Here is a 288,358-nt window from a genome sequence, read left to right as displayed (position 1 = left end):
GTAAGTGTTGGATTAAAAAAAAAAAACTACACTGACCCTTCTGCAGTTAACAGCAGGTTAGTTCCAAAAGAAGAGCCAGGATCGGCGTGGACAGCCAGCTGCGGAAACTCCAGAGCACAAGGAGCGAAGTCTTCACAGTTTCCCAAGGCAGAGGTTCCCAGCAAAGTGTTTGGGGTATAAAAGGGATTGGGAAAAGATGACATTTTGGTCTTCCTGCCAACAAGCCGGACCCATAGAACCATATTTGATCCGGACGTTCCCAGAGATAAGAAAAATGTATTCCTTTACGCAACAGCAGCGGCCAGAATACTGATTGTAAAGAACTGGAAGGGGGGAAAATACCATCATTAGTAGAATGGCAAAGTAAACTCTGTGAGTTTGTGGAAATGGAAAAAATGACGGCAACTATTAGAGGCCATTCAAATTAGAGAATAATTAAAAGAGTGAGAGGGAGTGAAGGAATATATGAAAAAATATGGTTCTGGAATGGTGCAGGAATAAGCAAGGAAATAATAAAAAACCAGCTGAACAAGAATTAAATTATAACAACACAACAAGACGGAAGAAGTAAAAATAAAATAAAATAAGATCACACATGGGTGAAGGGGAACGGGGGGTATAGGGGAATTTGAAATATTACTTATAATATAAAAGCTTTAATATAAAATTTCTAACTGTGTTGCATTTGTATACAGCAAAGAGAAGTTTAAAGTAATTAGGTATATTTTAATTTAGTTAATTATGTAATAGGTTTAAGTTAGAAAATGAATATGGATGTTGTCAGGGGTTCAGAAGGAGAGACACAGGAGGGGGAGCAAATGGAGAGTGAGGAGGAGGAGTACGAAGGGGGAGCAGGCAGTGACAGCGGCCAGAGTCACTCCACAAGCCTCTCTAGCGAATCGGAGGACTCACAGAAGGGAGCGCCAATGGCCAGAGCGAGGGGGGTTCCAGGGGGGAAGCCCCAGGAGGGAGGGGCCAGCGGGGAGTCCCTGAGCAGCAGTTGGAAATCAGGACCAACTTCCCCACCAGAGCACAGTGGGGAGGGGGAGTCCCAGGAGTCGGGACCAGTGCTCTCACCACCAGCGGGAGGAGAGGAGTCAGGTTTGGCAACGCCCACATCAGGAAGCGGGGAAACGGTCAGAAGGAAGGTTACCGGCTGGGCGCGCGCGCCAAGTTCAAATGTACAGGCGAGCGGCACAGCAGGGAGTCCTGACAGGGAGCCAGGTCCTAAAGCCCGCCGGAAGGAAGGGCGAGACTCAGGGGGGTCAGCGTCAGAAGAGTCCAGGAAGGAGGAAACCCCAGGGGGCAGAAGGACCCAGCGAAGAAAGGAACAGCGCAGGAGGTGGAGCCGGGCCAGGATCTTAAACTGGTGTGGGGTCAGCAGTGAGTCAGAGGGGACTTAGCCGGTCTAGCGTCAAGACGTGGGTCTGCGCGCCCAGAACTTGGAAATGGAGACTAAACTTCAATAAAGACTTTTGTATATAACATCCACTGGGCGTTGGTCCTCTGTGAGCTGGGACTTAGCGGCAGCCCTGACAGATGTTGAATTTGATGTTTGTAATTTTTCTTTTTTCGGTTTTGGAAATAAAATTTAAATTTAAAAAAGAGGGAGAAAGAACCATATTTGGCCAGCTTCCTCGTTTCAGCTCATGCCTATTAAAAAGGATGCAGTTGAATCCCATATGCTTTATTTATTGCATTTATAACCCACCCTTTTTCTCCAAGTTGCTCAGGGTAGCCTACAGGGTTCTCCCTCTTCTCATTTAATCGCCACAAAAAACCTTGTGAGAGAGGTTCAGCTGAGGGGCAGCGACTGGCCCGAGGTCACCCAGTGACCTTCATCGCCCAGTGGGGATTTGAGCCCTGGTCTCCCAGGTTCATCCAACGCTCTAACCACCCCACCCCACTGCCTCTCTGTTAACTTGCCAGCTTGGTTCAGAACAACAGATTGGGCGAGAAAACAAAGGGAAAAGCCAGATAATAGGAGGTTGCTAACTTTGGGTTAAAGTATCAGGTTATATTAGGGACGCGGGTGGTGCTGTGGGTTAAACCACAGAGCCTAGGGCTTGCCGATCAGAAGGTCGGCGGTTTGATTCCCCGTGACAGGGTGAGCTCCCGTTGTTCAGTCCCTGCTCCTGCCAACCTAGCAGTTCGAAAGCACGCCAGTGCAAGTAGATAATTAGGTACAGCTCTGGCGGGAAGGTAAACGGTGTTTCCGTGCGCTGCTCTGGTTCGCCAGAAGCGGCTTAGTCATGCTGACCACATGACCCGGAAGCTGTACGCTGGCTCCCTCGGCCAGTAAAGCGAGATGAGCGCCACAACCCCAGAGTCAGTCACGACTGGACCTAATGGTCAGGGGTCCCTTTACTTTTACTATCAGGTTAAATTATAAATAGTGGCATTTCACTTCCTTTGTAATGAGCCCTTGTTGCTAAGTATTGGTGTAGCGTGGAAGTTCAGATGTGCTATTTTGCTGTAGCATGCCCTAAATGACTTATTGGGGGGGTGTACTGTGCAATTGATCTTTGGCAGAATAATAAAGACTTGGACTGCATTGACAGAGTAGAGCAAATTCACTGTACTTAATGTGTCCAGTATACCTGAAGGGGCGTCTCCACCCCCATCATTCTGCCCGGACGCTGAGGTCCAGCGCCGAGGGCCTTCTGGCGGTTCCCTCATTGCGAGAAGCAAAGCTACAGGGAACCAGGCAGAGGGCCTTCTGGGTAGTGGTGTGGAACACCCTTCCAGCAGATGTCAAAGCGATAAACAACTACCTGACATTCAGAAGACATCTGAAGGCAGCCCTGTTCAGGGAAGTTTTTAACGTGTGATATTTTATTGTATTTTTGGTTTTTATGGAAGCCGCCCAGAGTGGCTGGGGAGGCCCAGCCAGATGGGCGGGGTATAAATAATAAATTATTATTATTATTATTATTATTATTATTATTATTATTATTATTATTATTATTGCTGTTCCTTACCTTTCCTCTCAAGTCTGCAGTTGTAAACTGCAGAGAGCTGTTCTTTAGGAGGAGTATGTAAATTTAACAAGCTAATAAAATATGAGAAGGGCCTGGTAATAATGGTGATTCTGAATAATGCCGCTGGCAGGCACTTTTAATAATGTTTCAGTTACTACTACATAATACAGTTGCTGTGAACGGGCAGGTATTTCAGATGAGCCACCGTGTTTGAGCAATGTGTGTTTTTAAATAAAGAATCTACCATTTTCAATGTTGCATAACGGCACCTTCAAATTTCCAGGGTGTGTGTGGGGTTTTTAATTGTTTGAATTGGGATATATATTTGCCTTTCTGTTGCTCAGCTTTCATTTTAAGAGAACCAACTTTTGCAGGTCAGCTCAGATCCCTCCATGTACATTGAAGTGGAGAATGAAATCACCACAGTGGGAGGTTCAAAACTCAGCAGGTTAAAGTGCAACCGGGAAGGAAAGGAATGGGAAACAGTCCTCACCAGCCGAATTCTCTCAGCAGCAGGAAGCTGGTGAGTGTGCGTGTGTTTGTGTGTGTGTGTGTGTGTGTGCATGTGCAAACACAGCCACAACCAGGCCAGGTTGAAGGCATCAACTTGGTATATAAAGCCCTTAATGTCTTGGCACCAGTTTACTCATGGGATCACCTTACCCCATAAACACCTATTCAGGCTCCGCGATCTGTGCTTTCCTTAAGAATGGATAGGTTTGTTCTTCTTGCAGTCCATGGGACTCTCAAGAGTCTCCTCTAGCACCATAATTCAAAAGCATCACCACCTTCTCAGTGCTCAGCGACCTCCTGTTCCCGTGCCACCCAATCACCCAAGGGCAGCTCTCTGACTAGGATGAAAACAAAATTAAAAATACATTCCGCGTGTTCCACCAGCTGATGGAATGCCTCATATTGATAACAGAAGGGCAGGATAGGAATGTCTTTCAGAAATATATTTTAGGTTTTCGAGTGGAAGCTGTCCCGTTCTCCCAAGCTTTCTCTGGGATGCAATTGCAGAGATGTTTGTAGCTTTCCCCTCTTGTTTACCATGGAGGTTGGGTTGTGCTTTTTTAAAATGTGTTTTTATTTCTCACTTTCTTGTTGTGTTTTCGTTTTGTGCGCAAGCCACTTTGGAGACTCTTCATGCAAAGCTTGACGCGTCGGTCTTATTAAATAACTGGAAGTTCTGAGTTGATTTCTCTCCCCCGTCCCCTGGTTCTTTTCCAGCAAGGTAGTGAGTGTTGCTTGTGAGAAGCGGACCCTGTCTGTGTTTTCGGCTTGCGGCCGCCGCCTTCTCCCTCCCATCGTCTTGCATTCGCCAATCTCCACTTTGCACTGCACGGGCTTCTACATCATGGCTCTCACCACGGCTGCAACCCTCTCCGTCTGGTAAGCACTAAGTTGTCGTCGTTTCAATGGCCCTCAGGAAGGTTACAGTCAACAGGTGCAGAGGGAGGAATCCAGCGAGTGCAATGGCAGTTGTTCAATCAGTTGATTCATTTCAGCTTACCAAATGAAGCAATCTCCTCTCTGCTTCCCTCTTGCACTGTTCTTGGGATTCTCCCACCCGCCACAAGAGCCAATTTGGGGGGCAAGGGAGACGGCGGGGGGACTTCATTGTGCCAGCACAACTCCTTGCCTGAGCTTCCTCTGGCAGAGGCAGAACATAGTCGTTGTAGCTGGTAGCCATGGGTAGCCTTATCCTCTAGTCTTTCAGTACAGCTTCTCAAAAGCGGGACCTGGTTCAATTCAGGCTTTCCCATGTGAGCCGGTGCCAATGAAGCGATAGTCCCCTGAATCTTACCAAGAATTATATTGGTGTGACGCTTAGCATCCTAGGAGACTGGTGCCAAAGTTCCAGCGGCAATTCCTTGGTTTTCAGTTTTAATATTTTACCGTGCCGTATTTCAGTTTCTCCCTTTGCAGAAATGCCTCTTCTGTGTTTTGCTGAACTGAAATGCCATTCCCTTTCTGTACTTTCCAGGAATGCTCAAAAACAGGCAGTAGTGGTGAAAGACGAGTCCCTGCAAACAATTTTAGCAGGTAATGAAATTATTTCCAGTTAGGGGTGCTTTGTAGTGCTATGCATTAAACCAGGCATGGGCAAACTCGCCCCTCCAGATGTTTTGGGACTACAACTCCCATCATCCCTGACCACTGGTCGTGTTAGCTAGGGATGATGGGAGTTGTAGTCCCAAAACATCTGGTGGGGCGAGTTTGCCTATGCCTGCATTAAACGTCCTGTGTGGTCAAAACACATCACCCTAACACTTCACGGCCACTTCTCCCCCTCCTTCTCCTTTTCATCCCCCTCCACATTTATTTTCTTTAGACATGATGGATTCTACCCAAGCAAGTTCTACTTAGGCTTGTAACCCTGCTATGACTTTGCTCCAAGGAAGTCTCATTATCTGATTTGATTTTTATAGGAAGCGAAACAACTTTGTCTCAGATCTTGTTGACACAGCACGGCATCCCCTTAATGAACATGTCTGATGGAAAAGCCTATTGCTTTAACCCTTCTCTGTCTTCTTGGTAAGCACCTAAAGGGGGCGGGGGGACGGGTTTGTCGAGTGCGTTCATTTGTCCGAGGGCGGAAGCTCTAAACATGAAAGCCAACCTTTGCTTATTTGTTTATTTAGAGCATTTGTACCTTGCTCTTCAGCCAGTATAGGCTCACGAAATTTATTGCATATAATCAATTAAAACAAGACAGTTCCTGTCTGCAGGCTTACAGTCTTAAAAGAGAGAGAGAGAGAGAAGACACAAAAGGTGAAATGGGCAGGGAGAGAAGTTGGGGGAATCAAACTCAGGCACCTGTTCTTAAACAGCTGTTCTTACAATGATCTGCTGGCACAGTTTGGGGGCAAGAGGTGCCTGATGGAGCCGGGCTTTTATCAAAGTCCATGGAATGAACCCTACTTCTCATCTCTTCCTCTGAGGCAGTCTGCTGGAGTGGCAGACTACCCAGGTGACAGTTGAGGTGGAAGAGGCCTGATGGAGACGGCCTCGTTTGCGACCCTCTGCTTTACCCAAAACATGTTTGCGAGCCACAATTTCTTGCCTAAGCAAACAGCTTTGAGCACTTTGAGACCCCAGGTAAAAGTAAAGGGACCCCTGACCGTTAGGTCCAGTCGTGGCCGACTCTGGGGTTGCGGCACTCATCTCGCTTTATTGGCCGAGGGAGCCGGCGTACAGCTTCTGGGTCATGTGGCCAGCATGACTAAGCCACTTCTGGCAAACCAGAGCAGCGCACGGAAACGCCGTTTACCTTCCTGCCAGAGCGGTATCTATTTATCTACTTGCACTTCAACATGCTTTTGAACTGCTAGGTTGGCAGGAGCAGGGACCAATGAATGGGAGCTCACCCCGTTGCGGGGATTTGAACCGCCGACCTTCTGATCGGCAAGTCCTAGGCTCTGTGGTTTAACCCGCAGCGCCACCCGCATCAGTTGAGACCCTACTTGTATATAAATATTAAAACTAAGTAAATATCTCCCCTCTAATTTCACTTTAATCCCCTCCCCTCCCCCTCCTTTTTAATCACTTACAAATCTTTTTTTGTCTTTACAGGAACCTTGTTTCTGACAAGCAGGAGACTCTGGCGCAATGTGCGGACTTCAGGAACAGTTTGCCATCGCAGGAGGCTATGCTGTGTTCAGGACCGTTAGCTATAATACAAGGGAGAACGTCTAAGTATGGACTTACTAAGCCTCGTCTTTTTGTTGTTGTTGATGCCTCCCCAGTAGTTTCCCTGGCGTTATCCCTGACAAGTAGCCGAATTTTGCATAGCTGGGGGCTAGTTTATTCCTCAAGGTTTGCACTTCTTTCTCACTTGGTGCAAAACCTAATTATGAGAATCTAGAGCCACAAAAGCATAGAGCCACTGCCCTACTGGATTGGATTAAAGGTCTTTTTAGTTCCGCATTGTGTTCCCATCTGGAGGGCCAGGAACTAAAGACCAAGTGTGTGTAACTGAAGTAATTGAATAAAGGTAAAGGACCCCTGACCATTAGGTCCACTCGTGACCGACTCTGGGGTTGTGGCGCTCATCTCGTTTTATAGGCAGAGGGAGCCGGCGTACAGCTTCCGGGTCATGTGGCCAGCATGACGGAAACGCCGTTTACCTTCCCGCTGGAGCGGTACCTATTTATCTACTTGCACTGGTGTGCTTTCGAACTGCTAGGTGGGCAGGAGCTGGGACTGAACAACGGGAGCTCACTCCATCGTGGGGATTCGAACCACCAAGGTTCTGATCAGCAAGCCCTAGGCTCTGTCGTTTAACCCACTGGCTCACCCCCTGAATAGTCACCCCCTGTTTACCCTGGTGCCCTTTCTTTTTCCTTCCTCTGTTGTCTCCCTCCTGTCTCCCTTTATGCTGCGAGCCGTTTTGGGTAAGGACTCGCCCCCTTGCTCTTTGTGAAGCACCATCTATGGGGATGATCCAGTATTAATGGCCGTAATTCAGAAGCATCTGCTATTGTTGGCTTGCCATTACAAGCACAAATAGCTTCTGGCTCGTGCAATCGTTCGTCCCCCTCCATTTCTGATTTGTGAGCAGAAGCTTCTGATCTCTTGGCGAAGCTGTGTGGAGGTGGAGCAGGGAAGAGAGAGTGTGAGCTCAAGGTTGCTGTTGAGTACAACATAGATATGGACACTTACAGTTGAAGCAGTTGCTTCTTCGCTTCTGAAAACATTCCTGTCACTGCTCTTCATTGCAGCTCCGGGAGGCAAGCGGCAAGATTGTTCTCCATGCCTCATTTGGTGCAGCAGGAAACGACTCTGGCGTATCTGGAGAGTCAGGTAGCTGCAGCGCTGACTTTACAGTCAAGTCACGAATACCGCCACTGGCTCCTTATCTATGCACGGTATCTAGTTAATGAAGGTGAGGCTCCGAGTGTGTATGCATGTGCTTCTTTGAGCAAATTTAACAAAGGAAGGAAGGAAGGAAGGAAGGAAGGAAGGAAGGAAGGAAGGAAAGAAAAGAAAGAAAGAAAGAAAGAAAGAAAGAAAGAAAGAAAGAAAGAAAGAAAGAAAGAAAGAAAGAGAAAGAAGCACTAAATTGCACTTTGTGCATGCGCAGAAGCACCGAATCGCAACCCGTTGTGGGCGATGCGGGTTGTGGACAATGCAGGTTGTGAACATGCATCCCGCACGGATCACGTTTGCAACCCGAGCATCTACTGTACTTCCGGGTTTGCTGCGTGCGTAGCCCAAAGCATTCGCAAAGGGGGCAGTTCATATCCAGAGGTACCACTGTATGTAGTTTCTGTTCTATGTTGAAGATGAACCTCTTTACCCTTGTCTTTGACACCGAACATGCATATTTTAAGGACCCACCTTACACCCATGACTCTCAATTTGTCTTAAACTGTTTTACATACTGTGTTTTTAAATTGTTGCACCCTACCCTGGGACCTTATGGTGCAGAGCAGGCAATAAATCAAATTAATAATAGTAAATAAGCTTGGATTGGACTGAAGCAATTCAGCTGCCTCTGAGTTTTTTTCTGACGTTCACTTGGCTAGCTCAGTCACAAAGTCAGTTCTTCGAAGAATGGAATAATATGCAGTGTCACTATCCATTTCTGGTTCTTCAGTGTGACGCAGACAATAGACGGAACCTTAACTGTCATGAACATGGATGGTCAACAAATTCTTAGCTCTGTCTTCTTGTTTTTGACCTGTTTCTTACTCAAGCAATTTATGGTACTCCTGGGATCTTGTAAGGGCTGCCCTCACTACGTTCTGCTATATGATTTATGCAAAGGATTTGTTGTGATGCCTCTGAACATGATTTCACCTTCTGTCTTTTATCAGGGTTTGAATATCGATTGCGGGAATTATGCAAGGATTTATTGGGTCCAGTCCACAGCTCAGCTGGAAGTCAGTGGGAAGCAACTGTTGTGGTAAGGTGGCTTCCTGTCAGAATAGATTACACAAATTCCTTGCCTCTCTCTCTTCCTTCGCGAAGCGGCAAAGTTACCAAGGAGAAGGTCCAAAGCATACAGTCCTGGCATTCTGACAATCCAGCCACTCATCAAACAAGCAATCATTTATCATACAGCCACAGACCCCCCCAAAAAACAGAGCAGAGAAAGAATAAAATCACACTTGTTTAAAATACAATACAATGCACATGGTGAAACATATACATATGGGTTACAAACTACTACTAAATGAGAGCATCATATTCCGATAGCAGCCAAGAAAAGTTCCAGGTACCATTCTGGGTGTTCCTGATAAGAGATGACAAAGTAGTCTATTACATTCCACTCCATGAACGTCACTTTCAAAGAAAACAGGACCCAGCTTTTCAACTACTTCACCTGCAATGGGACACACACAGCCCTTATCTGGGACACCTTGATGATGCCCTTCCAATATTGCTGAAGGGAGACAGTTATATCTGCCTTTAAAATAGATGGCAATACTTGGGGATAGTCAAATTACCTAGCAGCAGAATAAAAACCCATTATCTCCATTCAGGCCACAAGCGACAAAATTAAACTCAGTAGTTTTACCTAGGCTTTCCTTTGCTCACAAACTGCCATGTTAAGGACCGCAACATCGTGGGAGGCTGAAATTTTCTGCTACACTGAATACTGTCCTTCCTGATGTCAGATCTGTGCCCTTTCTCTTGCCACTGAGAACTGTATTGGTTGAGAACTGCAAATTAATGTTGCTTTTGTAAATATATATATGTGTGTGTGTGTGTGTGTGTGTGTATGTATATATATATATATATATATATATATATATATATATATATATATATATGCAGGTTTTGGTGTCCTCGGGTGTCTTCCCGTGTAAAAGTTGGGGTGTCTAGGCGACGTTTCGACGAGGTCTCACTCGTCATCTTCAGGCTGGTGCTTTCGGCTTCTTGTTACTGGAACAGAGCGAGTGAGACCTCGTCGAAACGTCGCCTAGACACCCCAACTTTTACACGGGAAGACACCCGAGGACACCAAAACCTGCATTCCTGTACCCGTGAAAATCTACGAAAGCAAATATATATATATATATATATACACAAGGAAAAGCATAAGTACAGTGGTACCTCAGGTTACATACGCTTCAGGTTACAGACTCCGCTAACCCAGAAATAGTGCTTCAGGTTAAGAACTTTGCTTCAGGATGAGAACAGAAATTGTGCTCTGGCGGCGCGGCAGCAGCAGGAGGCCCCATTAGCTAAAGTGGTGCTTCAGGTTAAGAACAGTTTCAGGTTAAGTACGGACCTCTGGAACGAATTAAGTACTTAACCCGAGGTACCACTGTATTAATAGTCAGTACTGTCATCCCATTAATTGAGGAGAGGCTTTTAATGTGTTTTAATTCGTTGGAAGCTGTCTAAAGTGGCTGGGGCAACCCAGTGGCATATAAATAATAATTTATTATTACAGTCAAACCCCAGTTGTCAAACAGAATGTGTTCTGGAAGTCTGTTCGGCTTCCAAAATGTTCGACAACCAAGGCACAGCTTCCGGTTGGTTGCAGGAGTTTCCTGCACTCAAGCAGAAGCCGCGTCAGACATTCAGTTTCCAAAAAACATTTGAAAACCAGAGCATTTAACTGTGGGTTTTGGGCATTTGGGAGCCAAAACATTCCAAAACGGAGGCGTTTGGGAGCTGAGGTTCGACTGCATATTATTATTTTCTAGGGTTTTTTCCCTATGAAGAAAGAGAAGGAAACCCAGCTACCCAGGGCATGGTTCACTTGTCTTTGAGGGCTAATAGTCCCTTATTTTCAATCAGTTAATTCACAGCTTTCCAGTCTGTGTGTCGCAACACGTTAGTGTTTCAGCAGGAGTGTGTAGGTGTGTCACACAAACGTTTTCCTGCGCTCCTCCTGGGACTGGAAAGGGGTTAGTTTAATGTCCTGCTTGCTAGAATTACTGTGTTGCGAAACGATGCACGTCTAAAAAGTTTGTCGCCAACGTGAAGAGTTAGGAAAGCTCTGAGTTAATTTGATGGCGAGGCCGGGAAGCGGAAGCCACCTGCCTCTCCAGTGCAGAACCCAATTTGTTTTACGTCGGGAGGCAACAAGAAGTATGTTTCTGGCTGCTCCCAGGGATGAGCAGTTGGGTCCTGTTTCCCCACCCACCTACCTGTGTGATTATCCTTGGGCATGTATGTGAGCCGGTGCCTGCTTGGGAACATTATGCATCCATTTATTCTCTGTGAGTGATATGAAGCACTTTCCAGCACAACTGTGACCCTCTAGTTTTTCATGCAAGACGTCCTCCATGCAGCCACATACTTTGGGACAGTTGACGCAGAAAGAGAAAGCCCCCAATTTGCAAAAACCCACCATAGCTATAGGGACACGGGTGGCGCTGTGGTCTAAACCACTGAGCCTCTTGGGCTTGCCGATTGGAAGGTTGGCGGCTCGAATCCCCGCGACGGGGTGAGCTCCCGTTTCTCAGTCCCAGCTCCTGCCAACCTAGCAGTTCAAAAGCATGCCAGTGCAAGTAGATAAATAGGTATCGCTCCGGTGGGAAGGTAAACAGCGTTTCCGTGCGCTGCTCTGGTTTTACCAGAAGTGGCTTAGTCATGCTGGCCACATGACCCAGAAAAACTGTCTGTGGACAAACGCTGGCTCCCTTGGTCTGTAAAGTGAGATGAGCGCCGCAACCACAGAGTCGTTCGTGACTGGACCTAACTGTTAGGGGTCCTTTACCTTTTATCATAGCTGTACAGGTGATTCCCCACTTACAGGGGGGAGAGCACCCTCCAAACACCCTTGAAATGCCCTCTCTGCCACTGTCTCTCCAATCCAGGTTTAAAAAACCCATACACTGTACCAAAAATGTCCACAACCAGAATTGAAGCCCTGGGGCCTGCAGAAGGCTGGAGGGCACACAGAGTTGTTGCTGCTGCTGCTGCACTACCACACACATTAGATGTTAGGTGGGGAGGTTGATCAGCCTAAACAAAGCCCCACTGAGCGTCCGGTCTCTTCTCTGTGCTTACTGATGTCCTCTTTGGGCTCCTCACAAGCCACAAGGACTCCAGCTCTCCTCTTCCATTTCCTGGTATGAATTAAATTACCGTATTTTTTGCTCTATAAGACTCACTTTTTTCCTCCTAAAAAGTAAGGGGAAATGTGTGTGTGTGTCTTATGGAGCGAATGCAGGCTGCGCAGCTATCCCAGAAGCCAGAACCGCAAGAGGGATCGCTGCTTTCGCTGTGCAGTGATCCCTCTTGCTGTTCTGGCTTCTGGGATTCAGAATATTTTTTTCTTGTTTTCCTCCTCCAAAAACTAGGTGCGTCTTATGGTCTGGTGCGTCTTGTAGAGCGAAAAATACGGTGATTGTTTCCCAGCGTGCATACATGGTTGTGCATAAGTCAGCCACAAGTGGGGAGTCTCCTGTAATCCCGCAATCAAACTCTGGTATTCGTCGTGTGATGAACATTAATGGATTTATTTTCCTTTCCCGTGCAGGGCTTACGCAAGCGAGAGCTCCTCAAGGAACTGCTTCCCGTCATCGGTCAGAACCTTCGTTTGCAACGGCTTTTCACCGAATACCAAGAGCAGCTAGATATCTTGAGGGACAAGTAGCGCCTCTGCAGATGTTTCTCTGGCCTAAGGAAAAAAGAAACAAATTGCAGAAAAGCATTAATAACAGGTGGAAACGGAAGGGGCCATAGTCAGAACGGAATACTCCTGGGAGAGATGTGAAGAAGAACCAGGCCCGAGGTGTTTTAATGAGCAAAATACTGATGATTTTTTGAAAGGAGTTGACAAGAGGAATGTGTGTGGGAAATGGGGATGAACAGAGCATGCTTTTGCACACCCCCCCCTCCCCATGTGGAATTTGAGCATCGCTACCATGGCCTGTGGCCGCCATGGAAAAGTTCTGGAGAATGTCCTTCAGGGGTCCTTTTGATTCTAGATCTCATAGGGACAAATATCAAAGAGACTACCTGGGGAACCAGTTGGGTTTTGGATATCCCGTGAAAAGCACATTACAAGAAGATAAACTGAACATCTTATTAACCCTCATTCTAGGGTTCTTTGCTAAGGATTTATTGAGGCTCTGTCCTATATTTGGGTTATATAAGAAGAAGCCCCATAAAAGAAAAAGAAAAATTCATAAAATACTTAAGGAATTATGCAGCCAACAGACTCTCTTAACTGTGAATAACAATAAAAATTAAAAAAAAAATATTACAGGCTGTTCTATCACATGGACTATTTTTGTACTAGAATTTGCTAACTTGTAATATGAAATTTTATTTGGCCGATAACCAGAATTCCCCGCCCCCTTTACCCCAAATCACCCTGGTTGTAATGAAACGTAACCCATTAATTATGACAGCTATATTGCTGAATAACTGTACCAAAATTAATGTCATCTGGTTTTTAATTTTTAACTATTTGTAAAAGGCATTTGTTGGGGGAGGTGGGATGGGGAGGTAGCTGAAAAGGGAGGGGCTGGGCTTTTGGGGGAGGGGTTTTGTAAGTACAAATAATAAATGAACATTGCATTGATCTAAGAACAAAGTGGAAGTTCTTGTGCTGCTTGTAGTAGCATTAAACTGTACGGGCCACAGCCTGTTTAAAACAAAAACTGAATGCAGCCTTTGTTTTCAGTCGGTAGTCATTTGTACAGTCATACCTGGGGTTACAGACGCTTCAGGTAGTGGGTTTTCGGGTTGCGCACCGCGCCGAACCCGGAAATACTGGAACGGGTTACTTCCGGGTTTTGGCGCTTGTGCATGTGCAGAAGCGCTAACTCGTGCTTTGTGCATGTGCAGAAGCTCCGAATTGCAACCTGCGTGTGCGCAGACACGGTGCTGCGGGTTCTGAACGCTGCGGGTTGCGAACGTGCCTCCCACACAGATCACATTCACAACCAGAGTGTCCACTGTATCTATTTCATCTGTGGGTCATCACTGAAGCATCTTTACAAACCAAGCCTGAAAGGGAGGGAGGAAGTCATATCGCACAAACACACAAGTATTGGGATTGCATAAATAAGTTGGTTCTAAATAATTTTAGAAGAGGCATTCATGGTAGGCAATAGCTGTATTTGTTTAGCTGTAAGCTGTAATAAAACAGCAATAATGATAATAATAAATTAAAATGTTTGAGCCAAAAATACACTCTTAATTTCCCGGTCATCAGTGTAGGTAAACACAAGCAAAGTAATTGCTTTTTTTTTTTTGCTGTTTGATAACGAAAACAAACTCTCTAGGTGTGACTAGGTTCTTGCAACTAAACTCCTAACAAATATTTTTGACAGGGATCTTTATATAAAGAACAATATCCTTTGTGGTGGTTTTACACATTGCACAAAAATACAGTTCCAAGGGTCTTCTTTTTTATAATGGCCATCCAAAAAAGCAGAGAACATGACATTATATCTTTGTTCTATAAAAGCGATTCTGTGAGTAGCTACAGTTATTGGATCCAAATAGTTAGCTTGCCGATGATCTAGCTGAATGCATGGAATGAATAAAGAGCATATCAGCTGGTCTTGCCCATACACAAGAAGGATTGGTTGTGGATTAGACATAGACTGGCTCTCAGTCAGCTGGCTCTCAAGACCTGTGGCAAGTGTATACAGAGCGACTATTTACTTTTGGAAGTTAAGGGGCAAACCATAAACTACAGAAACCAAACACCAGGGTGGGCAGGGTTAACATTCAGTTACCCATATTTAACCACCAAAGTTTGGCATTCATGGTATCTTGTTAGGTGGTCTCCGCTACAAGTGGCACAGCATATTCTGGGCTGCTTCATGAAGAAAGGCAGGATAAAAATTGAATTGAGCCTAGGGCCCCATTCCTTCATAGGAAGAGCTGTCACATAGCATGTCAGACTCTTGGTCCATCTAGCTCAATACTGTCTACCAGTGTTCCTCAAAAGTGGGTCCCTAGCTGTTGTTGAACTACAACTCCCACCATCCCTACTTAGCAGGACCAGAGGTCAGGGATGATGGGACTTGTAGTCCAACAACAGATGGGGAGCCACGTTTGAGAAACACTGGTACACTGACTGGCCGTGACGCTCCGTGGTTTCAGACATGAGTGTTTCCCATCCTATCTGGAGATGGAACCCAAGACCTCTATGCAAAGCAAGATGATCTACCAATTGATACATTGGCCTTCCCAAATGGCCATCAAATAACCCACGTCATGTATAAACTCGAACCCAGTTACATAAAGCAGCTCTCCATTTTTACACCTGTGTTTTAACAAAAAGACATACTGTATTTATGTTGCCTTTGATTTTATAGCTTGTTTTATGTTTATATTGTTTTTTTTAAAAAATAATTGTAAGCTATCCAGGTATCCCTCAAGGGTAACCTAACATGTGGGTGGAGTTAGAGGCAAAAGTGGACACAATGAATACCCCCTCCCTGCTCATTCCAACATGTTTTGCTCTTATTGGCATGGGGGTGCCATATTTGACAGAGTCTTGCAGCCACAGAAAGTTTAGGCTCAATGTGATTCAGTGCCTTCTCATACAGGACACCCTTCTGGGTGCATCTTTGTAGTAGTCCATAATGTATTGGGGGGTGTACATCCCCAGCTCCTTTTTCAATCAATAAATATTTTGACTATTATTGGCATACGTTCGCATACATGACAGAAACTTGTGACGAAGGAAAGCATTAGGCTGGATGTAGTTCAGGATCATCTGCCTTAGAGAGTGATCTAATATTTCTACTAGTATTTAGTAAACAAAGCTGAAATGTTGAAACTGCCACAATTGCCAGATACTCATTTCCACCACCATCCATTAATTGATACTAATGAACTTACAAAATGGGGGGGGGGATTCACCCTTCAATGAATTCCTGCCCTTAGATACCAACCCTCTGTAGCCACTAGAGCATGATCATTCCTGATTGGGCTATTGGCAGTGGCGGGTTAAATTTATTTCTTTAATACATCTGCAAATCTTTTTCTTTTATTGTAATATTTTAAATATGTTTTATTAAGGTGATTTCAGTTAAAATAAATAAAGTGATGCAGAAAAAAGAAGGAAAAGTGTGAGAGAGGAAAACCAACAACAAAGACATGTATAAAAGCGAAAATATGCAAAAAAAAGCAATATATGATACTGTATTCCCATACATTCTTGTATAAATTGGTATAGTGTTATTGTCCTAGTGCTTATATAAATGCTAATAGCCTACTACATTTTGTATAAACTTATCTTGTGGTTCCTCCAAGCCAGTTGGCTTATATGTCTCTCTTGATAATGGCTTTATAAGGATACTGTACTCAAGAGAACGGATTTTGGGAGCCCTTGCAATATATTAATTCCCAACTGTGGCCAGTGGACCACCAGGGGCTTCAAGTGGAGTGCCGCATGTCCGCATTAAGTACAGTTTGGTTTTTAATTGCTTCATTTATTTATTGCAATCTGAACTCTGTGGAGTGCAAACAGCAAATACGATAAAAGTGGCCCAAAAGGGAAAAAATGTAGGTAAACTACTCACTTTTATGCAGGGCTATTACTGCTGAGTATTCATTGTGCAGAACGGTGACAGCTACTCAGTCTCCCAGGAGCCGAAAGAGACACCTATGCCTATTTTATATGGCCAGGAAATGTGATTCCCAATCTTTTTTTGTTTATTTCTTTATTTATCCAGGGCCGGATTTAGGTTTGATGAGGCCCTAAGCTACTGGAAGGTAATGCAGCCCTTTATGCGTCCATCTGTCCTTTGGCAACAACAAATTGTCGTCGTTTTTTGTGTTGAATATGTGCTATATGGTAATTTATGGACGTAATAGGTATCTAAAGTCATTTGCACCTAACGAAATATGTATTTTATCAAAGTAATTGTTAAACTGAAATACAATTAAGAAGAAATATATTAATAGTGAAATACAATTAAGAAATATATTAATAGTGAAAAAATTATTAAGTTTTTTTTCCCTTTAAATTTTTTTGGGGCCCCAAGAGAGTGGGGCCCTAAGCTATAGGTTGTTTAGCTTATAAGTAAATCCGGCACTTTATCTATTTTTTAAAGTTGAGACTGTATGGGATTGGCAGAAATGACTGGCAGAATCCTTGACCAGGGAGAAGAGTCGGCAGAAGAAGATTGGAAGAAATTTAAGGACTATTTACAGAAATACTGCAATATTAATGAATGTTGAATGATGTTGGATTGAAATTAAGTGGTTTCTAGCTGTAATGGTTAAAGGAATATGGAAAAATGGTTTTTTATAAGTAAAAATTTAAGCTTCAATAACTTAAGATGTTGGATAGAAAATAAGGTGTTACTTAGCTGTAATGCTAGGAGATAAGGATTTGCTGGACAAATAATTTGAACTAGAAAACAAGAAGGGGAGGTATGAGGAGGTCAGGGAAATATGTTATTGAAATTAAGTTCTGAACTTTATGTGTTTTTAATACTTTTTCTTTTTACGTTTTTTTCTTTGTTTGTATAAAATTGAAAATCTTAATAAATATCTTATTTTTTTAAAAAAAATTAAAGTTGAGAGAAGAGGGAGCGTGGAGAAGCGCGGAACTCTTAAAGTGCCGGCGCGGTGCTTCCGGTTAGGGGGACCCCTATGAGCAGCGCACTCCTCTCCACCGGAAGTAGCTGCATCTTCCGCTTTCCTCTTCAGGAGACTGTTTCTCTCTCCTCCCTTTGGATTACCGGCTGGGCTCCGTGTGGCGTTGCTTTTTCTTCCTCCCTCCCCGAGGCCACCGTGGAGGTGACCAAGCTCGGCAGCCAAGATGGGGAAAAGGCAGCACCAGAAGGACAAGATGTGAGTGGAAATCTCCGGCTCTTCCTTCCCACACCCGAAGCGAAAGGGCCCCCCTGGTTTGGTTGTGCTCAGGCAGGGGCCGCTGAGCCTCTCCTGTCAGGTTGTTACCACACGGGGGGTGGGGGGTAGGGTGCCTCGGTAGAAAAGGCGGCCTATAAATGCAGGGGCGGGGCACAACAACAACAGTTAAAAAAATCTGTTTAATAATCTCTTCATGCTGTTATGTCACTTTTAGTTTTTTAGGCTTTGTATTCAGTTCATGGGTGTAGCCAAGGGGAGGGGGCGTTCAATCAATGCAGATCAATACAAATCTGAGGTGCTGCCCACCTCCTAAAATGCTCATGATTCAGTTAATACATTGGATATATACAGTGGTACCTCGGGTTACAGACGCTTCAGGTTACAGACGCTTCAGGTTACAGACTCCGCTAACCCAGAAGTAGTAGTTGTTGTTGTTGTTTAGTCGTTTAGTCGTGTCCGACTCTTCGTGACCCCATGGACCAGAGAACGCCAGGCACCTCTGTCCTCTACTGCCTCCCGCAGTTTGGTCAAACTCATGCTGGTAGCCTCGAAAACACTATCCAACCATCTCGTCCTCTGCCGTCCCCTTCTCCTTGTGCCCTCCATCTTTCCCAACATCAGGGTCTTCTCCAGGGAGTCTTCTCTTCTCATGAGGTGGCCAAAGTACTGGAGCCTCAGCTTCACAATCTGTCCTTCCAGTGAGCACTCAGGGTTGATTTCCTTCAGTATGGAGAGGTTTGATCTTCTTGCAGTCCATGGGACTCTCAAGAGTCTCCTCCAGCACCATAATTCAAAAGCATCAATTCTTTGGCGATCAGCCTTCTTTATGGTCCAGCTCTCACTTCCATACATCACTACTGGGAAAACCATAGCTTTAACTATACGAACCTTTGTTGGCAAGGTGATGTCTCTACTTCTCAAGATGCTGTCTAGGCCTGTCATTGCCCTTCTCCCAAGAAGCAGGCGTCTTTTAATTTCGTGGCTGCTGTCACCATCTGCAGTGATCATTGAGCCCAAGAAAGTAAAATCTCTCACTACCTCCATTTCTTCCCCTTCTATTTGCCAGGAGGTGATGGGACCAGTGGCCATGATCTTCGTTTTTTTGATGTTGAGCTTCAGACCATATTTTGCGCTCTCCTCTTTCACCCTCATTAAAAGGTTCTTTAATTCCTCCTCACTTTCTGCCATCAAGGTTGTGTCATCTGCATATCTGAGGTTGTTGATATTTCTTCCGGCAATCTTAATTTCGGCTAGGGATTCATCCAGCCCAGCCTTTCGCATGATGAATTCTGCATATAAGTTAAATAAGCAGGGAGACAAAATACAGCCTTGTCGTACTCCTTTCCCAATTTTGAACCAATCAGTTGTTCCATATCCAGTTCTAACTGTAGCTTCTTGTCCCACATAGAGATTTCTCAGGAGACAGATGAGGTGATCTGGCACTCCCATTTCTTTAAGAACTTGCCATAGTTTGCCGTGGTCGACACAGTCAAAGGCTTTTGCATAGTCAATGAAGCAGAAGTAGATGTCTTTCTGGAACTCTCTAGCTTTCTCCATAATCCAGCGCATGTTTGCAATTTGGTCTCTGGTTCCTCTGCCTCTTCTAAATCCAGCTTGCACTTCTGGGAGTTCTCGGTCCACATACTGCTTGAGCCTTCCTTGTAGAATTTTAAGCATAACCTTGCCAGCGTGTGAAATGAGTGCAATTGTGCGGTAGTTGGAGCATTCTTTGGCACTGCCCTTCTTTGGGATTGGGATGTAGACTGATCTTCTCCAATCTTCTGGCCACTGCTGAGTTTTCCAAACTTGCTGGCATATTGAGTGTAGCACCTTAACAGCATCATCTTTTAAATTTTTAAATAGTTCAGCTGGAATACCGTCACTTCCACTGGCCTTGTTATTTGCAGTGCTTTCTAAGGCCCATTTGACTTCACTCTCCAGGATGTCTGGCTCAAGGTCAGCAACCACACTACCTGGGGTATACGGGACATCCATTTCTTTCTGGTATAATTCCTCTGTGTATTCTTGCCACCTCTTCTTGATGTCTTCTGCTTCTGTTAGGTCCTTTCCACTTTTGTCCTTTATTATGGAAATCTTTGTACGAAATGTTCCTTTCATATCTCCAATTTTCTTGAACAGATCTCTGGTTCTTCCCATTCTATTGCTTTCCTCTATTTCTTTGCATTGCTCGTTTAAGAAGGTCTTCTTGTCTCTCCTTGCTATTCTTTGGAAATCTGCATTCAATTTCCTGTATCTTTCACCATCTCCCTCGCATTTTGCTTGCCTTCTCTCCCCCGCTGTTTGTAAGGCCTCATTGGACAGCCACTTTGCTTTCTTGCATTTCCTTTTCATTGGGATGGTTTTCGTTGCTGCCTCCTGTATAATGTTACGAGCCTCCATCCATAGTTCTTCAGGCACTCTGTCCACCAAATCTAAATCCTTAAACCTGTTCCTCACTTCCACTGTGTATTCATAAGGGATTTGACTTAGATTGTATTTTACCGGCCCAGTGGTTTTTCCTACTTTCTTCAGTTTAAGCTTGAATTTTGCTATAAGAAGCTGATGATCTGAGCCACAGTCAGCTCCAGGTCTTGTTTTTGCTGACTGTATAGAGCTTCTCCATCTTTGGCTGCAGAGAATATAATCAATCTGATTTCGATGCTGCCCATCTGGTGATGTCCATGTGTAGAGTCGTCTCTTGTGTTGTTGGAAAAGCGTGTTTGTGATGACCAGCTTGTTCTCTTGACAGAACTCTATTAGCCTTTGCCCTGCTTCGTTTTGATCTCCAAGGCCAAACTTGCCAGTTGTTCCTTTTATCTCTTGACTCCCTACTTTAGCATTCCAATCCCCTATGATGAGAAGAACATCCTTCTTTGGTGTCACTTCTATAAGGTGTTGTAAGTCTTCATAGAATTGGTCAATTTCAGTTTCTTCAGCACCAGTAGTTGGTGCATAAACTTGGATTACTGTGATGTTAAAAGGTCTGCCTTGGATTCGTATCGAGATCATTCTATCATTTTTGAGATTGCATCCCAGTACAGCCTTCGCCACTCTTTTGTTGACTATGAGGGCCACTCCATTTCTTTTACGGGTTTCTTGCCCACAGTAGTAGATATGATGGTCATCCGAACTGAATTCACCCATTCCCGTCCATTTTAGTTCACTGATGCCCAGGATGTCAATATTTATTCTTGCCATCTCATTTTTGACCACCTCCAACTTACCCAGGTTCATGGTTCTTACATTCCAGGTTCCTATGCAATATTTTTCTTTACAGCATTGGACTTTCCTTTCACTTCCAGGCATATCCACAACTGAGCGTCCTTTCGGCTTTGGCCCAGCCGCTTCATCAGCTCTGGATCTACTTGTACTTGCCCTCCGCTCTTCCCCAGTAGCATGTTGGACGCCTTCCAACCTGAGGGGCTCATCTTCCAGCGTCATAACTTTTATATGCCTGTTGTCTTTGTCCATGGAGTTTTCTTGGCAGGGATACTGGAGTGGCTTGCCGGTTCCTCCTCCAGGTGGATCACGTTTGGTCAAAACTCTCCACTATGACCTGTTCATCTTGGGTGCCCTGCTCGGCATAGTTCATAGCTTCTCTGAGTTCTTCAAGCCCCTTCGCCACGGCAAGGCAGTGATCCATGAAGGCAGTGATCCATGAAGGCAGTGATCCAGAAGTAGTACCTCAGGTTAAAAACTTTGCTTCAGGATGAGAACAGAAATCGTGCGGCGGCGGCAGGAGGCCCCATTAGCTAAAGTGGTGCTTCAGGTTAAGAACAGTTTCAGGTTAAGAATGGACCTCCAGAACGAATTAAGTATTTAACCCGAGGTACCACTGTGCTGTGGTTTAAACCACAGAGCCTAGGACTTGCCAATCAGAAGATCGGCGGTTCGGATCCCCGCGATGGGGTGAGCTCCCGTTGCTCGGTCCCTGCTCCTGCCAACCTAGCAGTTCGAAAGCACGTCAAAGTGCAAGTAGATAAATAGGTACCGCTCCGGCGGGAAGGTAAACAGCATTTCCATGCACTGCTGTGGTTCACCAGAAGCGGCTTAGTCATGCTGGCCACATGACCCGGAAGTTGTACTCCCTCGGCCAATAAAGCGAGATGAGCGCTGCAACCCCAGAGTCGGCCACGACTGGACCTAATGGTCAGGGATCCATTTACCTTTATGACTGTATATAGATACACACACGCATATATACATACATACGGTGTTTCCGTGTGCTCTGGTTTCCATCGCAGTGTTTCGTTGCTCCAGAAGCGGTTTAGTCCTGCTGGCCACATAACCCAGAAAGCTTTCTGTGGACAAACACAGGCTCCCTTGGCCTGAAAGCGAGATGAGCGCCGCAACCTCATAGTCACCTTTGATTGGACTTAACCGTCCAGCGGTCCTTTACCTTTACCTTATATAGATACACACACACATATATAAATATATCTATCTATATCTAAAAAAACACCAGGTTTTGCTGGACTGCTGTTTTTGTTTTGTTTTTTAATGATAACATTTTAAAATCAGTTGTCCAGTTTTACACCTTCTTTCTTCTTCTTTGGCGATCACTTGTAGCCGAGTAAGATTGTCTTCCATGAACACAGTCTTAACAGTGAGTCCATAAGTGACACTGGAGGCCAATTCTGGATCCACACATCCTACCACAGTGGAAACATGTTTTCGGGCGGGAGTTTTCATGGTGAGGGTTTGCCAAGCGTGTCTTCCTCTTTGCACGTTTCTCCCTTTTGTCCTGAGTTCGAGCATCTTCAAGCCCATGACACCTTTGGTAAAGGCTCTTTCTCCAACTGGAGCGCTCGGAACAGCGCAGCACACCAATTGCATCATTCACAAGGCTTAGATCATAGTTCTGTATCTTAGTCCAAAAGGCTGTGAGGTTTAGGTGTGTTTCATAAGTTGCCCTCTCGCCAATGCGTTCCAAGAATAGTGCAGCTGGTTTTCAACTGGTTGCGTTTGTTCTAAATCCAGCTACGTCACTGGGTGTGTATTGGCTGTTTATTGGTTGTTTTAAAAGATATATAAAATTTTACTGGTACAGGTATTGGATTGCTTAGGCAACTCTAAAACTCTGTCCTAAAAAGTGACCTCAGTAAATAAGGCTTGACATTTGTAAAACAGGTTCTTGGGTATTTTTTACTGGTCAGAGAGCTTCATGCACACACACAACAACCCTATAAGGAAAGTTAGTACTATTATCTTGTGAATGGTGATGGGGAACCAAGAAAAGAGAGAGCCATTTGCCTTCAAGTCTCCTGGTGAGTTTATGAGCAAGGTGATACTTGAACCAGGGTCTGGGTCCTGACTGGGGCTTGCTTCTTCTTAAGTGCCTTTAGGATTGTAGCCTAAATCTTTTGGCTATTTACAAGCTTCCTTCTCCTTTGCCCTTATTAGATGGCTTTTCCATTCAGCTGCGTTGCAAAGGGCATTTCAAATTTGGATGTCACACCCATTTTTTTCCTGTATCAGAAGGTTCTATAACTGCAGCAGCAGTTCCAAGCTCTGGAAACAAAACTTGGGGCGATAACTGTTGTCCCCCTAACTGTCTTTCTCTCTCTCTAGGTACATAACTTGTGCAGAATACACACATTTTTATGGAGGAAAGAAAGCAGGTATGTGACTTGGATTTACAGCACTTTTAAGAACATGGGAAGAGCCCGCTGGATCAGGCCAATGGCCCATCTAGTTCAGCATCCTGTTCTCACGGTGGCCGACCAGAAGCCTGTGGGAAACACCCAAGCAGGATTCAAGCATATAAGCTTCAAAATCCCTTGTGGTTTCCAGCAACTAGTATTTAGAGCAGGCATAGGCAAACTCTGGCCCTCCAGATGTTTGGGACTACAATTCCCATCATCCCTGACCACTGGTCCTGTTAGCTAGGGATGATGGGAATTGTAGTCCCAAACATCTGGAGTTTGCCTATGTCTGATTTAGAAGCAACTGTGGAGGCAGAGCATAGGTATTATGGCTAGTAGCCTTTGATAATCTCCCACATGAATTTATCCAATCCTCTTTTAAAGGCATTCAAGTTGGTGGCTACTACTGCCTCCTGTGGGAGCGATTTCAATAGTTTTAACAGTGCGTTGTGTGGAGAAGTATTTTCTTGTCTCTGTCCTGGGTATTCCAACATTCAACTTCATTGGACGCCTGTGAATTCTAGTGCTATGAAACAGGAGGAAAAACTTTTCTGCGTCCAGTTTCTCCACGTTGTGGACTCCATGCAGGAACTATCAATTTGCCTCTTATTCACAGTATTCCGACATACAGTTATTTCCCACTGTTTTCATGGGTGCATCATTGGGATCAGAAATGTGCATAAAGGGGTTTTGACATTATCCAATGACATCCAATGACGTCTGCTGCATGCCCACTTGTGTGAATGATATTTAGGGTAATGTGGTGTTTTGATCAGAAATCCACAGTTCATTAATGCATTGTAAAAGGAATGTTAGAAACTGAGACAGAAGCTCTAGCATTGTAATCAGGAAAACAATCTGTTTATCCCAGGTTGAACATGATGTGTGTGTGAAATGTTTTTATTTTGTTTTAATTGAACAGAAATTCCACAGTCCAACTTCAGACGTCTACCTTTTGATCACTGCAGGTGAGCACTGAAGAAATATTAAATTCTGATTTAATTCCTTTATAATTCTTATGGGGAAATAGGAAGCTCCCTTATGCAGAGTCAGACCATTTGATCCCTGAAGCTCAGAACTGTATACTGTACACTGGCAGCTGCTCCCCAGTTTTTCAGACAGAAATCTCTTCCAGCCTGGGATACCAGGGATTGAACCTGGAACCTTCATCATTTAGAATCACTCATTTAGAACCCATCATTTAGAATCACTCTCCTTTTTGAATCGCTCTCCTTTTTTAGTTGAGGTGACCAGAACTGTACATGGTATTAATATGTTCATTCGTAATAGCCCCCTTTGCATCTTAATCACTTGTGGCTCCCTAGTGAGATCCACCCCGTGCCATCTTTAGCATTCTTTTGGCACTGGGATAGCACATGAGTTGGTAGAGCATGAGACTCTTAATCTAAGGGTCGTGGGTTTGAGTCCTACATTGGGCAAAAGATTCCAGCATTGCAGGGGGTTGGACTAGATGACCATCTTGGTCCCTCCCAGCTCTACAGTTCTATGATTCTAATTGCCTTTTGAGGAAGCTTATAAGCACTTGTCAGAACATGCCCATGTCTGTTACCATAAAGCACCAAAGCTGCAGCAAGCAAAGGCTCTAGCAGCTCAGGCAGCTGCTTGTGGCTGGAAAGCCAAACAGGATGTTTGTGACTGTTGCCATGGGAACAAAGGGGCAGTCCATTCTGTATTGAGCACCGGATGTTAGCTCAGTGTGTGTGTTATATGACCCGTACTGGAAGTACATGGGTGGAGTTTAATTCTTACTGCTGTGGAGTGCAGACATGTTTCTCTGTACTGATATAAGAGACAGAAATAAAAGATGTACCGTATTTTTTGCTCTATAAGACTCACTTTTCCCCTCCTAAAAAGTAAGGGGAAATGTGTGTGCATCTTATGGAGCGAATGCAGGCTGCGCAGCTATCCCAAAAGCCAGAACAGCAAGAGGGATTGCTGCTTTCACTGCGCAGCAATACCTCTTGCTGTTCTGGCTTCTGAGATTCAGAATATTTTTTTTCTTGTTTTCCTCCTCCAAAAACTAGGTGCGTCTTGTGGTCTGGCGCGTCTTATAGAGCGAAAAATACGGTAAATAGATATCTGTCTGCTTCTTTCCCCTCCCTGGGGGACACCAAAGGGGAGAGAGGAAGAACGGTGTGTTCCTCTCACACATCTGAGAAGAATCGCCGAGACCTCGTCTGCTTATCAGCAGAGTGGCGCAGCGGGGAGGTCGACAAGGAATATCTGCCGGTGCCCACGCTGTGGCACATTCCTCTGACCCAGGCAGAATTCCAACAATGTCTTCATCTGAGACTTTTCTCCAGGTTACCCAACTTTATTTTTATTTGTTTATTATATATTATTATTATTGTGTTTATATCCCACCTTTCCTTCAGTGTGGCCCAAATCCTCCCTCTTCCCTTTTCCCTTTCACAGCAACCCTGTGAGGTAGGATAGGTGGAGATACAGAGGTTGGTCCAGGGTCACCAGTGAGCTTTATGTCCCGAGTGAGGATTTGAACCCCATTTTCCCAGGTCCAAGTCTGATGTTCTAACCACTATACTGCACTGGCTTTCCCCGAGTTTTAAGTGAGGATCTACTATGAACAGGGCTATTTTTGGGGTGGTGGAGCTCTAATTGCAGAATATCCGATCCAGAAATATTTCTTTGTGGTCATTGCTTAGGTCAGGAATGGGGCATGTTGTTGAACTCCGTGTTGTTGGGAATTGTCGTTCAACAGAACATGCAAGGTCCACGGGGTCCCCATCCCAGGATTTAGGTAAAACTGCATTGCTGGCTTATCATTGTAGTCTTCTGCTGATATTTAATTCACATTTACTTAATCGCCACATTTCTTTTTTTCTCTCCCCTAGCTTATCTTTGCAGCCATTTGAATATCCTGTATGCACACTGGAAGGCACCATCTTTGACTTGCTGTAAGTTGCTACTTTTTCAGTGGTCTCCCTCTCCTCCCCCCTTCCCCGCATTAGTGTAGCTCTTCTCTCCTTGAAGGAAAATTGAGCAAATCTGCTATCTAGGATGCACAGTTCTTATTGTCACAAGTTGCTAATAGGTGGGGAGAATAATGTAGGTCCTGAAAGATGTACATTGGCTCCCAGTACGTTTCCGAGCACAATTCAAAGTGTTGGTGTTGACCTTTAAAGCCCTAAATGGCCTCGGTCCAGTATACCTGAAGGAGCGTCTCCACCCCCATCGTTCAGCCCAGACACTGAGGTCCAACGCCAAGGGCCTTTTGGCAGTTCCCTCACCGCAAGGTTACAGGGAACCAGACAAAGGGCATTCTCGATAGTGGCACCTATGGAATGCCCTCCCATCAGATGTCAAGGAAATAAACAACTACAGTGGTACCTCGGGTTACATACGCTTCAGGTTACAGACTCTGCTAACCCAGAAATAGTACCTCAGGTTAAGAACTTTGCTTCAGGATGAGAACAGAAATCGTGCTCTGGTGGCGCAGCAGCAGCAGGAGGCCCCATTAGCTAAAGTGGTCTTCAGGTTAAGAACAATGTCAGGTTAAGAACAGACCTCCAGAACGAATTAAGTACTCAACCTGAGGTACCACTGTATCTGACTTTTAGAAGACATCTGAAGGCAGCACTGTTTAGGGAAGTTTTTGATGTTTGATGTTTTAACACTAATAATAATAATAATTCTATCGGGAGCTTCCCAGAGTGGCTGGGGAAACCCAGCCAGATGGTTGGGGTATAAATTATTATTATTATTATTATTATTATTATTATTATTATTATTATATTTATTTATTTATTTATTTTTATTCTTTTTATTATTAAATTTTATTATTTTATTATATATTTAAAGTGAGCTCATATCCAAGGTGCTATTTAAGTTGGTGGCTTCTCAGCTCACTTTCCTAAGCCCCTAGGCTACACCATAACACATGCAACTTTTTGGGAGGAACCAGGCATTTCTGATTTTGTATCTGAACCGCTGCATCTTTTTTGTTCTTGTTTTAGGAATATTGTTCCCTGGATAAAGAAGTATGGGACGAATCCAAGCACAGGAGAGGTAGGTTTTCTTGGATGGGGGTGGGGTGGGGGCTGTGTTCCTCTAGAAGCTGATGGCAGCCCAGCTCCCATGAGCCCCAGCCAACGTAGCAGGCAGCTGGGAAGAAGGGGATTGTAGTCCATCAGCAGGACTGCTGCCGAGCCTCCATCCAGCTTTCACATTTACTCTTGATTTGGTGTACTCTGCTTTTCCTAAAATTAATTTTTTGTTTGCCCATTTAGTGAGGAAAGGAAATAGAAGAAATAAAATTAATGAAGAAATAAAAGAGAGAGAAAAGCAAATTATAATACACAGATAACACTAGTAATAACAGTAGACCACAATCTGCTCACTTTGAGGATACAGTGACCATCAGTATACGAGTAAATTAAAAAATTAATGTAGGCCCTGCAGATGTTCAAATAGGTATCCACATGTAAATTATGCATATATGAAATTCATTTAAACGTTGCCAGGGCTGTGACGTTCTTAGACCAGAGGTTTTCAACCTTTTTGAGTACATGGCTCCCTTAACAAACTACATTCTTTCTGCGGCACCCCTGTGTGGCTCAGGAACGCAGTTATGCCACCCTTTGCCTGTAGAGCTGGCAGCCCCTCACCCTTTTTTCAACACCCTCCCTTGCAGAGTGTTCCCCTCAGTCTCCTCTCTCCGCCCCTCTGCTTGGGAGTCTTCTGGGCAGACACTTCTGCTGCCCCTGGTCTCTGAGCTGCCCCCACCCTGCCCTAAAGAGAGGTGCCTCTCAGAGGCACCATTTGCCCATGGAGGTTATAGCCAGGGCTGCTGCAATAAACAGCTGTGCAAGCCATTGGGAGGCAGAGACAGAGGGCTTCGGAGGGAGGAAGGGAGGGGAAGGAAGGATGAAGGAAGGAAGGAAGGAAGGAAGGAAGGAAGGAAGGAAGGAAGGAAGGAAGGCAGAGGCCTGTGTTGCCCATGGCATCCCTGACCATCATTCAAGGCACCTCAGGGTGCCACAGCACACTGGTTGAAAACCACTGCCGTAGACCATTGTGTAATAGACAATGAGTATTTATCCTTCCAGGCTTGAAGTATAAATCTCACCATAAGGACTCTCAAAATCCACTTTTGTTGTCCACCCATTAGTCCAGGGGTCAGCAAACTTTTTCAGCAGGGGGCTGGTCGACTGTTCCTCAGACCTTGTGGGGGGCCGGACTATTTTTTGGGGGGAGGGGAATGGATGAATTCCTATGCCCCACAAATAACCCAGAGATGCATTTTAAATAAAAAGCACACAGTCTACTCATGTAAAAACATGCTGATTCCGGGACCATCGGCGGGCCAAATTTAGAAGGCGATTGGGCCAGATCCGGCCCCTGGGCCTTAGTTTGCCTACCCATGCATTAATCCCTAGATTCAGCCCATTCTGCATTTTATCTTGATTCTGATTTGAAAATTATGTGCGCATGTGCTATCCTGACTCGTGAGAGCATGCACCATGCTTCTCGGTTGTGGCCGGCATGCCAGTTTGAAATTGGCCACGTGGTCATCCTAGAGTTAAAGAAAAACAAAGCGTCTGCTTTGCATGCAGAAACCCCAGGTTCGTTCTCCGGCATCTCCAGGTAGGGCTGGGAAAGTCTTCTTTCCAAAGCCCCAGTAAGCTTCTGCCAGTCAGCTAAGGTTTTGTATATGGGAAAGACTATTTGAGTGATATGCACCTTAATTCATTCCTTGAGTTTCTCTAGATGGTATCCTTGCTATGTGTGCCCTGTGCAGTGCTGAATTTACATATAAGCTAAACAAGCTATGGCTAAGGGCCCCACTCTCTTGGAGGCCCCAAAAAATTTAAAGGAAAAAAACAACTGGATGTACATTTCCAAAATATAAGATAAAAACAAATAAAATTGATAAAATACATATTTTTTTATATGCAAATGGCTTAGATACCTATTAGGTCCATAAATTACCATATAGCATATATTCAACACAAAAAACAGCGACAATTTGTTGTTGACAAAGGACAGCTGGACATATAAAGGGCCCCATTACCTTCAGTAGCTTAGGGCCTCATCAAACCTAAATCTAGCCCTGCATGTGTGCTCCTTTTCCTCCTTTCCGTTTATTGATGAAGCCGTTTATTGATGAAGCTTCATCAATAAACAAAATTGCCTCCAATTTCTTTGTTAACCTGAGCCTCGTTTTAAATTTAACTTATTTCACATATTTATATTCCTGTGTGGATTGTTGCTTTCCCCCCATGGTTGCTGCCTTCTGCTGCTGCCTCAATTAACCCTTCTGGAAAACGTTTTGTGCTCCTGGGATTAAAACCTACATTCTCTTGCCTAAATTAATGCTAGTAGTGCCAATAGCATCTGAACAGAACGGACTTTTATTTGCTGTGGGTTGCAATTATTCCGTGCTTCACAGTCAAACCCAAGCTCAAACTTTTGCGCCTGTTTTCAGAACAGTCCAGAAATACGTGACATTTATTATGAGGATGCCTTGTTGGAATCTGCAGAGATTTCTTTTAAACACTAGGTGGCAGCTGTGATATGAGTGTGAAAGGTTTGGCCCCCAAAAATCTTTTTGTACCAGGGTTTTCCGTCTCTTGTAGAGATGTGCACATGGCGCTCTTCTCTGTAACTTATACCCGCCTCCCAAGGTGTGCTTTCGGAATTATTTGGGCCTAGAAGCGATCTGTGAGCAGGAGTGTGATCCTGTGCACGCTTAGAATCATTGGGTTGTACCCAATGAAGTTCTACTCAAGACTAGACTCATTGAAATTAATGAACCTAAGTTAGCCGTCCCCATTCACTTCAGCAGGTCTACTCTGGAGTAGCAATGCGACGGCATGATAGACGTGTATGAAATTTTGCACAGGGTGGAGAAAGTGGAAAAGAGAAAAGTCCCCCCCCCCCCTCATAACGCTATACCTTGTGAGCATCTGATGAAGCTAAACATTAAGAGGATTCAGGGTAGACGAAAGAAAGTGCTTCTTCGCACAGTATGGAGTCAGTGGCGTAGCGTGGGGGGTGCAGGGGGGCCGGCCGCACCGGGCACAACATCTGGGGGTTAGGGTTAGGGGGCGCAAATCCACAGGTTAGGGGGTGCAAATCCATGGGTTAGGGGGTGCAAATTACTTGCCTTGCCCCGGGTGCTGACAACCCACGCTACGCCACTGTGTGGAGTTAAACTGTGACACTCGCTCCCATAGAAGGCAGTGATGGCCACTGACTTGAAAGGCTTTAAAAGAGGACCAGACAAATTCATGGAGGAGAAAGGCTGTCAGCTGCTATGAATCACGATGGCTGTGTTTTACCTCTACTGCCAGGGGCAGTAATGCTTCTGAATCCCAGTTGCAAGAAACCACAGGAGGGGACTCCTTGTCAGGCATAAGGTTGCTCACCGCAGACTTTAAGGCTGCCTGTTGTTCTTCTGCAGCTGTGGGACCTAATATGACCTGTGGCCAGAGCTTCCCCATAAAGAAAAACAAGGTTTTTTTATGTATTTGGTTTTGTTTTCTGTGAGACGTAATTCCCACTGGGGTGGTAATAATAATAATAATAATAATAATAATAATAATAATAATAATAATTGTTATTGTTATTAATACCCCGCCCATCTGGCTCGGTTTCCCCAGCCACTCTGGGCAACTTCCAACAGAATATTAAAATACAATACAGTGGTACCTTGGGTTACATACGCTTCAGGTTACAGACTCCACTAACCCAGAAATAGTGCTTCAGGTTAAGAACTTTGCTTCAGGATGAGAACAGAAATTGTGCTCTGGCAGCGCGGCAACAGCAGGAGGCCCCATTAGCTAAAGTGGTGCTTCAGGTTAAGAACAGTTTCAGGTTAAGTACGGACCTCTGGAACAATTTAAGTACTTAACCTGAGGTACCACTGTAGTCTATTAAACGTTAAAAGCTTCCCTAAACAGGGCTGCCTTCAGATGTCTTCTAAAAGTCTGGTAGTTGTTTTTCTTTTGACATCTGGTGGGAGGGCGTTCCACAGGGTGGGTGCCACTACTGAGAAGGCCCTCTGCCTGGTTCCCTGTAACTTGGCTTCTCACAGCGAGGGAACCGCCAGAAGGCCCTTGGAGCTGGACCTCAGTGTCCAGGCAGAACGATGGGGGTGGAGACGCTCCTTCAGGTATACTGGACTGAGGCTGTTTAGGTCTTTAAAGGTCAGCAGCACCACTTTGAATTGTGCTCGGAAATGTACTGGGAGGTGCAAGTTGGCCATGGAGGAATGCTCCTCCATACAAACCCCACCCCCAATGGAGAAAATAGTACATTGGTGACAAGAAGTATTCAAATTGCTGAGTCTCACTCCTGATGTGCCAGCTTTTTCTGCACAGGCTTCTTTTGTTCTTTTGGTATGGAAAATGTTCTGTCAGAGTGAGCCCCCAAGTACAGTCTGAAGTGAGATACCCTAGGTGCAAGCTTTAGCACCTTAGTGCAATCTGAGCTGAAGGGTGCAAGGTGACGCTGCAACAACAATATGCCATGTTTAGTTGAAATTGAGAATTATTTCCAGCTCCGTGGCAGCAGATGAATCAGTTGCCGTGTTCTCACAGTCACAACTCAGCTCAATGAGTTTAGGTAATAATGAGCCTCTTCTCCAAGCACCAGCAGTTGAGGAATCCCTCTAATTAACCACTGTTTCATGATTATGAACTAAACATCAGGAAAGAGCTGTTCAACAGTGGAACTGACTCCCTTGGAAGGTGTTACTTTAGAAGAAGAAGAGTTTGGATTTGATATCCCGCCTTTCACTCCCTTTAAGGAGTCCCAAAGTGGCTAACAATCTCCTTTCCCTTCCTCCCCCACAACAAACACTCTGTGAGGTGAGTGGGGCTGAGAGACTTCAGAGAAGTGTGACTGGCCCAAGGTCACCCAGCAGCTGCATGTGGAGGAGCGGGGAAGTGAACCCGGTTCACCAGATTACAACTCCACCGCTCTTAACCACTACACCACACTGGCTCTCTTTAGCAGGGGGCTTCTTAGTAAACTTTATATGCTCTGCAGACAGCCGGTGATAGGTTCTGAATGCCTGTTGTCTGCCTTGTTTTTCTCCTCCAAGGGAAGCTGCGGGGGCCTTAATAGCTGATGGGTATTCTGGAAGGAGCAGGCAATAATCTGCGCCTTTTCTATGATGTGTTAATCCAGCATCCACCAACCTGGTACCCTCTTGGACTACAACTCCCATCAGCCCCAGCAAGCTGAAGTTGTACTCTGAAACATCTGGACGGGGCCAGGTTGGCAAATGCAGTGTTAATAATAATAATATGCTTATAACTCTTCCTGAAATGTAGCCTGGGATGACTAAACCTTCCCCAAGTGCATTAGAGAGTTATTTTCATGCCTTCCTTCCCACTCACTCCCATACTTGTTTTTCTGTTATGCTTTTCCCATTGTCATCTCCTGCAGATGGGAGTGTGCGGTGCTGCCGCTGTCCATTTAGGGCAGAAACATTATTAATTGACCTTTGCCACATCCTCCCCGGCTTCCACAGAGTTGTTCCAAGGGATAATGTCATATCCCTTACCTGGATTGTTGGGCTTTGATACCGGCACTATGGTTACAGTTCAAGAGAAATTAACACTGTGGTGTGTCTTGTGATTTCTCTATTTTTCTTGCCCAGCTGCAGAACATGCACAGCTCAGTAGATCTGGCTGACTTGGACTTTTGGCTTGGCCCCTTTAGCTACTGTTTTTAGATAACTTGCAGGTGGGCTTGCTTTGGCTTAAGTCGCTGGTGGCAGTTGGGAATGGATCTGTGGATTTCATTAAAGCAGGCATAGCTAACATTGTGTCCAGCGGATGTTATTGGACTCCAACTCCTATCATCCCTGACCATTGGACGCTCTAATCCAGGCATAGGCAAACTCGACCCTCCAGATGTTTTGGGATTACATTTCCCATCACCCCTGACCACTAGGGATGATGGGAGTTGTAGTCCCAAAACACCTGGAGGGCCAAGATTGCCTATGCCTGCTCTAATGGGACTGATGGGAGTTGTGATGCAGCACAGCTTGCCTTTAGGGGCCCTGTAAATCTTCTTCTAAAATTTACACACTTCTGTGAGCCAACTCCACTCCAGCTGGGTTTGGAAGGGGTATTTCCTCGTATGGCTTTAATTTGTTGTTTTTGTTGTTGGTGGCGGCCACATCTATCTGTCCCGAGAGACAAAGAAGTGGGCCTCCATGGGTGAAGTCAAACCACTGTGCTAACAGCACTGAAGTGACCTCTTTGGAGCGCAGGGCTGGGCAGTGTGTCTGGAGGTCCTGGGCTGCCCAGACAACAATGCTCCCTTCTTGGTCTCGCTGATGTGGACCGAAGAAAAGCAGGGCAATACATTTGGCACCAGATTGGCTGCAGGAGTTGACACAAGGAGGCGCACGAGACTCCACTCCAGATTAGAGTAAGGGTTTGTTCCTTAGCCTTTTCTTCTCTCGGAAGATATCCCGCAAGTCAGTGAAGGATTGCTCGACTATTAACTCTTCGTTCTAGTTATTGGGGAATGGCGATCTTTAAAAAAATCTGTTTTGTTTTCCACGCCACCCAGAGAACTGCTGTTGTGATGTGTTGTATCTTGAGGTGAATGCTATTCCACAGAACAGGGGCAGCCACACTAAAAGCCCTGCTCTAAGTTGCTGCAGAGTGGGCTTCTGAGATTTAGAAATTTCCAGCAGATCATAGGGCTCTATTAAGGGATAAGGCCTTCTCTCAAGTAACCTGGTCCTGAACTGTACAGGGCTTTGTATTTTGGTACCAACCCATTGAACTTGGCTTGGTAGCTGATTGACATTTAGAACTTGCCCCTTGAGCTATATTGGCATCTAGTGCTGATGAATACAGACAGGTGCATGTTTTTGGTGATGTATACTTTATTTTTATCCTGCCCCTCTTCCAAGGCGCATGGGCTGGAACACTTCCTCTTCCCCTTTATATCCTCACAACAAACAACTGTGTAAGGTAGTTTTGGCTGTAAAGTAGACGTCAGCCCGAGAACATAATGGCTGACTGGGGATTTGAACTTGGGTCTCCCTGAATCTAGTCTGCCACTCCAACCACAATGGTGCACTGGCTTAAACATGAGAATAGGTGGGTGATACGTTGGTTGGGGAACGGCTATTACAGTGGTACCTCAGGTTACATACGCTTCAGGTTACATACGCTTCAGGTTACAGACTCCGCTAACCCAGAAATAGTATCTCAGGTTGAGAACTTTGCTTCAGAATGAGAACAGAAATCATGCGGCGGTGGCACAGTGGCAGCAGGAGGCCCCATTAGCTAAAGTGGTGCTTCAGGTTAAGAACAGTTTCAGGTTAAGGACGGACCTCCGGAACGAATTAAGTACTTAACCCGAGGTACCACTGTAATTCAGTAGTAAGAGAATCTGTATGCAGAAGGTCCCAGGTTCCATCCCTGTCATGTCCAGGCAGGGCAGGAAGAGAGACCCCTTGCCTCAATCCCTGGAGAGCTCCTGCCAATCAGCGTAGACAATGCTTAAGCAGTTGGACTAATGGTATGACTCTGTATAAGGCTCAGTTGATAAGAGAATGGTGCTGATAATGCCAAGGTTGCAGGTTTGGTCCCTGTTTGGGATAGCTGCATATTCCTGCATTGCAGAGGGTCGGACTAGATGATCCTCGGTCTCTTCCAACTCTACAATTCTATTACTCTAACTTCCCATGTTTCTGTGCCTTGAGGGAAGGGCTGTAGCTCAGTGGTAGAGCATCTCCTTTGCACACAGAAGGTCCCAGATTCAGTGCATGGCAGTGGCATCTCCAGGGCAAGAACTGCCAACTGAAATCCTAGGAGCTGCTGCCAGCGAGTGTAGGCAATACTGAGCTAGGTGGCTCAGTAGTCTGACTTGGTACCAGGCAACTTCCTATGTTGGTTTGTTATTACGCAGTTCTGTGGGTTAAACCACAGAGCCTAGGACTTGCCGATCAGAAGGTCAGCGGTTCAAATCCCTGCGACGGGGTGAGCTCTCGTTGCGCAGTCCCTGCTCCTGCCAACCTAGCAGTTCAAAAGCACATCAAAGTGCAAGTAGATAAATAGGTACTGCTCTGGCGGGAGGGTAAACGGCATTTCCGTGCGCTGCTCTGGTTCGCCAGAAGCGGCTTAGTCATGCTGGCCAAATGACCCGGAAGTTGTATGCTGGCTCCCTCGGCCAATAAAGCGAGATGAGCGCTGCAACCCCAGAGTCAACCACAACTGGACCTAATGGTCAGGGGTCCCTTTACCTTTTACCTGAAAGGCAGGAGATGAGACTTCTGTGCCGGCTGCAACTTCCAAGCTGCCTTCAAGGGGAGCCCCTTACCCCCCTTTAGCGGTTATTCATGGGCTGCCCCCTTATCTGTGTGGGGTGCCCGGTGGAAGGAAGAGACCTCCTTTTCTCTCAGTGCCTGGCGCAGCCTTTTGAATTGGTTGGCTACAAATCCTTTTAATGCAGCATGGCACCCTACGTGCGTGACAAATGGCCGTGTGAGAATTTGTCGGCTGGCTCATCCATCACGCGCTTGTCCGTGGCAGAAGGGCAATCAATTTCAGCCGTTCGGCTTGTTTCATCTTTGGTCTGCCCTGGTGCCCCACTAACCTACACAGTCAAAGAGCTCCTGCTTTTGTGTGATGGCGGCAGTCAGGAGGGGCGGGAGAGGCTGCCCTCCTCAGTCCTGGGAGGGGTGAGACATGTCAGCTGGCAGACGGGAAGAGAGAGAAAGCTCAGTGCGGAGGCTTGCTCCTAATTGCCGGAAAGGAGGCTGCCTTGCCAAAAGTCTCTTGGCTGGTGTGGGTTTTTTTTGGGGGGGGGATAAAAGGCAGCATCCGTACCCCAAGCATCAGCCGTATGACGTGCCGTGATGTTGATTTCTGTTTTATCTAAATAAATGGTGCGGTAAACCCATTCAAAATTAACTTTTAAAAAGAAAAAAACGCATGTCAAACTGGGTCTGTGCACATTAATTTAAATTCTGCGTCATGATAACCCGGATTCTGCAACATGAAGCGGTGCTGGCCAGCTTCATGCATGATTGGCCTGCCTTCCATTTCCTGGAAAAAGATGGAAATGATCAATGGATAGCATTGTTTCACTAATATTCTCACGCACTTCCTGGACCGTCAGGTTTTGTAAACCTTTGCATTTATTTGGCTGGCTTCCACGGGCCGCAATGCCCCTGTAGTTTTACCGGCAGCTGTATTATCCATGCCGCTGACAACAAATTACGCTGCATTTTATTTTTTTTACAGATGGCTCCTAGTCACAGGATCGTGTGGGAGTAGCATGAGTCCATATGGACCGCGCTGTTGCAAGGAAGTTCTTGTCTGAATCATCGCTGTTTACTGCAAGAACCTCTTTGCAATCTTTTCATTACTTTTATGAGCTTGGAACAATCTGTTGATTATATCCTGGCTCCCAGAGCTTTAGAATCGTTTGGGTTCAACATGACCTAGTTGCTTTCTGTTCCTTTTCCCCTGTTGGAGACGGAAAGAAGGAACACTGAGCAAGCTCCTCCTCCTTCATCCTCCACTCTCACTATATTCAAGTTAATCCTTGAATATAGGGCTACCTTTGAAGGTCACCCGGAAACTACAACTAATCCAGAACGCGGCAGCCAGACTGGTAACTGGGAGTGGCTGCCGAGACCATATAACACCGGTCTTGAAAGACCTACATTGGCTCCCAGTACGTTTCCGAGCACAATTCAAAGTGTTGGTGCTGACCTTTAAAGCCCTAAACGGCCTCAGTCCAGTATATCTTCTACCCGGACACTGAGGTCCAGCACTGAGGGCCTTCTGGCGGTTCCCCCACTGCAAGAAGTGAGGATACAGGGAACCAGGCAGAGGGCCCTCTTGGTAGTGGCACCCGCCCTGTGGAATGCCCTCCTACCAGATGCCAAAGAGAACAACAACTACCAGACTTTTAGAAGACATCTGAAGGCAGCCCTCTTTAGGGAAGCTTTTAAGGATTGCTGTTTTTATTATGTTTTCAAATACAGTGGTAACTTGGGTTAAGAACTTTTAATGTTTGATGTATTACAGTATTTTAATATTTTTTTTTGGAAGCCGCCCAGAGTGGCTGGGGAAGCCCAGCCAGATGGGCAGGGTATAAATAATTTTATTATTATTATTATTATTCCCTCAAGATCTCCAGGCAAGACTTCATTCTGGTTTGAATATTGTTTGTACTTTACAGTATTCCATGCCTTTTAATCAAAAAATTCCAATAACAAACAAACACCTTCCCAGCATCCCTTATTCCTTATGGCAAAGCCTAGGGTGTCCTTCAGGACAACTCTTGATTCTAGAGTTCACTGGTGTTCATGCCAGAGACCACCATGAATCTTCTTCGCTTGTCTCTAGGCTGACTTCTCTCACCTAGAGCCCCTTTGACCCAAGGAAGAGTCTCAATATTTTATTCTCCCTACCAAGGTTGCAGCGGTGAGACTCTGACCTCTGTCACATTAGGAACATAGGAACCAGTCTCAGATTACTGGTCCATCCACCTTACTATTGTCTACACTGGCTGGCAGCAGCCCTCCTGGATTTCAAACGGGGTTTCTCTCCCAGCCCTACGTGGAGATGCCAGGGATTGAATCTGGGACCTACTGCATGCAAAGCAGATGCTCTCCTACTGAGCTAGGACCTTTCTCATTGAATGCCACCATCGCAAATTAATGGGACCTAATTTACTGGCAGACACAATAGTGTACAGTATTGGGGGGCGGGGGGAGGAACCCAGAGAAATCCCCCAAGAGACAACCTCTCTAGGCCATGCTGAAAGAAGGATTCTATGAGCTAGCTCATCGCCAGCTGATAGAATACAGCTCTTCAAATGCCAAAGCTTGAATCTGAGTGCTCTGTTAATAGCTACATTTCAAAGGAACTATTCCTATGTTCAATGCAATTATCACCTATCTGTGATAATGCACTGCCTTTAAAATCCCTGGCCAGCTACCTGCTACCTCTGTTATGGAGTGATACTAGTAGACCTTCACCTTGAGAACCCATCCCTAAATAATTATCTAATAATAAATAAATAAAATATTATTTACATCCGGCTCATCTGGCTGGGTTGCCCCAGCCACTCTGGGTGGCTTCCAACACATATAAAAACATAATAAAACATTAAACATGAGAAACTTCCCTATGCAGGGCTGCCTTCAGGTGTCTCCTAAAAGTTGCATAGCTATTTATCTCCTTGACATCTGATAGGAGGGCGTTCCACAGGGAGGGTGCCAGTTCTGAGAAGGCCCTCTGTCTGGTTCCCTGTAGCTTCACTTCTCGCAGTGAAGGAACCACCAGAAGACTCTCGGAGCCTTCTGTGGGACCTCGTACTTTGGAGTGGTAGATCACATTTAAAGCACTTTTATACCACTTTTAACTGTCAAGCTTTCACCCCAAAGAATCCTGGGATCTGTAGTTTATTATGGGTGATGGGAATGATCAATCTGTGAGGGGGTCTTCTAACAGCTCTCAGCACCCTTCAGGTCTTGGGATTGTTTTTGGGGAAAGCCTTTGGGGCAGTGGTAGATTTTAGGTAGGCAGATTTTTTATGCCGAGCCTTTGACACGTGTTTTGCAGTGTTCTAGCAAAGACGTCCAGTATGCCTGTCCGTGTTTCATCAAAGTAAAACGGGTGTCCTTGCAGCACCCTGTTTTCAACCCATACCTGGGAAGTTGCCTTGCATAGAATCAGACCAATGGTCCGTCTAGCTTACTATTTATGTCAGGGATGAGAAACATATGGCCCTTCAGTTGTTGGACTCCAGCTGCTATGAGCCAGGATGGCCAATAGTCAAGATTGATGGGAGCTGTGGTTCAGCAACATCTGGAGGAAGACTGGCTCCCAACACCTGGATTACATTAAGATCCCATCCATCAGTTACTGAATATCATTTGCAAGACCAAGAGAGAAATCACAGTCCGTGGGTTTTCTCCCACTTAGTTCTACTGAACGTAGACGCTTCGAGATGACTTAGTTATATCCATTAGTTTCAATGGAGTAAGATAGGCATTGGATCCAGCGCTTATGTTTTTCTAAGCCCCCCCAATGATATCGGTGGTTATTTTAGTGGTCAAATTAATATGACTAATTGCAGTAATAACTAGCGCACTCTATAACCTTCCAGCGGAAATCCTTTTTGGAGTTGTCACTTTCAATCAGCTTGGCTGGCTCTCATACGAATGCCTTTGCTGCGAGGGTTGCCCTGCTCTGCTTTTCGTGCAAAGTCCTTTTAATTTGGGCCGCAGCAAGCTGGAAATGCAAGTTTCACTCTGGGGGTTCTTTCGTTTATCTTCGGCTAGCGATTAAGACTCTGCTTTGGTTTTATTGGCAATCTGAAACCCTCCCAAAAAGAAACGAAAAAGGAAGGGAAAGTGTTTGATGACGGTGGAGGAGTTAGGATAGTCTCCCCTGAAAGAAATGAAGAAGTAAAATAAGAAACTGTTTTCTAAGAGTGCTCTGATGGTGTTTCCTGCTTGGCAGGGGGTTGGACTCGATGGCCCTTGTGGTCTCTTCCAACTCTATGATTCTATGATTCTAAGATTCTAAGATTGTTATGTGAAGTAGTGATGGGCAACCAAATGTGGCCCTCCAGGACTTTTCCTGGCCCTTGGGACTCTCACAAGCTGCACCCCTCACCAGCCTTGCTCCATGTTCTCCTTGAGTACTTTTGCCTGTCTTGGAATGTGTCCTTGACCTAAGATAATGCTTCTTGCTTGCCTGAATGGAAAAGTATATGCATGTGTGTGTAGCATCCTCTGGATGAATGAATTTTGGAAAGCAGCCTACCGTGCAAAGGTGAGAGTCACATCTTTTGCCTCTGGCCTCACCCATCCATGGAATGCGGCCCCCAGATGATCCCGCAAGCGAGAGAACGTGGCGCTCTGGCCAAAACACATTCTCCATCCGTTACATAAGATGTTAATGGAATTAAAAGAGAAAGAAAGTTAAAATAGTGTTCTTGTACTTTCAAATATTGGAACTGCATGTGTTCCATCTTGTATGGACCGCTTACATTCAGCTTTTACTGATATGCTAGCCTTAAATCATTTAGAGTGCAAAGGGGAAAGTTGGAGATGCATGCTTCCTAATGGTTTGGTGCTTTTGTCTTGGTCTGGTGTGTTTATATCCATTGAAGAAGTGTCCTCATTGTGCAGTCTAAAAATAAAAGACTATGAAATCAAGATGATTTTAACTGGGCACCTAAAGGACATAATAATAATATTATACTAATTGATTATTTATACCCCGCCCATCTGGCTGGGCTTCCCCAGCCACTCTGGGCGGCTTCCCAAAAAAATATTAAAATACTGTACTACATCAAGCATTAAAAGCCTCCCTAAACAGGGCCGCCTTCAGATGTCTTCTAAAAGTCTGGTAGTTGTTGTTCTCTTTGACATCTGGTAGGAGGGCGTTCCACAGAGAGGGCGCCACTACCGAGAAGGCCCTCTGCCAGGTTCCCTGTAACTTGGCTTCTCGCAGTGAGGGAACCTCCAGAAGGCCCTCGGTGCTGGACCTCAGTGTCCGGGTAGAACAATGGGGGTGGAGACGCTCCTTCAGATATACTGGACCGAGGCCGTTTAGGGCTTTAAAGGTCAGCACCAACATCTGGATTTGATGCCAACTGAACTGTTAAAGGAAGGAGGTTCCATAGCAGAGGTGCCACCACTGAAAAGGCTCTTTGTAGTAGCCCTATACCTGTCCTCCAGAAATTGGGAAGTACCTAGAAGGGTCCTCTAGTATTGCACTTAATAACAGAGTTGATATAGGCCCAAGCTAGATGTGAATGTCCTACATTCCATTTAGCATAGGAACATATGGAACTGTCTTCTACCAAGTCAGGCCATTGGTCCAACAAGTTCACTTTTGCCCACGTTGCCTGCGACCAGGCCTCCAAGTTTTCGGGCAGGGAGTCTTTCGCAGCCCTATCTGGAAATGTCAGTGGTTGAACCTGGAGCCTTCTGCTGACAAAGCAGCTGTTCTTCCACTAAGCCATGACCCTCCCCAAACATAGGAATGCTGCTTTTTACCAGCGTTCAAAATTAGCCAGGCGCCGAGCACATTTTGCGACTGGCAGCCAGCCTTTTGTGAATGGATGGAGCCACGCTTGGAGCTTGGCATCTCCACCTGCCTGGCTGCAGTCAGCTGGTCTGCCAGGCACAGTGGCAGCAAAAGATGCACCCCTTTTTTTTACTGCCTCACTGCAAGGTGAATCAGGTGTTTGGTGGGTTAGAACAGTAGCAAAAGACATATTTTGCTGGCGCACTACCATGCAGACACCCTGATTCTCCCAGCAGCATTAAAAATTTTTTTTGCTGCTGGGCTGCCTGGTCTGGTAGCGGGGCAGCAAAAAGAAGAAGGTGCCTAGACATTTTGTTTTGGCACCCACAACTTATGTCCCAGGAGCCACATGGCTCTTAGTATTCCTATCCCAGTTTCTAACACTGCTTTTTACTGAGTCAGCCTGTTGGTTCATCTAGCTCAGCACTGTCTCCACTGACTGGCAATGAATCTTCAGGGGGTTTAGAGAACTTTCTCAGCTCTCTGGCGGCAGCTATGGATTGAACCTGAGACCTCGTGCCTGCAAAGCAAATGCCATGCCACTGACCAACAGCATGCATTTTTAAAGTGATAATACATACATACATTTTGTTGTTGTTGTTTAGTCATTTAGTCGTGTCCGACTCTTCGTGACCCCCTGGACCAGAGCACGCCAGGCACTCCTGTCGTCCACTGCCTCCCGCAATTTGGTCAAACTCATGCTGGTAGCTTCAACAACACTGTCCAACCATCTTGTCCTCTGTCGTCCCCTTCACCTTGTGCCCTCCATCTTTCCCAACATCAGGGTCTTTTCCAGGGAGTCTTCTCTTCTCATGAGGTGGCCAAAGTCTTGGAGCCTCAGCTTCACGATCTGTCCTTCCATGGAGCACTCGGGGCTGATTTTCTTCAGAATTGAGAGGTTTGATCTTCTTGCAGTCCATGGGACTCTCAAGAGTCTCCTCCAGCACCATAATTCAAAAGCATCAATTCTTCGGCGATCAGCCTTCTTTATGGTCCAGCTCTCACTTCCATACATCACTACTGGGGAAACCATAGCTTTAACTATATGGACCTTGCATACATACATACATACATACATACATACATACATACATCATTTTATCCCCCCCCCTTTTTATGAAGATTACACACTCTGAGACCCCACAGCTAATTCTCCCCTAGCCTCCTCACTGGCCCAAGTAGGATTAATTCAGCCAGTCAACCCTGGAGACTGTCTAATGCTTATTGGATGGATTTCCCCCAAATTGATTATTGAACTCTGAATTTTATTGTTATTCATGCTTTTATACTGTATTTTATGCTGCTTCTAGGTTGTATTATAAGTGTTTTAAATTTGTTGTTAGCCGCCCTGAGCCCTGTTTTCTGAACCGGGAAGGGCGGGGTATAAATAAAAATGTATTTATTTATATTTATTTATGCTACCTTTTCATAGCTAAAACCATGCTCAAGGTGGCTTACAGCAGGAAACAAATTACATAGTTAACAAATATAACTGTAATAGTCAAAAACAATAAATAAAACACTCAAAAAAGCACACAGCCAAATCAAACAATTTCCACATAAATCATAGCAAGATTTAAAAATAAGGATACAAAAAATTAATCGGTAACAGCAACAGTCCCCCTTGCATCAACCTTCCCTAAACAGTACTCTAACCCAAGACCACCACACATTCCTCACCATGACCATGCAAGATTTTTTTCTTTTAAAAAGCATTTTCTTTGAAGAAAGTGCAGTCCCTTTTTATTATTATTCTTTATTCTTTATTAAATTTCTATACTAATTCTCTGTCTGAGGACCTCATGGCGGTTTGCAACATAAAAACTCAAAAATACATATCAAAATAAAAAACAATAACAGTAACACACACCCAACATGACTTTGTTTGGGTTTGCTCTTTTAAGAGGGGCACAATTGGGTTTTGTTCATAAAGCAAATATCTCCCATAATGTTAACCTAACAGGTGTTGAGGACCTCATTTTCATTGGTTTCCTGGTGTGATTTGCCTCTCTGAGGTCTCAATGCAGTTTTGCACCCCACCCTACCCCTCAATTCAGTGATAGAGACTCAGATATATAAATTGGGTGTCAAATGGCATCTTAATTCTAGGCTGTGGTTGCCGCAGCGCAATGTCTGTTCGCCAGGGTGACCCTCGGGGTCCTTTCCAAGGCTACAATTCTACGATTCTATGATCTCAACTCCCATCGCTTGATTGTACTTTACTCTTACAACAGTTCACTCGTCTCGGTATGCAAGAAAGAGAAACACAGTAGAAATGGAAATGATATTAACTATGGACTAGAGCAGAGGGTTTTTAAACTGTGGCTACCAACCTGGTAAGGGACGCAGGTGGCGCTGTGGGTTAAAGCCTCAGCGCCTAGGACTTGCCGATCGAAAGGTCGGCGGTTCGAATCCCTGCGGCGGGGTGCGCTCCCGTCGTTCAGTCCCAGCGCCTGCCAACCTAGCAGTTCGAAAGCACCTCCGGGTGCAAGTAGATAAATAGGGACCGCTTACCAGCGGGAAGGTAAACGGCGTTTCCGTGTGCGGCTCTGGCTCGCCAGAGCAGCGATGTCACGCTGGCCACGTGACCCGGAAGTGTCTCCGGACAGCGCTGGCTCCTGGCCTCTTAAGTGAGATGGGCACACAACCCCAGAGTCTGTCAAGACTGGCCCGTACGGGCAGGGGTACCTTTACCTTTACCTTTACCAACCTGGTGCCCAGAAATCTCCACGTGGTTGCAGTTGGGCCCAACGCCAGTAGCAAAATGTACCTGGCGTGTTTCGAATTTCGAACACTTGCCCCCCTTGCTATTTTCATTGGTGGCTGGGGTTGCTGTTGGTGCCAACTGCAACTTTAACCTTGAACCCGAGTAAAAGGTGCATTGCAGCTATGCTGGGTGCAGAAAATAAAAAAAATTCCCTTACAGAGGCCTGATGTGGATTTGGAGAGGGCTGTTTCCGGTTTACTTTAAAGAAACGAATTAATAAATAAATAAGTCATGTAATTGTGTGGATGGTGTCATGTCCAGGATTCCTGCCCGTTCAATTCAGCAGCACATCTTGGGCATATGGGTTTCTCTCTCTATCTGTGTGGTGGCGAGAGCATCTGCGCTGCGCTCTGAGTCACTTAATGCCATGGTTACTTTCTCCGTTTCTCTTTGGGGTCAGTGCCAGGGACAATGATTAACCGCTATGTTTGTTTACCCCCTGCAGAAGCTGGAGGCCAAATCTCTCATCAAACTGAACTTTGCTAAAAACAGCAATGGTGAGTCGGCACTCTTGAGTCTTTTGAAAGCTTCCCCCCTCCCCCTTCTATTTAAAGGAGCTGGAAATGTGAAAAGATGCCGCACAGAATGCAGAGTGACACAGACCATTGCCCAGATGGGTTATGCAATCTGAAGTTGACTCTCCCTCTCTCTCTCTCTCTCTCTCTTTCTCTCTCTCTTTCCCTTGCATAGGCCCCATTTGCTTATGCACTTTAAACAGTCATGACTTCCCGCAAAGAATCCTGGGAGGTGTAGTTTGTCCAATGTGCTGAGAGTTGTTAGGAGACCCTCCTATTCCCCCCACAGAAGAGCTGCAGTTCCCAGAATTCCCTGGGGATAGGGATTGATTGTTAGACCACTCCAAGAACTGCAAAAGAACTTGGATTGATATGTGAATGTATTTCTGCTTTGTGGTGCACACGTACCATTAGGTTGCAGCTGTTGCACTTGAAAAGGCCATGCTTTTTTGGAATGCTGTGTGATGAGCCAGTGCAGTGTAGTGGTTAGAGTAGGACCAGAGAGACCTGAGTTCAGATCTCCACTTACCCATAAAAGCCAGTAACTCTTAGCTTCACAGGGTTATTCTGAGGAAGAAAGGAATGGAGGAGCAACCATTGAATTTGTTAGCCATCAGCCACTTCTGCTGGAACGTGTTCTTATATATTTATATGTATCTATATATCTGTCAGGCTTCGGGGAATCTGATCCCTCCCACGGTGGCAGCCAAGAAGCAGATAAACAAGAAGAGTTCTTACGAAGTACTTTTTTCAGTGGGATGCGGGTGACGCTGTGGGTTAAACCACTGAGACTAGGGCTTGCCGATCAGAAGGTCGGCGGTTCGGATCCCTGCAACGGGGTGAGCTCCCGTTGCTCGGTCCCTGCTCCTGCCAACCTAGCAGTTCAAAAGCATGTTGAAGTGCAAGTAGATAAATAGGTACCACTCCAGCGGGAAGGTAAACGGTGTTTCCGTGCGCTGCTCTCGTTTGCCAGAAGCGGCTTAGTCATGCTGGCCACTTGACCCGGAAGCTGTACGCTGGCTCCCTCAGCCTGTAAAACGAGTTGAGCGCTGCAACCCCAGAGTCGGTCATGACTGGACCTAATGGCCAGGGGTCCCTTTACCTTTACTTTATTCAGTATTCACACAGAGAGACTAAGAAATGCAGTATCTCTTAGATAATGACATTGCTCTGAGTAAAGTCCCACCCCCATTTGTCCCTCCTATACTACCTCATCCCTGTGTTGGCTGATCTGAGCTTTCTGCCTCTGAGCTTTCCGTTCTACTACTCTCAGTGCCTGCCTGGTCCTGCTTTCTAAAGACACTGAATCTGTCAGCTGTCTCTCCCCTGGAGCTGCTTCTTCCTGCTGTTCCTCTCCCAATATTTCCCAGCTTCTCCCCTCTGCAGCCTCTGAACTATGGCCTTCTGCAAACCACTGTTGTAAATTTATCCTCCTGTTCTCAGGAAGGTTCAAGAGGGACAGTCCTCACCATTCCTCCTCAATCCAGCCCCTGACAATATCTGTATCTAGCTACAAACACACATATATAATTCTGTATATTCTTCAGAAAGTTGCTTGTAGCATCTGCTGCACATTGCACAATGCATGTAATAATTGCCGCTCGTTTCTGAACCCTCTTCCTTCTCCAAATCAGGCAAATACCACTGCCCGGTTCTCTTCACTGTGTTTACCAATAATTCTCACATAGTGGCTATCAAGACAACTGGAAACGTCTTTGCTTATGAGGTGAGTTCTCTACTGAACCAGGTTATGAAGTTACCCTGTTAGAAAATTATCGGTGTCTGGATCCTTGGTTTGTTTCTTATAAAATATTGCAAGGCTGTATACAACCTTCTCTCCGCCCCACTCCCCCCCACTCTGCGGAGCCTGCTGAAGCAGGTTGCATCTCACATGCTTTTACACAGAGCCAGCTGTAGGGCAGGTATGAGGAACCTCGGGCCCTCTAGCTGTTGCTGAGCTACAACTCCCATCAGCCCTGAGGCTAGGGATGGTGGGAGTTGTAGTTCAGCAGCATCTGGAGGGCCAAAGGTTCTTCACACCTGCTCTACAGCTGGCTCCACATAAAAGGGGTATTCCCAGCAGCAGACCGTTCTGCTGCCCCAGAAGAATCTCATGGGGGGAGGACCCCAAAAAGGCCCTGGGATATGAGTCTAGGGGCTACAGAGGGGTGGGGAAGTTGGGCAGTCGCAGCTTGCTGAACTACACTGGGAGGCAGACAAAGGGTGGCTTAAAAACAAACAAGCCACTTTTGAATGATAAATGTTAATTGAATATTACCCTTAAATCCTTTCTGCCTTTTTGAATCGTGCTTTGGTTCTGCCGTGCTTGCATATGTACCTGTTCCTTATTCAAAACCACGATAAGCTATAAACGACAAGCGCTTGTACTTCTGCCCTTTTTCCTGTCGGGAGCTTTTGGGTGCTGAGATTTCTGCTCCTTTGACGCGAATTCTTGCTACGCAGTCACCTCCTGACCCCTTTTGTTTAAATGCTCTGTGTTGGTTCTGAAAACGGAACAGTGCACATTCCAGAGCACAATGGAGGCGAAGAATGCCCAGGCTTAAAAAATACCCAGCAGCACCACCTAGCAATATTGCAGCCATGACTCGGAATGGTGTGTTGCTCCTTCGTCATGCTGATCCTTGATGTCAGAGCACCTCTCCTTGATATCGCCCGATCATTAATGCACTTTGCTGTCCAAAGCATTTCTCAATCCTGATTCATGCTGTCAAGAAAACCTCGCCCAAAATCCAAGTCGTTGGTTCTCGGTGGTTCAGATGGTGCCAACACCCAGGGTGTAAAACCATCCCTATTAGGTGGTGCAGTTGTCCACCCAGCTTGAGCCGGGAGATCTCAAGCTATGCTCTGGGTGTCCTCAAGATCCCAAAGAGAAAATCTAAAGTACCACGCTGTCCATCGTGCTGAGTGTTTCTTGGGTGCCTCTTTGCATCATGCAGCTCATTGCATGGAAGTTGGGGCAGAACTGGTGTCACATGCAATGACAGAGGCAGGGAAAACTTTTGTGGCGCTGCTCCCCATCAGTGTGTTGGCCCTTCCCTTCGTGTGGCTAGCATGCGACTTGGAATTGTACAGTGTACAGTGGAACCTCGGTTGTCGAACGCCTCCGTAGTCAAACGTTTCGGCTTTCGAACGCTGAAAACCCAGAAGGACCTGCTCCAGTTTTCGAACGATTTTCGGAACCAAACATGTTACGTAGCTTCCATTTTGAGTTTCCCTATTGTATTGAGGTTTCCGTATTGAGTTTTCAGGTTTTGAAAGTTTCGGAAGTCGAATGGTCTTCCGGAACAGATTACGTTCGGAAACCGAGGTTCCACTGTAATCCGCTTAAGGTTCATGAGTTTTTGAGTCCTACAAAAATATTGTTAAAACCTGGCAGTTGGGTCTGCGCCTACAGCGTTCTTAATGCTTGTGGTTACAGTATTCTTAGTGCATGGATTAACTGAACTCTAAAACATAGCACTTTAGAAGTTAGTGTTTTCATTTCCCCCTTGCACCCAAAAGAACCAGAAGAAACACTTTTCTTCTCCTTCGTTGGAGGCAGTAGTGCTCCTGAATCCCAGTTGATAGAAAACAGAGGATGGGAGAGTTCTTCTGTGCTCAGGTCCTGCTTGTTGGCTTCCCAGGCATCTGCTTGGCCACTGTGAGAACAGGATGCTGGACTTTGTGGGCCACTGGCCTGATCCGGCAGAACTGCTCTTATAGCTAGGCTACAGCTCCTACAATCCCTGTCCATTGAATGGCCTTGCTGGCTGAAGCTGATGGGAGTTAAGAGTCCAACAATATCCACAGGGCCACAGGTTCCCTGCTGTTGCCCTTATAGGATTGTAAAAGGTAAAATATTGCATTGAGCTTTTGTAGGAAAGGATATAAGAAGAAAAGACTGTAAACTCTTCCAATATGCAGTAACGGCAGCCAGAATCTTGATGGCCCAGAAATGGAAACAAGAGGAAATACCGACGATAGAAGAATGGAGACTGAAAATGACAGACTATGCGGAATTGGACAAATTAACTGGGAAAATCAGATACACCAAAGACCAAAAGTTCATCGAAGACTGGGGAAAGTTTGTAGATTATCTGAAAAACATATGTGGCGTGAACACAACGCTAGTGGGATTTCAAGAGGCACTGTAAAAATGGAGAAGTATTGTTAATATGAAATAGTGGGAGAAGGGAAGTATAATGGCAATACGAAAGAAGGCAATGTGTAACCAAAGTTATAAATACGGATGATTGTCAGAGACGCTGAAGGAAGTTCAAAAAAGAAACAATTTGTTGTATTTTGGGTAAAATTGTATAACTGTTTGGAAAATCAATAAATTTATATAAAAAAAGAGCTTTTGGGATCTTTTCTGACTTCATATGTCTTTTTCTCTGTCTCACTTTTTAAGGCAGTTGAGCAGCTGAACATAAAAACAAAAACCTACAAAGATCTCTTAAGTGACGAGCCCTTTACCAGGCAAGATATTATCACGCTACAGGTAAGATACTATTATCAGTTTTAATTAATTAAGGATGTTTAATTAAGGGATGTAGGGGGTATTAGGGGAGGGGGATATCATCATTCTTTGGGGTAGTTTGCCCGCCTTTGGTCGCCACCCTGCACTCAGCTCTCACCTGTGGCTCCAAGAAGTTCTCACCTGCTACACCCAAGAAATGATTTTGACTGGCCAGCTAAACCAGATGAGGGTAGTCGATGGGTCTCAAACCCTCAGTGAGACTTCCCCTGTATGGGAAGGCAGGCTCTGACAGATTGAGCAGACAGCACCAATAGTGGGTCCAGCCGTCCAGAAGGCAGTTTCTTCATGTGCGGTAGAGTGAAATGAGGAGCAGATGGGGCTCCTAAACCTGGGAAAGTACCCCATCTAGGAAAAGGAAAGCTGTGATCCTACACCTCGGCTGTCTTGCTGGATGTCTTCGGGAGAAGAAATGGCTAAAGAGTAAACCCTACGCAAGTCCAGAGTGGGGGCCCTAAGATGTTGGGATGGCGCCTTGTATTCCTCCATCTGGCAACACCTGCAGCCAAGCATATTGCTCTGCTTTCCTTTGGTCCAGATCAGCAAGGCTGAGAGTACGGGGGTCTTGTCCTCTGGACAGCCCAGGACCCCCATACACCCTGCCCAGACTTGCACCCTGCAGAGGTCACTTTGGTGCTGCCAGCACAGCGGTTTGACATCACCCCCGAGGCATAATCCCATTGTCTTTCAAGACAGATGGATGCCAATCTGCTAAGGTTGGCCTAATGGATTTGTTATTATGTATTTTAATTATGTACTGATGTTAATAGTTCTAAACTGCTTGGAAGCAGATTTGGCAAAAAAAGTCGTATATAAATTAATTGATCAACAACAATTAGCTAACTAACTGCCTAGGCAAGCTAGACGCAAAACCTGAGTTTGAGGCACATTTCGTCAAGGCAAAAGCACTCAAAGAGGGTGTGAAGCAAGGCCTGTGAAGAGTGTGGCTGGGGAGGGGTTGTGGCCCGGGGAGGGTTTCAAGGGCCACATAAAGAGTCGTGGGGGGCCACATAAGGGCCCTGGGACTGAGGTCCACCATTCCTGATCTTCTACATCTCTTATCAAAAACTGTGGAAGTAATAAAACGTGATTTGGAAAAGAGCAAGCTGCTGAATAATCTTTTGCATGCAGCTTCTGTGCCTGTCTGTGTTCTGTGCAATGAAAATCCATTTTCTTCAGCTGCCGCCCAGCTCTTAAAGGAGAAAACAAAGGGAAATAATTTACAAGCGTGCAGAAAGGGGAGAGAAAGGAAGCCAGTGGGCTGCCGGTTGGGTGCCGGCCCGCACTGCTTGACTTCGAAAATGTCTTGGTTTTACTGCCAGCCGTAAAACTAAAGATTTATTCACCAGTGAAAGCAAACAATTTCAGGGATGAATGAAAGACATAATTATGTTATTTAATGAGAGGCAGAGCAGTTGGCGCTCTCTGGTGAGTTAGTGGTGATGGAATATTGGATGGTTTCTTATCTAAAGTCACAATGCTGCATTCATCTTGACTTTCCCCATTTGCATTCATATCGACAGACAGTTCTCCCAGCGTTGCTTTGGGACCTGAGGCCACACTCTGTCCTCCTTACTACCCTGTTAAGATATATGCCTCTAGAAAATCATCAAATCATTTTGGAACCCCCCCCCCCCTTGGCTTCAAGTTTCATCGCACTCAAATAGAGCACCCTAGCATGAAGAGTTTCATTTAAAGCTGTTGCTGGAGAAAATGCAACACCCCCCCCCCCCCGCAATGGCATAAATATGATTGGATTATCAGGTTCCTGGCTTGACGTTTCAAGATGGCTTGGCCTTCACATATTTTTGCATTGTGTTTCCTTTTTTTTTAGGATCCAACGAATTTGGACAAATTTAATGTCTCCGGCTTTTTCCATGTGAAGAACAACTTGAAAGTGACCGATCCAGGTAAGAACAGTTGTCAGGAGGCCTGGAGGCCACGAAAGTAGCAAAGCAGAACAGCCAATGGAAAGCAGACTGAGCCATTGTCACATCAAAATGCGATGGGACAGCCCAATGGGGCTACTTGTCACTTGTCCTGAAAGTGCAGTGCTGGCGGCCAGTGAGCTAACAGGCCCAGTTCCAGCTGTTAATACAGTGGTACCTTGGTTCTCAAACTTAATCCGTTCTGGGAGTCTGTTTGACTCTCAAAACTGATCGAATACCAAGGCACAGCTTCTGATTGGCTGCAGGAGCTTCCTGCAGTCAATCAGAAGCTGTGTCGGATGTTTGGCTTCCGCAAAACGGAGCACTCACTTCCGGGTTTGCGGCATTTGGGAGCTGATTTGTTTGGGAGCCAAGCATTTGAGTACCTTGAATGGTACCCTGAGTACCTCAAGTACCTCGAGTGGTACCTCAGGTTAAGTACTTAATTCGTTCCAGAGGTCCGTTCTTAACCTGAAACTGTTCTTAACCTGAAGCACCACTTTAGCTAATGGGGCCTTCTGCTGCCGCCACGCCACCAGAGCACGATTTCTGTTCTCATCCTGAAGCAAAGTTCTTAACCTGAATCACTATTTCTGGGTTAGCGGAGCCTGTAACCTGAAGCGTATGTAACCTGAAGTGTACCGTATTTTTCACTCTATAACACGCACCTGACCATAACACGCACATCGTTTTTAGAGAAGGAAAACAAGGGAAAAAACATTCTGAATGAAACAGTGGATGTATCATTTTTGTGCTTCATGCTGTGGCCACAGACATGTGATCTGATGGTGAATTTAGGGTGACCCAATGCAAAAATCCTGAGAATCCCTGTGGATCCATGCTTTGTAACCACGTTTTTGCACCATTGCAGCCCCAGGCAACAGTGGGTGTGTGATTTTGGGGGGGCAGGCTGTAGCCATGGACATGCTATGTGATCTGATGGTGAATTTGGGGTGACCCAATGCAAAGATCCTGAGGATCCATGTGGATCCATGCTTTGTAACCACATTTTTGCACCATTGCAGCCCCAGGCAACAGCGGGTGCGTGATTTTTTGGGGGGCAGGCTGTAGCCATGTACATGCTATGTAATCTGATGGTGAATTTGGGGTGACCCAATGCAAGATCCTGAGGATCCATGTGGATCCATGCTTTTTAACCACATTTTAAGTGGGGAGGGAAGGAAAAACACAGAAGGGACAAGGAGCAGGAGAGGGGTGTGCAGAGAAGCAGCTGGCTAATAATGCAGGAGAGGGGTATAACGGGAGGGAGGAAAGGAAGGCAAAAGTTTTCCCTCACCTACCCACCCAAGCCAGCCAGCTAGCTAGCTCTCTCTCTCTCTCTCTCTCTCTCTCTCTCTCTCTCTCTCTCTCCCCCCCCCCCTCTCTCCCTCTCTCCCTCTCTCCCTCTCTCCCTCTCTCCCTCTCTCCCTCTCTCCCTCCCGCATGTTTTCAGCAGCACCGCATGTTTTCAGCAGCACCGGAGCACCTCTGCTTGCCTGGAGGGGAGGGGCTTTCCCTGCTCTTTGTTCCGTTTGATCAAACATAGCAAGGAAACAGAGGAGGGTGAGCAGTAAGACCCTGAGGCAGAATGCAGGAAAGTAGCCGCTTCCTCTTTTCAGGTTTCCCTTCTCCGAGACGCGCGATTTGATTTTTGCCTGATTTTTTTTGTCTCCCCTCACGCCATTTGGCTCCAGGGACCACACATTCACTCAATAACACGCACAGACATTTCCCCTTCCTTTTTAGGAGAAAAAATCTGTGTGTTATAGAGGGGAAAATACGGTATGTAACCCGAGGTACCACTGTACCGGGGTACCACTGTACTAGTGTACAAAGCCACAAGAATCTTCACACCCAAGTGTCTAAAAAAAACCCACTCCACTTTCCCCAATATCAACCCCCTTGGGCCCTACAGTCAGCAGGGCCTGTTGATGGCGCCTCCTGGTTGCAGGGAGAGGTAACACATGGCAGGGCTTCTTTGGTAACGTTGAATTATTATTTAAATTTCTTACCCATCCTTCACCATCAGGCTCCAGAGAAGGTCACAACAATTTGAAATTCAGTTTTGAAAATAGTTGAAACCAATTACTGTCAGAGGAGTAGGGTGGATCCTCAAAACACATACCTCAGGTGTCTAAGGCCAGGGTAACGGAATGGCATCTCTAGTGAGCTGGGCTTTCTTGCTTCCTTATTAATTTGGGGGAGCTATTTAACGAGGCAGACAGAGCCATTTCACCAGGGAGGCCATTCCGTCACCCTGGCCTTAAGGCACCTGCTGTGGGTGCCAGAGATTGTCAGATTCGAAACACCAGCAAAACCGTGAATGCCAAGAAGCCGTTTTCCTGTTGATGTTGTTTTGCAGATGATGAAAAAGCAAGGTCAGACCCGTCCTACTACCTGAAAAATGCAAATGTCGAGACCCGGGAGACGCTGTCGGAACTTTACAAAGAATTCAAAGGGGATGAAGTTTTGGCGGCAACAATGAGGGGTCCGGAGAAGAAGAAAGTCGATAAGCTGAATGCGGTGAGTTGCGTTTGCTGATTTGTAAAGGGCTGGTTTCTGAATGGCTAGCGGGAAGACAGGAGGCATCTTCAGTATAAAAGAGAGAGGCTGGATGCCTCAGCAGCAGGGAAGCAGCCTGGCTAATCAGCCGCAGATTCACTTCTCCCCAATAGTCGTTGATTGGCTGGGACCTTGGCCTCTGTGTTGGTAGTTGTGCCATCAAACTGTACATTATGCAAGACACCAGGCTCTTGTCAGAAGCTGTGGCTTTCCCCTCCCTTCCCTGCGTCCTCCAGCCCTGCTTCTTGAGGCGTCTGAGAGTTGTTAGGAGGCCCCCGTTCCCCTCAGAGAACTACAGTTCCCAGAGTTCCCTGGGAAAGTGCTTGTTATACTACTCTAGCAACTGTAGTTATAGGTGTGGAATAGGAGCCTCTTAACAGCACCATTGACAAACTACAGTTCCCAAGATTCTTTGCTATGACTGCTCAGAGTTCTATGATGCAGTGCAGATGTGGCCTTATGCTCTGATGGGTATGCTTTAAGGCAGAGGTGGGGAGCCTGTGGCGCGTCATCACTTACCATTGGCCGTGCTCTCTAGGGCTGATGGGAGTTGAGATCCAACAGCACCTTGTGGGCCCAGACTTCCCATCCCTGTTTTAAGTAAATGAGCACTGACCCAACCTTCATTCCTAACACTTGGCGACTTCTGAAAACCCATAAATTAAGGGATCTATCCTGAGGTTTCATAAACTTCCTCCTTCCTCCCTAGTGATGTGAGGTGAGAATATTCTCTGCTAGAAAATTCTCCAGAGAATATTCTCCACAAACTGTAAATTCTATGTTGTCTACACAGGTGCTTTAAATGTACACACCTCATTAATTGAGCATATTCCATCAGAGTATAATAATAATAACAACAACAACAACAACAACAACAACAACAATAATTTATTTGTACCCCGCCCATCTGGCTGGGATTCCCCAGCACTCTGGGCGGCTTCCAACAAAGATGAAAAATACACTAAAATGTCACATATTAAAAACTTCCCTGAACAGGCTGCCTTCAGATGTCTTCTGAATGTCAGGTAGTTGTTTATCGCTTTGACATCTTATGAGAGGGCGTTCCACAGGGCGGGCGCCACTACCGAGAAGGCCCTCTGCCTGGTTCCCTGTAACTTGGCCTCTCACAGTGAAGGAACCGCCAGAAGGCCCTCGGAGCTGGACCTCAGTGTCCGGGCAGAACGATGGGGGAGGAGACGCTCCTTCAGATATACTGGACCGAGGCCGTTTAGGGCTTTAAAGGTCAGCACCAACACTTGTATTCTCCAAAAGATTATTCTCGAGAATTTAACATAGGCAAACTGCGGCCCTCCAAATGTTTGGGACTACAATTCCCATCATCCCTGACCACTGGACCTGTTAGCTAGGGATGATGGGAATTGTAGTCCCAAACATATGGAGGGCCGGAGTTTGCCTATGCCTGATTTAACATCACTATTCCTCCCATGCACAAGAGTGATCTAAAGGGCTGTTTTGGACAGTCATGAGAATGGCCTGTAAAAATAATTAGAATTTCAGCTCAGTTGCACAACTGCAACTCACAAGACATCTGGAGGAGCCAACGGTTCCTGGTTTATGGTGGGAAGTGTTGTGGTGCAGGGTTGCCGTAAGTCACTGCTTCACAGTGATGGGGTCCTGGTTTTTCTGCTGATCTGGAATGCAGATTCTGTGGCTTGATGGTGCATCCAAGTGTTGCTGATTATATTATTGTGGCTTGAAAAGAAATAGTGCCGGTCAGCAGTACATCTTGTGTAGGATCACACACATTGGGTTGTATCCAATGGGATGTCACCTTCCTCTCCCCTCCCCTGCACCCCCCAAAAAAGTCTGCTCTGGTCTCCCAACCCTCTGGAGCAGATTTTGAGGGTATGCAGGAAAGAAAAGTGGGGGGGGGGGAGAGTTTTGTTGCACAACCCGAAGTGTGTTGCATGAGCAAAGCTGTATATAATAACCCAAAGATGCAAGTACAGGCAGCGGCCGTTTTAAGCCTGTCCGATATGTGTGCGACTGCGCAGACAAGCATCATGCCAAACCTGGAAGTGACCTGAAAACATCACAAAAAGGGGCCCCGCTGATGTGCACGGGGGTCCAGAAGGTAACCCCTGTGCAAATCGGTCACTGCCTGTAGTAGATTTGCACGAACCATCTGACACCACAACATCCCCAACTTAGCAGAAATGGGTTTGGAGGGGCACAGTGTGGATTTTAAATGATGAAATGACGCCTTTCCCCAACAGCGAAATTAATTCTCCAAAATTGATTGATTGATTGATCTTTATTACGGCCATTGGCCCGTCACACGACAGTTTCCCATACCACCATAATGTACTTGAACCTCCAAATTTAAAACCGCCAAAACTTACAAAAAACAGACAAGAACCAAAGCAAAACAAAAACAAAAGACCAACATCATACATTACAACAAATTTGTAGCATAAACATCGCCCTCTGCTCATAAATTAATAGAAGACATCAATGGTGATATCACCTAATTACATCCTAAAACATAGATCATGGTTTAAAGGGATTATCCGAGCCACACAGGAGTCCGTTTCTCTTCTTTAGGGATAGGACGCTGATCAAGAATCTGGCAACCATGAGTGATCTTAGGGGGTCATCATCATTTAATAGATATCTCAGTTTGGCTTCAGTCGTATCATCGGCAATTCCCTTAAGATATTGAGCAAGAAACTTGCTCCTGGCCGATAAGTGCAAAGCACAATCAAGAATTATGTGATGCAACGATTCCGGTGCCCCACAATTACAATCACATAAGAGCGATATCTGTCCATTGGAGAATCTATTTCTCAGCACGTTCGATGGGAAGGTGTTGAATCTTGCCTTTACAAAGACATATCTATGAGCTGAGGAAGTTAAAGAATTCAAATAGTCTGGGAGCCTTAAGAGGGGTAATAAACCAAGATTTAGAGGTGAGCAGGTACCATTGCCCAAGATCATTTTCTGCTGCAAGTCCATCTCCTCTAGCTTACAGGTTACTGTTCTTTTAGCTGGAACTATGTCCTGCTCTAGTAATTTGGATGGGGAGATTCCCATTGCCGTTATTTTCAGCTGTAAATTTTTTACCCATGGGCTCTGGAAATCATCTCTCCACATACATTGTATCAAGTACAAGTTTGGGAGATTGTGCCATAGAGATAACCAGTGACAAAGTATGTGCTTCCACAGAGCATTTTCCAGGGATACAATATTAAGTTCCATGCGTAACGCTGTATTACTTACACAGTTGGGCAGTTTCAATATCCCTCTTAAAAACTGATTTTGAATGACCTCCAGTTGAGATAGGTTGGCAAAAGTCCCCCAAATTGAGATGGCATAAGCAATTGTCGGGATCACCTTGGCCTTGAAGACTTTCAACGCCGATGGGATATGAAGGGCCCCATCAGTGAAGAAGAATCGCAAGATCGCCAAGGAGATAGATTTGGCTCTATTTGTAACATAGGCTACATGGGCCTTCCATCTGAGGTTATGTTGTAACCAGACTCCCAAATATTGGAATCTATAGACTTGTTCGATGACTCTCCCATCAATTCTCCAATTATGGAGTTTCCGGCTCTTTGAGAAAATCAGGATCTTAGATTTTCCATAATTAATTGTAAGGGAATTTGCGTGACAGTATGATCCAAAAATTTTTAGGGCCCTCCTGAGACCTACTCTAGAAAAAGAAAGAATGACTGCGTCTCCAAAATAAATAGCAAAAACAGACAGACCCCAGTGTAACACTCAAAACGGAAGCGTGGCACTCAAATTGGAAGTGTAGCACTCAAAACGGAGCACGTTTGGCTTCCGAAAAAGGTTCACAAACCAGAACACTTGCTTCCGGGTTTGCAGTGTTTGGGTTCCAAGTTGTTTGAGTACCAAGGCATTTGAGAACCAAGATACTACTGTATATGCTAAACATTTGCCATTTTTAAATTATTATTCTGTGTGGGCAGGTGGGAAGATTTTGTATCACCGCACATGTGATGGTTAGCTGTCTTTGTTTTGAAAAGGAAGGCCAGACAGAAGCATCTTGAATTACGTAATTTTGTTTGTTTTAACAGGCTCACTATTCCACAGGCAGAGTGAGTGCCTCGTTCACCTCCACCGCCATGGCACCTGAAACGATGCACGAAGCAGGTAGCATCATGCAGGGGTGTGGGGCTTGTCCTTTTCTCTCTCTCACCCCTTTCCCATTGTGGCAAGGTAGCGGGGGGGCGGGGCGGGGAGGCATCTGTCTATACAACCCGCACCTTTTGTAAAAAAAACCCTACAAGCAGCTGCAAATGAAGGTGCAACGTTAATGCCAAAGCAAATCACATGCTTTGCATGTAGAAAATCCCAGGCTCGGTTTCCACTTTAAAAATAATACCACCAGGCAGAAGGTACTTTGTAGGGCTGCTCCTTCCTCTTCTAAAAGTTCCTCAGATGACCTAGAAACCGAGCCTTATGAGGAAAGGTTGTGACTTCAGAGAAGTGTGACTGGCCCAAGGTCACCCAGCAGCTGCATGTGGAGCAGTGGGGAAGCGAACCCAGTTCACCAGATTACGAGACTACCGCTCTTAATCACTACACCACACTGGCTCAGGAGACTGAGAGGGAGATATGATAGCTATCTTCAAATATCTCAAGGGCTGTCACGTGGAAGAGAGAACAAGCTTGTTTTCACTGGAGGGCAGGACTTGAACCAATGGCTTCAAGTTCCTAGGAAGGAGATTGTGACTAAACTTCTGGAAGAACTTTCTGGCAGTAAGAGCTGTTCGACAGTGGAATGGTCCCCCTTGAGAGGCTGTGGACTCTGCTTCCTTGGAGGCTTCTAAGCAGAGGCTTGATGGCCATCTGTCACGGATGCTTTAGTCGAGATTCCTGCATTGCAGGGGGTTGGGACTGATGACCCCTGGGGTCCCTTCCAGCTCCACAAATCTATGATTCTATGACCTACACTTTTTTTTTTAATGTATTGCTGCCTGGGGGAAAAGTTTCACAGGTCATTGGGGAGATGATAAAAGGACAAGTTGTTCTGAAAACACTGTTAAGCCTCCCGTTTAATATGCATGGCAAGCTGCGGCTTAATTCCCTTAATTTTAGCGGGCGACAATGACGTTTCGCGTGGAAGGTTATCTGACCCTTCTGAGCTCAAGTCACATTGCTTGGCCTCCAGAAGCACAGGGAAACGGGACTAATTTCAAGTGACCTTTGAAAGGTGGAGGGTGAAGATGTTCCCTGTAGCAGGTTGTGTCTTACTCATTGTTATCGTCACCGATGACTGAGACACATTTAACAAGTGCTAATAATTTCACCCTTTGCTTCATCGAACAGCTGCCATTGATGACGACACAGTGCGATACCAGTACTTGAAGAAGAAGAAGGGCTACGTGCGACTTCACACCAACAAAGGGGATCTCAACCTGGAATTGCACTGCGACATGGTACGTGGCTCTTCAATGATGCCATCACAAATGCTATTATTGCACTGTCACAGACTGGTAAAAATGACTAATAATAAAATGGGCCATGCCATTGCTTTTCATTGCTGCGTTATCAAGGTTTTGCATTTGTGAATGAACAGAGAAGGATGCCAGACTTACAGCAGTGTTTGCCAAACTTGGATCACCCATCTGTAGTTTGTTTTGTTTTTTGGACTACAACTCCCATCATCCATAGCTAGCAAGACCTGTAGTCAGGGATGATGGGAATTGTAGCCCGTAAGCCGCTGGAGACCCAAGTTTGGGAAACACTGATCTACAGCCTAGGTGGGGAACTTTTGGCCTGTGAGACAATTTTTTTAAAAAATAAATATTTATTACAGTTTTCCAATTTAGTACAAAAAGAAAACAACAACAAACAAATACACAATTAAAACAAAACAAAACAAATATAATTCCCATTTCTTATTTCCATTACCTTATGTCCCGGACCTCCTCTCACCTCCCCCTTTTGTATTCCAGTTCAAATTCTTAATTCAGCAAATCCTTGTTACGACTTAGTATAACTTATTTTAAATTATTATTCCACCTTTACATTACAGCTGGTAACCATTTAATTTCAATCCAACATCATTCTAACATTCATTAATTTTACAATATTTCTGTAGATAATCTTTAAATTTCCTCCAATCTTCTTCCGCCGCCTCTTTTCCCTGGTCTCGGATTCTGCCGGTCATTTCTGCCAATCCCATGTAATCAATCATCTTCATCTGCCATTCCTCCAGAGTGGGTAATTCTTGTGTCTTCCAATATTTTGCGATGAGAATTCTTGCTGCTGTTGTCGCATACATAAAGAAAGTTCTATCCTTCTTTAGTACCAATTGGCCAACCATGCCTAGGAGAAAGGCCTCTGGTTTTTTCAAGAAAGTGTACTCAAGTATCTTTTTCAATTCATTATAAATCATTTCCCAGAAGGCCTTAATCCTTGGGCCCGTCCACCAAAGGTGAAAGAATGTACCTTCAGTCTCTTTACATTTCCAACATTTGTTGTCGGGCAAATGATAAATTTTTGCGAGCTTGACTGGAGTCATGTACCACCTGTAAATCATTTTCATAATATTCTCTCTTAGGGCATTACATGCCGTGAATTTCAAACCGGTGGTCCACAACTGTTCCCAGTCTGCGAACATAATATTATGTCCAACATCTTGTGCCCATTTTATCATAGCAGATTTGACAGTTTCATCCTGAGTGTTCCATTTCAACAGCAAGTTATACATTCTTGACAAATTCTTTGTTTTGGGTTCTAACAATTCTGTTTCTAATTTCGATTTTTCCACCTGGAATCCAATTTTTTTATCCAATTTATAAACCTCCATTATCTGATAGTAATGAAGCCAATCTCGCACTTTACTCTTTAATTTCTCAAAACTTTGCAATTTCAATTTGTCTCCCTCTTGTTCCAAAATCTCACAATATTTTGGCCATTTGGACTCCATGTTACGTCTTTTGAAAGCTGTGAGACAAATTTAACCATTGAGGACATTACTCCCAAACCTCACCCACCTGCCCTACGTCATATGTGATGTCATAAGAACATGAGAAAAGCCTGCTGGATCAGGCCAGAGGCTCACCTAGTGTTGGGTGGGTAGAGAGAAATGCCTGCCAGGGCACAATTGAGAGCCTTAAAGTGCACTCCCAACTGTAAATTGGCAAGGGAAAGCAGGCTGAGACTCTGCTGCCCATCAGCTGGTGGGCATTAGAGACAAAGCCTGAGCCGTTTTAAGACATTGCCCCTGGGTCTTTATAAGGCCTCCAGAACTTCAGAGCACTCAGTCACCTGGCTTCATTCCAACACCACCCACCTGTTAAATTTGGCCCGCAAGGCAGATCTGACCTGCCGAGGCGAAAAGGTTCCCCTCTCCGATCCATAGGGTTTGCTATCCAAATTACCATATGCTAATGACAATTCATGCTAATGGGTAACTTTTTCAGGCTACATGGCGGGATTTTATTATATAGGCTACCAGTGCAGGCCTTCTTTGACAGCTTCCTGACATTTGCTTGGAAATTTGGAATGATTATGTACCGTTGGAGATATACTTGTGTATACAATATTTGTATATTTATTTATATATACATACAGTGTGTGCATATCCGTGTCTCTCTCTCTCTCTCTCTCTCTCTCTCTCTCTCTCTCTCTCTCTCACACACACACACACACACACACACATATATATATATAGAGAGAGAGAGAGAGAGGTTTTCTTGGAGGGGTGTTAATTTCTGCTTTTTTTTAGTTTATGCATAAAAATCAAATACAAATTAAAGATGAATCATCTGGATACACTCTATAACATTTTTTAACATTTACTGGCTGTCTTACTTGCAGTGAGAACCCAGGGAGACTTTAAAAGGGGAATGGAAGTGGGCCTAATGGGGGAATCTACCTGCCATTATTTACACTGAAAAAACTCAGTATAATTTAAGTAGTCCAAAAAAACAAAATAAATACTTAAAAGGCCGATGGAATTATAATACAGTAGATCCACTGTAAAACAGCAGTGGGGAGAGTGTTAATATTCCATGAGTTTCTAGAAGGGCCTCCCCAGGGAGAAATGGGTGGGAGCAGCAATGAGGTTTTGGGACAGTTTTTTCTCCAGCCACCCATCTAGGCGCTTTTCTCCCAGATGGATGCAAGCGGCAGGTGGCCTGTGTGGTATCGACTCAGCACGTGATGAGTCGTCAGCTGTGTGGCAGGGTGATGCAAACATTTTGGAACCACATTGTGCCGGGGTGGTTCTCAGGAGCCTTCATCAAGTGTTTTTAACGCTGACCAGTTTTTCTCTTTATTCGCTGAGTCACATTGAAAGCAGAGGATGAAAGCCAAAGGATACTGGGGTATTAGTTATTTGGAACAGCACCAGAATGAACAGTCTATGTTTTGAGTAAGGCACCATCTGCACTATGCATTTAAAGCAGCATCATACTGCTTTGAAAAGACATGGCTTCCCACTCAAATAGTGTCGTTCGTTAAGGGTCCTGAGAGTTGTCGGGAGGCCGCCATTCCCCTCTCACATCTACAGTTCCCAGAGTTCCCCTGAGAAGAGGGGCTGGCTGTTAAACCACTCTGGGAAGGGTAACTATGTGAGCTTGCAGTGGAAGCAGCCCCCTCATGACTCTCAGCACCCGTAACAAACTATGTTTCACAGGATTCTTTGGAGGAATTCATGAATGTTTAAAGTGGTTTGATACTGCTTTAAAAGTGTAGTGCGGATGGGGCCTCATTTATTTAGCTGGGCTTCACAATGCAGATACAGTTGTACCTTGGTTGACGAACACCTTGCGACTCAGACGTTTTGGCTCCCGAACGCCGTAAACCCGGAAGTGAGTGTTCTGGTTTTCGAACGTTCTTTGGAACCTGAACCTCTGATGCGGCTTCCGATTGGCCGCAGGAGCTTCCTGCAGCCAATCGGAAGCCGCACCTTGGTTTCCGAACGTTTTGGAAGTCGAACGGACTTCCGGAACGGATTCCGTTTGACTTCCAAGGTACTGTACAGTCGTACAGTCATTTGTCATCTTACACAGGGGGTTGGTTTCAAGGGTTACGCTTAAATCGTGCGAGTCAAATGCACATAAGTTGGGTTGCTGTACTGGTTCTCTGGGCACTGTTGCTTCTGTTCTTGGCAGGACAGGTGGCGGTCTAAATTTCCCGGGAAGCAAGTCCATCTCCTTGCTGTCATTGTACAGAGAGTCCTCCAGGATGGCATTCTTGAGAGCTTTTATTGGCCTTGTTATCGCGCCTTTATAGTGTTGAAATCTGGCCAGATTTTAAGCAGCCTTTTGCCTACACAGAAGAGCCTGGCCTGTACTTGTGAACTATTCATGAGCCAAGAAGTGTTAGGTGTTGCTGAAGGATGTCTTTTTGGGGGCAATGGAGCATCTCGAGGGGAGGAGAAACTAGGACAGTTGAGAGAAGCAGACACGGCTCGTGGGTGTGAAAAAAATGTTCTGTTTTACAGTGAGCACTCAAAGGGGTGTGTGTGGCAAATCTCAGACCTGAAGGTCAAATGTGGCCCTCCAAGTCTCCCTGTGTGGCCCTCAGGGCTTTCCCAGGCTACACACTCCCTTCTGGCCCCACTTCATGCCCACCTGGAATATATTTTCTTGGCTGGAATGGGTCCTTCAACTCTGACCATGCCCCTTGTTTGCCTAGATGGAGGATCAAGAGGGGTGTGTGAGCAGTGTTCAATATTAGTCAGGTGCCAGACACATTATGCACCTGGCATTTGACCACTTGAAACCATCTGGAGATGGTTGGATCTGGACTGTTTTTACACGCTAATGCCACATCCTGTAGAATTCTATCAGCTGTATTTTACCTGCCTTGCCCCCCAAATAGCAACTGGATATTACCGTTTTGGTGACTGTAAAGGTAAAGGTAAAGGGACCCCTGACCATTAGGTCCAGTCGTGGCCGACTCTGGGGTTGCTGCGCTCATCTCGCTTTACTGGCTGAGGGAGCAGGCATACAGCTTCCGGGTCATGTGGCCAGCATGACTAAGCTGCTTCTGGCGAACCAGAGCAGTGCACGGAAACGCCGTTTACCTTCCCGCCGAAGCGGTACCTATTTATTTACTTGCACTTTGACATGCTTTCGAACTGCTAGGTTGGCAGGAGCAGGGACCGAGCAATGGGAGCTCACCCCGCCAACCTTCTCATCAGCAAGTCCTAGGCTCTGTGGTTTAACCCACAGCGCCACCCGCGTCCTTTTGGTGACTCTAGCCTTGGTTTAAGGAGCAATTTGGCACCAAGCTTATATTTCTTGAGTGTCTAACACTGTGTGAGAGTATTGTATGTAGAAACTAGGGTCCAAATTTGCATCCATGGCTCTTCCCTCTTTTGTTTCTGGCCCCACCCATACTGGCGTGTTCCTGCTCTCTCAGAAGGTTACACCCAGAAGGGAATGTGGCGCTCGGGATGGAGGAGGTTTCTGACCCCTACTTGTAAAGCAAGTGTGAGCCCTTAATGTCAGGGAAGCGGAGCCTGTGGCCCTCCAGGCATTGGTCATGCTGACTGGGACTGATGGGCCCGGAGTCCAACAGCATCCTAAGAATTCAGGTTGGGGTTGATGGTAACTTTTATAAGCTCATTAAGGGGTCAATGAACTCAGAAGTTCGGGAAACCCTGACTGGGCAGAATATGAGCCATGTCAGCCAAGTGTCAGTTCCAATTCTGCTTGTAACCAACAGAAGAAGAGCAGTGACTGGGTAGTGCCGAAAGGCGCCCCCCAAGTCCTGAAGCACCCCCCCCCATCTTTGACGTCCAAAGGTTTTGCAGTATCTCACAGTATCTGACAGCTGGCTGGGCAGAATTGATTGAAAATATCCCCTTGGAGCAAGTGAGGGGGTGGGGAGAGGGCCCCCCCAGGCGCACTGCGATAACAAAGCTCTTGGTCTAATGACTGAACTGCTGGCACATTCTGCCTTTGAAAGCCCCGGCAACCGATAAAAAAGCAGCAGGGCTGCAGAGAGGCAAGCACGTCAGTAGTCGGCTTGCGAAAATGCTAAAATCAGTAGACTTGGCATGTCTGCGAATACATGGATTTTGTCTGGCTCGAGCCGTGGCCTCCTGGCTGCAAGCGAGGCTGGCCTGTTTAATTTACTTGCGCATGCTTTTCCGTTAAGATTGGCTCCCAAAGCAGCTTAAAGCAATTTGAAATGCAAGAGATGTAAAAATCCATCGCAGTGTTGATGATGGTGGCGATGTGATAACACAGGTGTGAGCATAGCACTCCCTTTTGACCTCTGGGAGTTGATGAAGCACTCCTGGCCTGCACATGCGCAGTAGAACGATAGTAGTAGACCAAGGTGGCAAGAATTGACTGTACCGCTTCAACCAGCAATTGGGGGGTCTTTTTTTTTAACACTCCCATTTACTTTTTTAAAAAAGAAACATTTGCACAAACAAAAAACCAGCACACCAGGGAGATGTTTTGCTCTAGTCTTCTTTCTTGCGCTGAGTTTTTAAAATTAAAGCAACAAACATAGGGGAACACTGAAGATTATAACACACACAGTAGAGTAGACCTAGATGGAACCTAAACTCCATGTTCCAGACCCTTCCCCTGTAGCGTGGCAAGCCTGCCATGTGGCAGTCCCTGCCAGTAGAGGTTTAACAGGAATTATCCCTGCCTGTTTTTGGACCCCTTCTGAAAACTGTGTATTCAAACAGGCCTTTGAAATGAGGGTTTCATTATTGCCAACCAATCTTTATTGATTGATGCTTTTGTTGATTTTATTGCGGTGTTGCTGTTTATCATGTTGCATGCCACATAGCTGTATTTTTATGAGGCTACAGGTTATAATTAGTTTATTAGTTGGTTGGTTGATTAAAGGTAGCAGGAATAAGGACTGACAGGTGGACTGATGATCATGGCTTAATATCGGCATCTGTTGGTATTAGAAGCTAAGATACTACTTTATTAATAAATAATAAAATGTAGAATAATAAAAATAATAGAATGTGGAAAATTTGATTTGATTTGATATGTTAATTAGATGTACTTATTGGAAAATTAATAAACGCTTTAAAAAATAATACTAAAATGTGGAAAATAAATGCCATTGATACAAGAACAGGATATCCCTGGTCAGCGCATCAGTAAGGTACATGTGCTTGTCTTGATTCATACCTAAAGATTCAGATGTCATTGCTTGAGCATGACTGTATAAGTGAGAAATAGCTAGGATATCAGTAGTTAGAAGTTTAGAAAGATGGTATACAAGAACATAAGAAAAGTCGTGCAGCAGGCGCAAGCCAAAGGCCCATCTAGTCCAGCGTTCTGTTCTCACAGTGGCCAACCTGATGCCTACAGGAAGCCTGTAGACAGGTCTTGAGTGCAGCAGCACTCTCCTCACCTGTGATTTCCAGCAAGTGGCATTCAGTGGAGGTAGGACATAGACACCATCGCTAGGAGCCACTGGGTGGGGTTGCACTGAAAGGAGCAGGTTCACAGCTTAGGGGTGCTCCTGAATTCAACCAGTTATGACTCCTCTTGGACAGAAATGATTTGACCACAGTACTCCATGCTCTGCTAATTCCCAGACTGGATTATTGCAATGCACTTTTTTTATGGGGTTCCCTTGAAGGTGACTTCAAAAACTTCATTTGGTTCAAAAGGCAGCAACCAGATTACTGGCTGAGGTTCCGTTTAGATCTCATGCAGACGCGGGTGGCGCTGTGGGTTAAACCACAGAGCCTAGGACTTGCTGATCAGAAGGTCGGCAGTTCGAATCCCCGTGACGGGGTGAGCTCCTGTTGCTCGGTCCCAGCTCCTGCCAAACTAGCAGTTCAAAAGCACGTCAAAGTGCAAGTAGATAAATAGGAACCACTCTGGCGGGAAGGTAAACGGTGTTTCCGTGCACTGTTCTGGTTCGCCAGAAGCGGCTTAGTCATGTTGGCCGCATGACCCGGAATCTGTACGCCGGCTCCCTCGCCAATAAAGCGAGATGAGCGCCGCAACCCCAGAGTTGGCCACGACTGGACCTAATGGTCTGGGGTCCCTTTACCTTTATCTAACCCTGTTTTAAAACAGCTCTCAGTTCATTTGTGGGCCTCATTCAGGGTGCTTGTGATAGCACCTTTAAGGTCCTAAACGACTCAGGACCACCACCCCCAAACTGCCTCCTTCCTTATGGACCCTCTCAGTGGGGTCCAATTATATACTGACAGCTGGGTTGTTGTTGTTGTTGTTGCTTTGTAAGAAAGGAAAGGAAAGATTCAGAGCATAAGATTGTTACGTAATGGAGGAATGAAGGTGTCACTTCTGTACCTGCTGGAAGGATGAAATTGGCTTCTCTTTCCAACAGGGAAAAGAAATCTGGGCTGCTTTCTAACAGCGCTTCGTTCTGATAAGGTTGCTAAGAAACCACTTGCTTGCCGGAGCATTGTCTGCCTTGCGCGATGCACGCAGTGGCCATGGGAACGCACTGATAGCTTTTTACAGGAGGAAGGGGGGAAATTGCAGGGAAGTGGTTGTCCTCATTTACCAAGCTGCAGCCCACAAAATAGTTCCAAAGTAAAGAAGCAATTTGTCTCTTATCAACCTCTGGTAGGTTTTGTTATTGGTTTCTAGAATGCTGAAGTGGGACTTTGTATTCTCCCAGGCACTTCGGCTTCCAGCTAATTTCATTCCTCCCCTCCTTGCCTTTTAAGAGAGCCATTGCAAAATGTGTTTATTGCCCCAACTGTGTTGCTCCTTTTTTAAAAAAAAAAAAAATCACCAGCTATTGCTAAAAGCTGCTTATTTTCTTTTTGAGTCACGGACAAAAATGAACATACTTGCTTTATCTGCCCTTTCAACTATGCCATCATTCACCACTTAAAAACAGAGCCATCCAGTTAGACAGTTAGTTGTGCTTGTAAGAATGTACAAAGAATCCCCCGCTGGATCAGACCAGAGGCCTGTCAGATCCAGAGACGCGTTTTCCACTGTAGCCAGCTGGATGCCTCCAGGAAGCCCAATTGCCCATCTTCTGCTGTTGTTCCCCAGTGACTTGTATTCAGAGACATGGCAACTCTGATCCTGGAGGAAATAATACAGCCATAAAGACTAGCAGCCATTGATATCCTCTATGAATTTCTGTAATTTTTTAACAACCACCCAAGCGAGTGGCCATCACTACATCTTGTGGTAGAGAATTATGTAGTTGTGCGCTGGTACTTGAATCTTGTTGTTGTTGTTTAGTCGTTCAGTCATGTCCGACTCTTCGTGACCCCCTGGACCAGAGCACGCCAGGCACTCCTGTCTTCCACTGCCTCCTGCAGTTTGGTCAAACTCATGTTGGTAGCTTCGAGAACACTGTCCAACCATCTCGTCCTCTGCCGTCCCCTTCTCCTTATGCCCTCCATCTTTCCCAACATCAGGGTCTTTTCCAGGAAGTCATCTCTTCTCATGAGGTGGCCAAAGTATTGGAGCCTCAGCTTCACGATCTGTCCTTCCAGTGAGCACTCAGGGCTGATTTCCTTCAGAATGGATCGGTTTGATCTTCTTGCAGTCCATGGGACTCTCAAGAGCCTCCTCCAGCACCATAATTCAAAAGCATCAATTCTTCGGCGATCAGCCTTTTTATGGTCCAGCTCTCACTTCCATACATCACTACTGGGAAAACCATAGCTTTTACTATATGGACCTTTGTTGACAAGGTGATGTCTCTGCTTTTCAAGATGCTGTCTAGGTTTGTCATTGCTTTTCTCCCAAACTTCAATCCACCGCCATACAAATATTGGAAAGATTGCCTCTTTTCCTACAGGCCTGATGAATTTAGCAAGATCAGAGGTACTATGCCTCTGAATTCTATTGTTGTGGAAGATCAGGAAGTAGGGTGCTATTGCACTCAACGTCCTGCTTAGGGGATTCCCAGAGGCGTCTAGTAGAGACTACTTTGAGAACAGATTACTGTACTAGATGGGCCTTTGATTTGACCCAGCAGGACTTGTCTTCAGTTCTTAAAGTTCCAGGAGGGGAAACATCATGTGCAGTTCATGAGTTCAACTGAATTGCAGTTTGCCTAGGTTTAGTACAACTTTGTCCAAAAATAAATTGCTGTTGAAATGGTAAAATAGAAAGCTGGCAGGAGGGAATAAAGAACAGGAACATGTTAGCACTAGTTTGATGGGAAATAGTCTACAATATTGTTGGGGGTGGGGAAGGAATACGTTGAGACCTGCGTAGAAATATTGTTTCGCTTGGTAAATTAGACCTGAACAATTCCAGCCAGGTTATGCGTCATTGTGTGTGTGATACAATGGGTGTTAAAAAGAAGAATGGAAACACATAATCATTGTTTTGACTGTGTGAAGGACATTCTTTAATTACAATTGCCTAATGCTTTTTTATTATTTTCCAGACTCCTAAAACCTGTGAAAACTTCATTAAACTGTGCAAGAAAAATTACTACGATGGGACTATTTTTCACAGATCAATTCGTAATTTTGTGGTGAGTATTGGGAGTGAGGGAGAAAGCTTTTTTATCTCCAGTGTTTTATGACCAGAGCAAAGAACTATAGTTATGTCAAGAGGTATTAATTTTCACTCTTTGTGGGGTTTTTGTGTGTGTGTTGTGTTTTTTTCAAATCTCCTTCTGGACTAGAATTTGCCACAGACAAAAAATAAGGCTGACGTTAATAGAAAGAGAATATTCCTTGAGAACAAGATCGCTTTTCTGGAGTAAGAGCAATATCTGATTGCCTAGCAACCTGCGTTGAATAAGTCAGGCTGTCATCAGCCGTTTCCAAGCACTCAGAAAGGAAGAATGTTGTCATCGCTCAGTTTTCATTCAGACTCCATGGCTTGTGACATTTGAAACTTGGGTTCACTGGGCGATATGAAAGGCCAGACTCTGAACTGCATTACTCTAAGGGACTTGGTGCTTAGAGTGCCAGACCAGGACCCCAAAGACCAGGTTTCAAATCTCCACTCGCTGGGCTCACCTCGGGCCAGTCTCTATCTCTCAGCCTAACCTACCTCACAGGGTTTCTGCGAGGATGAAATGGGGAAGGGGAGAGCAATGTCGGCCACCTTGAGCTCCTTGGAGGAATGGAGGGATATAGATGTAGCATTAATCAACTTTTAGCACAGGAAATTGCCACTGCATATTCATCAGTTCCACACAACCCACACATTGTCCGTCAGTTCTGTTGTGGGGATAACTAGAGCGAAGACGAGAGGAAGCAAGGGTCCCATTCCCTTGATAGTATAATAATAATAATAATAATAATAATAATAATAATAATAATAATAATAATAATAATAATTTTATTATTTATACTCTGCCCATGTTGCTGGTCTCCCCCAGCCACTATGGGTGGCTCCAGCCACTATGGGTGGCTCCAAACAGAACACAAGTCAAACCTTGGTTTTCAATCGTCTCCGTTGCTGAACATTTTGGCTCCCAAATGTCAAAAACCTGGAAGTAAGTGTTCCGGTTTCCGAACGTTTTTTGGAAGCCGGACATCTGACGCGGCAGACAAGCAGCTTCCGATTGGCTCTTCCTATTTGCAAGAGCCAATCAGAAGCCGCACCTTGGTAATCGGCCGTTTCGGAGGTCGAACACCCTTCCGGAACAGATTACGTTCGACTTCCGAGGTACCACTGTATTAAAAACACGATAAAACATCAGACATTAAAAACTCCCCTATACAGAACTGCCTTCAGATGTCTTCTAAACGTCAGCTGCATTAGAACATAAGAAGAACCTGCTGGATCAGACCAGTGGCCCACCTAACTCAGGATCCTGTTCTCATGGTGAGCAACCAATGACAGAGTTGAATACAGGGTACCCCCAAACTGCACACTTGATCCTTCCAAGGGAGTACCACCCTATCCACAATAAGTAATCTAGCTCCTTGACTTGGGGTTTGCCCATCAGCAGAGCCTCTGCTTTTTTAGCACCCAGTTATTCCATCTGCATCCTTTCTCCTCACTTCTTCCCACCCTAAACCTTCTATATCTTTTGATTCCACAGATCCAAGGAGGGGATCCAACGGGAACAGGAACAGGTAAGCAAACTGGGTCGATTCCTTACCTGCAGTTGGGTCGCTCATGATTTGAAATGAATCCCATCTTTTAAAGCTGGAAACCCCTTAAGCCAGTGGTTGCAACAGGCTGCCGGTTTATCCCTTCTGTTTACAGTCAACACTTCAGGGTGCAAGGCTCAGCGTGCTGTTTATATTTTTATGCCCATCATTTATGAAAGGGGAGGGGATAGACTATTTTAGGTAAAGCAAATTGGCAGGATAAGTGTGCTTGGTGAGTTTTTCGGTTATTGGAACGGAAGCATTAAGCTGAACGGGACTAATTGGAATTCCTTGATGGCCCTTTGCTTTATTGACAACCCAAGTGGTTACGTTATAGAATGTTAAAGCTTGTTTCCTCTAGGATTTTAGGAAATGGAAATGTGATTTGTTTTCTGGTTAATTGTAATGATTCACATGCCTTGAATTAATTGTTGAACGAAATACCGAGATACATCATTGGTCTTTCTAGCTCAGCACCTCCAACACTGACTGGCAGCAGCTCTATGAGCCACAGACCTCACCCAAACTGCAGTTCTTAAATTGTTTGCTGTGCATCAGCTGCATTGCCTTCCCGCAAACCCACTCCATAGTAGGTCATTTTGAGAACTGCAGAATGGGGGGTGGGGGGGTGGAGAGAGATGCCCTGGCTTCATGCAAGGCCTTCGTTATGTTCAGAATGAAAGAGATGTTTGTGGAATTGCTCCTGGCTCAAGAATGGCCGGTTCCATCCAAGTTCAATCTTGCTATTAGTCCGTCGATTGCTTCGTGAAGTTAAGAACAAAAGTTTTCTTGTTCCTCATATACTTCCCCCGCATCTTCCTGCCCACCCCCCAGATCTGCCCTTGCTTGTGGACACCTTGAGAGGCAGTCAAGAACAGCATAGACAACGGCGGATGCCCCATGAATGAAGTGGGGAACTGTTCTCAAGGGCACTCTCCTGAACCCAGCTGGCCCATCCTATCTCTTAGTATCAGTGACTCAGGTGGCATCTGAGCAAGAGCCATCAAATATCTGTCTCGTTAGACTTGCTAGATGCTTTGCATGCTTTCAGGTCGCCCATAGTTCTTTAGCAGATCAGAGAACTATAGGGTTGGAAGGGACCCCCAAGGGATCTAGTCCAACCCAAACATTTGCAGGGCAGGTAATAAAGCAAGCTGTCTGATTAGTTCACTGGCTTGGGGGTCCTGTGGGTGAAATTCAGCCTCCCCACTCACCTCTTTGGACCAGGTGCTTTCTGACATGTCTTTTAAAGCCCATTGTGTGGTCAAGCGCTCAGTCCTTTTCCCCCCAAAGGGTCTGTGGTCCAGTCAGAGTCTGCTGGCTGAAGTGTCTCCTAGGGATTCAGATGCAGGCTCTGTTGCCAACAGATCGATGCAGGAAGGAGTGGGCAGTAGATCAGTCTCCAGCCTGAGGCTACTTTTAGAGTAAAAGGTAAAGGTAAAGGGACCCCTGACCATTAGATCCAGTCGCGGACAACTCTGGGGTTGCGGCGCTCATCTCGCTTTATTGGCCGAGGGAGCCGGCGTACAGCTAAGCCACTTCTGGCGAACCAGAGCAGCGCACGGAAACGCCGTTCACCTTCCCGCCGGAGTGGTACCTATTTATCTACTTGCACTGGTGTGCTTTCGAACTGCTAGGTTGGCAGGAGCTGGGACTTGAACAACGGGAGCTCATCCGTTTGAACCGCTGACCTTCTGATCGGCAAGCTCTAGGCTCTGTGCTTTAACCCACAGCGCCACCCGTGTCCCTTACTTTTGGAGTAGCACACTGCATATGAGGCTGGATAGCTCAGTTGGTAGAACATGAGACTCTTAATCCCAGGCTCATGGGTTCAAGCCCCATGTTGGATGAAAGTTTCCTGCATTGCAGGGGTTGGACTGGATGACCTTTGTGGCCCCTTCCAGCTGTACAAACCTGTGATTCCTGGGCCTCATTCACACTGCACACACAAAGCACTGCAGCACCACTTTAAACAGTTGTGGCTTCGTAGTTCTCTGTGAAAAGGGGTTGAATTTTAAACCACTATGGGAATTGTACCTCTGGTACAGCAGCCTTAACCAATTATAGCCCCCAGAATTCTCTGGGGGAAGCCATGACTTTTTGAAGTGGTGTCATAGTGCTTTAAATGTTTGGCCCCTGGTTTGGGGCCGTGACACAAGTACCAATCTGAGGGGGAAACTGTAAATCGTCGTAGTAGGAATTGCGGGGGACTGAACTGCAAGTGCCAATAAAACGCCCAGAACTTTACTTGATTCAGGGGACTTTACTTGATTCATTCTCCTTCTTTTGTTTAAAAAGAAGAAGATAAGTAATCTTCACACTGAGGGCAACGTTTCCATCTTGCTTTCATCTCCACTCGCTTCCCTTGAATTCGACTTGAGTACGCCTGCTGGCTCAGCGGGCCCCAGAGTTCCCTCCCTCGGAGCTCTTAGCAACTTTTGCAAAGCCGCCGCTTAAGCGATTCTGGAAAGGAGCTCTTCCCAGCAGCCACCATCATTCAGAGTGAATTAGGGGGAGTCACTTTTATTGCATGCTTCAGAGCCGTGTGGCTAAATCACAGACACAAAGAGAGCAAACTCTCTCTCGACCGGTGCAGGGAAGGCCGCTCTGCGCTGCCACGGATCCTGTACCTGGGACTGTGCGCAGATTACCAGCCTCCCTCCCCCTCCACACTACAATATCCCCGAGGGATCGGGTTTCAGTTATTGCTGCGGTTATCAGATGGCAGAAGCAGAGACCGAGAGACTTGTGGAAAGTGTGGGAAATTAGACTGTAGTTCCCATTTGCAGAGTATGAGGAAAACAGCCCTGGGTTGTTTGACCCTTTCATTCTCCGCCCCCCTTTAAAAACTGCAACACACTCTCTTTTAAAGTTTAAAGAACTTATAACTTTAATTGAGTATGCTTTCAGTTGCAGATTAAATATATACAGTGGAACCTTGTGTTACGTACCGTCCTCCTTGCGAACGCTTCGGGTTACGAGCTCTGCTAACCTGGAAGTAGGTCCCCTTGTTGCGAACTTTGCCCCGGGATGCAAGCTGAAGACGCGAGGTAGCAGCAGGAGGCATCATTAGCGAAAGTGCGCTTCATGTTACGATCGGTTTCAGGTTACAAACAGACCTCCGGAAACAGATTCAGTTCGTAACCGGAGGTACCACTGTACAGTGGTACCTCTGGGTGTGAATGGGATGCGTTCCAGAGCCCCGTTCTCATCCTGAAGCGAACGTAAGGCGCGACTGTGCATCTGCACGTTCACAGGTCGCGTTTCACAGCTTCCACGCATGACGTCATTTTGAGCGTCTGCACATGCGCGAGCAGCAAAACCCGGACGTAACGCGCTCTGTTACTTCCAGGTCACCACGGAGCGCAACCCGAAAATATTTAAGCTGAAGCGTATTCTTCCCGAGGTATGACTGTATAAGGAGTAAATCTCTACACAAATCCAGAGTGGAGTCCCTAAAATGGTTGGATGGCACCTTGTCTTCATCCTTCCAGCAACTCCTGCAGCCAAGCTGGTGCCAAATGTATTGCTCTGCTTTCCTTTGGGCCACATCAGGGAGGCAGAGAGTGGGGTCTTGTTGTCTGGGCAGCCCAAGACCTCCATACACACCGCCCAGGCTTGCGTCCCAGGGAAATCACTTAGCAGTTTGACTTCACACCCCACCCCAGACACACGACATTGTCTCTCAGGACAGATGGAGGCCAACAATACGTTTAGGGAGGGTGTGTTAAAGCAGATGTTACGCATTCTAAGCCTTTGGAGTGGAGTACATGGAATATTCAAAATTAACAACCAAGAGTATTAAAGAACTGGAGTGGTTACATTGCCAATTGCGGAATAAGTGGCATTCTGGCTCAATATACTGTTTTGGGTTCTCTTAACGGTATGTAGCTATTTAAGATTCCATTTACTCTATGCAGCTGTTTAAGAGGGAAGCTTCAGATGCCTGCTTAGAAGAAGCAATCAGAATGTTACCTTCCTCTTAATCTAATTCAGTATTTCAGTCCTGAGGCAAGCCTGATTTACATTGCAGCCAGACTAGAAATATTCCTTTATCTTAACAAGTCATGTGGCATTTGAAATTCCTTGTGGTAATCGGGTCTTAAGGATTTGCTGTAATGTGCGCTGTGCTCCCTGTTTCACAGAGAGGGAGAGAGATAAAAGCTCAGAGATTTCCATTTCCAGAAACTAGGGAGGATTTGCCCCGAGGCTCCCTCTGCATTGTATTAAATGGGTTTAACTGCCATGCCAATCCACAAGCAAGGCTGGGAAGTGCCACTGTGTGGCGACCAGATGATCTCAGGTGCCGGCTTAGGCATCGCACTGAAGCAAAGGATGTGCGCCATTGAGAAAGAGGACACAAGCTTGTATGAATTTGTGTTTTTTTAAATAATAATGATGATGATGCATTTGCTAATTTGTAAGTAGAGATTAAAATTCAGAAAATGTGTCTAGAATTTAAATTCCACAAAACACAAGCCCATACCAAATACCTTCCAAATAAATTATTTGCTACCCAAATCAACACAGGAAACTACCTTGTACTGAGTCAAACCATCAGTTCATCTAGTTCCATATTGTAGGCCATGGGTAGGCAAACTAAGGCCCGGGGGCCGGATCCGGCCCAATCGCCTTCTGAATTCGGCCCACGGACGGTCCGGGAATCAGCATGTTTTTACATGAGTAGAATGTGTCCTTTTATTTAAAATGCATCTTGGGGTTATTTGTGGGGCATAGGAATTCGTTCTCCCCCCCCCAAAAAAAATATAGTCTGGCCCCTCACAAGGTCTGAGGGACAGTGGACCACCACCCTGCTGAAATAGTTTGCAGACCCCTGTTGTAGGCACTGGCTGACTGTGGTTCGCCAGGTTATTGGGAAGTGGACATTCCTACTTAGAGATGCTCTACCACTGAGTTATGGCTCTTCTCCAAGGCAGTTCCTATTGACACACATCAGCCTTCAAATCAACTCCCAACTCACTTCATTATCCCCATTAGCCATCACCACCTCTCATATTTTTAATTCTTAATTAACTGGGTACACAAAAGAAGTGGGCTGGGTATTCTACCATGGGCTGAGGAAGCCAGCAGCTGGTTTTGTCTCCTTCCTTATTCTGCAGCCCACTTTCCAAGGGAGAACATGAAACCCTTGCTCTTTGTGATTATTGTTGCTGTTGTTGTCCAAATAAAGGTGGCGGTGGTGGCCTAAAGTAGATTTTTGATTCCCCCCAATCCCCTGTAGACCAACACAACAACTACTGTACCTTGGATTTTTAGTTTTTACTAGCACCCCGTCTTTCGCCAGCTAAGGACAGTCTCAAAATGGCAGTACAGGGGATCAGAAGTACACGCTGCACCCCAATCACCATATTCCTAGGTGACCTGTGTATACAGGAACAAATCCACACCTGAGCTTGCAGTTCTTGCACCAAACACTAAAAATGCACCGAGATCATCAAAAGCATTCAGTGAATAGTCCCATTTTACAGGTGAGGTGCACTGAAGTGGAGATAGAATAAATTAACTCAAGGCTAGTTTAGTGGCAGCACTCATAAGTTTGAAACCTTTCATTAACATCTGGGGGACGTCTAAGCCCCCTTGAGATTCCCATTTGGGGGACCCCCCCCCTTTCTGCAAAGAAAAAACATGCAGCTGGAACCAGTGGCGGAGCTTTATGCTCCGGCACCGGGGGGGGGGGCGGAAAGCAGGCGGGGGATGGGGCTGGTGCGCGTCCTGGGAGCATAGCATGCCGCCTGTGGGGGTGTGGTGCCCAGCGCAAGCGGGGGGCAGCCGCGATGGCACCCCACTGGGATCGCGCTGCCGGGGGCGGTGCGCTCCCCCCGCACTCCTCTTCCTCCGCCAGTGGCTGGAACACTTGGGAGGCCAATTTGGAGAAGAAAAACAGAAAATGGGAGAGGGTTAAGCACCTCATCTTTTGCTGTTTTTCAGCTCAAAAGCCACCCCAGCCCCACTTAAGCCACCTTTCCACCTTTCCAGAGGCCGTCTGGGGGATTGTTACAAACACCTACAGTGTAGGTTAACCCCAGTGTCACAAGGGAGAATGAAAGCAAGCTGTCAGTTGGTTGAACAAGAAGCCCTCCCACTTCATTCGCCCAATCCCTTTCCTTCACATCCGCCCCCCTTCCACCCAACTAAGTAAAGTGGCAATTCATTTTGAAATTGCCATGCATGATGCGTTTCCCACCTACACCTGTTGTTTGGAATATTGCAGGTTTTGTTATTTTAACAGGTCCCTCGTTTAAAACGGCACCTGTATGCGGCAAGCATGAAGCTCGCAAGGGAGAGCACATCTTTTCCGTGGCAACAGAGCTGAGTTGCTATGGTTTTGAGAAGCAGTCTGGAGAATGCATGGCCGCTTCAGTATCTCTGGGGAGGAAGCATTGCAAACGCCTGTCTCTTCCCCCCAACCCAGAACTCCCACCCTGCGCACACACAAACACATCATTTATTTTTGTATTCCTCACCCACTCCTTTTATTTAAAAGTCACTATTTTAGGATACCTAAAAGATTGGTATCTCATCTCTTATGTGGCCAGCCAGTCACTGTGCTGTGTAAGAGAGGGCCATTTCTAGCCCAGAATAGCCAGGCTACTGCCCTCCAGGCACTGGAGGTCTTCTCCCAGTTAGATTGCTGCAGTGTGCTTTATGTGGGGCTGCCCTTGAGGTTGGCCTGGAAGCTGCAGCCACTGCAGAAAGCAGCAGCTCATCTGCTCTGTGGGGCAGACTATGGCTACAGTGCTAGACTGCTGTCGGAAGACTTGCCCTGGCCGTCAGCTCGCTAACTGGAAAAGTTGAAGGGGTTGGTCCCGTTGCATAACGCCACCTGTCCACCTTGTGAATAGGATACTGGAAAAGATACCTTATACCAGTGGTTCTCAACCTATGGGTCCCCAGATGTTGTTGAACTACTAGGGATGATGGGAGTTGTAGTTCAGCAACATCTGGGGACCCACAGGTTGAGAAATGCTGCCTTATACAGTGGAACCTTGATTTACGTATGGCTCTAATTACATATGATTCCAGTTACAACCTTAGGTAGGTGCTTCGACTTATGAGCGTTCCTCTGGATACGAACAGAGGCCTTGCCAGCAGCCCGGAGCTCACTCTGCCAGCTTTGGAGCAGCACTGAGGCCTCTGCTGCTGGCTAGAGGGCCCCCATCCCACCCCTAAGCTGTGGAAGAGGTGCCGCCTATAAGAGGCACAGCAGGGCGCACTGCAGCCCCAAATCCCACCGAGGAACTAACCTGAGGAAGTCCAGAGAAGAACCTGGCCTGGCAAGAAAAAAAGTGACCCTGGCCAAAGTGAATCAGCTCTTTATTCAGTGGCGTAGCCTGGGGGGTGCAGGGGGGGCCGGGCGCACCGGGCGCAACACCTGGGGGTTAGGGTTAGGGGGCGCAAATCCATGGGTTAGGGGGCGCAAATCCACGGGCTAGGGGGTGCAAATTACTTGCCTTGCCCCGGGTGCTGACAACCCACGCTACGCCACTGTCTTTACTGACCCTTGCCCCACCCCCAGCTTGTAGCCAGGTAAGCCCACCCGCCCTCGGTGCACATAAAAAAAAAAGTTAATTTTTTTCATCTACAATACTGTCCTGTTTATTTTATAGTACAGTACATTGATTATTGCCTTCATTTTATGGATCTATGGGCTCGTTAGACAGTAAAATCTGTGTTAAATTGCTGTTTTAGGGGGTGTTTTTCATTGTCTAGAACGGATCAATTCACTTTTCCATTGCTTTCTATGGAAAAGTGTGCCTCTACTTATGTACATTTCTAGTCATGACCAGACCTCCAGAGCGGATTATGGTTGTAAGTAGAGGTTCCGCTGTATACCCATGCCTCCTACAAGATCGGCCTCACCCCACATGCGCCTATTTGACCGCTTTGATGGGCAGAGCTGGCACTACTCCCAAGTGCCATGGCTTAACACCCGTCCTTTATTTGTAAGAACTTGGATCGTTTATTGTGGCAATGCTGCCTGTTGAGATCACGCAGGCGCCTTCACTTTACTCTTTCCAGCGCCTGCTAAAAACCTCCTTGTTGAAACAAGCCTATGCTTAGAAAACGGGAGTAATTTTTAATCTCTTTTAGCATTTTGACTTCCGTATGTTTTAAAGTAGGGTTGTGATTTTCGTCTTGCTTTTTACCAGCTTTGTAAACCGCTTTGAGGTTTTCTGCAGTAAAGTGGAGTATAAATTTTGTTAGATGGATAAATGCCGTCTTACCAGTAGGTCTGTTCCATACAATCTAGGAGTCCAAGTGTGGCGGCACCTGCCCTGTGGAACTATAAGCACTGTCTCTATTGCCTTTTGGCACTTAACTGAAGACTTTTTTTTCTCAGCAATCCTTTTAAGTGGAGATCTTTATCCTAATCTGAATCTGTATTGGATTTCTATGCATGATTTGTAAGTGTGTATGAAATTGATAACTTGGGGTGTGTGGGGAGCAGAGCGAGCGGTGGCTGGTGTCCATTGGCACTGCTGGGGGGGGGAGATAGGGAACCCAACAGTAGATGAGAGTCAGAGCCGACGATAGGCAAGGCCGGCTAACTCTAGTCTTGTCTCCATCCATCTCCTCCTCCCCTTTGTTAAGTCCTGCAGAAGTTGCAATGTTTTCTGGCGGCATACAACGGTACGCAGTACCACCACCTTTTCAAAGGGGAGGAGGAGGAGGGAGGGCTCTCAGATCCCGTCAGAGCATCGTGCCTCCTTTCCCGAGCCCAGGAAGCATTTGCCCAGCTCAGGGATGCTCTGACAGGATCCTGGAGCCCAAGCAAGGAGGGCCTCTTCACCTGGGCAGCAGTGCCCTGGTAGGTGGCCGAGGGAGTGTCAGGCACTGACCTGCCCTCACCGCCCAGCCTTGGCATCAGGCCACGCCCCTCCCATGCACTGGCCACGCCCCCTGCTTGCTGGTGAGTACCGGCACTATTTTCCCTGGAAAGAAAGTACAGTGGTACCTCGGGATACATACGCTTCAGGTTACAGACTCTGCTAACCCAGAAATAGTACCTCGGGTTAAGAACTTTGCTTCAGGATGAGAAAAGAAATCTTGCTCCGGTGGCATGGCGGCAGCAGGAGGCCCCATTAGCTAAAGTGGTGCTTCAGGTTGAGAACAGTTTCAGGTTAAGAACAGACCTCCAGAGCGAATTAAGTACTTAACCTGAGGTACCAGTGTACCGTGCAAAAGCAATACTGAGGCTAAAGAGGAAGCAGGCAGCCTCTGCCGTCCCCTAAGTAAAAGAAGGATTGGAAGGGATCAAGACAAAGGTGAAAGGGGCTGAGCCCCGTTTCCCTAATGGAGCAGACTCCATTGCCAGTAGCTTCTGGTCTGCCTCTCCTTATCCCTTCCCTTGGATTCTTCTCCCCTGCTCACTTTGCAGCCTACGTGTTCTGAAAGCCTCCCGAGTACAGCAGAGGCTTTTGGAAGCGGCTGTTCCGCCAGTGATGCGATTCCTCCAGAGGATCATTAAGGTTGTTCTGCAAGCCAAGCCACCTTCTTCTCTGCTTGTTGCAGATGCGTTTTCTGGTGTTTTGTTTCTGGTAATGATGCAAAGTGTGGGGAGGGGGGAGAGAAATCGACTGTATAACTCTGGGAGTGACTCATCTCAGAATGTTCTCTCCTGATTAGCAATAGTCCTGGAAGAAAATGAAAATGTCACATCTGTCATAAATAACACGAAAGTGAGGAGCCCAAAGCAGATGAGCTGCATGCACTCAACCTGAGGTTCCCTTCTGTCTCTGCTCAAGGTGGGGACCAGCTCCTTAGAGGGCTCAAATGCTGCAGCATTGCAAGTCCCACAGGAATCTGAGGGAGGTTGGAGATTTTGGGGGCAGCTACATATGCCCCCTGAGGGTTCTGTGAGATGGATAACGGCCACCTTTTGAGCAGAAGCTTCAGTGATCCCAGTGGAATCCAACAAGGCAGATAGCAAGCTCATTCTCCCAGGGGCCTGTCTGTTGTTTTAGGACTAGCTACCCTGTGGCTCTCTGGATGTTGTGGGACTGCAGCGCCTATCATCCCAGACTACTGGTTTTGCAGAGCTGCTGAGATTTGGTCCAGCAATGTAACGCGGAGGGTGGCAGTCTAGCCCGTTCTACTTTATGTAGCCCAAACAGCCACCATCCACAAACAAGAGAGAGGCATTGCAGGCATGGGGAAGGTTTGCAGAAGTTCTCATTTATAATCGGTAGAGGGGGCGGGGGACACAAACTGCTCATTGACTGCTGAACATCCTCACTGGCCGTGGAATGCCAACACTTAATTTGAACTGGTGGGAGGAGGAATGGAGTGTCCTGGAAGAAGGCATGGCTGGATGGGATGTTGAGCCCAAAGCACTCAGTGCTGCAGCACTGGATCACCGCTCCCTCTTGTATGCATCCAAAATAGACTGAATCTTGCCCAAAATTGCCAGCATTTCTCTTGCCACTGGAAGAGGCGGGGGACGGACGGACACCTGTGAGTTTGCCACCTATGAGACTTCTTTTGCTTGAAGCAGCAGCCTCACCTTGCCTAATGACTGGGCCGGCTCTGGCCAATCCTTATGTTATCAGAATGGCACCGATGTCTGGGATGGACAGGAGTCCAAAGTAGTCAGGGAACGTGCAGGCAGGGGAGAGGATGTGCGGGCAGACGAGGACAATCATGGGGAAGGGGCCCACAATTTGTGCTGTTCTGTGCCCCCCATGAGGCAAGTGCTGTGGGAGTGGTGGAAGTGGGGACCCAAGGGGAAGAGACCAGGCAGCCTGAGACAGGCAGGACAGAAAGGAGGCAGGAGAAGAGTTGCAGGGAATCTCAGAGGTGGAAGAGGCTGCCGTGGTCTCCGGGAGAGCCATGCCTTCGGAATGTCTCCTGTCCTCCCCTCCACAGTCTCTACACACAAGGCAGGGCTTGAAGCGATGGGACTAGCTGGAATCGCTGAGAGTTTGCGCAGACCGCCTCAGACAAGGGGGTTTTGGTAAGCTGAAAGGGGCCTAGTTACGCTGTTGCTTCAACTGTCTGGACTGAAGACCGGAGAGAAGACTAGTCTGAGACCAGAGAGAAGAGACGGTGGAAGAAGATTGGAAGAAGTTTAAAGAATATTTGAAAAAATATGATAATATTTAAATCTTAGAATAGCTTTGGAAGTGGATATACTTTTAGAAGTAGAAGATAGTGTATTTTAAAATAGTATTATTTGTAAGTGATAAAATGTGAAGATTTTTTAATGGTAAAAGTAAGCGTGATTTAAAAAATGGTTAAAAATTATGATATATGTAAACTGCTAAAGATGAGGTAAAATGAAAATCAGATGGGGGGACTTGAGGAAGCCCACCTAACAATGTTTAGAAAAAATAAGGATAAGACAAGAATTTGTATTGTTTTTCTGTTTGTGTTTAGTTTTGTTATAAAATGAATAAAAAAATGGGATGTGGGGAATCAACTGTCTGGATTGGAGCGTGCAGAAGTAGATCACCTAGGCAGCTGGTGCTTTGCCAGTAAAGAAATACACTTCCAAAAAGCTTTTCCTGGTTGGGCTGGGTGTGCTTGGGACAGTTGCCCGTCTTACAAAACAGTCCATCATAACAGCTGCAGGGGTTGCTTGTAACACAGCAATAGCAAAAGCCCAGGGAGAAAAAACATAAGTCTCTAACCTGGTGTCAGCAAAGTTGCCAGGCGGGTTTTGCTGGGGAGAGTCAGTGCTGAGCTAAATGGACCAGCGGCTTGTCTCGCTATGGTGCAGCCTTTCCTTGTGGCATTTTGACCTATCTTGTGTCTATGTGTTTGGGACTGGCGTGACCAGGTGTGGACTTACAGTGATAATAATAATAATAATGATGATGATGATGATGATGATGATGATGATGATGATGATGTTTATTTCAGGGGGAGAATCATATTGGGGGAAGCCTTTCAAAGATGAGTTCAAGCCCAACCTGTCCCACACAGGACGTGGCGTCCTCAGCATGGCTAATACCGGACCCAACAATAACAAGTCCCAGTTGTGAGTAGTCGCTTGGCTCTTCTCTATCTCAAACCCATATAAGGAGCATGCGGAATTCTGTGAAAAGCTTGGGGCTAGGTCTAACAGTTTCACCCTTCACATCCTCTCTTAGCTGTTTTTAAGGCTTACGCGATCCTGTTACTGCTTTTAATCCTCTTGTTTTCCCTTTGCGCTATTCTAATTTTTCTGCAAGCAACCCAAAAGGCTGTTAATGGAAAGGTAGAATCCTTGTGAGGAATCTGTCGTTTTACCATGGGTTGGGACTACAACTCCCATCATCCACGACCCATTAACCACACTGCCTAGGGCTGATGGGAGTTGTAGTCCAACACCACCAGGATGGGGAAGCCCTCCCCTAATTTTTTGCCTTCTGGTTCCGGCTCACTTACAATATCAGGAAAATCATAAAACAAAACAGGAATACATTGAATTGAAATTGGGTATAACAGAGACAACACAGATATAGCGGCTGTTAAAATATATATATTAAATCTTGATCACTAAAATATAACCTAAAATTGTCATTTAAAACCTTAATCATTTTGGTAGTACAGCTTGTTCCCTAAGTTTAATGGCAGTCGCACAGAATTTGGCCACCCTTAGCGTGATCTCTAGATCCTTGTCCTCTACCAGGAGTTTTAGACATTGGAGTTCGGACCCATTTGGAGATTTTTGTATAACAGGAGTGATAAATACTGAGCATATATCCCCGTAGAAACGGCAGCGTAACCAGACATGAGAGTGTGTGTGTGTGTGTGTGTGTGTGTGTGTGTGTATATATATATATATATATATTTGCTTTCGTAGATTTTCACGGGTACAGGAATGCAGGTTTTGGTGTCCTCGGGTGTCTTCCCGTGTAAAAGTTGGAAATATGAAATATTGATGTGTTCTATGGCAGGTTTGTAAGGTCTGTTCTGTCTGTTTTTCCCTCTCTCCAGCTTCATCACATTCCGATCCTGTGCATACCTGGACAGGAAACACACAGTGTTTGGAAGGTAAAAGAAACAAGTTTATTGCAACATACACCATGTTTTCCTATGTACTTGGGCAGCAGAGGAATAGCTGGTGTAGTTAGAGTGGTTAGGGCTGGGGAGACCTGCGTTTGATCTCCAGCTATGCCACAATAGCTCCACTGGAGAGCCTTGGGCTCGCTCCTTGCCTTTCAGTCTAGCCTGCCTTGCAAGAGGGTTGTGAGCAGAAAAGGGCATCAACCCACATATGCTCCTTAGATCAGGTCTTGCCATACTTCTGCATGCATTGACCCCCTGAGGAGCTTCCAAAGTCATCTTTGAACCCGGCCCAAATTCTGAAGAACATAACAAATGTTCTTTGAAACAAACAACATAAATAAATAAATAAATATAATAATGATAGTGACGATTAATTTTGTTCATTGCTTTTTTTTGCCATGGCAACTCAAAGTGACTTGCAATATTTTAAACCAAAAACCAGACACATATATGCATTAAAACCAGCACAAAAAAGCAAATAGCAGCTGTATACCCTTTTTTTAAAAAAGCAGTGAAGCAGCATTTTCTGAGAATACTGCTGTATCCCACACTGATTAAATGCAGAGGTTTCCCATCAGCAAAGAAGGGGCACTCTGTATATGCCCATGCACTTTATTTCTGCGGCTTGTAGTTCCTAATTAGTTTTTTTCACGCTGTACCTTTGTAAACTGGTTTTCCAGCTCCAGGCCCTTTCTGGCCCCATTTCGACCCCTAGGTCTTTATTCAGCCCCTGCACACAGGGGCAGGGTGGGGTGGGGGGTCAGTACTCTTAGGAAAAGGGTGCTATTCAGATGCAGTGGGAATGAACAGAGATAATCTTGAAAAATGGTTTCCATTCTGATGGTTGCTGGCTGCAAGCAGTATCTCCTCTTTGTGCATCAATTGATTTTTCCACTTCTATATTAAAGTGCTTTTATTTGGCACACTGATTGGACCTCTGCATTTTGATAAGCCTGGCATAATATTTCAGACGGCGAGGTAGCACTACCGTTTGCTTGAATAAAACGAGCCAATGGATAAGCAGATGCTGGCTTCAGATTTTGGGGAAAGGGAGACTTGAGCAAGAGTCCTTGTGATTTTTATTTACCGTATTTTTTGCTCTATAAGACTCACTTTTTCCCTCCTAAAAAGTAAGGGGAAATGTGTGTGCGTCTTATGGAGCTAATGCAAGCTGCGCAGCTATCCCAGAAGCCAGGGCAGCAAGAGGGATTGCTGCTTTCACGGCGCAGTGATCCCTCTTCCTGTTCTGAATTCTGAGATTCAGAATATTTTTTTTCTTGTTTTCCTCCTCCAAAAACTAGGTGCGTGTGGTCTGGTGCGTCTTATAGAGCGAAAAATACGGTATATGCCACGTTTTCTGAAAACGCATGCCTCGCTCAAAGCGGTTCCCATGGAAAACAAAACAGAGCACCAGTCTAGGGCTTTAAAGGTCAGCACCAACACTTTGAATTGTGCTCGAAAACGTACTGGGAGCCAATGTAGGTCTTTCAAGACCGGTGTTATATGGTCTCCCAGTCACCAGTCTGGCTGCCACATTCTGGATTAGTTGTAGTTTCCGGGTCACCTTCAAAGGTACAACTCCCATCACCCTGGGCCACTAGCCATGCTGGTTGAGGCTGATGGGTCATTGCGGAACGAAAGCAGAGCATTATGTATTTTGCTGCACGCATTGGAAATCTGCAAACAAATTTTTTGAGTTCTAGGCAGCCCTAATATCAACCTTCAGAATTTGGCTCCTCCAGCTATAAAGGGTGCCATACTTCCGATCAACATCTTAAAATACTTTCCCCCCGGTAAACACAGATTTGCCAAGCGGACATGTAGATTTTTCTTGCTCAGGCAAGTCCCCTTCCCCCCTTCCTTCTGCTCTGTGTTTTCATTTCTCTCCCTAAAGCATTCCAGAGACTTTATTTATTTTATTTTGCATTGTCTCCTGAGCAGGAAACTGTGTTTTGCCTTGGGCTCCAGCCAGCACAATATGGCAAGCTGCTTAATTGATATAATTTAGGAGCAAGAGAGAAAAACACACAAGTGGAAGGAAAAACGTCTCAGGCACAGATGTCAGCAGAGCTGACGAAGGTCTCTTCCTGAATGTAGGGATAAGCGTAGAGACTTTGGGGCCTTGACAAGGCCTGGCCTTAGTGGTGCATTTCCTTTTGGCAGCTGTACAAATAACAGCATTCAAAATTGGTAATTAGTAATAATATGAATCATTGTTATTAATAATATTATTAATACCATTGAATATGAATACCATGTGGTGGAGTGGTTTGAGTGTCATACCAGGTCCTAGGAGACCAGGCCTCTAGTCCACACTCAACCATGTGTTTCTGAAGAGTGGGGTTTGAGGGAGGGGTTGCTTGATTTGGGTCCTAAAAAAGGTTCCCCCCTCCCCCTTTTTTGGAGGCTGCCAGCATGTGATATTCTGGATTTTTTGGATTATTAAAGCCCAATTAAAATAAAGATCCCCAATAAGAAAGCTTGAGTTTATTTGTGAGAAAAGGCTTCAGGACTTAAATCGGGGGCAATTAAAAATGTAGAGCACATCTGTTGGGTGAGCTTTGTGTCTTCAGCGTCGTGTAAAGGCTTCTTCTGTTGCTGTCAGCCTGAAGCGTCGTTATAAAAAGGAGCTGCTGCTGTGAACTTTCTAAAGCACATAGAAACCATTTGTGAAACAGCTTGGTGGAAACACCCCTAAGTCTTCTCCCTTTCCTGGTCAAGAAGAGATTAGGACTCTATCCACTGAACTTTGTGTTTTCATCCTGACTGGCAGAGGACTGAACCATTTATCATTCAAACCGAAACTTGGGCAGGATTATTTCCTTCTGCTGGATGGCCAAAGTTTGCGGTAGTTGCTGCTCCTTGGGGGTATTTTTTACTAATTTTATTTAGAACGGCTTTGCGTCGCTTTTCCAGTGTTCAAATCCTCTTCCAGATAGCGACTAAAATACATGCAACATAATGAAAATCTAAAATAATGGAAAAGCGGAAGTAGTCGTGTCGGCCTACAACAAAAAAATCACAAAGTCCGCTTTAAGGTGATACTTTTTTTTTTGCTTTTTTAATTTTTTAAAATAATTTTTATTAAGTACAAATTAGAAAACATACATATTTACAACAAAAGAAAATAAAAAAAAGAAAATACCTATAACCAAGGACAAAAATTAGAGAATACTTTGCCTCTTTTCATATTTACAGTTATTTATACCTCTGTAAAATGTTATTCAAAATAAAGTAGTGAAATGAAAGATAAGATTTCAGAAAAAAGAACAAAAAAAAGAAGTAAAAGAAAAGGATCATAGGTGAAATTTTTTTAAAGTAAATGAAAGTGACCGAAATGTCGCAAATGCTTTTGGAACGATGCCTTCCGCCCCCCTCTTTCTCCCCACTTTGTTTTATCCCTCCACTCAGATTGTCTCTTTTTCTTTTACAGAGTGGTCGGTGGCTTTGAGACGCTGACAGCAATGGAGAACGTGGAGAGTGATCCCAAAACAGACCGTCCCAAGGTAGCATCACCTGCAGCAACAGGTTACTCGCCTGAACTTTGTGACTTCATTGTCCTCCGCCACTCCTGCGCTTGAGCACACTTTAAGCCCAAAGTTCAGGAGCGGTGGCACTGATCCGTGGAGCGCACCATATACTTAACCCACCCTCTCGTCTCCTTTTGTCCCCAGGAAGAAATAAAAATCACGTCGACGACTGTTTTCGTTGATCCATACGAAGAAGCAGATGCTCAGGTGATGATGGAAACTTGGGACATAAGCAGGCTAGCACAGAGAGCTACTCAAGCAGGAAATTAATTTAATACCTCCCTAGGCAGCCCTTAGCTCTGTGTGTGTGTGTTTGGTTGTGTCTGCGCTTTTGAATTTGAAGAAAACCTGACTTAATCGGATTTTATTTATTTACAACATTTGGGCGTGACACGCCCTTTAGGCAAGATTGTTTTACAGTTTACTTGTTTCTTTCTGATTACCTTTCTCTCTTACCTGCCTCCCCCCCCCCATGAGCTCAAGGTGGCGTACATAGTTCTGCCCCCTTTGTTCCATTTTATCCTCATAAAAAGTGCAGACGATCCCATCTTTTGACTAGTTTAGTTGTTGATTTTCTGCATTTATATCCCACCTTCTTCTGCGAGGAGCTCAAGGCGTGGTTCTTCCACTCCTCATTTCATTCCCCCACAGCAAACCCTGTGAAGGGGGTCAAGATGAGAGGCAGTGACTGGCCAAAGGCCACTCAAGGGAACTTCATAGCCAAGTGGGAGGATTTGAACCCTGCTCTCCCAGGTCCTAGTCCAGCACGCTCACCGCTTCGCCACACTAGCTCTCGATATCTAGATAGATGACCCTCTGGTCTGTTTGATATCATGCCTTTGGGGACCTTACCTGCTCTTGTGTCTTTTCTTCAAAGGTTGCCAAAGAGAGAGAGAAGGCCCAGCAAGAGGAGGAGGCAGCCAAGGAGAAGACCAAAGTCGTCGTCCCAAAGAAGGAGCAGCACATTCCGAAGACGTACCGGGAGGGTGTCGGGAAGTACATCAACATAGCTGCAGCGTGAGTTGTGCGACTGAACTTGAGAAGTGAAACTGCTCCGCATCTTTGTTACGTAGGCAAGATCAGACTGTTTGCCTTTTAGCCCCCAGTATTGTCAACTCAGGGACGCGGGTGGCACTGTGGGTTAAACCACAGAGCCTAGGACTTGCCGATCAGAAGGTCGGCAGTTCGGATCCCCGCAACGGGGTAAGCTCCCGTTGCTCGGTCCCTGCTCCTGCCAAACTAGCAGTCCAAAAGCACGTCAAAGTGCAAGTAGATAAATAGGTACCACTCCAGCGGGAAGGTAAACAGCGTTTCCGTGCGCTGCTCTGGTTCGCCAGAAGCAGCTTAGTCATGCTGGCCACATGACCTGGAAGCTGCACACCGGCTCCCTCAGCCAATAAAGCGAGATGAGTGCTACAACCCCAGAGTCGGCCATGACTGGACATAATGGTCAGGGGTCCCTTTATCTTTACCTTATTGTCAACTCTAACTGGCAGCACACTCTCCAGGATATCAGGGCGGGTGTCATGTGCAACAGTCAAAAGCTGAAGGTGTTGGAGATGGGAATGTTTTCAGGAGGCGGCGGGTGGGGACAAGAGTAGTAATTATTATTATTATTATTAGATTTATCTCAGTAGTGTTTGAGTGAAACAGTGAAAGTGAGTAGCTGTCAGGCTTCAGGGGCTCGGCTCCACACAACCCACCAGCAGTAGATAAGCAGAACAAAGCGATAGAAATCTCTTACCAGTTAGAAAGTTTACTGAGCACAGCGAGAGAACAAAGAATCCATTCCTAGGATGAAGGTGCTCCCAATTAAGGGTGCCACCCACTTCCCCCCTAGTCACCCCCGTCACTTCTTGCATCTTGCAACCTGATCTCAAAAGCACTGTGCTTTTTCTGAGCTGCCACCTTATCTGCTCTCCTTGACCTTGGGCTGAGCGGATGGACGCTTTCCAGCAAAAGTGAATCTGTTAACTCACTCTCTCGTCCAGTTCTTCTCCTAGCTCAGGGGTCAGCAACCTTTTTTAGCCACCATCCCTCAGACCATGTGGTGGGCCGGACTATATTTTTAAGGGGAAAAAATGAACAAATTCCTATGCCCCACAAATAACCCAGAGGTGCATTTTAAATAAAAGGACACATTCTACTCATGTAAAAACATGCTGATTCCCGGACCGTCCGCGGGCCGGATTGAGAAGGCGATTGGGCCGCATCCGGCCCACAGGCCTTAGGTTGCCTACCCATGTACTAGCTGTTCACCACCCAGTTCTTCGGTCTTCTGAACTATGTCCCTCTGCAAACCACTGTTCCAAATCTGTACTGTCCCACTGCTCCTGGGAAGATTCAGGAGCAGGGGGAGGCTCCCACCGTTCTTCCGCTTTACCGCCCTCCTCAGCACAGTCCCTGACATCAGCAGGTTATTTTCTCTCTCAAACACACAACATATGAACACTGCCTGTCTTGTATCGCAAGCTTTACTACTACTACTACTAAATTTTATTTATACCCCACCCTCCCCAGCCAAGGCCAGGCTCAGGGCGGCTAACAAGCAATAATAAAAACAAGTTGAATGAATACAACTTAAAAACAAGATTAAAATACAACATTAAAACATTAAAATGCAGCCTCATCACAGGAGGAAAAAGAAAGAGGGGGAGGGAATCAAATCGACTCCAAGTCAAAGGCCAGGCGGAACTCTGTCTTACGGGCCCTGCGGAAATAAATCAGATCCCACAGGGCCCTGGTCTCATGAGGCAGAGCGTTCCACCAGGTCGGAGCCAGTGTTGAGAAGGCCCTGGCTCTGGTTGAGGCTAATCTAACTTCCTTAGGGCCCAGGACCACTAGGGTGTTGCTATTTATGGACTTTAAGGTCCTCCGTGGGACATACCAGGAGAGGCGGTCCTGTAGGTACGAGGGTCCTAGGCCGTGAAGGGCTTTAAAGATTAAAACCAGCACCTTAAACCTGATCCCGTACTCCACCAGGAGCCAGTTCAGCTGGCATAGCACTGAGTGAATGTGATCTCGCAGTGAGGACCCCGTAAGGCATTCTGCACCCGCTGGAGTTTCTGGGTCAGTCTCAAGGGCAGCCCCACGTAGAGCGAGTTACAGTAGTCAAGCCTGGAGATGACCGTTGCATTGATCACAGTGGCGAGGTCAGGGCAATGCACCTGCTTTGTCCCATATTCAGACCACAGGATCTCTAGCTGGGACAGAGAAGCTGTGGCTGCCCATATGTGGTTGGACACCAGATTAATCTTGCATCAGCAAGGCCAAAGGTTCCCAGGTTGCTCGTTCCTGATCTGAAGCATCTGTTGCATTTGAGCTGTAACTGGCCATTTAGGTTTCAGCCAGTTTGTCTCCTGAATGGGATGGCCGTTCCCTCCATGTTTAGAGTAGTGCATTTTGTCCTTGCTGCTGCTGCTAACGCTACATCCAAAGTCCTTGCTTCTGAACCTGACCATTAGCCCACCTAGTCAACATCCTGTTCTCAAAGTAGCCAACCCAGTATGTATGGGAAGCCCAAAAGCAGGAGCTGAGGGCAACAGCCGTCTCACCACTTGAAACATACTTTTAAAAGAAAGCAAGTTGGGAATCTAGGACTTATGGTTCCTCCATCACTGTAGATGCCCATCTGTGGATGGAAGGAGTCGAATGGCAGCTGAGTGGAGCTGAAGGGGTGGGCCTCCCTGTCTCCCCTTTCCCTCATGATAGTGTTGGCTCAAGCGTTCATCCCAGTAAATCACTACAAAGTATTAAAATGCCTGGAACGCTTGGGGAGGTTTGCAGAGGAGAGCGCATTTTCACCAAGTTCCTCCTGTCTCTTTTTCCTTCCCTTGAAAAATAAATAGCGAGTGAATGAGAGAGGGGAAAAACTTGAACGAGTGAACGATGGAGAATTGATGGCAGTTACCCTGATGTGATCCACTTTAGATTAGACTAGGGCCCACCAGTTGAAGACAAACAGCCTGAGGCGAAGGTGTGATGTTTCGTTGACCGATGTTGCTTCTTGCCTGTGATACAAAGCCATGCCAGCAGCCCATTGAGTTTAAAATTGCTTTTTCTCCTCCAGTCTTGGTTTGCCATGAAGATGCGGAGGGGAAATAATTGATGCCTGTTTGCAGGGAGTCTGGCTCCTCTGGCGTGCTTCTCTTTCACTCCTCTCTTCCAGCGTGGTGTAGTGGTTAAGAGTGGAAGTCTCGTAATCTGGTGAACCGGGTTCGCTTCCCTGTTCCTCCACATACAGCTGCTGAGTGACCTTGGGCCAGTCACACTTCTCTGAAGTCTCTCAGCCCCACTCACCTCACAGAGTGTTTGTTGTGGGGGAGGAAGGGAAAGGAGAATGTGAGCCGCTTTGAGACTCCTGAAGGGGAGTGAAAGGCGGGATATCAAATCCAAACTCCTCCTCCTCCTCCTCTTCTTCTTCTTCTTCTTCTTCTTCTTCTTCAGTTCCATTTTTTAAAAGGGGAGAGTGTAGCTTGATGGGAGGATCATTTGGAGTCCATGGCCTGCCCTCCCTTTGTTCACATAGTCATTAGACAACTGTGAGTGTGAGCAGGAGATGGTGGCAGCCTCAGGAGGAGTCAGGAATAGCAGGGGTGGGTGGTGGTGGGAGCTGCAGGGTTTAGCAGCTGCCTTTCCTAGGAAAGTCAGCGTTGCACACAGATCAAGAGTTCCTAAGCACTGAAAAGATGACGATACCCCATTTGTAATTCAAAATGAACCCAACGAGAAATGGAAAGACAACTTTTTGCTTTTTTGAAACGACTCGAGATTTGACGTGTGTGCCAAAATGCATATGCATTCGTGTTATACGCAACCCATGGTGGGATCTGATTTCAAGGTGCTGGTTTTAACCTTTAAAGCCCTATATGGCCTAGGACCCTTGTACCTACGGGACCACCTCTCCTGTTATGCCCCACAGAGGACCTTACAGTCTTCAAATAAAAACATCTTTGAGATCCCAGGCCACAGGGAGGTTAGGCTGGCCTCAACCAGAGCCAGGGCTTTTTCAGCCGTGGCCCCGATCTGGTGGAACACTCTGTCACAAGAGACTAGGGCCCTGCGGGACTTGACATCTTTCCGCAGGGCCTGCAAGACAGAGCTGTTCCACCAGGCCTTTGGCCAGGGCACAGCCTGACTCCCTCCTTTGGCAATCCTCACAGAACTCTAGCCCAATGGTTGCCATCAATTTGATTCAGAATTGACTTTAGAATGAACTGATTTTAGAGTGTATTTTAATTAATTGATTGTGATTTTATGTAAACTGTGTTACTTTTACTGTTGTTAGCCGCTCTGAGCCCGGCTTCGGCTGTGGAGGGCGGGATATAAATAAAATTTTATTATTTTATTATTTATTATTATTATTATTCATAGAATAGTTTGTAGAGTTGGAAGGGTCCCCGAGGGTCATCTAGTCCAGTTCCTGCAATGCAGGAATATTTTGCCCAGTGTGATGGAGCTCGAACCCATGACCCCGAGATTAAGAGTCTTGTGCTGTACCAATTTCATCGCGGTCTTTAAATCTGCATTAGGAGCATGGCCCCCTGGTTTCCTTTTTGGTTTGGTTTCGGTGGGGATACATAATGATAAAAAAAGAACAGGGGAAAATGGGGAGAGACGGCGCAATGGAGTATAAGGAAGTCTAAAAAAGTTCTGGTTTTCACCATGATATCCACATTGGTGCTTTTTAAAATATATATATACTAAATCCTTTCAAAAACTTCTCAATTTGTGTGTGTGTTCCTGCTTCGTTGGTGCCCGAAGCATCTACTTAGTCTTCCCATTGGGTAACCCAGCACTGCTTGCTCCCTGAGCAAAGGCACTAAGAGTAGGATGGAGTGTGAGACGAGAGCAGCCTCAGCTTTGCAATACATTGGGGCTTCCGAGACCAGCTGGTGTTCCTTGGCGGGGGGGGTCTTGGCGAGCTCAAGGCCAACGCCCACCCAGATTTGCTAGCCACACTGAGGTCCAGCTCCGAGGGCCTTCTGGTGGTTCCCTCACTGCAAGAATTAAAGTTGCAGGGAACCAGGCAGAGGGCCTTCGCAGGAGTCGCGTCCCTGTGGAATACCCTCCCATCAGATGTCAAGGAGATAAATGACTGTGCAACTGAAGGCATCCCTGTATCAGGAAGTTTTTTAATATTGGATGCTTTTATATTTGTTGGAAGCCTCCCAGAGCGGCTGGAGCAACCCAGTCAGATGGGTACAAATAATAAAAATTTTATTGTTACTGTCAGAGCCACCCGTCTGGTCCCAGCTCACAAGAGACCCAATTCCAATCCGGTTTATTTACAGAAAGTCTTTATTGAAGATCATGGTTGCGTTTACCTTCCATCTTTGTGACTCTACGTCTGTACCGTTAGATCGCTGAAGTACCCTCTGAATCTGTCCCGCCTCGGCACCAATTTAAGAGCCTTGTGCTGGACCACCTCTTCCTCTCCTTCCTTTTCCGCAGGGTCTTTCTGCCCCCCTGGGTTCCCCCTCGCCGGGACTCGCCCGAGGCTGAATCCTCTGACGCCTCCGCCCCCCTCCTTCTCGCTTTGGGGCCGGGCTCCTCCCCAGGGCTCTCCTCACTTCCGCGCGCCTCTACATTTGAACTTGGCGCGCGTACGTTGCTTCTGACCTTTCTCTCGACCGCTACACTGCTCCCGGTGCTACTCTCCACCCCCTCCGGCTGAGCGTCCTGCTCCGATCTCCTTCCCCTGTCTCCTTCTTGCTCTGCTCCCTCTGACACACTGGTAACTCCACCCCCTTCACTCCGTTCCGGCTGAGAAGCTGGCTCCTGTGTCCTACTCCTACTGAGGCTTCTCCCTTCTCCCCCCTGTTCCTCCCTGCTTCCCCCTTAGCCCCCCTTTGGTCTGACCAGGGGGGCTCCCTTCTGGGAGTCTTCTGACTCACTGGACAAACTCATGGACGACCTTTGGTCATCGTCATCCTCCTCCTCATCTCTCTGGGATTCTTCCCCCTCGCTCTCTGTCTCCTCCCCCATCTGCTCTTCTCTCCCTGAAACCCTGACAGTTACTATTAGTCGAAAAGCAGGATATAAATCTACGAAATACATAATTTTTAAAAAGCAAACAGTACCTCAGGTTCTTCGTGTTTTTGAGCAAGAGAAGAGGCCAGTACTCTGCTGCTCAGCAGATGGCAATGGGGACTGAAACATAGCTCAGGCATTCCGCTCTGAAGGCAGCAGGTTCAATCCCCAGCATCTCGCTAAAAAATGAATCTCAGGTGGACTTTTTGTGGGAGGCTCCAGAGAGCGTGCTGCTGATCGGAGTAGACCAGCATTTGCCAACTTGGTGCCCTCCAGATGTTTTAGGCTTCAACTCCCATTAGCCACACAGCACAACTGCTGTGGCTGAAGGGAGTTGTAGTTCAAAACATCTGGAGGACTCGCAAGTGTTCAGATGCTCCACTAGACAGTACGAGACTGGCTGAACAAGTCGTCTTACTATACAGAAGCTTTATGTGTTCATAGGAAAGCCACACCCACCCCGTGGTTTCATTGGGGAGGCCCAGATTCACACACCCTATTCAGTAACAGAACAGTACCGAGTGACCAGTCACCCTTTTTCAGCCTAACCTGCTTCACAAGATGGTTGTGAGGATCAAGAGGAGGGAGGAGTGCTGATCTTTGGATTGATTGATGGGTGGGGCAGAAGATGTAAATGAAAAGGGCTACCCTCCATCCTGGTTGCATGGACTGAGAAGGAAGTCCGGTTGAACTCATTGGGGTTCGTTTCCCCAGGTGGGTGGGGTTAGGCTCACAGCCTGAGCCCTGACCAGTGTGGTTTCCATTCCAGGAAGCGAGTGGCTGAAGATGATGGGCCGTCCACCAGCACAGCTGCAAAGAAAGAGAAGAAGAGCACAGGCTTTGGGGACTTCAGCTCCTGGTAGGGACCAAAAACCCAACCGTAACCAAGCCTGGACTCTGGACAGAGAAAGCCCAAGTTGTACATCTCCCCTGCAGCAGGCAAAGAAACCCAAACCCAACCAGTTCAAAACAATTTCCTAACATGGTTTAAGTCAGATTTCTTTGCCCTTTCTCTTTCTCTCTCGAGCCCTTCTCAGGAAGAACCGTTTTGCTTTTTCAGCGAGCTGCTGTGCTCCCTAATTCAAGGAGGACTCTTAATGCTTTGTTGCTCAGTAGATTTATCAGCAGAACACGAGAGGATGCTAAAAACAGATGAATGAGTGAGGTTCTATTCCCAGCTTAAATGGGTAATTGCCAGATTTCAGAGGAGGCGGCGAGAGCATTAGCGCTGTACCCTTGTTGCAGGAGACACATAACCCTTTACGCCTTCCCAATTTTAATTTGTAAACACCGCCTGAGCAGCCTCCCTCCATTTCACACCTCCTGCTGCACTGTATGAGAGCAACCTTACTGCTGCTTAGAAGCATCCACCCCTTCTCTCTGTGGGCTCTGGGATCATAACAGAGCTGCAGCTGTCCAGTGTCCTCTCAGGAATACAGCTCCGAGCTACCAGGTTTGATGGAGGTATCTGCATCAGTTCGGTTCAGAACTTCGGCTTGCAGGCACAAATCGAAGCTTGACTGTCCCCCCCCCCCCATTTCTGATGTGCAGCGTGAAGAGGTTGCAGCCCAGTTAGAAAAATGACCTCTCACTTTAAGAAGCACAGGGACCAGACTGGATGGTTTGCTCACTCCTTTGCCCACAATTTTAATCATTTGCAAATTCCCTCCAAATGCTTTTGACCCTTTGGGGTGACCCTTAGGAGGAGAATCAGCTAGAAGATGCCATTTGGAGAGGAATCGGTCAGCAAGGAGCAGTTTGCGCCTTCTCTCTGCTTGAAGCTAGCCCCTCCTAAACCTACTATCCTCATTAACAAAAATGGCCGCCCAGCAGTGACCGTGTGCATTTCTGTGCAATGCGCATTCTGCCCTTTCTGCTAAATATGGGCAGAGTTAAGGTGTGCCTGCAGCCCCACATTGCTTAGAAGCATTGGCTAAGTGAATGCCAAATGCCAATTTATAGTCCAATGGAGACAAGTTTGCTTATGTATATATGTATTTCTATTTTCATATAATTCAAAAATTATATTTATAGGTAAAGAAAAGAAGTATCCCCACCACCACCGGCACAGATATGTGCAACTTTTCTAGCTGTCTGGATTGCAGGAAATCTGTCAAAAGGGCTCGCTGTTAGCAGGAAGTTGTAATAAAAGAAAGACGCTAGCTAGACTGTCATTATTTGTTTTTACTCTTTGGTCTTGTTCACATGTAACAGTAAACCGTAGTCAGTAATAAACCATGGCTTACTCTGAACAAGCAGTGTGCTACTTAGTCACTTCCTCTCTGTTCTGCCTTGTCCCCTCTGGGAGAAACAAACTGAGTGCTGATTCTAACATAATACTGAATCAAGCTTTGTGGTTCGTTTCTCCCCCAGACTGGCAGGGTGGAGCAAAAGGAGTGAACTGGTTTTTGGGCACCAGAAGTTGCTAATGATGGGTTACTGTTATGTGCTACCTGGGCCGGTATCCAAAAGCAGTGAAACCACCTCTTGACGAAAGTTGCCCAGATAATGTGGCCAGTCCTACTTCTCCACTTCCAATGTGCAGACCACACCCTCCCTGGGAGCCAGCGTAGAATATTTAAATGATCTTTGCAGACTGAGCAACAGGGATTGCTGCTAAAAGACTGGCTCCGAATTCCATCCCCTAACAACCATCCTAATAGCAGCACCCTGGCCAGACACATTGGAGTATTTACTTCTACTGCTTGGAAATCCCTTGGCAAGAAGTGAGGACCTCTTCCTTGAGAAAATAACTTTTTATATCGCAGTACCACCTTGTTAATGAAGAAAGAAAACATCAAGTCCCCTTGACACAAAATTGCAGCAGGACAATTTCTGTGATATGGTGTTTTCCCCCATTAAAGATTTAAATTTTCATTTGCTTCCTGCTTTCCCGTTCAGTTTTTCCGGGACCTTGCCAAAACTCTTTTGTTTGGCTTGCCAGGAAATGAGTCACCTATATTTTCTAAGATTCTTCCTGGAGCCTTGATTTCTTTTGAGGAAATGGTTTGCAGCTCTGTAAGGAATTCAGCCTTGTTTGAAAAGATGATCACGGAGCCTGCAGTTTATTTGCTGTGTGTGTGTTTAAAGCAGAGACAAGAAGTGTCAACAGCTGGCCTTCTGGGCGGCTGGTGTGAGGAGCGTAGTGCACCAGAAAAGTCCACTGCCTTTGGTCCAAGCTGGTTGCCACTGCTGCTTACTTAAAAGCTATCTTCTTCTTTAGTGATCACTCATAGCCGAGTAAGATTGTCTTCCATGAACACGGTTTTAACAGTGAAACTGTGAGGGACTGTGGAGGCCAATTCTGGATCCACACGTCCTTCCACAGTGGGGACATAGGTTTCTGGGCGGGAGTTGATCACGGTGAGAGTTTGCCAAGCGTACCTTCCTCTTAGCACATTTCTCCCTTTCGGCCTGAGTTCAAGCATCTTCAAAGCCCATGACACCTTTGGTAAAGGCTGTTCTCCAACTGGAGCGCTTGCAGGCCAGTGTTTCCCAGTTGTCAGTGTCTATACTAGATTTTTGAAGTTTTGCCTTGAGAGTGTTTAAACCTGTTTTGTTGATCACCAGCATTACACTTTCCATTTGTAAGTTCGGAATACAGTCATACCTCATGTTGCATCTGCTTCAGGTTATGTGTTTTCGTGTTGCGTCTCGCGGCAACCCGGAAGTACCGGAACGGGTTACTTCCGGGTTTCGCCGCTTGTGCAGAAGTGCTGAATCGCACCATGCGCATGCACAGACATGGCGCTTTGGCTTGCGTCAGTTCTGTGTTACAGACGGGCCTCCGGAACGGATCCCATCTGTAACACGAGGTTCCACTGTAGAGTAGTTACTTTGGAATACAATAATCAGGCACCCACACAACATGACTAGTCCAGCGAAGTTGATGTTGAAGAATCATTGCTTCGGCACTGGCATTAGTTCACCTGTCTTCCCAAGTGACGTGTACAATTTTTCAGAGATACTGTTGATGGAATCTTTTCAAATATACGCAATTTCACCTAAATGTGTGGTGCCTTGGAACGTAACCCCCGCTTAAATTGGGAATTGCCTGTACTGCATCCAAGCTGTGTGCAAGGGATGCCATACTTGGAAAAGGGAAGAGATGGTTTAAAATGAATTCTGATTAAATGCCTGGAAATAACAACAGAGTGGGAGCCTGCTTGACTTCAGCCGGTGGGGAGTTCCATAAAATGGAGCCTACATTTCTAAAGGTATGGCTCCTGGTACGTATGAGTCATTCATCGGAGCTATGAGGGACCACAAACCGTGACTCCCCTGTAGACCTCAGGGATATAAGAGGTTAGACGTATCCTGGACCCAAGATGTCTAGTTGCTCACCTGTCCTCTGAGCAGCAGTCCAGACTGATCCCAACCCCAAAGAGAAGGAATCACTGCTTGGTCATTTGTCATTACTCTAGAGGTGTGTGTCATTGTTTGTGAAAGTTACTGCTTTGGAGAATCTCACACCAAATACCTCCCAAAATCTGAAACCAGCCCTCCTTCACTTTTTTTCTGTTCTCATCTGTCCTCACAGAAGGCGGCTTCCTGGGGGCAGGGGGTAGAATATATCAGGGTTGAACAGAAGATGCAGGAATTAGACTATATAAGCCAAACCGGTGCTTTAAAAACGGACAGCACTATTACAAAGGAAAAAGCAGGTTTTAGCAGGAGCAAAGGTCTGATGAGCGAAAGGAAATCAAAACTGTCTACATCAAAAGTGCTTCTGAGACAAGAGGCTTGCTGCCTGGAACTGAATACAGAATCACCCAGATGTATGAAGCAGAAGACGAGAGAGAGAGTGTTTATAAAGAAAAGCAATTAATTCTGTTTGCTGCAGATTGGTTTTCAATTTGTGGCTGGACATGCAAGAGGAAATAGTTATCTTGAAGAAGACAGGCAGTGCCTCTTTCCCTGTGACTTTAGAACCTCTCGCTCAAAATCATTGATCAGCTAAACAAAAGAGGGTTGGGAAGGGATGAAAGTTGGCAGAAACCATTTCTTACCCTAATTGGTGACACTTTCAGGCATTGTGTAACTGAGGACTTGTTCATGAGTCACTTGCTTATGTGACAGCACACTGACGCCACAACATGTGACTGTCTTCCATTTGAAAGCCATAAATTCTACTTCAGATGGTCTCGTATTCCAGGGCTTAACTGCAGCCTGAGCTTAGATCAGGGTTTCCCATACCTGGGTCTCCAGCCGATTTTGGACTACAACTCCCATCATCCATAGGTAACAGGACCAGTGGTCAAGGATGATGGGAATTGTTGTCCAACAACAGCTGGCGACCCAAGTTTGGGAAACGCTGGCCTAGCAGGTGCTTATTACTACCGCTGTGCCAGGGAAAAGTTTGCCTGCCTAACTTGTGCACCAGAAGTTCCTGTTTAAAAGTACTTCAACAAAACATGGCTGGAGAGTGGGGCTGGGGCTCCAGTGATATACAGTCGCTGGCACTGTAGTCTCCAAAATTGGCTCTATATTTTAAAACAACAACATTCAAGTGAGCAGTGGAGTAACGCTATAGGGGATCAATATTCAGGAGGTCATGTCTATCTTATGCCCTGTTCACAGATCATAGGAGAACACTGTTCCCTTTGTTTATATAAGCACAATCAATATGCATGGTGCCTTTACATGCTTGCTTCATTAATTGTTGGGCCCTCCTCCTCAATCTGTGGAAAGAAAAGTAGCTGAAGTTAGCCCTGCCACTGGGCCAACTATCACTCTGCGTTGTATCCAGTGCAGTACTATGTTAAAGTCGCCTGTTGGTATAGTTGTTGCTCCGATGGAATGTTGTTATGCAAGGGGAAAAGCAGGTACATCATCAAAATAGTGTGCAACAGATTGCACAAGAATCAGCTGTTGCAAACTTCCGGTAGTGCAAAAGCTGAGTTGGATTCCTTTAGTGGGCCACATTTAAACCTTGTCTTTCCCTGACACTAGGACTCTTGCGCTAGCAGACAGAACATTGGTTACAGCTCTTGACACCTTAAGCTGCTCCATGCCATTTGTCAGAACAAAATATGTATAGGAAGGAATTTGGGTACCACCACTGAAAAGGCTTCACCATCTGTTCACCATAGTCATTTATGTCTGATAGTTTGGGGGGGGGATCAAGGTGACCAACCATAGTTTCATAAAAGCTGTATTCTTCCCCAGAAGACTCCTAATAGTGGCTACTCCTCCTCCTCCTCTTCTTCTTCTTCTTCTTCTTCTTCTTCTTCTTCTTCTTCTTCTTATCATCATCCTTATTAGAAAATTTGTATACTGCCTTATACCCGTAGATCTTAACGCGGTTCACAACATAAAACTCTGAATAATAAGTTTATTGTAGCATAGGTTTCTGTGGACTAGAATCAGATGCATGGAGCGTCATCCTCCGTTTGCAGGCTATGTATATATAGTACAGGGTTCTGCAGGTAGGTGATTGCAAACTCTGAGATCAGAGGGAAGGGAAGTACAGACAGTAATGTTACTGGGTTATGGAAGTAGGGCAAAGTAAAAAGAAAGAAAGAAAAGACAAATATTCCTGTTTACCTTACAGAATTATATACCCAACTATGGCACTCTTGAAACTTTGCTGTGCTTTCCCTCCCCCCATTGATCAAATCATAGATGTCATGGGGAAACCAATTACTTAAATATCCCTATAACATAGGAAGCTGTCTTGCACTGAGTCAGAGCATTGGCCGTTCTAACACAGTAAAGTCTTACCTTGGTTTTCGAACAGCTTAGTTCTCGAAAGCTTAATTTTGGCTCCTGAGCACCGCAAACCCGGAAGTGAGTGTTCTGGTTTGTGAACTATTTTTGGAAGCTGAACGTCTGACGGTGCTTCCGATTGGCTGCAGGAGGTTCCTGCAGCCAATCGGAAGCTGCATTTTGGTTTCCGAATGTTTTGGAAGCCAGACGTACTTCCGGAACGGATTCCGTTCAACTTCCAAGGTACGACTGTATTATCTGCACTGTCAGGCTGCGGCTTTCCAGGTTCTCAGGCAGGGATCTCTTCTGAGGATTGAACCAGGGACCCTCTGTATAAGGGCAAATGCTCTACCACTGAGCTATGAAACTTTCTAACCTATCCCTCAACACTCACTCACTGACAGTAGAGTGGGAAGTACTAATGTCTGGTTTATCAAACTGAATCTGGGTGATGAAGATGCCTATGGTTTGTTTTCAGTTGTGCTGTGGGGGAAAGGGACAAAGAACTGATAATGAACGGGGTCCTCAAAGATAGGCGCAATAGATGACCACATTTTTAAATTTATGTATTTACTTAGAATCACTTCTGCTCCCCTCTTCAACCAGGACTGTTCCTGCCTGACTACCTAAAGTCTCTCCCACAACCCACCCTGGTCCCACACAAGACCATTCAAAATCTATGGTCCCAAATTAATCGAACTGTGCCACTGCTTACTTTGCTTGTTCCTCACAGCTGGCACATTGCAGGACTAAGGGCCGTGCTGCAACCCCCTGCGTCTTCCTGAAGCAGCGAGGGAAGCCTTTGAGGAGATTGGGACAAGTGATTACAGAAAAAGGAGCAAATGCATTGGTGTGTGTTTTTTTTGGCCTGTTTGGCTTCACTTGGTGGTCAATGGCCATCATCTGCCATGTGCAAGGACCAAAAGCTTTTATCCACAAAGGCCTCGCTTGGTTTCTGCCCAGGCTGTTTGCTTATAGCCTCTGGTTCATCAGGTCATAATAAGCCACTGTTGCAGTCCAGTGTATATGTCTTGCTCACTGTTTCAGCCTAGCATGTGGCATGAATCAATCCAATCTCTGTCATCTTCCACCAAGCTGAAAAACTGCTGCCTTTGAGGATGACCTCACTCCTCTGGGAACAGGCGCCAAAGGAAGTATTGTTTTGCTGCGCTCCCCCCCCCCCAATATTCCCCCTCCCCAAAGATGAGGATGATAAGAACTCTGCTGGAAATAGAAAACAAAGAGAGAGGGAGACTGATGGGAAAATCAGGGTGATTTCTCTGAGACATTATGACCCGGTGTATATGCCATTCAAACATAAAAGCCTAAATTGGCTGAAACATAAGATGTGGTTTTAAAATGATGTGTGCTCTCTCTCTCTCGTTCTCCAGTTAAATAACAAGAAAGACTGCAAAAAAACAATTTTATGTCATGCATCTACTGAGATGGGTTTGCTGGCCAAGGCCTTCACCATCATGCTTCCTGAGCCTAGAACTGGACACCCAATATAATCATCTCTTCGATAAATACAAAGAGAGCTTTGATAACAGCAAATTCGTTCGTACATGAGCGTTTGCACACGGGCGGTGCTGTCTCTTCATTTCATTTATTTTACAGAATTTTGTAGGGTGCTCAATTGTCGAAAAGGGACGCGGGTGGCGCTGTGGGTTAAACCACAGAGCCTAGGGCTTGCCAATTAGAAGGTCGGCGGTTCGAATCCCCATGACGGGGTGAGCTCCCATTGCTTGGTCCCTGCTCCTGCCAACCTAGCAGTTCAAAAGTACGTCAAAGTGCAAGTAGATGAATAGGTACCGCTCCAGTGTTTCCATGCGCTGCTCTGGTTCGCCAGAAGCGGCTTAGTCATGCTGGCCACATGACCCGGAAGCTGTACGCCGGCTCCCTAGGCCAGTAAAGTGAGATGAGCGCCGCAACCCCAGAGTCGGTCACGACTGGACCTAATGGTCAGGGGTCCCTTTACCTTTTACAATTGTCGAAACCTCAAGGGGGTTTGCATAAAAATCCATTGGAATTATTGATAAAAGACTGAAGTGCAAAACAAGCTGGCCACTATCTTGACAATGGGGTAGATGCAGCAGGGGTTTTTTTCCCCAAGGGGGAAGAGATGCCTCCTGAAAGTTGATAGCATCTATTGAGATTACAGAAGAGAAAGCAAACAAGCAGAGAGGTGCCTTGGATTTCACAAGAGCCTAAGCTGTTTTCACACCAACATGCGCACCTCCCACACCACGAATTGTTATGGAGGCCAAGGTTCCATATAGGGCAATCCGTGCTGCTTTTGTCTACAGCCAGCTGTCTGGGTGGCCACCTACGTACATTCCAACCACAGGGATACAAAACTAAGATAAGAGCCACTCGGCTGAATCAGACCCAAGGGGCCTCCTAATCTAGCTCAGCAGGGCAGCCAAGAGGACAGTCCTTTCCTCCTCTTGCCACCTCCCCAGCCATTGGCATTCAGGAGCATGAGGCTGTTGAATCTGGAAGTGCCATGTGGCATACCTGACTAATCGCCAGCAGCTTTTTCTCCATTAATTTATTGGCTCCTCTTTCAAAATAAGGGTGGGTTGGTGGCGGAGGGGAACCTCTGGCCCTCCAGATGTTGGTGACTTACAACTCCTATTAGCTTCAGCAAACATGGCCAATGACCAGGGAGGTGATGGAAGCGGTTGTCCAGAAGGCCCAATTTCTCCATCCGCTGCATGTTTTATAAACTTCCTATTGCGGCTATCTTTCTTTCTAAGCAAATAAAGCCCCAAATATTGTTGCCTTTTCTGATAGGGCAGGCACTCTGATTCCTTGATCGTTTCTGCTCCTTTTCCAGTGAAACAGATTTATTTTATTTTTAAATGGCGCAACCCAGAGCCGTTTATAATATTCTAAGTATAGCCGCATCGTCGATTTGTATAAGGGTGTTATAAACATATCAGCGGCTTTTATTTTAAAATCTCTTCTCTAATGCTTTTAGCTATTTTTGTGAAAGCTCAGTTCCGGCAAATTTTAATCATGCCAAAAACCTCCTTGTCCCAAAAGGCAATAGTTTATGTGATCAAAAGCCAACCAAATCACAGCAAGAGATACTTAACATGAACCGGTTACTCAAGAGGGTCACAGCAGTTTAAATCCTAAAAATGTAGGAAGAGCCCTATAGGATCAGAGCAATGTTGAACAGCTCTTTTGGAATCTAGTGCGGCATCTGGCTTCCACAGTAGCCAACTGATGCTTCTGGGAAGCCCTTGAGTAGACACTGGCTCAATCCTCCAGTTGTCGCTGCCAACAATTCATGAACTCCCATCATACTAGACCTTGGGGGTTGCGGCGCTTATCTCACTTTACGGGCCGAAGGAGCCAACGTTTGTCTGCAGACAGTTTTTCCGGGTCATGTGGCCAGCATGACTAAGCCGCTTCTGGCGAAACCAGAGCACACGGAAACACCATTTACCTTCCCGCCGGAGTGGTACCTATTTATCTACTTGTACTTTGATGTGCTTTTGAACTGCTAGGTTGGCAGGAGCTGAGACCAAACAACAGGAGCTCACCCCGTCACAGGGATTTAAACTGCCGACCTTCCGATTGGTAAGCCCTAGGCTCTGTGATTTAGACCACAGTGCCACCCGCATCCCTAAAATTAAGTACACAGCACATAAACTAAGGAACTCTCTCTCACACAGGTGGCAGTGATGGCCACCAACTTGGAAGGCTTTAAAAGAGGACTGGACAAGTTCCTGGAGGATCAGGCAATCAGTGGCTACTAGCCATTATGGAGGTATTCTTTTTCTCCACATTTGACCTTTGGGGAGGCAGTAATGTTTCTGAAAGCCAGTTGCTGGAAACCACAATAGGGGAGGGGAGAGCACTATTGGGCTCAAGTCCTGCTTGCAAGTTTCCCATTGGGGCACCTGGGATCAGGCCAATAGCCCATCTAGTCTAGCATTCTGTTCGCAGTGTGGCCAGTGTGCAAGCAGGACCTGAGCACAACATTGTTTGTCCCCCTTGTGGTTTCCCAGCATCTGGCATTCAGATGCATGTTGCCTCCCAACAATGGAAATGGAACACAGCTTCATCCTCCTTGCATTTGTGAAGAAGAAGAAGAAGAAGAAGAAGAAGAAGAAGAAGAAGAAGAAGAAGAAGAAGAAGAGTAGTAGTACTTTGGATTTGATATCCCACTTTATCACTACCCAAAGCGGCTAACAATCTCCTTTCCCTTCCTCCCGCACAACAAACACTCTGTGAGGTGAGTGGGGCTGAGAGACATCAAAGAAGTGTGACTGGCCCAAGGTCACCCAGCAGCTGCATGTGGAGGAGCGGAGAAGCGAACCCGGTTTCCCAGATTACAAGGCTACTGCTCTTAACCACTACACCACACTGGCTCTAATCTCTCTAGGTAACTTAAACGTTAAGCTGCTAACAACTTTTACACAGCATCCATGTTGTGTCAAGTGTCCAAAAGTATCTGATTGCCATTATCTTTTGTAATTATGTTTTGGCTTTAGTGGAGAGAGAAAGAGAAGAGAAGAGAAGAGAGGAAGGGGAGAGAGAAGAAAGAAAGAAAGAAAGAAAGAAAGAAAGAAAGAAAGAAAGAGAGAGAGAGAGAGAGAGAGAGAGAGAGAGAGAGAGAGAGAGAGAGAGAGAGAGAGAGAGAGAGAGAAAGAAAGAAAGAAAGAAAGAAAGAAAGAAAGAAAGAAAGAAAGAAAGAAAGAAAGAAAGAAAGACTTGAGGAGTGTGGGTGGAAAATTACAGTGACCAATACTTGGTGCTCCCGCTTAGCCATAAAATGTACGAGTCATGTGTTTTCCTGACAGCAAGCAATGCTGCAGCTGTCCTTGGAAGGAGGTTTTACTGGCGAACCCTTTCCCAAGGCCTCCGAGGATATGGCTCTGAGTGAACACCTTTGCTCCTTCTGGTGTTATTTCCCCAACAGAAGCCTCTATAGAAGAAGTGGAGGGACTTTTTCCAGCAGTTGAAGGCTGCTTAATACGTCAAAGTGCTGCATGCTGGTAGTGAATGGAGCCAGAACTGGTGGGGTCAGGGCACCCCTTTCTCTCTGCCCTGCCTATGCTCCAGTTTTTCTAGTATTTGAGAAGCAAACACTCGTTTTTACAGAGCCCCCGGGGAAGGTTTTATTTTGAACACAGTGGGCTTGACATCATTTTATCCTCTATTGACTCTGGTTGGATTCCTTCCCTTCTTCTGCAAACCCATGGGCAGTCTTCAGACATGCGATCCTCTGCCTTATATGGGGTGGGGGGGAAATAGTCTCTCTTTAACTTTTGCCTCCTTCCCTGTGAAAGGACCATCTGCAGGCAGGCAGTGATACCGCATTCTGGAATCATGATTGGTCAATCCAAGAATGGAGGAAAATTAAGACTCCTAAATTCCTTTTGCCTACGAATTTGCATTTCTGCTTTAATCCAACACTTCTTAGCATTTCAATATTAGTCTGGGATAGCTGGTCCGCCACTATCTCCTTCCTACCTCTATACTTAACAAGTTGAATAAGAAAATTTACTTTTCTTTTTTTTAATTGGCATATGGAATATCTAAGGTATCAGTGGTGGGCACTGAATTTACAGACTGATCGAGAACAGGACATACTGATGACGATTTCAGTTTTCTAGGTTTTGAGCCTTATGCAGCCAAAACCATACCAGCAAACTCAAGGGAATCCCAAGCTTGCAAGGAAGTAGGACAGACATATTTACAGGGAAATAGCTCAGCGAACGCCAAGCATGCTCAGTTGCCATGGACTGAGAATTGACTGCTGGGAACGATAGAAGAGACAATTGTGGGGGGAAGGCATGGCTGACTAGAACCGTGAACATTCATGTGCTGACCCTACTGCTTCTTTTTCATTTTTGGATTCTATACCGTGACCAGCAGATCATTCTCCCACATCAGTAGCAGCCAGCACCAATTGCCCTTTACACCCTAATAGTGGTCCAGGGAAAGTGGAACTAGAATCTTTCATAAAGCGTAGCTTTAAAGGTTTGTAACAAAACCTTCAGGTTTTGTGTAAGAATTGCTTTCTCGTTAAAATGTGACTCTTCTTCATCCTCTTAAAGGGGGAGGGGAGGGGGAAGCACAAAATTCAACAAAACTGAAGACGTTTATTGTGATACCTCAAGTAGATACAATAAAGGGAAACAACAACTTGTGTACAGTATTGCCAAGACAAAAACCAGAAAGAAGCCACATCAGCTGTGCAAAATGTAAGCGTTTTTCCAAAAGCGTTCCAGCAAAGAGGCACAAGTCAATGGGGATCTGCTATGACTCCTGTGTTTTTGACCCTACTTTGCTTCTGTAAAATCCCTGTCCACGGCAGCATAAGATTACTGGTGGTTGCCTCTACACTAATGGTACAGCATGTACCATTAATCTGAACATTTGCTGTCATTCCTTTCACCATTATACAAAGCTGGATAAGAAACTGTGGCTATCTGGGTTGAGTCGTCATAAAACAGGTTATCATAGCAGACCATAATCTTCTCTGAAAAAAACAGCATATTTTTGTAAATCTCACATTTCAGATTTATTAGAAATCAAAATGGTACAGCCCAATTAATGCTGACATTCATATTAATGACCAAAGTGCACTGTCCCTTTCCCTCAAAAGGGAAACACTGCTCCTCTGAAGTCTTAATTTCACCCGACGCCAAGGGAGCTTTCAGTAACGGTTATGCATAACACAGTTCTGTGACATAAGGTACATCATACAGGTAATAAAGCAATTTAGAGAGACATTGGTAATTTCAACTTCACAACATAATATAGTTAAATTTGGGCCGTGAGGAAAGCAATGCTCCCTAGCCTTGTTGAACAAACGGGCCGAGGCGAGTTCAAGTTGTTCTGGGTTACATAATAGGATTCATGGCAATAGCACAGCAAGTCAAATCCATATGTATAACAAGACTGATTAGGCCGAGAAGCAAGCTTTTATTGGGACGAGTGGTGAAATAATGCAACTTAATATTCTGGAAGCCTGGTGTTTTCTTCCAGTGGTTAAAAGCCGTCCACAGCTGTTGAGAGAAATAACTGCCACATGAAATTGGTGCTTACTACTGTAACGCCCACACCAAAGGAGCTAGAAAAAATGGAGGGGGGGGGAGTTGCACAGTGGGGCTAGTTCAGATGCACAAAAAACTTCACATCAGCATCCTTATAGATACATCTGCATGGAGGAAGTTAGCATCTGATCTAGCATGACCACGTCATGGCAATGTTTCCTAGCGTTTACTTTGCTGGGAGCCTGCCAATGTGGTTCTGCAAGATTAGACGTTCCTTCTTCCACATGGAGATTTTTAAAATTGCCTGATCTGGCCCTCAGTCATGCCATACTGTTTGGTTAGTTTATGCTAACCATGGCTATTGAGTTCGAAGGGAAAAACACCTCAATACATGTACACTTTGTGAGCACATTTTCTGTATGTGCGAATGAACATTCTTCCCAAGAACCAGCTTGTAGTCAGTTCATCCAGTCCAAAAAAAAAAGGGGGAGCTAGTAGGTAGCACACAGAAGTTCACAAAAAATCCTTGTTACAATTTATAAAATATATATATATATATATAATAAATGTTAAGACCAACAGTAATAAAAATAACAGGTAACAAAAGTGCTCAAGTTGAAGGGATAGCGTAAACTTACCCAGAAAGAACACACAAAACCTTAAATAGAATACATTACACACACTCAAAATGGTTAAGAGGGTAAATGTTTTGAAAAATGTTCAAGTATTATGCTTATGTAATGCTGGAAAGTTCAGTAACCAGACTGACCTTTTATACATCAACCAACATCCAGCAGTATCTGGACCCGACTGACACCCAACCTGTAAAATTGAAGCACCCAGTTTTAAAGACCTTCCTACAATGCGAAGTAAAATCATTCATTTCCCCCAAAGGATCTAATATGCAATGCTACTTGATACCTACAGTATCATTTTTAGATTTAGAGTTCTCTACCACCCTTCCCATCCCCTTTTCAAAATCCATAAAAATATTGCTCTATTTGGTATTCTTAAATGCCTTATCACTACAAATGACTTGCATTAGATTTTTACCCGCAATTTGATACTCCAGGTGCCAACTAAAAAATAAAAATCTCACGTTTTTGGCATCCAGGTTTAACCAACGGTTTAGGTGAAACCTTGTACCCAGAAGGCCAAACTACACAATATGTGCAAGTGTGTTTTCTTAAAAGCCCCTCTTTTTTATCATAAAACATTTGGGAGAATTAGTAAGAATGGAAAAGCAAGAGAGAGAAGAGGATCTCCACTCCAGCCCCTCTTCACGCCCTACCCACGGCTTGCCCCCAAAAATACAAGCATACAATTGAAACCTTTGGGGCAGAGGAAGAATACTTGGGGAAATGATTTGAAGCAGGGAGAAGTCTAAGCATCTCCCGTCTCTACTCTTTTCATCCCAAAGTGAATTTTCAACTTTTAAGGAAGGCTACAGTTACATGCTTGCCTCCAACATGTAGTTTAGACCTAAGTGATTTAGGTTTAGAATATGAATAATGCACTGATAAAAAGAGGTTGGATTTTGTCTCTCAAATGCTTTAAGAGTCTCAAACTCCTTCCCAAAAGACCTGACCAAAATTTGTCCTCTAATTCCTGTAAGTACTAGGTGAGAGACATTTAAACCAAGGAGGAACCATGCTATTGAAAAAGATATGCTTCTAGCGACAGTTTCATAGCTGGTACGGCTTACAGCCAGCATCGTGAGCCAGCAACAGTGCCCATCTGCTTACGATTTCAGTACTTACATGGTTGGCAGTGGATACTGTACCAGTTAGAATATAGTTCAAGTTATTTACTATTTCAGCCATAAGCAGTGGAGGGAAGATAGGAAAACCAGACCTTTCGGATAAAGCGATTTGAAAGCGATACAAAGTAAATCAAGTCAGTTTACTGATATTTAGCGAGGCACACCAGACAGATGTTTGCACAAGTCACAAACCCACAAGACACACAGTGCCTGCCTATTCTAGGTTCCCATGCTGATTACTCCTAGTCCAAGGGGACTGGAAGGATCTGTGATGGCAGCACTAAGGAGGATACCAGATGACAAGTCTTCTTCTCACGAGGAACTAGCTCCTCTTAAGAGAAACTTCAGCGGCTTGTGGTCGATTGGGGTGGCTGAAGCTGCTGCTGTCTAGGCATGAGTCAAGATAACGCCTGGTTCTAGTGTACATTTAGATCAAGTACTGTACTGAAGATTAATGGATAAAAAACACACACAAACCCTCATTCATATTAAATTAAGCACCAGAATAAAAGGTCATTCAGCAAAACAAAATTTGAATCTAGCTGTCACTCGTACAGCTCTTTGGATTTGAATGCCTAAGAGGTAACTATGTACACACACACACACTTAAACAGATATATTCAATATCCTTTTTTTTGCATCACAGTGTAACCATACTACTTCCCAGATGGTTTGCTTGGGAAATAATTCTTCAAACAGAAGAGGGAAGGGACAATTCCTCTTTAGGGAAAGATTACTCTTACTTTTAACATGAAAGATATAGCTAAAGTGCAATAGAGACTTGAAAGCCCATCAGACGAGGATAGCAGCAGCCAGCAGAGAGGAACAATGCAAAGTTTTTCTTACGCCATGTAAAAGACATTGTATTAGAAAGGAGCAGATTTCCCAATGTAAGGCTTTCCATATTATTCATGCTATCAGCAGCTATGTGGTGTTAGTGTAAAATATCCTCCAATCCGTTCCTCCTCTGATAAATTTTAGAATATTAATGCAAAAATCATGACATAAAAATTATTCAAATCTCTTGAAACAGTGTGCAGGAAAGTTCCCATCAGTGAACTTTACATACACACACATACACACAAACATAGTGGAAGTGTCTGACTGAGTCACCCCACAAAAAGCAGCAGCTGGGGGAAATTACAAGTTGATGCTTATTTCACATAACTGTTTATTACAAAATGTGCTCAGGGATGATTCAGCCAGCAAATCAAACGCCCCTTAAAAAACCTGGCATGAAGAAGTCAATTTGCATTTTTTTTTTGCCTGCTCCCCAACTTCCAACCTCCCACAGGTAACAGCTAGATGCTCTGGCCACTTTCACACACAAAAATAATCCTGTGTGTTTAAGGACTGTAAGAGCAAATCACTTCACCGATATCAACCTCTTTATCCAGTGCATTAAAAACTATGTAGCTACATGGAACCAGCCATAAAAACTTCAGTGGATGTACAAGTCCCTGTTAAAGGTACAGTACCGAGACATTTTACATGACATTAAAAATAAGAGCTGCATATAGTTGCATCCTTTGATCTTGAAAACTTTGCTAAGACATTCTTTCTTAAAAGAGCAAAGTTAAACTTTCTTAGGAATGTTTTGATTTCGGTCAGACCTTATAAGTTAGTTGACCTTGTAAATTATTATTCCACCCTCACTTCTCATTTTCTTTAAATAAAAGCAAGGATTTATAAACCTCAGCCACTACAAATGACTAAACCTTTAACCAACCTGCCCAAAGATACACACAAGCTGCAGTACTTTAAAAAAGAAAAAGAAAAGAACTAATGGTTACTACAATGTTATGTCCTTCTCACTGCAAAGAGAGCACAGAAATTGCTATGTCTGGGGTCATGGGGAAGGAACATGCCTTACATTCTCTCTAGGACTGTTCACGCAGGCCTTCAACAAAATTCCGGGACAGGTGATGGGCAAAAAGCATGCACAGAAAGAAGGAGCATTTAAAAAGCACAGGTCAAAAGAGAGCGCTAGCTATTAAAAGTAATTTGAAATTAGGGAATTATTCCTCTAGAGTTTGTAGAAAAAGTCGATCCAAAACAACTGTTCACACAGGAATACATATACAAAAAGAGGGAAACTTACACAAAGAGAAAAAGGCAAAAGATGGCCTTTTGGGGAAAGGGGGGGACACAAAATTACATTACTCAGTTGGGAGGTTTCAAAAACGCAGCGATTTTCTCAGCCAGCCGCACCAAAATCCTTTTTGCATTAGTCTTTATAAAGCATGTTCCACAGGTTAATTGTCCAAAGAAAGAGAGAAGTGTTCCCATTTACTCCCAGCCATTGTCTTTGATCATGTGGGCAAGTTCAATGATGAATTTTCCTTCTTTGTATTTCTGACTGCTTTCAAACGCATGTTCCTAGGCAAGAAAATAAAATATTAGATTCCGTTATCCGCCGCTTCAAATATGAACGCTTCTTAACATTACTTAACTGTTCAGCTCAGCTTAACTGTTGTACTTTATGCACTTTGGCATCACTGTATGAACGAAAGAGGGAGACCTGGTTCAAACCTCAACAGGTCAATACTTTACACATGTGAGCAATGGACTCAATTATTGGCAGATGACTGTTGATTTAAAGCAAGAGTGGAAACCACTTTCAACCAGAGGACTAGATCAATCAGTGGCCAACCCTCCATGGGCATATTTGTCAGGTGAGCACCAGTCACCTGATTCCATATGATCAGAAGATTGACCTGAGCAAAAGCCGCAGGGCTTGTATTTGGTGCCATATTTAAGCAGCGCCAAAAGCAGGAGAACTCAAAGGCTCCTGATTGCTCCTTTGCAGCCACGGCTTTATCTAACCAGCTCCTGGTGTCAGGTAAATGGTAGATGGGCATGGCCAGCCCAGAACAGCCTCACTGGAAAGCCTAAAAGGTCTAGTCAGGCGCAAGGGCCAGAGGTCCTCCCAGTTGGTTTAAAGCAGGGGTGTCCAACCAGTAGTTTGCTATCTACTGGTAGATCCCCGGCTGATCTTGGTAGATCACGGGTTCCTTATCATGTACAAAAAGTTATGGGGGGAAAGCTAAAAAAATTCTGTGCAATCCTCCACCCAAAAAGCTCAACAACTCTGGGCAATCCACCCCACGCACGCTCCTCCTTCCTCCAATGACAATGGGTAGATCACTGCCAGGTTTTTTATACTGGAAGTAGATCACAGTCTCTTGGGAGTTGGGCATGCCTGGTTTAAAGCTATCCCATGCTTCTTTGCCATTGAGAAACTATTCAATACCAACAACCAGAATTTAATGAAGATTACTTTTGGGTTTGTTTTATTCCTATCATCTACAATATCAGACTTTGAGGAATGCAAAGCCTATGGAAATTAACTTCCTTTAGGTACAGTCACAGCAGAAATGACTTTGAGGCTGGTTCCCGCCCAGTGTCAGAATCAGTATCCTATGCTTTATGAAATACTGTGTGCATCACAAAGTCCCCGTGGTGCTGGCAGGTAAGCTCTACCCAGGCAATCCTGCCCCAGTGAAAAAGGAGTAAATGTATGGGGGAGCCCTGTCAATGTCCTTCGCTGATGCCATTTGAGGTGTGGGGCCGGACATATGGCAGTGAGGGAAGCCTAAGCATACTCCAGAGGAAGGGGTGGGGGAAGTATCAATGCAGAGCAACGCAAAGTCAGTCGTACTAAAATTAGTAGACCCATCGAAAGTAATGGATGTGGCTAATGGTGGACCATTAATTTAAATGCATCCACTGAAAGCAGGGCTTTGGCCACATCATCCTGGGAAGAGAGAAAAATTGTTAAACTGCTCTGGGAATTATAGCGCCGGAAGGAGAATAGGGGCCTCCTAACAATCTACAGCCCCCAGAATTATTGGGGGGGGGGGAGCCTTGGCTGTTTAAAGTGGCAGCATGGTGTTTTAATTATATAGTGTGAATGGAACCTTGGTTGGATACAACCCTTGGAATTCAAGGTACAGTTAATGTTAATAAAATAAATTTTCATTCAAGTGCCTTTATGCTCCTGGGAAATGGGAAATTTACTTCTTACTTGGGAAGACTTTTACCAGTATACTTTTCATTACATTTTGCAAAGAAAAGACTATGTACTATGAAAACTGAAAATTCTAGGAAGGAACCCGGGCTCCCCCTAAGAGCACCCGCATCCCCAGTGGCAGTTGTCCTGCACTCAAATAAGTAAGAGGGATGGCAGAAGGACAGGTCCCCATGCATCAATAACAAAAGCAGACTCCATGGCAGGTGGAATAAAAGATTCTCTTGCAAATTCAGTGGCTCTGAAAACTGCTTGTTATGAGCCCCTCACCACATGTAAGCAGGGTCTGTGTCAGGCACCTGCCACACTTCAAAGCAGCAAATATGAACTGAAATTCATATTTCTAGGACCCACTCAAGGTCTGAATGCAATTTGCTTTAAACTGTTGCTTTTTACATTGCTGTATAGCCTGCCCTGTGCCTTTCTTGGGCTGGGTGGGTGGTAATAACAACAACAATAACTACAACTACTACTACTACTACTACAGGAAGGCCAACTAGTGATGGACGTTTGGGTTGCCTCTTTAAGATGTGGATAACTTTTACCCATGGATCTGAATTGTAGCCAGACTTGGTCAATTTATCCTCAGGCTTCTTATCATGCCACCAGTCTGACAAGAACACAGGGTATCAAAAAGGAACTGACAAGATCCAGAGGGTATCAATGTTGGGGTACTCAGACTAGACCCACTGAACTTTAGTGTAGAGTAGACTCAGCTTTAGTGAGTCTGCTCAGAGTAGTACTTAGTTGGCGACAACACAGATACTCCCACATTTGCACATAGCCTATTTCAATGACCTGACAAATCCAAGCAGTTGCATGTCCAAAAATGGGCAAATGCTTACGTATTTCCATCCAAGAGTGGTTTTGCAGTTTTCACAATAAATATCTGCTACTGCATGCAAGCCTGTCAGAAGAACTCTCTCTTCCGCAGGACCACAGCCCACATTCACCCTGCAAGACAGAGTCGGAAAAGCATAAGCCATTTTATAAGAATCTTCCTTCCCCTCCCATTAATATAAAGATATATGCAAATGCTAGACGCAAAATCTCAAGATCATTCACACCAGGATTTTGGCAAATATTTCCAACATCACACAAGGAAGTTATTTTAAGGCCAAGATGCTTTGCTTGTTCCTTCTTACATAGACCAAGCTTTTGAACACAAACCAAATTAAACATCTGTGTGATTTCCGACCTAGTATTAATTACCAGGTAAATTGTTTTAAGCAGTGCCATTTTTCTAGAAAAAGAGGTGCTGGAGCTCCTTATGAAGTTTTCCCTTGTTCTCTTAGAATGGCAATGGTGCCCACCTGAGAGTTGCTGGAGCTGAGCTCTGGTGAGCTCCAGCTGGAAGAAAAAAAAAAGTCCTGGTTTTAACTATGGCTTTGTTTCTATGTTTCTTTTAAAGGTGAAGGTAAAGGATCTGTGGACGGTTAAGTCCAGTCAAGGGCAACTATGGAGTTGTGGTGCTCATCTCGCTTTCAGACCGAGGGAGCCGGCGTTTGTCCACAGACAGCTTTCTGGGTCATGTGGCCAGCAGGACTAAACCGCTTCTGGCACAACGGGATACTATGGTGGAAACCAGAGCACACGGAAACGTAGTTTACCTTCCTGCCACTGTGGTACCTATTTATCTACTTGCACTGGCCTGCTTTTGAACTGCTAAGTTGGCAGGAGCTGGGACAGAGCAACGGGAGCTCACCCTGTTGCGGGGATTCGAACCGCCAACCTTCTGATCGGCAAGCCCAAGAGGCTCAGTGGTTTAGACCACAGCGCCACCCGCGTCCCATGTTTCTTTTAGCTATGGCTAGGAAAAGGTGGTCATATGCCACCAACAGAAGTTATTATCTACATTGAAAGGATTTTAATAGATACTCTAAAGAAGAAAAAAGTTGCATTGTAAAATCTATAGCTAGAACGATGTTTCCATATGGGCTGGTTCCAAACATAACTTTTTGGCAATGCCAATTAAGAGGAACATAGAAAACTGTCTTATATCAAGTCAGCCCACTAGTCTACCTAGTTCAGTTTTGTTTACACTGGTTGGCAGCATCTCTCCAGGAACCTTTCTTATTTAGACTTGATTGAACTGTGGCTCTTTTGCATGCAAAGCATGCACTCTTTTACTGAGTCACAGCCGTTCAGCCCTCAGAAGCCTTCCACATGTGCCTGACTGAAGGATGTGTGGCCTTCCGCAGGGAGAGCAAAACCCTTCTTTCACACCATTCAAAGTATTTGGAAACCACAAAATACCGGATGCTAGGGAGCAACAACAAAGAAGGGCTACCGTATTTCAGCCATGTTGATGGCTTCCAAGACATCTGCCGGCCACTGTGGGAAGCAGACTGCTAGACTAGACAGACCGCTGGGTTGATCCCATAGGGCTCGACTTGGGTCCTTGCGTAAACCAAGGCAACAAGCCAATCCACTCACATGCTATTGCTGTAAAATAGTCCTCCTATTTCATAGAAAATAATAATTGCACTTACACTGAATTAAAGAGGTAGGCTCGCCCCTGGCTTCCCTGAAAGGACTGTAAAAGAAAAAGAAGACATATACATATATATATATATATATTTATAAAAAACACTAAAACATTGTCTCAATGAAGAGGCAAATCAAAGCATTCCACCTGAACTTTGAAACTAGTACATTGTTTGTTAAGTGCAAATTCAGCTGCATGTAATGTTCCAAGTAATTATTCTTCAGATCTGCCACATGGGGCTGGAAACTCATTGTCTAAGCTCTAATCTCAAAACCAAATCTTTCCCCAAGTGTTTGTGCAACTACTGCTAGGTCTAGTGCCTTCTTTAAGCCAACAGTGTCTGACACTGCTGCAACAGACAAAAGAAAAGGTATGGCAATTAACACAATGTAGTATAGCAAAGAAAGAGCTGGCACAGTTCAAAACCTTAGCTATAGAAGTCTGTAGCTCCACTCTACCATTAACACACACTGTTTTAAGGCAACCCACTCTCTCTCCCTTCCCCATCAGTAATATGGGGACAGTAACAGTCTACCTTATATTATTGAAACATTATTGAAATAAAACATGTGAAAAATACATGGATTTGCCTCTCAATAATTTATTGCACTCACTTTGCCCTCTACTGTTCCGTGTTGCTTATTTAGTAAGCTAAATAAGTTTTAAATAAATTTTGCTTTTAATTAACTTTGGTCATTATTTCCTAAACTAAGCCAAAAAATGATACAGGTGTAATTGTGTAGGATTACAGAAAATTAAAATTGGATAACTAGAAAACATACGAGTTCATTGGGCATTCTCCATTTGGTTCTTGAGTTATTAGAGTTTCAAGTTGGGGTGTGTGTGTGTGTGTGTAGAGCTGTCGAAGTCCCCCCCCCCCTCCACCATAGGGTTCTAATTTGTTAGGAGAAGGGACACAATTAAAACTGGAGATTTAAAACTGACACTTAGTTTTAACTGGTGCTTTAAAAAATGAGTCTGGCGAGCCAACTCCTAGGGTCTTTGGCCCCCAATAAAATACTTGAGGCCACCCCCCAAAAAAGTTGGTAGGAATTGCCATTCAAATGGTGTGTGCGCACCATATCATGTGATCGATTATATTATTCAAGTTAGCACCCCTGGGTCAAGCACTGTCTGAAGGGGAGATGATGATTGGGGAGCAGGAAACAGATTAGAATCAACCCAGAAGAAAAAGCGGCAAGTCTTAGGTCCCCATCTTCCCCTTTTACCAATCTGGCTGGTTCCTTTTTTGGTTAAAAAAACAGATTCCCCCTGCCCCGCAAAAAAACCAACTAAAGCTAGTCATTAATTCTTGTGCGAAGCTATCAGGCCATCAAGGAGATAATATGAATCTGAGAATGTTCTTAGTGAACAAAGGTCAGAAGGAACCAATCTGAGACAAAATGGTAATATTCAGTAAAACTACCTAGCAGTTATCTAGCAACCTCTTACAAATGAGCTCTATGCAGTTACTTATGACCTGGCGAATGCCCAGATTCAGCAGGATTGCCATTATAGAGCACGTAAAAGTTCACACAGGTCAGAAGTTTAATACAAGATGTATATTATTCCTAAATAATTATTTTTATTTCAAACACTGTCAGTCCTTGAAACATTGTTAACTAAGTAGCAGAAAATGTTGCAGTGTGTAGATGGCAGAGACACAAAGATTCTGGAGTCCATGATGCTAAAAAGTATCACATAGGGAAGATTCAGAATTCCTGAAGGAATATGTGTCCATTTACAGTTAAATGGGAGCATTGATAAAGGATAGAGTAACACATAAACGTGCTAACATTATCATGAGCTAGAGCATTCACAAGTTTTACTGAAACAGATGCCACCAACCCTTAGGAATCTCCAACTACACACTGGTACGATCCATTTTTAAAATCTGAAATAAGAATCCCCATACAGTCATACCTCGAGTTGAAGTAGCTTCAGGCTGAGCATTTTCGGGTTGCACTCCGCGGTGACCCAGAAGTAACGGAACGCGTCACTTCCGGGTTTCACCGCTCGCACATGCGCAGACGCTCAAAATGACGTCACATGCATGCGCGGAAGCGGCGAATTGCGGCATGCTTCAGGATGCGAACGGGGCTCCGGAATGGATCCCGTTCGCATCCAGAGGTATCACTGTATTAATATTAATCAGAGTACCAGATGCCGAGCAGAAAAAAAACAGGAGATGACAGCCCCTTTCGCACTACATGCAAATTTGTACAGGAGGAGATGGGATTCTGCACCACCTAGAAACCACATTGTATTCATATGGAATGCAATTGTATCAAAGCACCTTCCTAGACTCCCTAGATATATACAGTACTTGAAATGAACCTCTTGAATACATCATCATTGCTACCTAATAGGTCAAAGGGGAATACAGAACTCAAACAGGAATTTGAATACATAAAAATGGCTGTAAAATGATGTCTATTTCATAAACCAGCAAAATTTCCAAGATTACTTCATTTGGTTTTCATTACCACCCTGTCAGAAGAGATCAGAGAAAGTTACACCATATATTTTAACATATGGTGTGCCTGAGAAAACATGTGCCAAAATACTGATGTGCAGCAAACAGCAAAATTGTGAATCCCAAATAGCCATAAGTTGTTATTTTTACTTACAATACTCAGGGTTAAGAATTTTATTAGTACCTGTTTTATTACAACTTAGTTTCCTTTCCAAGTATTGGCTCCTGTGATTCATATTATTTAATTGTTCAAGAGCTATTAACAAGTCCCATGTCCAATATACATCAGCAGGGTAAAATGGTCTTGCAGTTGAATAAAAAAATAAGATTAAAAATTGCAGTGGTACCTCAGGTTACAAACTTAATTCGTTCCAGAGCTCCGTCCTTAACCTGAAACCATTCTTAACCCGAGGTACCACTTTAGCTAATGGGGCCTCCCGCTGCCGCCGGTGCGCGGTTTCTGTGCTCATCCTGGGGCAAAGTTCTTAATCAGACGTACTACTTCCAGGTTAGCAGTTTGTGACCCGAAGTGTTTGTAACCCGAGGTACCACTATTCAGGCAAATAAATAGCCTGTGGGAGGGCTAGAGGGAGGGAAATGAAGCTAAGCCAGTAAGATCAGATTCACAAGGTGCTACACTCCTTCTTTACATAATTTGTATGCAACACAATCACAGTATCACACATATCTGTACCATCCACTAGCCATTGCCATTTGTGTACAAAGTGTACACACACACTCCTCGGCAATTAGTAATATTTGTTGCAATGTTAGTGCATGAGGATGATTGAAGCTAAGCTGCTAATACCTTTCTTTGGAGAGTTACCCAGTATGTTACTGCATTAGTGGGAGTTCCTAGGAAATCTGCCCTCCAATATTCATTGCTGGAAGAAACAGGAATTCCGGATGAACACCAGGATTGATGGGTTGCAAGATACACTGGAAAGCAATCCTCCTTCCATTTTTTCAGCAGCGTGAATGATTCACATATCACCACGCCACGTAGTTTGCAAACCAGGGAGTGTTTGGATTTATTTTAAGGGCAATAGTGAGTCAACTAATTGCACTGTAGTGTTTGTTTTTAAAACAGGCATACCCAATCATTTACACCTTTAAATTACTGCTATGCATTCAATTTTCATCCCATCACAGTCTTGTGAACATACCTAATTAGGAAAACTAGGCACTGAAAAAATCCATAACTGTAGCGGAAACCCTCACCTCTCTCTTGTCATCTAAAAACTATACCAATTAACCTAATTAAGTACGTTTAATTACAGTTACATGACCCTGTCCCACCAACTTATTAGTCACAGTATACTAAACTTGTAACAATTAAAGATGATGGGTGTTAGACAAATTGTCAGTCTGAAACCATTTTTAATGTTTAGTAGATTGTTTATTATGTTTTTACCTGAGAATACAATACTATTTTTAACACACAGGAAGTACAAAATTATATGAGGTTTCTTTACAGAATATACTTTGTTTAAAAAAATTATTCCCTTAATTTTGATGCAAAATTGGCTGGGGGTGAGGGGGAGAAACAAAAATCAGTGGAGGGAGCATTTCTCTTGTCATTTTTCCTTTATTGTGTTTCTGTGTGGTAAGCTTCAATCTGCAGCACAAAGCAGTGCTGTAGCAACTGCTAACAAATGCATACTCTTCAGAATATATGCATGTAGATCGCAGCATATAGCAATCATGGGAAACCCATTTGCTATGAAGGAAAATCTGAATATTAGATGATGCTCTTCCTGAGGTCTAAATTCCTCCCCAATGCACATGAAGAGTGGATACAGAACAGGTGAATATGAATATATGCTTGGGAGAATATGGTCTCTCAGTTCAGAAACATAGAAACTCCCAAATCTGTGCATAGGAGTTGGGAAAACAGCCTGGTGAGAGGTTTCTTCATATATACAGATCTCAAAGAAGAGCCTTGATTCACAGTTGTTACCAAAAGTCCTTCAAATGAATGCATAAAGGGTAAAAACAATGAACAAAAGAAAGTACAGTGGTACCTCGGATTAAGTACTTAATTAGTTCTGGAGGTCCGTTCTTAACCTGAAACTGTTCTTAACCTGAAGCACCACTTTAGCTAATGGGGCCTCCTGCTGCCGCCGTGCTGCCGGAGCACGATTTCTGTTCTTATCCTGAAGCAAAGTTCTTAACCTGAAGCACTATTTCTGGGTTAGCGGAGTCTGTAACCTGAAGCGTATGTAACCCGAGGTCCCACTGTAGTTTTGAAAAGCATGCTTCCTCACTTCAGGAATGCTCTCACTGGACAGGTCTAGCTGCAGAACATACACAGAAGAAGAAACCCACCCTTCTTTTCCAACTGACCAGATATACATCTCTGCAGACTTCAATCCATTGACTATTTTCTTCACATGGCTAGCTAGTTGGTTTAGATTTCATGTCTGCATACTAGATCTTCTGTACTTGAATATTAAGAACACATTAACATTTGAACATAGTGTAAGTTACACAGTGATTCTCTTTAGAAGAATCATGCTACCAAACTAAAACAAGCAGGTTAGTCACATTACCTCAAGTGACCACAACTCTGATCAATGTGCTTCACATTAAGAGCACTTTTTCTAAAATATCAATTACACATCATTCCGGCTTGAGAAGAGACCAAACACACCTCAAGAAGTAGCACCTGAACACAAACAGAATGTAATCAGGAAATACATTATGTAAATTCTTATGCAGTGTATTTCTAATAGACCCTGAAACACATAGCTTTTGGTGTATCTTTTTGTCTCATTATGGCAGTTACCAACAGGCACCAGATCATGCATTCATGAGGTCTAGAGACAGGCCACTTGCCTTGGAAATTAGTTCATCATGATTGGCTAGATGGGCTCTGCAGTGGATACAACTGTAGGTCCGATGACAGTTTGGTAGGTAAGCCTGGAACGTTTTGGATTTTGTCATTTTTACCATCTCTGTGGCCAGTTCTTCACTCTGATCAGGGCTGGCACTTGAAGAATTACAACTTTGCTGAACTTGCTGACAAAAGAAACACTGGAAAATGCAAGCAAAAGCCGTTGTTGTTCTGGAGTGTGTGTGGCAGCTTCCACACAAACGCCACAGAAGAAACAATCAAAACCTGCAATGGAAGAAAGACGCATATAAGCCACTTCAAGTCTTTTTATATTTCTAATTAAACATTTAACTTCTCTGTTTCATCATTAGTGTAAGTTTAAAATAAAATGGGTACCTTAAGTTACATGCAGTGTTGCTGTCTGTTAAAATATCATGCCTGCATGTATATGCCACAGAGTCCTACATGGGAAAGGAGAGGAGAGGAGAGGGGGGGCCTACTCTTGAACTGTAATACTAAGGTGCTCCCAACCTCCCATCCAAAAGGGAGATGGGAGCACTGCATCAGAGGGCAATATGCAAACACAAGCACTGGAAACTCAAGGGTGGTAAAACAGCTGGATGAACAAAAGGCAAGCGTAACTAACATTCCACTCAGCCAACACAAAATAGTTGCTGAGTTAGGCCAACTATGAAACTTTCTGCCCATAGGTTCCCCACAAAGTAAGTGCATTCTGAAGTCTGTTTGTTTAAATCAAACCATAGTTAACCACAGGTTGTCAGGTTTGAATGAAACAAGCAACTTGCAGCCAAACTGGAGAAGGAGAGGAAAGACAGGGAGCATATGAGTCCAAGGCTCAACTTGGCTCATTTCCATCACAATAAGCCATAGTTTATAAGGATGTTTAAACACAGCCAAAGCCCAAATAAATACTGAACTATGTGGATTCAAAAACTTCGTAGTGTAGCCTCTTCAAACAGCTTTCTATAAGAAATACTGCTGCTCAAAAAAAGATAATTTCCAGAAGCTTGGCAGATGGTATCACTCCATGAATGCCAAACCTCTGTTCATTATCAGCCAGCTGAAGCAAGAGACACATTCTCTTCAGATCCTCGAGCTTCAGGGTGGTCTCATTTGATTCTAATATGTAATAATGAACTTAGGGTCTGGAGACCACAGACATCTAGTACCAATGCTGTATCCCATAATAAATCAATCTGAGTGAACATGGAGGTGGGAAAACCCTATCAACATTTTAACCATTTCTTTAACAATTTCAACAAGGACAGTCAAGAAACCTGGGATTTTCCATTGGTAGTAAAAATTAGAAAGGCACAAAGATTATGGTGTGGTAGCAATAACAAGTGTAAGCAATAACTCCCCCCCAAAAGGACTGTTGTCAATACAGTACCATATATCATGCAGCCAGAAATAGCAAATAAGAACAGGAGACAACCATTAAGGTAATATGGGGTTTGCAAGCCATGGTTTGGTGCAATGTCTGAATTCTAAAAACTGGTGTTATATGGGTGTCACTACAGAGGCTGCTTCAACCAAGAGATGGGAAATGAAATTGTGAACTTGTATGCTGGGAGAAAGGAGGGCCATAGCAAACAGTTCTAAACCATAAAAATGCTTGTTTAATGTTTGGAAGCTCAAATCACAGTTTAGGTCCTAAACTATGGTTAGTTACAGTGACTGATCTGAGCCTCTGGTTAATTATTCAGTCATAGTGGTGGCTGAATAATTCCTGTAACAAGATAAATGGGAGAGTGGGAAAGAGGAGAAAGCAGTAATTCAGTCTTTGGACAATATAAATGTATAATTAGATATAATGTTGGATTCACAAACCTTCTTAAAATTAATGAGCCTGTGCCTTGCAGAACTAAGGTAGGTAACATGAGGAAAGGCAGTCACCTAAAATCAAATCTCAAAATTAAATTTATTAAAATCAATGGAAGTAATTGATCCAGTTCTTAGAGAGAATGGAATTCTAAAGTAAAGGAATTTTACTACTGTATTGCCAATGGCAGTGCATTTAAAGTTTATTAATTATGTTTTGTAAGTTGAAAATCAATAAAAATAGTTTACATGCTTCAATGCATGTGATAATGTCACAGATTCAGTTTTAAAGGATTATTTGTGTGGACATCATGTTTTTTATTTTACATTCACATATTTTAATCTGGCTTCATTTTAACTTTTGTTTAAAGTTGGTTTAAACTTGTAAACTCATCAGTTTTCAACTATCCTACTTTAAAGTTTATGTGCAGAGTGTGCTCATGAACTTCACAATTATGTTTCTTGTTAACTAAGACCAGGGATGCCAGTGGTGCAAGGAAGTGCAATAACCCCTATCCTCCCTCTGCTGACTAGTCCTTCCCCTGAGTTCTTGAGGAACTGCAGAGAACATGGAGGAATATGCTTCCGTTTGCACTTCCTTTGTGAAGAGTTTTGCATTCTGCAAAAATCCTGTGAGAAATGAAACATGAATAGACCCCTCCCATGTTCTTTGGCATGCACAGATAACTTTGGGGGGTGGAGGTCTTGTTTCATCTTTTATAGATCTTCAGAAAAAGCAATGGGACCTTCTCAGTGCTTCCTCACAGTCTCTGGAAGCATTTACCGGTATAAAGCACTGGAATCAAGGGTTGGGTCTTTCTGTATTTTTGACTGGGCTGTTGCATAAGATTGAACCATCTGTCAAATCTTCAAGACAAAGTTTTTTCCTCCCGAACTCCACCGCCACAGGCACAGACAGAAGATATAGGGGGAAGGAGGGCTCAAGGGTAATAGCTGCCTAATAAATTAAACCAAAGATTTCTGAATACTTAAGTACTATTCATATACCTTTCTCTGATATCTGCAATCTGCCATTGAGGTACATCTAAGAGTGCCTGGCAGTGACAGATTGTGCATTTAGCGTGGTGGCATCCGGTTTATAGGCAGTCTACCTAATAAAATCAAGCTGGCAGCAACTATAATGAGTTTTAGGCACCAATACTTAATTATTTCAGGGAGCATTCTGATGAAAAGGATTATCTTGTTTTTTAGAACCTTCTTGTTAGTTGACCCATTCTGTGCTTCTGTTTGTTTGTTTGGTTCAATTGTATTTGTTATGTTGTTTTGGTTTTAAACTGAAGTCATATTGTACACTGCATGGCTTTCAGTTTTGTGGTATAGAAAGGAACAAACAACCAACAGTAGTTTCCTTGAAACAGACCTACATGAATTGCCATACCCACTGCAACCAAAAACTACAGGTGTGGACGAATCCTGAGGTTTACAGAAGTACCAAAAAGAGAGAGATGAAAATACAGTAGAGCTCAAATTTACTGAACTATGAAAAGACTACCCTTTTAAATGTGTAAGCAAAACTGATTGAGATTGTAATAACAACTACCCAAGCCCCCCCCCATTCCATTTCACAACACTAAAGGAGTTTTAAAAGCCATCAAAATGTTTGTCTCCCCTAAAATACTAACTATACACAAGGGCATGCTGTACAAATCTGATATTCTCTGCCAAGCCCCATGTGAAAACAGGTTCAAGCATTGGAACATATGTTTTTTCAAATACATATGTTTTTTCAAACATTCATTCTAGAAGCAATTAAGACACAATTTTCATTTTCATCATGCCCTTGCGACTCCCAGTTGAACATGCTACCCATTTTATTAGATGGATAAATGTTATTTTCATGTGATATTGCAATTCATACACTGAATGCATACAATGTTAGCTCTTCTGTCTACCAGCATGATGTCATTTGAAGGAAAGCGTAATCTTAGTAGGCTAGCAGCAGCCAATCTTAAGCATAGTGGGCTGTCCTAATTCTGCACCCGGATGTATAAACAAATATTTAAGCATGTTAGCTGCAACAGAACGTTATCAGCATACAACAGATCTACATAATATTAAGATATTCTCAAACCATTAAATAGCTTTTATCAGGAACACAAGCAACAGGTCATTTGATTCTACTATACAGTATGTCCCGCTGCTATTTCATACATTATATTTATAGAGGTTTTGTACTATAACAAGCCTTCATTTCATTCATGTTTTTACCAAGCTACTAAAAGGGCTTCTATTAAATATGAACTACAAAAATCGGGGTTATAACCTTATCCATACTTATCTGAGAGTAAGCTGAAATAAGCAGAGAAGTATTTATTTCTGAAGAAACATGCACAGTTGGTTTTTGCTAAGTTTAAAACCCCTAAGATTTGTTACGTACGACACATAAAATGTGGCTGTTTAATTGTTCATTTTACTGAAGCTGCTTCCCACCCCCCATTAACAGTAACCAAGAACATAGAAAAATCAATCTTGTTTTCCTGTCTTGGACTTTTCCATGAAGTCTGTTAACGCTAAAGAACCTTTCTGATCCACCAGCAATCCAGACTGCATCAAATGTATACATAGAAATAGATGTTGCTGCATTGTAGACAGTGCTAAAGTGGCTTCTGTGAAAACACATTTCCATAAGACCATTTAATAGACCTCACTCTTACTAAACTTCAAACAATGCTAAAATAAAGAGAAACAAAAGACTTGTGCAGATTAGATCTTCACCTTCAAGGGCTGTTGTTAGTGGAGTTGAAAACTCCTCACTACACACTCAGACCACAAAGCAAAACATCACTGCCTGCTCTGATTTTAACCAAAACATCTCCTCCTACCCTTTCTTTTGCCTGTTCTTCCTCTGAAGTGTAGAAACAATGGGTTCGGAGCCTTGTGGAAAAGGCAACTTTTCATGGAGAAAGGCAAGGGCACTGCGAGAAACAACATTCTAAAAATAAACATGCACCTCCAGTCTGCTTTGGACAATACAGCACGGAGGAGGGGAGGGGAGGGGAGATGAACGGACGTGCAGCAGCAAAGTCCCAGCCAGCCTACCCACAACAGCAGCAGCAGCAGCCAGCCCCTGCCCGGTGGATCAAAACAAAAGGCCAGCGGCGTCTGCAAACGGCTCACTTTCTGGCACTGTTTACAAACAGTGTCTGAGCGCCCCCGGTGGGGTCGACCTAGAGCGCAGCGAACCACGCTGGCTTCGACTTGCCCCAGATGGGGGGTGTCCAGTTCTGGCACAAGGTCGGGGAGGAAAGGTGTTTTTCCACCTTCATTTCCTTGTCCAGCCGCAGGACGATCAGCTCGAGCCAGAATTCCAGTTCCACTTTGCTCCGAATTCCAACCACCACGAAACCGAAAGGGGACGGGGAGAAAGGGCAAGTCCTCTTTTCTGCGGTTAAATCAATGAAAGCGAAAGATCTGGCGAGGAAAAAGCCTCGAGGGCTGACGGAAAAGAGCAAGCCAGCATGCAGTCGCAAACAAAGCAAAGCAAAACAGATCCGGTTCTGCAGCTGAAGCTGAACGAAAATCTCCTTACCTCTGGAGCTTACTTGTTCGAGCCATTGAATAGCAGCCTAGCAGGCTCCAAAACCACAAGAAACTGCAGAAGGGGCGGCACGTATAGACGACCCCCCCAGCTGCTCAGCACGATCGTCATAGAAAAATGTGCGAATCCGAGCAGCAAACAAAACGCCCCCCCCCCCCGCATCCCAGCTCCAAACCGACAAAGAGCTTGCGGAGGCAGAGTGACACAAAACCGACCCAGAGATGTTTACTGTTCTACTGCCCCAGATAACAGGCTCAAGGACCGCCTGCATCTTGTAGGGAATTTCTGCGATGCTATGATCAGGGGTAAACATACCGCCCTTGTGGTGCGCAGCCCTGAAAGATGGAGGGGCAAAGGGAGTGCGGAGCGTGAGAAGGAAATTAAATCACCGACGCATACAGAAGATTACAGAACTGAATTGGCTAGGATAAGCTCTTGCCCCCCTCTCGGTAACAGGCTAATTAAAAACAACAACACCCACCTTGCAAAACAATTTCTTTCTAAACCTTCAAGTAAACAAAAAACCCTCATGGAGGCTATTGTGTCCCCTATTACCTCCACAGGCTGCAAAAGCCAAATCTCCCTTTACTCCTTTATCAGACTGCTCAAACAAGGAAGAGTGGAGCCTTTTGTGTATATGCAAACTGATGCTTAAATCTGAATCTGAAAAAAACTCTAGAACACACAAAGCATTAAAGTATATGCTATTGGGTTTCTGAGCCTGTGCAGAGTACACTCCAATACACACTCACCTATAGTAATTCTATTAAGAAACTGGGCTTCCATTTGAGACAAACTGGTAACAAGGAGTCCCTGGCTAGCAGCTCTGATCAGACCTTTCTCAAGGATGCACAATTCTTTTCCTTCTACAGCAAATAGAAAAACAACTATTCTTTTCCTCCATGTGTTGGAGGTTTCTCTTTTTTTGTTCAGGATTTATTTATCTTTTAACGGTGAGCCCTTGGAAGAGACATGAGGCCAGCAGACGCCACTAAAATAGGTTTTAGCCATTCTAAACTTTCAGTGTCACAACAGGACACCAAAGTAAATAAATCTAGCACTCAAGGACTAGTACAAGGCTCATAATATCACTTACTAAGTTGAGGAAAATTTAAAAAATAAAATAATTCTTTCTCCTCAGGCCAAACAGACCACATTACTTAGGTTCTCATCTTAAGAGGCTCCAAGAGATCAGATGATGTTGAAATTGCTGTAAATTGCCTCTGCCAAGAGGATGCAATAGAATATAAACATTGCAGTTATTAGCAAATTAATAAGTATTAGTCAAGTCCATCATTATCCCAGAGTAATTTTAAAAATATTTTTCTGAATTACTTTTATAACACTTTTGTTTGTCAGCTGCTCATTATCTATATGCAATTTGCTTCCCTGTCCTTTTGTATGACTGTTGCTGTCTTCCAAGGCTGCAATCCTACATACTTACACCTTGGGAATAAGTCCCGCTTAACTTGAGTGTGGATTTTGAGTACATAAGCTGTAGAATTGTAGCCTGTTCATATTTTCGAAATCCTCTTTTTTTCTTTTAGCAGCCTTGGCTGGTTTACTTAGAGGCTCCGGATATCATCGCCCAAACAACAAACATCATTTTGGGAAGTTGCTTTAAGCGCCTCTGAACCTCCAGGGAATATGAAAACAGAGTCAATAAAGAAGTTGACCGGATACCCTACCTCCCTTCGACAGAGGCAACCATACAGATAAAGGGATCGTCATCAGCCCCAAAGTTCACCCCCCCAAAAAAATACCTCTTGGATCACAAATGTTGGGGCGGAGAAAAGGATAAGTCCGCCCCAAATATAAACTGATCCTGCCCCCCATCGATGACAACCCTTCCAGGAAGGACTACCTAAACTCCTCACAATCCTCAGGTGGGTTTTTTTTTTGGGGGGGGAGGAATGAAAGAGAAGGGGGAGGGAGGGAGACAAGACCCTGGAATGTGTGGGGAGCGTATCCCCCACCCTATCGAGATGTCCCGTCCCCCGCCAAACACCAACTCACACACACACAGCCCAGTGGCCCTTTCTTCCTTCTTTCCTCGTCCCAGCCGGGGGAAAAAAGGGCAGGGGAGCACGAAGCGGCCGTGGAGGCGGAGAGTGGCTACCTGTGGGGCCAGGGTCGCGCCGCCGCCACCGCCGCCTCCTCAGCGAGCGCCGCCGACCACGACCCCACGCGAGGCGGGCAGCGGGGTGGGTGGGCTTGTGTGTCCTGTGAGGGAGGAGAGGGGGGGTCATAGAAAGCTCCAACCGCCGCCGCTGCTGCTGCTCCCGAGCCGGGCCCCCCCGCTCTCCTCAGGGCCCAGAAGCGACCGAGAAGTCATCCTGCTCGTCCTTCGGTCGCCGGTGTCGTCGTCGTGGTTGCCGCCGCCACTCTCTCCTCCTTCACGAGCCCCCTCAGGTTTAACGCCGCCCCGCCCCCTCGCCTGGCTTTTGTTTTGCTTCGACTCTTCTGCTTTTTCTTCCCCCTTCTCTCTCTCTCTCTCTCTCTCCGCCCCCTCTGCTCGCGCGCGCGCACTTCAGCCCAAGGCGCACGCGCGCTGTCGTTAATTTATTAGAAGCGGGAGTGGGGTGGGGAGGAACGCTCGCGTTTTTTGGCTCCTCCCCCCCTCGAGCGCGCGCGCGCGCTTCGGCGCGAAAGACTCGTGATTTGCCTTGCCCTCTCCGCGCTCCCCCCTCCCAATCTCTCTCTCTTAACTCCGCCCACACTTGGCGCGCGCGCAGTTGAGGCTCCTGAGCCGCCGTTAAAAAAAACGTGGATTCGTGGTTTTTAAACCCGCCCCCTCCGCTTCGCACACGCTCTTTTGGGTTGTGTGGGGTTTTTTTAAAAAAACAACAACAACAAGAACTCCGCCCCCTTTCAGCCCTCTCTGTCCCGCGCGCGCGGACTTTCAAGGCGGGACGCGCGCGCGCGCGCAGCTAATTGCGCGCTGCCGTTAATAAGCGCTGTGGGCCGGGGGGGGAGGGGCGACGTTTGGCCCGCGCGCGGACTTTGAGGCAAGGCGCATGCGCCTCTGGGAAAGGCGGGAGTTTGTAGCCGTTAAATGAATATATAAATACAGTACTGAATATACAATAATAGACGTGGGATGTTGCCGCCGCCGTAGCACCTTGTCAATCACGAGTCATAGACTCTCCCCCACTTTCTTAAAAACAACAACGTTGCAGTTGTTGCAAAGGGCGGCGTGTGCGGAATGCAGTAATGATGCAGAATACATAGATAAATACGTATTTTGTGTGGTTTTTATCTTGTATTTTTATGTTGTGTGAACTGTCTGAGATCTACCGAGGGCGGTATATAAAATTTAAATAAATAAATAATATGGGTAAAGTTTTTTTTAATGACATCACGTGTTAATTAGCTGACGAGCTATTTATTGCACTTTGATGGTGCGGTCCCATCAAATATTTTATTGGGAGGGCTAAAGAGACCTTGGACCCTAGGAGTTGGCTCCTATGCTGGCAACTATTTGTGCGGATAATCTTAAGGATAACAATTCATGCTTTGATGAAGTCCACAAACGCTAATGCTTTATGGTGCCGCTCAACTTTGGGTTGTTATAGAAACAAAGTTGATTGTGGATTCCCAACACATTTGGATAATTTCCTTTACTTTTATTAAAGATTTATCATAACAAGATAACCAGTAATTTCTCTTTGTCAAGGAAATATGTGGAGACAAATTCCAGAGGAGTATTTTGTATTGTTTTCGCCTACCAAAGCCTTTGTGAAGAGTCGCTGTGATTATTTTCTAAACTTCTCAGGCTCAAATTGAATTGTCAATTTTTGTCCTTTTTTGCTGTAATATATAATATAGAGGGGGAGATGTTGAGTGTTTTGGTTGTGTTTTTATATATCAATCTGATACATAAATTAATCATAAGGTTCAATGCTTTCACTTGTGGATTTTTATCACACTACATTTGTTAATTGCCTTGCTGTTACCAGGATGTCTGTTTCGACACAATTGTTTTGTGTGCTTTCCCTGAATGGCTGTTCTTAATCATTATAACTGACTGTACTTTTCTATATCCTTTCCTTCTGGCCTCTTCATTTATCCCCCCTGCCCCCCGCTCTTCCCAGATAAACTGGTAATTCAAGAACAATGGTGCATCTGATGAAGAGGACGCCTGTCTGCCAACCTTCATCAACTTGATGTCCTTCAGGTAAAATCTTTATAGTGGGGGTGGAGAGCTGAAAAAGTCACATTTGGCAACCAATGTGCCCCTCTGGTTTCAGGTAGTACATGGGTAGATATCTAAAAAAAAACCTGGGGCACAAATTTTCACGGCCCACTAGCAGCTATGGTGACTCATTCACCAGAAGTAATGTATTTTGCTCTTTGTTTATCTAATTTAGGCAGCAGCCAAAGGGACTTACTTTTGAATAGGCTGGAATAGGATTGCACTGTAAGGCTACGATCCTATGCATGCTTTCCCATGGATAAGTCTACACAGGACACAGTAAGGACTTCCTTCTTACATAGTCAAGCATAAGATTACACAGGCTGCGCACACGCCAAACATTTAAAGTTCATGACTGTCTCCAAAGGATTCTGGGAACTGTAGTTAACGGTGCTGGGAATTATAGCTCTTTGAGAGGCAAACTACAATTCCCAGGATTCTTTGGGAGAAAATATTTTGTGAAACTGGCTACATAAACAAAGCCCCCAACTCCTGATTTGTGTTGTCTCCTTGCTATTACATAGTTGAAGTTGGAGAAGTTTATATTTAAACAAAAGGAATTATTTTAAAATGTAAACCTATGCATATAAATTAGCATATGCAAATGTTATACGAACCAGCACCTTTTGGTGATGCATTTCCTCTTCATGGCCACGTTGATGCATTAAGAAGCCCCCTTATGTGAAGTGAAACTCAATAACGCAAGGAAAATAAACATCTGGAACAGGTAACGGTTTTTAATCTGCAAGATTATGGCTTTGTAACCTTTTAATGTTATTTATTTATTTATTTAGAGATGTTGTATAGCACAGAAAGTGTGCATATAGCAATCAAATAATAACAAATAAAAAAATACAACTAAAACATCCATGATGAAACAATTATAATCAATTCAGCAGTACAAAAGTTTTTTTTTTTAAAGACCTCAAAGGTACCATTGCACCAGTGTTGGCGACGTGCTCTATAGCAGGAAGTTAGCTACTTTTCTGTTGCCTTATAAAGTATGCATCTTTAGCTTCATATACATTCGGCATAATTAAGAGAGCTTTCCTCACCTTTACTTTTAGGAATCTCCACAGCCACAGTGTCCTATGCCAAGCAATGCACGGCCAAAACATTACAGGAAGGCTTGACGGCAGGTTCAGGATGCCCATACTATGGGGAGGTAGGTTGATGCACATGACTTAAAAGCCCTACTTGTGAGCACTTATGATGTCACTCTTTACCACATGCACAGTGGGTCCCCTGAAACAAGGATGCGCCACTCAGCATGGGAAGGGGTCTTGAGACCTTTTCGAAGGCTCTTCTTTGCTAATTCACTACACTCTCATTTAATGCTGGACCACTTCATAATGATCAATAACCCTACCTTCCACGCTCAATTCATGGGGCTTATGTTGGCATTTAAAGCCCTGAATAGCCTGGGGTCCTGTTAACACTTCCAATATCAACCTGGTGTGTTAAGATCAACGAAAGACGGTCTCTGGGTGGTCCCTGTGTTAAATGAGAGTTCTGTGCGGGCCTGCGGAAGAGCCTGCATCTGTAGAATGACTTTGACCTAACTTTTTATTCTCTTAGGTGTCGGGTAAAAACCTACATTTATATATATATATATATTTTATTAAGGGTTTTCTTGTTTTACAGTGTAAGTGTAATGCCTCGTATTTTTTAAACCTACATTTTGTTGTCAAGCTTTGAGTCTGAAGGATTAAGTCATTTTTGTTGTTACTTATGTACTTAATAAAAAAAATGTTTTTGCTTATTTTGTATTATGATTTACATTACCTTTTAATTTTTTGTTGTTAAACCCTGCGACCATTTTTGGCGAAAGGCAGTTTTATAAATAAAGCAGAGCAGGTTCAATTGCCATTCAGATTAAAGGGCACAGCCATGGGCAATAGCCAGGATTTATGTTAGGGAGACAGGGTGCCCACCTGTCATTATCCTCTGTCTGGCTCTGTCTATCAGATTCAGAATGAAATGTCTCAACAACAGTTGTTTTAAATGACTTTCTTTTGTCCCCAAGTGCTCAGAAAAATCTGTCAAAACCTTTCTGCAATTTCTATTTTTAGTTAAGTATTTTTGTTTATTTACTTGATTGGGGAGACAGCTGCTCTCTCCTACCCTCTGAATACTCCCATGCACACAGCCTTTCCTCCAAACAGGACTTAGGTAAAATACTTGACACGCCATAATGACCTAAGAAGAGCAAGTTTCCCTCCTGCAGTTATCAGCAACTGGTTTACACGGGCTTTAATCCAGGAATAACAACTCCTGAGCTCACTTTTGATTGGTTAGGCTTACCGTATTTTTTGCTCTATAAGACTCACTTTTTCCCTTCTAAAAAGTAAGGGGGAATGTGTGTGCGTCTTATGGAGTGAATACAGGCTGCGCAGCTATCCCAGAAGCCAGAACAGCAAGAGGGATTGCTGCTTTCACTGCACAGCGATCCCTCTTGCTGTTCTGGCTTCTGAGATTCAGAATATATTTTTTTCTTGTTTTCCTCCTCCAAAAACTAGGTGCGTCTTGTGGTCTGGTGCGTCTTATAGAGCGAAAAATACGGTATATCAAGGCGGGGAAATCAGAGTCTCTCCGAATGCACTCCAGCTCCCATCAGCCCCATCAAGCGAAACCAATTACCAGGGCTGCTGGGAGCTGAAGACCAGAAGTATCAGGAGAGCCACCGATTCCTCTTCCCCTGTTTACATATTCAAAGAGTGAATCAGAGTCTGAGCAGTGAGATAAAAAGAGTCCAGTAATTTCAGAGAAGGCTGTGATCTTTAAGGATCATTAAGTACAGTAGATATTGTTGTAGTAGGTGTTTTTTTTGGGAGGGGGCTCCCTTAAACCCTAGAAATTAATAAACGGTAGGATTTTGATTATTTGGGATGTGAAGCTAGAAATCCCAGCTATAGAGGAATTCATGGGCTCGCCTATGCAAAATGACCTGGCCAAGCTATGGACATTAAGAAACAATGCAGGGCCATTGAGAGCCATCACAATGGAAGAGAACTGTCCTTCCCCCTTGCCCTGTGAACAGAGTTTGGAAAGTTGTCAGGGTAAATGGGTGTGAGTTGACAGGAAAAGAGAGTTTTTAGCAGGGCGTTCTGGGAAGAAGAAGGTAGAAGATAGTCTGGGGTCCACTTCCCATCATCCCTGACCATGTAGGGCCAACGTTTCTTAAGGGCCATAGTTCAGTGGTAGAACATCGGTTTTGCATGCAGAAGGTCCCAGGTTTAATCTCCAGCATCTCCAGGTAGGGCTTGGAGAGCGTCTTCTGTCCGAAATCCAGGAGAGCTGCTGCCAGTCAGTGTAGATACTGCTGAGCTAGACAGACCAGTGGCATAAACTCAGTATAAGGCAACATGCTATCTCCCCTGCATTCCTATACAACTCTCTGAGCTTAGGCCACACTGGCTGGGGCTGAGAGCATATTATACCATAATAGATGTGTTATTCTCTAGTGTGCCTCAATACTCTTTGTTGCTTTCTCTATACAGTGGTACCTCTGGTTACGAACTTAATTCATTCCGGAGGTCCGTTCTTAACCTGAAACTGTTCTTAACCTGAGGTACCACTTTAGCTAATGGGGCCTCCTGTTGCCACTGTGCCGCCGACAAGCGATTTCTGTTCTCATCCTGGGGCAAAGTTCTTAACCCGAGGTACTACTTCCGGGTTAGCGGAATCTGTAACCCGAAGTGTTTGTAACCCGAAGTGTTTGTAACCCGAGGTACCACTGTACTACGACATGTCTTGCTGGTGGGATCCAGACAACAAGGTTATAGCAATAGGCCACCATGCATAGATATAGTATTACAGTGGCTCCATCTTGTGGTGGAATTTCCTGTGTCCTTTTTTTTTGTATATCTGCTAAAAATGATAAATCATTATACAGTGCTACCCTGGTTTTCGAACGTCTCAGAAGTCAAACGTTTCAGTTTTTGAACGCCGAAAACCCAGAAGTAAATGCTTCGGTTTTCGAACAAACCACGGATGTTGAACACGCCACGCGGCTTCCACTGAGTCCAAGATAGCTGTCAGCTATTGAGGTTTCCGCTTTCGAACGTTTTTGAAGTCGAACGGTCTTCCGGAACTGATTACGTTCGAAAACCGAGGTACCACTGTATAGGCAAAAATAATTTGTCTACAACCAGGGTTTTTTAATGGGCAAGCATTTATTATAGAAGGAGGGGCTAACAACGGCTCTGGAGGCAATAATGGGTTGGTTGAGGGCTGATAAACTGAAGCTGAATCCTGTCGATACAGAGGGTATACCGATGGGCGGTTTTCATGACACGAAACTGGATGTATGACCTGTCCTTGGTGGAGTCACATTCCTCCTAAGAGCATCAGCTTCATAGTTGGGGGGTGGGTACTCCTGGATCCAGCACTACCATTTGAGAACCAGGTGGGAAAGAGGGCCTGGTGCCAACTCCAGCTGGTGAGACCAGCTGTGGTCATTCTTGGACCAGGATAGCCTTGCCATTCTGCTGCATGCTCTTGTAAACTTTTGCTTAGATTGCTGCAATGCCCTCTACATTGGGCTTCCCTGGAGACTGCAGCTAGTGCAGAATGCTGCTCTTTGACTCTGATAGGTTCATCAGCAGGCAGTCATATTACAACCCATACTTTGCCAAGTATGGCGCTGTGGTCTAAACCACTGAGCCTCTTGGGCTTGCCAATCAGAAGGTCAGCGGTTCAAATCCCCAAGACTGAGTGAGCTCCTGTTGCTCTACCCCAGATCCTGCCAACCTAGCAGTTTGAAAGCACACTAGTGCAAGTAGATAACTAGGCACCGCTACGGCGGGAAGGCAAACAACGTTTCCGTGCGCTCTGGTTTCTGCCACGGTGTTCCGTTGCACCAGAAGCGGTTTAGTCCTGCTGGCCACATGACCTGGAAAGCTGCCTGTGGACAAACTCCGGCTCCCTTGGCCTGAAAGTAAGATGAGCGCCACAACTGCATAGTCGCCTTTGACTGGACTTAACCGTCCAGGGGTCCTTAACCTTTTTTTACCTTTACTTTGCCTAGCACTGGTTGACTATACTGTACTGCTGGGTTGGGGGAACCTCAGGCCTGGCGCCTAGATATGGCCCTCCAAGCCTACATATCTGACCCTCAATAATCTCCTTAGACCACAGCTTCACCTCAGCTACCCACCTTCTCCCCTGATCACACCCCTCCCTGGTCTTACTTTGAGCATTTTTGGACCTGGCTGGAATGTGGTATTAAACTCTGATAATTTAATTTAATTTTTTTTGTTCCACAAGAATTTTACATCGTTTAATTGTTAACAAAGCAACAGCCTCAGAGCAGTTTGTAAAAAGAGAATAAAACAATAGAATTATCAGTAAAAACATTTTAAAGCAACTACTGTATATAAAACATTTAAAAATAATTAAAATAAATGGTAAGCTAAAAGCCAGATTAAAATGCCTCTCAATATTCTGTGTGTCTGGATAAGCTTGGCTAGACAAAAAGTTTTTAGCTGGAGCCGGAAAGAGGACAGTGAAGGCGCCTGCCTGATGTCAATGGACAAGGAGTTCCCAAGAGCAGGTGCACAAAAAGATCAATTTCTTACCAATGCAGAATGAGTATCATGTGGCACCTTTAGCAGTGCCAGTTCCACAGATCAAAGTGGCCCTAAATCCAGAGATTACTTGTGCTTTAGGGGAGCTGCATTGATTGCAGAGGGAATCATCTGGTTTAGGAAGGAGAAAGCATGGGAGAGCATTAGTTGAACAAGGGCGAATTAACAGAAGCGAGTGGGGTTCACAATTCACATTCAGCCAAAGGTCCACACTTACCAGGGAGTATGTTCCCACTGACCATTAGGGATGGGTGAATCTGTCAATTTCAACTTCTAATTTTTCAGCCTTAAGTTCACGTCTCCTGTTTCCATATCAGTCTGCAATTTTTTTTAAGTCCTTATAAAAAAAAACCACCCACATTTTAATACAAATTTCTCCTAATATACATGTTTGCATGCAGTTTTGCCTAATACTGTATGCACATTTTTTCAGAGCAATTCTTCCAGAATAATGCATGTTACTTTCACTAATATATGCATTTCAGTGGCTACATTACCCCATGCTTGGCTGAAGAACTGCACTTCAAAACTTGGGGAAGTGTGGATCTCCAAAGGTGGCTGTGTTTTGGTTTGGTAATTGGCTTGGAAAGTGTGGATTAGCAAGGTGGGTTCACCTACAAATGCAAACTGAGTCGCATTCCTCCCGCTGTCCTCACTGAACACAGAATGACTTGCTTCTAAGTAAGCAAGTCTGTAAATAAAAAAAAGATGTGTCCCCCCCCCCCTGTTTCTGCCACCCCTCCCTTTGACAATTTCTTAGTAGTGTGAAAAACTGCCTATCTCCTGTTTGCAGGCAACGGACTGGTAAGATAGCATGCCACCACAGCAACAGATTTTCTATATTGTTCTCTCTGGCCATAAATTAAATGCATTCCCCACCTCCTTCCGCCTCTCCCTCCATCTCACCAGCCGGCGACGAAAATAAGCTGGTGGCATTTCAAACCATTTAAACATATAATTATTGCACCCAGAGCTGAGCCAAAGGGTTGCTGCACTTTGCTATCCTGTAGCTAAAGGCCTTGCAGACGCACCAACGACCAACAGAACCACCAACATTCTGTCCCTCGCAAGGAAACATTATGTTCTTTGTTGCCCCGCAGATGTCACTAGCCATGTTGTTTGTTGTTGGCAAGGCAGCCTTCGCAAGTAACCTCGCTCTGACATCCACCCTAGAATAGTTCTTTTAAAAAGCAGGCCAGCCAAGCCAATGCTTCCAGAAGGAGATGCCCACTTTCAAGGCTGGCAGGGCATTGTTTCGCCAGCCCCTGCTTGCCTGCCTCCTTACTTACACACAGCTCACAGGCTGGCACTGGCTGGCAGCTTCCTCCTCCTTAGTCTCAGTGTTGGATTCGGCAGCAAGGGGGATGGGGACGGAGGTAGGGCCTCATCAGCACTATGCAGCCTCATACCACTTTAAACTGTTGTGGCTTCCCCCAAAGCATCCTGGGAACTGTAGTTTTTCAAGGGTGCTAAGCAGAGTCACCAACTTGTGAGGGAGATTGGGGGTGTCCATGTTGCGTGTATGACGCCCTGATGTCATGGCAGGATGTCAGAGGAGCCGGGGGCGGAGCTGAACGCAGTGGCAGCGTGGCTTCAGGGGCTCCGCCTCCTCCTCCTGCTGCCACCACCAGCCAGGGGCTGCTTCCCTTCCTAACGCTCCATGGCAGGAGGAGAAGGAGCCACACACTGAAGCCACACCGTGCTTGGCTCTGTGCTCAACCCAGTTTTTAAAAAAACATTGGGGAGACAGTGTCCTCCCCGAAATATTGGGGGGGGGGGAGAGTTGGATCCTCAGGAGTTAGCACCCCTGTCACAGAGGTATGATTTCCACAGTGGTTTAGCAGTCATTCCCTCTTCTCAGGGAACTCTGGGAATTTTAGTTCTGTGATGGAAATAAAAGATGCAAACTGGATATTGTTCTGATTCCCAAGTCTGACGATTTAATGGTGACAGTACCCCCACCAGTCTATCCAGGTGAACCCTAGGGAAGTGAGGGATGAATGTGTACTAAAGGTAAAGGTAAAGGGACCCCTGACTGTTAAGTCCAGTCGTGGACGACTCTGGGGTTGCGGCGCTCATCTTGCTTTATTGGCTGAGGGAGAAGGCGTACAGCTTCTGGGTCATGTGGCCAGCATGACTAAGCTGCTTCTGGCGAACCAGAGCAGCGCACGGAAACGCCGTTTACCTTCCCACCAGAGCGGTACCTGTTTATCTACTTGCACTTTGTGCTTTTGAACTGCTAGGTTGGCAGCAGCTGGGACCGAGCAACGGGAGCTCACCCTGTCGCGGGGACTCAAACCGCTGACCTTCTGATCAGAAACCCTAGGCTCTGTGTTTTAACCCACAGCGCCACCCGCGTCCCTTTAAATGTGTATTACTTTTGTTATTTTCCCACTTATAGATGCTGAATTATCATTGTTGCATCATTTCTCTATATCTGCTCATTGCATTATCTGCTTGCGCTGAATAGCAGTGACTTGCTTGTACACAGCATGTGAAAATAAATATGTCAGGTTTTTGGTTTGTTAAGTAGACTGTGGACAGGACCACATTCCCAGAAGGCGGCATCCTAGCCTAGGAGGTACAGGGTGGGCTACGTGGCGCACACAGTTCTGCCCTCCAACACATACCCACCACTTCCCATTTCTGCCACCCGAGGTGACTGCCTCTCTCTTCCTAACAATAGGGCCGGGTCTGGAGATTTTTTCTTGGGGGCGGGGGACGATGACATACATCATGCACTACTTAGATGAGTCACAGACCATCACTGACTTCTAGCAGCCAAAACTAACAGGCATTTGAAGGGAGTCTCCCACATTGTACTTCTCCAACCTAAACCTCTTCCTCTGGTGCTAGTGCAAAGGATTCTGGTTCATCTAATTATATGCTGTAATTATAGCTCTGCATTTATTGAAGCAGCCTTCGGAACAACTAGAACCCATTTCTGATGTACAGAGAACACAGTTTTCCTTATTTGGATGTCACGGCTGCACCTATCCTTGCAGCTGCTGCTCCAAGCAGAACCTGTTTACGGAGGAGACAATTCTGTATAATGGGGGCTCTTAAATTTAGCATCTGTGAGCAAAAGTATGCAAATAGCCATCAAGCCAGTGACCTCACCCAGCTACTATTTTCCTTACTTTCTAGACCTCCTTCCTCCCTCTCTCTCTCTCTCTTTTTTGCAAAGGCCACTCCCAACACATTTTCTAATTTTTAGTTTGCGCAAGCCCTTAGATGCTGCAACTTGTTTCACGGTTTTTAAAGCACTTGTGGAGAGCGGCTCCAATTCTGATTAGAGCAGTGCTACTGGAGGAGGGTATGTTGAAGCTTTCCTCCACTTGTGCTGTTTTCCTGTTCTAAATCCCCCCCCCAACCCCCTGCCCACCCTCTCTCCTGCCAGTACTCCCACTGGGGGAGGGGGCAGGGAATACAGACACGATCAAAGTATGTGTCCTTTTACAAACTGAGTCTAGAGCAGGGGTCAGCAAACTTTTTCAGCAAGGGGCCGGTCCACTGTCCCTCAGACCTTGTGGGGGGCCGGAATATATTTTGAATTCCTATTCCTATGCCCCACAAATAACCCAGAGATGCATTTTAAATAAAAGGACACATTCTACTCATGTAAAAACACGCTGATTCCCGGATCGTCCGCAGGTCGGATTTAGAAGGCAATTGGGCTGGATCCGGCCCCCGGGCCTTAGTTTGCCTACCCATGGTCTAGAGCAGTGTTTCCCAACCTTGGGTCTCCAGCTGTTTTTGGACAACAACTCCCATCATCCCTTGCTAGCAAGACCAATGGTCAGGGATGATGGGAATTGTAGTCCAACAGCAGCTGGAGACCCAAGGTTGGGAAACACTGGTCTAGAGGAAGCTTCAGGGGTGGGTGGGTTGTGATTTAGATCAGGATAATGGCATGGGCAAAGGACAATCTATTTGTATCCTTCCTTATTGCAACATAGAGGCAGCTTGTGAAGGGTCCCAAGAGAAGGTCTTAGCAAGTGAGCAGTCTGACGCATTTTCCAGCACCACTGCTGCAATAAAAACCATCCTTTTGCAGTTGCTTTAAACCAGGGCTAGGGATCCTTAACAACTCTCCAGTTGTTGTTGGACTCCGCTTCCCATCTGCTCCAGCCAATATAGTCCATGGTCGGCAAAGATGGGAGTTACTGTTTAACCACAGAGGACCACAAGTTTAGGAAAGGGCGTGGCTCAGTTGTAGAGCATCTGCTTTGTATGCAGAATGTCTCAGGTTCAATCCTAGGCATCTCCAGGTAAACCTGGGAATGTCCTCTGCCAAAAACAGTGGGAAGGTTGTTGCCACTCGGTGTATGCAGTACTGAGCAGGATGGACCGATTGCTCTGACTTGATATAAAAGGACTGTGTGAGCGGGGGGACGGACCCCCTTTAGGAGACCTGATAATGGATGTCTTCTGGGTCACATTTCTTTTGGCCCTGACTCGTCCCTAATGATGAGTACAGTGGTACCTCGGGTTAAGTACTTAATTCGTTCCGGAGGTCCGTACTTAACCTGAAACTGTTCTTAACCTAAAGCACCACTTTAGCTAAGGGGGCCTCCTGCTACATTTCTTTTGGCCCTGACTCGTCCCTAATGATGAGTACAGTGGTACCTCGGGTTAAGTACTTAATTCGTTCCGGAGGTCCGTACTTAACCTGAAACTGTTCTTAACCTAAAGCACCACTTTAGCTAAGGGGGCCTCCTGCTACCGCCATGTCGCCGGAGCAAAATTTCTGTTCTCATCCTGAAGCAAAGTTCTTAACCTGAAGCTGGGTTAGCGGAGTCTGTAACTTGAAGTGTATGTAACCTGAAGCGTATGTAACCTGAGGTACCACTGTACAATATTTGTGAAGCCACAAGCCGTTTGTGATGGGCCATGAATTAATAGCAGAAAAACTGCAATAGCTACCGCTGCTGGGCTTAACTGTCTTGCTCACTCCACACATGACGCTACTCAAGCGAGTGCTAGCCAGGCTGGCCATATGCCTTCTGTTATAGAGGACAGCCCTCTGTTTGGAGAACTGTCCAGCCCAGAACCTTAAGAAAGGAGGGAAGCAGAATCATTGAAGATGTCCATCAGCATTCAGAATCTAGCCAGCATACTGAGCAGGCACCCAGGACATTACAGTGAAATGTCCTTTTATTGCAGCCAACTCAGTGCTGACCCACTGTAATCAATGCATCATATGGATGTACTCTGAACAGGACTAATGTTGGATACAACCTGTTGCAATTCCATTTAAATTATGGCTATTTCTGCCCCTAAAACTGTCCCTTATATAAATTGAGTATATACAGGCAAAGCAGCGTCTTCTTTGGTGATGGATAAATGGCGACTCTACCACTTGCATGAGAATACCCAGGGCATTACATGTGACTCAGCCTCTAGTCCAGGGATGGCTTCCTTCCAGGTGCTGTTGGATTCCCAACTTCCATCAGTTCCAGCCAGCATGACCAAAGGGTGGTGCAAGTGATACTTCAAGAGCATCTGGAGGAACACACCCCTGCTTTGTTCTCCATGGCACCTGGCTCCACAGTCTGCAGAGATCCACCACCAGCAACGCACACACAAAGGCCTCACAGAATTCAGCTGGGTTGCTACCGCCTCCGTTCTTCTTCTTCCAGGGTCACAGTCAGGTGGTAGAGAACTTATGACCCTCCAGATGTTGTTGGACTCCAGCCTCCATCAGCCCCAGCCAGCAGGGTCATTGGTCAGGGATGATGGGAGCTGGAGTTCAGAAACATCAGGAGAGGGCCCCAGGTTGCCTAGCTCTGCTCTAAGTCTTCCTGCTCAGCTCCAGCATACCACTTGAAGTGTGAGAGAAGGAACCAGAGCAGTTTTTTAACTTCAAGAAGCCTAGTTTGAGCTAGTCAGGAGACCCACACGAGTCCCAATTCTTTGCAACTGGGAACCTTCATGCATTTCACAGAATTATATTAAAGCAGTGTAGATTGCTGGCTGGCTGCCTGTCTTAAAAGCCAATTTAAGAGGGTGGCAGCATCAACTTTCTAAAAGCAAACAATTGCAAGCTGAGTGCCCTCTCTCGCAGCTGGGAGAGCGATTGTAATCTGCAGGGTTCACATGCCGGTGACAACCCGCTAAACAAGCAGTGTAAGCAGCTTAAAAATAGATCTGCACAGTGATTATTATTTCCACACTGCTGCTTCATTTTTCTGCTATAGCTTCTGGTAGCAATGTAGGCAGGCATCCTTTTAAGTCTATAGGCATTAGAGTCTCCTGGGGATACAGCTGCAGCCACGGAGGAGCTAATATTTCCATCTTGAATGTTTCCATATCTATTAATCTCTTATTTTTTCTCTTTGAAAACTTGAGCCATAAGGAGGAACAGGAATCAGGTCTACAGCAGAGAGGAGGAACCTTTGGTCCTCCATTTGTTGCTGATCTTCCACTCCCATCAGCCCCAGCAAGCATGGCCACAGATGATGGGAGTTGTAGTTTGGCAACATCTGGAGGGTCAAAGGTTCCCCTTCCCCTTTCTATGCTTTTCAGTGGGCTTTGCAATTTCATTAGCAAATTGCCAAGTTCATGTGATTGTGGACTTTTTCACATAGATCTTTTGCCACCAGTGATGCAGTAGGTTTCTCTTGGGACGGGAGAACCTGAAAAACTAGGCTATATGCTTTGGACGCAAGTTTCTAGGACCCACTTCAAGATATGTTGGGCTAGCCTGCAGTCAGTCAGTTGTGTTTCTCCTGAGATGGAAGCTGCCAGTGGTAGAATAATTTGGAGGTTTGTTGAACCTTTGACCCTCCACATATTGCTGAACTACAATTCCAGCCAGTCCCAGCCAGCATAGCCAATGGCCACTGAGGATGGGAGTTGCAGTTCAGCAACAGCTTGAGGGGCGAAGATTCATCACACCTCATCTATAGACTTAACTCCTTCCTATAGATAGGCTTGCAGGAGGAGAATATGGTAGGAATATGGCTAGCCTCCCACTTCTTTTTCTCAAGGAGGTGGGTCAAATTTTTAAAAAGGTATAATTGCTCTCTCTTGCAGAATCTGAAAAAAGCCTCTTTTCAGTGCACATGGACTTTGGAGTCCCTGGCCCAGAGATTCTCCCATACCTGATGGTCTTCTACTGTAAAGACCATCCTTTTAAGGAAGGCCCCTGGTTGCTATTTTATTAAACTGTTACTGAGTTTTTAGATGCTGTGTTTTCTACAGACCCTTGCAAGCTCTGCAACAGTGAGGCAAACATGCTCCTATACCAGGGGAACTGGAGCCCAAAGGGACTTTACACCTGTTATCGTGATGTCTGTTGCTGCCCTATGCACAGGAGTAACTGTGCAGGAACTCCACACTTTTTCCTTTTCCTTTTAGGATGCCCTTCATATGTTTGGTAAAGGCTTTAATTTTGCCACACAATTTCTTTGTTGCTAGGGTGTGGCCGACAGTAATCCCCGTCTCCTCTCCTCCCTCTAGTATGATCTGGCTTCAGCTGCCCTGTGGCTATAACTGTCAAGGGCAAGGGTTCTCTAGTCTGAATTGTGATTTAGGCAATGTCTCAGGATGGGCAAGTAGAATGGGCGCTGCTGCTGTTACAGAGCATGAAGCAGTCAGTTAGTTGGAAGACAGGGATGCTACCAAGAAAGGCCAGTCAGGCAAAATAGCAAGGGTGATGGTGGATTGGTCATGCGAGTTGTCAGGGGAAGGGATTGGCTGTCCTGTGCATGGGAAAGGCAGTTGGCCCATGCAGCACTCTTCCTGATTGGCTCAGGAGCACCTGCCCCTCAGGTCCCTCCCCCCCCTTTCCTAGGGTGGGATGGTACCCTGGATTCAAACCTCTCACCTGTACATGCAAAGTGTAAGCCAGGAGTGGGGAACCTGTGGTGCTCCAGGAGGGTTGGACTCCCAACTCCCTTTGGCCCCAGCCAATGGTCAGGAAGGTGGGAGGTGTAATGGTCAGGAAGGTGGGAGGTGTGGTGGAGTCTCCTTCTTTGGAGGTCTTTAAGCAGAGGCTTAACAACCATATGTCAGGAGTGCTCTGATGATGTTTCCTGCTTGGCAGGGGGTTGGACTCGATGGCCCTTGTGGTCTCTTCCAACTCTATGATTCTATGACGTCGGAAGACCAGATTGTCAGTTTGCATTTCTTAGTACAGAAAGTATTGATCTGATGCATAGAGATCTTTCCTATTCTAATTAATTCAGGAGGGTACTGGAAGCTTCTGTGTGTGGAAGAAACAAGCAGAAACTTCTTGATGCTTGGGTTATTCCTTCAGAGAAGCTGAGTACAGTTGGCTTAAACTGGTTCTGTTATCTCTTCTGTCAAGCTCATGCTGACTATAATTATAGGCCAGGAGGAGCCTAGGTTTCACTTTCTCTATCTCTTTTCTTTCTGGTGTGGTGTTCTGTACATAGTATGATTAGTGTCAAGGTTTAGACTTAATAGAAGTTACTGTAAGTTTAAGTGAAGTCTGCTGCAACTGAATTTCTTATGGACAGTGCCAATCCTGAATGTACAGTGGTACCTCGGGTTAAGTACTTAATTCGTTCCGGAGGTCCGTTCTTAACCTGAAACTGTTCTTAACCTGAAGCACCACTTTACCTAATGGTGCCTCCCGCTGCTGCCGTGCCATCGGAGCACGATTTCTGTTCTCATCCTGAAGCAAAGTTCTTAACCCGAGGTACTATTTCTGGGTTAGCGGAGTCTGTAACCTGAAGCATATGTAACCTGAGGTACCACTGTATTGGATTTGTTACCATTATGCTCATTTGCCTTCAGTAGCAATTAAAGCTCTGCTGGATGAAATGCAATTGTCTCTGGTCCTTTTTTGGGGAATCCTGCAACATGCTGCAAGTTGTTACTCTGCTGACTATACATTGGAATCTACCCTGGATCAATTCCATGACACAAGATTCCTCATGCCATGCAATTAGCAACTGCTGCCATCCTACAGAGTGGGTGTGGAATGTCCCCCCGCCCACTCAGCTCTTGAATATTGCCCCAAGAGTGTGCACCTAGGTTGGCTGCAGGTCCCCTGCCCAGGAAGTGATGTGGGTGTTGTGTGAGCTGTCTTTTCCTTTTACATATTATGCTCCAAAATGGTACTCATGAGCAGCGAAGGGGACTCAAACTCCTGCCTGGAGTGGTGCATGGTGACTTGGCCACTTGCTGGCTGTGTCACCAGGTTGTGACACAGTGGTGTGCATTGGCAGACATTTCTCAGCTCATTCCGTGGGCAATTCCTACTTTGTTGGCTTTGACAGCGCTTCCATGGAGATTGGGAGGGTGTCTGGTGTTTTGTGCTGTTCCAGCAGTTGTTAGCACAGGAAGGGGAAGAGCATACAGGGTATCGTGGCTGTTCTGCAAGCAAAATGGCAGCATATTCCACTCCCTACCCCCCCATCCCTCAGCACAGGGTTATTTGGTAAATAGCTTAACCTGAGCATAATAAGTAGTGGACTATACTACTTTTTCTATTTTTAAATCCTGGAAGTGCTAGTTTATTATTTAGGCAAAAATAGATTTAAGTTAATTAAGAGAGTCAGCTTTAACTTAGGTGCTGAAAATCTTAATACGATATCTTCATGTGTCCTCAATTAACATTTTGTTCTTGGGTTTTTTGGTGTTGTTGTTAAAGAAAGGCAGCTGCCACATTCATTCTACATATGCACAATACTTTCTTACTTTGGTAATCCAGGATCACAATTTAATGATTTATTCACATTTGTTTGTACAAGAATCGGATGGCATATACTAAAAAGACATTTAATTTAAAAAAAAGTATATACGTTTACATCAACAGAAGATGAAATATAAACCTTTTCTACTCACAGTCATTCTATACATATTATAATAAACAAATCACAAATCTGTCACACAATATAAACGTTTAGTTGTTATAATGTAACAACATACAGAAAACCTTTATAAAATTTTGCTTTCGTTTTAGGTTTTAAATCTTACCATTAACTAAAATTAGCTGTGCGGGATGTTTGGGGTACATGACTAAGGCACCAACAGTACAAAGCAAATACAAAAGCAGAAATATTTCCTTGGGAGTGCTCTACGCTGAAACACCACAAGAAAAGGCAACAATAGTAAGTAAACCTGCTGCAGCCTTTACAAGTTTCTTCTGGGGTCACAAGGTTAGTCCTATGGTTGACTTTCTTCCAATATATCACTTCAGTTCTGATCACAGCACATGCTACAACACTGATGGCTAGGATGAACTTCACCAAGGTGCACTTTTCATTAGCGTCTTGTATTTCAGACAAATCATTCAAGCCAAAGCATAAATGCATTTTAGACTTCTGTGAAAAGGATTTCTTGGACTTAAACTGCAACACTTACAAAAATACTTTCCCTTAAACTTGGGATTGCTTCAAAACATTGCTTTATAAATATAGAAGTACTATGCAAAGGACTAAAAGTGAAATCATAAGTATGTATACCCCTATCTGAGCTATTTTAAAAATTGGTTTATTAAGCAAGCATTTGGGATAGATACTGAACTTACAGAAACCAACGTACCCTTTAAGAATTTACAATCCCCATGACAGCTTCTTGGCTGATGTATTTCTGACAAATTATAAATATACCATAGTGTAGCACATAGTATATAGCACATTATGCTCAGTAGCAGAAGCAATAAGGTCTGCATGGCCCCAAAGTCCAAGGTTCAATCCCTGGCACCTCCGGCTGAAAGGAATATCGCAGAGCAGGGCTGGGAAAAACCTCCCCATTAATGATATTTGAGAGCCACTGCAAGTACTTTGGTAGATGTGCCAATGATCTGACTCTCTATAAGGCGGCTTCATATTTAAGTATTTTAAAGCAGAAACAAAATTGGTTGCCTTCAATTACCAAAGTCCTCCTGCAGCTCTCATATCTTACCTATGTGATAATGCAGTTACCAATTAAAACACACATTACGAGGCTTCCCATGTATGGCACACACGTATGGCTTGGGGGGGGGGAATAGGCCTCAGAAAGCAAAAGTTCAATCAATCACAGCCAGGAAACATAATTTGCTTGGATTATACCTGTGAATTGCAGGGTCTTACTAGCCGAAGACTGGAATGTTTGGCAGCTTGCATATGTTGCAGCTTACAGGAGCCGAACGTTGAATGTGCACAAACTGACAGAATGAATAGTGTATATATTGCCTGATCAATATGCATAGTCTCCAAGCTGAATATGAAGCTATCCAAAGGATTTCATATAGTGACCGGTGAATATGCACATTCTGCACTCAACTCACATCAAACCCAAAATATGCATTTCTTATACCAAAGATCCCTGAACAAACTTTAGTATAACTGCATACCTATATTGGTAACGTGACCTCATGTTCTCCATCACTTTAGTAGGAATTCCTGGGACAGTCATGCAGAAATAGACAGGTAATAAAAACCCATTGGTATAAGCATTTATCTTAAAAATATTTCCTGTTGAAAATCCTGCTTTTATGCTCAAGGTGGAATTTCACTCCTTAAAACATTTGATGTCTGCAATTAGTGCTTTCAAGTCAATCTGTTTTAAAAGCAGACAGAAGTAATGCCTCAAAGCACCAGATATTAGTAAATTGTGCCCATGGCTTCTTTTGTAGAGTTGTAAATCCAAGGTAATGTTCATACTACTAAAGTTAAATCTCCAAAGCATAACTGCAAGGAGTAAATGAAAAGCTGGCAAAGCTCTTAATAAAACGGTGGTGTTATTTCAGTAGAGCTTTTCTAACAGTCAAAACTCACCAAGTTAATTCTGTAATGATCATACAGGCAGAGCCTAGGGCTATATTTCAACTGAATGAGGTGCAGGCATTTGGCTAAGATATGATTTGTAAAATGAACAAGGAAAGTTTCCACCCGAGTACAAACAGCGAAGTGTAGAATCCTAACAAAACTGACATCTTTGCAGTTTTCCCAACTATGTCCCCTACTCGTGGTTTACAAAGAAGTAGTACTGTGGACCATAAGAGTTAATAGAAAATGCCCTTTGAAGACAAACTTTTGTTTACTAAACAAATTCCTAAATTATTCATTAAAAAAAGTTTGGATTCTGGGTCCTATAAGCACCCTTTTATACTGGGCCCCGAATTCAGTTAAAGTGCCTGTGGCTACAATCCTAAAGTCATTTACTCAGAAGTAAACCTCATAGAGTTCAATGGGACTTACTCCCAGGTAAGTGTGCATAGGATTGCAGCTTAAGTCTCAAGGAGACAAGTAAACATGCTTAGGAGCGTGCAGCATGCCCCATTGGAACCAATCAAAACTAGTTTAGGTGTGACTAACCAGTGTCCCAATACTTTCAATGGGATTTGGTTATCACTAACTTGAGGTGGATAGGGGCCTGGAACGATCCTATGTATCATTACTTGGGAGTTGTTCTGTCAATCTCAGTAAATATATAAAATGATAGAGCTGCCAAGAGTCTAGGTTAATGCTTTCTAAATTATACTGCAGATAAAATTAGTGCTATCACCAGCAAGTGTCCTTTAATACAACAGACGTCAGATTCCCATCTAAATGCTTTATCAAAGAGCAAATAAAATTATTTGAAAGGTTAATGTAAAGATACAAGATTAAAATTTATTTTTGATTAATTACAAGTGCGTCTTTGTTCGCATTAGTAAGCGTTCTTTATACAGTCTATTCTTCACTGCTGCCAAAACACAACAGAGCAGAGAAAAAACAGCTAAAACAAAACTATTTTTTTCCTAAGTTATTTGCTGGATAGAATTTAATTCAACACAACTCAGAGGTAACTTTTTCAATTGTAGGCATGTGGCACTTAGACAATCATCTTTGCACAGAAAGCTTGTAACAGTCATGCGAGGGCACAGTAATTATCTTAAACAAGGCAAATTTCTCACCACAGAGCAGTGGGGAAAGTAAAGGAGGCACTGCACTGGAACATTACACCTAGTAAACTCCACATGATACAGTTTCAGAAACAAATACTTAAAGAGCTATCATTAGAAAAGGTAAAGTGTTCAATGAAACATGATTTAGTGATAGCTTTGTTTGGTGGCCCTAAATCAGCATTATCAATAAACAATTTAACTGAGCAGTAGATCAAATCAGAGCTTATCACCACAGGGAAGATTACAGCAAGGTAAATTCTAAATTTCTTATTCAAAGATGCAGTGTTCCTTTGTCAGAGCCCTCCGTGTAAATTCAAAAATTGTAAAGATACCTGAAGTGTTTCATTGGTATTTAATATGTAGACTGAGTTCAACATATTCATATGAATATTTCCACTCACTAATGAATACCACATGGCGCCTTTCCACAACGGAAAACTACCGAAGATGAAATGTGGTTATCTAAATTACTCTCTCACTGCTATTGAGCTGCTACTTTCTGTCTGCAAGGCTATCATTCTAAGAATACCTACTGGTCCTACTGAACTCACTGGGATTTACTTCCGAGTAAACATGCTTAGGATATGAATATCTTTCAAATATGACAGTAGATGCTTTGGGAGTACCATTCAAATCGAAAATTGTTGACGTACCTAGGACTGCTGAAAGAGGTGACAGAACGGCCCCCCGCCCATCATTAAGGTTTGGTTAACAAAGCAAGATTTCTGGATGTCCTAGTAAAATGCCCTGCAATAAATAATTTACATGTGTAGAAGAAATCAGAGCAAGCGCATGATTTTAATATTAATGTAGCCTATGCTGTCACTCTGTCCATCTGCACTGTGCATGTTAGTAACCACTACTGCTTAAAGAAGTGCAAAAGAGTGGAGGATGCCACTGACTTAAAGTGCCCTAAATTGTAGCTTTTTCTTTAAAAAATAAAAATGCTACTAACAAAACAAATCTAGAAAATAAAACAGTTCATAATGTAGAAATCTTTGTCTGCCACCTTCTAGGTTAAAATCTGGGGATGAAACACTGCATCTTTCAAAACAGAAAAGGAAGCAGTAGGTGCATATGGAAGTACAGTACTGCATAAAGGTCAGTAATGGACATTACACACAGGAATTTCAGTGACAATTTTTTCAGGCATAAATAAAGAATCCATTGAAAGCATAAAAGCCAGGACTACCAGAAATGGTTCTCCTGAATGGCTTGAAGTGGTTAGTGGATAAGCTGAAATAGGCCACAAGGCATGACCATAGATAAAGAACCAGGAAGATAACATCTATGTGGAGTATGTCCAGCCCTTGAACTCCTTTTTCCTGGAGAGGGGGAGGCAAAGAGGAGACAAGTTTTAATAAAGAACCGTGTGTGCATTTATTGATAAAGTACAAAAGATTAGAAATGAGACACCACCATCAAATTACAGCCCTCAAAAAAGCAAACCAAGGCAGCTGAACCAACATTCTTGAAAAGTATTTCTCTCCTGTCTTCACTTAAATATTCTGAAAGACCTTCTGCAACATCTTTAAGAAGGGTAAAGCAGGTAAATAATCCAAACAGTACTGGATTTAATACTCTACTGAAATATCAAATTGTGTCCACTATTTACTAATCAAATGTAAATTATGCTCTACCCCCAGGTGTACCCAGAGCACATTTGACTAAAATTTGTAGTGTGGGAGATATGCAGTCACATCTAACAATGCATATTCCTGCTAGTTAACATGTGAGGGGGGTTAAGACCATAGAGCTGTATTGCTGATAGGCAAACTCAGACTATAGAAATGTGTGGTGTCATTTCCCCCTTCTCTCCTAAGGGGGAAGAAGCAAAAGAAGTATTTCCTGTTCCTTCTCTCTCTTTCTCCTTGCTTCATACCGTGTGAGCAAGCCTAGATTCCATTTTGAAAATATTCCATTTTGTACCCCAAAAATATTTTACCTGCATTTGTTTTTGCTGCTAAGGACAAATGCTTGACTGTGAGTAAAATATATGTTTTAAACTTAATTTTCAGTCTGCAGCCTGTTTCTTTGATAAATGGGATAATAAAGGGAGAAATCAGCCTAACAGCTAAGTCCTATGCTTTCAATTAAACTGCTTAAGATGGGATTTAAATTCTGCTCAGTCCCATACTTTTAAGTGCAAGCGCTAAGCTGATCCCTTTGGCTGCTAACCCATATATCTGGGTCTGTAGGGGAATAAAATATAGTTAATTATATTCCATCACTTACCTAATAATGCCCATCAAAGGCTTATGGGCCCAGTATAGGAAAGAATTCCAGAGATTTCTGAGGGGTTTTTTTTTACTAATTATTGAAAATGATTTTTAAACTGGAGAAATATTTTTTTGTTTTGTTTCCTCAAAGTCACAAGGGCTCTTTTGTTCTAGTGTGGGAGGATCAACTCGACTGCCCTTTTCCTCCCCTTTTCTTTGCAACACAGCAATGAGACTTGAGGGTTTTTGACTTCTATTTTGCTTTTTGAGGCTATTTGGATTTTTAGCTTTGTGATTTTGAGTCTTTATTTTGAATTTTGGGCGGTTTAATTATTTTTATTTTTGGACCATTTTTCAATTTGGGGCCAAACTTTTGTCTTTTTGATTTTAGGATGGCTAGCAGGGAATTCCCAAAGAAGGCCCAAAGTTACCTAAGATTACTCAAGAATGATATCCAGTAATTCAAGATTTAAAAAATAATTACTTTAGAAAAATGTCGACCATTTTGTGTCTGTTATTTTCTTGCACCAGTTTTACACAGTTAGGCTAAAATTCAACGTACCTGTATGTCATTTAGGATCTGTATCCTGGCTGGAATCTAGCAGTTTCCTCAAAAATCAGTTCTTTCAGTTTTTCCTTTGGTAAGTCATCCAGCTCCATGTCAAACTTGAAGGGTGCTTCAGCTACAGGCTAACAACAGCAACATGAAATCTTTTACTAAACCTGTTTACAAATTTGTTCCAAACCACCATAGGAAACAGGGAGGTAACAGAGAGGTAAAGGTAAACAACTTTGAGGACCAGGTGGTTTAAAAGCAGGATATGTCTTTAAAAAATAATAAAGCATAGCAAAATTAGTTTTATGATTCATTTAGTAACCAAAGAGGAAGCAGAGGCCAACTGTGTGTTACTTCTTACATTTTTATAGGAAATTTTCATGCAGTGTTCTTGTCAGATTAGGTCTGAGTTGTTTCTAGTTATGTGAAGACAGTCATGTCTATTCGTCAGAGTGAAAGTGTCTAACAGAATGTGTTAAGTAAGAATGCAAGGAAGTGTATGAAATCTTTTTCCTGTGTAATACAGCAAGTTATTACAAATAACATGAGCTTATGGCTCTTGTACAATGGCATTGTTTGTGGGGTCTAAACACAAATGCTTCATGCCCAAAGTCTGGACAGATACATGGACATAAACAAGTATGTACGTACATCTGGTGGCTCTGACTGACAGGAATTGTTCATCATATGTTCACCTGTGTTGACAGACACTTGTCATGGGAAACATTGGAGTAGCTATTGTAGATGGAACAGTTGTTTTTGCTACATAAAATGTGGCACTCCTCTCAGAATTTAAAACCTAAGGCATCTGATAGTCACATGGTGTCAATTGTCTAATATTACCCAATCTAAACAAAAATATCTAAAAATCAATCTTTATTACTATGATCACAGATCAGTCATTAAATTACAATCAAACAAAAACAATTTTACAGTTTCCAGGCCAGTAAACAACTACAGTCATACCTTAATCTCAGATAGAATGTGTTCTGGGAGTCCGTTCGACTCCCGGAACCATTTGAAAACCAAGGCGCGGCTTCCAATTGGCTGCAGGACCGTCCTGCAGCCAAACGGAAGCCGCGCTGGATGTTCGGCTTCCAAAAATGGTTCGAAAACCGGAACACTCACTTCCAGGTTTTGATCGTTCAAGAGCCAATTTGTTTGGGAGCGAAGGCGTTTGAGATCCAAGGTACAAATGTATTTGGAATTAAGAGAATGGCAAAGGGCTATGATGTGTGAGCATTGTCACACACTCACAATCACACTAGAATGGATTGCTGAATGTTAGCAAGTATGCTTGCACAGAATTTTGTCACTTTAACAGTGATTTTGTTAGTGAAGCCTGAGAAAAGAAGGGAAATGTAAAAATGATCAGATCTACCTGTAAATGTAAATATAAAATTACTTACTAGTACATATAAAATTATGAATTTTGTATGTGATTTACTTGCTAGCTTCCTCTATTCCCCAAACTATTCTAAGCATCTATTTAAAGAATTTCAGTGATTTCAAACCAAGTAAAATAAAATGTTCCCCTACCTCATCACTGGGATCATAATACTGCTCTAGATATGGATGCGCCAAAGCTTCTTCCACTTCAATTCTTTTATGAGGGTTGAAGGTCAACATTTTATCCAACAAATCAAGAGCTATAGTAGAGAAAGCTAGAATCAGTTTGTGTTGTAATGCAGCCATATTAATTCAGCACTGTTCTTCCCTTCCTGCATGATTCAGAGCGGTTCTGAATATGTTTAGCAAGCAGCACAAGACATATATATCCTAATTCAGAACACAGAGATTGGAGGGTGGGAAGAAAAATAGTTTATAGGAGAACAAACCAAATCCCACAAACTCCCTAACAGGTTCCAAGGCAACATTGAATGCTTTATGGGACTTTGGACTGGACTTAACTGCTCATCTGCTCCTAAGAAAATTACTTGCAAGGGTGCCTGTCTTGGGGTACTTGCCAGCCCTCTGCTTCTGATCTTGCTGGACATTGCCACAGTCAGTGTACTTATGTCTTTCTGCCCCAGAAGGGTGCAAAAGAAGCCAAGGAGGCTCCCTACCTCTGCTCATCACCAAGGACTCAGCTATACAGCTGCAAATAAAATGTTTTAAGTGTGTTGCAAAGTGCAAAATACAAATGTGACACTAGATGGCGACAGTGAGCTATGGTAAATTCAATATATTTTTTTCAAAACTTTTTTTAAAAACATTTTTACAGCGTTTTTTGTGTGTGTGTAGATTTCACCCAAACATGAAATGCAAAGCCCATGTGCACTGTGTGCATGTCCATAGCGCCCGGGCCTTATATCCAAGCTTTGTTAATCTGGAGTCAAGCACAATTGATAAGAGGTTCACTCCCAACTCCAAAAGAAAAAGAAAAAAGCACCAGCTAAAAACAGTTTCATGAGCATTTGGCCAAGTAATGTCTAGAGTGAGCAACCATCCTTCAGAGTGCCACTGGCCACCAGCACATGAAGTGATTAGCCCCAATGAATATGAACTGGGAACAGAAATTAGCAAACTACAAATCTCTAACTTTTTTGTGATTTAAGTTCTTCACAAGCTGCAATGAATCTGATACCAAACACAAATATAACATAGTTTATATAGTTATATTCTGCGAAGGGAAATTTAATGGGTAAGATTTCAGCCCTTGCTACATTCAATGGTCACAAATCTTGCATCACTATATTCCAGTTGTTATCTCAATCTTTTCATGTTACCTTTGGGGTCAGCATTTGGAAACAGCCTGTTCCATGGCACCTTGTTTTTGTACGGAAGAGAAAGCAAATAGTTTCTGGCTTTCAAATTGATTATGCAGTTCAAGTCTTCTTGAGAAGGAGATCCAAGTATTCCTACAATTCAATAAAATAGAGAAAAGAGTATTATTGTGGAAACAAAGCACTTGAATGCATTTGATAAAGATTAAATTAATATCAAGTTTCTTAAATCTGTTATCATTTACTAGATTGGGTGTACTAATAGATGCAGGTGTGTCACTGAACAACCACCTGTCATTTGTGGTGCTGAGCACCTTCCACTAATTAAGGTTATTTCACCAGCTGCTGCCTTTCCTGACATTATCCCTGCTCTGGTTACCTCCAGATTCAACCCCTGCTCAGGGGCTGACTTTGGTTGGAAGCAGTTGCTAGTAATCTGGAAGCTGTATCTTAAATTAACTGGGAGCTGCACTGAAGGGAAATTATGTGGTATTCTTTAACTATCTCAAACTAGTTCATATCTGTGTACCAATGGATAATGAAAATTTGTATCAAAGGATGGTACTGAAGAGGAATTTTGCTCTTGTTCGTTTTCTGTGTTTCTGTGGCGCTTACATCAAGGAGGTTTCTGCTGGATTGTGCCCTTGCCTGGTGGAGGAGTACAGAGTGTTGCATGCAGAGCAGGAGAGGTGAGAACAGGGGAGAAAATCAGCATGAATTTAAAATAAAAATATGAATAGATGGCCACAGCTGGTACCATCAATCAAATCACTAGGCTGGAGAGAAATGGCAATTAGTAGACAAAAGCAGCCTTTGCCTATAGTTATATATAGAAATCTTACCAAGGATGTGGTTCAGCTGATCAAGATAGTGTTTTCCTGGAAAGATCGGTCTGTTTGATAGCATCTCCGCCAAAATACAGCCTACAGACCAGATATCAATAGATTTGGTATAACCCTATAAGTAGAAAGTTGGGGGAAATCACTTGTTGCTAGCATTTGCTGTACTGTTCAACATACTACAATTTAAGAGAGCCAAGATATGGTAATTTTGAAATCCAGAATTTCAGTCCTAGCACTTGTGATGAATCAGAATTTATATAACTGTTCTTGAACAATGAGGCAAGCACTGTGTTTTATAAATATGAAGGGTAAGCACAAAAGTACAGAAGACACCTACAATGCAATCTATGGATGATTACTAATAAGTCAGTCTCAATATATTTGCTTATCACAGAAAACCACAGTTCAGCCATGAGAAGTTTAGAAGCTTCTTCTTTTAATTTAAGCACAACTTGCCATGCTGTTGGGACTGAGACCTACTATTATTAAGCTTAGCCACAATTAGTCTTAACAAGCCAACGTCAATAGCAATAGTGTCAAGCTGCCTTGTTTTAAACTAGCTGTAGTTAAGAATAACCACAGTTGGTTGGTTCAGAACATTATGAACGGTCGCTAAGTAAAAGCTACCAGATTCCTTATCGTCATGTGGGAACAAAAAAGGGGAGGGGAGCATGTAAGCCTGAGGCTCACTACAGCCATTTCCTGCTTATTCACATCATGCTAAACTATGGTTTATCATAAGGTGCATATTCAATCATTGCTTTCAGCTGGACTCACTTGCACTCACCCTGACATGTGTGCATGGGAATGCAGTCTTAGAAACATAAAATACAAACTTTACCTAATTGTTACCATGTGAAACCCACAAAAATTACTCTTATTTTTTTTATTCCAAGCCCTAAAGCCAGTGTGATCTTTTGATATAAACAAAGTATCAGGAAACTCTGACTTCAATGATTGCTGAGTTAAGCAAGCCACACACTTAGCCTGAGCTGCTCATGTGTAAAATGATACTAACTTCTGATTTCATATGAAAATAAACAGCATATTTTGTACACAAAGAGATGATACGGAAATAATTAAAAACCTGACAATACGGATTTCTGAATTGCACTAGAACTTTGTATATACCTCAACACGTAAGATTTGAGATATACATGCTAAAAAGAATGGACAAGTATTAGAACATGGTCCATTTAACTTTTTTGGGTTTATGTGAGTTGGATCCCACTACTACTAAGCTTCAGACGGCCTTCATTCCCGCTTGCCTGCTTCTGCAACCTAGGATGCAAACCCACAACCGTGTGTTCCACTGTGCTCTGCCAGTTTAGCCAGCTCCCGTCTCTCACCAGTGATAATTGCATGCCTGCATACGTACACTTTCTTCCAGGGATTAAAATTCCAAATGAATGCTGGGCTGCTAGTTTATTTCCTATCATATTCACAGTTCCATTCCAAAGCTAAAAAGTAGCAGCACCAGGTACTGTGGCCTCAATTTGGTAATTATATAAAAAGCCATACACAAGCAGCTTCATCTCTCAGAAAGCAACATAAATTTTAATGATAGGCAATCAAGAATTTCTACTTGAAGTCAAAGCTAGCTCTGGTTTGCAGCACAGTTGGTTAAACACATAATCAAGACATTCAACTAAGCCAGCAAACTCTCATATGGTTACTGTCAGTGAATTAAATATCGGGGTGCAATTTGTTCATGTACAAAATTTAGGATTTAATTAGATTTTCCAGGAGCCACATTGTAGTGGAACGCTCTCCCAGCAGATGTTGAACAGATAAACAGCTATGTGATTTTTAAAAGACATCTGAAGGCAGCCCAACAACAACAACAACAGTAGTAATAATAATAATAATAATAATAATAATAATAATAATAATAATAATAATAATAATATGTATTATTATTTGTTATTACATATTTCAAGCACCATATGAGGCACTCTTCCATGCATAGCTCTTACTTTAGAATTCAACATGATTTCAGGAGCTCTGTACCAACGCGTAGCTACATATTCTGTCAGGAACCCAGTGTGATCATGATCTGGATCTGCAACGCGAGCCAGTCCAAAGTCACAGATCTAATATCAAATCAAACAAAGATGTTATAGGAGGGACAGCTTTCTCTTTATTTTTTGTCACACCAATATTCCTAATCAAGCAAAAATTTATGCGTTGCAGGGGATTGGAGTAGATGGCCCTCAAGGTCCCATCCAACTCTATATTTCTATGATTCTATCATCAAAAACCCTCTCAGATTTTCAATCTGCAATAAAAACTGTAAATGTGCTTTCTGTCTTTTAGAATCTGCCGATTAGCTGCCCCATGGCAACAAGAAGGAACATTTACAGGTTCCATTCTTTAAGGAAATGGAGATAACATCTGAACAAAAAAAGGGAACAAAGCTTCAATCCATGAATAAACAACTTTTGTGTGTGTGTGCTAAAACTTCATTGCCAAATACCACAACAATGGCACACATGCCTTTCTAATAATCTCTGTTACAACTTAGTTTTTGGGATCTTTGTTGGCATAGAAATCCACTGATTTAAAACAGCGAATGAGTAAGTTTTATATTGACATGGGTACTTTTATACTGACAAAAAGATACTTGCTAACCTTGAGATCACAAGTGGTGTTTAGCAGCAAGTTGGAAGGTTTGAGGTCACGATGCAGCACATTGGCTGAATGGATATATTTTAATCCTCTCAGAATCTGGTAAAGGAAATAACAGATGTGGTCATTGCTGAGATGTTGAGTCTTTAAGAGCTTGTAAAGGTCTGTCTCCATTAGGTCTTGCACAATGTATCTGTAAATCGTATTAAGGCAAACAAACCAACATTTTACTACATAATACTGGAGTTGCTCAGCTCCCAAGTTCTTTAAAACTTCACTTCTACATTTTTAGAAGAAAAAATGTGCAATATTGCTGGATGGTTAATCAATAAAGAAGCACATCACCCATAACTAATGTCATAGTAGTCTTACTTAAAAATAGCTCAGTCGGTAGAGCACAAGACTCTTAATCTTAGGTTTGAGGGTTTGAGCCCCACGTTGGGCAAGATTCCTGCATTGCTGGAGTTGGACTAGATGAGCCTCATGGTCCCTTCCAAATCTACAGTTCTATGATTCTAAATTGCAACATTTGCATGGTACAAGGATTGCTTACGAATTGAGAATAGCAAATTGTAATAGGATATGGAATCATGCCAATCAGTTGGGCTCTTGGAAAAATCCGTATGACTGCTTCAAAACAATCCTCTCCAGTAAGACAACTGGACATGGGGGAAAAGGCTTGCTGTGAACCATGAGATGGGCCTAGAAGGATAAGAAGGGAGGAGAGGGAAACTCCCCAAAGTGCATACAGTCGTACCTTGGTTTTCGAACAGCTTAGTTCTCGAACATTTTGGCTCCCGAATACCGTAAACCCGGAAGCGAGTGTTCCAGTTTGTGAACTATTTTTGGAAGCCAAACATCCAATAGGGCTTCCACGATTTCCTGCAGCCAATCAGAGGCTGCGCTTTGGTTTGGTTTCTGAACGTTTTGGAAGTCGAACGGACTTCTGGAATGGATTCCATTCGACTTCCAAGGTACGATTGTACAATCAAACCAAGTGGAACAATGGAACTGTGGGGGGGGGGATTCTGTCATTGGAAGGGTGGGGGAAGGAGCCAAAATAGACAGAAGTTGAGGGAAGCACAGGGAGAGAGGGTGGCACAGGAAAAAGAGATGGGGTATACAAAGAGCGAGCTATGCTACACTTGAAACTCAGGCCACTTTTAGCCTTGGCCCCACCCCACCCTCTGCCAGCATGCAGCCCTCACTCCAGCAGATTACCCACGAGGGATTGAAGTCCTCAACAGATAAAAGGTTCTGTTGCATTACACACAGAAAGACTTGGGCCTAGTACAACTACTAAAACAGCAAGAATCGCTGGATGACAAGATCAAGGAAGTAGTCTTTAACATATAATTTAGGATAACACCAAGATAAACAATCAACAGTGAAGCAGAGCAGAAAGCTGAAACAATGAGAGCACAAGGGCATACATCTTTAAAGGATACACATCTTTCATCTGTTCAGTTGTTGGAGCTCTGATAATGTCATTGATCCCAATAATATTTTCATGTTTGAAGCGCAGTAAGATTTTGATCTCTCTCAGAGTTCTCTGGCAGTAAGTCTGGTGTTCAAAAGGACTGATTTTCTTTATGGCCACCCGAACTTTATTCACATTGTCATGTGCCGAACTGGAAGAAGAATCGTCAATATTAAACAAAAAATTAATGGCATTACAGAACAAGACTATTAAACAAAAAATTAATGGCACTACAGAACAAGACTCAGGTTGTCTAGAAATGCTGACATAAGCCTTTTTCAATCATGAAGATAACAAAATTCAATTTATCTGCCAAAATACTGTAAGGTTTCAGCACTTTAACATTTTTCTCAGAACCAGTGGTGGCAAGATAATAATGGTGGCATCATAATAACTTTAACCATATTAGATAAATCTTTAGACACTATGTCAGAAAACATTATTTAAAACATAGAAGCTTGCATTGCATTAGTAGCTTGCATTAGGCCCAGTATACCTGAAGGAGCATCTCCACCCCCACCATTCAGCTTGGACACTGAGGTCCAACTTCAAGGGCCTTCTGGCGGTTCCTTGTAACAAGACAGGGGGCCTTCTTGGTAGTGGTGCCCATCAGATGTCAAAGAAATAAACAACTATATGACTTTTAGAAGACATCCGAAGGCAGCCCTGTATTGGGAATTTTTTTATGTCTGATGTTTTACGATTTGTTATATGTGCTGTAAGCTGTTTTGCTGTATTGTATAAATAAATAAATAAAATTGTATGAATAATACTGTTCTGTTGTTGTAAGTCCTGTTAAATAATTTTGAACAAAATACAACAAAATTATCCAGGCAACAGTTACTCACTTGCTGCTTTAACTCTTCTCAAAGTTTTTTTCAGGATGTGAAAAGCAGTAGACAGGAAATTTGTCAAAATATTCACAAGATTAGTTGTCTCCTTTGAATATTGGCATTCAAGATCCTACTTTTAAGCATAATTTCAAACTTCATTCCAGATTTCCTGCCTCATTAAAATGTCCATGATTTCAGCTTTAATTAGAAAGATGGCACACCACCTCATGTCTTTGAGAGAAACTTAGCCAATTCAATCTTGCAGGAATTAAAGTAGTCTAAATCTCAGATTGCTTGTTCTACCAAACCTTTATACTGTCCCATTGGTGTGTCAAGGGAGAAATAAGGTTTTCTGAAAGGTAACAGTTGCCTGAACAAATGAACAGAATTAAACAGAAAACTGATGTTTTAGATAAGGAAATAAGAGTTAATACACACTGAAATACAGCAAACAGGAGGACATTATATCAGTAACCAAATTAACCAAATTGATGAGCCAAATAACAGAGAGGAAGAATCATTTTATAATCCGGTATATGCTTGACAGGTTAGAAAAAAAGCCATTTCTCTTTACTGAACAATGCGCTGGTCACTCAGGCTGAACAATGTCCTGGCCATTGCTTTTTTTAAGCTTAGATACACAGGGACCTGGGTTAAATTTTCCATTAAATTAAAGCCTTTTGTCATGTAACATATTAAATCCCTATATGAACCACTATGTGAACAAAAAAGGACTACAAAAAAATCAAATATTTATTATAGGTGCAATTCCTATTCAGGCAATGTTTTAAAATGAAAAAGTGCTACAATTTATGATATAATATAAAAGTTATACGCATAATCCTGAAGTTAAGAGCTTTTCAGTCATGGTTTTCTGGAGAGAAACAAACTGAGAAGTGTTTCAGACAATGCTAAATATGGTCTATAATTGTGTATATCTAGCAAAATTTTATGTATGACAAAAGGTCATCAAAATATAAAAAACTAGATATATAGCATATTAAAACACATCAAAATATTCTGGGAATATTATACACAGAGATATCCAATGTATAAGGATTAACGAAAAGCCACTAACTGAAAAGAAATATTCTACATCATGAATAAATGAAATGCATCATCTTTGTAGTATGACTGCACATACACAGAGAGGAAAGCCCATCTGTTGATAATATTCCCAAAAATTTTACTGGGAAAAGCATTCCATAACTGGGAGCCAAGACTGAGAAACCCTTCATCCAGGAAAGCTAGAGAAGGCATGGTAATCAACTGAAGGCTATCTGTCAAAGAACCTAACATAAGATAGGCATAAAGGGAGACAGGCAGTCAAAGACTTATAAAATTGTAGAATTGGAAGAGATCCCAAGGCCAACCCCCTGAAATGCAGAAAACTCAACAAAAGCATCCATGACAGATGGCCATCCAACCTCTTCTTAAAAACTTCCAATGAGGGACAGTCCACAACCTCCCAAGGGAGTCCGACTGTTCCACTGTCGAACAGCTCTTACTATCAGAAAGCTTTTCCTGATATTTAGTTGTAATTTCCGAAGCAGGAGAAAACAAGCTTGCTCCATGTTACATGTGACAACCATTTCAATATTTGAAGATGGCTATCATATTTTCTCAGATGCCTCTTTTCTATGCTAAACATACCCAGCTCCCTCAACTGGTTCCTCATAAGGCTTGGGTTCCATACCCTTGATCATCTTGGTTGCCCTCCTCTGCACACATTCCAGCTTGTCAATATCCTTCTTAAATTGTGGCACCCAGAACTGTACACAGTATTTCATCTGTGGTTTGACCAAGGCAGAATAGAGTGGTACTATTACGTCCCTTGATCTGGACATTATACTTCTGTTGCTGCAACCTAGAATAGAATTACAGTGGTACCTCGCAAGACGAATGCCTCGCAAGACAAAAAACTCGCTAGACGAAAGGTTTTTCCGTTTTCGATTTGCCTCGCAAGACGAATTTCCCCTATGGGCTTGCTTCGCAAGACGAAAACGTCTCGCGACGTCTAAAAACAAAGACATGTTTTGTTTATAAAGTTAATTTATTTTCCCTTCAGTTTTTGAACTGCTCTTTACAGTATGTGTGACTTTAAAGAGCAGTTAATAAACTGTTGTTGTACCAAATTTGGCTTTGTTTAGACTTTTTTTGACCATAGGAACGCATTAATTGATTTTCAATGCATTCCTATGGGATTTCGTGCTTCGCAAGACGAAAAATTCGCTAGACGACAAAAATTGCGGAACGAATTAATTTCGTCTTGCGGGGCACCACTGTAGCTTTTCTTACTGCTGCAAAAAAATGCTACCATACATCCTGGTCCCAAGCTTCAAAAGGCGCCAGAAGTCAGAATCGGGCCTGAAAACAGATTGAGGACCAGTACAAGTGGTGTAGTATGATCATAATGCCCAATCCTATTCAGAAATTTAGCTGTTCTATTGTAAGCTGATTGCAATTTGTGATCTGTCCTGTAATAAAGTTCATTACAGTAGTTTATACTTGTGACTTAGCATGTAAACTGCACTCAACAAACTGTGTTATGCGCTTAATGCTTTTGCTTGTGAAGTAAGTAGAGTCATTAATGTCATGCATAGATACACTGCTTAGTGGCAGGTAACTTCTATGCACATGGAAGAGTAGTACATCTTGGCAATGCCTTTTTCTGTGGGTTCTGCTTCCTCACTCACTCACTGTGCCCCTAGGTGCATGGGCACAACCCTTTTACCACTGGACTCTGCTCCCACTGCATGGGCTCCACAACTTTACTGCTAGGCTGTACCTCCCAAGTGTGCACAGGTGGACTCCATGTTGCAGGCTGGGGTTCCAAAAGGACTCCAGCTCCTGGCAATATGAAAAGGACTGGTTTTTAAATCAACTTACCATGGGAAGGGGGAGGGAATGGACACAGTGTGGGATGCAATATTTATCTTTGTCAACAAGGCCCTGAGCAAAAGGCAGTTAGCAGAAGTGCAGGCCTTGGCAAAGCAAAGGTAAAGAAGCATCTGGGGCTTAGTGAGTGTACATTAGAAGGTGCAGAAAGACAGCAGAGAAGAAAATGGGCAAAGCTGGTCAAATCTTGATTTTCTTCAGAGATGCTTCAAGAATTATATTTTAAAAAGCCAGAACAGGAAGCAAATAATATAGGATAGGGAGGAGTTGATGGTGGACGTTTAGACCAGATGCAGCTAGAAGGACCAATGACCTGACTCAGTATGAGGCAACTTCTTACATTCTTACAGAGTCTAAGGTGTAGGCAGAAGATAACACTTTCAAGAGGACCACAGCCATTTACAAATCATAGAAATAGCAAGACACAGAAGAGGGAAGGAAATGAGTGCTAATGCCAGGACAGATTTCCACAGGAAAAGGGTCAGAGAGTTCTTAAGAGTTCTCAGTGGAGGTTGAAAAGAAGTCAGTGTAGAAGAGAATGTGGGGGAAAAAGCTGGGTCAATGAGGTTATTTGTATGAATGCTGAATCACCAGCAAAATTGGAATATTGTCAGGAGGGAAAGGGGATAGCCATATGAGGCATGGCATGAAAGCTGAAGGGAGGTAGCATAGGAAAATGGCAATATAGCACAGCAATCCAGAGATGCAAAGGAAATATAAAAGATGAATTTTGAAGGTTGACAAGCAGTGAAAAAAGCAAGCAACCAGGAGCTGAAATGGCAGGATTTTGCAAAGAAGCCAATTCTGCCATCACATCAGCCAAGTCAGGATGAGTGGGAGGAGAAGAAACTTCAAAAGACGAGAGCAGCAACAGGGACTGTGTTGGGGGAGGGGAGCCAGATTTTGGTGCGTGCAATGAGCTAGAGGGAGGCAAGAAAGTAACATTCCTAATTATCACAATCCACAAGGAGAGTTCATCTAGAATATTTCAACTCAGCCCTGTGGAGCCTTCAATGTGGAGTTCCTCAGGGATCTATCCTATCTCCTATGCTGTTCTACATCTACATGAAACCGCTGGTGGGGTTATCCGGAGGTTTGGAGTACTTTGTCAGCAGTATGCTGATGACAATCAGCTCTACTTTTCCTTTACATCTGCAGGTGAGGCAGTGGAAATGCTGGACCGGTGTCTTGCCTCGATAATAGAATGGATGAGAGCCAACAAACTGAAACTCAATCCAGATAAGACTGAGGCACTGTTAGTGGGTGGTTCCCTAGATCGGATGGCTTCGAGGTTGCCTGCTCTTGATGGGGTTACACCTCCTCTGAAGAAGCAGGTTCATAATTTGGGAGTACTCCTGGATCCTTTGCTATCACTTGAGATGATTTTCTGAGGTCCTTTTTTGTGTGCCTCCTCCACAATAGGTCTGTAGGGTGGCAACACGAGAACTGGCCTTTTCTGCAGTGGCTCCCCATTTCTGGAATGCTCTCTCTAGGGGGGCTCGCCTGGAACCTTCATTATACACCTTTAGGCACCAGGCAAAAGCGTTCCTCTTTAACCAGGCCTTTGGCTGACTGACATCCAATGCCCTATTAAAATGTGATGATCGTGGGGGGGACACGGATGGACGTTATTGGGTTGTTCTTGTTCTTATTTTGAGTATGTATTCTGTGATTTTATATCATGATTTTTTCCCGTGAACCGCCCTGAGACCAGCAGGTTTACGGTGGTATACAAATTAAATAAACAACTACTACTCCTGGCTTCAAATCACTTTTGTTGTGGAGTTATCTTAAGTGATTCAAGCAAAGTCACAGAGTTAGCCCAACACTGGTCCTGAACATGTTTACATTAACACAACCTTTCAACAATCTCTTTGCTTTAGAGCATGTGCATAGGTTTCTGACATTTTTACATTTAATACTGACATTTCTACTTCTATAAACTTTATTCCAATCTCATTACTGTAACACTAAGACACAATCAAGGCTTTTCTTAAGTATTCACATTAAATGGTCACTTATTGACTGCAGTTGAATGGCTTATGCCTATACTTTAGTTTTTAACTAGATTAAACTACAGTTTTCACAGTTTATATTCACCTATACAGTCTTTAAAGGAATAACCCATTTGGGTTTTTATCACTAAAATAAACATCCAACAAGTTATTTTTATAAAAAAAATATGCATTCAAATGTGATTTGAATCAGTGTTATTTATTGCTTAACAACTGCTCACATGCTAACTTTTATTAATATTGCTTTTTTTAAAAAAAAAGTTCCCCTAGGGCAGAGTACACTGTGCAATGTTTCTTTCTAAGGGGGGAAAAACTTTTCTTAAAAGCGCCTGATGCAAAGTGCTGCTGAACATAGACTGTGAGCAAAATTATTTCCTCCTTGTTCACAGATACTACACTGTCTGAAAAGTGGCTTAGGGTGAGACAACAGGCAGACATTTGAATGAGAAGAAATGATGACTCTGGGTTGGCTGGTTTCCACAATACTGTACCTGGAAGACCAAAACAGTGTCAGTCACCACCTGTTAAGCTGTGTAGAGCAGCGGACTGCGCCCACCAAAGCCTTCATAACACACACAAGTGCACTACACTGCAAATGCAATCACTGCACCTATGTTAATTTCCAGCCAGCTAGTGAACCTAAACCTGTCCCATTTTTGATGACTTATTGCGTATTTACTTCTTTCAGAGTTTCTGGTCATTGATGCCTACAAAGAAGCCATTAGGCGATGCTAGGCTACATAGAATAAACTGAAGAAAGTTCTAGGGCAGCAGTTGCCTAGTCTTAAATGGAGTGGGAAAGGTGTGTACATGTGAGAGATACACTCTGACTCCGGTGGATATTTAATGTCAAATTATGTTTAAATATTTATTAACTTTCACCAACTATATTCCATTACATGTTTACTTAAAAAAAAGAAAGCTCATTCACTGCAAGACTAGTATGTTTATGCTGCAGTGAAGTCCCTGAGACTTAAATACTTTCAATGCACTTATTTTAGTAATAATGAATCACACAAAAACTGAATCTGTTTTGTAGACTTCTACCAAAAGCAGTTTAAGCAAAAAATGTGGTTTTATCACCACTTGGTTCTGATTTTTTTGTGCACAATGAGATTTTGCCTACATATGCACCACTACTTCTCATCCATCATTATTCGCTGTACACTGTATGTTGTTTCGTAACAACATATGGATATTTAAATAAGATATATTCAATCACTCTGGCAAATTTAAAACACTACTGATAGATACCAAGTTACGGTAAGCCAGAGTTCTGCTGCACTTGCTACAATACATTTGGCAGAGCAAGAAAATAGAAAATGCCAGCAATGAAATTTGAGTATTAATCAAACAGCAATACAGCTTAGACAACACTGTCTTGCTCCTTACTGCCACAGCTTCTCATATCCATATTTTGACAGATATGAGGATGTGAATTAACCAGCACAATACACATGCAACAGCAAATTGTTTTCTTCATACTTCCTATAAGTACCAACTAAATGTGACAAATGATGGCATTTGATCCATCATTTCCTCCCAATTTTCGATCTTCCACTTGCATCTCCATCTCTTCTTGCTCATGACAGCATACTGTCAGTGGCAACCCACCACAAGTTATTAATGCTAATTAAATCCAACCAAGGATCTCTTCTCTCACTTTTCCCTAAGACAAAATAAATCGGGAAAAAGATGTCACCTTGCTTTTACTCTTTCAGCAATGAGAAATCAGGTAGCTCCCTAGCTTCTAGAGGCATCCCATGCCCTCCCAGAAAGCTCCCACACTACATATACAATCAAGTCAAATATATCAGCTAAGCCACAACACACAAACACTATCGTTTTGTTTCATGTTCACAGCGATATGATTATTGAGCTCTTGGCTTTACATTTTATATTTATATTGCTTTTATCAGTATAAATTGCCTAGGGTGCTGTTGGCCAAGGAGAGACGACTCATGAATGTTACAAACTACAATAAATAATAATTTGAATTTATATACTACCCTATTACCTACAACAACAGCTTCCACATTGCTCAACAGAAAACACAGGGAACAGCCATAGCTCAATGATAAAAGCACCTGCTTTGCATGCAGAAGGTCCCCACAGTTCAATCCTCAGCATCTCCTGGAGTCCAGGTAAAGCTGGGAGAAACCCTTGTCTGAAATCCTGGAGAGTAACTGCCAGTCTGTGTAGACCAGGGGTAGGCAACCTAAGGCCCGGGGGCTGGATGCGGCCCAATCACCTTCTCAATCTGGCCCGCAGATGGCCCGGGAATGAGCGTGTTTTTACATGAGTAGAATGTGTTATTTTATTTAAAATGCATCTCTGGGTTATTTGTGGGGCCTGCCTGGTGTTTTTACATGCGTAGAATGTGTGCTTTTATTTAAAATGCATCTCTAGGTTATTTGTGGGGCATAGGAATGCATTCATTTCCACCACCACCCCCACAAAAATAGTCCGGCCCCCTACAAGGTCTGAGGGACAGTGGATCGGCCCATGGCTGAAAAAGGTTGCTGACCCCTGGTGTAGACAGTACTGAGCCAGATGGACAATAGATCTGACTCAGTTATACAGCAGCTTCCAATGCTCTTATTGATTAAATGGTTTGGCAGAGAAGAGGTGGTTTAAAAAAGAAATCCAGCCCTTTGCATATACAATTCTGTGCACATTTACCTGGGGGTAGTCCACTGAAGTCACTGCTATTTGCTTGTAAAGTAAACATGCACAAGCTTGAGTTGAAGAGCTGCACTTTGTAAATCTGCACTTACCTCTGAGCAAGGCTCGTCTACTTATGATACTATTTTGCTTTCCCAACAGACACTACCTCCCTAAGGAGCCCAACACAATCTAAATACAGTGCACCAATGCTCACAACAGGATTTCAGCAAAGAAGTGACACTGTGGATGGGCTGCAGCAAGGCATCTTTGCAGGACACAGGAGCCTCTAAAAAACTGGGAGGCAGAGGAAAGTGAGAAGGAAAATCCAACGACTAACAGGTCGGTGTGCAAGCGTTTTTTATTCTCTTGGATCGCACTGCAAGCTGTACCTTATACTGAGTCAGAAAAACAGGAAAGGGTCCCCCCCTCTCCCATACATAAGACTGCGGTCCTGTTTCCCTTTCTTGCCCTTGGGTACTCACTCCCCGGGCTTACTTCCGAGTAAAACACGCGCAGAATGGCGCTGCAGGCGTCGGGGCTGTGCAACCTCTCGGCCCCGATCTCCATCCCATGCATGCTTTCGTTTTTCATGTGCGCAGCGCCCTTAACCCCGTAAGCCAAGGGCGCTTTCTTGCATTAAAATAATAATAATAATGCTGAGGGGGAAATTCAGCAGCAATAGCAAAGGGTGAAAAGGGGGGGGGAGAGAGAGAGAAGTGGAAGCAAGAGGAGAGAATTAGCGCCTTCTTACCAGACCATCCCGTAAGCTCCTTCCCCGATGTAGGAGAGGTTGGTGTAGCGAGGCCCCACGTCGAAGATCTGCCCTCGCACCATCTCCGGGCCCCCGGCGAGGCTGGCACAGCTGCCCGCCGCTGCCCCCGACACCGCCGCCATGTTGTTGTCCGTGAGGGGAGGAGGAGGAAGAGGAGGGGAGTGGGGGTGAAGAAGGAGGGGGAAATGAGAGGGAGGGAAGAGGAGAGGAAAGGCGACAAGGGGCTGGGCTCCACCCTCCCTTTGCCCGGCAGGCCGTGTCTTTCTCTGTGTGTGTGGAGGAGAAAGAGAGCGAGAGGCACGCAAGAAGGACCGGCCCGCCGGCGCCGCCACACAAACCGCCAGCCGCTCTCTGAGGGAGCCGCTGAGGGAAACGGGGCGGGGCTTAGGTGGCGCGCGCGCGCGCACGCGACACTGAGAGAGAGAGAGAGAGCGCGCGCAACGGCCGGCGAGGAAAACGGGGCGGCGCAGCTGAGGGGAGGTGGGCGGGGCCTGCTCCAAACCTATATAAGCGGCAAAAGGGAACCTAGGGGGCGTGGCTTCCTCGCCCGTCGCCTCTCGCGCGCCGAGGCGAACTGGGCGGGGTTTGGAGGTGGGCGGGACGCTTAAGGGGACGAGCCGCCGCCGCGAAAGGGGCGTGGCTTTGGCTGCACGGGCTTGAGAGAAGCCTGGGGAGGGCGTGGTCTCTGGCGGGCGAGGCGTGGCCTCTGCGGGGACTGCGGTAACTTCAGAGCCGCAGAGGAGGCGGGGGAGGGAAGAAAGCTGTGGGTCACGTGATTGCTCCCCTGCAGCCTTTTAAGCAGGCTCCTGTTCCGATTCGCGGTTAAGGTGGGTTCTCACTCTGAGACGGCTGCAGTCTCATGCATACCTGCCTGAGAAGGTAGACTGTACTGCGCTAGGGCTTGCTTGTGAGTAAACTGGGATGGAAAAATGCACGTGGCAAAGTAGTTTTAAATTAAAGCTTATGCTTCCTAAAAACCGTGGAGCCATATTCCTAAAGTTTTTCTTCGGGTAGCTAAGCGGGTTTGATCCACACGTGGGGGTGGGGAGGATTTTAATAGATCCTTGATGGCCCGATTAAAGAAACAGCCACTGGCAAACCCCAAGCATCCATTGTCTAAACTACAGCTGACATCTTGGCATATGGACTGCCTTATTTAAATCTATTACGGATCCATTAGAGCTGCAGGAATGCTCGTGATTTGTTTTTCAATACATAAGTAAAGGTAAAGGGACCCCTGACCATTAGGTCCAGTCGTGGCCGACTCTGGGGGGTTGCGGCACTCATCTCACTTTACTGGCCGAGGGAGCCAGCGTACAGCTTCCGGGTCATGTGGCCAGCATGACTAAGCCACTTCTGGCGAACCAGAGCAGCGCACAGAAACGCCGTTTACCTTCCCGCCAGACCGGTACCTATTTATCTACTTGCACTTTGACGTGCTTTTGAACTGCTAGGTTGGCAGGAGCCGGGACTGAGCGATGGGAGCTCACCCAGTCACGAGGATTCGAACCGCCGGCCTTCTGATCGGCAAGTCCTAGGCTCTGTGGTTTAGACCACAGCGCCACCCGCGTCCCATGTATTGAAACCCACGTTTCAATACATGGGACCCTGCCAAATCCACTTTCAAATCATAGCATGCTTCTGTGCACATGTGAAAATTCATTGCAAAAACATAAGAACATGAGGCTGCAGGATCAGGCCAGGGGCCAGCCAGATGCCTGCCTGTGGGAAGCCTGCAAACAGGACCTGAGTGCAACAGCACTCTGCCCATCTGTGATTCCCAGCACTCAGCATGAGACGTACTGTTTCCAACAGCAAAGCCAAAAAAGTGTCATGAATTTGTGGCACTTTGGCTTAAAAAAGGTGTAGCGTCTTTATATTTTTATTAAAAAATTACTGTCAGTTGTCTCAAATCAATGCTCTAATAACCACAGCTCATATCCATGCCTGCAAGAATGCTGTAAAAAAAAAAACAGACCCCGTGCTTGAAGGCACTGCAGTGGTACAAAAGCCTGTATGTGAAGTGTAGATCTTCCTGCTTTTTATATGGCATCAATTCCACCAGCTAATTACAGCTTGCATCTAAGCTCGCATATTGCATGGTAAAAAAAGAGAACATGCTAGCACTGCCTCATGGTGCAGCTGTGCTATGAAATGTGTGCCACTCGGCTGAGAGACCAGCCACTTTTGTGCTCTCCTTGAATTCTTTCTATTCCAGCTTATAACAACATTGTAACTAAGATCTGGTTTCTTGCTTCTCTCCCCCTTGCTCTGACAGGCTCCTTTTTCCCTTTTGTGGTGCCTTTTAAGATTGTAAGCCTGAGGTTACAGCAACTGTTTATTCAGCTTCATTAAGGAAAACATTTCAGCTAAAGGAAAAGACGAAAACTCTTATTAGCAGCGTAGATTGGAGACATGCGTCAAATTCACCACCCCATCAGAATTTACGTCACCCAGCGAGCTTCGTGGCTGAGTGGAGATTTGAACCCTGGTCTTTCAGGTCATAGTCAGAACACTAATCATGGCACTACACTGGTTCTTATTCCAGGCATTGCAAGTCTGCTGTCCTTTAGCTGTTTTGTACAGCAAGTCCCATCTTCCCTGGCCACTGACCACCCTAGCTGGGGCTGATGGGAGCTGGAGTCTGAAATCATCTGTAGAGCACCATACTGGCAACTCCAGTGCAAAAACAGATACTGATTGTATGGATGATTCTGTTCCCTTGTCATTTTACCAGTCAGATCACAAAAATTAAGTGTTTAAAATCCACAGCTCATAACTCTGCGCACATTCAGCTCTTTATATCCAGTGCTTTGTTGTACAGCCATTACAAAGAGATAGCTACATGGTTTTCACATAGAAACTTCCAAATCAGCAAGCAGCATATTAAAAAAGACAGTAAAGGTAAAAGGTAAAAGACCCTTGGATGGTTAAGTCTAGTTGAATTTGACTATGGCAGTGATGGCCAAACTTGGCTCTCCAGTTGTTTTTGGACTACAACTCCCATCATCCCTAGCTAACAGGACCAGTGGTCAGGAATGATGGGAACTGGAGGGCCCAGTTTGGCCATCACTGGACTATGGGGTGCGGCGCTCATCTCGCTTCAGGCAGAGGGAGCCGGCGTTTGTCCGCAGACAGTTTTCTGGGACTTGTGGCCAGCATGACTAAACAGCTTCTGGCACAATGAGACTCCGTGACGAGGGCCAGAGCGCACCGAAACACCATTGACCTTCCTGCTGTAGTGGTACCTATTTATCTACTCACACTGGTATGCTTTCAAAATGCTACGTTGGCAGGAGCTGGGACAAAGCCATGGGAGCTCACCCCATCACATGGATTCAATCTGCCAACCATATGATCGGCAAGCCTAAGAGGCTTAGGAAGATAGCCTCTTCTGAGATGTTGCCTCCTACAACATTCGTGTAGCATGAAAACACATTAGCTACCAATTTCCTCCAGCAAAATTCTGTACCTCTCACTCTTCTTAAACTTGACAACAGCCTCAGTATTTTTTGGCTGATCATCCCAGGGTGGAGAAGGCTGTGTAGACCAATGGTAACATAACTAACTTCCCCCAGGAGCAAACTGGCAGCTATTGCAGTTCTTTGAGTACAGGTGCAGTCTGCTGCAGATTTTATGTTACAAATCGCTTTTAAGAGGGCTGTTTTGGCCCTGAGGGGTGGTCTGAAAAACACACGTTAAGTTCATGAAATAGAAAATAAGTAAAACATAGTCTAAAGGACCAGCAATTCAGAGAGAGATAAACTCGCTAAGTGTAAATCTAGCCACCCCAAGCACCTGTTTGCTCTAACAGTTTTCCAACGCGACAGAGTAGAACAGCATGAAACAGGTCCCCCCCCAGCAATTTCTTTTTTTAAAATTGGTCAGGAACATGGGGGGGGGGAGAGAGAGATCACAGATGACAATGTTACTTGGTACAAAAATATTTTTCATCCTCTTATTACATAATCGGAGCAGCTTTCACGTTGAGGGGGAGGAACAGATGGCGAAAACTGCGGTCCTGCTTATCATTCAGCCCTTGTAGGTCCCATAGAAGTGAATGGGTCTTACATGCATCGAAGCACCTGCAGGACTGCTGCAACAAGTCATGTTGTGTTACTTTCATTTTTAGACTACCTCATCTGGAAAGTCACAGGCTACATGGGCAACACCCTACACCCTCAAACCAATAGAAAGTAATGGACTACAGCCCAAAAGCTGCTAGAGTTTGCGCTAACAGACTGATGAGCTTTAATGTTGCACTACAGAGGAACCCAAACTCAGCAGTTATGCTTGCAGAAACTCACTGTGCAACCAAGTGCACCATCTATTGTGCAACAAAGTTACAGGCGACTTGCTTGTGCACTCTCTTGTGCAAATATACGCCCCGGTGTATTTAACTTGGTGCTAAGGTAAAGGTAAAGGGACCCCTGATCATTAGGTCCAGTCGTGGCCGACTCTGGGGTTGAAGCGCACATCTCGCTTTATGGCCCGAGGGAGCCAGAGTACAGCTTCTGGGCCGTGTGGCCAGCATGACTAAGCCACTTCTGGCGAACCAGAGCAGCGCATGGAAACACCGCTTACCTTCCCGCTGGAGCGGTACCATTTTATCTACTTGCACTTTGACGTGCTTTTGAACTGCTAGGTTGGCAGGAGCAGGGACCAAGCAACGGGAGCTCACCCCGTCACGGGGATTCAAACGCCGACCTTCTGATCAGCAAGTCCTAAGCTCTGTGGTTTAACCCACAACCGCCACCCGCGTCCCGCTACGTTGGATAGAAACACATTTATTGCGCTGGCCAACCACATGCCTCTGGGAAGCCTACAAGTGGGGCATGAACGCAACCACCATTCTCCCCACTTGTGATTCTGGGGCATACTGCCTGCAACAGCAGTGGTAGAACATAGCCATCATGGCTGGTAAACATGGAAAGCTTTGCCCTCCATGAATTTGTCTTATTTTCTTTCAAACCATCCAAAGCTACATCTGCTGGGAGCACCATAGTTGTGTGAAGAAACCCACCATAGTTGTGTGAAGAAACCTTCTTTGGCCTGTCCTGAATCTTCCAACATTCATCTTCACCAGATGACCCTGAGGGCTAGTATTTGGGAGGAGAAAAAGCTTCCTGGATTCACAATGCATAATTTTATACGTTTCACCAGATGCGTTAAAAATTTCCAATGGTTTTCTAATGTGGGAAGCAGTCTCCAAAGGCTGTGGTGGGTGATCTGTGGTTCTCTAGATCAGTGTTTTTCAACCTTTTTTGGGCAAAGGCACACTTGTTTCATGAAAAAAATCACGAGGCACACCACCATTAGAAAATGTTTAATATTTTTTCTTTAATGGCAAACAAAAACGTTGCGGACCGTTCTCTGCTCAGCGGGGATCGATCCGCTGATCCCCGCTGAGCTGGCGGATGACAGCTCCTTCTCCGCACTATGTGCGGAGAGGGAGATGTCAGAGCCCCGCTGCTCTCTATGGGGAATCGGATGAGAGTGGACTGCCTGTCCGCTCTCATCTGATCCCATCCGATCTGATCCCCACCCAGGACGGATGGAAAATAGGGTGGACACAGTCCGGCGCCCGCCTAGTGGGTGAAAATTTGACATTAAAAAAAAAAAATCTTTCGAATTTTTTGATTTTTCCCACGGCACACCAGGCAACATCTCGCGGCACACTAGTGTGCCACGGAACAGCGGTTGAAAAACACTGCTCTAGATGTTGATAGACATCCTGTAATCCCTGACACTTTATCATGCTGGCTAGAATCTAGGGGAGGTGGAAGCCAATGATATATGGAGAGCAGTATGTTGACTACCCCTGCAAAGGCATGTTGCACCTTCATCTTTTAGAAAGTCACAGTTCCTCACCTAGGTCTTGGTTTGCATTCAGGAATGAAAACAACACTAACAAGATGTGTGGAAGCCAATGCAGATGACAGAACAGAGGTGCATGAGGTGGTTGGGTGTGGAAATTATAAGTTTTGGCAACAGATGATGTCACCAATGTCCTTAAGCAAAGGCTCAGATTTATTGCCACCTATGTTTTTCTGGATTACAGCCTTCTTCATCAGATATATGAAAGGTTATTCTCAGCTGACACACAAACACACACACAAGTTAATATAAAGAGGTGTCAGAAGGCTACGAAACAGAGGAGGTGGTTGGTATCTCTGACGTTTCTATGAAAAGTTGAGATGTGCTGAAGATAAAGGGGCCACACGCATCAGTGTTAATAAGATGCCATTAGACTACGTGTTTTGTTTATCGACAATAAAGTGTAGAAACAAAGTACAATTAAAAAAAATTTCACACACAAGATTTTGATTTTTCACAGCAAACAAGAGTCTATTTAGATCACATCATGAGAATTACTAAAGCCCTTGAGGCTCATCAACAATATTTATGATCTATAAAGATCTCATCACTCTTTGCCTATCCGGATTGTTTTGCAAATTCCAGCATAGAACAATATTCCAGTTATAAACAAACATTCCTGAATCTTCTAATTCACTTGGCAACTCTTGCATTTGTATTTAACACAGTTACCCCATTAATATCTTTGCCGTTCCCTGGAAGAAGTTTCAATACTAGCATAGACATTTATAATGTGGCATAAACTGTTTTGTTTTGACTGTATTTTATTTCAAAAGCTTTGAACACTTGACAGGGGGATGATTTTATTTTTCAGAAAGAGGAAAAAGTTTATTGACCATTCTGCTTTGATAATCCCTACCTTGCCTTTCCCCTCTTTGCCGGAAGGCTCAAAGCACCATCCTTTCAGGTCACATCAATAGCTACCATTCTGTGTGCAGTGGTTCAATGCTTAACATTTCTGAAAACAAATCAGAGCAAAGATCAAGTCTCTTGTTTTGGATCAGAAAGTGGGGCTTGTTCTTAGTGGCTTTGAAAAGCAAATACACAAGAGGAATTTCAGTCTGCGAACAGCAGCTCAAAGTGGTGTCACCATGCTCCTTCCACAGCGATACTTCTTTTTGGAGAGTTTGTAGGTAGCACAACAAAGTCAAAGCAAACAGGTAAAAACTTTCTTGCAAAAATAAAAAAAACCCACCAGCTGAATGACAGCAGTTGCAACTATGTTTGGTTTCTTTACCTTGTACCCAAAGTCTCTGGGAACCTTAAACAGGCACAGGTGAATAAAATGGGTATTTTTTGCTACATTTGGGTGACATGGGTATTAATCTCACTGCCCCAGTGTCTGTGGGTAGAGTAGCATGGGAACAGTAGATCTGTAAAAAGCAAAAACAAACAATCAAGAGCATTGTCTAGTCCAGCGGTTCTCAACATGTGGGTCCCCAGATGGTTTGGACCACAACTCCCATCATCCCTGAGCTCTGGCCTTGCTAGCCATGGATGATGGGAGTTGTAGTCCAACAACATCTGGGGACCCACAGGTTGAGAACCGCTGGTCTAGTCTAAGCCATGGTGCAGGGATGGGAACCTCTGGCACTCAAGATGTTCCTGACTAAAATCCCCATCATTCTTGCACATGGACTATGCCATTTAGGGATGGTGGGTGCTACAACCCAAATTTGCCTGGGAATGAAAGGCTAGGGATTGCTAGTTCTAGAGGCTTGATGTAATAATAAGAATAAGAATTTTATTATTTATATTCCGCCTATCTGGCTGGGTTTCCCCAGCCACTCTGGGCGACTTACAGCACATAAAAAATGGTAAAACATTAGACATAAAAAATTTCCCGATACAGGATTGCCTTCAGATGTAAACATGCAATGAATGAGATAAGAGGAGTAACTGTATATCATATCAGACTGCAAGCTTTCCACATCAGATTGTGATCTATATTTTTTTTAAAGGGTGTGAAAATTCACCAGCATTTTTGTGCAAATTTCTATGTACAGTTTGCCTAATATACACATTTCTGCAAAGCATTTCCTTCTAATATAATACATTTTTTTGGTCATTGTCACTAATATTTGCAGTTTGCACGAACACTTTTAATGCCGGCATATGGGGTTTGGCCGGAGAACTGCATTGCAAAATTCAGAGAAGTGCAAATTTCAAAGGATGGCAGAGTTTTGGTTGACACGTTGTTTCAGAAATTAGATAGGTTCACCTTTAAAGCTGAACTGAATCAATTTTCAACTACATCCCTAGGAGGGAGATATGCTGTCACCTCTCCCTCTGTCCTAGGCAGGTGGAGTGGTAGAAGATGGGATGTTTTGCAAAACTCACCATGTAACACAACACCTTTTTTCAATTTCAAGCACCAAAATGCAGAGCTAGCGGCATGAAAAAGCAACAACAAATAACAACCATAGCTGTCAAGCATCCCTTATTTGGCGGGAAACTCCCTTATCCCAGCACCGTGTCCCGCTGCTGGACCCTTATTGATGATGTCCCTTAAATTTCCTGGGTTTCAAAGTAAGCAGCTCCTCTCCCCCCCCCCACCGGCCAGGGAGGAGGGAGGCTCCAACTGTGTTGCTTGGCTGCGTTGCTCACCCAATAAGGAGTCTAAGAACGACTGGGGGGTGGAGCTTGCATGCCTTGTGCCGATCAAATCGGCCACGTTGCCTGGGGACTCGCCTTTGCTCAGCGCTTCCCAGCAGAGAGGTGACGGTGGTTTTCCTGGCTGCATCCCCTTTGCCGGGTTGCTGCGCTGTGGGAACCACCACTTGAGGTTTCGTTTGGTTGCTGGCTGGGCTTTCTGCCTTTGGCTCGGAGGGGCTCAGAAGTTGAACATACCTGTGCTTGGAAAATCCCTTATTTTGGCTGCTGATCCCTTATTTTCGAGGCTGCTGGTCCCTTATTTTGAAATCTGTGACAGCTATGATAACAACCCATGCAGCCATTCTTCTAAGGGGGGTGTAGGGAGCCTCTGGGCTTCCAGACACTGATGAAATACAACTCCAATCATCCCTGGCCACGCTTGCTTGGGCCTGATGGGAGTTGTAGTACATCAACATCTGGAGGGTCAAAGGTTCCCCATATCCCCTCTCACGTAAACTCTATTGCAAGCTATGAGACATTGCAGTTCCATCTTTTCCAGAATCACTAGGGTGCAGTGGGTTTTCTCTCCCCACTCCCACTTTCTCTCCCAGAAAACAAAACAAAAAACTTGTTGTGACAGCTGGAAAACAATGTAGCTACAATCCAGCTGTGTGGAAGCAGCACCAGAAAACCCTTCCCCCATTTTCTTTTCAAAGCATTTCTTTTTCACAGTTTGGCAAAGAGAAAGGGTGGATGGAATAACAACTGGGGAGGTGGGGTGGAACCCAAAGTAAACATGATTCTGGTGTCCATGAATTGGGGAAAAGCACACCTGTTTTCTTTAAAATTAAGTCCCCACATTTCAGCCATTTGTAAATGAAGCGCAGATAAGGACAAATGAAACATTTTCGTCGTTTATTAACACTTCAAACCATCACATCCTATAGCCAGTGATTTCCCCCCCGCCAATGTTCTCCGCATTTTCTTCCTGATGGTACGCAAATAGGTACATGAGGCACTCTGTGCGAATACTGGAAAAATTATATATATAATATATACACATACTATATAATATACACATATTACATATATAATACACACACACACACACAAATCCAACCAACCTCATGCAAAAATAAATAACGGGGAATATTGCAGAATATACACAAGCACCATTAGGAAAATCGTGTGCTTAAAGAAGTTACAATCTGAATAAGCATATAATCGTGATTAATAAGAACAGGGTTACAGTTCATGCACATATCGTAACTATGAAAAAGCTAACAAACCTCTGGCTACCAAAGTACCAGAGCAACAGTTTATAAAAGCCCACCCTTTTCCAGTCTTCATTATCATCAGACAGTGTTTAAAAATAAATAGGATTACGTTTGAAATGACACACAGAATAAAAACTTCCTTACTTCTAAACATAATTTTTGTTGGGGTTCCTTTCAAGGTTGGTTAGGCAACAGGGCAGAATGAAGGAACGCTGCCAAGATAAAGCAACAGTTAAGTACTCTCAAAGTCATTAATACTGACAACTTGGGGGGGGGGATCAGCAGGAGTAGTTACAGAAGAGGAGCATTACTGCTTGTACTTCTGTAGTTATATAATATGCCAAATGCTGGAGAAACGGCTTGACAAAAAGCATGTTGCATTATTAAGTGTAGCAGCTTGATCGTCTCCGGTTTGGCCGAAGCAAAGATGGCCAACGGACTGTTCAGAGAGTGGGCTCTTTATATAGCCGTATGCTGCAAAATCGTCATCATCATCATAGTAATAATAACAGTAACAATAAGGCAGAATTATGTTGTCTGAGAATCTGCTCTTGAAAAAAGTAGGATGGGAAGTAGGAAAAAAACCTTATTAATGATGTGCAGTCAAGTGGGTAATGCTTTTAAGGGTACATGTTTTCAAAATACATGTTTTGGTTAGGGTTGCCATATTTCAAGAAGTAAAAATCCGGGGCACAAAAGCTGGTTTTGGGAAATCAATGCACACTTCACTGTGTGATATTTTACCGATTTCCACCGGACGATAATTCCAACATTGAAATCCCAGACAAATTCCAGATGTTTGGCAACCCTAGTTTTGGTGCCCTGCACAATGATTGTGTTTGGATTCACACCCTGGTTCCAGAAGTGTGCATTAGCTAGTTTCTCACTAAAACGCAGGCAGAAACAAATAAATGCAAGCATTTATCCCTAAGCTGCTACTCTACAGGATATGCATTCATATAAATGCTTGCATGGAGGGCTGATTTCATGACCTTCCTTTACTTTCATAGTCTTCCGCACACTGAATGTTCTGGCCCTACGACTGCATTTCTATTGCTTTTGCAAAACTGTGTAGTATGAATCTGACTTCCGCAGTTTGTCAGTGGAATCTAAGCCCTGGAAGAAGTTTAGCAGGGCAGCTCCTGATGTAATGAATCTCCAGGGAGAATTCAAGTCCAAATAGTAGACATCTGAGGCTGTGAGTGGTCATTCTAGTTAGAAGACCAGAAAATAAGGCAAAGAAGAGGCAAAATGGAACAGGAGGACTTGGCTATCCGACAGTGACTGTCCCACCCGTATTTTGGGCTCGTATAACTATACATTCCCACTGAATAAAACTTACAGCAGTTAAAAGTCTATGTGTCTGACACATTGTAACATATAGAGAGCAAACAGTAGTATTAAACCATCCCTGTCGTTAAGAAAGGTAATAAATTGGGGGGGGGGGTTTGAATCCATAAAGGAAGTATAAGCAGCAGCTAGTTTCCATTTCTATCAACTGACAGCTGACTATGAAACATATATATTTTATATCCTCTTCCTTTGAATTAAAGTCAACTTGGTTCTGGGGACTAACAGGAATTCATTACTGTTTCTCAACCTGTGGGTCCCCAGATGTTGTTGAACTACAACTCCCATCACCCCTAGCTAGCAAGGCCAGAGCTCAGGGATGATGGGAGTTGTAGTCCAACAACATCTGGGGACCCACAGGTTGAGAACCGCTGCCCCGTAGCCATCGTTCCAACTCTCCAATTCTATGATTCCATGATTTTTCAAAGTACGCAGGGCTGATGTTGCCAGCATACCATGCATTTAGCTCTCCAAAGGCACTTTGCTGTGGGATGAGAAACCTCTGCGGCCTCCAAGATGTCCCTGGACTACAACTCCCATCATCCCTAGCTAGCAGGAGCAGTTGCCAGGGATGATGGGAGTTGTAGTCCAACGACAGCTGGAGAGCCAAATTTGAGAAACACTGTTCTTATGCCTGACTCGTGCATTGACTACCAGCGAAACGGAGGCCTCTCTATCTGGCCTGTGGGTCTCCACTTAATACTACCCCTTGAGTGTTCTTGCCTGGCTAGAATGTGTCCCTGGTGCCTCTGAAAAACAGAGGGGTGTATGTGTGTAGAAACTAGGATATAGGAAGCTTGCTTAGAAGGGAGGGTGGCCCAAGGACTGCGCTCCCTTTCTAGTCGTAGAGACCTGGGCACAAATGAGGATAAAGTATAGAACATTACATTACAGGTTGCCAGATTCCTGAATTCAGTTCTTTCATATAAAAGACTTCATGGAATGCTGCATGACTATTAAAAATCTAGTAAACTCTATCCACCATCTTTATATTCAAGGCCACAATATGGTACATCTAGAGATTGTATGTAATGTGAAGGAGATTATGCGTTGAAATATTTTAGTTGATATTTTAGAATGTAAAATGCTATTTTATTTATTGATTGGTTTTACCTTGTGGGCTTATAGCTGAATAAAGTATCATCTATCTATCATCTATCTATCTATCTATCTATCTATCTATCTATCTATCTATCTATCTATCTATCATCTACAGCGTGAGTCATCCTCTGCCACCCAGCACCTGGCAAAGAGAGATTTTCAGGATGCGGCCCACTTCACCCGAAACATGACCGCTTTGGCTCAGGTGATGAAGTCCTTTACTGGTCTAAGCCAACAGGCAAAAGCAGGCACTGCCAGAACACGGAGAGCCAAAGCCCATGTCAAACGAGGGCAACTTTCTTTCTAGAAGTTTTACAGCTTTTTGTGAAAAAGATTCTAATTGCTTTGGGAGCGCATGAAAAAAAAGCGAAGCTGTGGGGTTTGGGGGTAGGGAACAGAAGCGAGGCATCATCCCACTCTTGAGCTCCACTCAGTGTCAATGATTAAAGTCATTGCTGTGATTAACGATATTCAGTTGCCAAATCTGCCGAAACAACCCCTTCGTTGTTCATCCTATCAGAAGAAAACCTGCAGTATCAAGCCAAGCCACCAGCAGCCTTCAGGAAATTCAGCAGGTGTGTGGCAGTACTTGCATGTACTCTTGTGTGTGTGTATCATTTCTGTACATGCAAGTACTGACACGCACACATTAATTCTTGCACGCTGTATTTTGGAAATGCTCTAGGATTGACAAACACATGGGCATCTATATGCTTTGAGAACTCCCTACCCCAAACCTATTTAAGACAGTTCTGATCATCTCTGCCAGCCACCTTGTACCGTCCAATGTCTCTATATAGCTATATTTATCAGATTCACCCTCCCAGCATAAGATTTCTGGCTTCCTCCAGCGCTCTGCATCTCTCGATAAGAAGCAAGGCATATGTAGCTCTATTTCCCAGCCCACCTTCCTTTCAAAAGCAGGTACTAATAATTCTTAAATGCTTTCCCATCCCTCGCTTACCACTATTAGAGGGTGGATTTGCTAAAAAAAAAAAATATTAAAACCCCCCTCCCCCATTGTTCTAAAAATTGTTCTGCGCATTCCCTTGCTCTTTCAAAGGTTCTGCAAAACACTGCATGTCAAACAGATTAACAGGATGTGACAGGAAGCCTTTTCCCCCTGGGAAGGAAAATGTCCCTGTTTACACCAGTAAGCTATGCATTTCTAGTTTATAGACTAGTGATGGCATGTCCCTCTAGTATATTTGACTTGATTAATATTCCTTTCATAAGTATACATATATGGGGTTTGAATTTATAAGTGGCTAGGCCTCACTGAAATATATAAGAGTTTTGCCATTTAGTTTCAGTGGGAATGGGGATTGCTGCCCAAAGCTCTTCAAAAGGACACCGCTCCAATATTTTGCTTGAGGAGTACAGTGAGCAGGCGGCAGCATTTTTAGAAGTTGAGTTGAGGATTTAAATGGGGGGGGTAGCATTTAGGTGTGGAGTTCTATCAAGCAACTTCTCAAGAAACAACAACAGATTCTGAAGAAAAGAATCTGTGTTTTTCAACTAACAATGTACTAGTTGTTCTGCATCACATTTCCAACCTGTAACAATATCTACCTGCAAACTGACACATGCATTGAGTGTGTGTATGTAACATGGCATACACACGAGGTTATGTGTGCATTTGTTTTTGGCTCCAACTCAAAGTTAGTGAGCATCAAGCTTAACCTTGTGTGGGAGCAGCATGGAGCAAAGTAGCTGTGAGCTGTTCCCAGGCCCCACATGTTTGTGTGGTCCCAGAAAGCCAGGGATGGGGAACCTCTGGCGAAATTTGACATGGCATGGGTCCTTATTTTGCCTTCGATGACGTTTTCCACAAACCAGAGCCACCTGCCTTGATGTCATATGTGGGCTAAGTAGAGACATGGCAGGATCACCCAGGTGACTGAGTTTCCCATGGGGAACTCCTACTGCACAACCAATTCCTGAAGAAAGGAGGTTCAGCTTACTGTAAACCAGGTCAATGAGTCAATCCTTAAAGTCCAAGAGAATTTATGGTGAGATATTTAAAATACTGCAGGTTCATTAAAAAGGGTAAAGGGACCCCTGACCATAAGGTCCAGTCGCGGACAACTCTGGGGTTGCGGTGCTCATCTCGCTTTATTGGCTGAGGAAGCCGGCATACAGCTTCCGGGTCATGTGGCCAGCATGACTAAGCTGCTTCTGGCAAACCAGAGCGGCGCACGGAAACGCCGTTTACCTTCCCCTACAGAGCGGTACCTATTTATCTACTTGCACTTTGATGTGCTTTCGAACTGCTAGGTGGGCAGGAGCAGGGACCAAACAACGGGAGCTCGCCCCATCGCAGGGATTCGAACCGCTGACTTTCTGATCGGCAAGCCCTTGGCTTTGTGGTTTAACCCACAGCGCCACCCGCATCCCTGCAGGTTCATTAGTCCTCCTTTAAAAAGCCATCCATTTGCCTCACCAATCAGCAGTACTTCCGGCAAACTGGAAACCTTCCCAGATCACAAGAGAAACCAAATCTGCTCTATTAGCAGGCCACTATTAAAGGGCAAATGACACACCTCTCTTAGAGAAGTTTCTGCCCCCAACAACACACAAGGTCTCGTGTTCTTTTTAAAACAGTGTTTCAGAATACAGAGCACTCATTGAATCCAAGTGGCACAAGGCACACACACTGGAACAAGGCAGGATCGTGGGGATTCGAACCGCCGACCTTCTGATCAGCAAGCCCTAGGCTCTGTGGTTTAACCCACAGCGCCACCTGCGTCCTTTCCTCTCGCTAAAGGGGCAGCCAAACATTTCCTTTAGATCAAAATCACACCTTCTTGGGAAAGCTTTAAAAATAGCATGCCCCCCGCAATAATATTTTAAATGAAAAGGTTATTGCCCACACCAGTTCCTGCATACATCAAGAAAGCCTTAAGTGCTTTACAAGTATTTAAATTAACATAATAGATCACCTCCTCAAAATGAATATAAAAACTAACACTTCACACATCATGACAGAAGAAGCAGCCCTTTGCATCTGTGTCAGAATGACATATGGCACTTGAGAGTGGCCAGTTTTAAATACCAGTGGCAAAAAAATAACAGTTATATACATCTAAATCCTGATATAAATAAAGCTTTGAACATAACACACCTTAAAAAAGTCCTCAACCACAGAAGAGTATAAAAATAATAAAATAATAAATGTTATATTCACAATGAGATGCACATAACATGTTCAAACCAGCCCATTGTTCTTAACATTAAGCCATGGTCTGCTTATCTTAGCTGTAGTTTGCTATCCCACCTCGGTCAACTATCTATGGTTTGCCTGTGGCCACCAAACCAGAATATGAAACTATGGTTTGAAGTTGGCTTATAAACTTTGGCTTGCGCTGACCATAGTTTCTTGCTACGTCTACTATCCTGGCGTAATCCTGGATTATTTTGGTGCCCCTCCCCAGATAGGATGTGTGACAAGAGTGGTTAGAAAATGAAATCAACATTAGGCGGAACAAGCTATGGTTAATTTGCTGATCAGTGAGACTTAGTTTGGTTTGTTCCAACAAACCATGGATAAAACAAACCATAGCTTAACACGCCAATGTCTTTTCAAACCGGATGACAAAATAATTTGTCCTTAGTACTTAATAGGCACCAGTAGGATGGAATGGTAAAACCCTGAAAAGCCATTGAATGCTGTCTCCTTGTACACTCAATGGAATGGATAAGGCTCAATCAAGAGTTGTGTTTGTGAACTGGCTGCAACCCACTGCATTAAAATTGCCTCCATGACACTAATGGTGTTTACAAGTAATGGCACCTTCCTATAGATGCTTCCTATGCTGATAGTTTGGTATGTTAGTAGGTATTATTTTCGGAAATGCATTTTCCATTTCAGTATCTAAGCTCCCTTTCTTCTGAAGCCTCATTAACATGTTCTTGATATTCCTTAGTAATATTTTCTTTGGTATGCAATGAAGAGAAGGGGACATCAGCTCTTATGCAAGACAATATTGTGATGTTCCAGTATCTGGTACTTTGTTTAATACTGAATCTGTCCACAGCAATTCACTCATCTTTGGTGAGGGTGTGGTAGCTTATTCACGCTTATCATTAAGTAGCATCTAAATGCAACCCCCTTTAAATGATATTTAAAATTATTCCAGAGGGTTCCGAGTATTGATCTTTAACATACAGTATGCTATTTTACCATCTCCCCAAGAGACAGGGATATGAATGGGCAGGCTTAAAACTACTTCAAAGAAGTAAATGCAAAACCACCAGACTTTTTGAGGCCTTGTGTCTGAGTTGTTTCATGGCAGGTTTTAGATGGGGATTTGCATGACTGAATGCCCCTCCATTTAAAAACAAAACAAAACAAAACCCTCCACAAAACTGTTGTCTCAGAGACCTGGTCCGCACTCAACATTAAAATAAAAACATTTAAAATGAACTATCATTTATTTGTGGTATACAAGCCTTTTTAAATTTCCCTGCTCCTGCGTCATGCACCAGAGGAAACAAGTCACATGAACCGAGCCTTACAGTTCATTTCCTCCACACAAACCATTAGCCAATGTTGGTTCTGACTTATCACTCCTGGTTTGTTTGGAGGAGACAAACCAGGTCGCATCAAGTCAAACTCTGGCTTCGTTTTCTCCTCTGCAGAGATGTTAAACCACTCATGGATGTTAAACCATGTCTTATTTCAAACTGTGGTTTACCACTGCAATCAAATGCAGCCAGAGAGAAGCAAGGTTAGAAGACTTCACTCAGGTATAGTTTGGCTGCACCTAAGAGGGCTGTTGGATTTTTAAAATATTTTTTTCTGTTTTGCACGAAGGGACATTCAGTTATGCATTCCCCGAACCTGCAATCTAAAATTGTACAATCCAGACACTGGCCAGAGTTATGGAAGAACCATAGACCAGACCCATTGAAATCCACAGGCATGACTAGTTTATGTCCACTGATTTCTAAAGGGCCTACTCTTGAGCAGCTTAGTTGAAGACAACTCTGGGTTCTGAAATACTTAAGTTCTTGCATCTTGTCTGCCACACAATAGCTTTCATTTTCCAGTGGTAAAAGGATTCCCACCCCCATTTGAACTTGCTTACGTTTGGATGTTGTGCTTTAAATGGATTTGATAGTCACCCTTTCGTCTTCCATTTCAATGGTTCTTCTCGGAGCTGAAAAAGTTAAGGAGTGGGTTCCCTGTGCAGTCGTCAGCAGAGCAGCTTCTAGGGTCTCTGAGGCAGTCGGACATGATGTCTTTGGGCTCCCTTAGAAACACCACCAGGACAGTGATGTTGTCACTGGATCCACTTTCCTTTGCGGCCGCCACCAGCCTCTCCGCAGTCTTGAGGCCGTCCCCTTTGTTTTGCATTAAGTGCTCTAGAACATGGTCCACCACCTCAAATGGTTGGATGGTGTCAAAGAATCCGTCGCAAGCAAGAAGCACATAATCTTCGGCACCAGTTAGCTCAAACGATGCACTATCTGCACAGCCGGAGATATAAGGCTTTTGGAGTGGGTCGCCTAAAAAAGCAAGCAGGAGAGAATGAAGTAAATTACCACACGAGGTACAAAATCCCAACTGCCCCATTCCTTTTTCAGAGCCGTCAACCTTTGCCTTTGTTTAAGGCGAAGCTCTAAATCAGGGTTTCCCAAACTTGGGTTTCCAACTGTTGTTGGAATACAACTCCCATCAACCCTAACTAGCAGGGCCAGTGGTCAAGGATTATGGAAATTGCAGTCCAAAAACGGCTAGGGACACAAGTTTGGGAAACGTTGCTCTAAACCAGGGGTGCCCAAACTTTTTTCAAAGAGGGCCAGATTTGATGAAATGAACATGTGTGAAGGCCGACCAATGTTGTTGGCCCCCAAGACGGACCTTTATACATGCCTGCTCTAAACCAAGGTTGGGTGATCTGCATGCCAAGCCAACCTTTGTGACCTGACAAGGCCCTCCTACAGCTGAGGAGAAAACACTGCAAACGGCAGTGTAGGGACAGTGATCTTGTGTATATTTATTTCGTTCCAGGTATCTGTATACTAAGGGACGCAGGTGGCGCTGTGGGTTAAACCACAGAGCCTAGGACTTGCCGATCAGAAGGTCGGCAGTTCGAATCCCCGCGGCGGGGTGAGCTCCCATTGCTCGGTCCCTGCTCCTGCCAACCTAGCAGTTCGAAAGCATGTTAAAGTGCAAGTAGATAAATAGGTACCGCTCCGGCGGGAAGGTAAACGGCGTTTCTGTGCACTGCTCTGGTTCACCAGAAGCGGCTTAGTCATGCTGGCCACGTGACCCGGAAGCTGTACGCCGGCTCCCTCGGCCAATAAAGCAAGATGAGCGCTGCAACCCCAGAGTCAGCCATGACTGGACCTAATGGTCAGGGGTCCCTTTGCCTTTTTATCTGTATACTACTTAATATGTTAAGTTAAAAACCACACGAAGATGAAGCACAATTAAAAATCATCCAAACAAATAAGGAGCAGGGGGGGGCTTTAATCTTCCCACCCCAGGTCTGCCAGCGCTTCTGATCCAATGAAGGCCACTTCTCTGCACTTCTCTATTTCAATGGGAAGGTAGTCAGATAGGGAGAGTCATCTTTGTGCATCTATCTCTCCATTCAAACCTTCGCCTTAGCACAACAAACAGGTAATGGGGCTGGAAGAAGCACAATTTATCCTTGCTAGGATGGAGAGAAGTCTGCTCTGCACTTCCCCAGCAGAGAAGCCACTTTGGAAAGCAGGGGTTTGGTTGTCTATCGCAAATGTAGTCACTGCTTTGAAAGAGTTGTCTTTCTGTGTGTGTGATCAAATGCGGTGTATGAAAAAAAAGAGCGTGTGTACATGTGCATTCACCCCAGCCATGCCACAGGCATCCACCCACAGGCCTCTTCGGAAGAAATTGTTGCTGTAAAGGTCTTTCAAAAATCCCATTGCAGGCAGGTGGTGAACCAGAATTACAGCGCTAGAACTGAAGGTTTTCCATGGATAAGTGAAAAATCTTGTTGATCTTCCCAAAGGGTTTACTTTCTTTCTTTTTTAAAAAAGCTTCCCTTGAAATCCTCAAATGTTTTGCCTAAGCAGGAACTTGCAGATTTTGCCTTGATTTACATTTGCTTTAATGTAACTCCTTTTTTTGGGGGGGGGGGGGAGAAGCATAGGAACACAGCATGGCTTGAAGGAGTTCCTGTGATGAACAACATGCCAGCCAAGATGGTGCAGGGAGAATGAGGACCAATATTTTTGTGCCGTTTTCTTTACTTAAAAAGAAAGAGAGTTTCTGGACACCTCTGACTTCCCACTTCCAAAGGCTTCCTTGTGTCAGGCAGTAAGACAGATGGGAATGTCTGACCAACTCCCATTCTAACAGGAAGAGACTTTAGGCCCCGCCTTCCTGGTTCCCCTACCTCACTGTCAAATGTCTTCCTATCTCCGAATTATGGGAGAACCATAATTTGCGATAACTGCAGTTTAGAATCCCAGCCGTTGTTGAAGCTCCCGAAGATGCAAATTGCGGATTAGAACTGCTTGTCTGATTTTGTTTCCCCTCCTCTCGGCACACTGTTTCATAAGCTCCTAAGTTCTCTCTCGTCTCCATGGTGCAGCAGCTTCGAAGGCAGAGCAACGGCAGTAACTATGCATTCTTAATTCAGGAATCGCGCCAAGCCAAACTTAGCACAAACCATGGTTTGCAAATCTGTGTCAAACCATAGGTTCCAACTTTGGTATTGCAAACCAGGCGTTGTCAGTTCACGCAAAGCTTCCTTAGCTGTGGTTTGGCATGGTGTCTTAAATGAGCCCCAGAATGCGGCTGCAGTCCTCCAGCTCATTATTCTGTTTTCCAGGGCACTTCTCAATGCAGTGATATGAATGTTGCAGCAAGTGGTTCTGCCTCTTCACACACAGTTGGAGTCTGAAAACTGAGTCTTGCTTTGCTGTAGGCAGCATCATGTCTAATGTCTAATACTGGCAAGGGAGTAGATTTTCACCGGTGAGCTACTGATGAAACAAACACACCCACATGCATATAGAATTATTTTAAATGTTAAAACCCATTATGTTGCCTTTCTGTCTCCCAACCCCCGCAAGAAGGTTAAACACGTAAAATATGCAACTACTTGTAAAAGCAGTTAATCAAAATTAAGGAACGCTTCTATGAATTAATTTGGAAATGCCTCTGGTTTGTTTCCCCTTCTGGATTTTTTGTTTTTTGTTTTTCTTGGAAGCTTTGGTACTTTGCTGCTTAGAATCATAAAATTGCAGGGTTGGAAATTACCCCCAAAGATCATCTAGTCCAACCCCCAGCAATGCCATCACGCCCCGCCCCACCCCATCGTAATCTTATTAAAGACACATCCTACAACTGAAAAGTAAAAAAGGACTTCTGCCCTAAAGTTTAGAGAAAGTTGTGTTAGTTGAATGACAAAAAAAGATAAGTGCAGTGTAGTTTAGTGGTTAGGCATGGGTAGGCAAACTAAGCCCTGGGGGCCGGATCCGGCCCAATCGCCTTCTCAATCTGGCCAGTGGACAGTCCGGGAATCAGCGTGTTTTTGATATATACCATAATGCTGAAAACCAGATACCGCCCAGCCCTAATGGTGGGTCACTTTTGGGAGACCATGCCAAAACTGTGGTGCCTATTGCTTCACACATACAGTGGTACCTCGGGTTACATACACTTCAGGTTACATACGCTTCAGGTTACATACACTTCAGGTTACAGAGTCTGCTAACCCAGAAATATTACCTCGGGTTAAGAACTTTGCTTCAAGATGAGAACAGAAATTGTGCTCTGGCGGCGCGGCAGCAGCAGGAGGCCCCATTAGCTAAAGTGGTGCTTCAGGTTAAGAACAGTTTCAGGTTAAAAACGGACCTCCAGAACGAATTAAGTACTTAACCCGAGGTACCACTATAGTCTTATTCCCAGGAGCACAGAGCAGGGCTTTCAGATGACTCACGGAAGGAGGCAGTTCACATGGCAGAAACAGAAAGCACTCAGCATGATAATCAACATTTATCAAAAATTGACCTAGGATATTTATTTATCCTAGGATATTTATTTATTTATTTATTTATTTATTTATTTATCAACGCGGTTGGCGCTGTGGGTTAAACCACAGAGCCTAGGACTTGCCGATCACAAGGTCGGCAGTTCGAATGCCCGCGACAGGGTGAGCTCCCGTTGCTCGGTCCCTGCTCCTGCCCACCTAGCAGTTCAAAAGCACGTCAAAGTGCAAGTAGATAAATAGGTACCGCTCCAGCGGGAAGGTAAACGGCGTTTCCGTGCGCTGCTCTGGTTCGCCAGAAGCGGCTTAGTCATGCTGGCCACATGACCCGGAAGCTGTACTCTGGCTCCCTCGGCCAGTAAAGCGAGATGAGTGCCGCAGCCCCAGAGTCGGCCATGACTGGACCTAATGGTCAGGGGTTCCTTTACCTTTATTTATTTATTAAAACACATTTTTATATTACATTTGGCCCTAAAAAAGCTCCCCCCCCCAGCATTTTGCAAAAAGTTATCGAGTGAAGAGGGGAAACGATCCACGACTTCTCAATAGGAGTGAATGCTTGGGCCATTTCAGGAGGCACAACTATAATAATAAAATAGTTTTACAGATGCTTCGAGGAAGGAGCTGCAAGAGCAGAATTCTTCGGTGTGCACTGTCAGGTTTGTGTTACTATGGCAATGTACCACATGGAACAATTATTAATGTAGGTGCAATAACGGCAGCAATTCAGTCCAAGGTTAGGAAAATGCTGCAGTGTCTGTTGGTAAGGGGGAAAAAATGGCCTTGTGCAGTTAGGATATGGCTGCTTTTGTCGTGTTCGTTACAGATTTCCACAAAAGCCCTGCAGTATCAAACCATTCCCTGTGTGTGTGTTATTTGTGAAGTTTCTAGCTGTCAAGGCTGTGCTTTGAAATAACTTCCAAACTGATGCGGAACGCAAAGTTGTGAACGGCGGTAGAACAAACAACTGCCGCCCCATCACACTTACATGCTGACAATATTTCATTAGAGCTAAATATGGTAAATGAACACATTAGGGCTGATGTTCTTCAAGGGCATGGCTTACCGATCGCTCTGGAAACAGCCAGGGTTCCATTGACACGCCAGCAGTCCATGTAGATAAGGCAGCCTCCTAAGGCTTCTATGCGTTGTCTCTCATCCTAAATAAACAACAACAACAAAAGCTCACTAAATCTATAGGTGTAGGTGTGACAGGCACTGGAAGCACAGTACCAACCAGCCTAGGGATATATGGAGGCAGCAATTTCTATTCTGCCCTGTGTTCATTGCAATCAGCCCTGTTTCCATTCTACTGCAGGTCAGCTTCCGCTAAAAACTTATTTTAAATTGGAATGCTATTGTATTACTTATTAATTTTTATACTGTCCTTCATCGTAGGATCACAGGCTCGCTTAATTCTGCACCAGCTGAAGTTTCCGAACAGACTTCACAGGCAGCCCAACACACAACATCAAACATTAAAAATTTCCCTATGTCTTCATATGTCTTCTAAAAGTCAGATAGTTGTTTATTTCCTTGACATCTGATGGGATGGTGTTCCACAGGGCGGGTGTCACTACTGAGAAGGCCCTCTGTCTGGTTCCCTGTAGCCTCACTTCTCACAGTGAGGGAACCGCCAGAAGGCCCTCAGAGCTGGACCTCAGTGCCCGGGCTGAATGATGGGGATGGAGACGCTCCTTCAGGTATACTGGGCCGAGGCCGTTTAGGGCTTTAAAGCTCAGCACCAACACTTGGAACTGTGCTCAGAAACTTACTGGGAGCCAATGTAGGTCTTTCAGGGCCAGTGTCAAGAGAAGAAGAGGAGGAGTTTGGATTTGACATCCCACTTTATCAGTACCCTAAGGAGTCTCAAAGCAGCTAACAATCTCCTTTCCCTTCCTCACCCACAACAAACACTCTGTGAGGTGAGTGAGGCTGAAAGACTACAGGGACGTGTGACCAGCCCAAGGTCACCCAGCAGCTGCATGTGGAGGAGTGGGGAATCGAACCTGGTTCACCAGATTACGAGTCCCCCGCTTTTAACCACTACACCACACTGGTGTACATACACAAGAGGCCAAGAGCTTTGTGGGGGAAACTCAAAGAAGCAGTAGTTACCTCTCTCTCTGGCTTGTGAGGTTCCATCAGGGTTATAGCTTTCCCTTGCTGGACTAGCATTACCTGTGAGTCGCCAAGCCAAGCTATATGTAACTTGTTCCCAACAATCAAGGCAGCCACACCTGTGCTACCGTTGCGCAGCTTCTGTATAGTTTGAAGAGAGAGAGAGAGAGAAGGGGGAGTCAATGTTATAAAGAGCCTTTAAAAGGATGAAATGAAACTGTGTGGGGAGAATTGGTGCTCATTATTTAACCGTGCATCAAAGATCATAGAAACTCTGTTAGCGATGTAAAAAGCATTAGAGTGAATTCACACTAGCCTTTTGTTGCTATTGTTGTGATGACTTCTATCCGGTTGTTCAAAACATGTCAAGAAATAAAATGCAACTAGTTACTGTGTGCCTGGATGACTCTGGGTGACTTCTCCCAGAGTGCTGGGAGTTATTGCGTACTCCAGATGACTTCTCCCAGCAGTTTCATGTAGATGACAACAAGCATGGGGGGAGCAAGGGAAGAACAGAACTCTGAGACATGCTGTAGGCTGATAAATGTTTTGCTACCATCTTCTGAGATTGGTTATCCAAGAAGGAATGCAGGCACTGTTAACGCTGCTCCTCTGAGGAGTCCCATCCCAGACAACCGATCCAGAGGGACAGCATGGTCAATGAAATCAAAAGCTGTTGAGAGATCCAGAAAGACCCCAACATTCATCAACGTTGGCCTAAATTAAACCTTTCACCTCCTCTGATTTGTGGACACTCAGTCCTTCCCCAGTGTAAGGCACTAATCAGGGCAACCAAGGCTGTTTTTGCCCCAATGTTGAGCCTAAACCCAGACTGGAAAGGATCCAAATTACCTGTATTATCCGACACCACTCATGTATTCAAAAACTATTGCAACAGAAGATGCTCCTAAAGATATTGGTTTGTTTCTATTCCATACAGTGCTGGCAGTCATACACTTTTCAATGAGTGCTTTCAAACATCTATTACAATCAGCCACCGCAGTGGTCAACGTGAGAAGGTACAATCAGATAGAGAGATCTAGTGCTTGCATTAACATAAATTATAAGCATTAAATATTAAAACAAACAAACAAGAGGTTTGCAGTATTCCCAGAACAATGTTGTGGGCTGTATTCATCAAGCGGGGGGTTGGGTGGAGGTGGCCCACTCAGGAATATAACAAGCCCCTCTCTCTGAACGATCAGGTTTAATTGAAAAAGCAAAGTCTGTTGCACTTTTCAGCTGGAACAAAGTGTGCGGGCTCACTAAGCAGTAAAGCTGTTCCTGTTTTCCTGTGTTCTGATCAAGGAGGATAAAGGCAGAATTCCCAGAGCGGTTGAGCAATCAATCCTTCTTCCAGGGAACTCTTGGAATTATAGGTCTGTAAGGCAGAGAAAGGGACACGGGTGGCGCTGTGGGCAGTGGCGTAGCATGGGGGAGTGCAGGGGGGCCGGCCGCACTGGGCACAACATCGGGGGGGGGGGACTCGAGTGCTCAAATCCACGGGTTAGGGGGCGCAAATTACTTGCCTTGCCCCGGGTGCTGACAACCCACGCTACGCCACTGGCTGTGGGTTAAACCACAGAGCCTAGGATTTGCCGATCAGAAGGTTGGTGGTTCGAATCCCCGCAAGGGGTGAGCTCCCGTTGCTCGGTCCCTGCTCTTGCCAACCTAGCAGTTTGAAAGCATGTCAAAGTGCAAGTAGATAAATAGGTACCACTCTGGCAGGAAAGTAAACGGTGTTTCCGTGCGCTGCTCTGGTTCGCCAGAAGCGGCTCAGTCATGCTGGCCACATGACCCGGAAGCTGTACGCCGGCTCCCTCAGCCAATAAAGCGAGATGAGCGCCGCAACCCCAGAGTCGGCCACGACTGGACCTAATGGTCAGGGTTCCCTTTACCTTTACTTTACCTAAGGCAAAAAAAGGCCTCCGAACAACTCTCAGCACCTACTGTTCGCAGATTCTTCGGGGATGCCATGACTGCTTAAAGTGGCACGACACTGCTTTAAATGGATAGTACAGATGGGGAAAGACAGAACTGTCATCACAGACAGAGAGAGGGAATTCTATCCACATGGGGACAGTAGAGGAGAATGGTTGGCGTAATTAATGAGAAGAGATTTTTGGTGGCTGAGCCTGGTATAGTGAGAAGAGTGAAGATCATAGACAGGGGGACACACACACACACACACACACACACACTCACACACACCGTGTTATTTCTAGTGTTTTAACTTTGTAGCATCTGTTTTGTGAGAACCACCCAGAGGACTCTTTATATAAGTCAATAGATGCATGTCAAAAAACCCAAAATAAAATATATTGGAAGGAAAGCTACTATTCTGCCTAGTAAGGTAAAAGCTAAAGCCGACCCCTGGATGGTTAAGTTCAGTCAAAGGTGACTATGGGATGCAGAGTTCATCTCGCTTCAGGTCAAGGGAGCTGGCATTTGTCCACAGACAGCTTTCCGGGTCATGTGGCCAGCAAGACTAAACTGCTTCTGGCACAACAGAACACCGTGGTGAAAACCAGAGCGCATGGAAACGCCATTTAACTTCCCGCCACAGCAGTACCTATTTATCTACTTGCACTTTTTAGCATGCTTTCGAAGTGCTAGGTCAGCAGGAGCAGGGACAGAGCAACAGGAGCTCACCCCGTTGCATGGATTTGAACTGCCGACCTTCCGATCAGCAAGCCCAAGAGGCTTAGTGGTTTAGACCACAGTGCCACCCGCTCCCTAGTACTAACTGCCAGTCTGGCCTCAAGAAAGTTCTGGGCATTTTGTGGTTCAATGATTGTGCTTAGGGATTGTCCCGCTATGTACATAGGGAGTGTCAAATGGTAGTTGATTAACCTTCGCGAATGCCCACCTTGTTTCTAAACAGGTCAATTAGAGGTCTGGATTATGCTTCAAGGTTCTAAAAAGTGCTCTATTTAGTTGCAAACCAATGCAGTTTTGATTTTTTAAACAGTTCGTATACATGCTTGTTCAGAAAATATACAAATTGCATAGCTGGAAAACAGGTTTTTAAAAGCACTCCCCCCCCCCCTTGCTATTTAAATCACTTTGATTTGCAACCTGTCCATTTCAGCATTATTTTGGAATGGCTGGCCCACCAAATCACCTTGTAATCTACTACGCTATACGAGTTTCCTTACTTAATCTCTCTCACACTATGCTACCATTCAAACAAGAGAAACCACCCTGCTTATAGCTCAGGTTCCCAATTTACCTAAATTAGAAAGAAGGAATCGGCTACAGCAGCCTAATCCCAGATGCAGTTTCTCCTAATTCTTGACATATGTACTGTAGCCCATCATTCCCTGGATCCTTGCATGAGTGACAGTGAACAGAAAGTAACCTGGAAGAACCTACTGGGCTTAAAAAAAAACATGGCTACCCCTCTGGAAAGACCCCAACATCCATCAACATTGGCCTAAATTAAACCTTTCACCTCCTCTGATTTGTGGACAATGATTCTTAGGCAAACGTCTATTAAGTGAACCAATAAATTATTTACCCGGGATTTTCTGCAACGCTACAGAAAAGCCAATTACCAAGAGGGCACATTTCTCAGCGCTCAGCTTCCCTGTACCCACTGGCGAGCCAACAATCTACAATTACTGCAGTACTCGCCTCTCTCCACTCACCTCCCTCCTGGCTTTAGCAAGGAACATTTCATCTGTTTTCTGGAAAGATTCCCTCAAGGCCTCCACCGGGTTTTTCAGAAGGTCTTTGTGATGTGCCACATTTACGTGCAAGTGAGCGGCTGCATAGTTAGCCGCATCTATTCCTCCGTGACCATCAAACACGGCGAAGTACGCTCGGTCCACCTCATCCTTTCGGAGGCAAGGACATGTAAAGAGAAGGCAAAGGTAATTTTTTACCACATGTGACTTCTTTTGTGAATGTATTGGAATGGCCCTACTGGGCTGCAGAACCTTTTCAGTGATAATTTCATTGCTATATCTTTCCCCCCCATAAAACTCTTTCAGGTTTTTCTACACTCAAGCGGCATATAATTTTTTTATGAAATAAATAAAAAATAAGTAGAAAAATAACCAATACGGGGGACCTTGAAGCATAAACAGTAACAAGACCCAAGATAAATAATCCAATACAACAGGTGTGCTACTTTGCTGAGCAACAGGTTGCTCAAATCTATTGTGAAATGAAATCAGCAGCAACCTGATTTTGCATTTTCTTACGCGGCAACCTTCTGCTGGTACAAAACATTTGGCCAGTGGAACAGGTACACCACTAAATGACGTTCATTTAGCTGCACTACATTGGCTACAACCCACTGTCTTGCACAGGACATGTACCTAGAGCTGCCTTTTCATCTCTTAAGCAATTTTCCTGAATCCCACTCCCCAAATCACAATAGTTAGAACTAGTCCTTGGGGGGTGGCGGAGAGCAGGGATTTTCAAGACTCAGATTAATATATTATGTCAGAACAATAACTTAGCAAATAGTTTTGAGATTAGTGTGCTCAACCAATGCCTATTCTATAACAGATTCCTCAAAGAACTTGGTGTGAAACTCTGTCGCGATCTTCATCCAACTTCCAGCAACTTTACCTAATATGCACATTTTCACAATTTCCTCTAAAATTGAGTGTTTTTGTCTAATATATGCATCTTCATTGACACTTGACCCCAGCATATATGTTTCTGCAAACGTTATTTGGATGGGAAACTGCAGTGTAAAACTCAGAGAAGGTTCAAATTTTCTGTGCTTTGGTTCTTGTAGAGCTTCCAAAAGTGTGAATTAAATTGAACTTCTGCCCCTTCCCTATGTGGGTACCTGCACTCTCTCATAGTTGTGAAGTTACAGAATTTTAAACCCTGGACATTATTAATATTATTATTATTATTATTATTATTATTATTATTATTATTATTATTATTATACCCCACCCATCTAGCTGGGTTTCCCCAGCCACTCTGGGCGGCTCCCAACAGAATATTAAAAACCCAATAAAACATCAAACATTAAAAACTTCTGCCTTCAGATGTCTTCTAAAAGTCGGAGAGTTGTTTATTTCCTTGACATCTGATGGGAGGGAGTTCCACAGGGCAGGCACCACCACCGAGAAGGCCCTCAGAGCTGGATCTCAGTGATGGGGGTGGAGACGCTCCTGCATGTAATGGTGTGGTGGGGGCACTGCCCTCTTTCAGAGAATCTATAGAATTGGTAGTTTTGAAAGGTACCCCAACGTTCATTGATCCAACCCTCTGAAATGCAGGATGATAGCTAGTCATCTAACTCCTGCTTCAAAACCTCCAAGGATGGAGAGTCTACCTTTTGTGGAATAGGTTTCAAAAATAGACCAGTAAACAATGGTTGAAACGGAAGCCACAGTGGAAGGCTACTTTTCCCAACAGACTGATCTGAAGCATTGTTATGAAAGTTTAGATGGCAACATGTATTAATTCACTTATTTCAAAATGCACTATGCCAGCCCTGCTGTATCCTCTGCTCCTAGCTCACTCCTGCTGTAGCTCTCTGGACTTTTGTCCTGACGCCACCAGTGTTCTCTCACCCTAGAAACGTACCGTCAAGCCAAACAGCTGATTAAATTCTGGGAGGGAAACATGCCTGTCCTCCATTTTCCGGCGGGTATTACGGGTTGCATGGATGGAAACTTGGAGGTAGCGATGAAGCGGCTTCGGTGGCGGCGGCGGCTGCTTCTGCCACTTGCAGCAAACGTCCCAGAGTTTGTTAAAGAAGCAGCGCTGCAAAGGGCCTCCATCCAGCACTGAAAATAAAATGAGAGAGAAGTCATCTTTGGGGGCTTACATTGCATCATTTGACTTTCTCCTTCAACCTGCCACTGTTTGAGGTTTTTCTCATCTGTTTACAGTGGTACCTCGGGTTACATACGCTTCAGGTTACATACGCTTCATGTTACAGACTCCACTAACCCAGAAATAGTACCTCGGGTTAAGAACTTTGCTTCAGGATGAGAACAGAAATCGTGCTCAGGCGTCACGGCGGCAGCAGGAAGCCCCATTAGCTAAAGTGGTGCTTCAGGTTAAGAACAGTTTTAGGTTAAGTACGGACCTCCGGAACGAATTAAGTTCTTAACCCGAGGTACCACTGTACTTACCTAAGATACTGCATGATTTTAATAAAACAACCATAATGGTGTTCCACTATTCTCATTAAGGACTGATTATGGTTGTGTTAGGGACGCGGGTGGCGCTGTGGGTGAAACCACAGAGCCTAGGACTTACTGATCAGAAGGTTGGCGGTTCGAATCCCCGCGACGGGGTGAGCTCCCATTGCTCGGCCCCTGCTCCTGCCAGCCTAGCAGTTCGAAAGCACGTCAAAGTGCAAGTAGGTAAATAGGTACCACTCCGGCGGGAAGGTAAACAGCGTTTCCGTGCACTGCTCTGGTTCACCAGAAGCGACTGAGTCATGCTGACCACATGACCCGGAAGCTGTACGCCGGCTCCCTCGGCCAATAAAGCGAGATGAGCGCCGCAACCCCAGAGTCGGCCATGACTGGAACTAATGGTCAGGGGTCCCTTTACCTTTTTAAGGTTGTGTTGCTCAGCGTAGGAGACAGGGAAGGCTCCTCCCGTTTTGCTACCTGAGACCAAACGGAAATTGCCGCCTTCTGCCCCCCGCCCACACTGGCAGAGTCAGGGGCAAGAGTCAGGGCATTCCACAAAGTAATGCTGCTTGGCTTCTCTGCCCCGGGGGCATTCTGTGAGGTACGTGGAGTGCCATCTCTCGCGCCTGTGCCACCTGAGGTGGGCATTTCACCCCAACCTCATGTTTCACAAAGAAATTATGTATTCACAAAGAAATTATGATATAATTGCGTGATACAAAAACTGTGCTTCTCGCTGTTCATTTCCCCAAGCTGTTGGTTGTTTAGAACAGGGCAATACCACAGTATCAGAGGGAGAAAACAGACAACCAAGTTCCCTCTGGAGGATGAGACTAGCTGCCATTGGCCTTCTCCCCTCCTGGATCTGCCTCCTTAAAAGTAAGCATTTCACTGGACGTAACTTCGTTACGTATTAATATGAACGTGCTGGTGCCAGAACTTGTTTATTTTGCTTTTCTCCCTTCTCATTCGTTTTGCCTTATTGTATCCTGTCTCAGATCACAGGCAGAGAACCTGTGGCCATCTACATGTTGCTGGACTGCTCCTCCTCATCCCGTGCCAATATTCACAATGCTGGCTGGGACGAATGAGAGCATCAGTCCAATAACGCCTGGAGGGCCACAGGTTCTCTGCCTGTGATCGAAGCAGTTTTTGGCTAACGATCATAGCACCACATTCAATAAGAAACCATTAACCGCTCCCCTCCTCCAACCAGTGTGCACCAATTTGTCGTTTGTTTGCTTGCTTGCTTGTTTTAAAAAAATATGTGCATATTTGTTTTCAGATGCTGAGCACACTTATGTTAATACTGCAGCACTGGAACACTCCATAAATGCTTTTCAAAAGAAGAACTTGGAAAAATGTCAGCAAGCTATGCTGCCCCCTAAAGCAACTCCTCAGCATTTCGTTAAGTTTTTAAGGTATGCCCCGCCCCCCTCTGGTGCTTGATCCAATGTCTCCATTATGAAAGGAAAAAGTATCCCACGAGTGCCAGCTAATCCTAGTGCCAACTACTGTTTTATTTTGTGTCCCCTGCTCCCTGAAAGGCAGGGCTGGCCGGCCCACCCATGAGGCAAGGTGAGGCGACGGCCTCAGGCGGCAGGATCCGCAGGGGCAGCAGCAGATCCTGCTGTAGATCTTTATTCCCTTTGCACTCCTGATGCAGATCTTCACTCACCCCTTCTTTCCTGACAGGGAGGGGCTTGGCGTTTTGTGGTTTGCCTCAGGTGCCAAAATGTCTTGGGCCAGCCCTGCTACCTGACAACCCAGCCTTCCTAGGCACAGCTTGAAACCTGCCTAGCACCTTGCTAGCAAAACCTTGTCCAATTGTCTGCCACCACCTCCCACATTCCATCTGAAGTCTGACTAAACAAAAGACGACAGGGCTTCAGCAACAGCCAGCATTACTCTTCCCTGCCGGCTTTGCTTGACATCTGATGGATTTTTGATTATTATTTTTTTAAACTTACAGACTGATATGGTTACTTTTGATTTTGAATACCAATGCCAATAATAATAATATCTTTATATACAAAATTACAGGTAGAGCAAGCAACATGATGATAAAGATAAAAGCACACAGGCAGTCCCTAGTAGGGATGGAGGGATCTGTCAATTTTAGTTCTCGTAGCTTCTCGTTTCTCCCACTCTGAAATTCCGTTCTCGACATTTCTGCAGCAATTTGCATTTTTTTTAAAAAATGATAATTCTTCAGCACTGTAGTACAAACTTCTTCTAAGAATCATATTTTTTTATGCAGTTTTGACCACATTTTTGCAAGCAATTTGTCCTACCGTATTGCATTATGGCTTGCTATTTTCGTTAATATATTCATTTTTATGTGCATTTCCACCTAATATATTCATTTTTATGACCATTTCACCCTAATATATGCATTTTTGTAGACGTTGTTCTGTTGGAGGATTGCACTGCAGAATTAAAGTAAGTGTGGATTTTGAAGGATGGCTGTGTTTTGGTCCTCAATATTGCTTCAAGAATTGCAAATTTGACAGATTTGGCTTCAAAGGCAAGTTGAGTCACATTTCTGTCCCATCCTCAGCACCAACACAGCATCTCGAAATCTAAACCGCTTGTACAGCAATTGTGACCCAGACTAGATGGAAGAATACTTTGCATAACAATGTGGCTAACAACTGTTTCCAATGGTAACTCAGGCATAAACCACCAACAGCCGAGTTATTTCAGGTATTTCCCACTGGTTTTAATAGAAGAGAACAAAACTGTGCTGAACTTGGAGGGGCTGGATTTCCATTTTGCTGTATGTCACTTCAGGTGTTTTGCAGAAGTGACAGATGGGCTTTATTAAAGTGAATTCTATTTATTACACGTTTCCTGCTGTAAAACAAATTTTGCCTCTGGAAAGGTATTATGCGGCATAGCAAGCCTGTTTCCTTTTCTCTTTAGTTATAGAACCGCAGATCTAAGTGGGAACTATTGCTTTGTTGCACCGACTCCTAAACCAAGAGGGACTATTTCGAAGATTTATACATGAAGGCTGCCATTTTACGCACATTTACATGAGAACAAGCCATATTGAATTCAGTGGGGTTTACTTTGGAGAATAAATATGCTTAGTTTGCACTATATTAACTGTACAGCGGGAAACATAGCAATGCACACCTTAAATAATAAGCACATATTTAGGGATGGTAACTGCTGTATTTCAATGTGGTTCAGTCCTTGTGCAGGGACCTTACCAATCTAGCTTCCTGCAGGAAACAATTTGTGTGAAATTGAAAACCATGGACCCACATGTCAACAGGGCGGTTTGAAAACTAGTATTTTCTTTGACAAAATAAAGCTTTAATTTTCATTGAGATATACAAATATCTCACCACATGCAGCTACATGGGTAGGATAAGAAAAGGTACAGGGAAAATCCCTTTCTTGCTATGATATGCCATAACCTATTGATCCAGCCCAACTCCCTGGTTGCCATAGCTCACAAGGAAAGCATCTTCTATGTATGCATAAAGTCCCAGATTCAATCCCTGGCACGTCCAGAAAGAGAGGGGAAATGCCCTCAGTTGGAGTTGTGTGTTTGAGCCCCACGGTGCGCAAAAGATTTTTGCACTGCAGGGCGTTGGACCAAATGTCCCTCGTGGTCCCTTCAAACTCTACATTTCTATGATTCTACCCCTTTTTGAAATCCTGGAGAAATGCTACCAGTCAGTGTCAACAATACTGAACCAGATGGACCAATGGTCTGACACAATAGGCAGCCTCTCATGTTTCAGGCCGATTTGTAAATATGCCCTGTTTGGTGACAGGCTTTGGAGGCCTGGAGTTAAGAACTATTTCCAACTTTCTCTCCATGTGATCTTATCACTTGCTTGAGGATCCCCAACAGCTGTTTGCCAAATGTAAACAAGCTTCTCTTGATGTGACACCTTTATCTTTATGGCTCATTCAGCCCCCCTCCCTTTTTTTTAAAAAAATAGGTTTTTTAAAAAATCAACTTCTGCTGGTAACTCATTCCATATGGAACACTAATGGGAGGAACCTTTTTTTTGCTAGTAATCAAGCTTTTTCTGAATTTCAGGGGAAAGGACGGTTATATCCAACCTGACCACGGCTACCAGCTTAATATTGGCTGCTTACAAATTGCTATGAGACACTGAGCCAGGCTTTGTGGCGCTGGGAGCTTGTTCCTGCCTTCTGATTTGCTGGTTCTACTATGCCGGTTAAGTACCAACAGAGTATGTGCACTTTGTTTTTAAAAAATAACAATCCCTGCCCAGGAAGTAAGCAAGAAGCACACAGTCTGGCCACTGTAAAATCTCAGCACAGTTTTCTAGTTTTGTGCAAATCTGAGGGGTCAAACAAATATAAGACTATACTCTTCCATTCAGAAATTTTTCAGAAAAAGAGCAAGGCCAGAAAAGAAATGAAAGCACTGAGGAAGCTCGTCAAAGTGCAAGTAGATAAATAGGTACCGCTCCGGCGGGAAGGTAAACGGCGTTTCCGTGCGCTGCTCTGGTTCACCAGAAGAGGCTTAGTCATGCTGGCCACATGACCCGGAAGCTGTACACCGGCTCCCTTGGCCAATAAAGCGAGATGAGCGACTGGACCTAATGGTCAGGGGTCCCTTTACCCTTTAAAGTCACAGTAAATGCAATATGTTGCTCAATCTGTCATTAAATGACATGCAGTTTTCATAATCCCCAACAGATGGAGCCAACTTATTACTTCACTTTGATTCAGAGGAAACAGTTACCCAACACATTGCTTGAGGTGAGGAACTGAATTGTACGTAGGATTTGGCAAGATCATTGCATTATATACTACTTTTAGATCCCATCTTTCTCCAAGAAGCTCAGGGTGGAGTGCTTGCCCCCCCTTCTTATTTCATCCTCACAACAGGCCAGTGATGTAGGCTAGTTTGAGAGATGGGGAGTCACCCAATATCTGCAAGTAAACTTCATGGCTGATTAGGGAACACCATATAGCCTGGATATATTGCCCCTCAACAGATAAAAGCAAAACAAACCAAATAATAAAAAAGGTCTAGAACAATTTAAAACGCAAGGAACAATAAAATCAATCTGACAACCACTGGATTGTTGTGAAGGCAACTGAGGTTTGAGTGGAGGAAATAAAGTTGTAGCAAACAGAGAAAACCAGAGCAAGATTGGAGTTTTCAGCCAAGAAAGGTGCCATGTGCACTATGGGAGGGGAACGTTAAGACACAGAAATGCTGGGCGCCTCCATCATTATGTACTCCCCAAAGCACTCTACATGGGGCGTCTCTCGATCTTGGTTTGGAAACTGCAGTTAGTGAAGAATGCTGCAGAACGGTTGCCGGGAGGAGTGAGAGTCCCCTAGCATATCACACCTGTGCTCAAAGATTTGCCTTGGCTGCCAGTTCAATCCCAGGCTGAACTCAAGGTATATGGAGTATAAAAAGCCTATTGGTATATAAAGCCTTGGGACCAGTTTTCTTGCCTTGCCCCACGTGTACCGACTTGGAGCTACAGAACTTGCACTTCTGCAAGTGCCATGCAATGCCCAGTCTGCATTTGCAAAGAGTTGTTCCTTTAAGGTGGCAACACCTGTATTCTGGAACTAAACATTAGGCAGGTGCCACCATTGTTTTTTTCTTTTAGGTGCCTGCTGAAAATGTTCCCGTTTCAGTGGGCATATCCAGACACATGATTCTGTTACATGTTTCACCGGTTTTAAAATATTTAGTGTGCGTTTTTAAAGGTTCAGCTGGAGCCACTGCTGCATTCTTGCACCTTGGCCTTGACTCACCTCCCTATGGCTCCTGGGGCTATTTATGTCCCTCTACTTTTCTGGGAACCTCCCCAGCCTCCTTCTTCATGTTCTGGGTGCTTTCTGCCATAATTCTGGCCACCTTGCCAAACAGTAAAAATTCAACCCAGCCAAATTTGCTGTAACCTTTTTTGCAACCATGGAAAGACTGCATACATTCTCAACAACATCCTTCGCTGGAGGATGAACACCCTAGCAGGGGGAAGAGAGAGAGAGAGATGAGGTTTTGGGAAACCACAGTTCTACTCCCTACTCCATGGATAGGCAAACTAAGGCCCGGGGGCCAGATCCGGCTCAATCACCTTCTAAATCCGGCCCGCGGACGGTCCGGGAATCAGTGTGTTTTTACATGAGTAGAATGTATCCTTTTATTTAAAATGCATCTCTGAGTTATTTGTGGGGCCTGCCTGGCGTTTTCACATGAGTAGAATGTGTCCTTTTATTTAAAATACATCTCTGGGTTATTTGTGGGGCATAGGAATTCGTTCTTTTTTCTTTCTTTTCCAAAATACAGTCCGGCCCCCCACAAGGTCTGAGGGACAGTGGACCGGCCCCCTGCTGAAAAAGTTTGCTGACCCCTGGGGCCCTACTCAGTCAGGAAGCTCAGTGGGTGACCCTGGGCAATTTGCTTCCTCTCAGCCTGATCTATCTCACAGGGTTGTTCTGTCTATAAATGGGGTGAGGAGAGGAGAGAACCACACACGTGGTCTCGAGCTCCTAGGAGGAAAGGTGGGATATAAACTTTGCATGAGTGATGTAAAACAAGAACTGGCATCCCCCTGGAAAACCGAAGGAACAGAGAAGTATAAGAGTAGGAGGGAGAAGAGGGAGGGATCAAAGGCTTCGTGCTCGGCCTACAGAACAGATGGTAATGTTGGTGACAGATACAAAGAGTAGCTGGAGAGAGGAATGGTTAGGAGGGAAAGCGAGAGGCTCGATTATTGTAGAGCTGAGTAATAATAATAAGTGGCTATGATTGCTTCAAGACAGTTTAGGTACATGTGGGTTTATGTCTGCATGGCAGTCTTAGCCGCACCGTTGTCAATTTCATCCACCACCACATTCTAGCGAAGCAAAGGAGGAAGGGCGTTTTTGCTTTTTCATTCATGCTTGCGTGACATAAAGCCACATCCTTCCGCAACAGTAAGTAAACACTCTGTTTAACTGCCCCCAAATAGGATATTAAAGCCAACTAGGAAGATCAAATCTTGGGGGACAGAACAGGAAATGTATCATTAATAGGCATGTGTATAGCATTTTAGTCTGTTAGGTGATTTGCAATTTTTACTGTATGAAACCCAAACTGCTGGCTTGAATCCAAAGGTTCCCCTTCTGCTTGTGTGTGGGGGGGTGTTCCCTGCTCACAGGAAGTCTGCAGTTCAATGGTGCTTTGCGTGCAAAATGTCCCAGGCTAAATCCCTGACATCTCCCCTGCCTTAAACTCTGGAGAGCCCCATCTATTGAGCCAGATGGGCCAATGGTCTGATTTGGTATAATGTGGCTTCCTATGTATTTCCCAAGGACTGTTTTACCCTAAAGCGCTGTGCAAGAAAAGAGAGGTCAAACCTAAGGAGGTTAATCTGTTTAGACAAGAGTTTTTGCAATGTCTCGCATAAGCCGAGTAACTGCAACTGATTATAGCACTGTGCAAATGTGTAAATGTTCGCAGAACCACACTAGTGGCATCCCCCACTTCTGCTCATGGTTGTTTGGATCTAATCCCTACATCCATCTGAGTCCCACTCTGCAGACAGAAAAACAAGGCTGAGAAACTGTGACAACCCACAGGATTGGAACTACTGGGCTCCACTGGGTTCCCTGTAAATACAGTAAGCATTCCATTCTCTTTAATGGCAGTGACAGGTTTCTCTGCCCACGCCATTTGCATGATTGAACATAAAACACTGTTAGCAACAGGGTGGATAAAAATCAATGTTTTTTTTAAATAAAAAAATGGAATTTTAAAATTTTAATTGGGTTTTTTTTAATTTAAATTGGATTTTTAAAATAAAATGCTTTTGGAGAAAAAAATATTTCTATAGTATTGTATTTAGGTTACATTATAGTCCAAAGGCTATTCATCAGGAAATAAGGATTTGTTTCAAGTTTTTCATGTGTGCTAAAACTCAGTCCAAAGTGTGTGTTGTTTTTTTAAAAAACGTTTAACCACATCAGTTAGCAAACATGGATACATATGCTATAATGTTACTGCTTTAGTTATATATATAGTGGACGCTCAGGTTGCGAATGTGATCCATGCAGGAGGCACGTTCGCAACCCGCAGTGCCACGTCTGCGCATGCGCGGATTGCAATTCAGCGCTTCTGTGCATAGTGTGATTTAGTACTTCTGTGCATGTGCGAGCGCCGAAACCTGGAAGTAACCCATTCTGGTACTTACTGGTTTGGCGCGGTGCGCAACCCGAAAACGCACGACCTGAAGCGTCTGCAACCCAAGGTATGACTGTAAATTGGTTAAACTGTTATTAAGGAAATGATTATTTTTCTCCTTCCAATAAAGTACAGCAGAAAAGTTGTCCAAATATAAACAGTTAACTTATTAAACCTCACAATAATTTCATAATTATCTGTCTACGTATTTCTAATAGTATAACCAAATCAGTAATTTTTGATATAACTGTAAAAACTACTCTGAAAATTTATTATTCCAAAAATGAAACCTTCATCTGGTTGTAAATATTAAGATTATATCAGCAAGGATGAGTCTTTCTGTAAAAAAAAAAAAAGATTTAAATCAAGTCTTACTGACTAGTGATTTAAACTGTGGTTTAAACTGTGATTTAAATTGATTTGATTTAAATCAAATCCACCCTGGTTAGCAACTTCACTGCCATCATCAAAAAGTAACATGAAAATTGGATCTTGGTAGTCCCCATTTTTCAAAATAGCAGAATGCCAACAATTCCTTGGGCTGGTGCAGAAAGACCAAATGCCGCTAGTCATGCTGATCAATGTTGTCTTACTGTTCTCCTTTGCTTTGTTGCAACAACCTGACGGTTTTCATCAAGGGCTATCTTTGTTCTGCAGCTGTGCCGTGTCTTGTGCAATGAAACGACAGAAAACAATAAAAGCACTATTTCTAATTCTGCCATCTAGCAACATCAAGAACACCAGCTTACAGCTATTCTCTGGTAACCTCCTGCACTGTGTTAGCTAACCTTTTTGGCTGTGATTATGCCATTAATGGAATGCCCTCAAGGTGCCAATACTGTTCTTTTTCAGACTAAAAATGTGCCAATGATGATGCTTTTAAGAATTGTAAATTTACCTGGATGTCACATAAACTACTGTAAACAATCCTGGAGTCAATTTTGATGGAGAGTGGTATAAAAATGTTTTAAATTAATGAAAATAAAAGAAGTTGAGTTACATCTACTTGAATAGTAATGACCTTGAGCTCAGACTCCCATATTACTTTGGGAGGCAAATATAGGTACTTACAGGGCTCCGTCTCGTGATCTCCAGCTTCCTCCCCCTCCACATTCTGCTTTTTAAACTCGTTAAGATCCGTCTGCAAAATATCGTGGATGGCAGCATGAATCAAAGATGCTGCAAGGAGTGGCGGTGCATTCCTGTTATGGAAAGAAAGGAGAGAGACTGAAATGGACTGCATAGCCAAGGAAAAGCAGTTGATGAAAGTCTAAAATGAAGCATGTTTACGATTCCGACACACACATCTATTCTTCATGATTTGCAGGAGCAGTTGGCTGGGGCAACCCAGTCAGGTGGGTGGGGTATAAATAATAAAATTATTATTATTATTATTATGGTGGTGGTTTTTTGTTCAACATATGGAGGAAGGGATTGTGCAAATACAAGGTAACAATACTCTTCCTATTAAGTAAATGCTGCCAGATTTGTATAATGAAGAGTAATAATCTTTTAAAAAGATTTAAAATCCATTTAAAAAGTGAACCAAACCCACAGTTCACCCCAGAGTAGTACACCTCATAGCAACTTATTATGTACTGTACTCTTATCTATGTATTTCATTTTTAGGATTCACACATATAAGATCCATTGGAAGGACTTCTGCCCATTCTATGCATGCTTGCAAGGGGATTGTTTTCAGTTATTATGAGCTAATCCGAGGCACTTCCTGTTATTCTCTTTTTCTCAAAGCAACTGGATTCTGTGCTGGAAACTGATGTCAACAACAGCATCCTTCTTCCCTCCCAGAATTTCCTGCAGGATACAAACTGCATCTTTTGGCATGAACAATACTTTGCTTCCTGTTTGGAAAAAGCAAAGTGGAGAGCTAGGTGAACAAACACCCCTTTCCTCCCCCAAAACTGGCCTAGCATTAAGTCATATTTTATTCTTAACAGGAGCAATTGTTAAGGGTAGGTAGCTGTGTTGGTCTGCCATAGTCAAAACAAAATTAAAAAAATCCTTCCAGTAGCACCTTAAAAGGTAAAGGTACCCCTGCCCGTACGGGCCAGTCTTGCCAGACTCTAGGGTTGTGCGCTCATCTCACTCTATAGGCCGGGAGCCAGCGCTGTCCGCAGACACTTCCGGGTCACGTGGCCAGCGTGACAAACTGCATCTGGCGAGCCAGCGCAGCACACGGAACGCTGTTTACCTTCCTGCTGGTAAGCGGTCCCTATTTATCTACTTGCACCCGAAGGTGCTTTCGAACTGCTAGGTTGGCAGGCGCTGGGACTGAACGACGGGAGCGCACCCCGCCGCGGGGATTCGAACCGCCGACCATGCGATCGGCAAGTCCTAGGCGCTGAGGTTTTACCCACAGCGCCACCCGCTTCCCTCAGTAGCACCTTAGAGACCAACTAAGTTAGTTATTGGTATGAGCTTTTGTGTGCATGCACACTTCTTCAGGAGCAATTGTGCTAGTCGCAGTACTAGTGTGTACATAAGTGTGATAGTGATAGTACATGAGAAATGGATAGCATTGTTGCAGAAAGCTACGGTTGCATACGCACAGAACATTTAAAGTACATCCCCTCAAGAATCCTGGGAACTGGTAGTTTCCTCATAGAGCTACAATTCCCAGTGCCACTGACAAACTAAAGTTCCCAAGACACTTTGGGAGCGGTGCTTTAAATGTATGTTGTGTACGTCACCACTTACAGACTTGTGGTTGCCATTTTCTTTCACGTAAGGAGAAAGAGTGCATAGCACTGTTGCAAAGGGAGAATGCACAGATTTAGAAGAACCAAACAAAAAGAGTGGGGCAGGAGGAATAAAATAGTCAAAATAGTCAACCGTTGCTTGTGGTGAGAATAGGGAATGTGGCTGCCACACTGCACATCAAAAGGAATAATGCTGAATGGATGAGGGGTTTTTTTGTTTGGTTTTTTAAAAGCAGCTCCATTAATGCGAGAGGAAAGATTTGCAGGGGCAGCCATGAATATATCTGTGGTTTCGGAAGGCAAACTGCTATTTCCTAGTGATAAAACAGAATTCTGTTATCTCATGGCTTGCCCTTCCCCCGGGTAACATAACATATAATATAACAAGCTCTAGCTGGGCAGGCGTGCATTTAAGGCAGTAGACGGACAGCCATAGCTGAGAAGCAATTCCATGCAGGCGACTGAGCAGGCTGGCAGGGGAAGGCTGCCTATGCATGCTTTTTAAAGCAAGTGACCTCTCTCAAAAAATCCTGGGAACTGTAGTTTGTTAAGGGAGCCGGGAACTGAAACTCTGCGAGAGGTAAACTACAACGACCATGATTCTTTGGGGAAAGCCATGTGCTTTAAATGTACTTTTAACGTATGGTGTGTACACAGCTGAAGGCTGGAGTTCTCCACCCCACCGCTGCACCTAGCAGAAAAGCAGTGGGGCTGCTTCAAGGAGAATGGTGCCCTCTGTCCCTTTTCTGCCAGCCCCAAGCAGGCTAGTAAAAAAAAGAGGAAGGAAGTAAGGAAGGCTATTGAAGTTATTTTTCAAGTCTGAGCTAGGTTCACATGGTAGGATTCCCACCTCTCAAAACAAGAGAAGGGTCATTTTCAGAATTTAATTTGAGCTGGAATTCTTAAAATATGGGCCCTGATCCCAAGTCTTTTATAAAGGTAAATGTATAGGGACCCCTGACCATTAGGTCCAGTCTTGACCAACTCTGGGGTTGCGGCGCTCATTTCGCTTTACTGGCCGAGGGAGCCGGCATACAGCTTCTGGGTCATGTGGCCAGCATGACTAAGCCGCTTCTGGCGAACCAGAGCAGCACACGGAAACGCCGTTTACCTTCCCGTCGGAGCGGTACCTATTTATCTACTTGCACTTTGACGGGCTTTCGAACTGCTAGGTTGGCAGGAGCAGAGACCGAGCAACGGGAGCTCACCCCGTCGCGGGGATTTGAACCGCTGACCTTCTGATCGGCAAGACCTAGGCTCTGTGGTTTAACCCACAGCACCACCCGCGTCCCAAGTCTTTTGTACCCATCCATTCATTGGGTGTATCATTATCATATTCGGGCTGGCTTGCAAATAATTTACGAGCGTGTTCAGTCTGCTTCTCTCTTTCGCCACCTAGTAAGCCTGCCAAGCCTACAGGCACCTGGAATGAGTAAACGGGTTGCACCATTGTGTGTATGCTTACTCAGAAGTATGCTCTGCCAAGTTCAATGAATTATTAGGGGGACGTGTACACAGCATTGCTAGCTAGAATATTTCAGTCAGTATCTATCTAAGCCAGGAATGGGTAAGTTGGTCGTGGTCTTCCCAGTGTTGTTGGACTACAACTCCTATCAGCCCAAACCTGCGTGGCTAATGGTAAAGGAGTTACAATATAATAGGCTGCCTATCACCAGGGTAAGCACTGGGGCAGGAGTTGCTAACAGGTTAGATTACCATAAATTGGTTAAAGGTAAAGGGACCCCTGACCATTAGGTCCAGTCGTGACCGGCTCTGGGCTTGCGGCGCTCATCTCACTTTATTGGCCGAGGGAGTCGGCGTACAGCTTCCAGGTCATGTGGCCAGCATGACTAAGCCGCTTCTGGCGAACCAAAGCAGCGCACGGAAACGCCGTTTACCTTCCCGCCGGAGCAGTACCTATTTATCTACTTGCATTTTGATGTGCTTTTGAACTGCTAGGTTGGCAGGAGCTGGGACCGAGCAACGGGAGCTCACCCCATCACGTGGATTCGAACTGCCGGCCTTCTGATCGGCAAGTCCTAGGCTCTGCGGTTTAACCCAGAGCGCCACCCGCATCCCTTAATCTGTTGGTTTGGGGGCAATATAAGGATGGTGGGTTTTTTTGCTCTGTGTGTGTGTGTGTGTGTGTGTGTGTGTGATGAGATTAATCTCTTGGCCAAAATTCTCAATGAAAGTTCTACGGTTGAGTTCCCTTTTGCAGAACATCCCAGTGCAACAGTTCATACTTGTAAAATGCCAAAACAAATCTGGTCAAGCCATTAACAGTTCTTCTTTCAAACCCACCTCTCAGGAGCAATTTTACTCCAATTACATACATTTCTTACCCACAGAAACAGCAAGAGTACAAAGTCTCAGACAGCCAGGTTCTGTTGGGTGGAAGAGTTGGAGACTCCCTCCCTGAGAATTCTTGTGGTCGAAAAGAAATAAAAAAAAAGTTGGGAAAAGTCTTGGCAGTTTTGGAATCTTGGGGATATAAGTAATTTTGAGCCTCACAGAGGCTCTCTAACAAGCTCTAGCTCCGGGGCAGGAATGCAAAATATGCAGCTACTGTTCAGCTCCTCCTTGCATTAACATAAAGAGTGTCAGCAAGGATGAGACACAGCCCAAGCTTTACAACAATGTGTTGCACTTTGCGGGTGGGGAGGGGTTTTAATTTATTTATTTCAAGATGTTTTCACAAGGTCCAGACATTTTAGCTGGCCTTCATGGCCAACTGAAATCTATCACAACAGAACAGGGTCTTTTCCGTAACCTCATGCTGCACTACCAAAGCACAGATAAACTCCTGCTCCCATCTCCAACTTCTGGTGGTTCACCTCCCCATATAGCTTAGAGCTGGGGACTGGGAAGAGAAGGCCAAAAAAAAATCCCTAATCCTAGTGGGAGGCATCCCTTGCCAGAGACTGTCTAAGCACCGATGAGTGATCTAGGATCAGTCATTCTGTCAGGCTATAGCAGTGGGTTTGCTGTTTTCCTCTTCCCTCCCTAATCTCTTTTCCTTTTATACTGTGTCTGTAAACCTGAGGGCAAGGACTGTCTTATTGTTGGTATTTTAAGCATTTCCAAAGCCTTCCCCCTCACTCCAGTTGAAGAGCAGGTCAAAAATGCTTTAAATGAAGTGTGGACCGTGTCCTAAGGGAAGCACATTTTTAACGCACAGTCTAGCAACATTTTGTCTACCATTGAGAAATGAGTTTACTGAAGCAGACATACTAGCCGACACTGAACCACAAAATTGCTAATTCAGAACCACTGAACAGATACTTTTCGAGCTGTTATGCTACAGCTTAGTTGCCACAAATATAACCAAGGTGGAACTATGTCTACATTCAGGACAGTTCTTCAGACATAACTTGAATGATCTATTAATAATAATAGTATTCAGAAAATTGCACACGTTCGCCTATTTGCATGGTTAAAACTTAGTAAAATTGTTATTTTAAGCAAATTAACAATTCATCACTGGGGAGAATAATAAATATAAAATAGGAAGCATTCCTTAATATAGAGAGGCTAAGTTGACTTTAAATTTGCTTTAGCTAGATAAATAGTTTTGAATCCAAACTACACCAGTTTTTAGTAGAATTTAACAACGAACAGCTTACCCTTAGCTGAAAAATTAACATTTTCAAAGAAACATTTCAAATCACAAACTGCCACAAATCAGTCTTAATTTTAAATGAAAACATTCATCATCAAAGCATGTTTTGACCAAAGACAGTTTTAAATACATTAAACACAGCTACACATTTTACCGTTCTTTTTCTAACACCAGAAAGAACAGGGGTATTATTGATTTAATATTAACTTTAGAAAAAAAAGGAAAACACAGTGTTCACAGTTTGCAAATATGATCCAGGCCTTTTTGGGATTGTTTTTAAATTGTTCAGCAGTTACAATTCAATTAAAGCCTCTGATTGAACTAACTAATGTGAAACACAGAAAAGGAGGCTCAAGCTGTAAATTTTGTATAGCAAAAGACTACACCATAGTAGGCAAACTAAGGCCCGGGGGCCATATCCGGCCCAATTGCCTTCTAAATCCAGCCTGCGGACGGTCCGGGAATCAGTGTGTTTTTACCTGAGTAGAATATGTCCTTTTCTTTAAAATGCATCTCTGGGTTATTTGTGGGGCCTGCCTGGTGTTTTTACATGAGCAGAATGTGTCCTTTTATTTAAAATGCATCTCTGGGTTATTTGTGGGGCATAGGAATTTGTTCATTGTTTTTTGCAAAATATAGTCCAGTCCCCACAAGGTCTGAGGGACAGACAGTGGACCGGCCCCCTGCTGAACAAGTTTGCTGACCCCTGGACTACACCCTTGGAAGTGCTGAATAAACTAATATTTCAGATTGTTATGCACCTATGCACCCATACAAAAAAAATTAGCCACCTATGATTTTTCCAGCTTTGTCCCTATACCTGCCCCTCCTCTAGGTTTACACGATATTCCAACTGTATAATTATGTGTGTTTCAGAAGAGGCTCTCTGCACTGATTGAGAAAAAATTTGAAGGATCTAGCCTGTCAAATTATATAGTTCCATCTCTATTTACAGAAGGTCTTGAGGTCCCTTTTCCACCACACACAGAAACCAGAATGCTGGACTTCCTATCCCCTGGAGAAGCAGAGCTGTGTGTCATCAGTGTACTGATGACACCTTGCCCCAAAATTCCTAATGGCCGCACCCTCCTAGGACCCTCGTACCTACGGGACTGCCTCTCCCGGTATGCCCTACGGAGAGCCTCAAGGTCCATAAATAGCAACACCCTAGTGGTCCCGGGCCCTAAGGAAGTTAGATTAGCTTCAACCAGAGTCAGGGCCTTTTCAACACTGGCTCCAGCCTGGTGGAACGCTCTGTCTCATGAGACCAGGGCCCTGCAGGATCTGATTTCTTTCTGCAGGGCCTGTAAGACAGAGTTGTTCCGCCTGGCCTTTGGCTTGGAGCCAATTTGATTCCCTCCCCCTCTTTCTTTTTTCTTTTTCCTTTCTTCTGTGATGAGGCTGCATTTTAATATTTTAATGTTTCAAGATTTTAATGTTGTATTTTAATCTTGTTTTTAAGTTGTATTCATTCAACTTGTTTTTATTATTGCTTGTTAGCTGCCCTGAGCCCGGCCTTGGCTGTGGAGGGCAGGGTATAAATAAAAATTATTATTATTATTATTATTATTATTATTATTATTATTATTATTATTATGCATGGCAATCAAATGCAAATAAATGTGTATCTGAACAACAGAGCTCCAAAACCACAACAGCTCCACAATGGCCCAGTCGGACCTCTCAAAAGCCAAATAAATGTTGCTTTGTGGCTCTTCTATAACGGGCACTGCTTCACATTTGCACAGTTCTGGCGATATAGGTAGGTGCTTTTTCTACCCATTCTTCCCCGGTTCTGTTCAAACCACCTACCATTACCGCAGCAGGTATTTGCACACACACAAAGCTCTCAACATATTTTAGTACATGCGACAATACATTTCATACCTTTGAGAGTTAAGTAGAAAAGCAATGCTTTGCCATTTTCAGAATAACATTTGAAGTCAGTAGTCCAAACATTACTGGGTGGGGCAAACCACTCCAAATTCCTCTTCAAGCTGCACTCATGAATTTGGCTTGTGGTTCACCCAGCAGGGCGGGTTTTCTTGATTCACTCCCCCCCAAAAAAAATTCCTAGGTGAAGTAATCTAATTTTCACTTTGTATCAGATAATTTTCCAACTCCCTAGAAAATGGGCTAAAAACTTCAAAACCGCCAAGTTGGTCTAGTCCTGTATTTGCAGCTGGTATCCATTCCTTGTTTCTAATTAAGTTGAAAAACTAAAAAAACTGGATGCCTAGTTCACTTCATGCCTAGTTCACTTAAGGTAAAGGGACCCCTGACCATTAGGTCCAGTCGTGGCCGACTCTGGGGTTGCGGCGCTCATCTTGCTTTATTGGTCGAGGGAGCCAGCATACAGCTTCCGGGTCATGTGGCCAGCATGACTAAGCTGCTTCTGGCGAACCAGAACAGCGCACAGAAACGCCGTTTACCTTCCCGCCAGAGTGGTACCTATTTATCTACTTGCACTTTGATGTGCTTTTGAACTGCTAGGTTGGCAGGAGCAGGGACCAAGCAATGGGAGCTCACCCCGTCACGGGGATTCGAACTGCTGACCTTTTGATTGGCAAGTCCTAGGCTCTGTGGTTTAACCCTGTTAAAACTGTGTCTTGCCCTCCTTGTGCTCAAAGCAGCACCTGTGAATTACCCAGGCTCCCTCCCACTGGGGCAGTAGTAGGCTCAGAACTGCTTATTTCCATAAAAACAATTACTGGTACAATAGGATTTGCAGTCCATTTGTAGGCCTTGCCTGTACCGTTAGCAGGCACCGTTCAATTCCCAAGGCAGCCCATTCTTTTTGAAAAAGCCTTTTTGAAACATTTGCACCCACTCTTTCATATAATCACCAATAATCCCCTCCTTCCCCCACATACACTAATAACCCCACAAGCCTATGACTCCATACATACATTCAGATACAGCCTCCACACACATGCACTATTGATGATGCTCTCCACAGTCTATACACTTGCCTGAATAAGCCAACCCTTCCTATCTGTGCATTCACGATGCCACCTCACACATGCACTAATAATGCACCCTAGTCCTACTTTAGGAAGTCCACTCTTCCTACACAGAGGGCTGCTGCTATCATTAGGCAAACTACGCAGCTGCCTAGGCTGCAGACTTCAGAGGGGTGCAGTACTGACCTTCAGAGGGCAAAGTTTAATACAGTATACATTAGTTTCTGTTATTTCATATACATTTCTGACATTATTTTACCTTTATGTTATATTTCGAAGAATTTTATCACTTCCACAAGACATCTGTTTTTGAAAACTGAGGTTATCAATCGGGTTTGTGTGTGCGTGTAAGTACTTAGCCTTGCCTAGGGCACAAAATGCACTGGCACGGGGACTGTGCTACGTATTATTATTATAAAATGAATTTATACCCCACCCTTCCTCCCCAAGGAGCCCATATGCACTCAAAACATGACCTCACTCACATTATTGACTCCACAATCCATATGCATTCACGACGCTGCCTCACCCTTGCACTCGTGAGCCCACAATCCATGTGCACTCAAGACACCTTCACCCTTGCACTCGTGAGCCCACAATCCATATGCATCTGAGACACTTTCACCCCCGCACTCGTGAGCCCACAATCCATGTGCACTCAAGACACCTTCACCCTTGCACACTTGAGCCCACAATCCATATGCATTTGAGACACTTTCACCCTTGCACTTGTGAGCCCACAATCAATATGCATCTGAGACACCTTCACCCTTGCACTCGTGAGCCCACAATCCATGTGCACTCAAGACACCTTCACCCTTGCACTTGTGAGCCCACAATCCATATGCATCTGAGAAACTTTCACCCTTGCACTTGCGAGCCCACAATCCATGTGCACTCAAGACACCTTCACCCTTGCACTTGTGAGCCCACAATCCATGTGCACTCAAGACACCTTCACCCTTGCACTTGTGGGCCCACAATCCATGTGCACTCAAGACACCTTCATCCTTGCACTTGTGAGCCCACAATCCATGTGCACTCAAGACACTTTCACCCTTGCACTTGTGAGCCCACAATCCATATGCATTTGAGACACTTTCACCCTTGCACTCGTGAGCCCACAATCCATGTGCACTCAAGACACTTTCACCCTTGCACTCGTGAGCCCACAATCCATGTGCACTCAAGACACTTTCACCCTTGCACTTGTGAGCCCACAATCCATATGCACCTGAGACACCTTCACCCTTGCACTCGTGAGCCCACAATCCATATGCATTTGAGACACCTTCACCCTTGCACTCGTGAGCCCACAATCCATATGCACCTGAGACACTTTCACCCTTGCACTTGTGAGCCCACAATCCATATGCATTTGAGACACCTTCACCCTTGCACTTGTGAGCCCACAATCCATATGCACCTGAGACACTTTCACCCTTGCACACTTGAGCCCACAATCCATATGCATTTGAGACACCTTCACCCTTGCACTCGTGAGCCCACAATCCATATGCATTTGAGACACTTTCACCCTTGCACACTTGAGCCCACAATCCATGTGCACTTGAGACACCTTCACCCTTGCACTTGTGAGCCCACAATCCATATGCATTTGAGACACCTTCACCCTTGCACTCGTGAGCCCACAATCCATGTGCACTTGAGACACCTTCACCCTTGCACTTGTGAGCCCACAATCCATATGCATTTGAGACACTTTCACCCTTGCACACTTGAGCCCACAATCCATGTGCACTTGAGACACCTTCACCCTTGCACTTGTGAGCCCACAATCCATGTGCACTCAAGACACCTTCACCCTTGCACTTGTGAGCCCACAATCCATATGCATCTGAGAAACTTTCACCCTTGCACTTGCGAGCCCACAATCCATGTGCACTCAAGACACCTTCACCCTTGCACACTTGAGCCCACAATCCATATGCATTTGAGACACTTTCACCCTTGCACTCGTGAGCCCACAATCCATATGCTTTTGAGACACCTTCACCCTTGCACTCGTGAGCCCACAATCCATGTGCACTCAAGACACCTTCACCCTTGCACTCGTGAGCCCACAATCCATGTGCACTCAAGACACCTTCACCCTTGCACTTGTGAGCCCACAATCCATATGCATTTGAGACACTTTCACCCTTGCACTCGTGAGCCCACAATCCATGTGCACTCAAGACACCTTCACCCTTGCACACTTGAGCCCACAATCCATATGCATTTGAGACACTTTACCCTTGCACTAGTGAGCCCACAATCCATATGCTTTTGAGACACCTTCACCCTTGCACTCGTGAGCCCACAATCCATGTGCACTCAAGACACCTTCACCCTTGCACTTGTGAGCCCACAATCCATATGCATTTGAGACACTTTCACCCTTGCACTCGTGAGCCCACAATCCATGTGCACTCAAGACACCTTCACCCTTGCACACTTGAGCCCACAATCCATATGCATTTGAGACACTTTACCCTTGCACTCGTGAGCCCACAATCCATATGCTTTTGAGACACCTTCACCCTTGCACTCGTGAGCCCACAATCCATGTGCACTCAAGACACCTTCACCCTTGCACTCGTGAGCCCACAATCCAAATGCATCTGAGACACTTTCACCCTTGCACTTGTGAGCCCACAATCCATATGCATTTGAGACACTTTCACCCTTGCACTTGTGAGCCCACAATCCATATGCATCTGAGACACTTTCACCCTTGCACTTGTGAGCCCACAATCCATATGCATTTGAGACACTTTCACCCTTGCACTTGTGAGCCCACAATCCATATGCACTCATGTTGCTGCCTCACCTTTGCACTCGTAACCCCACAATCCACACACACACACACGTGTGCACCTCCCGCTCCCTGCCCGCTCTGCAGGACCCAGCCCTAGCTTCGCTCTCCCAACTCCGTGCCCAGTTTTCGCCCCGGGCGCAACTTTCCGCCGCGCCGCCACCCGCGGCCCCTCCTCAGGCTCCCCCGGGGCCTCTCTCTCTCTCTCTCCGGCCCCTACCTGCTGCCCAAGAAGGTCCGGGCCAACTCGGCCAGCTCCGCCGGCGCTTCGGCCTGGCTGAGGGACCCCAGGCGGCCCGGCGCCGGGCTCCAGGGCGGCGCATCGTCCGGGCCCAGCGGCCTCGGGAAATCCCTCAGGAAGGTCCCCACGCAGCCCCGCGCCGCCTCGGGCCACGCCATGGCCTCCACGAGCGAGCACCCGAGCGCTTCCCGCGAGCTGCCTGACTGGAGGGAGGCGGACTCCGCCGCGCAGCCCGGCCTCCGCCTCCTCCTCTCCCCGCCTCCCCTGCCTTCTGACCCCCGAAGGGAAGCGGAGTGGCGGCGCCGGCCCCGCCTGGAAACGGCTCCTGTCAGGGCCGGGCGGCGGCGGGGAAAGGGCAGCGGGGCAGCGGCGGCCGATATCATCATCATCATCATTATGGAACGCCCTCCTATCAGATGTCAAGGAAATAAAGAACCACACAACGTTTATTGTTATACTTAATAAAGTAATAATAATAATACTTAATTATTATATTTATTATATTTATTATATTTATTATTATTACTTTATTAAGTAAGCTTAATAAAGTAATAATAATAATAATAATAATAATAATAATAATAATAATAATAATTTGCTGTTGTTGGGCGCCCTCCCATCAGATGTCAAGGAAATAAAGAACTACACAACGTTTATTATTATACATAATAAAATTATTATTATTATTATTATTATTAGTTGTTGTTGTTGGGCGCCCTCCCATCAGATGTCAAGGAAATAAAGAACTACACAACGTTTATTATTATACTTAATAAAGTAATAATAATAATACTTAATTACTTAATAAAGTAATAATAATAATGATAATAATGATGATGATAATAATAATAATAATAATTTGCTGTTGTTGGGCGCCCTCCCATCAGATGTCAAGGAAATAAAGAACTACACAACGTTTATTATTATACATAATAAAATTATTATTATTATTATTAGTTGTTGTTGGGCACCCTCCCATCAGATGTCAAGGAAATAAAGAACTACACAACTTTTAGAAGACATCTGAAGGCAGCCCTGTATTCGGGAAGTTTTTTTTTAATGTTTGAGGTTTTACAATGTTTTTATATGTGCTGTAAGCTGCCCAGAGTGGCTGAGGATTAACCCTGCCAGATGGGCGGGGTATACATAATAAAATTAGTAGTAGTAGTAGTAGTCGTAGTAGTTGTTTTGGGGTGCCCTCGCATCTGATGTCGAGGAAATAACGACACAACTTTTAGAAGATATCTGAAAGGCAGCCCTGTATCAGGAAGTTTTTTAATGTTTGACGTTTTACTATGTTTTTATATGTGCTGCAAGCTGCCCAGTCAGATGTGGGGGTAATCATCATTATCATCATCATGAAATTGGCACACCACTTGATTTTCTTTGGTTAAAAAAAAACACACCTCAAAGCTGTTTACAGGAGACAAAATGGTAAAATTAATAAAAAAAATCACAGCATGCAAAAGTTAAAATGCCAAAACAGATTAGAATTGCCTCCACTTTCTAAGCCGCTGGGCAGACTTGCCTACACAGGAATGCTTTTAGCAGGCGCTGAAGAGAGTACAGTGAAGGTCTAGGCACATTTACTTCCCTGTTGTGGCTGGAAAATGTGTCCCTTCTGCCCACCCCACCCCATGTTTATCTGAAAACATAAAACAGATTTCCAGTGCCATTGGTTTGTGAAGGAGTCCCACCGAATTTAAGGGGGCTTGCTCCCAGGTAAGTAGGTATAGGAGCGCCGACTTCATTGCACGCAGTAGCCTTTTTTGGAATGGCAGGTGGTAAATAACAATCAACAGTGTTGGGGCAGTGACTAAAACAGAAACGATACTGATATTTCTGTTGCTTTGGTTGTGTGTACATATGCATGTGCGTGCACGCACACACACACACAAGCAAATATGCACAATGCATGCACAGAGACACCTGCCAACTGAAATGAACAAGTAGGTGCAATGCCTGGCATGCTCACAGCTCCTCCTGGAGAGCATGTAGGCAATAATAATAATAATAATAATAATAATAATAATAATAATAATAATAATTTATTATTTATACCCAGCCCATCTGGCCAGGCTTCCCCAGCCACTCTGGGCGGCTTCCAACCAAATATTAAAATACAGTAATACATCAAACATTAAAAGCTTCCCTAAACAGGGCTGCCTTCAGGTGTCTTCTAAAAGTCAGATAGTTGTTTATTTCCTTGACATCTAATGGGAGGGCATTCCACAGGGTGGGTGCCACTACCGAAAAGGCCCTCTGTCTGGTTCCCTGTAACCTCACTTCTCGCAGTGAGGGAACTGCCAGAAGGCCCTCGGTGCTGGACCTCAGTGTCTGGGTAGAACGATGGAGGTGGAGACGCTCCTTCGGATATACTGGACCGAGGCCGTTTAGGGTTTTAAAGGTCAGCACCAACACTTTGAATTGTGCTTGGAAATGTACTGGGAGCCAATGTCGGTCTTTCAAGACCGGAGTTATGTGGTCTCGGCAGCCGCTCCCAGTCACCAGTCTAGCTGCCGCATTCTGGATTAGTAATGGCATCAGGATTGGCCCTATCAGCCGGCCAACTAATTCACATGAACAATAACAACAGTGTGGCAGGCATTCCATCACCCCAGGCTGTTGCCAGCCAAAGACATAGTGATGGTAAACAGGAAACCTGCCCTTACAGGCATAATGACTTAGAAAATGCAGTATACGCTCTAAATCCACTCTCAATTGCTACATATCCAAGGTTATTTAGTTAGTGCATGACACAACTGGCATAGCTGAAGGAAAACAAGAGAGAACACTACCAATTCTCCCTCTGGTGGCTTCTTGGTAAATCTGTTTCCTCGTCTTTGACAGCAGAAACGTTTTGTTTGTTCAGAAGATTTCTATCAGCGCCTCACCATATGAGCCCAAAGTGGGTTACAGCAGCAGAATACACCGCCGTAAAAAACAGCCGAAACCATTACAATAATAAAACAAATTTAAAAATTCCAAATGGAACAGACTCCTGACTCCTATTGTCCTCAGCTTCTGGAATTGATGGGTGTGGGGAGTCCAGGGTCACAGGTTACTGTATTTTTCGCTCCACAGGACACACTTTTTCCCTCTTAAAAACTAAGGGGGGAAAGTCTGTGCGTCCTATGGAGCGAATGCAGGGGGGAGGCAGGCAGGAAAAGCCCACAAGAGCCGCACAAAAGCTTCGTGTGGCTCTTGTGGGCTTTTCCCCAGGAGGGAGAAGGGACCACCGCTCCCCGACCTGTTCTGGGGGCTGGATTTGGGGGAAGCTCAGGCTTTCCCCGCCCCCAGCTCCGGGAGCGGAGGCAAGGCTGCCTGAAATCCCCTGAGCGCAGCGGCAGTTCATGCTGCGCTCCGGGGGCTTCAGGCAGCTATCTGCAAGCCTTCGGAGAGCAGCGGGAGTTCTCGCTTCGCTGGAGAGGCGCTGCACAGTTTTCCCTCTCTGCGTAGCGTCCCTTAAGCGAAGCAGGAGGAGAAATGGAAAGGGCTCTGTTTTTCCTGCCGCTTTGTTGAAGGGGCGCTGAGTAGAGAGTGGGAGAATTCCCCCCCGTTCTCCCCTTCCTATGGTCCGGTGCGTCCTATAGAGCGAAAAATACGGTACCTTTTCTCTGCTCTACAGAGCACCTAATAAGAGAGTTAATATGGATAGACAGTGGGCAATCTACAGGGAATTGCTGTACTTTACGGGGGGGGGGGGGAACCAAAATTTAAAGTAATGGAAAATGTAAGGAGCCTTGTTACAGATTGGTTACAATAACATCACTTACATGAAATGTTTAAATTAAGATAGAAATAATGGTTTTCTGGACCAAAGCTCACAATTCGAAAAAGAGCTTTTACAAAACAAAGAGAAACATTTGTCCAAAATGTACAATTTGTTATTAGAGTGGGAAACAAAAAATGAGCTTGTTAAAGCCTCAATGACACACTGGGCAAGAGATATAGGTCATATTACAGATTTTAACCTCTGGGAAAATCTCTTCTTTCCTGTTGCTACTGGTTTTTGTAGGTAGTAAACCCGCAATGTATGTGCATTGTGCACATTTAGCTTTATGTGTTGAGGCAAAAAATTAAAATTAAAAAGGGGGTGGAAAGGGGGAGTTCCAGGAAAATAACTATGGCAATCCCACCCACCATTGCACCCAATGTGTTTTGACGTTACACGGTTTTGGCTTTAGGCGCACAGACTTACTGTAATAGAAAATGAAAAGAAAAGCAATTATATGAAGAAAAAGAGAAAATGTTTCTTAGGCTGCTGAGGCGAAGCCTATGAACTTCCTATGGGGAATTTTTTAGAAAGCCTGGGTGCAAGACTGCAAACTAAGTGGGGAACGAAAGGCCTTTTACAAACATAAGTGAAGGAGCACCTTCTCCCATACAGACCTACCCAAGTGTTAAGATCTATGGGGAAGCTCCTCCTAGTAGTGTTAGATCTACCTGAAGCACATTACGCCTTCTCGTTGGCTGCACCAGCATGGGAGTCTCTCCCCTCCGATATATGACTGGCGTTGATCTTGGTGAGTTTTCGGCACCCGCTGAATACACATTTGTTTGTTGGGCCTTAACAGCAGAATCTATTGTCCATTGTTGTTTTGCTGGGCATTGTGAATATTTGCATGTGTTTTACTCTGAACGTTGTATTTTAAAATTGTTCATGCACCCAACCTCAGGAACTGCCGATGGAATGAAGAGCAAACATTTAAAGTGAGAATAACCAGACTTTAAGAATACCCCTGCTGGGTCTGAGCAAGAAGCTATCTAGTTGTGCATCACATGTCCTGCCTCTGAAGCTCACAAGCAGGCCATGGAGGGAATAATAATAATAATAATAATAATAATAATTTCTACCCCGCCCATCTGGCTGGGTTGTCTCAGACACTCTGGGTGGCTTCCAACATAAGGTTAAAAATGCATTAAAACTTGTTGTGCTCCCTGGTTTCTGGTACTTAATAGGACTACTGTTTCTTAACCTGGAAATCTGTACAGCTGTATGCAATGTAGTGCTAAGTTACAGCCACTTAGTGGTATATTTCCCACTCGGCCATCTGCTATGCAACAAGTTTCTGCTAGTGCAACTGTTGCATTCAATGCATCATTAAAACTCATCCATCCACAAAGAGCACTGGATAACATCCCATCATGACTAACAACCATTGGCACACTATTCCGCAAATTTGTCTAACCCCCTTTTTAGAGCCAGCCAAGCTACTGGCCATCACCAAATCATGTGGCAGCGAGTTCTGTACATTGCACGACGTGTGAAGTTCTTCCTTTCATCTGTCTTGAAATCCCCCATCTATCAGTTTCATTTGATTACCTTTGCATTGAGGTATAAAACCTCCTCTGCCCATTTTCTCAACATCCTGCACAAATTTTATAGACCTCTTACCATGTTCCTTCTCCCTAATTTTTTTTTTTTTACTAACAAAAAGTTTTATTTATAAAGAATTACAATTCAACACCAAAGCTATTGAGAATTATGCAAGCACAAATGAAGTAACTGGCTTCATTCTTCACTCTTCAGACACTAATGGTAGAATTGGGAGTGATACCATTAAACCACTGCATATTTTTTTCTATAGGTTTAAAGATTAAACTAATAAGCAAAAGAGACTCAATAGCCATTTCTAGTTAGAAACACTCTGTAGAAGAGGAATATTGTCTCCTTTTAACATGATTCAACCCAGCTGTTTCCTTGATTTTGTCTTATTAAATCTCCTCAGCATCATCCAGAACCAAGTTCATATATTCATCAAATCCAATAATACAGCCTTCTATCCTCATGTTCACCTGTTCCTACAGCCACACCTGAATTCTGGACCTATTCTGTAGGTATCTGAAGATGAGGTTGATGGGCTGCACTATCACTTTCTGCACCTTCTGGCCTTGGCCATGACCACCAGCTGGGCTGGGAACGACCCCCGACAGGATGAGCCCTACTTAGGCGAAACGGGGCAGCCAAGGGTCACCTCCTCTCTCTCCTCGCTTTATCCCTCACACCTCCTTTCTCCCTAAATGAAAACTCCCCAGCCATTATAGTCTTTCCTGTTATAGGTGCAACACAAAGACACGCTCTATGGTGCTTACGAGGTGCTGGCCAAGTGAACTGCGACACAGGACATTGTATGGCGTTTTATTGCTCAATGGGTCATTATACAAAATAAGCAGCCAGAGCAGCCATCTTGTCTTTGGGTTTCTTCGGATTCGGCCTCCCTCCAGGCCTCCTGCCTTTTCCTCTTCCCCGGCCCTGCCGTTTCCCCTGCCCTCCGCGATGCATGGGGTGCTTCATCGCCGCATGCTTCAGTTCAACCAGGTCTTGGAAGACGGGGTCGCAGAACACGCAGCCAGAGTGCTGCGTCTCATTGCCAGGAAGGGGGGACTTGGCTTTATTGAAATCCACGTCCACCAGCGCGGCGTCACACGACTCGCAGGTCTCGGCCGACACCCGTACCTTGTGGGCGTTTTCAAAGAAGTGCACGACCACGTTGCATTTGTTGCAGGCCATCTTCCACTTGGGCCCCGAGGTTGGGTCAAGCACCAGGACCCCGTTCTCACACTCCACGCACTGCCCGATTCCAAGCATGTTCAGGGAGTGCTGGCACGTGGGGTGGGTGCACTCATTACAGCCCATTCCTGGAGGAAAAGGAGCGACAAAGACCGTGAGGGACCTTTGCAGCTCACATCCTGGCCCCTTCTGTATGAGAGAGGGGAAATAACTGCACCCAGAGTTCTGCAAAACAACTCTTACCCAATAATTTGTGTAACCTAACCTTTCAAATTCCAAATTACGCGAGCTAGGCAGCTCTGAAAGCTTACACATGCTTTGCATCTTTATTCTCATTGTACAAGCTGGATTTCTCACTTTCTCTCTCTATAATAAAAACCTAAGGATGTCATCATGTAGCTCCAATAGTAGGGTTTGTAGGGCAACATCGTAATCCTGGATTTTGGGGTAGAGGAGCAAAAATGAAGGCAGGTTGCACAACTGCAATGGCAATGGCATGGGAAGGAGAAGGGAGGCCACTGAGAGGCAAAAAGTGGTGGTTTTAAATAAAGGGAGAAGTTTGAGTAAAGTACTATGGAATACTTGAGGGTTCTACATTCTCCATGTGAGGCAGTTGAGAGTGGAAGAGGGAGAAGTGAGAGTATAGCAAGAAGGCAGAGATGCTAAAAGGAAAAGAAGTGGATGTTTTAAACAGCCTCAGAAGTTTGAATAAAGTGGGGGTAGAGTAACACCGAGAGGAAGCTATGACAGTTTTAAACAACAGCAGAAGTTTGAGAAAAGTAGGGATGGAGTGTCTCTGAGAGGACGGGTGGTGAGAGATGTTGTCCAGAGTGAATGTGTGGACTGGATTCTGAGGACTGGGTGGATGTGCGCGGAGGACACTATTTGCCCCCCTATTGTTCCCCAACCCTGCATTAGAGCATATATTCTGTGGTTTGTGATGCACTTATGGCCATATAAATGCCTAAAAGCCCGGTGTGTGAGATGAAGATCAACCATGTCTGGATTTAGGATTCTTCTACAGGGAGGAAAGAGTGTTTTCTTCTGCCCAGCAAGTAGAAAACAGATCACACTTTATGGACAGCAGAGTCCATCTAAGCTTTTGTTTACTAACTGTGGAAAATCTTTTTTAAATCCCTACAGATTGGACTCATGAGAATGCTCCTAAGTGGTTAATTCCTATAAGTGAAACTGTACTCTCAGAAGCATATATACATATAGATTTGGTTGTAAGTTGCTTTGGGATGCCCTGGGCAAGATAAAGCAACTAACTAAATAACTAACTAAATATAATAATAATAACAAAAGTCAGAAATCTAATAGTAGTAGTGGTAATAGTAATAATAATAATAAAAGTCAGAAATCTATATGCCCTTGACTGACTTGCAATTAAACATATGTATACACAATTCTGATACAATTTTAAGCATAGGGGTGACTTGTGGCCACATTCCCTTTGGTTAAATTCTGGTCATCAGTAGTGATCCTAAGACTCAAAATATGGTTTTTCAAGTATGTTCTCTAGAGCAGTGTTTTTCAACCACTGTTCCGCGGCACACTAGTGTGCCGCGAGATGTTGCTTGGTGTGCCGTGGGAAAAATTGAAAAATTCGAAAGATTTAAAAATAAAGTATTTTATAATTTTTCATATTTCTGTTTACTTACTATTTCATAATAAAGTAATTATAAAATACTTTCTTTGTGTTTATTTGATTCCTATTCAAGAATTACTTTATATATAGTCAATATAGGCACAGAGTTACATTTTTTAACATTTTCTAATGGTGGTGTGCCTCGTGATTTTTTTCATGAAACAAGTGTGCCATTGCCCAAAAAAGGTTGAAAAACACTGCTCTAGAGCTGTCAGAATGAAACCTGCAGCAGTTTCTTCTTAAAACATTGTGAAAGGCTATTATTTAAAAACGTGTCACCAAAAGGACCAAGCCGATGTATCTTTCACTGTAGAAAATCTAACCTTTTTTCATGTCCCTGAAAGGAGGATGGTTGTAACAGTAAGGACACAGCGGGTAGCTCTTCCCTCTCGACCCAGAGGACCACAGCACCAGTTCAAAGTCATCCAGTGGGCATCGCAACTCTTTGTAGAGTTTGATGACCCCATTCTGAGGAAGGCTGTAGGTCTCGTCGCAGTGAGAGCAGTGCAGACGGCTCGGCTTTGCCTACAAAGATTTAAGGAAAAGACATTAAGAAAGATGATGGCTTTTCCTCTCGTCATCTTACTCAAAAGACCTCTTCATTTGGCAAGGGGTAAAGCCTAAATCAAATGTCATTGACCTTGCAGGTCTCACCTGCTGCTTACAAAATCCTGTTATTAAGTATTTTGCCTTGAGACTGCTTTTGAAAAGTTTCTGGGCAGTTCAGCTGTTCCAGAATGCAGGGGGTAGAGCGTTGATACCTATTTATCTACTTGCACTTTGACGTGCTTTTGAACTGCTAGGTTGGCAGCAGCTGGGACAGAGCAACGGGAGCTCACCTCGTCACGGGGATTCGAACTGCTGACCTTCTGATCAGCAAGCCCTAGGCTCTGTGGTTTAGACCACAGTGCCACCCACGTCCCAACATACATACATTAAATTTAACAACATACATACAAACACTGCCCCCCCCCCAACTCTGATTCTTGAATAAATTTAAATTCTACATTACCTGAATATACTTCATAAAACGATGGCATTTTCCACAGCGGGAAAGGGGCTTGCCTGTGGCAGCAAGCGGTGAGAAGGACACTTCCATCAATTCATCCATACCTGCCACACACACAAAAAACAAGTCACAGAAATGTCAACTGCATGCTTTGTTTGCTTCCTGATTTCAACACGCAAGGCTAGATAGATTTGAGAGTGGAAAAACCCTTACCGGCAATTGAATCAACAAAGTAGTGAAACTTCCTTTTGAAGATATCCAGGGTGTGTTCTAGGACCTGGTGATAATTTGCTTTACCTTGGGCGATAAGGTTGAGTTGTTTTTCTACAGCACTGCGGATTGTGGGGAGAACGAGCTCTGCATCTAAGAGGAAAACCGGAGGGAGAACAAATATTCAAGCTGGGTGTACAGAGAGGTCAGTCTGCCAGGATCTTCCCTGCTATGAGCCCAATTCAAATAATCTGTGCAAAAACATACGGTTCCCTGGGGGCAATTCTCGTTTATTGTGCAGGAGATGTCGGTGGACTGCACCTAATGGTCTAAAAGCATTTGCTAATATTCGTATCCATGTTCAGACATGTTTCCATCTGATGGACTATATCCTCCAGCAATGTTATTATGTAGAGAGGTTTTTTAAACGGCATTTTAAAAATAAACTTCTCCTTTGGCTAGACTCTTGCCCCTATGCAGGGGCAGACCTTGGTGATATGGCACCCTGTGCGAGGCTAACATTTGGCACCCTCTCCAGCCTTCCCAAAGGCAGGTAAGAAGTGAGGGTCCTATAATAGTAGTAAGTAGTACTAGTACTAGTAGTAACAGTAATAACAACAACAACATCAACTATAACAATTTATTACTTTGGCTGGGCCTCCCCAGTCACTCTGGATGACTCCCAGCAGAATATTAAAAACACGGTAAAGTATCAAACATTAAAAACTTCCCTAAACAGGGCTGCCTTCAGATGTCTCCTAAAAGTCAGATAGTTGTATATTTCCTTGACATCTGATAGGAGGGCGTTCCACAGGGCGGGCGCCATCACCGAGAAGGCCCTCTGTCTGGTTCCCTGTAACTTGGCTTCTTGCAGTGAGGGAACTACCAGAAGGACCTCAGAGCTGGACCTCAGTGTCCGGGCTGAACGATGGGAGTGGAGACGCTCCTTCAGGTATACGGCGCAAAGGCCGTTTAGGGCTTTAAAGGTCAGCACCAACACTTTGAATTGTGCTCAGAAACGTACTGGGAGTCAATGTAGGTCTTTCAGGACCGGTGTTATATGGTCTCGGCAGCCACTCCCAGTCACCAGTCTAGCTGCCGCATTCTGGATCCCAGAGCCCTCATGCCTCTTTCTCAAAGGTGGACAAGAGCTTTGCAGATTTTGAGAAGGTGTCCTCCTTGGCTGAGTGCCCGCGTGCAGGAGAACTGGTGGCACTGCCCTAAAACTGCCTTGGCACTATGGAAGCTAGGATCTCCAGAGTTGTGAAAAATTGTACAGAAAAGCAGCCACGAACCAACCTATTTTATAGTAGCCGTGCACGAGAACAATGCCCAGGTTTGTAGGTTTCAGTCTGCGGCCACTCTCAACCGTCACATAGTTGCGCTGGCAGATGTTGTTGATATGCACTGGAATGCTGGCATCCGTTCCTGATAGCAGTGATGATAATAATACCACTTAGCATTTGTAGTGCACTTTAAAAGAGTTCAAAGTAGCTCATGTGCATTATCAAGATGTAACCCTGTAAGGTTAATATTCAATAATATTACAGTGGTACCTCAGGTTAAGTACTTAATTCGTTCCAGAGGTCCGTTCTTAACCTGAAACTGTTCTTAACCTGAAGCACTTTAGCCAAGGGGCCTCCTGCTGCTGCTGCGCCTCCGGAGCACAATTTCTGTTCTCATCCTGAAGCAAAGTTCTTAACCCGAGGTACTATTTCTGGGTTAGCGGAGACTGTAACCTGAAGCGTATGTAACCTGAAGCGTATGTTACCCGAGGTACCACTGTATTATCTCCCATATTGCAAGGAGACAGAGAGAGAGCGGTTTGCCTAAGACCACCAAGTGAGTTCATAGCAGAGGCAACATTCAAACTGGGGACTTGATCCAGTGCATTCCTATAGATAGCCATTCTGAAGTTCCACTGAACTTCCAAGTAAAGTGTGCAAAGGATTGCAGCCTCAATCTCTTTATCCACTTTTTATCTGTTGTTCTATTCCCTCAGACTTTCCAAGTTCCAAAACGGAAGGCTACATGTCCATCCCTTCTTTGTGTATACACACCACTTTTCTAAATATTTGTTCTCCTTTGGCGCACGAGTTCAAGTCTCCTGCTCCTTAAAAGAAAAAGTGGCTGTGTAGACACAAAGCAGTGGCCAAAATAAGAGGAAAAGCTTTTACAAAACAGTAACAAAAACTCGACAATCGAAGAAGTGAAGTGGTCGCAAACACAAAGCTGGGGATTTTGAGTTCAGAGTTCTTGTTCCTGAACACCAAATTAGTTTTAACATACAGTGGTACCTCGGGTTACATATGCTTCAAGTTATGTTCTTAAAATTATGCTATGCCATATACATATGCCTCTTATGTTCTTAAATTTATGCTATGCCAACATTAGGGAAAGATGGGTGTGGGTTGCCAAAAAAACCCAAAAAAAAACAGCCTAGCAGGCCAACCTCCTATACACTGGTACCTCAGGTTACATACGCTTCAGGTTACATATGCTTCAGGTTACAGACTCTGTTAACCCGGAAATATTACTTCGGATTAAGAACTTTGCTTCATGATGAGAACAAAAATTGTGTGGTGGCGGCGAAGCGGCAGGCCCTATTAGCTAAAGTGGTGCTTCAGGTTAAGAACAGTTTCAGCTTAAGTACAGACCTCCAGAACGAATTAAGTACGTAACCCAAGGTGCCACTGAACTGCGTTCTGTATCCCTCGTTTAAAGTACCAAGTTTAATTCCTCCTGGAGTCATCTCCCACAAGATAATGCCCCACAGCTTTATGGTAAGTTTGCTTTTTAATGGCTGTCATGAAGTTCATTTCAGTGGGTCTGAAAACTTGGGGTGTCTACCACCCTAGGTCTGCCGGTTTGAACCACCATTTTGCACCTGACTCCAGATGAACCTCAGGATTTTAGCAAAAAGGGAAAAAAGTATATTATGTGAGCATGATATTAGTATTCCAACACAGACATCTTCCACTCTTTCCAACACACAGCAAGACTGCCACCACCAATGGCATTTTGCCAATATTTGAAGAAATGCCAGTTCATTATTAGATGAAAGAAAGTGATCTGTTCCCTTCCGTTTCCTACCAATGCCATGTTTTTCCATCAGAGTAATGAGCTCTGCTTCAGTCAGATAGTCAGGAGGATTAGTTTGTTTCTCCAGCAGCTGAACTTCACTGATAGGGAAGACTGTGCCTCTCTCACAGATGGGGAGGCTCTCTTCTGGAGGAATGCTTTGCCAGGGCATAATCTCAGTGAAACCTGTAGCAAAGTTAAAATTCTGATTAATCAGGATTGTTGCTTTCTAAAAATTCCACATCTCAACTGGCCTCTGGCTAGAGGTTAACTGGTTGGTTCCCATCTGGCTCTGACATCAGACAGACCCCCAGTTAAGTACGTTTTGAAATCCCATTGAGATGTATTTGATAATACAGTCATACCTTGGTTTTCTAACAGCTTAGTTCCCAAACGTTTTGGCTCCCAAACATTGCAAACCCGGAAGTGACTGTTACGGTTTGCGAACTATTTTTAGAAGTCAAAGGGGCTTTCTCGGATTCTGATTGGCTGCAGGAGCTTCCTGCAGCCAATCATAAGCTGTGATTTGGTTTCTGAACCTTTTGGAAGTCAAATGGACTTCCAGAATGGATTCCGTTCGACTTCCAAGGTATGGCTGTAACCCCAATTTGGGGCAAGAAAGTATTAAATGTTATCTTCTAATACAGGGGGACAAGTATGCAAAGATGGTACATGGTGTCTGTAAAGACTCCAGTGGTGTTTGTTGATGTTGTTTTTTTAAAAAAAACTTGAATACCAAAGATACTAGAAAGTCTCACTGACTTCATTTTCCAAAGGCACAGAAACTCAATCAATCAATCAATCATTTATTGTACTAGACTAAAAGCCATTACAAATCCAGTTACAAAACCAGCAAATCCAATAAAATCTTTTTTAAAAGATCCATAAATAAGCAACCATTTACAATAAATCAAACTAATGAGTCCCCTGCACAATCTACAGATTTGTCTTTTATGTGACTAACACAAAGACTTTTAGTGGCTTTTGCAAATAACTGTTTTATATGTGACAAGCAGTCAGATAATAGCCAACATATTTTCACTTCAGGGTTCTGTCCCTGTAGCGGTGCCAACATCTGTTCCAAAAATCTCTTTCTGGGTTTTGATAGAGCTGACAATGGAGTAGGTAATGGGGAAGATCTTCTACTTCACCTACCCCACAAAAACAGTATCTTAAATGCCTTGGAACTTTCCTGTATCTTCCATCTAAGATGGGTGCGGGCGTTGTTTGAGAGCTGTAAAAGCAGTTCTTAGGGAGGCAAAGGTAAGTGTCTGCAAATATTGGGTTCTGGTGCGGTTAGATTTCAGCAAATGGTACCAATGGGAGAATTTTGAGATATAGATTGATTGAAGATAAGTCTTGCTCATTAGCTCAGAAACTTTACCCAACAAAATAACCCATGCAGCAGAAATACTAAGTGATATATAAATTTACACACCGAGGTGATATCATAACTTATAAAGGTAAAACCAGTGGTTCTCAACAACCCTATAGGGAGGCTAGCGTGAGATTTGGTCTTACATACTTTCTGTGTTGTAGGAGTGCAAATATCCAGAGTGTGGGGTCAGGTGGGATTACTATGATGAATTATAAAATATGCATCAAGCCATTGTGTCCATGATGAACGCATTGTGTTGACCGAGTTTGATACATTGACAATAATTTCTGATCAAATCCCACAAACCTCTGCATCTCTGGCCATTTCCTCTACTGTCCATTTCTCTTGCTTGACAAGTCAGGTACACAGCCCAGTTGCTTTGCCAGGCAGGCATCCTGGGCCATAAAGATAGTGGGCAAGTTTCTTTGATGTAGCTTTTCTGATATGTTAATCTTAGGATGTTAATCTTAGGGCCAGGAAACAGATCTCACCTGAAGGTGATAATGAGCACTGTCTTCCTGGCCATCCTTCTTATCATGTATATTGCTTGTTTATGACCCCAGGGGTTGCCAAATGCACTCCTTTGTAGTTCTGTTTTGCTTACCCCAGAAATATGTGTGCTTAATTAGTTTTGGTAGTTTAACTTTGTCCCCACGTGGGGTTTGTTGAAATGCTCAGAAGAAATCGGATTGGTTCTTATGAACACTCTGTAAAAAGTTCTTTTGTGAATAAGGGAGAGACTATTATATGCACCCTTCCCAGAGTCTTGCTGGTTCAAGCCTCTGTGTGTATTCTTATTAATCAGAGTTTAATCCTTCCTTTACTTTGGGAACGCCTCACTGTGTGAGCAATAAACACAAATGCACAGAAGGATTAAAAATATGACTGAATTGAGAAATATATGGAGAATGAGACATGCACATTCCTTTGCTCCTTCCTTACCTGGTGAAATAACAGTCTTTCCTATACAGGTAAAACGTTCAGGACCAATGCTGCAAGCAATCGTGGTTTGGAGGTATTTGCAGTCAGCACTGACAGTGGCAATGAAATGCCTTGTAATGTATTCATATAATCTCCATCCATCACCACCTAGAAATACAGATATTTTTCACTCCAGTTTGCAAAGCACTTTAGAACAGGAGGAAAGGCAAATTCTAAGGGGGGGGGGAGAGATACTAACTTATTCATGTAAAAAGGTAAAGGTAAAGGTACGCCTGCCCGTACGGGCCAGTCTTGCCAGACTCTGGGGTTGTGCGCCCATCTCACTTAAGAGGCCAGGGGCCAGCGCTGTCCGGAGACACTTCCGGGTCACATGGCCAGTGTGACATCGCTGCTCTGGCGAGCCAGAGCCGCACACGGAAACGCCGTTTACCTTCCCGCTGGTAAGCGGTCCCTATTTATCTACTTGCACCCGGAGGTGCTTTCGAACTGCTAGTTTGGCAGGCGCTGGGACCGAGCAGCGGGCGCGCACCCCGCCGCGGGGATTCGAACCGCCAACCTTTCGATCAGCAAGTCCTAGGCGCTGAGGCTTTAACCCACAGCGCCACCTGTGTCCCACAACTTATTCATGTACATTTCTTTAAATCCTTAGGCCTCCATATCCATTATGATTCTGCGCCAAAATAAGGTTAACAGCACAATCCCAACCATGTCTACTCAGAAGTAAGTCCTAAAGAATTCAGTGGGGCATACTCCTAAGTCACTGGGGTTAGGATAGCCACTGAATTTCCCTCTTTCACTAGGGAAGGTCCATTCTTAATACCAATCTTTCATTTTTATGGCTTCTCAGTTAAGATGTAAGAAACACAGGTTTGTCTTATATTGAGTCAGGCTAATGGTTCATGTACCCAGCAGTGTCAACGCTGACTAACAGAATGGGCTCTCAAGGGTTTTAAAGAGTCTTTCTCAGCCAAATCAGGACACGGCAGGGATTGAACTTGGAATATTCTGCATGCAAAATAGGTTGCTTTAGCAGGAAGGAATACAAGTGAGACCAACGATGACTGCTTTAAGTTCTAGAAAAAGGAGAAGATAAAGTCCCCACCAGAGAAGAATGGCAGATCAAGTTGATGGGGTTATGCTGAAATGGCCAAAATGACCAGGAGATTCCGAAATCAGGAAGACCAACATTTTAATAAGGAATGGGGGAAATTTATAACTTATCTTAAAAACCATTACAAACAGTTAAAATTGTTAGTAGGATTGGAATATCACCTGTAGTCTAATGGTGAATTTTGGACACAATGGAGAGGTAAAAGATTTGGATTATCATAAAAGATGCAAGACCAACATTTTAATAAGGAATGGGGGAAATTTATAACTTATCTTAAAAACCATTACAAACAGTTAAAATTGTTAGTAGGATTGGAATATCACCTGTAGTCTAATGGTGAATTTTGGACACAATGGAGAGGTAAAAGATTTGGATTATCATAAAAGATGCAAGACCAACATTTTAATAAGGAATGGGGGAAATTTATAACTTATCTTAAAAACCATTACAAACAGTTAAAATTGTTAGTAGGATTGGAATATCACCTGTAGTCTAATGGTGAATTCTGGACACAATGGAGAGGTAAAAGATTTGGATTATCATAAAAGATGCAAGAGGAAATGATTAACAATAGGACCCACCAAGGGGAGGAGGGAAGTCAAAGAGATTCCTTGGAATCTTATTTTTTTATGTTGTAAATTGGATAATGTGACTGTAAAATTTTAATTTGGAAAACCAAATAAATACATTTTTTAAAAAAGTTCTAGAATAGGACTGCTTTACCACTTTTAAGGGTACTATCTTAACTCCGGGGACGCGGGTGGTGCTGTGGTCTAAACCACAGAGCCTAAGGCTTGCCGGTCAGAAGGTTGGCGGTTCGAATCCCAGTGACAGGGTGAGCTCCCATTGCTTGGTCCCCGCTCCTGCCAACCTAGCAGTTCGAAAGCACGTCAAAGTGCAAGTAGATAAATAGGTACCGCTCCGGCGGGAAGGTAAATGGCATTTCCATGTGCTGCTCTGGTTCATCAGAACCGGCTTAGTCATGCTGGCGACATGACCTGGAAGCTGTCTGTGGACAAACGCCGGCTCCCTGGGCCTATAGAGCAAGATGAAAGCGCAACCCCCGAGTCATCTGTGACTGGACCTTATAGTCAGGGGTACCTTTAACTTTATTTTAACTCTCAATGTGTAGCCCAAATAATTGAGACTAACAACTGGCGTCATTCACGCTCATAAACATACTAAAAAAAAGTATTTGAGAGAAAATTTAAGCCTTATGAATAACTGCTAAGAAAAATACTTTCAAGTCAACTTTACTGTATTATGAGGCCATGCCCTCCCCTCCCCCAAGGGTAAATAACTGCTTGCAGGCCCAGCAGTTTCCACGAGGTCTAAAAAATGGTAACCAGCCTTTAGGTGTTTAGACTTCTGAATAATCAGTCACCTAGTTCTGCTTCTGTGGCAGTTCTCATCGGTGTTATTGGGGGATGGTCACCAGCATCATGCCCCTTCCTTGGTTTGTTAATACCTTCTGACAGTAGTGCTTTTACCTAGGGGGGAAACCAAAAGAAAGCATATGTACGTTATGAATGCAGATTTTTATTCATGACCATAATCGGTCTAAGGTTTGGTGATCTTCCACTCATTTCAGTGGGAAACATTTAAGCATCTGCTTTTAAAAAAACCTCACTGAAAGCAATGGTACTTAGGAGAGCTCAACTGTGGCCAGATCATGCCCTTTATATTTCTCATTATTTGCGTAGCAGTTTGCAAAAGGTGCCGTTTTCTTCACAATGCTTTTTCAAATAAATAGAAGCTATTAAAAAAAAAAAAAACTTACTGTTTCAGCCCAGTAAGGATTATTAGCTTGTTGCCTCAAAGAGCCCTTCAGATCAAAGTTCTCTGGATAGTGGGTAGTTTCTGTTCGAGGATAACTGATATAGCCTTGTGTATAAAGCCGTTCAGCTATTTGCATGGCATGCTGTGGTCCCATTCCTAGAAACAAAATATTTACTTTTTTTTTTAATCAAAAAGTCAATTATCTTATTTAATAACCAAATGTTTACAGTCACAAGACTTTTTCCAGATTTAATCTTTTCCACAATTCGGAAAGGTCCATATAGTAAAGGCTATGGTTTTCCCAGTTAGTGATGTATGGAAGTGACAGCTGGACCATAAAGAAGGCTGACTGCCGAAGAATTGATGCTTTTGAATTATGGTGCTGGAGGAGACTCTTGAGAGTCCCATGGACTGCAAGAAGATCAAACCTCTCCATTCTGAAGGAAATCAGCCCTGAGTGCTCACTGGAAGGACAGATTGTGAAGCTGAGGCTCCAATACTTTGGCCACCTCATGAGAAGAAAAGACTCCCTGGAAAAGACCCTGATGTTGGGAAAGATGGAGGGCACAAGGAGAAGGGGATGACAGAGGAAGAGATGGTTGGACAGTGTTCTCGAAGCTATCAATATGAGTTTGATCAAACTGCGGGAGGCAGTGGAAGACAGGAGTGCCTGGTGTGCTCTGGTCCATGGGGTCACAAAGAGTCGGACACGACTAAACGACTAAACAACAACAACAACAACAATTCGGAATGTAGAGAGCAGCCCCATACCAGATAAGATTACTTGTCCAGTTGGCCAAGTGCTGTCTGTTCCAACTGGAACTCACTCTCCTAAGTCTCCGTTTACCATCAGGCATCAGGTGCTGTGAGAGATTGAACCTGGGATTTTCTGCAGGCAAAGCACAGCAGCAATGGCCCAAGTCTCTGAGCTGTGAGCTAAACAAGATGGATACCACTGGGACACATACTTACCCAGTGCAGAACTGGCAACTCTTAACATCTCTACAGTATTCAGAGCCAGAGGTCTCTGCTTAGCCTTCTCCTTCTTGCTCACAGACTCGATCTACAACACAGAAATAAGTCCCTTGGTGAGATATGAGGGGGAAGCAGAAGGGAAAGCCAACCAATAACACGGTCCTATACATGCCTACTTGAAAGTAAGTCTCATTAGGTGCAATTGGGCTTACTTTCAGGCACATTGGTAAAAAATTGTGAGAGATTTCTCTCTCACCAATTTAGTATGGAGATGAGGAAGCTAACAACATGTTTCTATTGTACAGTTGTACCTCGGAAGTCAAACAGAATCCATTCCAGAAGTCTTCTCAACTTCCAAAGCGCGGCTTCTGATTGGCTGCAGGAAGCTCCTGCAGCCAATCAGAAGCCACAGAAGCCCCGTCGGACATTCAGCTTCTGAAAGAACATTCGAAAACCGGAACACTCACTTCCAGTTTTTGATCATTTGGGAGCCAAAATGTTTGACTCCCAAGGCGTTCAGGAGCCAAGGTACAATACAGTGGTACCTCGGATTACATACACTTCAGGTTAAAGATTCCACTAACTCAGAAATATTACCTCGGGTTAAGAACTTTGCTTCATGATGAGAACAAAAATCGTGCTCCGGCGGCGTGGCAGCAGGAGGAGGCCCCATTAGCTAAAGTGGTGCTTCAGGTTAAGAACACTTTCAGGTTAAGAACAGACCTCCAGAACGAATTAAGTACTTAACCCGAGGTACCACTGTACTTTTAGTTCCAACACTTTAGGTACCATACAGTAACTGAAAACAGTTTGCCAGGAGTTGCCAAAGTGGTGCCTGTGGATGCTAGTGTGCATGTGAAAGGTTTCGGTAAATGTCCCCAACAAAATCTACAATGCACAAAAGACTGTTTGCTCTTCCTGAGCAATTCCTCTCCTACATTTAACACACCCTCTTAAACATGCCCACATTTCATTGGATGCCAGGATAAGACACCCTCCTTCTTTTCTATTCTGTGAGCGAGATCTCTGGCCTCCAGAGGTTGGAGACCCCGATACACCATGAGAGAAGATGCAAGGCATTATTTGAACTTTTAACAGTGAAACAACAGGAGTTCTGAAACCAGAATTCAGCCCGTGTATAACGTTCAGAATGAGGGTGGTGCTGTGGGTTAAACCACAGAGCCTAGGACTTGCCGATCAGAAGGTTGGCGGTTCGAATCCCCGTGACGGGGTGAGCTCCCATTGCTTGGTCCATGCTCCTGCCAACCTAGCAGTTCGAAAGCACGTCAAAGTGCAAGTAGATAAATAGATACCGCTTCGGCGGGAAGGTAATCAGCGTTTCCGTGCGCTGCTCTGGTTCGCCAGAAGCGGCTTAGTCATGCTGGCCACATGACCCGGAAGCTGTATGCCGGCTCCCTCGGCCAATAAAGTGAGATAAGCGTCATTACCCCAGAGTTGGCCACGACTGGACCTAATGGTCAGGGGTCCCTTTACCTTTACTTTACAACGTTCTCATAGCCTTACCTTCGCTTCTTTCGCAACCTTTGTTATGTTTAGGAACATCTGAGCAATTTCCCTGTCAAATACCCTCACTCTGTCCCACTCGAGTGTCAGACAGCAGTCTTTTTCATGGCTAACCTGGCAGGAAGAAAATAAACAGAAAAGCTAAAGTATCTTCCGTTCTTCTCCAGCAGTAACCTATTCTGTAACAGACATAATGGAGAAGCCAAAGTGAACCATTGAGGTGGCTTATTCTAAGATGCTGCCCTTAGCAACATGCCAAACTCCCAAGACTAAGAGCAGACAAAACCAGTTTGTGAAGGCATACTACCAAGACAAAGATACAGTTTTCAATTTAATTCATTCACTAGATTTGTACACTGCTTTCCTGCAAAGGTGGCCTACAATTTGTTTGTGATTCATGATACAGCCCCTTTGAAACTAATGAATTTGGTCCTTCATTTCTAATAATAATAATAATAATAATAATAATAATAATAATAATAATAATATATTTATTCCCCAGCCACTCTGGGCTGCTCCCAAAAGAATATCAAAAACACAATACAGCATTAAACATTAAAAACTTCCCTAAACAGGGCTGCCTTCAGATGTCTTCTAAAAGTCAGGTGGTTGTTTATTTCCTTGACATCTGATGGGAGGGAATTCCACAGGGCGGGCGCCACTTCCGAGAAGGCCCTCTGCCTGGTTCCCTGTAACCTCACTTCTCGCAGTGAGGGAACCGCCAGAAGGCCCTCGGCGCTGGTCCTCAGTGTCTGGGCAGAACGATGGGAGTGGAGACGCTCCTTCAGGTATACAGGACTATACAGGACCTTCAGGTACACAGGACCTTCAGGTACACAGGACCTTCAGGTCCTGTGTGAGTGTCTGGAGGCGGTTGGTGGATGGATGGCGGCTAACAGATTGAGGTTGAATCCTGACAAGACAGAAGTACTGTTTCTGGGGGACAGGAGGCGGGAAGGTGTGGAGGATTCCCTGGTCCTGAATGGGGTAACTGTGCCCCTGAAGGACCAGGTGCGCAGCCTGGGAGTCATTTTGGACTCACAGCTGTCCATGGAGGCACAGGTCAAATCTGTGTCCAGGGCAGCTGTTTACCAGCTCCATCTGGTACGTAGGCTGAGACCCTATCTGCCTGCGGACTGTCTTGCCAGAGTGGTGCATGCTCTGGTTATCTCCCGCTTGGACTACTGCAATGCACTCTACGTGGGGCTACCTTTGAAGGTGACTCGGAAACTACAACTAATCCAGAATGCGGGGGCTAGACTGGTGACTGGGAGCGGGCACCGAGACCATATAACACCGGTCTTGAAAGACCTACATTGGCTCCCAGTATGTTTCCGAGCACAATTCCAAGTGTTGGCGCTGACCTTTAAAGCCCTAAACGGCCTCGGTCCAGTATACCTGAAGGAGCATCTCCACCCCCACCATTCTGCCCGGACGCTGAGGTCCAGCGCCGAGGGCCTTCTGGCAGTTCCCTCATTGCGAGAAGCAAAGCTACAGGGAACCAGGCAGAGGGCCTTCTCGGTAGTGGCGCCCACCCTGTGGAACGCCCTTCCAGCAGATGTCAAAGCGATAAACAACTACCTGACATTCAGAAGACATCTTAAGGCAGCCCTGTTCAGGGAAGTTTTTAACGTGTGATATTTTACTGTATTTTTGGTTTTTATGGAAGCCGCCCAGAGTGGCTGGGGAGGCCCAGCCAGATGGGTGGGGTATAAATAATAAATTATTATTATTATTATTATTATTATTATTATTATTATTATTATTATTATTACAGGACTAAGACTGTCCTGTATTTAAGTCACAAACCCATTTGCAACTATCTCAGTTACACAGAGATTTGCTTGTTATACTTCAAAATTCAAATTTTCTGCAAAGAGGGAAGAACTGAGGAGACATAAGAAACTGAATTGCTGCTGCAACTGAGGTAAGGAGTTGAAACTGTTTGAGTTTAGTTTCCATCCCAGCCTCCAGCATTACTGCTTCAAGCCCTGTCAAATTTGCCTGTTAAAAGAGACCCAGTCCATGGGTAGGTACTCTGTACTGCCTCAGCCTTCCTGTGCTTTTCCACTTCTACGGTGGCTGCACCGTAACATCCTTTACTTCAGGTGTGCAGAACCAGATGTAGCCTAACTACAACTCCCATCAGCCACAGCAAGCGTGGCCAGTGGTCAGGGATGATGGGGGTTGATGTTCAGTAACCTGTGGATGGCCAAAGGTTCCTTACAGCTACTTTAGTTGATCTTATATCTAACCTGAAGCATATTCCATGAAAAGATGGTCCACTTTAAAGGCTTGTATCGAACCATGGATTTGTGCTAGCCGAGTTCTTCTGTAAGGTGGAACACCTGGCTGTCACCAGTTCCTCAAGGTTTGGTGACCCTCTGGGTCAGAGATGGCATAGAAGGCTGCAGTTGGTAAAAATGGGTGACCCTGCCTTGTGATAATAGAAGCTACCACTGGATACAACTTGATCCTGTGAACTTTTAACACAATTCTGAAACCTGGACTAAGCTTTTCTTTTTTGCAATTAATATTAATAGCGTGGACAGGAGCAAATTCTTATTCAGTTATTACCACAATTAGTTTCAGGGAGACAGGAATCTCTATATCACTAACCTTGGCTTGCAACACCCAGTAATTTTCAGGCTTGAAAGACTGGATTTTATCATGTCGCTCCACACAAAACCCCAGAGTTGGCGTTTGACAGGGTCCGAAGGAGATTAGTGAGCTGTCTAAATTGCCGTATTTACCCTGGAAGTATTTTGTCTGAAACCTATGAGAAAGATAAATAAATTAAGTTAAGCTATTAGTTTTCAATGCTGATAATGAAACCTATTTAACGCCAATGATCTACATATATCTAACATTTCAGGAAATATTGTTAGATCATGACCATCTAAAATGTGTTTCAGTGATCTTGCACGTAAATGTCACATGCAAAATTTACTGGATGTGATTCTTACATTTTATAATTTTAAAATGTGTTGTTTTAAAACTGCTTCTTTTTTTCGTGGCCGTCATCTGCACAATGAATGACCCAGTTCACACATAAATGCTAAGCCAAACCATGGGTTAGAATGAACATATGAGTTCCCAGGGCAAAGAATGGTTGCTGCGTTCCTCCCCCAGTCCAGCTACACTACTAAGGACTAAGCTATGGTTTGGTTTAGCATGCTCTCCAAACCCGAGTTTGTGGTATGACTTACTCCAGACTATGAGCCTTAGTTCAGGCAACATGCTGAACCAAACCAGGGCTTAGCCCTAGGTAGGGTGATGGCGACAGGACTGGGGGAGGACCACGCAGCTGTGACCCCTCCTCCAGGAAGCCACACATTCACATGTCTGCCTTAAGTCATGGTTTGGCTTAGTGTTAAGTGCGAACTGAGTCAATAAATGGTATTGTGTGATTCTTTTTGGGCAACTTAGTGTGAAATAATCTTCCTTGTACATCAGGCATGAGGAAACTGTGGCGCTCTGGATGCTGTGTGGATACCTTGTAAATGCACAGCCAATTCTCAGATCCAGCTCCTGGCGGGCGTCTACTGACAAAGCCTCATTGTGGTTAGGCTCCCCTAAGTTGTTCATGGCATTGCAAATGTCTGTGTCCGTAATAGAACTGAACTTGGCTCTGTACACAGTCCTTTCACTGCCACGAGGTTTATTCATCACAGGAACAGTAGCATCCAGGACCTACGAGATGAAACCAGAGAATGCTTCTTAATTAAAGTAAAAACGCTTTAAATTAGACACATCCACTCTCAAGTGCCAATGAAGACAATAGGTACACCTTAGGAACATTGCAAGCACCATGGAAACAAATGGGAGTTGTTCAAGATCATGACTGTGAATGTTTCATTGATTTCAATGAAGCTTGCGCGATAGAAGTTCCTGAGAGAGGTGCATCCAGAAATTTCACAGAAAACCAATCCACTTGTGGCTCCATTCTTCAAAATGCTGCTGTAGAATGAGAAAGGTCCTTGGAAAAATAGGGAGGCCAGGAAGTAACAAGAAATGTAAGTATCTTAGTCCTCCATTTCTACACTTTCAAGTCTAGAGGGAAGTCTGGCAGAATTCACAACAACCCTTTCACATTTACTGGTTTCAGCATAGGTTTTAGGAGATTTCTGGACTGGAAAAATGCTTTGCCCATTTATTTCTCTATGAGCTAAGAAACCCAGTTACAAATCAGGGAATCCCTGGATCCAATTTCATCTGCAATGAATTAACTCAAGCAACTTTTGCCAACATAGTCTTAGCCTCCCCATCTGCAGTAGGGAGATAATAATAACTGATTTAAGGAGTACAATGGACCAATTTATGTGCCATAATAAACCATGGTTTACTGTCAATGCAGAGACATTGGGGCATACCATCATCAGTAAAATATAAAAATGAATATTGTTTATATGAATTCACAACAGACAGGATACCTGCCAGTTTTCTGGATTAGAAGACCTGATTTTTTTCTACAAACTATAAAAGAAACTGTTTAAATCCATAGATACCAACGAAAATGTTGCAGTTAAATAATGAATATAAATTGGGCACAGGAATCCTACCTCAAAACAGATGTTTTCACCTTCCTTGTCACAGTCCAACCACAGAACAATACAGTCACAACCTCTCCCTTCCACCTAAAACACACATGGTCCAGTTAGTGTGAAGAAGGCAGGTGTGTCACAGGGTGTCATACAACAGGATAAATGTGCATGGTTCAGAGACCAATGAAATGCTTGCTTTTTTAAAACAAAAACAAAATCCTCAGAACAGCAAATACCTGTAAGAATTTCACCATGTTCAGTTTGGGATTTGCTTCTTTCTTTTCTGTAGGGGCCTTACTGAAAAGTTCAGCTGGATCCACTTTATCCCAGTTGTTGTACTTTCCTGAGAAAGGCAACAGAATGAAATAACAGGTGTCATTATCTTCAAAGCCTTTTTGTGGCTATCTACCTTAGATAGATAGACCATAAAGAAGGCTGATCGCCGAAGAATTGATGCTATTGAATTATGGTGCTGGAGGAGACTCTTGAGAGTCCCATGGACTGCAAGAAGATCAAACCTATCCATTCTTAAGGAATTCTTAAGGAAATCAGCCCTGAGTGATCACTGGAAGGACAGATCCTGAAGCTGAGGCTCCAAGACTTTGGCCACCTCATGAGAAGAGAAGACTCCCTGGAAAAGACCCTGATGTTGGGAAAGATGGAGGGCACAAGGAGAAGAGGACGACAGGACAAGATGGTTGGACAGTGTTCTCAAAGCTACGAACATGAGTCTGACCAAACTGCGGGAGGCAGTGGAAGACAGGAGTGCCTGGCGTGCTCTGGTCCATGGGGTCACGAAAGTCGGACATGACTAAACAACAACAACAACCTTAGAGCAGGAGTAGGCAATTTCCAGAATTTTCTGCAAGAGATCGGTTTGGACCTCTGGCGTGCACAACTTTATCCCTCCCTGACAGCTCTCTGGATAGGGAGAAGGTTAAGAGGAAAAATATGGGAATGGTTCCCCACACCATCGGCATGTGGCCCCCAACTGCTTACCCCCAAGGGAAAGTGGCCCTCAAAAGAATAAATGGTCTTAGAGGATGATGCTTATGTAGTTCAGAGGTACGTGTATTTTTTATCTGACAAGTACAAAAGATCACTCTGGCAACCAGTTACATTCTCCGAAGCAGGTATATAAAAGGTGAAGGCTAAGGTAACACTGTCTACTTTTGGCTTCCAATCTAAGGGTTGATTCTCACACAATGCCCCAGTGGAAACATCAAGGCCAAACCACGGTCTGATTGTTGGGGTTGTGCATCCATCTCGCACATTCCTTCTTACCCTTGCGTATCCTCAATTCCCTCTATCACACCTTGGTTAACACTAACTATAGTGTGTCGTGACATCTGAACTGGGCAAACAGGGGTTAAGGTAAAGGTAAAGGTACCCCTGCCTGTATGGGCCAGTCTTGTCAGACTCTGGGGTTGTGCGCCCATCTCACTTAAGAGGCCAGGGGCCAGCGCTGTCCGGAGACACTTCCGGGTCACGTGGCCAGCGTGACATCGCTGCTCTGGCGAGCCAGAGCTGCACACGGAAACGCCGTTTACCTTCCCGCTGGTAAGCGGTCCCTATTTATCTACTTGCACCCGGAGGTGCTTTCGAACTGCTAGGTTGGCAGGCGCTGGGACCGAGCAGTGGGAGCGCACCCCGCCGCAGGGATTCGAACCGCCGACCTTTCGATCGGCAAGTCCTAGGCGCTGAGGCTTTAACCCACAGCGCCACCTGCGTCCCCGGGGTTACTGCCATCCTTATTTCCTCCCAAAAAGTTTTTTTTAAAAAAAGAAAAAAGAAAGAAAGAACCTTGTTCATACTGTGGTTTCTAATTCTGGTCTGGAGGCAAACTATGATTTATAATGCTTTAGTAATTAACTGATCCTTGAGAAACTGCTGGAAGTTTTTAGCAAGCTGAACCTCTAATCTGGATGTGCACCTTAAACGCCAGTGGGATACCGGCTTGCTTCAGAAATTGCCAGGGTTCAGCTTCCTAAATGTTTCAGTCAGCTCTGCAGAAATTCCTGCCCACTTTTTTGGCCTCAAATAACAACAGCACCAAATAAAAGCGTGAAGTAGTCAACAGGTGATGCGGTACCTATAAAATCCAGTGTCATCACATGGCCGCAGACAGATGTCATCTTGAAACGGGCACTTTGTCCTATGAATGATCCAGTGTATTCATGCACTGAACATGCCCCATTCAGCCCTTTGCGAGAGGACATATTTCCTACAAGAAGAAGACAAGCCAATGGTAACAGTAGATATTAAGAATGTCTCATGTTACATTTTTTTGGGACAGAGATTACGGTAATCGTGTCCTGGGAATAAAAGAAAGCAAGCATCATTTAGGAAAAATAAATTACTTTTAGCAAAAATAAATTACAGTTGTATTTGGACCACTTAATCACTATAGGAGGGAGGACATATTTGGATGTAGTAAATTAGACGGTCATCCAGTATTTCATTTTCCATTTTAATAGGGTGATCCATGGGTAGCAACCCAAATCCAAGTATTCCTGGAGAAAGCTGATCTCCAGGATCAATTCCTGTCACACTTCAGAACAAAAACTGCTTTGGAGGCCCTGGTGGATTATCTAGGCCAGGATTTCCCAAACTTGGGTCTTCAGCTATATTTGGACTACAATTCCCATCATCCCCAACCACTGGGCCCGGCTAGCTACGGATGATGGGAGTTGTAGTCCAAAATCAGCTGAAGGCCCAAATCTGGAAAACTTTCAATAGGAATGGAAGGGAGACAACACTCCAAGTTTTCTTACTTCCTTAGGTTGGTAGTGGAGAATGTGAGGCTCTCCAGATGTTGTAGGACTCAAATTCCCATCAGAATGGCCAATGCTTAGGGATGATGGGAGTTGCAGTCCAGCAACATTTGCCCAGGCCCTGATCCAATACAATAACCTCCCATTTCACGAGCATTTGACGTGCAATTTCAATCATACGCAGTTGAAGGTGAGCTGTTTGAAAGTGTGCAGGTCGAGTCCCAAGCAAGGCAGAGAGCTATACACAATTTTTGCGTATGTGCATAACCCTCGGAACTGAACTCCCAAATAAAATGAGGGATTACTGTATCCTGTTTCTAAGCAGGAAGCTCACAAGCAGGACATAAAAGTCTGCAGCCCTGCTTCACTTTCATCCTTTCTGATTTTCAAAGGAATACCACTTTTGAACCTGCTTTAGCTATTATGAATTCAATGGGGATTTACTCCCAAGTTGTGTGAATGGGATTCCAGACCAAATTGATTTAAATGCTACTACAAAAATACTGTCAAAACAACAAGCAAGATTTTTAAAGAAAAAAGGATCTCAATCCCTCCTAACCTCTTGAAAGGATTTTGGCTATGGACTGAGCCAGAGAAGGCTTCTCTGCTACCATAAGAACCGTCTTCATCTTCTGCCGGTAGTGAAAAGGATAATCAAATCTCAAGAAAATTCTGTCTTGTCAACCTAAAGAGAGAAAACAAATCCTATTTATTACTTATTTGGACTGGTGACCTGGAGATTCAGTATTTCCCCTCTCATTTTTTTGTTTCACAAGTACACTTGAAAAGCAACTATATATCACCCAGTATTCACATCTTCACAAATCCCAGTGTGTAGTACAGTGATTTTTTAAAAAATCCCAGTGTGTAGTACAGTGATTTTTTAAAAAGGTCTCTTCCAGCTAAATTATGAGCGTAACAGTGCAACCCCTATACATGTTTACCAAGAAGCAAGCCCCATGGAATTTAAATATGTACAGTACATTGCACATAAATGTAAAAAAGGTTAATTCCATTCTATTAGAGCTTATTTGATGGGAATTCTATGGAGCTGCCATACTCAAAAATAAGTAACACTAATCTCTTTGAAAAAAGGAAAATAGCAAAGATTATTGGTTGAGCAAACATTTTGCTAACTCTCCAGTTTGAATAAAATATGGGAACGATGATACTGGCTTTTTAAATGTCTGTAAAAACATGCCTATTAAAGCTGAGTTCAGTCTACTGCAACTTAGTTCAGAGTTAGTTGTTCTATAAATTTATTAAGACTGGATATGTGAGAAAACCAGCAAAATAGACAGGAGAAGACTTCATTTTGCAATCCTGAAATGATTTCAGGAATTGTCAAAATTCAGCAACAGACCATGCAATCCACTCTCAAAGTGAATACATGCCCACCCAAAAGTACTGAGACCCCAAGAACCGTTTATAGTCTGATGCTGCAAAGATTGGTGTACAGTACAGACATCACATTTCTCCTCAAGCTCATGTTTCAGGTATGTTTTAACAGCTCTGTAGACTCTATTAGGAGCATTTTAACGTATGCACATTGAAAAACATCATTATCTGTCCCAGAATATAGTCACCGGGCAAGTAAGAATTCGAACTAACACCCATGTTTATTCTAATTTCTTTTTTAAAAAGTAATATTTATTAAGAGTTTAAAGATTACAAAAAGAAGAAAAAACAGTTAAACAAAGCAAAACAATACAATACACGAAAAACAAAAAACACTACTTATCTTGACAAAACAGAAACAAAAAACAGAAACAATTAAAAACACATCCAATATTTCCATATCTTATCTTTCATTTACTTGTTTCAACGACCTCCTCACACCTCCCTTTTTTGTGTTCTAGTTCAGTTAGCTATTTCAGCAAATCCTTTCCATCTTTCTCAATTTTTGTCCTATAATTTATCTTAACACAGTCTAACCTTACTTTTTCCCCCTTTGGCCCATTAACAATCTATTTTTACTTAATTCTTTATAACATTTCTGCTAAAGCCATATAACTTCATTCCAGCATCCTTCTAACATTCATAAATTTTACAGTGTTTCTGTAAATAGTCTTTAAATTTTTTCCAATCTTCTTCCACCGACTCATGTTTATTCTAATTTCTAAGCCTCCCTATCTCCAAAGGTCCAAATTAGCTAATCCTATTTTAAAAATAATATCTGTAGAACTCACACACAATCTGCTGTTAATAATTCCAGTCATCTATTGATTTCCGCGGAAGGGTGGCTCTCCAATGCTTGAGCACAGGACTGAGGCCTTAATGTTTTAAATTTCAGTTCCAATATACCTTGCCTTTAAATAATAATAAAATTGCTTACAATAAGTCAAAATGCATCGTTGACCAAAAAAAATAAAAATACAGTAAATCCAATATATTAACCCTGTTACCATAATTCTGTCTCCCTGTATAAGATATTTCATATTTTATTTTGCAATGCTACGCAAGCAGGGAGCAAACGCCCGCCGAATCCCGCCGTGCTTCCTTCCAAGCGAGCACGTAAACGAGGCCTTCGCGTGTAGTCAAGTTTCAGATACACACGATACGCTCCTCCCCTGCACCGAGGAAGTAATTCGCTGCACCACCTTGCCTACAAGGCCTCTCCCCTCTCTTAAAGTTCTTACCAGGAATTGAGAAAGGCGCCGTTTCCAAATAAAAGAAATCAGCAGCTTCCACGGCGACGCCAAACGAATTTCGGGTTTTGCTTGGGGATTTCAAAATAATAATAATAATAATAATAATAATAATAATAATAATAATAATAATAATAATAATAACGTCATTTTTCCTGCGTCTCCCCCTCCCTCAGCTCACGCTAAAAGGCGGCCCAGCATGGAAGCGCATGGCGGGGCGTTGGAGAAGCGCCCCCTGGCACCCCCTTCAAAATGTCCCCCACCCCACATCTCTCCGCTCCTTCTCCCCACACAGGCGAGGCAGGCGGCCCTACTCACCCGGCGGGGCGGCCTCAGAAGGCGGCGGCAGCGGCGGCCATTGCCGAGGCTTCCACTGCCGGGTCACCCTCGGGCCCTCCCCTTCCCAGGCGTGGATGGAGAGGCGGAGATGCTCCTGGTACCCTGCATCCCTCCAGGCGTCTCCGTTGCCATAGAAACGCCCCCCTCCTCCAACTTCCCTCTTCCCTTCTCTTTTCTCTGCCCCGCGCCGCTCGGCTCGAGGTGTCTCTCTGTGTGTTTGGTTGGTTTTTAAGCGCACAACACACACACACACACACAAAACACCCCGCTGTGGGGACTGACTGACTCGTTTCTTTCCGAACCACGACACGGGTTTCGTTTCCTTTTTTCCCCTTTACAAAAACGTGATGTGCCCCACTAATAGTAAAAAAGGTAACACGGGAGAACCGGGGGAAAAGTCACGGCCCAGCTTGAAAACGTACCAAAGTCAAAATGCTATAACCTCGGCTCTCTCAGCAGATTGGTCGGCTTGCCTAAGCAAGAAAGTTTTTAGCATTGTTGTTAATAATTATTTTATATATATATATTCATTCATGCCCTGTTTCCACACCCTCCCACAGGACTCAGGGAAAATTATGTATTTTAAAATTTTCATAATAATAAAAATGCATCCTTATAACTGCTATTGTTATCATTAAGGCATTGTTGCATTTGTTTGTTTATTATTTCTTATTATTTGTTTGTTTATTATTTACTCATTTTTAGATTTTGTAATGATAAGATTAATAATCGGTTTTATTATTAATAATGTATTTTTATAAAGTTAATTTATTATTTATTTTTAAATTCTATTTCGATAAAATGCATTACTATCAAAGTTCCGTTTCTTTGTTTTTGCAATAGTATAGCGTATTATTATTGTGTTGTTTATTTTTATTCATTTTTTTACAATTTGGAATAATCATAGAATTATTATTATTATTATTAGCCTACATTTTCTCCAAGGAGCTCTGAAGTGGATTTACAGCATTCTTTCTCATCTTCTTTTTATTATGCTGTATTATTTTATTGCATTTATATCCCAAATAATAAATAAGAATTTTTATTCACTGTTTTACTTCATTTATATCCAAGGGGAACAAGGACCAAGGTGTACACAGTTCTCCCTTCTCTGCTTCTATCCACACAACAGACCTGTAGGGTAGGCCCTGCTGAGACACTGCGGCTGGCCCAAGGTTAGCCTCTGAGCTTTGTGGCTAAGTGTGGGATTTGAACCATTTTATATTCACAGCAACTCTGTGAGGTACAAACAATAAGGAGTCTTGTGGGACCTTAGAGACCTTGTGGCATTATATTTTGCGGACTACATTCTTCTTTATCAGATTTTTGACGTATTATCCTGATTTGCAGGTACACATGGTATGACAAAGGGACTTCAAACAGTGAGGCCAGAGGGAAATGAAATGCGGTCAGTGAAAAGTACCTAATTACTGTATTTTTCGCTCTATAAGACGCACCAGACCACAAGACGCACCTAGTTTTTGGAGGAGGAAAACAAGAAAAAAATTATTCTGAATCTCAGAAGCCAGAACAGCAAGAGGGATCGCTGCGCAGTGAAAGCAGCAATCCCTCTTGCTGTTCTGGCTTCTGGGATAGCTGCGCAGCCTGCATTCGCTCCATAAGACGCACACACATTTCCCCTTCCTTTTTAGGAGGGAAAAAGTGAGTCTTATAGAGCAAAAAATACGGTAATAGTGGTAATTCCCAAAACAATTGTTAACAACACAGGCATCCTGGCATTGGTAAGCCAATTAACATAAAAATGTTAAAAATGTTGGATGCCTCAGATTCCCGAACCCATAACATTCACCTCCTTCTGTGCTCTCAAGAAAGAGTGTGAAATTAGGAAAGGTGGGGCATCAGAACACAATACAGTGGTACCTCGGGTTAAGAACTTAATTCGTTCCAGAGGTCTGTTCTTAACCTGAAACTGTTCTTAACCTGAAGCACCACTTTAGTTAATGGAGCCTCCTGCTGCTGCCACGCCGCCACTGCATGATTTCTGTTCTCATCCTGAAGCAAAGTTCTTAACCTGAGGTACTATTTCTGGGTTAGTGGAGTCTGTAACCTGAAGCATCTGTAACCCGAGGTACCACTGTATTGTTCCTTGAAACACCAGCAAACTATTGCAAGCAAATCATCTCATTGCCACAAAGGAGCACGAAGCAAGTGAAACAATTCCATTCCGTTCCATTAGAGGGCAGTAGTACAATATTGCAAATGTATTTACGGAGAAACTGCCAACCATTTGTTTTGCAGACTTTCAGCGTTAAGAAGCAATGCCAAAGAGAGAAGTAGGCATTTAAAACCCAGGTTTTAATCCAAAAGCCTTTCTAGCAATTTTACAAGTGTGGATCAGAACGGCAAAGAGAACGCACGGAAGCCAACCTTTTCCCCGGCCTTAATCCTAAATTATTTGACTTCCAAGCAAACAACTTCAACAAACAAACAAATACAGTCTGAAAGTAAAAAAATTCCTTCCAGTAGCACCTTAAAGACCAACTAAGTTAGTTCTTGGTATGAGCTTTCGTGTGCATGCACACTTCTTCAGATGCACACGAAAGCTCATACCAAGAACTAACTTAGTTGGTCTTTAAGGTGCTACTGGAAGGAATTTTTTGGTTTTGACTATGGCAGACCAACACGGCTACCTATCTGTAACTAGTCTGAAAGTAGAAAGTAAGCAAGTTGGTCCTATTTATTTTCTGTTTAGAAATAAATACATAAAAACTAGTGTATTGGCTCAAAGGGTGGCTGTCTTGGTTGTTGTGAGCAATTGGCTCTCTGCTCTCAAAGAGCTTGTTAGTTCCTTTGAGGCCAAGGTAACTAGGGTCCTCAGAATCCTAGACTATTTGTAAGGGGCTAAGGCATGGGTGGAAAAACCTTTGCAGCCCAGGGGCCACATTCTTTTCTGGGCAGCCTAATGAGGGCCTCATGCAAAAGGTGGGTGGGTCCAGAGGCCCCTGGGTGGAGCAATTAAAATAAATTTTAGCTTTGCAAAGCAGAGGTGGTAAGAGGTGTGGTCTGGGGGAGTCCCAAGGGCCAGGCAGAGAGGGCTGGGGGGGCCACATTTGGCCCCCAGGCCTGAGTTTCCCCATCCCCAAACTGAGGGCTGCATGTATACAAGGAAGATCTTTTATGGTTGCACTTCTGAATCCTGGTGAAATGTGAATACAGGTCTTCACTGAGTTGAGTTAACTAATGCATCGAACATGTTAGGCCATCTCAACCACTCTATACAAGAAGGTCAAAAAGCATGAGAGATGCAGCACGTCTTAGAGGCTAGCAGCTCGATTCTGGGCCTGTTTACTTGGAAGTAAGTCTAGCTCTTGTTCATGGGAGGACAGAATCCCAGGAATGACAGAGACTCAAAGCCCCGGGGCGAATCTGTGCTCCCAGAGCGGCATGCTGAGAATGTGCCGGGCTTTGTGCACATCCAATGCGGCCCACATTCTCCGCATGCCAATTAGGTCAAGTGAATTGGCCTTAACTGGTTTATGGTCTTAACTGGTTTATGGGTGTTACGAGCTTTGGTCACCTGTGCAGGAGAGAGAGGGGGAGGGAGGGAGGGAGGGAGAGAGAGAGATGGCTGCAAAGGAGACCATCTCTGTACATGCCCCCACCGGCTGAAATTTCACCTCAAACTTCCTTGGGCAAATGGTGGTGCACTCACTGGTTGTAAGAAGGCAGGCAGGTGAAAGCCGTCTGCAGGCAGACTGAGGTTTCTGGGGCAGTGCCCCATTGGCTCTAAAGGAACAGCCCCCACGGCTGCTTCCTGTGTGTTAAGTGTCACACACACATAGATAGATACCTGTTGCCCAAACTGCATGTTACACACAAAGGGACATGTAAACCTTGACGGATGCTTCTTAGAGGAAAAAGCCATTTCAGGAGGGACCCTGCACACCCTCCAACATTTCGTCTATTCAACAACAACAGCAACAACAATTTTATTATTTGTACCCCACCCATCTGGCTGGGTTATTCCAGCCACTCTGGGCAGCTTCCAACAGATATATAAACATAAAGGTAAAGGGACCCCTGACAGTTAAGTCCAGTCACGAACGACTCTGGGGTTGCGGCGCTCATCTCGCTTTACAGGCCGCAGACAGTTTTTCCGGGTCATGTGGGCTGCATGACTAAGCCACTTCTGGCAAAACCAGAGCAGCGCACAGAAACGCCATTTACATTCCCTCCAGAGCGGTACCTATTTATCTTCTTGCACTTTGACACTAGGTTGGCAGGAGCTGGGACCGAGCAACGGGAGCTCACCCTGTCGTGGGGATTCAAACTACCGACCTTCTGATCGGCAAGCCCAAGGCTCAGTGGTTTAGACCACAGCACCACCCACGTCCCATATAAAAACATAATAAAACATTAAACATTAAAAAAAAACTTCCCAATACAGGGCTGCCTTCAGATTTCTTCTAAAGGTTGTATAGTAACTTATCTCCTTGGCTCAGGAGTCTCCTAACTCCATACTCCTGCAACATTTCTCCAGTGAAAATAGGGGTGTCTTACAGAAAAGCGGGACATTCCAGGATCAAATCAGAAACTTGAATGGCTTCTGCAAATCCAGGACCATACCTGGAAAATAATGACACTTGTGGTGTCTGGAGTGACCCTTTGTAGTACAGTGTTACCTGGGGTTAAGTAATTTGTTCTGGAGGTCTGTTCTTAACCTGAAACTGTTCTTAACCTGAAGTACCACTTTAGCTAATGGGGCCTCCTGCTGCCGCCGTGCCACTGGAGCACGATTTCTGTTCTCATCCTGAAGCAAAGTTCTTAACCTGAAGCACTATTTCTGGGTTAGCGGAGTCTGTAAACTGAAACATATGTAACCTGAGGTACCACTGTATATGCCTTTTCCCCACTCCATCTCCCCAACTCCTGACCACTTCCCCCTCCCCACATGATACTGGGGCTGTATTTACTCTTAGAGATGTGTGTGGAATCCTGCAGTTAAGGGAGGGTTCATCAGAAAAAAGAAAGCAGGGTTCCATTAAACACATACCCTTATTTGACGAAAATCCCCCCTTCCAAATTGCTTCTTACCCCCTTCAAAAGAACAACCACCACCACATTTAAATATATACATTTGGGTATAATGTGTCATTTGTGGAAATGGGGGAGAAATTCTATTTTGATTAATATTTTAATGTGAGCCTATGGGATTTGCACTTTCCCAGATGATACTCGGGCCAAAACACAGCTGTCCTTAATGCTTCTCCAAATGTTGTGATGCAGTTCTCCGACCAAACCATGTGAACAACAATGTATTATATTAGGGCAAAGTGAACATAAAAAGGCACACACTAGTAAAAATCACATATAAAAGTGCATTATATTTGGGGAAAGTGCTTGCAAATAAATGAGTAAGAGCACTAAAATGCTGGTGAATTTTGAAATTGCAAACTGATGCAGAAATGCCCCTGCCCACTGTGAGACTGGAAAACTGAGGTAAACCCAAAACTGATGAATTCATCCATCCCTGCTCATTAATAGTAGACCCCCCAAGTGTCTGTATTTTCCAGATTTAGAGAAGCCACCCCAGTTTCTAATTTGATCCTGGAATGTCCCACTTTTCATAGAATCATAGAACCATAGAGTTGGAAGAGACCACAAGGGCCATCGAGTCCAACCCCCTGCCAAGCAGGAAACACCATCAGAGCACTCCTGACATATGGTTGTCAAGCCTCTGCTTAAAGACCTCCAAAGAAGGAGACTCCACCACACTCCTTGGCAGCAAATTCCACTGTCGAACAGCTCTTACTGTCAGGAAGTTCTTCCTAATGTTGAGGTGGAATCTTCTTTCTTGTAGTTTGGATCCATTGCTCCGTGTCCGCTTCTCTGGAGCAGCAGAAAACAACCTTTCTCCCTCCTCTATGTGACATCCTTTTATATATTTGAACATGGCTATCATATCACCCCTTAACCTCCTCTTCTCCAGGCTAAACATGCCCAGCTCCCTTAGCCGTTCCTCATAAGGCATCGTTTCCAGGCCTTTGACCATTTTGGTTGCCCTCCTCTGGACACGTTCCAGTTTGTCAGTGTCCTTCCTGAACTGTGGTGCCCAGAACTGGACACAGTACTCCAGGTGAGGTCTGACCAGAGCAGAATACAGTGGCACTATTACTTCCCTTGATCTAGATGCTATACTCCTATTGATGCAGCCCAGAATTGCATTGGCTTTTTTAGCTGCCGCGTCACACTGTTGGCTCATGTCAAGTTTGTTTTTTTCCTTAGGATGTTCCTATTTTCATTGGAGAAATGTTGGAGGGTATAGAGTTATCCGACCCCTGAACCATCTGAAGGCAATTATGTAAAGCGAAAGTTTTTTAAAAAAAACATTTAATGTTTTATTTTGTTTTTATATATATTGGAAGTTGCGCAAAGTGGCTGGCGCAACCCAGTCAGATGTGTGGGGGTATGAATAGTAAAATTATCATTATAGAATGGGATGTCTCAATTTTCATTGGAGAAATGTTGGAAGGCATGTAACAACATGATACCCTTTCCCTTGCTGCTAGGAACCTTTTCTCTTGCTGCTAGGAACCAAAGTTTTATGATTCTCTACACACCGACTTTGGAGTAAGCCCCATCAAACTCAGTGTAGCTTACTTCCGAGTAGGCATGTTCAGGTTTGCTCTCTGAAAGAACCCATCTCCTGAAAGTTCTCTCTCTTTATCTGAGTTCTAATCTGGCTCCCCGGCCTGCGCTCCTTGTGGTCTGATGCCCAGTCAATCCTTGCTCTGACAAGGAGAGCAAAACCAAAAAGGGCGGGGGGAGAGATATTTTCTTTAACTTGTATTCATTTGAGCTGCTTTAATGCCAATAGGATATGTAGCTTCTATCCAGTAATTGGAGCTGACAGGCGTTTGCTTGCGCCCTGTCCTTGTGGTCCCCTTGCAATTGGGCTGGAGGCAGGGTGCTCTCAACCTCAGGATCTTATCTTTGGGATTCCTTTCCTGAGGACATCTGCTGGAATCCATCTTCAAAAGATCACCTTTGACCAACACTGCTTTGTTTTAACTCCATTTATTTACATGCCAGTCCCACCCCCCTCTTTCTCTCTCTCTCTTCCTAGGACTTTAGTGTTGATTTGAGTCTTTGCTGTCGATTCATTCGCTCTGCCATTTCTTCACCCACCAACAACAAATAAACGGGCAAACTATTATCTGTTGTTGCTGCTGCTGCTGTTACTTTTATTTATTTAAATTCAACATTTTTAATGCTGCAAAGAAGGTGGCTGACATCAAATCAAAATGGTATGGAATGCAGCCAATTACTTACATCAACTTGTTTATTGAGCAATCATCCTGATTTCATAAAACCACATAATTGTAGAGTTGGAGAGGACCACAAGAATCATCCAGTCCAATTCCCTGGTTGCATGAAGTTTGTGCAAAAAATTATTTGCTGATTTTGATTTCTTTGCGGGGAGGTTAGACAATATAGTGGTACCTTGGTTTATGAACTTAATCCATTCTGGAAGTCCGTCCATTCATTCTTTTTTTTAAAAAAAAAAAATTAACAGTTTTCATGTAACAAATTATGCAAAGAAATCATCTTCATTATTTTTTCCCCATTTTTCCCTCCCACCTTCCCAACTAACCCTCCCTCCCTCCCCGCTACGACTTCCCTCAGCTCCTCTCTCTGATTTCTCACCCAATTTTAACTTATGCATATTATAAAGTTATATACATCCTTATATTATCTATCTACTATGTTGACCCTCAATAAATTTGTGTCTGTTTATTCAAAACCTGCCAAGGAGTCCAGTTCATTTTGTTGTCTTTTTAAGTAATTTGTAGAAGGTTCCCGCTCTTCTTTAAAATCACAGTTGTCCTTGTCTCGTAGCTTGCATGTCAGTTTTGCCAGTTCTGCATAGTTTATTAATTTCTCTTGCCACTGTTCTTTTGTCGGGGTTTCCTCATTCTTCCATCCTTGTGCAATCAAGACTCTTGCCGCTGTTGTTGCATACATAAATAAATTCTTTCTTTTCCTTGGCAAGTCTTGTCCTACAATCCCTAACAAAAATGCCTCCGTTTTTTTTTATAAATGTTATTTTGAACATCGGAAGTCTGTTCGTTCTTAAACCAAAGCCGTTCTTAAACTGAGGCGCACTTTCCCTAATGAGGCCTCCCGCCGCCGTTCGGCTTCTGTTCGTGGACCGAGGTAAAGTTCGCTAACTGGGACACTACTTCCGGTTTTGTGGCGTTCGTATACCGAATAGTTCGTAAACAGGGCTGTTCTTAAACCGAGGTGCCAGTGTATTGCATCAAGCAAACTTTGGTGCATTTTCTTTTACTTTCATTATTGTAGAAAGTTCCTTTTTTTTTTTGCAGGGTGGGGAGAGCAAATTTGCAAGAGCACCAGATCACCTTGAACGGAACGATTTGCCAGTATTGTGACTGGAGCCTACTGCAGAATAGTGGCAGCCTGGAGGTGCCCACAGTCTGAAAAAGAAGAAAAACAATTTAGTATCAAAACCACCAACGCTTTAAACAGACAGCAGATAAAAACAGCAGTAGATATATAGCGTCCCCCCACTCGTATGGGGGGGTTATGTTCCAGGCCCCCATGCATATAAGTAAAATTGTGTGGAACATCATCATCATCATCATGAAAGCCACAAGGACTCTCCAGCTCCGTCCCACCATTCCCGGTTTGAATTTATTTCCCAGCACCTCATGTATATGCAAGGGATGCAGGTGGCGCTGTGGGTTAAATAACAGAGCCTAGGACTTGCCGATCAGAAGGTCTGCGGTTCGAATCCCCACGACGGAGCGAGCTCCCATCGCTCAGTCCCTGCTCCTGCCCACCTAGCAGTTTGGAAGCACGTCAGAAGTGCAAGTAGATAAATAGGTACTGCTCCGGTGGGAAGGGAAACGGCGTTTCCGTGCGCTGCTCTGGTTCGCCAGAAGCGGCTTAGTCCTGCTGGCCACATAACCCGGAAGCTGTACGCCGGCTCCCTCGGCCAATAAAGCGAGATGAGCGCCGCAACCCCAGAGTCGGACATGACCGGACCTAATGGTCAGGGGTCCCTTTACATGTATACACAGTCGCTCACAAGTCAATCACATGTAAGTAGGGGGATGCCTGTATAACAAAAACTGGGAGCTAAGAAAAAGTTCACTTAAATAAAACTGCATTCACCACCCACAGCGGGGAGGTCAGCTCTGCTTCCTTTGGAAGATGTGTGATCTATTCTGCACACATATGATTTTTGGGAACTTAAAAAAAGAAAAGCGGGGTGCGGTGGAATGAGAGAAACCAGATTTGAGACGTACCACTGTACTGACACTAATCTCATGCAGCAGCAAATTACTCGGTCTCCATATCAACTTCACTCAGAGATATGACTCAGAGAGAAGAGTCAGTTTTAATTTTTAAAAATATTATTATTATTATTATTATTATATTTCACTTACTTCTGGGTTTTCGATGTTCGGGAGCCGAAACGTTCGGGAACGAAGCAGTTCAAGAACAGAGGTTCCACTGTATGTATATGTATGTATGCATGTATGTATGTGTATATGTGTGTGTGTGTATTCTGTCAATGTTTAACTGTATTTCAGTGATAGATTTTTCTGTTCCCCCCCCGATGATCTTTATTGAATATTTAGATACATACTGTACATACACATACATTATATTTCACATTTGTTCTTGCTCTCCCGAGCTGACTTCCCTCCTTCCTTCTTCTGGCTTTTTTGTGTCCTCTTTGACTTTTCGCATTGTCTTTGTCCATTTTCCACAAGATTGTTCTTCTTCATTTTTTCCATTAAATGTCCGTAACCAAATAAATCTTTCTATATATACAAATACTTGCTGTCTGTCTATATCCATTTACAAATATTGTTCAATAATAATCCTAATATACATTTTTAATTCATTTTGATATTATTATCCAGTAAATTTCTTGTATTTTCCCGTTATGAGATATTATTTTAATTCTACTGGTTTCCCTATTTCACATCATCTTCAGATTTTTCTATGTTTTAAGCACTTATCATTTTATCTGTAAGACCTCCTTGAGTCCCATCAAGGAAAAAGGCGAGGTATGTATGTATGTATGTATGTATGTATCAATCAATCAATCAATGCCCAATTTATTATTATTATTATTATTTTTAATATCCTTCTTTTCTTCCCTTGGCCCCCTCCCTTTAACACCCCCTCTCTGCACTCCTGTTTTACTTACATACAACCCAGTATCTGGCAGTCATCTTCCTCTAACTTAGTCACAGGGTTGCCCCTGCAGAACTCAGTGGAGAGGAGGATGGGGATAAAGCAAGAATTTGTTGACTCCACCTGCCATTGGCTCTGGCTTCCCCTACTGTTCGGCTCACTGCTTTCTGCCCTAGCTGTCCCAATGGGCCCTAGCCACCACGAGAGTAAACTCCAGAGTTATGGAAAAGAAGCCGTGTAAGTGGGAGGCACAGCCAAAATCGGGATAGAGCTAGGAGGGCCAGGGTGATCCTCCTTCAGTTTGTTATTTCCGGGGTTTTGCATTGCCCAAGTCGACCATCTGTTGCCCTCTCTGATTGGGTGCCCTTTCAAACTTGCTCTTGCTTAATTTCCCTACATCCCTTGCATTGGATCTCCTGCCCCTTCAGTTTCCCTCTTTGTCTAGGGCAGCTGCCTGTAAAACAATAAAAAAATGGCACGTAACCCCAGTAACCCCTCTGACTGGGGTGCCATAGAAAAAGGAAGCCACTTTCTCCTAAAGGGTCAGGTGAATTTTGGCCCCTTGTTTATATCATTAGCTTAATTTTCTAAGAACAAGTCCCATCCCCTGTGATCTGCCCTTTTCTCTCCATTTGCCCACATTGCCTAGAAGGTTGATAAAGTGAAACAAGCAAAGTGAAGCATGTAAACTAGGCAACAAAATACAAAACAAACTACCATATAGAGTCCCCCATCCACAGGGTCACAAGCCTAATAATAATAATAATAATAATAATAATAATAATAATAATAAAGAATACACACCATACATTTGAAGCCACACACTCATGAATCTTGGGTACGGTAGTTTAACCTCACAGAGCTACAATTCCTGGCACCCTAAACAAATTATAGTTCCTGGAATTTTTTGGGGGGGGGGCGTGCGGTGTCATGTGCTTTCAATGTATGGCAGCACACAACTTAATTCTGGTTTTGTCCTCATCCTCCTCTGTGCTGAATTGTAGGCTGTGTACACACCACATGGTTAAAGCACACCCCCAAGAGTCATGGGAACTGAAATTTATCCCCACAGAGCTTCAGTTCCTGGCACCCGTAACAAACTACAGTTCCCAGGATTCTTTGGCTGCAGAAATGTGTCACTGCTTTTTGTGTTGAATATATGCTATATATATTCTAAATCCATTCGCAAATGCAGAATGTAAGGTAAAGTGTAAATGGGACCCCTGACCATTAGGTCCAGTCGTGACAGACTCTGGCGTTCATCTCGCTTTATTGGCCGAGGGAGCCGGCATACAGCTTCCAGGTCATGTTACCAGCATGACTAAGCCGCTTCTGGCGAACCAGAGCAGCGCACGGAAATGCTGTTTACCTTCCCGCTGGAGCGGTACCTATTTATCTACTTGCACTTTGACGTGCTTTCGAACTGCTAGGTTGGCAGGAGCAGGGACTGAGCAACGGGAGCTCACCGTGTCGTGGGGATTCGAACCGCCGACCTTCTGATCAGCAAGTCCTAGGCTCTGTGGTTTAACCCACAGCGCCCCCCGCGTCCCTATGCAGAATGTAGGCACCCTTTATATAGAAATGAGCAAACCAGTGATATTTCAGGGAGCAGGCCGGCAGGCCATTACTTACATCATAGGAGTCTACACAACACAAAACACTGTTGCTGTAGGTAGGTTTTATTTTGTTTGTTGTTTTTTTGGTCTTATATTTTGGAAATGTACATCCAGTTTTTCCCCCTTTAAATGTTTTTTTTGGGGGGGTGAGAGTGGGGCCCTAAGCTATAGCTCGTTAGCTTAAACTTAAATACCACACTGCTGAATTCCCTCAACCATTTTCAGATCTTTTATAATACTGGTTGCCCTTGCATCTGTTTGTTTCCCCTTAAAATATTGTTGAGTTGCCATGGCAAAAAGTGACTACTAAATTTAATGAATAATAATAATAATAATTGAAATTTATTGGAGGTAAAGAACATAGCAAACTATTTCAAAATAAGTAAGTTCTTGCTTACCCCCACCTTTAACAATACCAGGACAATCAAACATTAAAAAGAATTTATTACATTCATTGGGATGTGGTGCTTTTGATCCGGGTCAAAGATCAAGCACTACACTGGGAATTAAGAGAGGGTAGTCGGCAACAGTCAAATGAGAGGTACAATGTGTATCTATGATTGTGAAATTATTGGTGGTTTTGATGATAACTGATCTGTCATACCACTGGTGCTTGTGTATGAAATAAAAGGCCACCACAACACAAGAAAAGTGTACAGGTTTTGTTTCCCGTGAAGAGCGTGAGAATTGTGTGCAATTTTCTCAGCCGTGGTGAGCTTCCAGACATTTGTAGAAGCCCACGGTTGGCTCCTGCAGGTCTCTCCACGCGGTCAAACTCTCTTTTAAAGGCTTGTTTTCCCTCTGCCAGGCTCAGGCTGGCAGTAGCACTGCTCCTGAATGGAGTTTCGAATTGGATATTGGAGCACTCCAAATTATTTGCCCACCCACATGAGGTGATTGGAGCCAGAGCGAAAACAAGGCGAGTCAGCCACTAAGGACTGTCTCCTCTGGAGAAGGAGAATGGGAAATACCGTGTTTTTCCATGTATAACATGCCCCTGTGTATAAGACAACCCCTATTTTGGGGGAGTCCAAATTAAGAAAATGGGAGGAGATTGCCCAGAGTTATTGAGCTTTTGGGGGGGGGGTTGCTGAAAATCGCTCAGCTGCTTGACCGACGCTGCCAATCGCACATGTCGCCAAAGCCACCAACCGTCTGCCCGCTTGCCGCAAAATGCCGCCAATCACCCACCCAAGTACCGCAGTGGCAGCCAACCAACAGCAGGCCTTCCCACAGCCACCAATCACACACCCAATCACCGCTGACAATCTCCTGCTCAGGTCCCCCCTCTGCACTATCGGTGTATAAGACGATCTCCAATTCATAACATTCTTTTATAATTAAAAAACCAACATCTTATACACAGAAAACTACAGTACATCAAGGAGGAGTTGTTCTGTATGCTCCAAAGCTAAGCATCTAGGAACAACTGAAAACACAAGGGGTTTCCATTTCAAGAGAATGGGGTGCAAGTTCTGTTATGTACAGTGGCAGTTCAAGGGAAACACAACTCAAGTCATTCTGAAAGGAGATCTTGGAGCACTCAAAATCATTTGCCCATGCACATGCGTGGAAAACAGAAGATCTATCTGAAAAGCTACACACGGCGATCTGCATTGATTGTTGCAATGCATGCCTAATTATTATTGTTCTATAATTATAAGATCATTATACAGTTGTACCTCGGGTTAAGTACCGGTACTTAATTCGTTCTGGAGGTCCATTCTTAACCTGAAACTGTTCTTAACCTGAGGTACCACTTTAGTTAACGGAGCCTCCTGCTGCCGCCGTGCCGCTGGAGCATGATTTCTGTTCTCATCCTGAAGCAAAGTTCTTAACCTGAAGCACTATTTCTGGGTTAGCGGAGTCTGTAACCTGAAACGTATGCAACCCGAGGTACCACTGTATAATCTTAGAAGGGGCCGTGGCTGTTGGGGAAGAGGCTGTGACAAGTGACCCTGCACACCTGAATTTGCCGCCGCATTACTGCCAGGCAGTGTAGTCCAATGGTCAGGGCTGATGGGAACTGTAGTCCAACAACAACAACTGAGACCCAGGTTTGTGAAAGGCTGCTGCTGTACACAACCACGAGGGCTACACACATTTAAAACAACAACGAACGGCGTGGCTTGTGTAGAAGTCCGTGCCAAACGTTTGGCTGTCTCTCCTGCAGAGAGAGGAGCCCCAGGAATCTCACTTCCCCCTTCCCTCTTGTGGGATCCTGCACGGCTCTCCAGCAAAGGGAAATCGGGAGGGCTTATATTTGTAACGCCTATTGAAACTTTGATGGATGGGAGCTGCAGGAGTACAAACGTATCGTTCCTTGTCATCATTAATAGCTTTCCTCCTCAGGCCAGAAGGAGTTGTTTCACTGGTGGCTCCCCACTCCAATTTACTTTTTTCCTGTTTTGTTTCCAAGCACATTTGGAAAGGCGGCAGTGAAATTAACAGCTATTGACAGCCGGGTCAGTCCAGGAGGAACACATCTGGAAGGAAGTTCAGGGGAAGGAGAGACACGGAGAAAATGCAAAACCTAGGGCATAATTGGTAGCACTTTGGGGTAGCTTCCATTCATCTCCGTGAGACTCGTGTAGGAGAAGCTCCTAGCAGAGTGTGCCTCCTCAGAAGTGATAAAAACTAAGAGCCAAATGATGTGTTATGTTTGTGGCGATGTTTGTTCTATTAACTCGGTGGCAATGTTTGTTCTGTTAACTTTGCTGCTGTGTATGTTCTGTTAACTTGGTTAATAATAATAATAATAATTTATTTATACCCCGCCCATCTGGCTGAGGTTTCCCAGCCACTCTGGGTGGCTTCCAATCAAGTGTTAAAAACAATACAGCATTAAATATTAAAAAATTCCCTAAACAGGGCTGCCTTCAGATGTCTTTTAAAGAGAAGATAGCTGCTTATTTCCTTCACATCTGAAGGGAGGGTGTTCCACAGGGCGGGCGCCATTACCGAGAAGGCCCTCTGCCTGGTTCCCTGTAACCTCACTTCTCGCAATGAGGGAACTGCCAGAAGGCCCTTGGTGCTGGATCTCAGTGTCCGGGCTGAACGATGGGGGTGGAGACATTCCCTCAGGTATACAGGACCGAGGCCGTTTAGGGCTTTAAAGGTCAGCACCAACACTTTGAATTGTGCTCAGAAACGTACTGGGAGCCAATGCAGATCTCTCAGGACCGGTGTTATGTGGTCCCGGCGGCCACTCCCAGTCACCAGTCTAGCTGCCGCATTCTGGATTAATTGCAGTTTCTGGATTAATTGCAGTTGCTGTGCTTTTTAGTTGCACATTTTTAAAAATGCAGATTTACAGCACAGGGGCACCCATCTGGGTTGGGACCCTAGGATGGGGGCAGGGGATAGGGGTCTCTAGCCTTTTGCTCCCTGCTACTAGATCCTGGTGGGTCTAGGAATTTGCATAGGGGGGAAAAATAACCCAATAATCCACTAAATAGGAGCCCCACTCTCAAATTGCATGTGTGTGGCCCCCAGTCCAGATCAGGGATTATATTCAGTGCTAGTGCTGACCTGTTGATGTTAATATATATGTCTAACTTGGGTCCATTAATTTCAGCAGATCCAATTTTGAGGAGAACTTAGCTGGATACAGTGGTAGGACTGGAGCAACGGGGAAGGGGTAGAAGCCAAAATTGAGGAGGCCTCTGCTGGCATTTTGGGCAACCCCACTCCATACACCCCACACTGGGGGAACATGTGCATAGCTAATGCAGCTGGTAGTCCGGCCCTAGGATATGGGAAATGAGCTATTCACGGCCTTTAAGCCATGACAAAGGGTCGTGCCTCAATTGATTTTGATGGAAGAAAGAGTTACGCCTTATTGAGATCAACTGGGGAAGCTCACCTCTGTGTCCTGCTGAGGCCTGAAGTTACATCTGGCTGCGAAGGAGGGGAGCCCAGACCCCACTGCCTGGGGCTCTTGTGCCCTTGTCCTGCTTTTGGGTTTCTCATAGGCGTCAGGCTGAGCACTGTGAGCATAGAATGCTGGACTAGATGAACCTTTGGGTGTGATCCAATTTTCGTATTGATTTTTTTAAAATAAATTTTCAATTACAATCCAATAATAGCCTCATTATGACAATACCAAATTAGTATAATACAATCACTAATACCAATCATTCAAATACCGAATTATATAATCTAGGTGGCCCCCCCACGTGCTAGATTTGATGGTTTGATGATTTTCTTTAGTTCTGCATTCTAACTCAGTGTTCCCCAACCTTGGGCCTCCAGCTGTTTTTGGACTACAACTCCCATCATCCCTCGCTAGCAAGACCAGTGGTCAAGGATGATGGGAATTGTAGTCCAAAAACAGCTGGAGGCCCAAGGTTGGGGAACACTGTGACCGAGCAGGGAGAAAACAGGGGCGAGTCCTTGGCTGCGGGCCGTTTAAATAGCCTGCACCACACCCCCGGACCATCTGGATTGGACGGCCTAAGGATGATGTGGCCGAGGACCATCCAATGGCGCAGGGGGTATCCTGCCCCGTGCGCGTGGGGAGGACTTGCTCCCGGCCCGCAACGTCATCTCCCTGGCAACGGGAAATGGCTTTCTAAAATCTTATCAATTTCAATTACCATATTTTCCCTGAACGCTGCAAACCCAGAAGTGACTGTTCTGGTTTGCGAACTATTTTTGGAAGTCGAACGTCTGACGGGGCTTCCGCGGCTTCTGATTGGTTGCAGGAGCTTCCTGCAGCCAATCAGAAGCCACGCTTTGGTTTCCAAATGTTTTGGAAGTCGAACGGACTTCCGGAACGGATTCCGTTCAGCTTCCAAGGTACAACTGTACTTTTTAATGCTTTTTCATGTTTAATGTTTTATTGTGTTCTTATATATGTTGGAAGCCATCAATGGGGCAACCCTGTCAGATGGGCAGGGTACAAATAACAACAACAACAATAATAATTTGTGTGTACAGTATATATTGTAAAACTGCATTTTATTTGTACACCACTTAGTGAACTCTTTGATTAAGCACTTTATTGATTTTTCCAAAAACAAATAAACAACGAATAATCTGCTCTGAACATATCTCAGAATTTTTATTCCTCTTCCTACTAATTTGCTTTTAACTCATAACAGGGCCTTTTTGTGGCATCTCCTCATTTGTGGAATGCCGTCCCTGGTGAGGTAAGTCGGTCTCCCTCATTCTTAACTTTCAGGAGGAACTTAAAAATGTTCCTTTGTTTACCCTGGCATTTATTTGATGACTAAAAGAGACTTTGAAATTATTACCTGCCAGCATATGTGTCTGTTTCGCTTTTGTTTCCCTCCCTTCTTAATATTTTTAGATGGTTTTTAATATGTTTTTTAAAACTGTATTGTTTAGCACTTTGGTGTTGGGGAGGAAGAGCGGGATAAAAATGTAATTACTACTACTAATTTAATTTTAAAAAGGTTGTAGGTTGCATTGAACATTTTATAAGTTGAAAGGCAGGGTATACATATTTTTAGTACCCAAATAAAGGTCTGCTTAGCTCTTAAGTACTCAGTGAAATAAATGGGTCTTAGCTATAGTTTTCAAGGCAAACATTAGCAAGATCCAGAATCCTCTTTCTTTCTTTCTTTCTTTCTTTCTTTCTTTCTTTCTTTCTTTCTTTCTTTCTTTCTTTCTTTCTTTCTTTCTTCTTCCGAGTGGAGGAAGGGTTAACTGTGCCCGTGGAATCCAAATCCTGAAGGCATTCTCGGATACCTGGGGTACCTTCAGTTCCACAGTGTTGACCTCTGGCCTCTGAGGTTTATCAGCACCGCTCACTAATCAGGGGTGTTTAATGGAACAGCCACATGGATGCCTGGAATTCTTGAAACATTACAGCCTTGTCAGTCGGGTGAAGACTGAATGTTTTCTTGCTTTTGAACTCCCCTTTGCTTTCTCAGTGTCTTCAGAGGCTTTTGATAAATACTTGCTGGGTGCATCTTGCCTTCCTTCCAAAATAGTTCTGTTTGTGAACATTCATCACCTAACTGATATCTTTCCCTGCTGGTCTGGTGGTGAAATCCCAGTTTCCCCACTTTTAATTTTATGTACATTACATTTATGTAATCCATTTTTATAGCACTTGCCAATGAATAATCACAGGACGCTTTAAAGTACAGTGGTACCTCGGGTTAAGTACTTAATTCGTTCCGGAGGTCCGTTCTTAACCTGAAACTGTTCTTAACCTGAAGGACCACTTTAGCTAATGGGGCCTCCCGCTGCCACCGCACCACTGCCGCACGATTTCTGTTCTTATCCTGAAGCAAAGTTCTTAACCTGAGGTAATATTTCTAGGTTAACAGAGTCTGTAACCTGAAGCATATATAACCTGAAGCGTATGTAACCCGAGGTACCACTGTATACAATAGACCAGGGGTGAAAGACCTCTGGTGTATGGGTAACATTTGCCCTGGCATCGGTCACAAATGGGCCCATAAAGCCATTTTCCCCAAACCACAGCCACCTGCCCCACACCTGCGTAATATGTGATGTGGGGCAGATAGAGAAGCATTTGGATTGGCTGCATGGCTGCATGGGGAACTTACAGAACTCTACATAATGGACTTTGGCAGGTGGGTGGACAACCCAACTGTCAATCATATGATATCGTCATGACATTGGGTGATGGGCATGATCTGGCCTGCTGGGCCAAAAATATTTCCTAACCAGAAGGATAGAACTTTCTTTATGTACGCTACAGCAGCAGCAAGAATACTTATTGCAAAGCATTGGAAGACACAAGACCTACCCACTCTGGAAGAATGGCAGATGCAAGTAATGGACTACATGGAAATGGCGGAAATGACTGGCAGAATCCGAGACCAGGGAGAAGAGTTGGTGGAAGAAGATTGGAGGAGATTTAATATTTATCTACAGAAACATTGTAAAATTTTTGAATGTTGATGACATTGAAATGAACTGAAGGGGTTCTAGCAACAAGGTTAAAAATAAGATTGGATTGATAATAGATAAATTAATTGGATATGAATTTGCTGAATTAATTTTTAAAAGGGATACAAAAAAGGGAGATGTGAGGAAGTCAGGAAAATAAGTGAATCAAAGGGGAGAAATCAAAAAGAGGGATTTTTGTGTTTTCTTTTTAGTGTGTTTTTTTTCCTGCTTTTTTCTACTTTTTCTATAAGCTAAATGTTTGTATTTTTTGTATTTTGTAACTTTATATTTTTGTGTATGTGTTTTTTCTTTTTTCTGTTTGTTGTTATTCCTAAAATTTAATAAAATATTATTTTATATATATATATATATATATATATATAAATATTTCCCAACCCTGCAATGGACCATAGAAAATATACCAAAGTTTGGCAAGAAGGTATTTTAGATAAATTAACACCAAAACTAAGAGTAACCAGGGGGCAAATGATAAAGGACTCATCCGAGGAAAATATGGAAAGTGTTTATTGATTACACAAGTGTAAAGGTTGAAGGATGGTGCCTGCCTGCCGCCCACAAAAGTATTCTAGATTAAGGACATTTTTATCTATTTCCTTCCTTTGACTGTGTCTTTCCATTTGACTGTGTCGACCACAGCAAACTATGGCAAGTTCTTAAAGAAATGGGAGTGCCTGATCACCTCATCTGTCTCCTGAGAAATCTCTATGTGGGACAAGGAGCTACAGTTAGAACTGGATATGGAACAACTGATTGGTTCAAAATTGGGAAAGGAGTACGACAAGGCTGTATATTGTCTCCCTGCCTATTTAACTTATATGCAGAATTCATCATGCGAAAGGCTGGGCTGAATGAATCCCAAGGTGGAATTAAGATTGCCGGAAGAAATATCAACAACCTCAGATATGCAGATGACACAACCTTGATGGCAGAAAGTGAGGAGGAATTAAAGAACCTTTTAACGAGGGTGAAAGAGGAGAGCACAAAATATGGTCTGAAGCTCAACATCAAAAAAACTAAGATCAGGGCCACTGGTCCCATCAACTCCTGGCAAATAGAAGGGGAAGGAATGGAGGCAGTGAGAGATTTTACTTTCTTGGGTTCCATGATCACTGCAGATGGTGACAGCAGTCATGAAATTAAAAGACAGCTGCTTTTTGGGAGAAAAGTAATGACAAACCTAGACAGCATCTTAAAAAGGAGAGACATCACCTTGCCGACAAAGGTCCATATAGTTAAAGCCATGGTTTTCCCAGTAGTGATGTATGGAAGTGAGAGCTGGACCACAAAGAAGGCTGAACGCCAAAGAATTGATGCTTTTGAATTATGGTGCTGGAAGAGACTATTGAGAGTCTCATGGACTGCAAGAAGATCAAGCCTATCCATTCTTAAGGAAATCAGCTCTGAGTGCTCCCTGGAAGGACAGATCCTGAAGTTGAGGCTCCAATACTTTGGCCACCTCATGAGAAGAGAAGACTCCATGGAAAAGATCCTGATGTTGGGAAAGATGGAGGGCAAAAGGAGAAGGGGAAGACAGAGGATGAGATGGTTGGACAGTGTTATAGAAGCAACCAACATGAATTTGATGAAACTGCGGGAGGCAGTGGAAGACAGGGAGTGCCTAGCGTGCTCTGGTCCATGGGGTCATGAAGAGTCGGACACAACTAAACGACTGAACACAACAAAAGTTTGAAGGATGGTGCCTGCTGCCACCCTCCAAAGTATTCTAGATTAAGGACGTTTTGATCTGTTTCTTTCCCTTGACACCCTGTAAAGAAATTTTGAAGAACATTATTAAGATTATCTGTATGTATAGTAATTGAGCAGTCTTAAGCCTGTTATGTTAATACTCACCCTTTGCATCTTGAATTAATTTCTATTTTCAAAAAAGTAAGCTTGTGTGTGTGTGTGTGTGTGTGTGTGTATGAGAGAGAGAGAGATGGCAAAGCAACAGAAAAACACAATCATAAACAATATCTCGACCTTGCAACAGCTGCAAGTAAAAAAACATTCCCATAGACCATCCTGTGACTCAGAAGATCCTTCAGCTTAACTAAGAAAAACCTGAAGTAGGTCTAAAGAAGTATGCTTTAGGTCTTGCCTCCAGGAATAGTCTTGTCTTGGTGTAGTGGAAAACGCACAAGAAAAAAATCGAGGAGGTGTAGGTTTGGCCTTGCGCAACCAACCCTTCCTGTGACTCCTTGCAGGAGCACTCCCGCCCTTGCGGGTGGCCCAGTTGGGGCTGAATTGCCCAGATTAGGAGCCCGAATTGCCAAAGGTGGCAGCCGTGAAGACATCCAGCCCTGTATGGCTGAGGCAGGTTCAAATGGCTCAGGGCGACATAGTCGAGGAAGGTGAGGGAGCAAACACTGCTGAGACTCCCTAACGGCTTGATCTGGTGCTGTATGTAGGTGAAGGTCTGGTGGGGGAATTATTTCTTTGGAATTGTTCTTTAGGGCCTATTTCTCAGTGTAAGGGGATTTTTTAAATTGTTGTTTAAGAAGGTTTACTGTTCGAGGGGTTTTTTATTGCTGTTTGAGGAGGTTTCCCTATTCTGTCCAAATAAAAATATCTTTTCCCCTCATACACTGACTACCAAAGATCCTTGAAAGAACCTTCAGCGTTAAATGGTAAAACACTTGGGAAGTCTCGTCTCCAGCATTAGAGAGCCAGAGACCTCCGGGAAATCGGGCCAATGTGGTCCCAATGATCAGGATCCACCACCCACTCAAAAATTGGGCTGGAAAAACAGGATTGGCTTCCTAGCTTGTAGAACATTGCTTGGTTCCAGAAGCCCAGAATGGTTGAGTTACTATTCCGCTTGCAACAGCAACAACTAGGTACTGATCAATTGCCCAATGTCCAGAAGCACCCCAAGAATGGCAGTAATGGGGGTGCCAAGAGGCTGTTCCATTGGGGCAAACAGGCACTGCCCCTCCGACCCCAGTCTGCCCTCAGCCAGCCCCCCACCCACCTCACTTCCTACTTACAAACAGCCCAGTGTTTGGTGCTGGCTGTCAGCTCCCTTCTCTTTGGTCTCAGTGTTGCCATTGTAGAACTCGGCATGGATGAGCAAGGGCAAAATTAGAATTCAATGGCACCACCTGTCATTGGCTCAGCTTCTGCTCGTCATTGGCTCTGGCTTCACCTACTGTTGGGTCTCCCTGCCTTCTACACCACCAGTTAAAATGGGTACCAGCCGCTGCCAGAGGCCAGGGGTCGCCTATGATCTCTGTTAGTTCTCTGACCAATAGCTGCATAGGAAATCTGCAGTGTGGTTTTATGCACAAGTAATAATGGAGTAGGGACGCGGGTGGTGCTGTGGGTTAAACCACAGAGCCTAGGACTTGCCGATCAGGAGGTCGGCGGTTCGAATCCCCGTGATGGGGTGAGCTCCCGTTGCTCAGTCCCAGCTCCTGCCAACCTAGCAGTTTGAAAGCACACCAGTGCAAGTAGATAAATAGGTACCACTCTGGCGGGAAGGTAAACGGCGTTTCCGTGCGCTGCTCTGGTTTGCCAGTAGCGGCTTAGTCATGCTGGCCACATGACTCAGAAGCTGTACACCGGCTCCCTCGGCCTATAGAGCAAGATGAGCGCTGCAACTCCAGAGTCGGTCACGACTGGACCTAATGGTCAGGGGTCCCTTTACCTTTACCTAATAACGGAGTGGCTTGTCTTGCTGTTTTAGCTTTCGTGGGTTTGAGTGGGTGGCGGCGGCGAAAGAATGTGCTCCACGTTAGCCCCTACCGAAAGGAAGTCTCCGTTCAATTAGCAAAATATAAATATTGATACTCCAGCTAATCCCACTCTTACGGCTCTTCCTTGTTATAATCATAAAATTTGTCTGCTTCAAGAGGTTCTTAAAGGGATTTCAGCAATAATTCTAATGACTCCACATTATGTTATAATTACCGCAGTTCAGAGTCAAGCGGGATTCCTCTGTGATCCTTTGCCTGCATATCTTGAAATACAGGGGCCAAATGATTAAACGAGACCAATCTGCTCTCTTTAAGCCCCCAACAACAAGTAGCAACCCAGCCGGCTATCATTGCCATGGAAAAGCATGTCCTGTGATAAGTTGGATAAGGAAGATACCTCTGGCTCAATTGTACCTCTTATCCACTCCAAGAAGTGGGCTATGCAAATCAGAGTTCCCTAGAATTGGTTGGCAAAGCTCAGCACCCTTGGCAAACTACAGTGGTACCTTGGTACTCGAATGGCTTGGCTCCTGAAAAAAATGGTAAGTGTAGTGTTCCTGAAAAAACCGGAAGTGTTCTGGTTTGCGAACGTTTTTCAGAAGTCGTACATCTGACGCGGCTGACGCGGCTTCCGATTGAGTGCAGGAAGCTCCTGCAGCCAATCGGAAGCAGTGCCTTGGTTTTCGAATGGTTTTGGGAGTCAAACAGACTCCCGGAACTGATTAAGTTCGAGAACCAAGGTACCATTGTACAGTGGTATCTTGGGTTACAAACACCTTGGGCTACAAGCACTTCGGGTTACAAACTCCGTTAACTCGGAAGTAGTACCTCGGGTTAAGAACTTTACCTCAGGATGAGAACAGAAATCATGCGCCGGTGGTGTGGCGGCAGCGGGAGGCCCCATGAGCTAAAGTGGTTCCTCAGGTTAAGGACAGTTTCAGGTTAAGAACGGACCTCCGGAACGAATTCAGTTCGCAACTAGAGGTACCACTGTACAGCTATAAAGCCTTAAATGGCTCAGGATCACAATATCTCAAGGACCACATTCAGCGGTTCTCAACCTGTGGGTCCCCAGATGTTGTTGGACTACAACTCCCATCATCCCTGAGCTCTGGCCTTGCTAGCTAGGGGTGATGGGAGTTGTAGTTCAACAACATCTGGGGGGCCCACAGGTTGAGAAAGGCTGCAGCATATGAACCTACTTAGACCTCGCAATCATCCTCTGAGGCCCTTCTTCTTGTGCCTCCTCCACGAGAAGTCTGGAGGGGGAGGCAACATGAGAACGGGGCCTTCTCTGCAGCGGCTCCCTGTTTGAGGAATGCTCTACCCAGGAAAGTTTGCTTGGTGTCTTCAATATACACTTTTAGGCACCAGGTAAAAATGTTTCTCTTCCACCCGGCCTTTGACTGATTGACATCCAATGCCCTTTTAAATGTATTGTGGGAGTGGATACGGCCGAGTGGGGGGTGTGTGTTATTGTTTCGTTATTGTTTTCATTATGTATTTTGTGTTTTTATTGTTTATGTTGTGAACCACCCTGAGATCTACAGATGGTGACCGGTATACAAATTTACTTAGTAATAATTCTTTTTTTACCAATATATGCATACTTTACCCTTGTATATGCATTTTTGCTCACATTAATTGGCAGGGGAACATGTGTTGCTGTTTAGTAGATTAGTTGTGTCCAACTCTTTGTGACCCCATGGACCAGAGCATGCCAGGCACTCCTGTCTTCCACTGCCTCCCGCAGTTTCGTCAAATTCATGTTGGTTGCTTCTATAACACTGTCCAACCATCTCGTCCTCTGTCTTCCCCTTCTCCTTGTGTCCTCCATCTTTCCCAGCATCAGGGTCTTTTCCAGGGAGTCTTCTCTTCTCATGAGGTGGCCAAAGTATTGGAGCCTCAGCTTCAGGATCTGTCCTTCCAGTGAGCACTCAGGCCTGATTTCCTTCAGAATGAAGAGGTTTGATCTTCTTGCAGTCCATGGGACTCTCAAGAGTCTCCTCCAGCACCAGAATTCAAAAGCATCAATTCTTCGGCAATCAGCCTTCTTTATGGTCCAGCTCTCACTTCCATACATCACTACTGGGAAAACCATATCTCCGATGAAAAAGGAAGACGTCCTAAGGAATAGTGGGACATTCCGGGATCAAATCAGAAACCGGGGCAGCTTCTGTGAATCCGGGACTGTCGCTGGAAAATAGGGACACTTGGAGGGTCTGGGAGAATCACCTTGCAGAATTCTTTTGGAAGGATGGCTGTGTTTCAGCCTGCAGATTTATTTAGGAAAGTGCGAAGATGCACGTCTGCTTTTCAATTTGAACGGAATTAAATTTTTCTCCCATCCCTACCTGTGGCTAATTTAAACATTTCTTCTAACAATCAAAGCTGTTTTACTCCTCCTCTCTCATCCCCCTCCCTGCAAAAGAGAGAGAGAGCGAGAGAGCGAGAGCGCACTCCTCAAATTAGATTTAACAACTGAGCTCCATGATTCCTGCATGCTGAAACTAAAAATTCAAAGCATTGAAATGATAGGGAAAGCCCAGAGGCGAATTGAGGCCCTGGCTTTATTTGCTAATGTTTAAAGTATCCAAGAACAATCAGAAGTCCTTGGAACAGACTTGACAGCCTCTTCTGGGTTGCTCCAAAAAACAAGGCATACATTTTGGCACCTTCCTACTGGTGAAACGGATTAGCAGAGCCCCAGGAGAGGGAGAGTTTTCATTTCCATTTATTTCACAAGATTTATATACCCATTGACTGTAAATAGAGAAAGAAAAACAAGAAGAAAACAATCAAGGGGTATATAAATCTCATGAAATAAAAACAAAGAAGGAAATCGAGAAGGAAACAAGACATTTGCCCATTTAGTTAACTATTGGAACCATTAAGAAAAAGAATTAAAATCAACACTAAACTAAAAACGAGATTAAAAAACATGTTGTCGTTCTACATGTCTGCCATGAGTTGTATAAACAATCATGTTTTTAGCAGGTGTCTGCCTGGTATCAGTAGGCAGGGAGTTCCAAAGTTTGGGAGTATATGGCATTTATGGATGTGATAAAAAGGTAAAGGGACCCCTGACCATTAGGTCCAGTTGTGACCGACTCTGGGGTTGCGGTGCTCATCTCGCTTTATTGACCGAGGGAGCCAGCATACAGCTTCCGGGTCATGTGGCCAGCATGACTAAGCTGCTTCTGGCAAAACACCGTTCACCTTCCCGCCGGAGCGGTACCTATTTATCTACTTACACTTTGACGTGCTTTCAAACTGCTAGGTTGGCAGGAGCAGGGACCGAGCAACGGGAGCTCACCCCGTCACAGGGATTCGAACAGCCAACCTTCTGATCAGCAAGTCCTAGGCTCTGTGGTTTAACCCACAGCGCCACCCGCATGATAGGTGTGTCTGAATGCTGTACGTGCCCTAGGAAACCTGTATTTGCACCACAGAACAATGCTTAACACAAACATGAACACCTCTACTTCAGACCTTCCAAGTGTCTCTTGTTTTCTAGGAACAGTCCCGGATTTACAAAAGTCGTCCTGGTTTCTCTTTTTTCCTTCCTCCCATAAAATTTTTATTTATACTTTTCAAGTTTATACATCTCATTAGTTTTACAATCAATTTAACATTTCAAAGCTTGACTTCCTTCCCCCTCTTTCTGCCGTTCCTTACATTTATTTTTTAATATCTTCTGCATATCCACATTTAATTTGCTCATTTAATTATCTACTTTAAATATATACTCTTATGAAACTGCAGGTTATTAGAATAATCTTGCTGATGTCTTTATCCGTTTGCAATGTATCTGTAAATATTCAATAAACCATTTCCATTCTTTTAATAAAAAGTTTGTTATCTTGAGTTCTTATTCTTCCAGTAAGTTTCTGCATATTCCGTAAGTTTTTGTACCTCTTCTTCCTTTCCTGCGACTTCTGCTTCTTTCCACTTTTGGGCAAGGAGCATTCTTGCTGCTGTAGTCACATACATAAATACATTTCTATACAATAATAAATAAATACATTTCTATACAATTTAGGTAGTTCTGTCCCAGAAGAAAAGCTTCTGGGTTTTTTTTACAAAAGTTGTTTCGAACATCCTTTTCAGTTCATTGTATATCATTTCCCAGTAAATTTTAAGCTTCGTACAAGACCACCACATGTGATAAAAAGAACCTTTTTTCTCTTACATTTCCAACACCGTCCCAGTTTCTGATATGATCCTGGAATGTCCCATTTTCCCTTAGGGCGTCCCTATATTCATTGGAGAAATGTTGGAAGGTGTGGAGTTATGCAATCCCCGAGCTAAGGAGACAAGTTACGATACAACCTTTAGAAGACATCTGAAGGCAGCCCTGTGTAGGGAAGTTTTTTTTAATGTTTAATGTTTTACAGTGATACCTTGGTTCTCGAATGCAATCCATTCTGGAAGTCCGTTTGACTTCCAAAACGTTTGAAAACCAAGGCGCAGCTTCCAATTGGCTGCAGGAGCTTCCTGCACTCAATCGGAAGCCGCGGAAGCCATGCCGGACGTTCAGTTTCCAAAAAATGTTTGAAAACTGGAACATTTACTTCCAGGTTTTCAGCGTTCAGGAGCCGATTTGTTCGTCAACTAAGCCGTTCAAGAACCAAGGTTCCACTGTACAGTGGTACCTTGGGTTACATATGCTTCAGGTTACAGACTCCGTTAACCCAGAAATATTGCTTCAGGTTAAGAACTTTGCTTCAGGATGAGAACAGAAATCGTGCTCCGGCGGCGTGGCAGCAGCAGGAGGCCCCATTAGCTAAAGTGATGCTTCAGGTTAAGAACAGTTTTGGGTTAAGAACGGACCTCCGGAACGAATTAAGTACTTAACCCGAGGTACCACTGTATTATGTTTTTATATAGGTTGAAAGTCACCCAGTCAGAGGGTTGGGGTATAAATAATAGCATTTTTATGGTGATGAAATAGGATGTCCCTATTTTCATTGGAGAAATGTTAGAGGGTATGCTACTTTATTTATATTTTATGCTTTCATAAAAATACCAAACTGAGTTATATGTAATAAAAAATGCAACAATAAAAACATCTGTCAGAGCTGCCCGAGGTCCCAGCTCACAAAGGACCAACGCCAGTGCATTACTATTTACAAAAGTCTTTATTGAAGTTCAGTTTCGATTTCAAAGCCGCGGCGCGCAGCTCTACGTCTCAAACTCTAGACCGCTGAAGCTCCGTCTGAATCTCCTCCCCCCAGATACCAGTTTAAGACTCTAGCCTTGCTCCACCTCTTCCTTTGCTCTTTCCTCCTCTGGGTCCGCCTGTCCACTGGGGTTTCGCTCCTTCTACACTCTTCTGACGCTGATTCCCCTGAGTCTTCCCCCTCCCTCCGGTGGGCTTTAGGACCTGGTTCCCAATCCGTGTTTCCTGCTGTGCCGCGCGCCTGCACATTTGAACTTGGCGCGTGCACCCAGCCGGCAACCTTCCTCCTAACCGTTACACTGCTCCTATCACTGCTTTCCCCTTCGGGGAGGCTAGCTGAAACTGACTTCCCCTCTGTTCCCTCACTCTGCGATGGAGGCATGGCCAGCTCTGCCTCATCTTCTCTCCCTGCTGGGGGAGACGCTGGCCCTGATCCATGGGACCCTTCCCCCCCACTACGCTCTGGTGGGGAAGCTGGTCCTGATCTCCAGCTGCTGCTTTGGGAGTCCCCGCTGGCCTCTTGTTTCTGGTGCGTCCCCCCTGGCACCCCCCTTGCCCTGGCCATCGGCGCCCCCTTCTGGGAATCTTCTGATTCGCTGGAGAAGCTCATGGAATCTCTCGGGTCACTGTAATACTCCCCTACGCTTCCCTCAGATTCTTCCCCTTCGCTCTCCATTCCCTCTCTCCCCTGTGCCTCTGCTCCTGAGCCCCTGACAACATCGATAAAAACAACAGTGGAAACAGCAATAAATACTGGCTGGTAAAGAGAAATTCCAGTTGTGAAGGCCTGTCTTGAATAAGACTGTGTTAAGGAGATGTCTAAAAGAAGGCAGGAATTATTGCTGCTGGACATCTACTGGCAGGGAGTTCCACAAGTCCTGATACGCTAAAAGCTTGGACCCTAGTTGTTAAGTTGTGGGCGAACATGTCAGACGACACAGAGATTCTTCCAAAGCAGCTCTTTATTTGTAAGCTGGAACAGAACTAACCGAGGAGCTCAGTCAGCCTGCTTATATAGAGCTCCAGAACAATGTAACTGTTGCCATTTTCTAAAACTATCCAATCACTGAACGTCACTTTCGATCCTTCATTTGCATAACTATCTACAGTCTCCCCCTGCTGGCCCAGGGCGAAAACTTCACTACATAACACTAGTAAAGGCCCACTGAACCGCAGAGGTTTGGGGAACAACCAGAAGTGCCCCATCAGAGGATTTCAGTGATTGAGGTGGAACATAAGGGATCAGACAGTCTGGAACAAATGAGGAAAGCGGGTTCATCTCTGCCTGTTGGGTGGGACTTACTCTCAGGTAAATGTGTCCAGAGCTGCAGCCTCAGGATGTGATCCTAACACCCAGTGCAGGATTAAGACCACAATAAAGATTCTGCTGCTCCTCATACGTAATGCAAAATAAAAACAATACGGAAACAAAATTTTAAAATAAAACATTGATTATTATTTTTTTGCAACACATGGCAGGATCTGTTTGTCTCATCTATGTTAGTAGGACACCCTACTGGTTTAGGTGACGCGGGTGGCGCTGTGGGTTAAACCACAGAACCTAGGACTTGCCGATCAGAAGGTCAGCGGTTTGAATCCCTGTGACGGGGTGAGCTCCTGTTGTTCAGTCCCTGCTCCTGCCAACCTAGCAGTTCGAAAGCACCTCAAAGCGCAAGTAGATAAATAGGTACTGCTCCGGCGGGAAGGTAAATGGCGTTTCTGTGCGCTGCTCTGGTTTGCCAGAAGCGGCTTAGTCATGCTGGCCACATGACCAATAAAGCGAGATGAGTGCTGCAACCCTAGAGTCGGCCATGACTGGACCTAATGGTCAGGGGTCCCTTTACCTTTAAGTAAAAAAAGAGAACAGAAAAATTGGGCGGGGGGGTGAGGTGTAGTGGAATATTAATGAGTCTAACAAATTCTGATCCCCCCCTGCAATTACTACTTTTTGAAGTTGTTTTTGAAATGTCAAATTCTTTCCAACAAAATTTCTCATTTTTGTGCCTCTGTTTTGCTGGTGTCTTGGCACATGCTTAGTTTGCTTATTGGGTAATCCAGCAGTACGAATACCTATTTACCTGGGAGTAAGTCCCATTGAATTCAGTGGAATTTCCTTCTGAGTAGACACAGTTAGGTTTACTGGTGCAGGTTGGTCTTCAGGATAAAAATGAGGTTGTTATGTGTGTGGGGTGTGTGTGTGTGTCATTCTGTTCTCATCTGTGAAATATAAAATAATCTGAAAATCCACGACATGGGCTGTGTACAAAACATTCACCTAACCCAAATTTGTGCTCTAAAGCTCTGCTTTTTAAAAGTTTCTTCCAGCTCAGGCCCGGCACTTTGGTTACAAGATTTGCTGAGGCACGGGGCTGTGTCCAGGATAGGAAAAATAGGTTAAAAGAGCCTGTCCAGAAAACCAAACCTCTTTTTTAAAAAAAAGTCCAGTTAAAATAAATTTATAAAAGTTTAAAGAGTCTTTTGACACCTTAAAGATCAAGGATTGTATCCCGGTAAGTCTTCCCCTGAACAGACCCATTTAAATCAGTGGACCTAAGCTAGTCCTGTCCATTAACTTCCGTGGGTTTACTCTTGAGTAGAACTAGCATTGGCTGCAACCCTCACACATTTCTTATGGTCCCTGAATCCCACGAAAGCTGATGCTACAATACTGAAAGTGCCGCAAGTTTATTTCCTTGTTCTTTTGCTGCAAGAGACTAACCCTGCTACCCTTCTGAATTTATTATTATTATTATTATTATTATTATTATTATTATTATTATTTTAAAAAGAGTTGCCCTAACAAGTTCAGCCATTGCCTGTCAAGAGAGCTCAGCGACCAGTCATTCATTCACAAAAGGGGAATGGTTTTCAAAGTGCATAGGTTTCCTTTAATTCTAAGTGGTACCTCCGAGGCCTGCTTTATGGTAAACAGACCCCTTTGCCCCTAAATTGCCGTTTCCCCCTTTCTTCCTCCCCCTCCGAGACCCCGCCTGGTCTGTGGCAGGGCATCTGATTGCTGTGGAACAGAGGTATGTTAGGAAATTCAATGCAAGGAACAAGACAACAAAAATCAGAGGTATTCCTTCTGAATGGGGCTTTGTTCCAAGCATAATTCTTGTGTGTTTAAGGACAGAGTAATAGATTTGGAAGGATAAGTCATATATCTTAGGATTTTCTTCCCTGCCCCCTTTGATTGATTAATTCCAGTCTCTTCAGATCTCTGCCTGTTTCCCACAAACCTGGAATCTCAGGATTGTTTGATTAAGTCATGGTTGCTATGGCAATCAAAGTGCCTCTGGCCAGGGTGACCTTTGACTGCATTCAATTCACCAAAAAGGGAATGGACAGACTATAGAAAAGCCTTCATCTCTGGGCCGGCTATGGCTTCAAAATGGCTAAACCATGCGTGGACTGAACAACTTGAAAACACTTATAAGCCTTCAGACTCAAGAAATGTGGAATCTGGTAGCCATGTTCCCGCACATTGTCTCAGAATGGATGGATCAGTCCATTTCGGTCCTCTCCATTTTTCTCTTAAATTTGGCTCTGCGCATTGCTGCAGCAAGTTGCAGTATTTTAAAACACACTTTTAAACAGACCGCAGCATTGTAGTGCAAGTTTATCTCAATAAACACACTTGTGGCCTGCAATTTTGCCTAACAGGCACATTTTTGCAAAGCGATTTCCCCTAATATAACGATTTCTTAAGTATTTTTTCCACTAATATGCATTCTTATGCACATTTTACCCTAATGGACGCATTTGTGTGTGTGTGTACACAGTACTTGGCTGCAGAACTTCGCTGAAAAATTTGGAAAGGTGCAAATTTTGAAGGGGGACTGTGATTCAGTTCGCATATTTTTTCAAGAAGTGCAAATTAGGTAGGTTTGCCTTTAAAAGAGAACTTCAAATCAAGGCATTATGCTGTCTCACTAACTGTGTGAGTGTGTGTGTGCATGCATGCATATACATATATAAAATTCTCTCTTTATCCTGTTCCATGGTAATTGTGTCACCTGCTAGATATAGTTACTATTTTTGTAAAAAAAACAAACCCACCCACCAGACATTTAGAGACTCCTGTTTTAAAATGTTGCCACCTCCAATAATGTTTGACTTTGAGGCTGATCATAAAGATCATTATTCCTTAAAAAATATATATTTTGTTGCCTATCCATGTCAGCTGAAGGTGGCGTATTGGGGCAGGAGAAGGAGGATATTAAAGGTCGAACCATCAGAGGAAGGGGAATATGGTGGGAGGGGAACCTTACTTTGAAAGTAAACCTCCTGCTATTTGTAAATGGGCTTGACAGAATGACAGTTGCTCTACCAGGGGAATTTGAGCACACCGTGTTCTGAGGGTCCCTGTGCAGCCTGACACTCTGCCTTCTGTCCACCAAACCTTGCTTACCAATCCCATTCACATCAGGAAACACGCAATGCAAAATAGCTGCACTGAGTTCTTATTAACTTGCCTTCTTCTTAAATTGCATGATAGGTTCTTTTTGGGGCTGGCCCAAGATGCTTTGTCAACTGTGGTGAACCAAAAATGATGCGCGCACGCACACACTCCCCCTGCAGCCAAGGGAGAAGGGGTGAGTGAAGATCTACATCAAGAACAAAGGGGGAATAAAGATCTACATTGGGAACAAGGTTGGGAGGGGACCAACAGCGCCTCCTATTGGCCAGGAGGCCACTGTAGAAGCTGCATTGGGGGGCGCGGCTGTGAGGAGGCAGCAGATCCAGCCTCCACAAAACGTGTCACAGCCACTGCTGCCACCATGGCAGCAGCAGTGAGCGATGCGTTCCTTGCAGGCCTGATCTGCCGCCCCTGTGGATCTTGCCACCCGAGGTGGTCCCCTCAGTTTGCCTCATGGGTGGGCCAGCCCTGTCCCTAGCAGGAAAGGCTGAAGAAATCGAAGACTGGTGGTGGTGGTTGGGGACAAGATATCCGCCTTCAAATACCTGAAAGACAATCAAAAACAACAGTCGACCTAGAACCACCAGATCTGGGAGTTGAGAAACTGGTGACGAAGATGTGAAGTTTTCAAGTGTACATGATGGGATCTGTGGAATTTGCTGCCACAATAGGTAAGTGATGGTCATTCATTTAGATGGCTTTGGAAGGATGCTGAATAAATTCATGGAGGACAAAGCTGTTCATGGTCGTTCCATTGCGCTTCCGCTGTTGTTATCTACGTCATCACTATCTGTTTCCTTAGCACTGTACAGTGGTACCTCTGGTTGCGAACTGGATCTGTTCCGGAGGCCCGTTCGCAACCTGAAAAGAACGCAACCGCGTCTGTGCATGCGCGCGACGTCATTTTGCGCATCTGCTTATGCGTGAGCAGCGAAACCCGGAAGTAACCCTTTCCGGTACTTCTGGGTCGCCGCAGGACGCAACCTGAAAACGCGCAACCTGAGGCAAACGTAACATGAGGTATGACTGTATATACATTAAAAGGTAAGACGATCACTGTGTACAGGCTCACAGTTCAACAGACATAGCACAGGAGGGAAAAGGAAAGAAGAGGTAAACTAAAACAGGAGCAGTTGCTCCTTCACTAGCCAACGGATGGGGCCAGTTGTTTAAAACTGCCATTTTGCTCTCTGTCCACCCACCTCTCTTTACAGAAACTTCTCCCAGTCATCTTTCCCCCTTCCAGTGTCCCACCCTTCTTTCTGTACTCAAACTTCTCCCTTTTCTATTCCTCAGCTACCTTGTGTGAGAGAGATGAAAGATGTGGAGCCCTCAAATATTCCAGTCCTTCCAAATATTCCAGGCCACCATTTTCCTCTCAGTTTCCTCCATGCTTGTTTGACTCAGAGTTCTGAGTAATTACCACACCCTTGTGCAAATTAATTGAAACAAAACATGTTTTCTACCTTACTCATAATCCTGTACTCAAAACAAACACGAAAAGTCAGTTGATCATTTATGGTGTCAGGAGCCTGCAGCCAATAGAAGGAATGATGCACTCGCCGCAATATACAGTATTGAGGTTCTATGAAATAGAGTTATTCCAGAGCTGAGAAAGAGGTATCCTGACAGTACTGGGATATTGCAGCAGGACCTAGCCCCCATCAAAAGTGGTGAAGAAATTCATGACAGAGCAGCAAATACAGGTACTTGATTGGCCAGGGAATTCCCCGGACGTAAATCCCATTGAGAATTTGTGGGCTATATGCAAAAGCCGCCTCCGTGCTGTAGACTGTACGACTATGGAGAAGCTTATTTAGGCGCTGATTCAAGTGTGGTACAGGGATCCGAAAATCAACAGTGACTGTTCGAAACTAGTAGTCTCCATGCCAAACCATATTCAAATGCTGCTTAAAAATAGCGGAGGTCATATCCTCTACTAATGTACGTATATGTGAGTTTTGCACATAAGTGAGTTTTGTACCATAAACTACATTCGTTTGTTTCAATTAATTTGCACAAGGGTGTACTTTCCCCTTCTCAGTTTCTCTCCCTTCTTGTTCCCGTGCCATGACATCGCTTTTGCTCCCCGACTCCACCCTGACTTCATGCAAGTCCAGGATTGTGACACGACACCAAAAATTCTCCAATGAGAGCTGCGTGATGACCGTCCTTACATTTTTATTATATAAGAGACAAATGAAAACCAGTCAATAGATCCAGAAGGCAGGCGCGTGTGCGCACACACACACACACACTGCCTCCCTCTTCTGGCGCACCAGGTTTTGCCTTAAAGAGCAGATTAAGTCGTCTCTTCTTTTTCATGGATTGGAAAACAGACTCTGAACTGGCACCCCTTCCATCTTCCTAGCTCCCCGAATAGACATCACTGACATATGAGATCATCAGCATGTTTACTCTCATAGCAGAGAGACTGGGAAACATTATTAGTATAGAATGAGAGAACCCCCACCATCTACATCTTTTGCCTTTCCCCTCCTTCCTTTTGATGCCGCTGAGTGTTTCCAGTTGCATTCCTACAATCTGTAAACTCTTGCCGGGTTTTTGTTTTGTTTTGTTTTTGCATTTCATTTTAGTCTTTCTTCTCCTTCTCCTGCTGCTGCTCAGATTTGTCTAGCCTATTAGTCCAGAATGTTGGTGTTTATTAAATCCAGATACCTATTTATCTATTGCTCTGCCTTGATGCAATACCTATAAGTGTGCATGCACAGAAGCGAGGCCTCAAGTATAATGTTCCATTAGAGTGAAATGTTTACGTGAAGGAAACCAAGGAGTTTAGCTATTATAAACCTGGAGACTGTCAGTTCAGTTACCAGGCTGTCATATACAGGGTGTGATAAACTGTACACTGAGTCCCGTGTTAGCATCTACACTAGTGGCCAAAATTGTGGAAACCTTTTGGAAAAAGTGTACAGTGGTACCGCGGGTTAAGGACTTAATTCGTTCTGGAGGTCCATTCTTAACCTGAAACTGTTCTTAACCTGAGGTACCACTTTAGCTAATAGGGCCTCCCTCTGCCGCTGCGCCGCCGGAGGACGATTTCTGTTCTTATCCTGAAGCAAAGTTCTTACCCCGAAGTACTATTTCTGCGTTAGCAGAGCCTGTAACCTGAAGTGTCTGTAACCTGAAGCATATGTAACCTGAGGTAACACTGTATTTCCGAGGTTTGGTGGCTCATAACATCACTTTTTTTGGAGTAATACCATAAAATTATATATCAACGGAAAGATAATTTGATGAAGAATGTAATGCAACAAAGTTCAATTATCTGTATTCTATCAAAGTTATAGCCAAATACAGTGGTACCTTGGGTTACATACGCTTCAGGTTACAGACTCCGCAAACCCAGAAATAGTACCTCGGGTTAAGAACTTTGCTTCAGGATGAGAACAGAAATTGTGCTCTGGTGGCACGGTGGCAGAGGGAGGCCCCATTAGCTGAAGTGGTGCTTCAGGTTAAGAACAGTTTCAGGTTAAGAACGGACCTCCGGAACAAATTAAGTTCTTAACCCGAGGTACCACTGTAACCAGAAAAAGGAAGCACAACTTGCTTAAGCTGATATGCAGTAGTTTCCCTTCATTTGAATGTAGCCAATGAGCATGGGTATTTAGAGAGTCAATGAAGTGTTATGAGCCATCAAACCTCAGAATTTCTCCCTAAGATCTCACACAGAGCCTGTACCAGAGACTGGCTGCACCCATTGCACTGGTTCCTAGTGGCTTGCCAGATTTCTGACAGGCAGGGGAGGATTTGAGAGAAGAACTGCAAGAAGGATTACTTTTATCTAGAAAGCGAAGGAGATTTTACCTCTCTTTATCCTCACAGCAACCCTATGAGGTACATTAGGCTGGGAGATACAGGCCCTACATTAAAAGCAGTATTGTGCTACTTTGAACGGTCGGCATTTATCTCACAGAATCCTGGGAATGGTAACTTGTTAAAGGCGCTAAAAGTTGTTAGGAGAGCCTTGTTGACCTCACAGAGCTACAATTTCAAGAGCGGTATCCGTATAAAAGGTTGCTTTTGTTTTGTTTTAGATTGGGGGGAACGCCGCGTGCAATCCCAATTAATTGTTTTCTTATGCTCTGTTCTTTAAATCAGTTGCTAAACTTAAGAGTTCTGACAGATGCAATCTTATTCTTTTAACATATATTTTAATCAAGTATTTCAATGAGGGCCTTTAGCTATGGCAGGTGTGGAGAACCTTCAGCCCTCCAGAGGTTGCCGAACTACAACCCCCATCAGCTCCGGCAAGCATGGCCAATGGTCAGAGATGATGGAGGTTGTGGTTTAACACACATGGAGGGCTGAAGGTTCCCCATGTGTTATGTACTGAGTTGAAAAGGATCCAAAACACAGCAGCATGATTGGTCCTAGAACAATAGGATTCAGAATGCAGCAGTCTGATTGGTCCTAGAACAATAGGATCCAAAACGCAGCAGTCTGATTGGTCCTAGAAGAATAGGATTCAGAATGCAGCAGTCTGATTGGTCCTAGAACAATGCAGCAGTATGATTGGTCCGCAGGAGCCACCCAATCCAGCTCCAGGTGGAAGTGAATCCGCAACCTGATTGGCCTACAGGAGAATCCCAGAATTAGCCAATCACGTGCGGCCCATGATGTAAATAATGTATATAAAGCAGATATTTTGGGGGAACCTTTATTCCTCACTACTATGAACTGAATAAAGAACATGAAATCCACACTCGACTCCGAGTATATTTCACCATGCAAATTCTTGCAAGGCACAGCACCATGATCTCACAACTAAATTCCAAGGGAAGCGTCAGTTTTCATTTTTTCTACAGTTGTATAAAATGTTCAAGAGTTTGAATCCACAGGCTAACAATACTCTGGAGAATGGGGGTGCTGTCCCAGACCCCTTAACAACCCCCTGCTTCAAGCCTGTTGAAAAAGTTCATTTTTAACTCACTTACCCTACTCCAGCACCTTTTTTAAAAAGGAGTTAAGAGTTACCGTACTTTCTCCTTCTTGGGTGATATTAGGAATCATGTTGAGAACATGATGGTTTGACTACATGACAACATCATCTGAGGGCAAAGAAAGCCAACTGAGAATGAGGACAATGGAATTATTTGTGAAAGTTGCTCCCTTAGTATTTTCAGTAAATACTCTCACTGCTTTGAGAACAAATGCTCATAACTGTGCCTTGAACTCAGTGCTCCTGAGAAGTCCGCTCAATTACTGTAATCTTGCAAAATTTCATTATGGGGGGTGAGTTTGGAGGGGGGCAGGTAATTTAACTGACAGCAGCTTCTTGTCCAGCAATGCCGCTGGGTTTCACTGGTTATGCAACTGTTGATGATGCCCCAATAAAACTTTCACACAGTGCCATTCTAGAACGACGCAAAGAACCTTTCAGTGCCTTGGAATGACCCAATATCGTAACAGCCATCTCCTTTTCCAGGTGTGAATACTTAACACAGGCAAAACAGCATGCAAGATGGAGGATGAGCAGGCTCAGGAGAACGCCAAGGTTGGCAGAAGTAGGGGGAAACAGGGGGAGGGGCCAAAACCACCCAGTGAGGACTGAGCATGCTCAGTGGACATGGAACAGATGATATGGGGAAGGACTTCTGTGTCAGAGCACCTACTTTGCATGGAAAAGGTCCCAGGTTCGCCCTGGGAACGCCCTCCCACCAGATGTCAAAGCGAAAAATAACTACCAAACTTTTAGAAGACATCTAAACTTTTAGAAGACTGTGGATTTGTTTTTCCTTTTTGGTTAATTATATGAAACTCAATAAAAAGAAATGGAAAAAAACCCCAAACTTTTAGAAGACATCTAAAGGCAGCCCTGTTTAGGGAAGCTTGTAATGTTTAATAGGTTATTGTATTTTAGTGTTTTGTTGGAAGCCGCCCAGAGTGGCTGGGGAAACCCAGCCAGATGGGCGAGGTATAAATTTATTATTTGTGGCTGAAACATTTTAATGCTTTATGATGCAATGTTTTGTTGCAAATCCCACTTGTAGTTTAGTATTTCTGTTGCAGCTTCGATGGAATCATAGGTAAGGATGCATCAAAGCAACGTCAAACTGTGTGGTTTCTGAGAAGAGCATTTCTAATGGGTTTGGGTCATGTTTCTGAAGCCTCGCCAGGTTTCAAAGGTTGGTGGCTGTAGGAAAGACCTATCATAAGTAGCACAGCAGGGGAAGAAGAAGAAGAAGAAGAAGAAGAAGAAGAAGAAGAAGAAGAGGAGGAGTAGTAGTAGTTTGGACTTGATATCCCACCTTTCACTCCTCTTAGGGAGTCTCAAAGTGTCTAACAATCTCCTTTCCCTTCCTCCCCCACAACAAACACTCTGTGAGGTGAATGAAGCTGAGAGACATCAGAGAAGTGTGACTGGCCCAAGGTCACCCAGCAGCTGCATGTGGAGGAGCAGGGAAGCGAACCCGGTTCACCAGATTACGAGTCCACCACTCTTAACCACTACACCACGCTGGGAAGAGCCATCGCTCAGTGCGAGAGCATCTGCTTTGCAGTCAGAAGGTCCCAGGTTC

The 288,358-nt window shown here is 44.3% G+C and overlaps 6 protein-coding genes, 1 long non-coding RNA gene and 1 pseudogene across 16 annotated transcripts in view; 3 read left to right on the top strand and 5 right to left on the bottom strand.

Moving 5' to 3' along the window:
- Positions 1-14,554, top strand: part of HIRA (histone cell cycle regulator) — a 63,737-nt gene extending 49,183 nt beyond the window's left edge. The window contains exons 18-25 of the mRNA XM_081893275.1: positions 3,356-3,504; positions 4,212-4,373; positions 4,969-5,027; positions 5,414-5,519; positions 6,558-6,680; positions 7,706-7,869; positions 8,804-8,892; positions 12,430-14,554. Coding sequence (XP_081749401.1) covers positions 3,356-3,504; positions 4,212-4,373; positions 4,969-5,027; positions 5,414-5,519; positions 6,558-6,680; positions 7,706-7,869; positions 8,804-8,892; positions 12,430-12,546 — 969 coding nt within the window. The 3' untranslated portion in view covers positions 12,547-14,554. The remainder of the gene's footprint in view (positions 1-3,355; positions 3,505-4,211; positions 4,374-4,968; positions 5,028-5,413; positions 5,520-6,557; positions 6,681-7,705; positions 7,870-8,803; positions 8,893-12,429) is intronic.
- A 2,990-nt stretch (positions 14,555-17,544) lies between these two features.
- Positions 17,545-97,232, top strand: PPIL2 (peptidylprolyl isomerase like 2). The gene is made up of 20 exons (XM_081893380.1): positions 17,545-17,720; positions 23,313-23,362; positions 24,309-24,354; positions 26,260-26,322; positions 27,382-27,433; positions 44,676-44,727; positions 46,380-46,471; positions 49,157-49,246; positions 51,117-51,192; positions 53,573-53,733; positions 57,834-57,909; positions 59,089-59,198; positions 69,106-69,195; positions 70,723-70,756; positions 82,658-82,775; positions 83,717-83,773; positions 87,222-87,294; positions 87,463-87,525; positions 88,196-88,335; positions 95,120-97,232. The coding sequence occupies exons 1-20, from the start codon at positions 17,689-17,691 to the stop codon at positions 95,211-95,213; spliced, it is 1,569 nt and encodes a 522-aa protein (XP_081749506.1). The 5' UTR covers positions 17,545-17,688; the 3' UTR covers positions 95,214-97,232.
- A 9,928-nt stretch (positions 97,233-107,160) lies between these two features.
- On the bottom strand, positions 107,161-127,317 carry YPEL1 (yippee like 1). The gene is made up of 5 exons (XM_081893534.1): positions 127,062-127,317; positions 121,672-121,954; positions 116,362-116,405; positions 114,715-114,823; positions 107,161-112,218 (listed from the first exon to the last, which is right to left on the bottom strand). Exons 2-5 carry the CDS (start codon positions 121,786-121,788, stop codon positions 112,129-112,131), a joined length of 360 nt encoding a protein of 119 aa, XP_081749660.1. The 5' UTR covers positions 121,789-121,954; positions 127,062-127,317; the 3' UTR covers positions 107,161-112,128.
- Positions 127,318-129,376: 2,059 nt separating this feature from the next.
- Positions 129,377-148,736, top strand: LOC309359619. Of its 4 annotated transcripts, none has more exons than XR_014163858.1 (4): positions 129,377-129,482; positions 131,165-131,247; positions 132,333-132,430; positions 146,791-148,736. It is a non-coding gene; the product is annotated as an uncharacterized lncRNA (long non-coding RNA). The 4 variants fall into 4 exon arrangements; XR_014163859.1 differs by lacking the exon at positions 129,377-129,482 and adding an exon at positions 130,064-130,078; XR_014163860.1 differs by lacking the exon at positions 129,377-129,482 and adding an exon at positions 130,128-130,142.
- Positions 148,737-149,408: 672 nt separating this feature from the next.
- MAPK1 (mitogen-activated protein kinase 1) lies at positions 149,409-169,730 on the bottom strand. Of its 3 annotated transcripts, none has more exons than XM_081893420.1 (9): positions 169,319-169,729; positions 160,123-160,305; positions 158,678-158,867; positions 158,023-158,139; positions 156,047-156,161; positions 155,208-155,339; positions 154,018-154,127; positions 152,485-152,612; positions 149,409-151,028 (listed from the first exon to the last, which is right to left on the bottom strand). In XM_081893420.1, exons 1-8 carry the CDS (start codon positions 169,459-169,461, stop codon positions 152,496-152,498), a joined length of 1,107 nt encoding a protein of 368 aa, XP_081749546.1. In that variant the 5' UTR covers positions 169,462-169,729; the 3' UTR covers positions 149,409-151,028; positions 152,485-152,495. The 3 variants fall into 3 exon arrangements, with proteins under 3 accessions (XP_081749546.1, XP_081749547.1, XP_081749548.1); XM_081893421.1 differs by lacking the exon at positions 149,409-151,028 and adding an exon at positions 151,059-151,232 and having other exon boundaries at positions 169,319-169,730; XM_081893422.1 differs by lacking the exon at positions 149,409-151,028 and having other exon boundaries at positions 152,484-152,612; positions 169,319-169,730.
- A 16,724-nt stretch (positions 169,731-186,454) lies between these two features.
- PPM1F (protein phosphatase, Mg2+/Mn2+ dependent 1F) lies at positions 186,455-219,554 on the bottom strand. The gene is made up of 7 exons (XM_081893397.1): positions 219,298-219,554; positions 208,026-208,156; positions 198,207-198,409; positions 196,298-196,486; positions 192,645-192,788; positions 191,593-191,686; positions 186,455-187,050 (listed from the first exon to the last, which is right to left on the bottom strand). Exons 1-7 carry the CDS (start codon positions 219,474-219,476, stop codon positions 186,683-186,685), a joined length of 1,308 nt encoding a protein of 435 aa, XP_081749523.1. The 5' UTR covers positions 219,477-219,554; the 3' UTR covers positions 186,455-186,682.
- Positions 219,555-224,858: 5,304 nt separating this feature from the next.
- LOC309358893 (small nuclear ribonucleoprotein E pseudogene) lies at positions 224,859-225,361 on the bottom strand (annotated as a pseudogene). The gene is made up of 2 exons: positions 225,328-225,361; positions 224,859-225,263 (listed from the first exon to the last, which is right to left on the bottom strand). The product of its transcript is annotated as a small nuclear ribonucleoprotein E pseudogene (transcript).
- Positions 225,362-225,444: 83 nt separating this feature from the next.
- On the bottom strand, positions 225,445-249,953 carry TOP3B (DNA topoisomerase III beta). Of its 4 annotated transcripts, XM_081893303.1 has the most exons (19): positions 249,777-249,953; positions 249,000-249,119; positions 247,370-247,495; positions 246,129-246,260; positions 244,273-244,379; positions 244,055-244,129; positions 242,989-243,185; positions 242,070-242,268; positions 239,493-239,606; positions 237,966-238,056; positions 236,995-237,149; positions 236,599-236,704; positions 234,104-234,250; positions 231,796-231,969; positions 230,002-230,130; positions 228,706-228,855; positions 228,496-228,596; positions 227,807-228,008; positions 225,445-225,960 (listed from the first exon to the last, which is right to left on the bottom strand). In XM_081893303.1, exons 3-19 carry the CDS (start codon positions 247,437-247,439, stop codon positions 225,479-225,481), a joined length of 2,631 nt encoding a protein of 876 aa, XP_081749429.1. In that variant the 5' UTR covers positions 247,440-247,495; positions 249,000-249,119; positions 249,777-249,953; the 3' UTR covers positions 225,445-225,478. The 4 variants fall into 4 exon arrangements, with proteins under 4 accessions (XP_081749429.1, XP_081749428.1, XP_081749431.1 ...); XM_081893302.1 differs by lacking the exon at positions 249,000-249,119 and having other exon boundaries at positions 249,777-249,952; XM_081893305.1 differs by lacking the exon at positions 249,000-249,119 and having other exon boundaries at positions 242,112-242,268; positions 249,777-249,945.
- Positions 249,954-288,358: the final 38,405 nt, after the last annotated feature.

This window comes from Podarcis melisellensis, assembly GCF_964234715.1.
Source record: "Podarcis melisellensis genome assembly, chromosome: 16".
Classification (NCBI taxonomy): domain Eukaryota; kingdom Metazoa; phylum Chordata; class Lepidosauria; order Squamata; family Lacertidae; genus Podarcis; species Podarcis melisellensis.
This window is presented reverse-complemented; position numbering and strand designations above follow the sequence as displayed.

What these genes read in the sequence shown, in the direction of transcription:
- TOP3B (XM_081893303.1), bottom strand. Translation starts at nt 247,439, where the DNA reads ATGAAGACGGTTCTTATGGTAGCAGAGAAGCCTTCTCTGGCTCAGTCC. An exon ending in GTGAAAACATCTGTTTTGAG is followed by an intron (nt 243,186 to 244,054) that starts GTAGGATTCCTG and finishes TTCATCTCGTAG; the next exon opens with GTCCTGGATGCTACTGTTCC. An exon ending in ATTGGCTGTGCATTTACAAG is followed by an intron (nt 242,269 to 242,988) that starts GTATCCACACAG and finishes TCTTTCTCATAG; the next exon opens with GTTTCAGACAAAATACTTCC.
- YPEL1 (XM_081893534.1), bottom strand. Translation starts at nt 121,788, where the DNA reads ATGGTAAAAATGACAAAATCCAAAACGTTCCAGGCTTACCTACCAAAC. An exon ending in ATGATGAACTAATTTCCAAG is followed by an intron (nt 116,406 to 121,671) that starts GCAAGTGGCCTG and finishes TTTCTTTTACAG; the next exon opens with TCCTTTCAGGGAAGCCAGGG. An exon ending in CCACTCTTGGATGGAAATAC is followed by an intron (nt 112,219 to 114,714) that starts GTAAGCATTTGC and finishes TTTCTTGCCTAG; the next exon opens with GAACATGCGTTTGAAAGCAG.
- MAPK1 (XM_081893421.1), bottom strand. Translation starts at nt 169,461, where the DNA reads ATGGCGGCGGTGTCGGGGGCAGCGGCGGGCAGCTGTGCCAGCCTCGCC. An exon ending in ACTGAACAGATGAAAGATGT is followed by an intron (nt 158,868 to 160,122) that starts GTATCCTTTAAA and finishes TACGATTTACAG; the next exon opens with ATACATTGTGCAAGACCTAA. An exon ending in TCAGCTGAACCACATCCTTG is followed by an intron (nt 155,340 to 156,046) that starts GTAAGATTTCTA and finishes ATTGAATTGTAG; the next exon opens with GAATACTTGGATCTCCTTCT.
- PPIL2 (XM_081893380.1), top strand. Translation starts at nt 17,689, where the DNA reads ATGGGGAAAAGGCAGCACCAGAAGGACAAGAT. An exon ending in GAAACGTCTTTGCTTATGAG is followed by an intron (nt 46,472 to 49,156) that starts GTGAGTTCTCTA and finishes TCACTTTTTAAG; the next exon opens with GCAGTTGAGCAGCTGAACAT. An exon ending in GATCAATTCGTAATTTTGTG is followed by an intron (nt 69,196 to 70,722) that starts GTGAGTATTGGG and finishes TTGATTCCACAG; the next exon opens with ATCCAAGGAGGGGATCCAAC.
- PPM1F (XM_081893397.1), bottom strand. Translation starts at nt 219,476, where the DNA reads ATGGCGTGGCCCGAGGCGGCGCGGGGCTGCGTGGGGACCTTCCTGAGG. An exon ending in ATCAGCTGTTTGGCTTGACG is followed by an intron (nt 196,487 to 198,206) that starts GTACGTTTCTAG and finishes TGCCTCCGAAAG; the next exon opens with GATGAGGTGGACCGAGCGTA. An exon ending in GGCTGTTTCCAGAGCGATCG is followed by an intron (nt 187,051 to 191,592) that starts GTAAGCCATGCC and finishes TTGCTTTTTTAG; the next exon opens with GCGACCCACTCCAAAAGCCT.